The sequence below is a fragment of the Salvelinus fontinalis genome, chromosome 32, assembly GCF_029448725.1.
Source record: "Salvelinus fontinalis isolate EN_2023a chromosome 32, ASM2944872v1, whole genome shotgun sequence".
Lineage (NCBI taxonomy): Eukaryota > Metazoa > Chordata > Actinopteri > Salmoniformes > Salmonidae > Salvelinus > Salvelinus fontinalis.
The window spans coordinates 38,313,386-38,601,743 of record NC_074696.1 but is presented as its reverse complement, the minus strand read 5'-3'; the positions used below and the strand labels follow the sequence as shown (position 1 = coordinate 38,601,743).

The 288,358-nt window shown below is 43.0% G+C and overlaps 10 protein-coding genes, 1 long non-coding RNA gene, 1 other non-coding gene and 1 pseudogene across 28 annotated transcripts; 10 read left to right on the top strand and 3 right to left on the bottom strand.

The window, feature by feature from the left end:
- The first annotated feature begins 34,731 nt into the window (after positions 1–34,731).
- On the top strand, positions 34,732–66,685 carry LOC129831286 (voltage-dependent calcium channel gamma-7 subunit-like). 2 transcript variants are annotated; one of them, XM_055894541.1, is made up of 6 exons: positions 34,732–34,925; positions 42,995–43,190; positions 51,582–51,671; positions 56,970–57,110; positions 61,732–61,877; positions 63,148–66,685. In XM_055894541.1, the coding sequence occupies exons 2-6, from the start codon at positions 43,001–43,003 to the stop codon at positions 63,628–63,630; spliced, it is 1,050 nt and encodes a 349-aa protein (XP_055750516.1). In that variant the 5' UTR covers positions 34,732–34,925; positions 42,995–43,000; the 3' UTR covers positions 63,631–66,685. The 2 variants fall into 2 exon arrangements, with proteins under 2 accessions (XP_055750516.1, XP_055750517.1); XM_055894542.1 differs by having other exon boundaries at positions 34,732–34,939.
- A 6,185-nt stretch (positions 66,686–72,870) lies between these two features.
- Positions 72,871–83,891, top strand: LOC129831285 (voltage-dependent calcium channel gamma-4 subunit-like). Of its 3 annotated transcripts, none has more exons than XM_055894539.1 (6): positions 72,871–72,968; positions 76,184–76,449; positions 76,931–77,158; positions 80,229–80,312; positions 80,911–81,051; positions 81,653–83,891. In XM_055894539.1, exons 2-6 carry the CDS (start codon positions 76,419–76,421, stop codon positions 82,468–82,470), a joined length of 1,302 nt encoding a protein of 433 aa, XP_055750514.1. In that variant the 5' UTR covers positions 72,871–72,968; positions 76,184–76,418; the 3' UTR covers positions 82,471–83,891. The 3 variants fall into 3 exon arrangements, with proteins under 3 accessions (XP_055750514.1, XP_055750515.1, XP_055750513.1); XM_055894540.1 differs by lacking the exon at positions 72,871–72,968 and adding an exon at positions 75,939–76,043; XM_055894538.1 differs by lacking the exon at positions 72,871–72,968 and adding an exon at positions 75,954–76,060.
- A 2,245-nt stretch (positions 83,892–86,136) lies between these two features.
- LOC129831282 (voltage-dependent calcium channel gamma-6 subunit-like) lies at positions 86,137–150,629 on the bottom strand. 4 transcript variants are annotated; one of them, XM_055894533.1, is made up of 6 exons: positions 150,471–150,629; positions 138,232–138,372; positions 90,567–91,484; positions 89,780–89,854; positions 88,734–88,871; positions 86,137–87,719 (listed from the first exon to the last, which is right to left on the bottom strand). In XM_055894533.1, exons 3-6 carry the CDS (start codon positions 90,979–90,981, stop codon positions 87,496–87,498), a joined length of 852 nt encoding a protein of 283 aa, XP_055750508.1. In that variant the 5' UTR covers positions 90,982–91,484; positions 138,232–138,372; positions 150,471–150,629; the 3' UTR covers positions 86,137–87,495. The 4 variants fall into 4 exon arrangements, with proteins under 4 accessions (XP_055750508.1, XP_055750506.1, XP_055750509.1 ...); XM_055894531.1 differs by lacking the exon at positions 138,232–138,372; XM_055894534.1 differs by lacking the exons at positions 138,232–138,372; positions 150,471–150,629 and adding an exon at positions 136,080–136,888.
- On the top strand, positions 123,122–125,014 carry LOC129831284 (uncharacterized). Its single transcript, XR_008755693.1, has 3 exons — positions 123,122–123,199; positions 124,183–124,322; positions 124,637–125,014. It is a non-coding gene; the product is annotated as an uncharacterized LOC129831284 (long non-coding RNA).
- Positions 126,223–137,203, top strand: LOC129831281 (neuronal pentraxin-1-like). The gene is made up of 5 exons (XM_055894530.1): positions 126,223–127,388; positions 128,962–129,652; positions 129,796–130,046; positions 133,267–133,446; positions 134,326–137,203. Exons 1-5 carry the CDS (start codon positions 126,645–126,647, stop codon positions 134,533–134,535), a joined length of 2,076 nt encoding a protein of 691 aa, XP_055750505.1. The 5' UTR covers positions 126,223–126,644; the 3' UTR covers positions 134,536–137,203.
- LOC129830602 (C-type lectin domain family 1 member A-like) lies at positions 138,211–140,561 on the top strand (annotated as a pseudogene).
- Positions 150,630–150,727: 98 nt separating the features above from the next.
- LOC129831283 (cytochrome c oxidase subunit 6B1-like) lies at positions 150,728–153,656 on the top strand. The gene is made up of 4 exons (XM_055894536.1): positions 150,728–150,817; positions 152,055–152,176; positions 153,127–153,227; positions 153,465–153,656. Exons 2-4 carry the CDS (start codon positions 152,071–152,073, stop codon positions 153,516–153,518), a joined length of 261 nt encoding a protein of 86 aa, XP_055750511.1. The 5' UTR covers positions 150,728–150,817; positions 152,055–152,070; the 3' UTR covers positions 153,519–153,656.
- A 7,885-nt stretch (positions 153,657–161,541) lies between these two features.
- LOC129831280 (solute carrier family 2, facilitated glucose transporter member 1-like) lies at positions 161,542–179,384 on the top strand. 3 transcript variants are annotated; one of them, XM_055894529.1, is made up of 11 exons: positions 161,542–162,192; positions 162,749–162,803; positions 169,970–170,071; positions 170,486–170,646; positions 171,452–171,692; positions 172,451–172,613; positions 175,067–175,254; positions 175,711–175,815; positions 175,919–176,017; positions 176,228–176,431; positions 176,575–179,384. In XM_055894529.1, exons 2-11 carry the CDS (start codon positions 162,789–162,791, stop codon positions 176,851–176,853), a joined length of 1,557 nt encoding a protein of 518 aa, XP_055750504.1. In that variant the 5' UTR covers positions 161,542–162,192; positions 162,749–162,788; the 3' UTR covers positions 176,854–179,384. The 3 variants fall into 3 exon arrangements, with proteins under 3 accessions (XP_055750504.1, XP_055750503.1, XP_055750501.1); XM_055894528.1 differs by having other exon boundaries at positions 161,543–162,182; positions 162,663–162,803; XM_055894526.1 differs by having other exon boundaries at positions 161,543–162,192; positions 162,663–162,803.
- Positions 179,385–179,509: 125 nt separating this feature from the next.
- On the top strand, positions 179,510–195,618 carry LOC129831278 (polyhomeotic-like protein 1). 2 transcript variants are annotated; one of them, XM_055894523.1, is made up of 15 exons: positions 179,510–179,620; positions 180,660–180,778; positions 181,029–181,139; positions 183,000–183,077; positions 183,842–183,979; positions 184,224–184,388; positions 184,684–184,765; positions 184,855–185,879; positions 185,987–186,110; positions 186,388–186,563; positions 188,792–188,882; positions 188,995–189,082; positions 190,490–190,643; positions 192,859–193,069; positions 193,456–195,618. In XM_055894523.1, coding segments are annotated over exons 1-15 (2,715 nt in total). In that variant the 5' UTR covers positions 179,510–179,619; the 3' UTR covers positions 193,608–195,618. The 2 variants fall into 2 exon arrangements, with proteins under 2 accessions (XP_055750498.1, XP_055750499.1); XM_055894524.1 differs by lacking the exon at positions 179,510–179,620 and adding an exon at positions 179,961–180,138.
- A 22-nt stretch (positions 195,619–195,640) lies between these two features.
- LOC129831279 (tyrosine-protein kinase STYK1-like) lies at positions 195,641–219,711 on the bottom strand. The gene is made up of 10 exons (XM_055894525.1): positions 219,486–219,711; positions 217,391–217,446; positions 207,907–208,122; positions 200,662–200,895; positions 200,064–200,245; positions 199,404–199,481; positions 198,840–199,054; positions 198,705–198,745; positions 198,462–198,558; positions 195,641–198,293 (listed from the first exon to the last, which is right to left on the bottom strand). Exons 2-10 carry the CDS (start codon positions 217,443–217,445, stop codon positions 198,098–198,100), a joined length of 1,314 nt encoding a protein of 437 aa, XP_055750500.1. The 5' UTR covers position 217,446; positions 219,486–219,711; the 3' UTR covers positions 195,641–198,097.
- Positions 219,712–221,180: 1,469 nt separating this feature from the next.
- Positions 221,181–260,445, top strand: LOC129831276 (chloride channel protein 1-like). The gene is made up of 23 exons (XM_055894522.1): positions 221,181–221,328; positions 234,413–234,680; positions 234,967–235,098; positions 238,415–238,543; positions 239,159–239,292; positions 239,398–239,475; positions 239,700–239,778; positions 240,040–240,165; positions 240,389–240,473; positions 240,839–240,940; positions 243,801–243,885; positions 248,823–248,978; positions 249,466–249,535; positions 249,892–250,002; positions 250,627–250,840; positions 251,040–251,173; positions 251,264–251,448; positions 252,259–252,340; positions 252,677–252,759; positions 256,554–256,601; positions 256,876–256,989; positions 257,151–257,237; positions 257,458–260,445. Exons 1-23 carry the CDS (start codon positions 221,278–221,280, stop codon positions 257,932–257,934), a joined length of 3,030 nt encoding a protein of 1,009 aa, XP_055750497.1. The 5' UTR covers positions 221,181–221,277; the 3' UTR covers positions 257,935–260,445.
- Positions 225,944–225,996, top strand: LOC129831487 (U7 small nuclear RNA). Its single transcript, XR_008755736.1, has one exon. It is a non-coding gene; the product is annotated as a U7 small nuclear RNA (small nuclear RNA).
- A 2,775-nt stretch (positions 260,446–263,220) lies between the features above and the next one.
- LOC129831275 (uncharacterized) lies at positions 263,221–286,247 on the bottom strand. Of its 8 annotated transcripts, none has more exons than XM_055894518.1 (9): positions 285,699–286,247; positions 277,423–277,470; positions 276,953–276,990; positions 273,270–273,363; positions 271,936–272,160; positions 268,951–269,091; positions 267,360–267,688; positions 266,731–266,979; positions 263,221–264,008 (listed from the first exon to the last, which is right to left on the bottom strand). In XM_055894518.1, exons 1-9 carry the CDS (start codon positions 285,724–285,726, stop codon positions 263,793–263,795), a joined length of 1,368 nt encoding a protein of 455 aa, XP_055750493.1. In that variant the 5' UTR covers positions 285,727–286,247; the 3' UTR covers positions 263,221–263,792. The 8 variants fall into 8 exon arrangements, with proteins under 8 accessions (XP_055750493.1, XP_055750489.1, XP_055750491.1 ...); XM_055894514.1 differs by having other exon boundaries at positions 273,261–273,363; positions 285,699–286,246; XM_055894516.1 differs by having other exon boundaries at positions 273,261–273,363; positions 276,953–276,987; positions 285,699–286,246.
- Positions 286,248–288,358: the final 2,111 nt, after the last annotated feature.

Here is a 288,358-nt window from a genome sequence, read left to right as displayed (position 1 = left end):
AATCCAACAAGATAAATATCTGTATAAAACAAGGCTTGGGCTGGGGCTGGGTGCTAACTTACAAACACTGAGCAAGGAACCGAGGAACACACAGGGTTTAAATACTAACAAGGGAATGACCTACAGGTGCAAACAATAATTAGAGCAAGAAAAACAAAAGGTACAAAAAAGGTGCAATGGGGACATCTGGTGACCAAAACCCGAACAGTCTTGGCCAAAACCTGACAGACATGGCGGAAGGCACAGGCAACAACATGACACTTAAAGAACTTACCCAGGCTTTGGGAGAACTACGTGTTGCTTTAGCTGAGGATCTTAAGGCTACTATTGCTGAACTGGACACCAAAATCGAGAGCACCATTCGAGCGGTCGCTTCGCAGGGCCAGAGTATTGTGGACCTTGAGAGGGCTTCTGAATTCAACGCTGGTAGGATCGACGAGTTAGAGAAGCTGTGCTCGTCACTGCAGGGTAGTGTGCAGAGGCTTTCTGTGAAAGTGGTCGACCTGGAGGGCCGTTCCAGACGTAATAACCTTCGCGTTGTTGGTCTGGCAGAGGGGGTAGAGGCGGGCTCTCGCCCCACCGACTTCTTAGCCAAGCTATTGAAGGATGCAATGGGATCGGATGTTTTGGCTTCGGACCCCCAGCTGGACCGTGCACATCGCGCCCTTGTCCCAGTGCCTGGACCGGGCCAACGTCCTCGTCCAGTAATCATCTGTTGTCACAGTTTCAAGACCAAGGATCTTATCCTGCGCGAGGCCCGAATGAGGGGCAACCTGTTACATAAAGGGCACCCCTTCCGTGTCTATGATGATTATGCGCCCGATGTGGCAAAGCACCGTGGCGGCTACAGAGATGTCATGACCAAACTCTACAAACTCCATCTTCGCCCGGCCTTGCTCTTCCCTGCAAGACTAAGAATTACTCCGCCTTCCGGTGAGAAGATTTGGCTCTCCTCGGTTTTGGACGCAGAGAAGTTTATCCGGGAACATACGCCAATCCCCCGTACAGGTTAGAGTGCCTTGTCATTGTGTGTTAGGGTCTGCTCATGGAATCGAATCCATACTATACCATAACGGGTGAAACCGTATTGAACTGTCTCAACAAGGGCTACCGAACATGTAAGATGCTGTGGAGGGCGGTCTTGGCTCTCAGTTAAAGTCACTTTCATTCTGGCTGTGTTCAGAGCGATGCCTATTTAGGATGCCTTCCAGGTTTGATCATTGACACTTTCGGATGAATATACTTATATTCCCCCATTTTTTTGTTTTGTTTCGTTATTTATTTTTCAATTCTTACATTTATTGTTATTACAATACCATTTATTTAATGCTTGCAGGGGACTGGGGGTGATGGTTGGGAAGGGGCAGACACAGACACCTGGATAGCAAGTTGATGTTTTGTGCCGTTCTGCCTTTGTTTTAGCTGAGGGCCGCTCTCCCGATTAGATCCCCACCAGCCCTCTGTAGTGTCTGTGTAGGTGTGCGTACATATAATTATTATTTGTACTTTATAATTATTTTCTCTTAGCATTTTACTATTATGTATGTGTATATTTTAAATTAGTGTAGATTATTACTCTGGGGCATGAATGTTTCTGTATGTATGTGTATGTATGTGTATATATGCATATGTATATATGTATGTGTGTGTGTGTGTGTATATGTATATATTTTTTTAAATATATACTTTTATATGTATTTTTTGGGGATGTGTGTGTGTGTGTATGTGTGTGTATATGTGTATGTGTGTATATATATATATATGTATGTGTGTATGTATATATATATATATATGTGTGTGTGTATGTATGTATGTATGTATGTATGTACAGTATATCACAAGTGAGTACACCCCTCACATTTTTGTAAATATTTGAGTATATCTTTTCATGTGACAACACTGAAGAAATGACACTTTGCTACAATGTAAAGTAGTGAGTGTACAGCTTGTATAACAGTGTACATTTGCTGTACCCTCAGAATAACTCAACACACAGCCATTAATGTCTAAACTGCTGGCAACAAAAGTGAGTACACCCCTAAGTGAAAATGCCCAAATTGGGCCCAAAGTGTCAATATTTTGTGTGGCCAGCATCATTTTCCAGCACTGTCTTAACCCTCTTGGGCATGGAGTTCACCAGAGCTTCACAGGTTGCCACTGGAGTCCTCTTCCACTCCTCCATGACGGCATCACGGAGCTGGTGGATGTTAGAGACCTTGCACTCCTCCACCTTCCGTTTGAGGATGCCCCACAGATGCTCAATAGGGTTTAGGTCTGGAGACATGCTTGGCCAGTCCATCACCTTTACCCTCAGCTTCTTTAGCAAGGCAGTGGTTGTCTTGGAGGTGTGTTTGGGGTCGTTATCATGTTGGAATACTGCCCTGCGGCCCAGTCTACGAAGGGAGGGGATCATGCTCTGCTTCAGTATGTCACAGTACATGTTGGCATTCATGGTTCCCTCAATGAAATGTAGCTCCCCAGTGCCGGCAGCACTCATGCAGCCCTAGACCATGACACTCCCACCACCATGCTTGACTGTAGGCAAGACACACTTGTCTTTGTACTCCTCACCTGGTTGCCGCCACACACGCTTGACACCATCTGAACCAAATAAGTTTATCTTGGTCTCATCAGACCACAGGACATGGTTCCAGTAATCCATGTCCTTAGTCTGCTTGTCTTCAGCAAACTGTTTGCGGGCTTTCTTGTGCATCATCTTTAGAAGAGGCTTCCTTCTGGGACGACAGCCATGCAGACCAATTTGATGCAGTGTACGGCGTATGGTCTGAGCACTGACAAGCTGACCCCCCCACCCCTTCAACCTCTGCAGCAATGCTGGCAGCACTCATACGTCTACTTCCCAAAGACAACCTCTGGATATAACGCTGAGGACGTGGATTCAACTTCTTTGGTCGACCATGGCAAGGCCTGTTCTGAGTGGAACCTGTCCAGTTAAACCGCTGTATGGTCTTGGCCACCGTGCTGCAGCTCAGTTTCAGGGTCTTGGCAATCTTCTTATAGCCCAGGCCATCTTTATGTAGAGCAACAATTCTTTATTTCAGATCCTCAGAGAGTTCTTTGCCATGAGGTGCCATGTTGAACTTACAGTGACCAGTCAGTATGAGGGAGTCTGAGAGCGATGACACCAAATTTAACACACCTGCTCCCCATTCACACCTGAGACCTTGTAACACTAACGAGTCACATGACACCGGGGAGGGAAAATGGCTAATTGGGCCCAATTTGGACATTTTCACTTAGGGGTGTACTCACTTTTGTTGCCAGCGGTTTAGACATTAATGGCTGTGTGTTGAGTTAGTTTGAGGGGACAGCAAATTTACACTGTTATACAAGCTGTACACTCACTACTTTACATTGTAGCAAAGTGTCATTTCTTCAATGTTGTCACATGAAAAGATATACTCAAATATTTACAAAAATGTGAGGGGTGTACTCACTTTTGTGATATACTGTATGTATATGTATATGTATATATGTGTGTGTGTATGTATACATGTATATAACCTTTTTATTTATTTATTTTCTGACTGGGGGGTACGTTTAATTTAGAAAAATTCTTGTTTCCGATCTAACCCACAATAGGTAAATGTACTGCTGTCTAAGTCGGTTGCTGATGGTTCATGTTTAGACCGGCATTGCTTAGCAATATAATCTTGTGATGCTATATCTTGCTTATCTCAGGGATTGACCCAAGATGACGCTTAAGTGCGCAATATGTTTAAGTTGCAACTTATTCTCTTTAGGTTTATTAGATGCTAATTGGACACTTTATTTGCGGGAGCCTCCTCAGTTCATATGTTAGTAGAAGTTCTAGGATAGTGAGAGGTGAACGTATAGTTGGGATTTTATTTTTGTTTTACCTCTTGTTCGAGGTCGCGCCGTGCTTTTTTGGCATCGGCCAGACAATGTGTTTATTATTTTTATTTCAATTTTTTTCTCTCCTATTTGTGTATGCCTGTTAAAGGTGGGTTGATCGGGGGGGTAAATAGTGGGGAAAGTAGGGGAACAGGGTGCGAAGTAAAGGGGCTTGTAGGGGGGAGGGGCTGGTTGGATACTGCTCGGGTGTAGCTGCTACATATGCTGATCGTGATGGTTTGGTGCGCTTTCTTACCTTTTTATTGAGTTACATGTTATGCAGTCCACCATAGGAACTACAAATGAGAGGGAGGCGGGGCTCACATTCACTTCCTGGAATGTCAAGGGTTTAAACGAACCAATTAAGAGAGGCAAGGTCCTAGCCCACTTGAAAACACTCTCGTCTGATATTATATTTTTGCAAGAAACCCATCTGAAAAATAATTCTCATAGCAGACTTAAATGTAGGTGGGTGGGGCAAGTGTATCACTCTAACTTCTCTGCCAAAACGAGAGGCACAGCGATTCTGGTACGGAAAGGAATTCCCTTTCTACATAAAACCACTATTGTGGATAAAGAGGGTCGTTATGTGATCGTAATAGGAGAGATCCACTCTACTTCTGTAACTCTACTAAATATCTATGGGCCAAACAATGATAACCCCTCTTTTTTCAAAAGAGTCCTTGCCCTGATTCCAGATATCTCCCATACTAACCTGATCATTGGAGGGGACCTTAACTGTGTGCTAGACCAATATTTGGACAGATCCTCTACCCGGCGAACCCCCACCTCCTATTCATGTGAATTCTTGAATACCTACATAAAGAATTCTAACTTATTTGATATATGGAGGATCACTAACCCTAGGGAATACTCCTTTCACTCTCATGTTCACAATGTTTATACTCGAATTGACTACTTAATGGTTGATGCTAAACTACTCCCCTATACATGTAATGTGAAGTATCATGATATTATAATCTCGGACCACAGTCCACTTACCTTCTCCCTGAGATTGGGTGACATTGTACCAAACGAGAGGGTCGGGAGGTTAAATCCTCAGCTCCTCACAGAACCAACATTCTGTGAACATCTTAAAGACCAAATAACATTTTTCTTTGATACCAACGGCAACACAGAGACTTCCCCAGCATTACTGTGGGAAACACTTAAGGCTTATTTGAGAGGCTGTATCATCTCCTATCAGACTGCCAGGAGTAGGCAAAACAGGGGAAAATTGGTAGAACTGGAGGGACAAATTCACTTACTGGATAGGGAGAATGCTAGACATCCATCTATGGAGAAACATAAAAAAATTACCTCTTTAAAATTTGAATATAATCAGATTCTCTCAGCTAAAATTGCTAAATCTTTTCTCTACGCCAAGCAAAAATATTTTGAGTTTGGTGACAAACCACACAAATTACTCGCCAGACAACTTCGAAAAAATGTGAGTGACCGAATGATTCACAAAGTTAAATCTGCATCTGGGGAATTACTCTCTTCCCCCAAAGACATCAATGACAGATTCCGTCAGTTTTATGAGACTCTATATACATCTAAAGCAGATCCTAACCCCTTAATTATGCCAAACTTTTTGGAGGACTGTAATCTTCCTGCCCTGAACCAGGAAGATTCTAACTTCCTGAATAAGGAAATATCTCTTGAAGAAATTCGAGAAACAATCAAAACTCTAAAGAGTGGCTAGACCCCGGGCCCAGATGGATACCCTGGTGAATTCTATAAAACATTCAGCAACATGCTCTCTCCCTACCTGCACAAAATGTTGGTTCAGGCCAGAGAGGATGGAGCTCTCCCATCTACTTTGGATGAAGCATTTATTACAGTTATACATAAGAAGGGTAAAGATCCGGAAGAGGTAGGGTCATACAGACCAATATCCCTCCTCAATATAGACCAAAAGATTTTAGCAAAAACCCTGGCTAAAATCTTTAATTGGCAATCTGGTAAATTCGGACCAGACTGGCTTTATCCCGAACAGAAACTCATTCTTCAATCTCAGGCGCCTCTTCAACATTATGTATTCTCAGAGGTTACCAAACGTGGAACTTGCCGTTATATCTCTTGACGCCGAGAAGGCTTTTGACCAAGTTGAGTGGTCCTATCTATTCAAAGTCCTACAGAAATGTAATATTGGAGATGGGTTCATAAATTGGATCCAGCTTTTATATAGGAACCCCTGTGCGAGAATACTCACTAACCAATCATTGTCGCCCCGATTTAACCTCTACAGAGGGACAAGGCAGGGTTGTGCGCTGTCGCCTATGCTCTTCGCCCTAATCGTTGAACCTCTCGCTCAGGCGATTAGATCTGATGCAGCAATACACGGCTATAATACTAAAGATACTCTAAATAAGACTTCCCTATACGCAGATGACATTCTCCTCTATGTAACAGAACCCCAAGCTAGTATTCCAGCTATTCTTGATGTGATTAATTTGTTTGGTACCTTCTCGGGATACAGAATAAATTGGAACAAGAGTGAATTAATGCCCATACGGTTACAAAACACCTCCTGGCTAGAACATCTTCCAGTTAAGTTATCTTCAGAAAAATTTACCTATCTAGGAATTGTAGTTACCAAACAATACTCCTTACTATTTAAAGAGAATTTCCCCTCTCTGATGCAAAAACTCAAGACAAACATACAATTTTGGAGAACTCTCCCAATTTCTCTGCTTGGAAGAATTAATGCCATTAAAATGGTCTTCCTCCCACAACTGCTCTACCTATACCAGAACATCCCAGTATTCATACCTAAATCCTTTCATAAACAACTGGACTCAATTATCAATCCTTTCATCTGGGATTATAAAACACACAGGATAGGTAAAAAACACCTCTGCAAATCCAAGATGGAAGGAGGATTGTCTCTCCCAAATTTTATATTTTATTATTGGGCCGCTAACCTCCGCGCGGTTACGTTTTTGCTGGATGACGCACGTCCGTCACCCAGCTGTCTTAGTATGGAGCGGGAGGAGTGTCACCCCTTCTCTATTGGTGCTGTGATTTTGTCGCCTGTCAATCTGGAGAGGTCACTTTATCGTAACAATCCTATTATACATAGCACAGTCCGAATCTGGAAGCAAATTAAAACCCACTTTGAGGTTAGACCAATGTCATTCATGCTCCCTGTTGCCAGGAACCCCTCCTTTGCCCCCTCCAACCTTGATAACACCTTTGAGCAATGGGGAGAGTTGGGGATAAGTACCATAGGGGATTTATATATAGAAGGGACCTTTGCTTCCTTTGAGTTGCTGAGGGAAACTTATAATCTTCCCAGAAGTAACTTTTTCAGATACCTACAAATCAGAGACTATGTTAGGAAACACCTCCCAACATTTGGGAACGCTAAGCCTTCCATGTTTGACGGATGCATAAAAACATCCCCCACCTCAGACAAACTGATATCTCGTTTATATGATTCTTTTCAATCGGTTAGCACACCCTCTACAGATGCCATTAAGGCAAAATGGGAGGAAGAACTAGGGACTGATATTTCGGTGGCAGACTGGGAAGATAGCTTGGAGTATATCCACTCCTGCTCCATTAACTCCAGACATCGTCTCATACAATTCAAGATTTTACACAGATTACACTATTCCAAAACCAAACTGCATAGGATATTTCCTGATACATCCCCTATGTGTGATAAATGTCAGGCTGCACAGGGTACACTACTCCACTGCTTTGCCCTATGGTCTAGCTTGTATGGTTACTGGTGTGGAATTTTTAGGATCCTCTCTGAAGTTCTGGAGACTTCAATTGACCCAGACCCGCTTTTGATAATCCTGGGAGTGTCTGATTCCCCAAACGGATTAACCAACCCCCAAAAACAACTCATCTCTTACAGTCTCATTTCAGCAAAAAACGAATCTTGTTGTTTTGGAAAAAGAAGGAAGCGCCCACTACCAAATTATGGCTCAGCGAATTGGCAAACACTGTACACTTAGAAAGGATTAGATATATTCTGAACAATAAATTATCAACATTTGATCAAATCTGGCAGCCTTTCCTCTCTTACTTGGACCATTCGGCGCTGTGAATTTGTACTTTTTAACGCACTCTCAATTGTAATATTTTAATCCACCTCTGGGCAGCACGTGCTGGCACCGCCACCCGAGCAGTAGGGAGGGGAATAAGGGGAAGGGATAAAGGGGGGGAGGGATAAAGGGGGGGAATTAGTGGGGGGTGACATCTACCCTCTTTCTTTCTACCTGTCCTTGTTCTGTATGTCTTGTTTTGTAATAATTGTTTTGTACCCAGAACTCTGGATCTTTTTATTTCTGTCTGCTCTTTTATGTTTAGTTAAAAATTGTATACCTGCCTTTCATACCTATACACCATTCCTGTGTGTGTTCAATAAAAAATATTTGAACGAAAAAACATCAACTGTTCAGAGGAGACTGTGTGAATCAGGCCTTTTTGGTTGAATTGCTGCAAAGAAACCACTACTAAAGGACCCCAATAAGAAGAAGAGATTTGCTTTGGCCAAGAAACACGAGCAATGGACAATAGACTGGTGAAAATCTGTCCTTTGGTCTGATGAGTCCAAATGTAACATTTTAATGGTCCCGTGTAGCTCAGTTGGTAGAGCATGGCGCTTGCAACGCCAGGGTTGTGGGTTCATTTCCCACGGGGGGCCAGTACAAAAAAAGTATGAATGTATGTACTTCTAAGTCGCTCTGGATAAGAGCGTCTGCTAAATGACTTAAATGTAAATGTAAATTTTTGGTTACAACCCGCAGTGTCTTTGTGAGACGCAGAGTAGGTGAATGTGTAATCTCTACTTGTGTGCTACGCAACGTGAAGCACGGAGGAGGAGGTGTGATGGTGTGGGGGTGCTTTGCTGGTGACACTGTTTGTGATTTATTTATAATTCAAAACACACTTAACCAGCATGGCTACCACAGCATTCTGTAGTGATACGCCATCCCATCTGATTTGCGCTTAGTGGGACTATCATTTGTTTTTCAACAGGACAATGGCCCAACACACCTCCAGGCTGTGTAAGGGCTATTGGACCAAGAAGGAGAGTGATGGAGTGCTGCATCAGATGACCTGACTTCCACAATCACCCAACTTCAACCCAATTGAGATGGTTTGGGATGAGTTGGACCGCAGAGTGAAGGAAAAGCAGCCAACTCCTTCAAGACTGTTGGAAATGCATTCCAGGTGAATCTGGTTGAGAGAATACCAAGAGTGTGCAAAGCTGTCATCAAGGCAAAGGGTGGCTACTTTAAAGAACATAAAAAGTGTAATATATTTTGATTTGTTTAACACTTTTTTGCTTACTACATGATTCCTTATGTGTTATTTCAGAGTTTTGATGTCTTCATCTATTATTCTACAATGTTGAAAATAGTAAAAATAAAGAAAAAGTCTTGAATGAATAGGTGTGTCCAAACTTTTGACTGGTACTGTACATATCTTTTAAAATATATATTTCCTTTATTATTTTCCGCTAACCCTACCACCCCTCCCCTAATTGGAGTATACTTAAGCAATATGGCCCGAGGAGATATGGTATATGGCCAATATACCATGGCTAAGGGCTATTCTTCCGCACAACGCACCGCAGAGTGCCTGGGCACAGCCCTTAGCCGTGGTATGTTGGCCATATATCACAAATATCACATATATCACCTTATTTCTATTATAAACTGGTTACCAACCTAATTAGAGCAGTAAAAATAAATGTTTTGTCGTACCCGTGGTATACGGTCTGATATACCACGGCTGTCAGCCAATCAGCATTCAGGGCTCGAACCACCCAGTTAATAATGATGAACAACAACATTTAGGCTTTTATTTCCAGCTTATACACACTATATACCTCTTACGGACACAATCTATTTTATAATAGTTGTATTTTGTTTGTTTTTAGTCCTGCCCTTCCTCTACCCTCAGCCTCTCACATCTATTTCTGATGTCCATCCAGTTTGATTTCTGTTTGCCATATATTTTTGACTGTGCTATTTCACCAAAGTTCTGAAGCTATATACATTTTACAGACACAGTATATTTTACATTGTTATCTTGTTGTTATTAGTCCCACTCTTCAGCTCCATTAAACCCCTCCCATCTATCTCTTAACACCATCCATATTGGATTTCTATTTGCCATATATTTTTTAACTGTGCTGAGATGCTTCACAAAAGAATTGAACCTTCCTATTCTCATAGCTTCTACAGATTGTAAATTAAAGATACATTCTTTTGCTAAAAGTATTATTATATTATTGATTGATTGACTATGACTTTTCAGATCACCCAGTAGTGCTATCTGAAAAGTTAGCTCCAGGTAAATATTGCAATTCTTCATCCACCTGTGAACAAAAACAAGCTACATATGACAGTACCAAAATAAATGATCTCATGTCTCTTCGCAACAACATCTGCAGAGCTGGAAAGGTTGTATCCCCCATATATATAACATTATATTTGTTGCACTCATTTTGTATAATAATCTAAATAGAAAAATATACGTTTTGAATAAGGTGTAGTTTTGCGTATCAGTTCATAAACCATGTGACATGGAATCAGTACATTGAAAATCTCTTCACAACTATTTTGCAATCTATATGGCAGAGCTGTCCATTTTTGGTCCTTAAATGAAACTAGTATATTTTGTTATTTATCACAATTTTCTTTAATCAATTTTGGTCTTTAATGGAAGTCCAAGAGACAAGTTCCTTACTTTTTCCCCCTTCCACTTGCCTCTTCCATTTTTGCGGTAATGCTGTAATTAGTTGGTTGTAATTTTGGGTAGAGCAGACATTTCCATATATTTTCATTAGCTGCATGTGTGACATAACTCCACCATACCTATTTATGATATAATTTGCAAAGATCATACCTTTTTTTAAATGCTATCGAAAAAAAAAGTTATTTTAATTAATTAGTATATTTGAGTTTAACCAATATTTGTTGTATTATTTGTTCTGTTTTTTTTTCAGGTAGATTAAACTGAAATTGCAACCAACTTTCTAAGGCTTGTTTAAAAAAAATTTAAAAACGATATTGTGGAGATTATTTTGTTTTCAAATAACCAAAAGTGAGGGGTTGTAATGTGAATAAAGGGGAAAAGGTCATTCTTGAAACGTCGGGTGAGACATTCTTACTAATTTGCTAGAGAACCCTCTCGGATTTAAGTATAAGTACTTTTGTATGACTGACGCCTTTAGTGAGAGGTCTAATGCTTTAATATTTAATCATGTCTGCCCTCAGAATTCAAATGTATTATATAAATAGATCCTTTTCATTTTGTCTGGCTTTCCACTCGAAATAAAATGTTATATTTTTTCTCAGGGCAGAAATTTGAATAAGTGACTTGTTGGAAAGGTGGCATCCTATGAAGGTGCCACATTGAAAGCCACTGAGCTCTTCAGTGTCACGTTCCTGACCTATTTCTGTTAGTTTGTTATGTGTGTTAGTTGGTCAGGACGTGAGGTTGGGTGGGCATTCTATGTTTTCTGTTTCTATGTTGGTTTATGGGTTGCCTGGTATGGCTCTTAATTAGAGGCAGGTGTTTGGCGTTCCTCTAATTAAGAGTCATATTTAGGTAGGCGTTTTCACAGTGTTCGTTGTGGGTGATTTTCTTCCGTGTCTGTGTCTGTACACCACGCGGGACTGTTTTCGGTTTGTTTGTTCCTCGTTCATTTGTGTAGCCTATGTTTCCTATTCGTGCGTTCTTCTTGTTTTATGTAAGTTCGTCGTCTAGGTCTGTCTACACCGTTTGTTGTTTTTGCTAGTTTAGTCAAGTTCGTGTTTTCTTTAATAAATGATGTGTTCAAACTCCGCTGCGCCTTGGTTCCCTCAATACTCCTCCTTTTCGGACACAGAGGAGGAGGACCGCCGTTACATTCAGTAAGGCCACTCTACTGACAATGCCTGTCAATGGAGATTGCATGGCTGTGTGCTCGATTTTATACACCTGTCAACAACGTGTGTTGCTGAAATAGTCAAGTCCACATACTTTTGTGGTATATATATTGGCTGAACAGCCTGTTCCCTATCTTGTTCGTACTAGACAAACTAGAGCAGAAACCAGGCCAAAGTAAACCCTGAACAGTGCACAGGAGTTAGGAGACAGGAGAAGACACACACGCACACACACACACACACACACACACACACACACACACACACACACACACACACACACACACACACACACACACACACACACACACACACACAAACTGAGTAATGAAGAGTTTAAAAAGAGAGAAAGGAAGAGGGGGACTTTGTGACAGAAAGAGAAAAGGGCTTATAGACATGGGAGAGACATGGGGGTGGAGAGGTGTAAAGCGTGCGAAGGGCAAGAAGCTGAAAGAGAGCTAGAGGGATAGACATGGGGAGAGATAGAGATCCAAGGAGACAGGTCTATGGATTCTTTCAACCTCGTTGGTTTTCCTTCATTACTTTTTTAAAGACCTCTCACCCCAAAACCCATTCAAGCAAAGATTGGAACAGAACTGAACATTCGGCAACACTGTTGTTGATGATTTGACAGCATCCATTTGGCATCAACTCACTCTGGGAAATGAATTAGCACACTGGCAATAGTAATACAATATTCCTATTCTCCCCACGAACATCCTCTAATAAACCTCACACTTAGCATACTACATGAGAACAACTACAGGACAGGTTTGAGAGAGGTCTAATAATTTACAGGCTATTCGCCTGAGGTTTATTTTCTAAATATTGGCCATTATGAGGAGCTGAAGAGCTTGTTAATGAGTCTGCCATGGAAAACAGGCATTGATATGCAATTAGTGTTGTGTTCCTGCCCGGGAGACCAATACTACATCACAGCTCCCTGCCTCTGTGAGTGACGCTGAAGAAATTTGGCGTGGCCCCTAAGACCCTCACGAACTTCTACAGAGGCACCATTGAGAGCCTCCTGTCAGGCTGTATCACCGCCTGGTACGGCAATTGCACTATCCAAAACCGCAGCGCTCTCCAGAGGGTGGTGCGGTCAGCCCAATGCATCACCGGGGACACACTGCCTGCCCTCCAGGACATCTACAGTGCCCGGTTTCATAGGAAGGCCAAGAAGACTCCAGCCACCCGAGACACGGCTGTTCACCCCACTACCATCTAGGCGGAGACAGTAAAGGTGCATCAAAACAGGGACCGGGAGACTGATAAACAGCTTTTATCTCCAGGCCATCAGACTGTAAAACAGTCATCACTACCTGGCCTCCACCCAGTACCCTGCTTTGTCACTGTTACTAGCCGGCTCCCACCCTGCACCCTAGAGACTGCTGCCCTATGTACATAGAGTCATTGAAAACTAGTCACTTTAATAATGTTTACATACCGTTTCACCCAAGTTATATGTATACTGTATTCTAGTCATGGCTCATCCTTTATAACTACTGCTTTACACACCTTTTCTATTCATATCAATTCATATACAAGGTAGGGGTGGTATACAGAAGATAGCCAAGTCCATATTATGGCAAAAACAGCTCAAATAAGCAAAGAGAAACAACAGTTCATCACTACTTTAAGACATGAAGGTCAGACAATGCGGAACATTTCAAGAACTTTGAAAGTTTCTTCAAGTAAAGTTGAAAAACCTTCAAGCGCTATGATGAAACTGGCTCTCATGAGGACCGCCACGGGAAAGGAAGATGCAGTTACCTCTGCTGCGGAGGATAAGTTCATTAGAGTTACCAGCCTCAGAAATTGCAGCCCAAATAAATGCTTCATAGAGTTCAAGTAACAGACACATCTCAACATCAACTGTTCAGAGGAGACTGCTTGAATCAGGCCTTCATGGTCGAATTGCTACAAAGAAACCACTAAGGACCCCATTAATAAGAAGAGATTTGCTTGGGTCAAGAAACACGAGTAACGGACATTAGACCGGTGGAAATCTGTCCTTTGGTCTGATGAGTCCAAATTTGAGATTTTTGGTTCCAACCGCCATGTCTTTGTGAGACGCAGAGTAGGTGAATGGATGATCTCCGCATGTGTGGTTCCTACCTTGAAGCATTGAGTAGAGGTGGGATGGTGTGGGGGTGTTTTGCTGGTGACACTGTCTGTGATTTATTTATAATTCAAGGCACACTTAATCAGCATGGCTACCACAGCATTCTGCAGCAATACGCCATCCCATCTGATTTGCGCTTAGTGGGACTATCATTTGTTTTTCAACAGGACAATGACCCAACACATCTCCAGGCTGTGTAAGGGCTATTTGACCAAGAAGGAGAATGATGGAGTGCTGCATCAGATGACCTGACTTTCACAATCACCCGACCTCAATCCAATTGAGATGGTTTGGGATGAGTTGGAGCGCAGAGTGAAAGTAAAGCAGCCAACAAGTGCTCAGCGTATGTGGGAACTCCTTTAAGACTGTTGGAAAGTATTCCAGGTGAAGCTGGTTGAGAGAATGCCAAGAGTGTGCAAAGTTGTCATCAAGGCAAATGGTGTTTAAGTATTTTTTTGGTTACTACTTGATTCCGTATATGTTATTTCATAGTTTTGATGTCTTCACTAGTATTCTACAGTGTAGAAAATAGTAAAACATATAGAAAAACCCTTGAATGAGTAGGTATGTCCATACTTTTGACTGGTGTTGTATATTCTACAGTCTGTCATTGCTCGTTCTGATATTTCTTCTACTTTTTGGATTATGTGTGTATTATTTTATATTGCTAGGTATTGCTGCAGAGAAACACAAGCATTTCTCTGTACCTATGATAACATCTGCACATCTGTGTATGTGACCAATAAAACGTTGATTTGATTTGACAGACAAGTTGGCAGGTCAACGGTAGTAGCCCAGGCCAACCAGAGGGTGGTAGTATGACCCAGGTTTATGCTGTCTGTGAAGCTCAGCATTAGCTCCGGTCATATCTGATGTAGAAGAGATGGAATGTAGTATTTGATGATATTTTCTTACTTCTCGTCTACCTAGACTTCACACATGAAAAATGTTATATTATGTTGAATATGTTCTTTTAACCTCTTTCTTTAAATATATATGATGTATGAGATAACATCGGAAACAATTGAATAATATCCAATGCCCTAATAAGGCCTCTGAACTGTGAAATGTTTAATTTATACTGTAATTAAAGAAGCTAACGAAATGTACATGTGATGGCCAGACTGGAGCCGATGGACATTGACTATGTATGAGTCCTAATAGTAGTCTGCTCTATCTGTTTTGCAGCACAGTCTTCCTCTCTCCGCCAGAGGGCAGCAGAACCACCAGAATGGGACCAGGGAATCCCCACTTACTGTACTTACCTAATGCTAGTAAATCAAATTAGTGTTTCGATCACTAATTACCATCTTAGCCCTCTCTCCCTTTGAACTCTGATTGGACTAAGAGCGGCTTCGGCTGCCTTCGCGACACACACGCACCAGCGACCTCGGATACGTTGATGAGCTTGTGCTGTCTCAACACATTACGTCTCATTTGGTGTTGGGGTTTGCGTATGAATCGCAGCGGAGGGTGCAGTACCCTGCTTCCGACACCGTGCAGCAGAGAAGCGCGCGCTTCTGCAGCCAGTGGAATGAATCTCTCACCATACGCACGCATATTCCTGGAGAACTGCCGGCGCACGACGACGACGAGGCTAATTTCAGCCCTATTCCCATGACGCCTGGACGCCTTCGAAGGATCTGGTCAACGCCGCCACTGAAATGCTGCCGACTCAGGCCCAGGACTATATCGATTTAGATACAGAAGTGATCATAAATTTGGAGTTAGGTTCATTTCCCCCTGTGCAGGAGGGGGTAAAGGGCAGGGGGGGGGGGGGGGGATATAATAGGCTACAGTCTCAGATGGTAACAGCCTCAGATGGTAACAGTCACAGAACGATCCAGTGCAATGCCCCCCTCTAGGACCTCACTGCACCACACTGAGAAAATGAGATGAGGTGGAGCAATGAGAACAATGGTGGGGGGTGAAAATGTGACTGAGAGAGATAAGGAGAGTGTGTGTGTGTACGCACTTGTGCACATGCTGGCAAGGAAGACTGTTTATGCAGAGGAGAGTGTGAACCTGTGACAGAGAAGTGAAGAGAGTTAGTGTGGGCTTGTATGCAAGCTAGAGAGAGTATGTGCGGAAGAGTGTGTCTAGCCATGAGCATGAGGGTGTCCGAAAATAGAGTGTATGTGCAAGGTTGACGTGTGATGAAGAGTAAATATTTGACTGTATTAACAGGCAGTGGGAGGAGGGGGGTAAAGTGTGTACACTGCAGTATGTGTAAAGAAAGTGTGTGTGTGTGTGTGTGTGTGTGTGTGTGTGTGTGTGTGTGTGTGTGTGTGTGTGTGTGTGTGTGTGTGTGTGTGTGTGTGTGTGTGTGTGTGTGTGTGTGTGTGCTTGAGCATATATTTACATAACAGAAACCAAGTGTGTATGTTCTGTATGCAAAATAATCAGTATACATACATATTTAGCAGATGTTTCTTAGCAGAATAAAGCCCCCCGGCGGTCAAAAACATGTTTTACCGGTGTTTAATATGTATTTCCACACTATGAGTTTGAAATAATAGTGTGAAAATTGTGAGCTGTTTGAAAAGACGCCTGAAATTTCATCCTGTTTTGGCGGTGACATCACCAGGGGGTAAATTAGTTAATAGGCCAATAAGAAAAAGAGTTCCAAATCCCTCTGCCAATAACAGCTAGTTTTCAGTTTTCTCCTCCCCACTCAGACCACTCCCAGACAGTCCTAGAAAAAGTCTTGCTTGAGAAATTTCTCTTTGCTAAGAAGCTATTTTAGTTTCTTTAAAAAAAAAACATTTTAATTGAAAACAATCACAGTATGGCACTTAGTTGTTACCCAGAAATGATTTGACATTGAAATAAAAAACACTGCATTGGACTTTTAAGGTTGATGTCCCACGTCAGCAGTCCTGGGAGGGAACTCAAGAATTACACACATATGTACAGCCCTGTATACAACAGACAAATCGAGAGTTTAGGAAGGATAGATAGCCACACAAAATGGAGGCTCACATGCAAAAAACAATCGTATTTATTTAGGACATGATGCCCTAAAATGTGCAAAGTGCATATAAAACAAAAGGTGCAATAGACAAATCATTATCAGTGTCGTGGGGAGGAGCGCACACACCTGGATCATAATAAAAGATTGACTACTTACAGTACCTCAAATTAGAGAGAAATAGAGAGAAAGCCGAGAACAGAAGACAGATCATCCCTTTCTTTCCTGTAATACGGGGACATTAGTAATATATGGGTAATATATGGGGAAAGGCAGAAGATGAGGGGTGCGTTTTAACCGTTGGTCTCGTAGGTGTTCCCCCTTCAATGTTCGATGCTGGCAAACTTCAGTGCAAATTCATTTTTTTTAAACGAGCCAATGTCTCCTAACAAGGCCATTAACAGTCCTGCGCCGGGGTGTTTAACAAGAACAGATTGCTCTCATTTTGACCTAAAGCGGGTTGCATAATGTTTGTGTCGGATGTGTGTGTGTGTAAAAGAGAGAGGAACTGTGTGTGTGTGTGTGTGTGTGTGTGTGTGTGTGTGTGTGTGTGTGTGTGTGTGTGTGTGTGTGTGTGTGTGTGTGTGTGTGTGTGTGTGTGTGTGTGTGTGTGTGTGTGTGTGTGTGTGTGTGTGTGTGTGTGTGTGTATGTGTGTGCAAACACACTGGATATTGAAGTAAGGATGTGGGTCATTGAGTCCTCACAAAAACCGTAGATGTTAAAGTGAGGACATGAGTAATTGAGGCCTCACAAACACACTGTACAGAAAACAGCAACAGATGTCAAAGTGAGGACCCGGGTCATTGAGTCCTAAAAGACACACTGTAAGGATGCCAAAATGAGGACATGTAAACCCTATGTCCTCACAATCCCACACCGCATGGCCAAGTGAGGACACAAGCCTTTGAGTCCCCACAAACACATTTGGAGGTCCGAAAGGCTTCTGTCGCAGATGTGCCAGAGCTGAGTAGCTAGCGGCTAAAAAACACAGCTTCCCAGAGTTCCTCTCATTTGACCAGACACGAGTCCCTAACTGGGTCATATACCAAAAACACTCTAAAACTGCCGCTTAATATTCCTCAGTAGCCCTAATGTATGGAGCCATTCAATCTATATGAATCCAGGCGCATGGAAGTGCATAGAGGTAATACTTTAGAATCAGATACATATGGATGTGTCTGGATATTGGACATAAACACAGTACATAGATGGAGAGGTGTCAGTCACATTCACTGCCAATGCGCCGTAGGCTTCTGCCCCTTCTGCCAATCAAACATGATTCCTGGGGCTTCTGCCTAACGCGGGAGGATGGAAGCTGTTGCGTGTTCAAGGCTGTTTTTATGGAGATGTGTGGCGTGTGATCTGTTTGTTTGGTCATGTGTGTCCCCATGTGGATGCGTGCATTTGTTTACAGCGCCTTTGGAAAGTATTCACACCGCTTGACTTATTTCACATTTTGTTGTGTTACAGCCTGAATTTAAAATGGATTCAATTGAGATGTTTTGTCACTGGCTAACACACAATAGCAAGACTTGAAAATAGTTGTCTAGCGATGATCAACAAGCAATTTGACAGAGCTTGAAGAATTCTGAAAAGAACAACGGGCAGATGTTGCACAATCCAGGTGTGCATAGCTCTTATCGACTTAGCCAGAAAGACTCACAGCTGTAATCGCTGCCAAAGGGGATTCTAACATGTATTGACTCAGGGTTGTGAATACTTACGTACGTTAGATATTTCTGTATTTCATTTTGAATAAATTTGCAAACCCCAAAAATCTTGACATGTACTCACTTTGTAATCATGGGGTATTGTGTGTAGTTGGGTGAGAAAAAAATTATATTTAATCTGAATTTGAATTCAGACTGTAACACAACAAAATGTGGGATAAGTCAAGCGGTGTGAATACTTTCTGAAGGCACCTGTGTTGTCTGTTCGTTTCTGCTAGACAATGTGTATGTGCATTATTATGTCATATATGACAGATTGTGTATGTACACTATACTGTATGTTCCTCCTTACATGTCGGCCTTTCTGTCTTTTTTTAATGCGTATTCATTAGCACAGGATCTACAGTATAATAAGATGTCTAACAGCTAACTAACAATTTTCCAGATTGTGTATGCGCTCTATGTGTTTTTTCTCCTGTGAAGTCATATTATTATTTATTTACTTACGTCATCCAAAGTCTTTTGAAAGTTTTTCTCTGCAACAAAGTAGCGATTCTATATTATACAGTGGGACTAAATTAAGAGGATCAACTCGGTTATTGCTTTCATTGTGTTATTGCTTTCATTCTGGGATATGATTGGTGGAATTTGTCTCATATTATTATACAGTATGTATTACTGCATTGAAAGCCCCCCCCCAAATATTCAGACACACTGAAACAGAGCTTGGGCCAAGATGAATGCGTCTTTTGAATCCCTGACCAATTTGTCTCCCCCCCCAACTATTCCGTAATTTCCTCCTCCATTTTCCCAATCTTTCGTTCCGTCTCTCTTTCTTACCAGCCACTGTAACCATTTTGTTCTCATCATTCTTCTCCATCATTCTGCTCATCCTCTCATTCACCCCCTCATCTCTTCCCATCTCTTATTCCAAACTCCATTCCTTTACTGCATCCCTTCGTCTCTCCCTCCTCCAATTTCACCCCGTCTCCTCCCTATTTTCTCTCTTCCTCTCCCACTCTTTCTCTGTCTTCCCCTCTTCCTAAGCCTGCACTCATAAGATGCTGACCACTCCGTTGAGGAATTGTTGAAACAGCAAAACCTCTCTTTTTTCAGTAACTCAAGCCTGCCTCCTCGTCCTTCCTCCACCCCACTTCTACATTTCTTCCTCCTCCCTGTTCCACTAAATGTCTATCTAAAAGTCAGAATGAAACTGCTCTACCTCTCTACCTAATCTCCCCCCCCCCCCTCTCTCTCGCTCTCTTGTCCTCTCTTTCTCTGTCTGTACAAACAGGTACAGTACCTTCAGAAAGTATTCACACCCCTTGACTTTTTCCACGTTTAGTTGTGTTACACCTTGAATTTAAAATTGGCCTACACACTATACCCTTAATGTCAAAGTGGAATTATGTTTTTATTTTATTTTATTTTATTTTTTATTAATAAAAAGTGAAAAGCTGACATGTCTTGAGTCAATAAGGATTCAACCCCTTTGTTATGGCACGCTTAAATAAGTTCCGGAGTAAAGCTTTGCTTAACAAGTCAGATGATAAGTTGCATGGACTCACTCTTTGTGCAATAATAGTATTTAACATGATTTTTGAATAACTACCTCGTCTCTGTACCCCACACGTACAATTAGCTGTAAGGTTTCTCAGTCAAGCAGTGAATTTCAAACACAGATTCAACCATAAAGACCGGGGAGGTTTTCCAATGCCTCGCAAAGAAGGGCACCTATTGGTAGATGTTTTTTTTTTTAAAGCAGACATTGAATATCCGTTTGAGCATGGTGAAGTTATTAATTACACTTTGTACGATGTATCAATACACCCAGTCACTACAAAGATACAGGCGTCCTTGCTAACTCAGTTGCCTGAGAGGAAGGAAATCGATCAGGGACTTCACCGTGAGGCCAATGGTAACTTTAAAACAGTTCTGGAGTTTACTGGCTGTGATAGGAGAAAACAGAGGATGTATCAAAAACATTGTTGTTACTCCACAATACTAACATAATTGACAGAGTGAAAAGAAGGAAGCCTGTTGTCACGCCCTGACCTTAGAGATCCTTTTTATATCTCTATTTTGGTTTGGTCAGGGCGTGAGTTGGGGTGGGTATTCTATGTTCTATGTTCTATGTTTTGTAGTTCTATGTTTTGGCAGGGTGGGGTTCTCAATCAGGGACAGCTGTCTATCGTTGTCTCTGATTGAGAACCATTGTCACGCCCTGGCCTTAGTATTCTTTGTTTTCTTTATTATTTTAGTTAGGTCAGGGTGTGACATGGGGAATGTTTGTGTTTTATCGGTTTTGGGTGGTTATATGGTAAAGGGGGTGTTGGGTGTAGTGTATGGGTTTGTGTTGAGTGTATGTGTCTAGCTGTGTCTATGTTGGTGTAGTTGTCTAGGAGAGTCTATGGTTGCCTGAATGGGTTCCCAATTAGAGACAGCTGATTTCTGTTGTCTCTGATTGGGTGCCGTATTTAAGTTAGCCATAGGCTTTCGTTTGATGTGGGTAATTGTCTATGTTATACGTTTGTAGCCTGTGTGTGCACTACGTTTTATTAGCTTCACGGTCGTTTATTGTTTTGGTTAAGTTCGTAAGTGTTTTGTTTTCGTTTTGCCTTCTTCTAAAATAAAAGAAGATGGCTTATTTTCCAAATGCTGCGTTTTGGTCCGTCAATCCTCCACACGATCGTGACAACCATACTTAGGCTGCCCTTTTTCCCACCTGTGTTTGTGGGAAGTTAACTTTGTTTAGGGCACATAGCCTTTAGCTTCGCGGTTTGTTTTTGTAGTGTTTATTGTTTTGTTCGGCGTCATTTTGATTAATAAAAGAAAATGTATGCTCACCACGCAGCACCTTGTCAATATGGGGGCGCTGTTTCCACTTTGTAAAAAATCGTGCCCAAATTAAACTGCCTTGTACTCTATTCTAGATCGTACAATATGCATATTAGTATTACTATTGGATAGAAAACACTCTCAAGTTTCTAAAACCGTTTGAATTATATCAGTGAGTAAAACAGAACTAATTTTGCAGCAAACTTCCTGACAGGAAGTGAAAAATCTGAAATCGAGGCTCTGTTCCAGGGCCTTCCTATTAAATTGCTTGAAATCTATGGATATACATGCACTTCATACGCCTTCCACTAGATGTCAACAGGCAGTGGGAGGTGGAATGGGGTGTCTAGCTTGATCTGAGGTCGAACAAGAGCTCTTGGAATGACGTGACCACAATTTCCTTTGTCTACCAAGGCGCGGGAAGGACATCAGCATTGGCTTCTGAAACGCGTTCGGTATAGACGGCTAATATCTCCGGCTTTGATTTTATTTGATAGATGTGATAATATCATCGTAAAGTATGTTTTTTCAATATAGTTTTATCAGATTATTCAACGTTTATCAGGAGTTTTGGAGTTTTCCGTTCTCTGCGTTAGGTGAAGATGGACATCTTCGCGCCACTTGGCTAGCTAAGGTTGCTAATTCGACAGGAGAGAAGGACATTCTAAAACCAAACAACGATTTATTCTGGACAAAGGACTCCTTGTACAAGATTCTGATGGAAGCTCAGCAAAAAGTAAGAACAATTTATGATGGTATTTCGTATTTTTGTGTGAAATGTTTAGTCCTATTCTCCGCCCTTATAGCGGGTGCTGTCTCGCAATAACGCAAGCTGTATGTCGTACTAAGGTTATTTTAAAAAATCTAACACAGCGGTTGCATTAAGAACCAGTGTATCTTTCATTTGCTGTACAACATGTATTTTTTAGTAAAGTTTATGATGAGTTCTTTGATTAGATTAGGTGACTGTCGAAAATATCTCTGGACAATTTTGTGCATTTTGGCTACGTATTCACAATGTAAAACCAAGATTTGTACCTCTAAATATTTTTTAGAAAATTTTCGCCATTTTCGAACAAAACATATATGTATTGTGTCACATGATGTTATAGGACTGTCATCTGATGAAGTTGGTCAAGGTTAGTGATTAATTTTATATCTTTTGACGTTTTTTTGCGATCGCTACCTTTTGCTGCTGATAAATGCGGTTGTGTGTTTGGCTTTTATGGTAAGCTAATATAATGATTTATTGTGTTTTCGCTGTAAAACACTTAAAAAATCTGAAATATTGGCTGGATTCACAAGATGCTTATCTTTCATTTGCTGTACACCATGTATTTTTCATAAATGTTTTATGATGAATATTTAGGTATTTCACGTTGCTCTCTGTAATTATTCTGGCTGCTTTGGTGATATTTTTGATGGTAGCTGCAATGTAAAACTATGATTTATACCTCAAATATGCACATTTTCAAACAAAACATAGATTTATTGTATAACATGTTATAAGACTGTCATCTGATGAAGTTGTTTCTTGGTTAGTGACTAATTATATCTCTATTTGGTCGGTTTTGTGATAGCTACCTATGCGGTAGAAAAATGGTGAAAATATGCGGTTGAGTCTTTTGCTGTTGTGGTTAGCTAATAGAAATACATATTGTGTTTTCGCTGTAAAACATTTTAAAAATCGGAAATGATTTTGATGGCTGGATTCACAAGATGTTTATCTTTCATTTGCTGTATTGGACTTGTGATTTCATGAAAATTATGTTATATGATATCCCTGTGGCGTTAGGCTAGGCTAGGCTAGTCAGCTTTTCTGATGGGGGGGATCCCGGATCTGGGAGAGAGAAGCGGTAGAGGTTTTAATGGCCGTGACACCTGTACATAATTATTTTTCTCCCAAAACATGCATCTTGCTTGCAATAAGGCACTAAAGTAAAACTGCAAAAACTGTGGCAAAGAAATTAACTATGTCCTGTAAACAAAGCATTATGTTTGGGGCAAATCCAACGCAACACATGACTGATTACCAGTCTTCATATTTTCAAGCATAGTGGTGGCTGCATCATGTTGTGGGTATGCTTGTCATCAGCCAGGACTACAGATATTACTTTTTTATATAAAAATAAATGTGACAGAGCTAAGCACAGGCACAATCCTAGAGGAAAACCCGGACCTGTCTGCTTTCCAACAGACACTGGGAGACAAGTTCACCTTTCAGCAGAACAATAACCTTAAAGGCCAAATATACACTGGAGTTGCTTACCAAGATGATATTGAATGTTCCCGAGTGGCCTAGTTGAAGTTAAAATTGATAATGGCTGTCTAGTAATGATCAACAACCAAATTGACAGAGCTTGAATAAAAAAATATATAAAAAAAATACTCCAAATACTGTACTATCCAGGTATGCAAAGCTCTTAGACACTTACCCAGAAAGACCCACAGGTGTAATCGCTGCCAAAGGTGATTCTAACATGTATTGATTCAGATGTGTGAATTCTTATGTTAATTTGCTAAAAATAAAAACATGTTTCCACTTTGCCATTATGGGGCATTGTCTATAAGTGGGTGAAATGTTTTATTTATTTCATCCATTTTGAGTTCAGGCTGTAACACAGAAAAACATGGAATAGGTCAAGGGGTTTAATACTTTCTGAAGGCACTGTAGCTACTATGTAGACATTGCTGTTGATGTACAGTGGCTTGCGAAAGTATTCACCCCCATTGGCATTTTTCTCAAAGTCTCAGTCATCTCAAAGTCTCTTGGGGTATGTTTCCCCTTAAACCACTCGAGAGTTGCTTTAGCAGTATGCTTAGGGTCATTGTCCGGCTGGAATATGAACCTCTGTCCCATTCTCAAATCTCTTGAAGACTGAAACAGGTTTCCCTCAAGAATTTCCCTATATTTAGTGCCATCCATCATTCCTTCAATTCCCAGTCCCTGCCGATGAAAAACATACCCACAGCATGATGCTGCCACCACCATGCTTCACTGTGGGGATGGTGTTCTCGGGGTGATGAGAGGTGTTGGGTTTGCACCAGACATAACATTTTCCTTGATGTCCAAAAAGCTCCATTTTAGTCTCATCTAACCAGAGTACCATCTTCCATATGTTTGGGGAGTCTCCCACATGACTTTTGGCGAACACCAAACATGTTTGCTTATTTTTTTCTTTAAGTAATGGCTTTTTCCTGGCCACTCTTCTGTAAAGCCCAGCTCTGTGGAGTGTACGGCTTAATGTGGTCCTATGGACAGATACTCCAATCTCCGCTGTGGAGCTTTGCAGCTCCTTCAGGGTTATCTTTGGTCTCTTTGTTGCCTCTCTGATTAATGCCCTCATTGCCTGGTCCGTGATGTTTGGTGGGCAGCCCTCTCTTGGCAGGTTTATTGTGGGTGCCATATTCTTTCCATTTTTTAATAAAGGATTTAATGGTGTTCCGTGGGATGTTCAAAGTTTTGGATATTGTTTTATAACCCAACCCTGATCTGTACTTCTTCACAACTTTGTTCCTAAACTGTTTGGAGAGCTCCTTGGTCTTCATGGTGCCGCTTGCTTGGTGGTGCCCCTTGCTTAGTGCTGTTGCAGACTCTGGGGCCTGTCAGAACAGGTGTGTATATATACTGAGATCATGTGACAGATCATGTGACACTTAGATTGCACACAGGTGGACTTTATTTAACTAACTATGTGACTTCTGAAGGTAATTGGTTGCACCAGATCTTATTTAGAGGCTTCATAGCAAAGGGGGTGAATACATACGCACGCACCACTTATCCGTTTTTTATTTTTAATTCTTTTTTGAAACAAGTAATTTTTTTAATTTCACTTCACCAATTTGGACAATTTTTTGTATGTCCATTACATGAAATCCAAATAAAAATCAATTTAAATTACAGTTTGTAATGCAACAAAATAGGAAAAATTCACTGTAGCTCTCTATGCTTGTTCATTTAAGTGTTTGTATCCCATCCACGTTTCTCACCACTTTATTGCTCCTCCCCCTCATGTCTCTCCATAGACCACATCTCTCTCTCTCCTTCTCTCCTCTTCTCCTCCCTCCCCCATCCCAAACTCCCAGCTTCCTGTCTATCCCCTGTTTTTGCAGATGTTTTTTTAATTTTTTTATCTCCCTCCCTCTTTCCCTCTCACACTCCCACCTTTTTCTTCTGATATAATTTCTTTGAAGTCATGGTTGTCCCAGCAACAAGGTAATGACATTGAAAATATTAAAGACAATCTTTATAAGGAGAGTGGGAATTTCCAACAGGACGCACCCCCCAAACAAACGCATGGAAACACGTTTGATGCATGTGGCGTCTTCATGTACATACAAATGATGTTGTAACATTTCCTGTTATACCTGTGTTATTTTTATCATGCCATACTGGAAAATCATATTCATTGGCATAGGTTCAAGTATCAACATTGATCTGAAATTCTAAACAGTTTTCTATGTTTCTTACGTGTGTATTTAATACGTGGCGGTCAATGTAGCGCATGCTATTTATATCACTATCCATGTATTGGATTTCCCTGGCATGCATCTAAAAATAGACTGGGGAAAAAAGAGCGAAAGGATGAGGGGGATGGGGGGATGGGGAGGGGGGGGGGGGGCCACAGAGGAATACAAAGCGGAAGACAGAGGGAGGGACGGTGCTTCTCCTCTTAGTGTTGTTGATGTTCCCTGAGCTAGGTTCAATCAATCAATCAGTCAAATGTATTTATAAAGCCCTTCTTACTTCAGCTGATGTCACAAAGGGCGGCAGGTATCCTAGTGGTTAGAGCGTTGGACCTGTAACTGAAAGGTTGTAAGATCCAATCCCTGAGCTGACAAGGTAAAAATCTGCCGTTCTGCCTCTGAACAAGTCAGTTAACCCACTGTTCCTAGGCTGTCATTGAAAGTAAGAATTTGTTCTTAACTGACTTGCCTTGTTAAATAAAGGTTAAAAAAAGAGTGCTGTACAGAAACCCAGCCTAAAACCCAAACAGCAAGCAATGCAGGTGTAGAAGCATGGTGGCTAGGAAAACCCCCCTAGAAAGGCCAGAACCTAGGAAGAAACCTAGAGATGCATGCCAGGGAAATCCAATACATGGACAGTGATATAAATAGCATGCGGTGCATTGACCGCCACGCATTAAATACACACGTAAGAAACATAGAAAACTGCTTAGAATTTCAGATCAATGTTGATACTTGAACCTATGAATATGATTTTCCAGTATGGCATGATAAAAATAACACAGGTAAAACAGGAAATGTTACAACATAATTTTTATGTATATGACATATATGAAGACGCCGCATGCAGTGGTTGTAGAGGGTGCAACAGGCCAGCACCTCAGGAGTTAACGGCTTTCATAGCCGATCATTCAGAGTATCTCTACCACTCCTGCTGTCTCTAGAGAGTTGAAAACAGCAGGTCTGGGACAGGTAGCATTTCTGGGGCAGAACAGGCAGAACAGTTCAAACTGGAGCAGCAGGTGGACTGGGGACAGCAAGGAGTCATCAGGACAGGTACTCCTGAGGCATGGTCCTACGGCTCAGGTCCTCCGAGAAAAAGAGAGAGAGAATTAGAGAGAGCATACTTAAATTCACACAGGACATCGGATAGGACAGGAGAAATACTCCAGATATAACAGACTGACCCTAGCACCCTGACATAAACTATTGCAGCATAAATACTGGAGGCTGAGACAGGAGGGGTCGGGAGACACTGTGGCCCTGTCCGATGATACCCCCGGACAGGGCCAAACAGGCAGGATATAACACCACCCACTTTGTCCAAGTACAGCCCCCACACCACTAGAAGGATATCTTCAACCACCAACTTACCATCCTGAGACAAGGCCGAGTATAGCCCACGAAGATCTCCCCCACTGCACAACCCAAGGGGGGGGGGGCGCCACCCCGGACAGGAAGATCACGTCAGTGACTCAACCCACTCAAGTGACGCACCCCTCCTAGGGACGGCATGGAAGAGCACCAGTAAGCCAGTGACTCAGCCCTTGTAATAGGGTTTGAGGCAGAGAATTCCAGTGGAGAGAAGGGAACCGGCCAGGCAGAGACAGCAAGGGTGGTTCGTTGCTCCAGTGCCTTTCCATTCACCTTCACACTCCTGTGCCAGACTACACTCAAATCATAGTCTGCGTCTCTCACATAGATAGGCAGACAATTCCATAAAAATGCAGCTCTATAGGAGAAAGCCCTGCCTCCAGCTGTTTGCTTAGAAATTCTAGGGACAGTAAGGAAGCCTGTGTCTTGTGACCGTAGCATACGTGTAGGTATGTACGGCCGGACCAAATCGGAAAGATAGGTAGGAGCAAGCCCATGTAATGCTTTGTAGGTTAGCAGTAAAACCTTGAAATCAGCCCTTGCTTTAACAGGAAGCCAGTGTAGAGAGGCTAGCACTGGAGTAATATGATCACATTTTTGGGTTCTAGTCAAGAATCTAGCAGCCGTGTTTAGCACTAACTGAAGTTTATTTAGTGCTTTATCCGGGTAGCCGGAAAGCATTGCAGTAGTCTAACCTAGAAGTGACAAAAGCATGGATTAATTGTTCTGCACCATTTTTGGACAGAAAGTTTCTGATCTTGACAATGTTACGTAGATGGAAAAAAGCTGTCCTTGAAACAGTGTTGATATGTCCGTCAAAAGAGAGATCAGGGTCCAGAGTAACACAGTTTTATTTGAGACGACTGTACAACCATCAAGATTAATTGTCAGATTCAACAGAAGATCTCTTTGTTTCTTGGGACCTAGAACTAGCATCTCTGTTTTGTCCGAGTTTAAAAGTACAACATTTGCCGCCATCCACTTCCTTATGTCTGAAACACAGGCTTCCAAGGAGGGCAATTTTGGGGCTTCACCATGTTTCATCAAAATGTACAGCTGTGTGTCATCCGAATAGCAGTGAAATGTAACATTATGTTTCCGAATGAACTCACCAAGAGGTAAAATATATAGTGAAAACAATAGTGGTCCTAAAACGGAGCCTTGAGGAACACCAAAATTTACAGTTGATTTGTCAGAGGACAAACCATCCACAGAGACAAACTGATATCTTTCCGTCAGATAAGATCTAAACCAGGCCAGAACTTGTCAGTGTAGACCAATCTGGGTTTCCAATCTCTCCAAAAGAATGTGATGATCGATGGTATTAAAAACTGCACCAAGGTCTAGGAGCACGGGGACAGATGCAGAGCCTCGGTCTGATGCCATTAAAATGTAATTTACCACCTTCACAAGTGCAGTCTCAGTGTTATGATGGGGTCTAAAACCAGACTGAAGCATTTCGTATACATTGTTTGTCTTCAGGAGGGCAGTGAGTTGCTGCGCAACAGCTTTTTCAAAATGTTTTGAGAGGAAAAGGAGATTCGATATAGACCGATAGTTTTTTAAATTTTCTGGGTCAAGGTTTTGCTTTTTCAAGAGAGCCTTTATTATTGCCACTTTTAGTGAGTTTGGTACACATCCGGTGGATAGAGAGCCGTTTATTATGGTCAACATAGGAGGGCCAAGCACAGGAAGCAGCTCTTTAAGTAGTTTAGTTGGAATAGGGTCCAGTATGCAGCTTGAAGGTTTAGAGGCCATGATTATTTTCATCAATGTGTCAAGAGATATAGTATTAAAAAACTTGAGTGTCTCCCTTGATTCTAGGTCCTGGCAGAGTTGTGCAGACTCAGGACAACTGAGCTTTGGAGGAATACGCAGATTTAAAGAGGAGTACGTAATTTGCTTTCTAATGATTATGATCTTTTCATCAAAGAAGTTCATGAATTTATCACCGGTGTACCGAAAGCCATCCTCTCTTGGGGAATGCTGCTTTTTAGTTAGCTTTGCGACAGTGTCAAAAAAACATTTTGGATTGTTCTTATTTTCCTCAATTAAGTTGGAAAAATAGGGTGATCGAGCAGCAGTGAGGGCTCTTCGATACTGCACGGTAATGTCTTTCCAAGCTAGTCGGAAGACTTCCAGTTTGGTGTAGCGCCATTTCTGTTCCAATTTTCTGGAAGCTTGCTTCAGAGCTTGGGTATTTTCTGTGTACCAGTTTTATGACAAATTGTTTTTTGTTTTTAGAGGTGCGACTGCATCTAGGGTATTGGGCAATGTTAAATTGAGTTCCTCAGTTAGGTGGTTAACTGATTGTTGTACTCTGACATCCTTGGGTAGGTGGAGGGAGTCTGGAAGGGCATCTAGGAATCTTTGGGTTGTCCGAGAATTTATAGCACGGCTTTTGATTATCCTTGGTTGGGGTCTGAGCAGATTGTTTGTTGCGATTGCAAACATAATAAAATGGTGGTCCGATAGTCCAGGATTATGAAGAAAAACATGAAGATCCACAACATGTATTCCACGGGGCAAAACTAGGTCCAGAGTATGACTGTGGCAGTGAGTAGGTCCGGAGACATGTTGGACAAAACCCACTGAGTCAATGATGGCTCCGAAAGCCTTTTGGAGTGGGCCTGTGGACTTTTCCATGTGAATATTAAAGTCACCAACAACTAGAATATTATCTGCCATGACTACAAGGTCCAAAAGGAATTCAGGGAACTCAGTGAGGAATGCTTTATATGGCCCAGGAGACCTGTAAACAGTAGCTATAAAAAGTGATTGAGTAGGCTGCATAGATTTCATGACTAGAAGCTCAAAAGACGAAAATGTCGGGAGGGTTTTTGTATGTTGAAATTTGCTATCGGAATTGTTAGCAACACCTCCACCTTTGCGAGATGCGCGGGAGAAATTGTCTAACATCTAACATTAAGTAGCCTTATTTTGAGATGTGAGATATCACAATCTCTTTCAATAATGGCAGGAATGGAGGAGGTCTTTATTCCAGTGAGATTGCTAAGGCGAACCCCACCATGTTTAGTTTTGCCCAACCTAGGTCAAGGCACAGACACGGTCTCATTGGGGATAGCTGAGCTGACTACACCGACTGTGCTAGTGGCAGGCTCCACTAAACTCGCAGGCTGGCCAACAGCTTGCTGCCTGGCCAACACCCTGCTGCCTGGCCTACACCCTGCTTGCTGGCCTACACCCTGCTGCCTGGCCAACACCCTGCTTCCTGGCCTACACCCTGCTTCCTGTCAAACACCCTGCTTCCTGGCCTACACTGCTGCCTGGACTACACCCTGCTTCCTGGCCTACACCCTGCTTCCTGGCCTACACCCTGCTGCCTGGCCTACACCCTGCTGCCTGGCCTACACCCTATCTCATTGTGGAGCTAGGGGAGTTAGAGCCCTGTCTATGTTCATAGATAAGATGAGAGCACCCCTCCAGCTAGGATGGAGTCCATCACTCCTCAACAGGCCAGGCTTGGTTCTGTTTGTGGGTAAGTCCCAGAAAAACGGCCAATTATCTACAAATTCTATCTTTTGGGAGGGGCAGAAAACAGTTTTCAACCAGCCATTGAGTTGTGAGACTCTGCTATTGAACTCATCACTCCCCCTAACTGGGAGGGGGCCAGAGACAATTACTCGATGCCGACACATCTGTCTAGCTGATTTACACGCTGACGATTTACACGCTGACGCTTGGTGACCTCTGACTGTTTCATGCTAACATCGTTGGTGCCGACATGGATAACAATATCCCTATACTCTCTACACTCGCCAGTTTTAGCTTTAGCCAGTACCATCTTCAGATTAGCCTTAACGTCGGTAGCCCTGCCCCCTGGTAAACAGTGTATGATCGCTGGATGATTCGTTTTAAGTCTAATACTGCGGGTAATGGAGTCGCCAAAGACTCCATTTGTCAGAGCTAATGGTGGGAGGCTTCGGCGTCTCAGACCCCGTAACGGGAGGAGTAGAGACGAGAGAAGGCTCTGCCTCTGACTCCGACCCGTTGCTTAAAGGGGAGAACCGGTTGAAAGTTTCTGTCGGCTGGATGAGCGACACCGGTTGAGCATTCCTACAGAATTTCCTTCCAGAAGCCATGAGAAAATTGTCCGGCTGCGGGGACAGTGCAAGGGGATTTATACTACCATCTGTACGTACTGGTGGCACAGATGCTGTTTCATCCTTTCCTACACTTAAATTACCCTTGCCTAACGATTGCGTCTGAAGCTGGGCTTGCAGCACAGCTATCCTCGCCATAAGGCGATCGTTCTCCTGTATAGTATGAGTATAGCGACTGCAATTAAAAGGCCTCATGTTAATGTTACTATTTAGCTTCGGCTGGTGGAGGTCCTGACGAACCACGTCCAGATAAAGCGTCCGGGGTGAAAAAGTTGAATGAAAAAAAGTTGAGTGAGGGAAAAACGAAAAACCCCGTAAAAACCCCGTAAGTAATTAAAAAGTAAAAATCGTAGTTGTCAGGTAGCAAAGTAAGGTTAGCAACAAACCGCACCGCAGCACGTAAACAAGTCTACAAGTTGTGACAGGAAATGACATCTCGCTATTCCAATCGAGTTCGGGTCGATATAGCCTACAAAGCCCCTCTGTTAACTTAAGTATAGGCATCCCGCTAGCGGGACAACTTCTGGTGAAACTGGAGGGCGCGCAATTCAAATAAATAATCATACATATTATGGATATTAAACATTTAGGTACATATAAGTGTCTTATATCGGCTGAAAGCTTACATTTTTATTAATCTAACTGCACTGTCCGATTTACAGTAGCTATTACAGTGAAAACATGCCATGCAATTGTTTGAGGACAGCGTCCCACATCAAATTATTTTTCTACCGGCGCAGGTTCCATACATTCACAAATAACGATTAAGTATTCACTTACTTTTTGAAAATCTTCCTCTGACTTGTCATCCAAAGGGTCCCAGCTATAACATGTAGTGTCGTTTTGTTAGATAAAATCCTTCTTTATATCCCAAAAAGTCTGTTTAGTTGGCGCCATCGATTTGAGGAATCCACTCATTCAACATGCAGAGAAACAAATCTGAAAATCTACCCCTAAACTTTGTTTCAACAAGTCAAAATACATTTCTATTTACTCCTCAGATACCCTAAAATGTAATAAAACTATAATATTTCTTACAGAAGGAAGTATGTTCAATAGAAAACCGATTTTAGCAGGTGCGTACTGTCTTCATGGCGTATGCAAACACGAATTTCCAAGACTGTGTCGCTGTACTAAAACTAATATTTCTTATTCATTTTTGAAGTTACAAGCCTGAAACCTTGAACATAGACTGCTGACACCCTGTGGAAGGGAGGGAGCTAATTTCCAATATGACCTTTTACTTGCCTTTCTAAGAGGATGGTCATTCAAAAAAAAATTCTGGTTGGTTTTCTTTGGATTGTCTCCTACCATATTTATTGTGTTATATTCTCCTACATTATTTAAACATTTCTACAAACTTCAAAGTGTTTTCTTTCCAATGGTACCAATTATATGCATATCCTGGCTTCAGGGCCTGAGCTACAGGCAGTTTACTTTGTGCACGTCATTCAGGCGGAAATAGAGAAAAAAGGGGCCTAGCTCTAAGGATTGTATTCAAACGAAGGCTTCCGTTTAACATATATATTTCAGTAAGATATAAAGTTGTCTCTGGTTTTTCACTCTTGCATCCTATTTTAGATTTTGTCACAGATCACCTTTTCTCGTCTCATGTTGGTGGCAATGCATCATTGGTGTGTATAACATAGTCCTGTCTCCTTAGTCTTCTCAGATTTCGGCTCTTTCCCCAGCACTTAAAGATTCTACAATCCTGGTCCAAGATATGTTTGTCACTGTAGGAGTTGGGAAGAGAGTACAAACATATCTGGGACCAAGCTAAAATTCCACTGCAGTTCCCAATCACCTTGATCTATGCAAAGATGCCATAGCAGTGCACATTTATATTCAAGTACAGAAAACAGGGAGTTATCCATTATTATAAACTGGGTGGTTCGAGCCCTGAATGCTGATTGGCTAAAAGCCGTGGTACATCAGACAGTATACCACTGGGTATGACAAAACGTTTATTTTTCTTCTCTAATTACGTTGGTAACCAGTTCATAATAGCAATTAGGTACCTCTGGAGTTTGTCTTATATTTCCAATATACCACTGCTAAGGGCTGTATCCAGGCACTCCACGTTGCGTCGTGGAAAGAACAGCTCTTAGCCCTGGTATATTGGCCATATACCACACCCCCTCGGGCCTTATTGCTTAAATATAAGCCACATGGCACCAGGAAATAGCTAATGGCTAACAACTCATGCAATTCAATAGAAACGTTATGCTAAATGTTAAAAAGAATCAGATCAGACCATGATTGACAGCTATGGTGATAGCATCCATATGGTCGAAAGGTCTAATTTCCCACATCAATAAAATAATCTCTGTTCTACTTTGTGACCTTTCAGCCTATTAGGCAGGATAGGCGGTATAATCGGCCCTGTACGTGGTGGTTGTGTGTGGTTTGGAAAGGGATCGATTCCAATGCTGACCAACCACACATGTCCCGTTGACGCACAACCATTCCCATCAGTCTGTTAAGGTTAATGTGACTGCATGAACGGGCGCATGCAATCATAAACACACACACACACACTCTCCTTGGCGATGTATACATCTGGATGACCACGAAGTCAGGTGTCGCCAGTGTCCGTGTGCGCGCGCGTGTGCGGCTGTGCAGGTGGCCGTAGGCATAGAAGCAGAGCGGTGTACGTCATGCTGTGGAGCGGCACCCTTAACTGAGCCACTATAGCCAACCCCTCCTCCCCTTCCCTTCCCTTATACATCCAAATATCCCCTTACAACAAACTTTAGCTCACACTACAAGCGAGTGCAGCTCACTCACATGCCACTTTAAGTATGCATCAAATATATTTCTGATCATAACATATAATTGATATATGATTCAAAACCATGCACATTGTCTGTGATGATCACTCCTCTCCCAAAAAACGATTTTGTAATGTAAGTCCTCATTTGACTCTAACTCATGAGCAGTTTATACATGTTCTTTCTCTGTTTCAATTTAAATGTTACTGTAAATGGATGAATCGAGTAAACGTTTCTAAGTAAAATAGCTCTGGTAACATAATCACTGTCGACATTACCCTCTCTCTCTCAATACCACGTTGAATACTGTGTGTGTGTGTTGCTTGTTGCGTGCGGGCGCGCACTTGCGTGAGTGTAATCGCCAACCCAACTGGGTGTCCCCGCTTGCTTCTGTGTCGTGTGTTTTTGGCAGTCTCCTCGCAACAGTAGAACGTCTTCACTCGCAACTCTCCACGGTCATGCTGTCTCTCCCTCGCTCTGTGTGGTGCCCCCCCCCCCCCCCCCCCGCTCCCCCCCATCTCAAGCATCTCGCGCGCCGTCCTCAGTATAGCCCATTCAACCGATTCTCCGCAGTGCTGAAATAGAGAGCGAGTGAAAGGAGGGGGGGGGGGGGGGGGGGGGGAAAGAGAGAGAGAGAAGCGAGGGGGCGATACGGGGAAACACACGAGAGAGAGTCAGACAGAGAGAGAGAGAGAGAGAGAGCGAGGGAGAGGGGGGCGCAAAAGGAAAACTGCACAATCTGAAAGGCTCCCTAGCGCGCGGATCTTTCGACGGCTGCAGCATTCATTTGGACTGTCGGAAAGGGTGAGTAGTTCCTAGTGAGTATGTGTCATCATTGCGCTATACAAATTACCATTAATTTAATAAACCGGCTTGAAAAATGTCTCATCATAGTTTTCATTTTGGGTTATAGCAGTTCACACGTTTCGTGGCTATGTCGGTCTGTCAGAGTGTTGTGGGCTACAGTCAGTCTGTCTGTAACATTTGCTGCGTCTATTTAGTCTGGCTGAATACACACAGGAAATGCATTCAACTGACATTTGGGTTTGAAATTCTGAAAAAGCACTGTCTGCCGTTGTATAATATACTGCCTCGGGTCTCTCTCTCTCTCTTTCTCGCTCGCTCCCCGCAAGATGTGCGTGTGGTAGGCTCTGAGAATGTTATCTTTATGAATATTTCCTTCCCATGACATGTCTTGGTGATTAGAATCATTTGCGTGTCGCATTTGCCACCGGCGAGCGTTGTTCAATGCAGTGCTATAGGCGCACTCGAGTGAGTGGTAAAGCTCTATGTGGATGTGTGAAGAGAGGGGGAATCAATTTTGATATGTAGTTGGTATGGGAGACAAAAAAGTCATGCCTGTTACTTGGGGAACCTGAGGGGAAGATGGTGGTATATGATGTGTGCTGCACTAGCCTAGTTGTTGTGTATCTGGGTCCATGTGCATGTTTAAAATGGTGTGTGTGTGTGTGTGTGTGTGTGTGTGTGTGTGTGTGTGTGTGTTTGTGTGTGTGTGTGTGTGTGTGTGTGTGTGTGTGTGTGTGTGTGTGTGTGTGTGTGTGTGTGTGTGTGTGTGTGTGTGTGTGTGTGTGTGTGTGTCGAGTTTTTGATGGGAGTGTGACAGGAGGAAAGAGAAAGGGAGGAAGAGAGATAGAGAGCGAAAAAAAGTGTGGCTCTGGGTGTCCAATTGAAATGTTTGGATGGGTTTGTTCGCCTTTATTTAACTAGGCAAGTCAGTTAAGAACAAATTCATATTTACAATGATTGCCTACCGGGAATAGTGGGTTAACTGACTTGTTCAAGGGAAGAATGTCAGCTTGGGGCTATGAAAAGCCAACTGACATTTACTCCTGAGGTGCTGACCTGTTGCACCCTCGACAACTACTGTGATTATTATTATTTGACCATGCTGGTCAATTATGAACATTTGAACATCTTGGCCATGTTCTGTTATAATCTCCACCCGGCACAGCCAGGAGAGGACTGGCCACCCGTCATAGCCTGGTTCCTCTCTAGGTTTCTTCCTAGGTTTTGGCCTTTCTAGGGAGTTTTTCCTAGCCACCATGCTTCTACACCTGCATTGCTTGCTGTTTGGGGTTTTAGGCTGGGTTTCTGTACAGCACTTTGAGATATCAGCTGATGTAAGAAGGGCTATATAAATACATTTTATTTGATTTTGGGGATTTGATCCAGCAACCTTTCAGTTACCGGCCCAACGTTCTAACCACAAGGCTACCTGCCGCCCAACACTCTAACCACTGGGCTACCTGCCACCCCGGGTTATTCCTTTCTCTTTCAGGCAGTCTTAATAGCCTTCAATGCCTCAGCATATAATGCTAAAGAAAACAGACATGGCTGTCCATGTATTTGTGAATGGTGGTTGGTGCCTGTAACTGTAGGTATAGGAATGGTGGTTGGTGCCTGTAACTGTAGGTATAGGAATGGTGGTTGGTGCCTGTAACTGTAGGTATAGGAATGGTGGTTGGTGCCTGTAACTGTAGGTATAGTTGGCCATGTACAGGCATGTGGCACTCCTGTGTGTGTGTGTAGGCTGAGTCAGAGCGCTTGGATTCTCCTAACATTATTTGGGCCAAGGTCTTTCCCCAGACATGCCCCCCCTCTCCCAATCTCTCTCTCTCTCTTTCTATCTCTCCATATTTCTCCCCCTACAGTTTATCTTCCCTCATTGAGCACATTTGATGTTCATTATCTCTGTCATTCATGCATTTTAATGCACTGCACTCTGTACATGCATACAATGTACTGCACTCTGTACATGCATACAATGTACTTCACTCTGTACATGCATACAATGTACTGCACTTTGTACATTACTGTGCTGTTCATGTACTTTCTCCTGTACGTGGTTCTTATCATTCAAGAGGCTGATGTCAGACCACCTACTTTTCCATCCCTGCTTTAAATACTGCATTCTTCATGCCAGTTGGCCGAGCCTGTTGACAGGGGGAACATATTGCCGCCTCAACAGAAAACGACACCCCATCCTGTGCCTTCCCTGGCCGCTTAGGTGGGAATACCATCTGTGGGGCTGGTCCCGCTGCCTTGGGAGTTGTAGTTTCTGTACCACTCAGCAGTTGTCTTGGTCCACTGGACCCATGATCGCTCCACATTGCCTCATCCATCCCTTCTTTCCCTTCCTCTTTCAATCATGCCGTACTACGATGTTTAATGCAATGCTGTTCTAGGGAGACAATGCACAATGAAGCACTGTGCCTCTGCATAGTATACCAAGTATTTCTCCCGTAAACTGCAGAAGCCTGAAGCCCACATTAAAACATGTAGCTGTGTGTCCTTGAAAGTGGCTGGATCTGCTAAATGTCATTGAGAGAACCCTAGTCCCATTTGACTGTACCTAATATGTATATCATAACACCTCTATTACATGGTCATAACACATTCATTAGAATTACATGAGACCTGTCATAACACGTCATGGCGGTTCATGTCAAGTTATACCACTGTCATGACACGTGGAACATTTTCAACACCAATTTTTCTTATGCATGCTGACATTGGATTCACCACTAATGACCTATCATGACATGTTAAGATAATGGATAATGTGATTCTTATCACAACCCTATAATGCTGTGTGCTACAGGGCACAATACCTCAAGTAAAGTGCCTATTCCCTGAATTATTCACTGGTGGAAGGTCTTAATTAATCAAACTTATTAATATTATTACCAGTGGTGGAAAAAGTACTGAATTCTTATACTTGAGTTAAAGGTAATATACCTTAATAGAAAAAGACTCAAGTAAAAGTGAGTCACCCAGTAAAATGCTACTTGAGTAAAAGTCTAAAAGTATTTGGTTTTAAATATACTTATGTATCAAAAGTAAAAGTATACATCATTGCAAATTACTTATATTAAGCAAACCAGACAGCACAATTTTCTTGTTTTTTTATTTAGTTATAGACAGCCAGGGTCACACTCCAACACTCAGATATCATTTACAAACTAAGCATTTGTGTTCAGTGAGTCCGTCAGATCAGAGACAGTAGGGATGACCAGGGATGTTCTCTTGATAAGTGCATGAATTGGACCATTTTCCTGTCCTGCAAAGCATTCAAAATGTAATGAGTACATTTGGGTGTCAGGGAAAATGTATGGGGTAAAAAGTACATAATTTTCTTTAGGAATGTAGTAAAGTAAAGTAAAAGTAAAAGTAATCAAAAATATAAATAGTAAAGTAAAGTACAGATACTGAAAAAAACTACTTAAGTAGTATTTAAAGTATTTTTAATTAAGTACTTTACATCACTGATTATTACACACTTATTAACATCTGTATATTAATGACCCCAAATGACTGCCTTAATTAATAAGCCTAGCTAATTCATTAAGTCTGAAGTTTGTTAATTAAGCTACAAAAAGGAGCTGACCCAGTACAGTAGTGTGCTTGGACCCATACATGAGACTATAGGCAAGTAGTGTCCTTGGTTTTACACTATCTAGTTTTCTGGTATTTCAGCACCTCACTAGTGGACAGCTCCACACTCTAACCATGACCTCAAACATATTCCCCCTCAGCCACACACTCTCTCTCTCCACGTCACCCCCCCACTCTCTCTCCAAACTCTTAGTTTTATGGTATCTATTTTTCTGTTATTTCAGCACAATACTAGTGGACAGATCCACACTCTCACTGATCTCAAACATTATTCCCTTGAAGCTTCTCTCTCTCTCTCTCTCTCTCTCTCTCTCTCTCTCTCCAAACTTTCCTCTACTGATCACTTATTTTATTTGTCCCTTCCTCCATTGAGTCCCTCCCTCCTTCATGCTATAACATAAAGCACCATTCACTTAATCTATGAAGATTAACATGAAATAAGTTTGCTAATATTGTTGATTGTTAATTGCACAATTGACAGTTACAGCGATCAAATTAGCAGTAGTAGTTTGAAGGATAATACAAAAAAACTGGTGCAAATGAATGTTGCAAACTCATCATTCTATTTATTGTCATCACATCAATTCAGGCAATTTATCGCAATATGAATTTTTGTCCATATCGCCCAGCTCTACTGGAACCTAACTGAGGCTGCAGCATGGGAATTGTGGTTTATTCTGTAGGCCTTAACTACAAAGGGAATCGGATCCACCCCAATGCCCCATCTTAGAGAAACATAGAGTGGCTTGTGAAAATATTCACCCCTTTTGGCATTTTTCCTATTTTGTTGCCTTACAACCTGGAATTAAAATGTATTTTTGGGGGGTTCGTATCATTTGATTTACACAACACGCATACCACTTTGAAGATTCAAAATATTTTGGGGGTGAAACAAACAAGAAATAAGACAAAAAAACAGAAAACTTGAGCGTGCATAACTATTCACCCCCCCCCTCCCCCAAAGTCAATACTTTGTAGAGCCACCTTTTGCAGCAATTACAGCTGCAAATCTCTTGGGGTATGTCTCTATAGGCTTGGCACATCTAGCCACTGGGATTTTTGCCCATTCTTCAAGGCAAAACTGCTCCAGCTCCTTCAAGTTGGATGGGTTCCGCTGGTGTACAACAATCTTTAAGTGATACCACAGATTCTTAATTGGATTGAGTTCTGGGCTTTGACGAGGCCATTCCAAGACATTTAATATTTCCCCTTAAATCACTTGAGTGTTGCTTTAGCAGTATGCTTAGGGTCATTGTCCTGTTCGAAGGTGAACCTCCGTCCCAGTCTCAAATCTCTTGAAGACTGAAACAGGTTTCCCTCAAGAATTTCCCTGTATTTAGTGCCATCCATCGTTACTTCAATTATTATTATTATTATTATTATTATTTTTTTAAATAAATTTTATCCCCTTTTCTCCCCAATTTTCGTGGTATCCAATCGCTAGTAATTACTATCTTGTCTCATCGCTACAACTCCCGTACGGGCTCGGGAGAGACGAAGGTCGAAAGCCATGCGTCCTCCGAGGCACAACCCAACCAAGCCGCACTGCTTCTTTAACACAGCGCGCCTCCAACCCGGAAGCCAGTCGCACCAATGTGTCGGAGGAAACACTGTGCACCTGGCCCCCTTGGTTAGCGCGCACTGCGCCCAGCCCGCCACAGGAGTCGCTGGAGCGCGATGAGACAAGGAATTCCCTACCGGCCAAACCCTCCCTAACCCGGACGACGCTAGCCCAATTGTGCGTCGACCCACGGACCTCCCGGTCGCGGCCGGCTGCGACAGAGCCTGGGGGCGAACCCAGAGACTCTGGTGGCGCAGTTAGCACTGCGATGCAGTGCCCTAGACCACTGCGCCACCTGGGAGGCCCCATTCCTTCAATTCTGACCAGTTTCCCAGTCCCTGCCGATGACAAACATACCCACAGCATGATGCTGCCACCACCATGCTTCACTGTGGGGATGGTGTTCTCGGGGTGATGAGAGGTGTTGGGTTTGCGCCAGACATAGCGTTTTCCTTGATGTCCAAAAAGCTCAATTTTTTTCTCATCTAACCAGAGTACCATCTACCATATGTTTGGGGAGTCTCCCACATGCCTTTTGGCGAACACCAAATGTGTTTGCTTATTTTTTTTTCTTTAAGCAATGGCTTTTTTCTGGCCACTCTTCCGTAAAGCCCAGCTCTTTGGAGTGTACGGCTTAATGTGGTCCTATGGACAGATACTCCAATCTCCGCCGTGGAGCTTTGCAGCTCCTTCAGGGTTATCTTTGGTCTCTTTGTTGCCTCTGATTAATGCCCTCCTTGCCTGGTCTGTGAGTTTTGGTTGGCGGCCCTCTCTGGGCAGGTTTGTTATGGTGACATATTCTTTCCATTTTTTAATAAAGGATTTAATGGTGCTCCGTGGGATGTTCAAAGTTTTGGATATTTTTTTATAACCCAACCCTGATCTGTACTTCTCCACAACTTTGTCCCTGACCTGTTTGGAGAGCTCCTTGGTCTTCATGGTGCTGCTTGCTTAGTGGTGCTCCTTGCTTAGTGCTGTTGCAGACTCTGGGGTCTTTCAGAACAGGTGTGTATATATACTGAGATCATGTGACAGATCATGTGACACTTAGATTGCACACAGGTGTACTTTATTTAACTAATTATACGACTTCTGAAGGTAATTGGTTACACCAGATCTTATTTAGGGTCTTCATATCAAAGGGGGTGAATAAAAATGCACAAACAACTTAATGTTTTTTCTTTGTTAGAATTCTTTGAAACAAGTAATTTCTTTCATTTCACCTCACCAATTTGGACTATTTTGTGTATGTCCATTACATGAAATCCAAATACAAATCCATTTAAATTACAGGTTGTAATGCAACAAAATAGGAAAAATGCCAAGGAGGGTGAATACTTTTGCAAGGCACTGTAGGTCTCTTCATGTTACTGAAACCAAGTGTGTTTCAAGGGAATGATGAATCAAGGGAATTGTTCTTTCTCATATCTTCAAAATGTTAGCGCACACAATGAATGACCCATGAGGCACTGACCCTGGCCACGTTCCATGCCTCTTACTCAATGTACTCTGTACTTAATATGTTCCATCCATAAGGCCAGATGGTATCTATTACCCTATCCACACATTGTGCCGTCCCGAACAAACTGTGCTGGCCTGGATATTTTCTTTTCATATTGTGCTTTTCAGAACGTTTCCAACAACTATTGTTGTTTTGGATTGACTCGTTTGCTCAGTAGTGTGAAAAGCCCTTAAATCTAAAGGGAATTGGACGTTTTACTACAAATGATCTGTTTGACACTGCGGTCATCACTCTCTCTGGCTGCCATGTCTAACACGCACAGTCAACATTGTTTATACAGAAGAAGCCTCTTCTCAGTTCCCATTCAAATTCATTCTGTTTGACCTTGCAGACACAAGTATGTGTCAGACACAAATACTGAGCACCACAGTTGCACCTCCCTACCACCTCCTCCTCTATCCTATCAACGGTGGTTGCCTTGGGGGAATCTTGACACGTACACAGTCCCCCCTTTACCCTCGGTCACTCTCTCCTTGAGGTGACAATGTTTATTCAACGACTTTCTGAAGGTCTGTGTTGACTGGGTTCACGCGAGGTAGGCAGGCCGGGGCTGCTTTTTACCATATCAAATATTTGTAACTGGTGAGTCATCATGAGTGAGAAAAATCCATTGTGACATTGCTGAATGTGCACTGCTGCATCTCAAAGCAGTGATGAGGTCATTCGTTCGGCACCACGGTAGCTCTCCTCCTCTCCTCCCCGTGCAGGTTTTTCTTTTTTTCTTTCTTCTTGTTTTGAGTGAGAAAAGCCACACAGTTATCAGTGGAGGAGCCTCACCTCTAATTTGCTGCACGCTGCTCTGTGATGGTGAGGTCATTTCCACTCACTGTCACAGCGGGCTGGGCAGTCATGTGGTCCCTGTGTTGATTTTATCGCTGGTTATGTATTCACTGTTACACTATACCTATAGCCTAGTTAAACCAGACTGAATCACCATTGAGTGCAGCATTCTGCCTGGTTTAACCAAGCTAGTATTCACCAGATACGTACCAGTAGTTACCGTATGTAGCCACACTGGTGGATAAGCCTCCACTTCCCTCAGTCTTTGCTATTTTAAGACGAGTTGACGACAGACCAACGAGGTGATGCTGGTTAATTATCTTCAATGAAATGTGAAGCATTGTGATAGAAGGGATCTTTCAGCCATGTGGAGAAGTTTTCTCTTCATTTTTCTCAACGCTAGAGTGGTTCCTCCACTGTAAGTTTGTCTCTGTTGAGGTATCCTGATGAGAAAAACCACCAGGGGAGAGGTCAACTCCATTTCAACCAGGGTTTCCATTCATATACTGAATTAGCTGAACTGAAATAGACTCGACCCTAAACCTCACCTGTCCTCTCACCTCCTCTCTCCTCTTTCTTATCCTCTCTCCTCAGACGAGCATGTTTAGCACGCGGGCACTCACGCTCCTGTCCTCGGTGTTTGGGGCATGCGGCCTGCTCCTGGTGGGCGTGGCTGTGTCCACAGACTACTGGCTGCTGATGGAGGAGGGGGTCATTTTGCAGCAGAACCAGAGCATGGAGGTCAGGATGGCCCTGCACTCCGGCATGTGGAGGGTCTGCTTCGTGGCAGGTATGCCGAAAAAGACACATTTCTTCTATATGTACAGAAGCATGCATAAACAAATCGTATACATATTTACACATAATGCTTTGTGGCAGGTTTTGTGTGAGGAAAGCAATGCGCATAAACAGTAGTTCATATGTACAGAAGCACATCTACACATACATTATTGTAATGCTTTGTGGCAGATACTGGAATAAACATAGTCTATATTTCAGATTTCATTCCTTAACACACACACACATATTATTGTTACCCCATTGTCTTACGTCAGATCGCGTCACCCATATGCGATGCCCGTCGCTCAATGGTTGTCACTAGTTACCACAGCCATAAAGTCAAAATTGGCTATATCGTAAAAATGTAAAAATGTAAAAAATGAGCTTTTTGCTCTTAATTTAAGTTTAGGGTTAGGCATAATGTTAGCTGTGTGGTTAAGGAGTGTAGCACCCATTTCCCAAAGCCAGAAACGCATACACTGAGTGTACAAAACTTTCCATTACATAGACTGACCAGGTGAAATCTATGATCCCATATTGATGTAACCTGTTAAATCCACTTCAATCAGTGTAGATGAAGGGGAGGAGACTGGGTAAAGAAGGATTTTCAAACCTTGAGACAATCAAGACATGGATTGTGTGTGTGCCATTCAGAGCGTGAATGGGGAAGACAAAAGATTTAAGTACCTTTGAAAAGGTTATGGTATGCCAGGCACACCGGTTTGAGTGTGTCAAGAACTGCAGCGTTGCTGAGTTTTTCGCGCTCAACAGCTTCCCGTGTGTATCAAGAATGGTCCACCACCCAAAATACATACAGCCAACTTGACACAACTGTGCGAAGCATTGGAGTCAACATGGGCCAGCATCCCTGTGGAACGCATTTGACCTCGAATAATTGAGGCTGTTCTGAGGGCAAAAGGGAGTGCAACACAATATTAGAACGGTTTTCCTAATGTTTTGTACACTCAGTGTATAATTAAGCTATAAAGCACCAGGTGGTGTGGTGTATATAGCCAATATACCATGGCAAAGGGCTGTTCTTAGGCAGTGTCCCATTTTAACCATTTGATGTGTCTGAAGGTAAACTCTGCCTACCCGGCGGGCCCAGAGACCTGATCAAGTGCACCTATAGGCCTACCACTGGCCAATCAGATAGCTCAGATCACCGTGTCTCCCGTATTACGTCATTGGTCTGAAGCTTCTACGAGCCCACAGCGAAGTTGGTAGTCGACTCTACAATGGGAGATTTCAAACTTTAAAAACCAAGACTAGCGAGAAAGACTGTCAACTAATACAGCAAAGAACCACTGTTTTTATGAATGTTTAATATTGTATTCATCACTGTCAACACTTTTTTCAACACGAGCCATAAAACGTCCTCTCCCTATCCGCTCGCGCTTGTGTCTTTTTCATATCGAGGAATATTTCACTCATCTCTGGTCAGATGAGTTACAACATGAATTGATGCATGAGTCAGAAATAATGTGTGAATCGAGTTTGGCAATCAGCTCAAAGAAGGTGTCCCCTTTTTGGTCAGTCAGCACTCAGTGGAGGGAGAGCTGAGGGAAGGTGAGAGGCAGCCCCTCCGCTGCTCTCGCTCTCCCTCCACTGAGACTGACCATCAGAGGCACCATCAGTCCAGTAAAAAAAAATGATTTTCATTCATGCCTCACAAGTAATACACAAATGATATATTACCAGTGTGATGATAATTGGCAGGGTAATTCAAGAATAGCCAATATGCAGTGATAATTTATTGAGCCTGTAGCCTTCGGCACCAACCTCATTGCTACGGAACAGTTTTTAATAGGTTCATGTGGAATAAGCTTACATTTTTTAAAGACATGTTTAAAGAAAAATGAGAGCGGTAGATCTCTGCCTGCATTTTGATTCAGAAAGTGATCTCGGCTCAGAAAAGGTTGGTGACCGCTGAGAGAGGGCACCTCGAAGATATTCCATACACTGGACTGATGGCAGATTTTAGGAACAGAATATGGAATATGTGGGGTCTGCACGTTGCGGTAACGTTGTGATACGTGGCCTGCCTAGTGGAGGCTAAACTGAAATGCGACAATTCGGCCAAGGATCCGACTGCGGATTTGGTGGCATTTCTGAGAAGCCCTGGAGCCAAACTTTCTTTGGATGGGTGCATTGTGGATTTTGCTCAATGTGATTTTTTTTATTTTATGATCAATCGCTATTTTCTTCCTCCGTTTCTGAATGATTTTTTTGTTATTTCTTTCTAGTTGGCAAAATAAGTAAGCTAGATTTTTTGGTGTGTGCTGCCATGTCAATAACATAGCTAAATGTCTTACTGGTATGGGCTAGTGAGTATCCTAAACCCAGCTAGCTAAACAGATAGCCGGAAGTTAAAACAGGGTAGAGAGGGAGAGGTGAAATTATGATGAAATTACATTTTTATTCTATAAAGAGTGTAATTGTGTCAATATGTTGTGAATATTGTAGAAAAATCCTCACAGCCGTTTTCCATACTACAAATGTAAGTGCCACTTGGTGTGCACCAGTTTACCATCTACAGTCAATATGTTCTGAGTTCTTTTGCGTTCTGAGCTTTTCGACAGTGTTCGTGGTTTTTATATGCAGGGAGCATAAATTGTACAATTCTAAACTAAGAAATCGTTTTCCAAGTTAGAACTCATGTATATTAGATAACATACAGCACCAACGACATAAATATCTGATAGGGCTACCTGGACTATAAGAAGAGAAATTGTAGAAATAAACTGAGTTTGGCCATAATTATGATTTTGTGGCTATGGTAACTAGTGAAGATCTCTCAACCAATCTGTCTTGTAGACGTGGAACTCATCCCAAAAATGTGGGATTCCCAAGCATCCGCCATTCAAAAATTAAAACATAGTTTTTTTTTTTTTTTTTTTTTTTTTACATCATTGTGCTCTCGTATGACTCTATGAAATAGGCAGAATAGCTGGCTAAATTATATCACACGCCGTGACAGGGATTTAATACCTTGCGAGAAAATAAAAACAAAGTCTTGCTAAAATGATGTGCAACCACGTCGGTTGCAATTGCAGCTAGCTTACTAAGACAATGGTTAGCTAGCTAGTGTGAAGGATGGTTTTGTTATCTTTTTAACAAAAATATATGCCTTATAGAAATAGGACATGTTAATCACAAAACATAGCGTGACTGCAGAAAAGCTGTTGTTAATCTAGGGTGTCGACTGTGCAAACCAGAAGGTTGAGACAAGATGGAAAAATGCTGAATAACAAGAAAACAGGAACTGAGCAGTGTAGCCACCGACAACTCGGCTCAAACTTCACAACAAACACTTCCGGATATCTAGAGCCAGTGTGCTGTGAGGCTGGGACCAGCCTGGGCACCACCGATAGGCTAGCAAGTTTAAACCACGCTAAGCCTCTACTGTGACAGGCGAACTCTAAAGTTGGAACTACATCTGTCACAGTATAAAAGAAGATGTCTGTACTATTTCAGTCAGTTCTCTGCTTTACCCTGTGTGGTGATACAGTGAACCCGTATATACGAAAATTGCATTTACCATTTATCGCTTATGTTAAATAAAAATACTTAAAGTGGTGACTCTGAATCACATTTTATCCTGATACCAGATTCGATTGACGCAACCTTTTACACTAGCTCTCTCTATCTTTACTTTCAAATAAACCGCTTGCAATGAAGTTGTAGACATGCTGCCGCCAAATTAATAATCAATTTCAATAAATTTTATTTTATATAGCCCTTCGTACATCAGCTAATATCTCGAAGTGCTGTACAGAAACCCAGCCTAAAGCCCCAAACAGCTAGTAATGCAGGTGTAGAAGCACGGTGGCTAGGAAAAACTCCCTAGAAAGGCCAAAACCTAGGAAGAAACCTAGAGAGGAACCAGGCTATGAGGGGTGGCCAGTCCTCTTCTGGCTGTGCCGGGTGGAGATTATAACAGAACTATGCCAAGATGTTCAAAAATGTTCATAAGTGACAAGCATGGTCAAATAATAATCATGAATAATTTTCAGTTGGCTTTTCATAGCTGATCATTAAGAGTTGAAAAACAACAGGTCTGGGACAGGTGGCGGTTCCATAACCGCAGGCAGAACAGCTGAAACTGGAATAGCAGCAAGGCCAGTCGGACTGGGGACAGCAAGGAGTCACCACGGGCGGCAGTCCCGACGCATGGTCCTAGGGCCCAGGTCCTCCGAGAGAAAGAAAGAGAGAAGGAGAAAATTAGAGAGAGCCAAGATTTTCAAAATGTTCATAAATGACAAGCATGGTCAAATAATAATCAGGAATAAATCTCAGTTGGCTTTTCATAGCCGATCATTAAGAGTTGAAAACAGCAGGTCTGGGACAGGTAGGGGTTCCATAACCGCAGGCAGAACAGTTGAAACTGGAATAGCAGCAAGGCCAGGCGGACTGGGGACAGCAAGGAGTCAGCATGCCCGGTAGTCCTGACGTATGGTCCTAGGGCTCAGGTTCTCAGAGAGAAAGAGAGAACGAGAGAATTAGAGAGAGCATACTTAAATTCACACAGGACACTGGATAAGACAGGAGAAGTACTCCAGGTATAACCAACTGACCCTAGCCCCCCGACACATAAACTACTGCAGCATAAATACTGGAGGCTGAGACAGGAGCGGTCAGGAGACACTGTGGCCCCATCCGAAGAAACCCCCAGACAGGGCCAAACAGGAAGGATATAACCCCACCCACTTTGCCAAAGCACAGCCCCCGCACCACTAGAGGGATATCCTCAACCACCAACTTACAATCCTGAGACAAGGCCGAGTATAGCCCACAAAGGTCTCCACCACAGCACAAACCAAGGGGGGGCGCCAACCCAGACAGGAAGATCACGTCAGTAACTCAACCCACTCAAGTGACGCACCCCTCCTAGGGACGGCATGAAAGAGCACCAGCAAGCCAGTGACTCAGCCCCAGTAACAGGGTTAGAGGCAGAGAATCCCAGTGGAGAGAGGGGAACCGGCCTGGCAGAGACAGCAAGGGCGGTTCGTTGCTCCAGAGCCTTCCGTTCACCTTCACACTCCTGGGCCAGACTACACTCAATCATATGACCTACTGAAGAGATAAGTCTTCAGTAAAGACTTAAAGGTTGAGACCGAGTCTGCGTCTCTCACATGGGTAGGCAGACTGTTCCATAAAAATTGAGATCTATAGGAGAAAGCCCTGCCTCCCGCTGTTTGCTTAGAAATTCTAGGGACAATTAGGAGGCCTGCGTCTTGTGACCGTAGCGTACGTATTGGTATGTACGGCAGGACCAACTCGGAAAGATAGGTAGGAGCAAGCCCATGTAACGCTTTATAGGTTAACAGTAAAACCTTGAAATCAGCCCTTGCCTTAACAGGAAGCCAGTGTAGGGAAGCTAGCACTGGAGTAATATGATCAAATTTCTTGGTTCTAGTCAAGATTCTAGCAGCCGTATTTAGCACTAACTGAAGTTTATTTAGTGCTTTATCCGGGTAGCCGGAAAGTAGAGCATTGCAGTAGTCTAACCTAGAAGTAACAAATGCATGGATAAATTTTTCTGCATCATTTTTGGACAGAAAATTTCTGATTTTTGCAATGTTACGTAGATGGAAAAAAGCTGTCCTTGAAACAGTCTTGATATGTTCGTCAAAAGAGAGATCAGGGTCAAGAGTAACGCCGAGGTCCTTCACAGTTTTATTTGAGACGACTTTACAACCATCAAGATGAATTGTCAGATTTAACAGAAGATCTCTTTGTTTCTTAGGGACTGTTATCAGAAATCAGTCTGTAGATTTGCATGTTTCTCCGCAATCGTTACTTTGGGGTCAGCTAGGGCAGCAGCAGCTGGGCTGGCGGCAGATCACGCGCTAGTTGCTTCTCAAACTTATTTGTTGTGATAAAATAATGTTGCTAAAGTAGCTTGCTAGCTAATGGAGAAAGCACTTGGTGTTTAGCATTGAGTGTGTGGACCAGGTTAGCTTCCTATTCATTTCATACGAAGTGACTGGCTTAGAGCTAACTTAAGCTAGTTGTCGGGCACATTGTCAAAATCAAGAAATACCAAACTTGTAGTTGTAAAATTGAGCGACTTAGACTTCATCAGCAAAAAATCTTCACAATCAATTACGTATTTATTTTTACACTGAGTTTATAATAATTCTGACTATTTGAGGGTGAAGTGGGTTCATTAGGCTATGCCACCTAGGTAATATCAGACAGAGGGAGGCGTAGCGAGAGCCCGTTCTCTTCTCAAAATCTGTCCATGATCCTTAATTATTAAGCAGGTGAGGAGTTTTTGTATGACGTCAACACCCTTCATTGTTCGGGCGGAAACAAAAGCATCTCATCATTATATCTATATCTCTGGTAATATTTATGGCAGCCCATTGTAGCCAGATTACTTTCAAGCTATCCCATTACCCTTTGCGAGATACGAGTAGGGCCTGTCTGCGCACCGCAGACTGGTGGGCGCGGCGTGTAGTACCGATCGAATACACACAGCACCCACCAAGTAGTACCCCGCTAGAGTTGGGTTCAACAGGGTCTGGCTCCAGCAGATATGTCTACTAGCTAGCTAACTAGCTAGTGTGCATGTAGGGACGTAATGCTTGTAGTGATGTAATGCTAGTGGGCGTGGCATGTAATGATGTAATACTAATGGGCTTCGTACTGTTACAAGTACCCTCAATGGCAGTGGGTGTGGAGTGTAGTGGGCACAGTGTGTAGTGGTTACGGCGTGTACTTACTGCAGTCCACAGATAGATATTTATACAATGGGTTACCAACATAATCAAATAATGATTGACATATTTTCGTGAAAAACGTTATTTGGATTAATTTATTCATACTATTTCATCCTTCCACAAGATATAGTCCCGACACAAAGCTAAGGATGCTACCCAAGCCGGCTGGTCGTGCGTTCTATTGGTTCGGTTGCCAGAGACGCGACCCAGTTGTTCAGTCTTTTTGTTCTGTATCTACAGACGCGACCCAGTCGTTCGTTCTAAATGTTCCATTGCCATCCTGCCTGGCAACATTCTTATCCCTTGTTTGCTAACTAGCCAACTACGGCTAACGTACAGTCATGTCAAACAGTGCAGACAGAATAACAACAGTAACTGCATTTGTTGAAACTGTTTTCTAGTGATATTTATTTGGATACATCCATAATGAGCTTATGAGGCACGATTTCGCTTAGCATGGAAAATGTGCTCTCTCGTTAGGACACTGTTGTTCAGAGGAGCTAGCCAACAACACAGCTAACACAATCACTTCAAACTGAAGCTGGAAAGACTGCAAACTAGCTGCACGTCGTTTTGTTTGATCTTTTTTCCATTGACATTTCTTTGTATATATCCATAAAAATAACGCCAGCTGATTCATGATTTCGACTGGCTGAGAAATGCTGCCTGCCTCTCTCTGGTCCAGACTCCCGACCCCTACACGTTCATTACTATGGGACAGGTGGATTTCGATTTTGAATATTGAAACAATGTTGCAAATGTCGGAGAGACAGACAGCAAGGTTTATACAAATCTCCACAGTTGAAAACTAAATGTTAGTCTAAAAGAAATATGAGGTAATGTCTAGATGCTTTTTATAGTTGAGATGAAGTTGATGAGACAGTGGATTGCGCAGTCAGATGGAACAGAGTAAATAGGCATTTTAACGTCATAGATTTAACCGGTGGTAACTTGTGGAATAGACACCGGCTGGAATGTGCTTTTAACCAATCAGCATTCAGGATTAGACCCACCCGTTGTATAACATTGGACAGATCAGTGCACACGGAATCAACGCGCTATCTGACGTAAGACAATGATTGTTACCCATGACTCAGAGACTTTAGTCTGCTAAAAGGTCAAAGGGAAGGCTTAAGGAAAAATGTGCGCACACACACACACACACACACACACACACACACACACACACACACACACACACCCCTTTAGCCAGGGTTATATTGGTGGCCCTCCAGGGGAATGGCATTGTTTGTGCTGGTGCCTGGTACATAAGGTGAAAGATGCTACTGTCGTGTGGAATGTGGCTTTCCTCACTGACTGTTCACCTCTGTGCCACTCTGATTAAGGGTCCCCCTCTCTGTCCAAATTCCAGGTTAATGACTTCTTCTCCATTCCACCCCTTGTGTCTCTTCTGCTCTCACTGACTGTTCACCTTGATTTCCACTCTCCCTCTGGGCCTATTCTGTCTCTGTCTCTGTCTCTGTCTCTGTCTCTGTCTCTGTCTCTGTCTCTCTCTCTCTCTCTCTCTCTCTCTCTCTCTCTCTCTCTCTCTCTCTCTCTCTCTCTGTCTCTCTGTCTCTCTGTCTCTCTCTCTCTCTCTCTCTCTCTCTCTCTCTCTCTCTCTCTCTCTCTCTCTCTCTCTCTCTCTCTCTCTCTCTCTCTCTCTCTCTCAGGACCTGAAAAGGGGAGATGTGTAGCATCAGAATACTTCACCACTGAAGCTGAGATAGATATTGTGACCGAAAACACTGCAAATATACTGAGTAAGTGATGACACCTGACCACAGTGAAAAACATAGAGGATAATAACCCCTGCATGTCATTTCTTTATGCACCAAAAGGCTCTACCCAGGAAACATGATGAGGCAAAATAGTTCCCAACCTCCCAACAAATTCCACAGACATGTGACTAACAGAAATGGAATAATGTGTCCCTGAATGAAGGGGGGGGTGTCAAAATCAAAAGTAACAGTCTGTATCTGGTGTGGCCACCAGCTGCATTAAGTACTGCAGTGCATCTCCTCCTCATGGACTGCACCAGATTTGTCAGTTCTTGCTGTGAGATGTTACCCCACTCTTCCACCAAGGCACCTGCAAGTTCCCGTACATTTCTGAGGGGAATGGCCCTAGCCTTCACCTTCCGATCCAACAGGTTCCAGACGTAACGCACAGCGTTGCGATTGCCTGCAATGAGAACAAGCTCAGTCCGATGATGCTGTGACACACCGCCCCAGACCATGACAGACCCTCCACCTCCAATCGATCCTGTGCTGGTGTTGTTACACGTGGTCTGCCACTGCAAGGACGATCAGCTGTCCATCCTGTCTCCCTGTAGCGCTGTCTTAGGCGTCTCACAGTATGGACATTGCAATTTATTGCCCTGGCCACATCTGCAGTCCTCATGCCTCCTTGCAGCATGCCTATGGCACGTTCACGCAGATGAGCAGGGACCCTGGGCATCTTTTTTGTGTGTGTTTTTCAGAGTCAGTAGAAAGGCCTCTTTAGTGTCCTAAATTTTTATAACTGTGACCTTAATTGCCTACCGTCTGTAAGCTGTATGTGTCTTAACGACCGTTCCACGTGTATGTCCATTAATTGTTTATGGTTCATTGAACAAGCATGGGAAACCGTGTTTAAACCCTTTGCAATGAAGATCTGTGAAGTTATTTGGATTTTTACAAATTCTCTTTGAAAGACAACGTCCTGAAAAAGGGATGTTTCTTTTTTTGCTAAGTTTATTTGAATTATTTACGATGTAGAACATTGTGGCCCAAAAGTGGACTGTATAGACCACAATGGAACCTGACACACTAGGACAAAGGCCATTGACTTTACTACAGCATATTGTTCTATAAAGCATGCTGCAGGCTTATCAAACTGTAGGGAATGATAAACATTTTCTCTTGGGAAGGAATGTTAATTAATCGTTATTTTATATGATTTCCTTTCTTTGTGATTGACAAGTGATACAACTGAATTAGGAGGGTGGGGGCTGGTATTAAAGAAAGCATGTATTTCTGGACACAATTGCTCCCAATCCCAAGTCAACCTGTGTAACTACTTCATAAAGACTTTATAGTCATGTAAGAAAGCACGGAAGTGACGCAGATGACAATCTGTTTCTGTATAATTCATGTGTTCCCTCATTTGAATTAATAACAAATTATTATTTACAATGACAGCAAGAGGCAAAAGCCCTCCTGTGGGGCAGGGGGCGAAGATTAAAAGTGTATGACAAGACAGACAACACACGGAAGACACTTGGCAACAGCACAGATACATCAGCAGACAGTGGAGACAAAGCACATCGCGACAGGAGAAACACCACCACAGTACATGACGGGAGACCTATGGCAACAAGACAACATGGCACACGCATTGTTAAGGGCAGACAACAGCACAACAAAATAGGCAGAGACAAAGCACATCACGACAAGCGGGACATCACAACACTACATGATGGGAGATCTATGGCAACAGTGCAAAATATTGTAGGAACAGGCAACAGCATGAGGGACAAGTTGCAGACTACAATACAAGTAACATAGCACGACTGAACAGACAAATAGACAAGGCAACAAATAATTGCATCAGTAGCCTGAGTTATTGGTTTGCATGTAGTGCAACCAAGCATGATGTTTGCATAACAGCTACAACATAACAGCTACAGCATAACAGCTGCAACATAACAGCTACAGCATAACAGCTACAGCATTACAGCTACAGCATAACAGCTACAACATAACAGCTACAGCATAACATCTACAACATAACAGCTACAGCATAACAGCTACAGCATTACATCTACAACGTAACAGCTACAGCATTACAGCTACAACATTACAGCTACAATATAACAGCTACAGCATTACAGCTACAACATACCAGATACAGCATAACAGCTACAGCATTACAGCTACAACATAACAGCTAAAGCATAACAGCTACAACATAACATCTACAACATAACAGCTACAGCATTACAGCTACAGCATTACAGCTACAACATATCAGCTACAGCATTACAGCATTACAGCTACAGCATAACAGCTACAGCATAACAGCTACAGCATTACAGCTACACCATAACAGCTACAGCATAACAGCTACAGCATTACAGCTACAGCATTACAGCTACAACATAAAAGCTACAACATAACAGCTACAACTTAACAGTTACAACATAACAGCTACAAAATAACAGCTACAGCATAACAGCTACAACATAACAGCTACATCATTACAGCTACAGCATTACAGCTACAAGATAACAGCTACAGCATTACAGCTACAACATAACAGCTACAGCATAACAGCTACAGCATTACAGCATTACAGCTACAGCATTATAGCTACAACACAACAGCTACAACATAACAGCTACAGCATAACAGCTACAGCATTACAGCTACACCATAACAGCTACAACATAAAAGCTACAGCATAACAGCGACACCATAACAGCTACAACATAACAGCTACAGCATTACAGCTAAAACATAACAGCTACAACATAACAGCTACAGCATAAATGCTACAGCATTACAGCTACAGCATTACAGCTGCAGCTTAACAGCTACAACATAACAGCTACTGCATAACAGCTACAGCATTATAGCTACAACATAAAAGCTACAACATAACAGCTACAACTTAACAGTTACAACATAACAGCTACAAAATAACAGCTACAGCATAACAGCTACAGCATTACAGCTACAACATAACAGCTACAGCATAACAGCTACAACATATCAGCTGCAACATAACAGCTACAGCATTACAGCTACAGCATTGCAGCTACAGCCCAACAGCTACAACATAACAGCTACAGCATTACAGCTACAGCACAACAGCTACAGCATTACAGCTACACCATAACAGCTACAGCATAACAGCTAAATCATAACAGCTACAGCATAACAGCTACATCATAACAGCTACAGCATAACAGCTAAATCATAACAGCTACAGCATAACAGCTAGAACATTACAGCTACAGCATACCAGCGAAATCATAACAGCTACAGCATTACAGCTACAACGTAACAGCTACAGCATGGCAGCTACAGCATTACAGCTACAGCATTACAGCTACAACGTAACAGCTACAGCATAACAGCTACAACATAACATCTACAGCATTACAGCTACAACATTACAGCTATAGCATAACATCTACAACATAACAGCTACAGCATAACATCTACAACATAACAGCTACAGCATAACAGTTACAACATAACAGCTACAGCATAACAGTTACAACACAACAGCTACAGCATTGCAGCTACAGCATAACAGCTACAACATAACAGCTACAGCATTACAGCTACAGCATTACAGCTACAGCATTACAGCTACACCACAACAGCTACAACATAACAGCTACAGCATAACAGCTACAGCATAACATCTACAGCATAACAGCTACAGCATTACAGCTACAGCATTACAGCTACAGCATTACAGCTACACCACAACAGCTACATCATAACAGTTACAACATAACAGCTACAGCATAACATCTACAACACAACAGCTACAGCATTACAGCTACACCATAACAGCTACAGCATAACAGCTAAATCATAACAGCTACAGCATAACAGCTACAACATTACAGCTACAACATAACAGATGCAACATAACAGCTACAGCATAACATCTACACCATAACAGCTACACCATTACAGCTACATCATAACAGCTACAGCATAACAGCTAAATCATAACAGCTACAGCATAACAGCTACAACATATCAGCTACAGCATTACATCTACAACATGACAGCTAGAACATTACAGCTACAGCATACCAGCGAAATCATAACAGCTACAGCATTACAGCTACAACGTAACAGCTACAGCATGGCAGCTACAGCATTACAGCTACAGCATTACAGCTACAACGTAACAGCTACAGCATAACAGCTACAACATAACATCTACAGCATTACAGCTACAACGTAACAGCTACAACATAACATCTACAGCATTACAGCTATAGCATAACATCTACAACATAACAGCTACAGCATAACATCTACAACATAACAGCTACAGCATAACAGTTACAACATAACAGCTACAGCATTACAGCTACACCACAACAGCTACAGCATTGCAGCTACAGCATAACAGCTACAACATAACAGCTACAGCATAACAGCTACAGCATAACAGCTACAGCATAACAGCTACAGCATTACAGCTACAGCATTACAGCTACAACATAACAGCTACAGCATTACAGCTACACCACAACAGCTACAACATAACAGCTACAGCATAACAGCTACAACATAACAGCTACAGCATAACAGCTACAACATAACAGCTACAGCATTACAGCTACAACATAACAGCTACAACATAACAGCTACAACATAACAGCTACAACATAACAGCTACAGCATAACAGCTACAACATAACAGCTACAGCATTACAGCTACACCACAACAGCTACAACATAACAGCTACAGCATAACAGCTACAACATAACAGCTACAGCATAACAGCTACAGCATAACATCTACAGCATAACAGCTACAGCATTACAGCTACACCATAACAGCTACAACATAACAGCTACAGCATTACAGCTACAGCATTACAGCTACACCATAACAGCTACAACATAACAGCTACAGCATAACATCTACAACATAACAGCTACAGCATAACAGCTACAACATAACAGCTACAGCATTACAGCTACACCATACCAGATACAGCATAACAGTTACAACATAACAGCTACAATTCATTCATATACTTGTATACCAGTTTAGACCATTCATATTTGTTTAATGTGTTATGTATAGTGCATTCATTATAAATAGAGGAGGAGTATAACAGAAAGCTTTTTCCACTGAATGCAGCTTAAGTTTCATTATCCCAGTGGGACACTGAAACTTGGTTTAAAACGATGTAAGAAATGTTGAATCTTTTGTTAATGTTTGATTGAATTGTTTTACTTAACTCTCCCTCCTCTCAATATATCTTCCTCTCTTCTTCTGTCTTTCTCTCATCCTGTTTCCTTCTATCCCTTCATCAGAGATGGTACGGACAGCCACGCCGTTCCCCATGGTGTCGCTGCTCTTCGTCTTCACTGCCTTCGTCATCAGTAACATCGGACACATCCGGCCACAGCGCACCATCCTGGCCTTCATCTCCGGAATCTTCTTCATCCTCTCAGGTACGGAGCCACATGCTTTTTTATGATGAAAGGAAATTAAGAGTCCCATTGGCTGTTGTTTTAATGATGTTCAGTATTTAAGATACTTATTGGTTGATGAGAGCTGCCAATGGTATGTAAAGTTGGTTCTGTGTGGTTTGGGTCTGGAACCCCCCTGATTGGTTGTTGGTTTAGTGGCTTGGCTGACAGCGTATCCTGATCCTCAGTTGTCTATAAGATTACATCAGTTTCTATTTGGGGGTATTGCAGATCTTGCTCACAGATGCTAGCCTAGCATGAGATGCTGCTGACAGAGCAGTTATGTGCCTATCTTGTCCTTATTACATGTCACTGACCTGCAGCAGTGAACGGTTGTACTGATTCAGGCTCAAATTGAATAAGTAATGGTTTTCTAGTAGTTAACTCAATGAAGGTATTTTTTTGTGTAAATATTGAATTCTAAATGAGCTGTCCTGTATTATACAGTGCATTCGGAAAGTATTCAGACCCTTTGACTTTTTCCACATTTTGTTACATTAAAGCCTTGTTCTAAAATTGATAAAATTGTTTTTTCCCCTCATCAATCTACACTCAATACCCCATAATGACAAAGGAAATACAGGTTTTTAGAAATTTTTGCAAATGTATTAAAAATATAAAACTGAAATATCACATTTACAGAAGTATTCAGACCCTTTACTCAGTACTTTGTTGAAGCACCTTTGGCAGTGATTACAGCCTCAAGTCTTCTTGGGTATGAAGCTACAAAATTTCTCCCATTCTTCTCTGCTGGTCCTCTCAAGCTCTGTCAGGTTGGATGGGGAGCGTCGCTGCACATCTATTTTCAGGTCTCTCCAGAGATGTTCGATTGGGTTCAAGCCCGGGCTCTGGCTGGGACACTCAAGGATATTCAGAGACTTGTCCCGATATTCAGAGACTTGTCCCGAAGCCACTCCTGCATTGGCTTGGCTGTGTGCTTAGGGTCATTGTCTTGTTGGAAGGTGAACCTTCACCCCAGTCTGAGGTCCTGAGTGCTCTGGAGCAGGTTTTCATCAAGGATCTCTCTGTACTTTGTTCCGTTCATCTTTCCCTCGATCCTGACTAGTCTCCCAGTCCCTGCCGCTGAAATACATCCCCACAGCATGATGCTGCCACCACCATGCTTCACCGTAGGGATGGTGCCTGGTTTACTCCAGACGTGACGCTTGGCATTCTGATCAAATAGTTTAATCTTGGTTTCATCAGACTAGAGAATCTTGTTTCTCATGGTCTGAGATTCCTTTAGGTGCATTTTTGGCAAACTCTAAGCGGTTTGTCATGTGCCTTTTACTGAGGAATGGCTTACATCTGGCCACTCTATCATAAATGTCTGATTGGTGGAGTGCCGCAGAAATGGTTGTCCTTCTGGAAGGTTCTCCCATCTCCACAGAGGAACTTTGGAGCTCTGTCAGAGTGACCATTAGTTTCTTGGTCACCACCCTGACCAAGGCCCTTCTCCCCTGATAGCTCAGTTTGGATGAGCGGCCAACTCTAGGAAGAGTCTTGGTGGTTCCAAACTTCTTCCTTTAAGAATGATGGAGGCCACTGTGCTCTTGGGGACCTTCAATGCTGCAGACATTTTTTGTACCCTTCTCCAGATCTGTGCCTTGACACAATCCTGTCTCGGAGCTCCACGGACAAGTCCTTCGAACTCATTGCTTGGTTTTTGCTCTGACATGCACTGTCAACTGTGGGACCTTGTAGAGACAGGTGTGTGCCTTTCCAAATCATATCCAATCAATTGAATTTACCACAGGTAGACTGGAAACAGATTGCACCTGAGCTCAATTTGTAGTCTCATACCAAAGGGTCGCAATACTTATGTAAATAAGGTATTTCTGTTTTTTTAATTTGCCAACATTTAAAAAAAAATATTTTCACTTTGTCATATGGGGTATTGTGTGTAGATTGATGAGGAATTGTTTTTATATAATACATTTTAGAATAAGGCTTTAACGTAACAAAATGTGGAAAAAGAGAAGGGGTCTGAATACTTTCCGAAAGCACTGTACTTATGCTAAAATGTGTATTCTATTCTACTGAGCCATTTACTTTATGTTCGTATTCTTATATTTTATTATTTCTTATTGTTGTTGAATAGACAAGAAGGAACCTGCAAGTAAGCATATCGTTGGACTAATAAAACTTGAAACTTGACATTCTGGGTGTCACGTTCCTGACCTGTTTTTCCTTTTTCTTGTATTTATTTAGTTGGTCAGGGCGTGAGTTGGGTGGGTTTGTCTATGTTTGATTTTATATGTTGGGATGTTTGTGTTCGGCCTGGTATGATTCTCAATCAGAGGCAGCTGTCAATCGTTGTCCCTGATTGAGAATCATACTTAGGCAGCCTGGGATTCACGTGTGTTTTGTGGGTGTTTGTATCTCGTGTCAGTGTTCGTGCCACACGGGACTGTTTTCGGTTTGGTCACGTTTGTTGTTTTTGTATGTGTAAGTGTTCAGTTTACGTTCATTAAATAATGACCACTTTCCACTCTGCGTGTTGGTCTGATCCATGCTCCTCCTCATCTGAGGAGGAGAACGACTTCGACAACCGTAACACTGGGCTGTGAATTGAGAAGAAAAAAAATTAAAATATTGTAAAACCACAACAGCTTCAGATAATTGGTCCCAAGAAACGACTTGAGAAATTGACTGGACTTGAGAAGTGTTTGTTGTTGTTATTCACTCGGTTTCTTTGAAGCCATTTGAACAAATGGACAACTCTATAGATGCTCAGGGTGGCATTGTTCTCAATGTCTTTGCCCTAGAAAAGATGTTATGGTTGCCAATTAATTCAATTCCATTAACATTCCACAACACAACATATAGAAAATGTAACGTTCTCACACCCTGATTCAGGATCAGGATCATACGTCCTAACCCAAACCATTCTGAAAAAACTGAATGGAAGTCGCAAACTGGCTCCGGTGCAGCCTGCCTTTCTTCAGAGAGGGACAGCTCTCTGTTCTGGGTTTTCTAGCACGCCCACGCAGAATGTCTGACTTCTGCAGAGAGGGAACCAGGCGAGGAGCTAGCAGCAGCTAGCCACAGCTCCCCCTGCTGAGACAGTAAGGGGGAGCCAGGTCACTGGTTCCCAGGAGCTTCGGTCGCTGCTGCTGCAGCTGCTGTTACTGCTGCCTGCTGGAGCCTGCTGCCTGAATCTCCTGCTGTTGTTTTTGTGGTGCTGGTCAGGGCTGATTATGTAGTGGGGCTGTTGTGCTGGTTAATGGTGGTGGAGGATTTTGGGGACAGAGGCTGCAGAAGCCGAGGCTGGCTTCTTTCTCTTCCATCACTCGACTTCTATTTTGTCCTCGTTTATCGCAAATTCGCAGGCATGCTGGCAATGGTTGGGATTTGGTTTTCATTTAGAAAGTATAATAAGGCTAATTTATTCAAAGTAATGAATAATGAAAATGTGGTTCAAGAAGGGGTCTTGTGGATCTTCTTATTCAGTTATTTTATTGTTGTTTTTTAATGCGTCAGGGGAAATGTGCTCAAATGTTTGGCCATACGAGCTCTTTTCAGTGTGAAGGCAGAAACATGTAGCAACAATGGTGGCTGTCTGAAGGTTTATCTGAGCAAACAATTGAGATACTGTGGTTATTTTCAGCAGTGGCACTCATTTAGCTAGTCTAGTGTATTACAGCTGTGGCAGTCACATGTGTAGTAGTAGCAATGTATCATAATCACGTTTTACTATCTATAATTTATGATTCTTGTTTTCATAAAATAACACTCTCATAAAAAAAACCACATCTCACTTTGACCTGCATTGTTGTGAAAACAAAAAGATTTTCACTGTACCCTGTAAAAACACCTGCAACCCTGTACATGTCACTATTAAACTTTAAATCGAAATAATACCTGGAATTCTACCTGGAACCAAAAAGGGTTCTTCAAAGGGTTCTTTTTAGGTTCTAGATAGCACCTTTTTTTCTAAGAGTGTAGGCCACATACTGTCCCACTTCCGGGTCTGTCTTGCCCTCTATGTCGAGGGGATCTATTTGGATGCCAAGGCAATAAGCAGTCAGAGATGTACTCGTATAAAATAATACTATGTCTCTCCACCTTTCTTTTCATCTCAAACTCTCTCCCTCCATCTTGCTCACTGTGTATCCTGCTGTCTCCAAATCGCTCTCTCGCTCTCCCTACTACCCACCCTCCCCTTCATGTTCACACTCTCTGACCCATTCCCCCACCCACTCTTGCCCCTGGCGTTTGTCCCTTCCCTCCTCCCTTCCGCTCTCTTTCCTCCACCCTTCTCTCTCTCATTCTCACTTATGATTCCCCATCACCCTTCCTCTCTCGCTCACTGTTTCCTATAATCTCCTCAACACTGCGCACTCCCTCTCTCCCCCTCTCCATCCTTTCTCTCTCTCCTCTTCCTCTCTCCCCCCTCCACTGGCTCGCCGCTTCTCCCCTCCTCCTTTCTCTCCCCTCTTCTCTCCCCCTCTCCATTCCATCTCTCTCTCATCTCTCTCTCTTTCCACTACTCCTTCCCATGTCTTTCTCTGCCTCTATGCTCCTCATTGCCTCTTTTTTCGCTCCATGCTTTCTCTTTCCCTCCCTTTTTCTCTCCACCCCGTCCTCTCCTCCTTCTCAGGGCTGAGCCTGGTGGTGGGCCTGGTCCTCTACATCAGCAGCATCAACGACGAGGTGATGAACCGGCCACGTGAGCCCGAGCACTTCTTCCACTACCACTACGGCTGGTCCTTCGCCTTCGCTGCCAGCTCCTTCCTCCTCAAAGAGGTCAGCACACCTGTCCGCCTGCCAGCGTAGCGCCCGACCACTAACTATTAACCCCTGCTAACTGCTAACCGACTAGCTTAGTGCTTCACTGTTAGGACCCCCCCCCCCCCCCCAAATCGCATCAATATTCATAAATGTTAATAGCGCACACTTTAGGGCGACAGCTCTTGTCACAGCGGCAGCTTAAAAACGCTGCTGTTGTCACATGAATATACAGTTCGCTAGAGGGCTTTTCTTTTTTTCCAGCCCCTCTGCAGTGGCAGGAGGAAGAGGAGGGGGAATAGCGCTTAGCTATTGGCGTCGACGTGCTCAAGTTTCAAGGATGTTGTACTAAGATGTCAGCGATGAATAGTGGATGAGAATGTAAATGTTTGTGTCGGCTGTATGGCGCCACATTGCATTTTTGATAACGAGCTATTACACGGAGAAGCGGTTTTGAGCACTGTTATGTCTTCAGAGGTTTGTGCATCATAGAGACATATTCCACAGTTGAAAATAACTCACGCATGTAATGTTATTAAAATGTTTAGTATTTCTATTAATTCAAAACATTGTGTTGCTCTTTCAGGATGCTACATTACATCCTGTTTTATTGCGTTTTTATTAAAGGCACAGTGCAGTCAAATACGTGATTTACCTGTGTTTTATATATATTTTTCCACACTGTGAAATTGTGAAAATGATTATAATGCCCTTTTAGTGTAAGAGCTGTTTGAAAAGACTTCTAGAAAGGTCTGCCTGTTTTGGAGTTTATAGACCATTAATACAGTTTCAAACCTCTCTGCCAATAGCAGCTACTTTTCAGTTTTCCCTTCCCAACTCAGACCACTCCCAGACAGTCCTAACAAAATCCTTGAATGAGAAATGACTCTTTGCTAAGAAGCTATTTTTGTTTCTTCTTGACCATTTTAATTGAAAACAATCACTGTGCTATACAATTACTACGACTGCTACTATTTCTACTTGAATTGAAAACAGTCACAGTAAGGTACTTCATCGTTACCCAGACATGATTTGATATTGAGATAAAAACGGCTGCAATGGACCTTTAAATGTTCCAGTGTTTGTTGTGTTTCATAGTCCAATACTGTATGTCATTTTTATATAATATAATACATTTTTATTTAGGCTTCTTTTTGCTGTGGTTCATAGTGTGCCTGATGTATGACAGCCAAATGTGTCACTTATGACTTCTTTGTGATGGTGTTTCATGTCATGTAGTAATATGAGTCACAGTATCTTATAGTGTACTTGCGCTGCTCTCTCCCAGGGGGCCGGGGTGATGTCAGTGTACCTCTTCATGAAGCGCTACGCCGAGGAGGAGATGTACCGGCCCCACCCGTCCCTCTACCGCCCCCGCCTGTCCGAGTGCAGCGACTACAGCGGCCAGTACCTTCACCCCGAGTCGTGGCCTCCTCCGCAGAGGGGCCGCAGCGCGTCTGAACTCTCCAGTGACATCTCCATCCAGCTGAACCAGACGCCCCCGCCGCCCAAGGGCAGCTCCCAGCAGCAGCAACAGCAGCAGCCCCCGTCCTCTGGCCCCTCCTCGGGCGCCAGCTACCAGCAGTCCTCCTCCTCCTCCTCCTACCCCCACCACACCATGTCCTCCCACCCCCTCCACTCCAGCCACCACACCATGTCCTCTCACCCCAGCGGGCCTCCTCCCCAGTCCATGCCCATGGCCATGCCCCCCTCTGCCCAGCCCCCTCCCCGCTACCACCAACACATGCGCATGAGTGCCTCGCCATGCTAGAAGGGGGAGTGAGGGATGAGGGAGGGGGGTAGACAGAGTGGGGGTTGGCTCTGTTATACGCGCAACACACAGAGACAGATGCAAACACACACGCACATACACACACCCAAACACACAGATGCACGCATGAAGAGTGTGGGAGGAGAGATGGAAGCGAGGATGAGAGAAGGAGATTTAGGAGATCAAGAGAAAGAAGGGAATGAACGAGGGAAAGAGAACGAGGTGGGCGGAGGATGATTTAAAATGTATGCTGTGCCTCAGATGAAGACAGACATTTTAGCAAACTTTCAGAGAGAGGAAGGAAACGAGAGAGGGAGAGAGGGGGGATATGATCATTATTTACACAATAAGAAAAAGAGGGAGGAGAGGTATGGGGGGCTGTGAAAAAGAGTGCTGCTGTTTCAGAAGAATAAGCATAAGATGCATTTCAAGCACTAACACACACAAGAATCAAGGACACATTGTATATGCATAGAGATTTATACTTAAACTGTATAGACATTTTTCTTTAAGTGCTGGGAAGTTGAAAAATGAACCATGTTTGTCTTTCATGAGATGTGTATTACTGTATGATTAGGTCTATCATTGTATTAATTGTTTGTATTGGAGAGGCATTGTTGGATGAATGTTCCCATAGACTTCTGAAGATCATTCAAGATGGTTCTGTGACTCAAACTGTACATATTGTAACATATCAGATTCTCCTCTGCAGTTCGCATTCTTCTACTATACATGTCCAGGTCGCAGGCTTCAGCATCCATTTTGGAATCCATAAAAACACTTGAATTTTTGTTGTTATGTTTTGACAAAAATGTCGTGGTAACAAATAAAATCCATAACTTTCCATCATTTATAAACATTTACGACTGAGAATATAAAAAAGCACCTATTTTACTACCAAGAATGAGAGCATATTTGCAGATCCCGCGAGGTTTAGGATCTTCCTTTGATTGCTAATTAGCTTGAGTGTTCATATTCTGTAGCACATGGCTGATTACCAGTAGAGTAACTTCTCTTTATAGTTACCAGAAGAGCTTCCCATTTAGCTATGGAGTAGATTGATGAAGTAAAGACTGTGTTTATTTTGAAATGTTTACTTTTCTCCTTCTGACTGTGACTGGGTTTATATAATACATGCTGCCTATGTAGCCTACCCACTGTACTACATGTTTACATTCTATTCTATGTGTATTGGTATACTTATAGTAAATGTAACACACACACACACACACACACACACACACACACACACACACACACACACACACACACACACACACACACACACACACACACACACACACACACACACACACACACACACACACACACACACACACACACACACACACCAGCTTCAACAGTCCTGCTATAACTACAATTACTACTACTACTACTTTTTCTACTACTAATATCAAAATAAAGATTGTGGCCATTACCATTAGCTATGTTTATAAACATCTGTATTATAAAAAATAATGTAAGTAAACGGAACATGACAACTTATAAAACCATACATGAGTATGTGAAAGAAAGAAAGGGGTTACTATGAGTTTAACATGGTCTAATATAAAGCACAGTAATGTATTTCAAGACAGCGTCTATGTTAGTGAGGTCTAAACGAGAGCAAAGCATGACCAATGGGTCTCTGTACCACCCTCTAGTGCTGTTGCTGTGAGTCTGATAGCTCTGCATCCGGGTTGAACTTTTGTATCATGACATGCACACTTTTGTAGCGAACAAGACCGATAGCAATTCCTGACTTGGGGATAGATTTATAACAAAGTCTTGCAATATCGCCGTACAAATAGTGAACAAATCCCACTAGCCATTGAATTGCATTCCCATTGTTTTCCTAATTCCAGATTTTTTCCTGCAATCAGATAACTTGATCAAATGTATTTTAATATTTATATTGTTCATTATGTAGCAGATGCACATACACATGTGATGGAAGGTAGTATTATTTAGTTTGGGACCCAGGACAGTGATGTACAGCCTATAATAGACTATAGAGTAAAATACACGAATTCAATATCAAAGAACAGGACTGGCTCCTGCTGGAGAGAAAATGATAAAATAACTAATATTTGTAGCTTGTTCTATAATCATAATAGGTAGAATAACGTATTGGTGTATTTGTATTAAAGCTATAGTGTAATATATATATATATTTATTTATATATGTATATTTATAAAATATAGGCCTATTATAGGCCAAATATGATTTGGTGTGAGAGGTTGATTAATTGAAAGAGTGAAAGAGGGAGAGAGCGAGAGGGAGAGAGAGGTGACAGGGGTAGCTATAAGAATTGTTTAAAACAAATGCTAAAACTATTTTGTATTTTGTCAATGAAGTTTTTTCCTCTGTTGTTTTTCCTCATTAAACTACTCTGTTAAATTGAGGTTTACTTTCAGAGAGCCACATGGCTTCACTAGCCAACGAATGTTATTGAAGTTGAGGATGGTTGGGGTTTTCTGTAGCTAAAGTTAGATTCCGTTTTTTTCTCCACGTTTGCCTTTTCCCCCCCCAACTGTTCATTGATTTCCTTAGGCTTCTTTTATTGCCTTCACTTCTTCCTCCTCTCGCTTTCCATCCCCTCATGTATGACTACCTTTGAAACTTTATTGATCAGTTGTCTTGGTTTGTTTCTCAAATCCCCATTAATGTAATGTCTCTTCTCTTTGCAGGCCTCGTTTCTCACTCACTCTCAATTTCTTCTTTTTGTAAAGGCGCTCTCTTAGAACCTGTCTTTGAGCTTATTCAAATGAACTGTGCCTAACAACAGTAGCAAAGATCAAAGCTATTCATTATTATTAGGATTATTATATGATAATTATTATTGTTGTTACTTACTATTATTATTAGTGTAAATATGTTACCCATATTTACAACAAAATCAATGGTACTATTTAGTAGTAATAATGACAATAATGCCATTTTCTAATGAATCTGAGCGATTGTTCATACCTGAGAACATGAATAATGTTATGCCTGGGGTTGTTGAGTAACATGTCATTGTTCTACAGCTATTGAATAAATCCTAGGGGTAAATCTGTGTGTGTGCTTAATGTTCGTGGATAGATTTATTTTCGGTTTTTGACTGCACACACAATCACACCCAATCTCACACACACACACACACACACACACACACACACACACACACACACACACACACACACACACACACACACACACAAGAACCTACCGCCGATGTCAGGAACTTTTAGAGCTGAAAAGATCAACATGGCTAAACTATATTGAGGTGAAATCCTGTTTGCACACTGGTGTAGAGAATGAATAGCAGGACTGGAGATTGACATTCTGACATATTCTATATAGCTTGGTAATGCCCGCTGCTTTTGTGTTATTCCAAAGCTCTGCTTATTCAAGGCCATAAGAAATGTATCTGTGTGTGTGTGTGTGTGTGTGTGTGTGTGTGTGTGTGTGTGTGTGCGTGCGTGCGTGCGTGCGTGCGTGCGTGCGTGCAGGGGCGGACTAGTAAAGATGTAATTTAACTGTAAAAATGTGTTACCTTTTACATTTTTTTACGATTGCTGACACACTACAATTTAACTTTTCCCACAATTAGCAAAACCTTACACTCAAGGAGCAAAACACAAGGCTAGATTTGCACAACTGTAAGCACATTGTCAGCTTCACACTATTTGCAAAACATTACACACAGTGATTTGCAAAACACTAAACACACTTGTATACATCAGACACAGAAGTATATCATGATGTCACTTCCTTGCAATTCAAAAGCACTGACTGTCAAATTACCACACCTATGAGCCAATCTGTTAAACACAGCCATCAGGTGCACAAACACATGATTGCTAAGTTGTAGATACACCAATCAGGTTTAAGCACTATAAAAATGCAGGAGGTAGGTTCACCTGCCTTCAACCAAAATGGAAGGAGTCAGAAGAAGAGTGAGGGTGAGAGGAGGAGTACACAGAGAAGGAGGTAGAGGAAGAGGCAGAGGCAGAGGCCGAGTCAGAGTCAGAGGTCGAGGAAGACCTGAAGCAGGAGGAGAATGTGCACAAAGAAGAAGAGGACCAAAATTATCAAATGACATTCGTGCAATACTAGTGGACCATGTTGTGAACCACGGATTGACGCTGAGGGAGGCTGGACTGAGAGTTCAGCCAAATCTTAGCAGATATACAGTGGCATCTGTCATAATGTCACTTTTCGACAGGAAAACAGGGAAAAGAAGATCTGTCTACAGTTACAGTAATCAGCCGCTTATTGTATGCACCATATCCGCACTTGTGATACCCCTTCCTGTGACATTGTACAGTAAGTTACATGTATTATTCTCTACATAGGATTGAGGGTCGGGAACGACAAGGAGGAAGGGGGCCCATATTCACGCAAAAACAAGAGAGAGAGATAATAGACATGGTTTTGGCCAATAACGCTATCAGGCTCAGAGAACTACAAGCCAACATTATCAGTGACCATGCCATTTTCAATAATGTCCATCAGGTCTCTCAGTCAACACTGGCACGCATCCTGAAAAGACATCAGGTTCAAATTAAACAACTTTATTGAGTGCCTTTTGAGCGGAATTCAGAGAGGGTCAAACGGTTGCGACATGAGTATGTGGAGGTTTGTATTGTTCACTTTAGCACTGTGATGTTGCATACTGCACACAGGACTTCTTTACATTGACTGTATACTAGACCTATCCTGAACTACACAATCTTGTCTTTCACTGTATTTCAGGGAGTTTTGCAGATGGATACTGAGGAAATCCTGCATGAATTCATATACTGTATACTGATGAGGTAGGGTTCAACCTCACAAAAGCAAGAAGGCGAGGCAGAAATATCATTGGCCACAGGGCTATAATCAATGTCCCAGGGCAACGTGGGGGTAACATCACCCTTTGCGCTGCCATTTCACAGCATGGGGTTGTCCTCCATCATGCCAAAATGGGCCCTTACAACACACCTCACATTCTCGCATTTTTGGACCGATTGCACCACATCGTCACAGTAGGTAATGAAATGCACCAGATGCAATACACGGTCTTCTGGGACAATGTGTCATTCCACCGCTCTGCTTTGGTCCAGAACTGGCTTCAACACCATCCACAGTTGACAGTACTATACCTTTCACCATACTCTCCGTTTCTAAACCCTATCGAAGAGTTTTTCTCTGCATGGCGGTGGAAGGTTTACGATCTCCAGCCCCAGGCTCAGGTACCCCTCATTCAGGCCATGGAGGACGCCTGTGACCAAGTCGACGGCGCAGCTGTGCAAGGATGGATTCGACATTCAAGATGGTTCTTCCCGCGTTGTCTTGCTAATGACGATATTGCTTGTGATGTTGATGAAAATCTCTGGCCAGATCCAGCTAGGCGAAGAGATAATGTATAGTATGTTTACTGTAGTATTTTCTGTGCAATATTGTCAGTTTTTTTCTGATTATTTTTTATGTTTGTTGTTGTTGTTATTTACTGTAATTGTAACCTGTACTGGATACAGTATTTTAAGTTTGTCTGTTGTTTGCTGAGCTAACAGTGTTATGCACACTACTGTAGTAGCATGAAAACTGGGACATGTTTTGTTGTGATTCTCCATGTTGACACGTTGACTGATTTGGGTATATGGAGAGAAATAAATGATATTTTCCTCAGTCTGCAGCGTTGGTCTTGTGTAGTGTTTGTATAGTTGCACTTTCTCTGTGTACTTCATTTACACTACTCTAATCACTGACAATTAGACTTGCTAAAAGTGTTTTAGGTTAACAACAGCAGTGTGTAACTGGTTCAAAAAGATTGAAGTCATATGAAATGTGTGTGTTTCGTATGGTAACAAAATATTCTTTTTATGAAGTCGTGTATAGTTTTGACAAAAGTGTTCCATTTTGCAAATGATCTGAAGTGTTGTGCTACTTTGGTGTAGGGTTGTGCTAATTGTGTGTAGTGTTTTGACAAACCGGGCCCTGTTTTCAAAATTGTGCATAAACAATTGAAAAAAACTGTAATGTTCCATGAACACAACCAGTCTTGATGTTTTCATCTGATTGTCAAACAAATCACTTCAAAAAGGAGGTTACCTTCACACGTTCATCCAAAATAATTCCAGCATCCGAACTTTGAACTGTGCACCCACCAACTTTCCTTCAATTCGCATGGCTGAAACTATCTCACCGCAGAAAGAATCCGAGCGACATTCCATACTATTTTTGGCCAGACAGCATCAGATATATGGGCTACACTCGAGCGGATCATGTGGGGGCCTTAAGCGGAGAAATTATATATGTTTTAAAAATGTTTATTTTACTATGCCCAGCTCACGAGTCTGCCACTGTGTGTGTGTGTGTGTGTGTGTGTGTGTGTGTGTGTGTGTGTGTGTGTGTGTGCGTGTGTTTTTTATGGGGGCTGGGTACAGGTTACACATTACCTATACTTAATCACCTTTGGATATACTGGAAATACAAATGCAGACCATCAAAGCTGAGAGTGAACAGGTATTTCAGGTTTGCATTATGTTTTATGCCTATGTAAATAGAATTTTAATTCTATGAGTAGGCCTACAAAGACTGTTAGATTAATTACCTGTCACTTTAACTTCAATATGCATAACATCATGAATTCAATGCATTGTCACAATTAAGTTTTACATTACTTATGCCAGGACGAACAGCAATTTATCTCTCAATTGACTTCATTTATTGACCCACCATAGGCTATAAATCACTTCAAATTGCACATTAAAACTTATTTCAAACATTGTACAAACTGTAGCCAATACCATGAACTGTTGGTGATAGCCTACATTTGAACATGGTATACATTTTTAGCCCTGATTGCTAGCTGATGCTTCATGACACATGCAGGAAAGGCTTCACAGGCTACTTACCGGGTGCAAGTGGACACAGCCCAGGTATTCTGTATCGTAGAGATTTAGGTTGTCACCTAAAACCCTCATAAACTTTTGCAGATGCACAATTGAGAGAATCCTGTCGAGCTGTATCACCGCAGGGCTCTCCAGAGGGTGATGCGGTCTGCACAACACATCACCGGGGGCCAACTACCTGCCCTCCAGGACACCTACAGCACCCGATGACACAGGAAGGCCAAAAATATAATCAAGGACAACAACCACCTGAGCCACTGCCTGTTCACCCCGCTACCATCCAGAAGGCGAGGTCAGTACAGGTGCATCAAAGCTGGGACCGAGAGACTGAAAAACAGCTTCTACAGTATCTCAAAGCCATCAGACTGTTAAACAGCCATCACTAGCACAGAGAGGCTGCTGCCTACATACAGACTTGAACTCATTGGCCACTTTAATAAATGGAACACTAGTCACTTTAATAATGCCACTTTATTAATGTTTACATATCTTGCATTTCTCATCTTATATGTATATACGGTATTCTATCCTATCTATTGCATCTTAGCCTATGCCGCTCTGACATTGCTCATCCATATATTTATATATATATATATTTATATATTGTTATTACATTCCTTCACTTAGATTTGTGTGTATTAAGTTGTGGAATTGCTAGATATTACTTGTTAGATATTGCTGCACTGTCATAACTAGAAGCACAAGCATTTCGCTACACTCGCAATAACATCTACTAACCATGTGTATGTGACCAATAAAATTTGATTTGATACCTAGAGATCCTATTTCAATTACTGGAGGAGCTATGTCCTAAACCCCGCAATGTTCCAGAATGAGGTAAAAATGGCAGCCATATTGGTCAGGGAACGAATGGCAGTAGAGGCATAATCCTGAGTTTACTTATGCAGGAAAATCTAAGTAAGGCATGCGATGTATCAGAAATTGTGTAATTTAATTATTGTCAACATAAAATATTGTCATATAATTATTAATACCGTTTATACAGGTTTTATACCAATTTTCTGTATAAATAATCTCTAAAATATAGGAATACTGAATAAAAATATAAACACAACATGCAACAATTTCTAAGAGTTAGAGTTCATATGAAATCAGTCAATTGAAATAAATACATTAGGCCCTAATCTATGGATTTCACATGACTGGGAATACAGATATGAATCTCTTGATCACTCAGGCATTGTGTTGTGTGACAAGACTCCACATTTTAGAGTGGCCTTTTATTGTCCAAGCACAAGGTGCACCTGTGTAATGATCATGCTTTTTAATCAGCTTCTTGATATGCCACACCTGTCAGGTGGATGGATTATCTTGGCAAAGGAGAAATGCTCACTAACAGGGATGTAAACAAATGTGTGCACAACATTTTTGAGAAATAAGCTTTTTGTGCATATGAAACATTTCTGGAATATATTCTTTCAGCTCGTGAAACATGGGACCAAAACTTTACATGTTGCGTTTATATTTTTGTTCAGTAGAAACGGACCATAAATGTAAAAACAAAAAAAATATTGGAAAACTGTGAGTGCTATTATATCCAAGTCCTACATCAAATGATTTCAGCCAATGCATGGCTGCGGATTGAAAGCACTGTTTGAATGGAATGTTGGCATATTGGCAGTCAATTATAACTTACTGGCTACCTGACAAACATACAGGGCAGGTAAATAAATTATTTTTACAAAATATCTTATCACATCACTGGCAATGACAAACATAAGAATGTTAATGGCCATTCTAGTATTCTAATTCCTAATTCTATGTTCTGTATGGTGAACGATAGTGATTGATGTCATAATATAATATACTTATGTTAATGTGCTTCTTGGCTTCAATGTTTTTCGGTATCAAATTAGAACCTGTTGGCTGATTTCTTTAGGAAATGGTGAGGACACCTGTCGTAACAAGTTGATTGCACAGGTGTGTGAAGCTGTCTCGTGACTTCACTGCTAAAATTGGCGCGCTTGGACATGATTGGATACAAACCTTTTCCGTTAAACTCTTTCTCAAACCTTTGTCACAGTAGCACCTGTCAAACGTGTCTATGCATTTTATATAGCTAATCCTATAGCATAGTATATCTATATTTGTTAAAGACTTGAGACTGGCATTACGTTCATATAACCCCCTTTATAATAAACCTTGATATATTATTTTCATAATAACACAACAATCTATAGGCTAGTAATTCATGCAATAATGTATATTAGAATTGCTGTTATAATGAAGGAATTGAACGTCTGATTTGACCTATGGATTTGACCTATTATTCAAAAACATATTTTTCACTCACTCTCCCCCTCCAACTCCCACCACATCCCTCGACGTCGTTTCGTTCATTCTATTCTTGCAATGTCTACGGCTCTTTCTTACGTCTCATGCCTCGCATGCAGAGTCCGTCCACCGTCACCACTGCAGAAGTTCAACAATTACAGGTAAAACATTGAGCAATATTCTTTCCGTAATAATCTTTATCATTCTAATAAGGATAGTATGTAATACTGTTATACTTGCATGATAAAATGAGGGATGCGGACGTTAAATGTTTGCAGAGCAGTTCCAGGTACTATACATAATTAAACTAGTATACATGTTTAATAACAGTATTAGCCTTTTACAGTATTAGCACATACTTAACCTATATGTTTTTTAAACAATATTGCCTTAATTCATTTTAGAAAATACATATTTTTTTTTTGTTTACACAGAAATGTAGCCTACTTGGTACAATGACAGCTATGTCCAAATCAATAGCCTTGAGACTATTTACGTAAGCAAAGCACTCACATATTCCTATTGTGCGTCAACTGTGTTCAGACTGAATAGAGACTACTCAAAAGCTGTTAATAACTGAACATCTTATTTTAAATCTGATTTTGTCAGGTTTCTTAACCTAGCGTCTCTCTCTCTCTGCTGGTGTCGCAAGTGGTATTTGTGTTAATAAACACAAAAGAACATTGGGTCAACTGACTGAAAATTAGAACTGATGAAAAACGAGAACCCCTGTTTAAAACCCATTGAAAGTAACTGATTACTGTGGTAAAGACTGGAGTGAGGACAATGAGACAACAAGACAGAGGAAGTTCTACATTAAGCCAGACCTCCACTTGTCGGCTTTCTTGGTCCGTGTACATTCATCGGTTAATCAATACAATTGTTTTGCTTCTGCTTTCTATGACGGTTCAGTATACAATACATGTTCTTGTCCCTTCAGCAGCAATTGCCAATGATTATAACGACATAATAGCTTAACCAGGGTGTTGTGCATTTCTTTTCACAGATAGCAATAGCCATATCAATGCAATGGTTCTGATTTATGATTTCAAGCACACATGCACGCACGCACACACATTAAGTATTCAGAGCCCCTTGCCTCACCTCAACTTTTGCCAGACAGTTCTTCTTTACTGTCAGTAAATACAGTATGTAAATCAGGTGACTGTTCAGGATTCAGACCAAATATAAGGAAAGTGTGTATCTCTGTGTGCTTTTGCATGTATGTGTGTGTGTGTCTGTGTGCACAATGTTTTTAATGAAATTGAATACACACAGTGTGGAGAAATGCAACTGAGTGCAATTAATATCAAGGTTATCCTCTTGTTGTTTTGGCCCATACCTTTTGTTCACTCTACAATGTTATATTCTTACTGAATCTCCCCAATCACTCATCATTTAATGCCACATATACCCCATAGCTGTATGTTCATGCATTTCAGTATGCGGTTCTGGTTGGTCCTTGAACTAGATCTCTTCATTTATCATCTTCTGTGTTTATGTTGCCGATGGCAACATCTCCTCCATATCTGTGCATCTGGGTTACTTGCTTCTAAACAGTACATACAGGAACAACTATTATATAAACAAAAACCTTCTATTGGTTTTGACATGGAGGAAAATCATCTGTGTATGATTCAAACGAGTTTCAGTGGGTTCAGGTATAGGTTGAACTAACTTTGAAATTTGAAATTGTGAGTCATAAACCACTGTTAGATGACTATCACCTAACTTTTGGTCTATTATATTCTCATTACAATGCTCCTACTGCAGTAAACGGAATTATTTAATGCATGCTGCATCCATCAAAGAATGTAATAAAGAAACAATTGCGTTGTAGGTAATTACTGTAAAACATAACTGTATTCGCTGCTCATTAATCATACTGTACGTACATTTTCAGTTGATGATACCAAAGATGCACACACACACACACAGCATATGATAGCTCAACTAAATAATGATACTGACCGAAGAGCTTGTCATCATCAGAATGTTCTTGATTACTTCCTTAATTGAACAGTACAGTTTAAAGAGTCTATACGCACCCGTGGGTCATTCTAAGTAACATAATACAAAAATCCCCATCAATATCCGTCAATTTAAGCTAGATTTAATTGTGTATGGCCTGCGTCTCAATTCACCGCATCTGTCTGTGGCGGCCTTCAGTGTCGGCGGTGGAAGGTGGCGGAGCTACAGCGCTGTTTGTCAGACCATGAGACATCCCAAAAATCGGTCTTCTCACAAAAACGTCTGTAGTGTCCAAACCGTTTGAGCGACAAACTAATATAACCCCACTATGGAAAGGGGAGACTCTCACGAACACGATGCTCTATGACCGCCACTAGTCTGAAAGTAACCCATACAAAACAATGGAAGTATGGAGGTAGTTTTGTGCCAACAAAAATAAGGGTTTAAATATGTGTTTAAAATGTTAAAAAATCCCAGCTTTTTAAAATCTTCTATATATAAGACAGACACTTCAAAACATTTTTCCTTATGACACATTTTTGACTGTCTTTTTAACATTTAGGAATGTATTTCTATGGGCTGTGGTGGTAAAGGCCAAATTCAATATATTTTGTATGTTTTTTTATTTAACTAGGCTAGTCAGTTAAGAACAAATTCTTATTTACAATGACGGTCTATCCCGGCCAAACACGAACCCGGACAACGCTGGGCCAATTTTCCGATGCCCTATGGGACTCCCAATCACGGTGATACAGCCTGGAATCAAACCAGGGTCTGTAGTGACGCCTCTAGCATTGAGATGCAGTGCCTTAGACCACTGCGCCACTCGGGAAACTTAAAACAAATGTTTTATAAAATATAATTTGGGATTTTCTTGGGATACCTAAAGGGGTCCTAAAATAAAAGATCTAATATCTAAATGATCCATGATATGACCATCTTAAAACAATTCCATATGTTAGCTTAGTACTTATCATGGATTTTAAATGACTCACTCTATTAAAAATATACATTATATTTAGGTCTTCAGCATTGGTACTTATATTTGGTTTAATGTCGGCAAAATCCCCTCAGTTGTTTCAACTGCCCCTCACCCCCCACTCGCTTCTCGCTCGCCGTGTTCAGTTCCGTCCTAGACTTTGGAATTCGCTGTTGCCATGGCAATGGATAGAGCACGCTCTCTCACTTCTTTCCCGTTCCCTCTTGCTTTATATATCCCTCTCTCAGTGTGAAATGTGGAAACGTATCAGCTTCTTTCCTTTCTGGTCTGTCATCGCAGAATGTACAAACCCAATTCTATTAATGATTTATCTTTTTGTAAGGTTCGGAAAGAACATTTTACTTGGCTTCCCTCTCACGTCACATTAATTTATTCATCCTTTCTTTTTTATTCTTCTCCCCACAGGAGCAACACTGAGATGCCTGCCAGTGCCATGACCACCCACTGAGAAGAGGGACGGAACCTTGAGTTGCGGATCCACGCTCACATACAGACGAGCCAGAGAGTGTGAAAGAGGAAGAACAGGGGAACGCGAGAGAAGAGAGGAAACGAGAGAGGGAGAGCGGTCGATGGATGCCGCTTGGACAGAGGGGACTCTGAAGGCGCACTCTTCACTGACGAGGAACAGCAAGCTGCAGACATGGAGGCAAAAGGCAGAGGCATGCCCCAAGGTAACACACATTTCACTAGAAACACGCGCACAAACACACGCACACACACACTTAGGAAAATACAGACTTAACAGATGCCTGGATTCAAAAGACAACAATATGATTTACCCAAGTCATTTATCTGTAACTAGACGAGACTGAAGTCTTTTTGCCCTTTTTCGAAATTGGCTTTTGTATTAAAACAATTACAAGTTATCAGAAATACAAAGCACTGACAATGCCTTTTTGTAATTGGCAAACTGGGATTAATAAAGTCTTATTGAATTGAAATGAAAGCGAGACATACGGTTTTTGACATACAGCTCAATATCAGGTACATTTTGTTTTATCGGTTGTTACCTTGGAAACAACCAACAAATCCACACCATTCAAGACAATGCGCTTGATTTCTAGCTTTCAGGCGTCCTTACTATTTCACCAACTCTCCTTCTCTTTCTCCATCCCGCTCTCTCCTCCCTCTCTATCTCTCTTTCCGGCCCAGTCATGGTGTGGTGGGAGAAGGGGATCCAGGTTGTCCTCACCACTTTGGGGGCGTTTGCAGCCTTTTCCCTGATGGCGGTGGCCATTGGGACAGACTACTGGCTGTACGCACGGGCCTTCATCTGCAACAGCACGGCCAACTCCTCTCAGGACGACCCCAACAACAAGGACAAGAAAGACCCTGGAGCCCTCACACACTCTGGCCTCTGGAGGATCTGCTGTCTGGAGGGTAAGGGGAGGACTAGACGTGTGTGGGGAGGTGTATGGAGGGGGAGGGGTGATGGGGGTCCAGTGTATTTCCAGAGTTTTGGTGGGGTCAGATGAATGGCTCAGTGTGTGTGTGTGTGTGTGTGTGTGTGTGTGTGTGTGTGTGTGTGTGTGTGTGTGTGTGTCTGGGTGGATCTGAAGTCTCTGAAGCCACTCTAAAATGTGCAGTTTTGTCACACGGCACAATGCCACAGATGCCTCAAGTTTTGAGGGAGCATGCAATTAGCATGCTGACTGAAGGAATGTCCACTAGAATGTAATGTTAATTTCTCCACCATATGACGCCTCCAACGTCATTTTAGAGAATCTGGCAGTACGTCCAACCGGCTTCACAACCGCAGACCAGGTGTATGGCTTCGTGCCATTCATCCGCCACCATCACTTCATGTTTCAGCATGATAATGCACGGCCCCATGTCGCAAGGATCTGTACACAATTCCGGGAAGTTGAAAATGTCCCAGTTCTTCCATGGCCTGCATACTCACCAGACATGTCACCCATTGAGCATGTTTGGGATGCTCTGGATGGATGACAGCGTGTTCCAGTTCCCACCCATATCCAGCAACTTCGCACAGTCACAATCAAAAGCCTGATCAACTCTATGCAAAGAAGATGTGTTGCACTGCATGAGGGAAATGGTGGTCACACCAGATACTGACTGGTTTTCTGATCCACGCACCTTTTTTTAAGGTATCTGTGAACAACATTCCCAATAATGTGAATTCCATTGATTAGGGCCTAATGAATTCATTTCAATTGACTGATTTCCTTATATGAACTGGAACTCAGTAAAATCTTTTAAATTGTTGCCTGTTGCATTTATATATTTTGTTCAGAATATAGTTAACATTCGCCTGCTACATCTAGTTACATATTGAACTTCCATCCTCTCAGGCCAGGGGAACAATGTATGAATTTATTTAGCTCGCTATGATGCTTTCTTCAGTGAGATACACTATATATACAAAAATATGTGGACACCCCTTGAAATTAGTGGATTCGTCTATTTCAGCCACAGCCGTTACCGACAGGTGTATAAAATCGTGCACACAGCCATGACATCTCCATAGACAAACATTGGCAGTAGAATGGCTTTACTGAAGAGCTCAGTGACTTTTAAAGTGGCACCGTCATAGGAAGTAATTTCATCAAATGTCTGCCCTGCTAGAGCTGTTCCGGTCAACTATTAGTGTTGTTGTTGTGAAGTGAAAATGTCTAGGAGCAACAACGGCTCAGCCGCGAAGTGGTAGGCCACATAAGCTCACAGAACAGAACCGCCAAGTGCTGTAGCGCGTATTGCATAAAAAATGTCTGTCCTCACTACTGAGTTCCAAACTGCCCCTGGAAGCAACGTCAGCACAATAACTGTTCGTCAGTAGCTTCATGAAATGGGTTTCCATGGCTGAGCAGCCGCACAAAAGCCTAAGATCACAATGCGCAATGCCAAGCGTCGGCTGGAGTGGTGTAAAGCTTGCCGTCTTTGGACTCTTGAGCATTGGAAACTTGTTTTCTGGAGTGATGAATCACGCTTCACCATCTGGCAGTCCGACGGATGAATCTGGGTTTGGCGGATGCCAGGACAACGCTACCTGCTCCAATGCGTAGTGCCAACTGTAAAGTTTGGTGGAGGAGGAATAATGGTTTGGGGCTGTTTTTCATGGTTCGGGCTCGGCCCCTTAGTTCCAGTGAAGTGAAATCTTAACGGTACAGAATACAGTGATATTCTAGACGATTCTGTGCTTCCTACTTCGTGGCAACAGTAAAGGCCATTTCCTGTTTCAGTATGACAATGCCCTCATGCACAAAGCGAGGTCCATACAGTAATGGTTTGTTGAGATCGGTGTGGAAGAACTTGACTGGCCTCCACAGAGCCCTGACCTCAACCACATCTAACACCTTTTGGATGAATTGGAACGCCAACTGCGAGCCAGGCCTAATCACCCAACATCAGTGCCCAACCTCACTAACGCTCGTGGCTGAATGGAAGCAAGTCCCCCTAGCAATGTTCCAACATCTAATGGAAAGCCTTCCCAGAAGAGTGGAGGCTGTTATAACAGCAAAGGGGGGACCAACTCCATATTAATATCCATGATTTTGGAATGAGATGTTCGACGAGCAGGTGTACGACACAGTGAGACTTGGATGAGGGCATTCAGAGCAGTGGAGGCTGCTGAGGGGAGGATGACTCATAATAATGGACGGAATGGGGTGAATGGAATGGTTTCAAACACATTTTCTTGTGTTTGATAGCACTCCATTCCAGCCATTACTATGATTTGTCCTCCCCTAAGTAGCCTCCACTGATTCAGAGAACATCCAGTGGGCAGTGGCAGACAGTCAGTAGGAGAAGGCTCATTTCAAGAGCTGCTTATCTAACCTATTGCCGTCTGCGAGAAACTAGCCTCATCGAGAACCAGGCGTGACAATGACGTGATTGTGGAGGTATGGCTATGCGAGACTAGCGAATGTCAAAGAGGACAATTATGAGCGATGAGTCAGTGGTGATAGTCGGATGGAGTGGTTCTCCATTTGCGATAGACAGCTTCAACAAGAGAGGACAACAACACAGCCATTTTATATCATATTTGTGGTGTCTGCTCAACATACTGAAACCACTGATTAAGGCTCCTTGATTATTATAGAACGTTTTTGTTGATTTAGTCTGTTGTTTTCTTCTGAGTACAAGGGGTGGGGTGGGGGGGGGGGGTTGTGGTTCATATGACTGTCATGAAAAATACATTGTGTATGAGCTATTTTAACCGACTTGGAAAGGGATTCAAATGAATACTTAATGTGTCCAAACACCAAGCCCCAGATATCTGATTCTCTCTCTAATACTCCCTAATCTCTCTCCAATCTTTCTGTATCTCTTTCTCCTGCTTTCCATCTCTCTGTCCGTCTCTCTGTCCCTCTGTCCATCTCTCTCTCTCTCTCTCTCTCTCTGTCCATCTCTCTCTGTCCCTCTGTCTCTCTGTCCATCTCTCTCTCTCTGTCCATCTCTCTATCTGTCTGTCTCTCTCTCTCTCTCTCAGGGCTGAAGAGAGGAGTGTGTTCTCAGATCAATCATTTCCCGGACGATGCAGACTATGATCAGGATGCAGCAGAGTATCTCCTGCGTGAGTAAGGGGACGTGGGCAGTGGGAGGATGTCACTAGAGAGACGTGATGTCGAATTGAAAAGAAAAACCTGGGAAACGGCAGCAGTGAATTCCCAGGTGCAGGGTTATGAGTAAGCTAACTCAATGAGTGTCTCTCATTTGACAGAGGGAATTATGACAAAGCAATAGGATATTCCAATCAAACCAGAACATTGGTTGGAATTAGAATTTAGGATAGATTTATTAATTTATGTAAGGTGTTACAGAATACTGTAAATGCTTAATGTAGCACATTACTTTACTCCAGATGGTGACAAAGTCACATATGCTGCCTGAAATGTCACCTTCACAACTTCCGCTTTAATCATTCATCTTTAATATATTTTTGCTACGCTCAGCAGGTTATGACACCAAAGGTTGCAGTCGCTTCCAATATTATCAGAGGATAGGAAGTAATATCTAAGCAGAGCTCCAGGTAGAAGATACCCATAGGCACATATCTAGGATCAGCTAGAATCTAGGATCCCCAAATGATAACTATAACCACCAACCACTGTCAACATAAAACTGACCTTAGATCAGCAAGTAAGGACAATTTCACCCCCATCCGTCTGCAGGTGTGGTCCGAGCCTCCAGTATCTTCCCCATCCTGAGTGCTATACTCCTCCTGATGGGAGCCATGTGTGTTGCATCCAGCAGCTTCTACAAGAGCAAGAGGAACATCATCCTAGGAGGAGGCATCCTGTTTGTGGCTGCTGGTAAGGCGCTGGTGTCTTGCTCTTGACTGTTTCTCTATTACTCAGTACACATGGGGATGGTTTCCTGGACACAGTTGAAGCCTAGTCCTGGAGTTAAAATCATGCTCGGTGGTGTCCCATATTTATTTTCCTCTTGTTCAGATGGAATGCAAAAGCCCTACTCGGCCTTAAATGTTCTCAACGGTCTCTGAACTAATTCTCCTTTTTAACTGGTAAATAGTGTTATTATCAAGGATGTTCCTCATCCTTTCATCATCCATGATATTCACCTTTGTGTTGTTGTCCCCTCCTCATAACTCATTTCATGTTAATGATATTGGTTGCGGCTTAGATTTCCCAAATACATCATCCGTTGAGTGGAGACTCAGGTCAACGAGGCACAACACAGCAGTAGGGATAAAGATTGTTAATTTAGTATTATGGGATAAATTACCTCCTGAGTGGAGATATGGGTCAATGAGACATTACACAAGAGAAGTAATCAAGTTGAGATGACTCCCCCACTCCCCTATGGAAAAGCTCAGAGAAAATCAATTGCATATTATATTATAATCTCACATAGCGTTTAACACCTCTCACTTCCTCTCTCTCTTTCCCCCAGGCCTCAGCAACATCATCGGTGTGATCGTGTACATCTCTGCGGCACTGAGCGACATCTCGCCCAAGAAGGATGAGGACAAGAAGTGGCATTACTCGTACGGCTGGTCCTTCTACTTCGGAGGCCTCTCCTTCATCCTGGCTGAGATGGTGGGCGTCCTGGCCGTCAACATCTACATCGAGAAGAACAAGGAGCTGCGCTGCCGCTCTCGCACCGAACTCTTGAAGAGCACCACGAACGCCATGCTCCGCCTGCCCAGCTACCGCTTCCGCCGGCGCTCCCGCTCAAGCTCGCACTCTTCCGACCCACCACGCTCCCCCTGCGACACCTCACCCACAGGCGCCAAGAGTTTTGCATTACCGCCGTCTGCCCCGCCTTTCTCCGTGGCCACTCTGCCAAACCCGCACCATGCTGGTGGAGGAGTAGGGGGCGATATCTCCATGTATACCCTGACCCGGGACTCCAAGATGGGGAGTCTTGGTGGCGGGGGACCCCCCCTCTACGGCACCGTGGACCGGGCCTCCCTCTACCAACTGCACAACTACTTCCCCAAAGAGGAAGTGGGGGTGATGATGAGCGGCACGCTGCCTTCTCTCTCCAAGTCCAACCTCTCTGCGGCGGGCCAGAATTCTGCCGTTGGAGCCACTGCCATTGCGCCCCTGAATACCTTGTCATCCTCCGGTCCTACCCCCCAGCAGCCACCTCTGCCCACTGGCACCATGGAGCGAGAGAGGGGCATGGGCACCCTGGATCGCCTGGGGGGCAAACGGAACAGGGACACCGACTCGGACACGCTGAACAGGAGAACCACGCCAGTGTGAGCCTCGGAGATAGGAGCAAGAGCCACGGAGGTGGAGGGCAAAATGGCGGGTAACGCTTTACAGTAAATCCCTGTCGCACAACCTACTTTTTGCTGCCATAACAATGACTTAACAAGTAACGCTTTACAGTTCACTACTGGTAAAGCCTACTGTTCGCTGCCATACGTAACAATGACTTTGCGGATTTTATAAGCAGTCACGACAACTAGTGTAAATTCATGACAACTGCCTTAACATGGTCATGACGGCTCATACAGTGGCCTCAGTTCTGTAGTTAGCTTGCATAGGTAGCTTGAACATACTTGCTGTATGCGACATACTAGTGTTTGACTACCTAATGTATTCGTGTTTATGACTGCTTATGACACTGACATTTTGAGGTCTGTATGACAGGGCTTCTGTAAAGTGTTACCAAAAAGGGCTGTAGAAAAATGTAAGATATCTGAAAGAGAATAATTGACCATTCCCTGCCCTATCACTCCATCTCAGTCTGTTTTTGACTACTATGAATACATCTATTCCACTGACTAGAATATCAAATGTATTATTAACAATATTATTGAGTATATATTCATTTTGAAATGCACAATATGTCTATAGTGGTAAACTTTGGGGTGTCTTATCATTCCGAGTGCTTGATTATCATAGCCAGGTTAAAAGAGTGTAAAGATTGTAACTTCTTGAATATTATCACATTGCTGTTGTTTTTATTCTCGTAATCGTAAATGCAGGGTAAATTTGTACATTTTGAACTATGATTTTTGTATTTTTGTATTTCTTTAAAGTTGAAAATGTTCATTGATATCTAGCTCCATCACACTTAATCTGATGGTGTCAGGAGGGAAGCATGTGCGCAAATATGAGTGTAATATTGTATTTATATTTTATTTTAAATATATTTTATTATTATTAATAATAATAATAGTCACTATTATTATTATTATTGTTATACTTATTGTTATTATTTTTAAGGCAATTTTTTGGTTTGTTAATACAGATATAACCAACATAGCCTAATCTGTGTTTTTTTATTGTTTATGACAAGTGTATTAGATTATAGACTTTATATGAACCTATTTATTTTAGCGATGGTATATATTCTTAATGTTATTCTTTAAAGCAGCGATTCTCAACTGATGGGTCGCGACCCAAATTTGGGGTCGAATGGGTCACAGTCTGAATTTAAATGACTAAAACCAGGTAGTAAGTGATTAAACAATTGAATTTCTGAAATATTTTTCTTCAAACATAGTATTTTCAAAATAGAGCTAGCAGGGCTATTTAACAGATTTGGTTGATTTTGTGGTCTCAAACCAGTGAGCTTATCAACATTCTTCATCAAGAATATGGGCAAATTTGACTTATTTCCTTAGCATGAAAAATACATTCCAGATTAAAAAAAAAAAGATTTGGGGGGGGGGGGGGGGGTTACACTATGCGAATATTGGGTTGCGACTGGGACAACCTGGTTTAATTTGGGTCCCGAGGCAAAACCAGTTAAGAACCACTGCTTTAAAGAGCCTACTTTGAGGTTAGCGGGCTGTGATCCTGTAAGTGAAGAAGACAACAATCTCTTCATGGTACATGATATTTCTACTCTACTGCACATGAATCAAACTAAGGACATTTGTGATGTTTAAGCAATACAAAATTCTGAGCCTCAAAAAGAAATACAAAAAATATATTCAATAAACTTATATATGAAAATGTGTTGTGTGGAGTGTGTTATTTAACATCTAACCAAGATGGTAATATAACAAATGAATGTCAAAATGTTTGCTGCCACATATCTGGTAATTATATGGTGCTCATCTTTTCCATTCATATAGCTGGAGATACAAAACATATAGCCTGGAACATGGACTCATCTCAACAGAAGACCACTTTTGAGGTAACAGAAAACATCTGAAAAACATGATTTTAGAGTGTAATGTCTCTTCAATACCTTAACAGGGGACCTTGATTGTCCAGTTGGTATTGGGTCAGAGGTCAGAGGTCACAGAGATGAAAGCTGGGGCTAAGAGAGTTCCAGGCCCAGGAAAGCAGCAAAATTCCTTAACACATGACTACAAAGGCAGTTAATTAATAATAATTGAATAACACTGAATCTCTTCACTCTTGGGATGGAAATGATGAAGACGATCTGCCCAGGGGGAAAGTGACTGTTTTAATCTCATTAAAGTAATGACTTTGGAGGAGGAAGGAAGCTAGGGAGGGAGAGGGATGCTCTATTTGTTCAACAGCATGGAGTGCACAGTTAATGTGTGATTTAGTTGGGGAGTTTAATTAGTCCTTCCTCTCTGGGGAGCCCTGTGTTGTGTTCAGTAGGGTACACTTTAGCAAAACGTTATAAAAACATTAGAGTGTTTCTTATTTGACAAGGTCAGGTAATATCTCCCTGTTTTAAAATGTTTCAAAATGTTTTCTCCCTACTGAACACGACCCTGGTGGTGCAGTCTCTGTGGGTCTCTCGCCCTCAGATATCCACTCTGTACAATGTTGGTCTGGTTACGCATCAATCATAGTTACTGGAACCTTGCTATGAAGGAGAATGTGGAAAATAAAATATATTGGGTTGGGTTGGCACGACAGTGTGACAAATTTCAACGTGCCCCTCGTCCCCAGAAAGCACCCCAAGAGGAAGAGGGACCGGTGACATGGGCAGAAGACCTGTAAACCCTGCTGGTACTACCATCATAACAAGGTGAGTTACGAGGTGGCCGGGCCACCTCTATTTTGGTAACGTCAAGAGAGGCCAGTTCTTCTTATTACCTCTTGATCCTTGCTGACACACACAAAAGGTCGTTAACACCCACGATCGCCATCACACACACCCGGATTCCAGCATATACAGGCTATACACACTTGCAAGCAAATGCATTGTAAACGATCAGACACACAACACTTCACATACCCACACCGACACGCATGCACACACAGACACACACACACGTCAACAACAGGATTTCAGAGAAGCACTCCCACCACCGGACCCCCCCACCCCCCCCCCCACACACACACTCTCTTTCAGAAGAGAGCAACGGCTTCATTTGAAAACGATGAACATCTATATATACAGCTTGGGCCGAGTGTCAGGTGTCTAGCGATGGTTGATTTGTGCTTCAGGGCTGCATGCGAAGTTGGCCCGCAGGGGGGAGAACGAGGGTAGAGGTTAACACAGCACAGACTCCACCACCAATCGTCTGGACCGCGTCCCACAGCAGCAGCCACCAGAGGCGGGGTGAGAAATGAGTGACAGTGCGTGTGGCATTTATAGAGACACATGATAGGCCTACATGAGGACCAGACTGGACTGACTTCAGCAAGTAAGATGAAATAAAAGCTTGTGGGAAGGGTGGGCTGAGGTGGTGGTTGGGGAGGTGGGTGGGGGGTGGGGGGGGTGGGGTTGTTTGAATTGGACAATGTTGGCGATGGGGATCACAGTTTGAATCCAAGGTTTGTGTTTCTTATAACCACTTCGGCAGGATTCACCACGCTCTAAATTTAGCGGCAGAGGGTGCCAACATGTGGGAGACAGCGGAGACAGAGAAAGCTGGAAACGGGTCAAGATGGTGACTGGGATGTGTGTTGAAGATGATGGAGAGATGAACGATGGAGGAGGGCAGAGTGGAAAAAAAGACAGAAAAAAAGCACAAGAAAGGGATGCAGTGTGTTGTCTTCACATTTAATAATAAATCAAGTCTTATATACGCAATTATTTCCATTGAAAACCACAGACACAATTTACCTTTCAATACCCATTGAAATACGGATATGCACAGATTACCTCTGACAACTATCTCACTGGAAAAAGACAAAACAGATACAAAACCTTACAGTATTTATAAACGTGTGACATTGGGTTACACAGATCACATGAAATGTTTTTACGTCATTCATTTACAACACTGAATGGCTCATATGACTTTGAATACTGTATTTACAATGCAACCTTATATAACTGGTTAGTAGCCTAAATGCTACAATAAATTGTAGCACTTTACCTCTTCAATAGGGTTTACGATAAAATTGCCTGTCCTTTCAGGCAGAGACGTTTTTAGGCAGTGCCGTTTTAATAATTTATTGTAATTTCTATAATATAGTCACCCACACACCAAGAGCAGATGGTGTATCTAAAATTTTAAGGGACATTAGACTCCAAAATCAAAATTTGTCAGATGTTTTTAGACCTCAAAAGTAGTCTAATGTCAATAGGAGTCCACACATCTTACACTACACAACTGAACGGAAAACATAAGCTCTGCATATCTGGAAATTGCATGGTGCTTGTCTTTTACCTTATTTTTATATTGTGACATATAACTGAATCTACAAAACCTGATAGCCTGGGACGTAGACTAATCTTGACCTTTGAGGTCTGAAAACATTTGGATTTAGAGGCTAATGTCTCTTTGATATATACACATCTATAAATTAAAGGCAGTTGTAAAAACATTGCAATATCATGAGATTGTGTATGTATTCATTTACTAGAAACTCTAGAATTGTTGTACTGTACTTTCATTCTGTGCAATACATCTGAATCCCAATTACTCTTCTTAAGGATTATACTCTCTAATAAGACTGTCGATCAGAATGTCATCAAAGATTTGGCAAAAATAATGAAGTAATGTTTACCAATTCAAAACACAACTGCAAAATGTTGTTTTTGTTAAATTAAAATGATTTTGAATTCAATTGAATTTCACACTTGGGGAGGGGGGAACATACTGGCACATTACATTTTGCACTTTCAATGTGAGAAAACATTTGCTGTCGACTAGCACACAAGTAATTTGGCATTGCATTAGTTCTTCCCCTTTCATAAGTCAAGAACAGTATAGTGTCCCTTCAATGACCTACTGATTTATGCAAAATAAGGAGCGAAAAAACATCCAAGACGATGAACAACTTGAACCCCCCTCTACACAACTTCAAATGATTCAATGTAAAATTGCAGGAGACCGTCCATTTCTCAACAGTTATAAGACAATACAGATAAAGTGCAATACCTCCTCTTCGCCACTAGCTGTCACTTTCATTTTTGGGGGGAAAACACCTCCGCCAGGGACTGAATGGTAGCGCAAGCAAGAGAAAAAGGGTTCCGCCCAAAATAAGAATGGCCCCTGCACACCCAACACAGGATACTGACCAAGACAACTCGTGATGCAACGGCACCGAGTGGTCACTGGCTAGGAAGGAGAGTACCGATTGGTTGAAAACAATAAGAGACAGGAGAATCAAGAGGCCTAAGAGAGAGGAGAAAAGAGTGATAGAGAAGGGAGAGAGAGAAAGAGAGGGATAAAGCACAAAAGAGAGAGGTATCAGGGGTTTTGTGTGTGTGGAGTTGGCAAATACATTTTACTGGTGGGATGGTGGAGGTGGTATTGATAGCTGTGATCGACTTCCCAGAGCATCAGAGTATATCAGGACTGGACAGATGCCATGACTAATGCCCTGTGTATCTAATTAGTGAGCTCCCTTGATACACTTGAATAACGGCTATATGGCTTTTTAAAGTGTTGAGTACCGGTAGCTTTTTTGTTGTTGCTGCATGCACAGGTTGACTCCTAACGTACTCATAACTCTCTGCAACTGTCACACCCGGATCTGTTTCACCTGTCTTTATGATTGTCTCCACCCCCCTCCGGGTGTCACCCATCTTCCCCATTATCTCCTGTGTATTTATACCTGTGTTTTCTGTCTGTCTGTGCCAGTTTGTCTTGTTTGTCAAGTCAACCAGCGGTTTTCTCTCAGCTCCTGCTTTTCCCCAGTCTCTCTTTTTTCTCACCTTCCTGGTTTTGACCCCTGCCTGACTACTCTGCCTGACCCTGAGTCTGCCTGCCGTGCTGTACCTTTGCCCCACCTCTGGATTACTGACCCCTGTCTGCCCTTGACCTGTCTTATGCCTGCCCCTGTTGGATTATTAAACTGTTAATTCAACGTTGTCTGCATCTGGGTCTTACTGTACCTTCAAACCTGATAGCAACATAGGGAAGATCTCAATTGCGTAATCCTCATGTCCTCGCTCCTCTCTTCTCGTCTCCTTCTCAAAACCCATTGGATGACAAAGCCAGAGGTCTCTCCCTGCTGACCTTCTCCTCTAATGGGTTTGGAGAAGGAGATGAGAAGAGAGGACGCGAGGAGTATGCAATTGAGATCTTCCCAAGGTCTCATTAGACATGTCAAAATAGTAACATTTAATCATTTTAGTTATACATGTACAGTATGTCACCTTGGCTGCCATATGTCTACTCACTCACCTGACAGAATGAAGCAAACCGATGCAGCCTTGAGGAAGAATGATTCTCCTTTGCTGAGGGCTGTGGTGATGCATATGGCCCCTGTGACCATCAGGAAGAGACCGAAGAGGGCCATCATGGCCGCCGCCACATTCAGACCTGGGAAGAGCGAAACGGTCATCGTCTTGATACAGGTACATTCCATTATTCATAGTACACTGGCACCAGGTACATTTACATTTGAGTAATTTAGCAGACCCTCTTATCCAGGGCGACTTGCAACGAGTTCATTCAACTAAGGTAAGTAAAATAACCAAATAAGTTAAACCTTATTCAAAATGGCCAATCTACAAAAGGTAAAGTCCTTGCATCCACTTGTAATTCTAACAGATATTGGTACATCCCCTCACTGACATACTCTAGGGAAGCGTTTCCCAAACTCAGTCCTGCGGACCCCAAGTAGTACACATTTTGTTTTTTGCCCTAGCACGACACAACTGATTAAAATGATCAAAGCTTGATGATTAGTTGATTATTTGAATCAGCTGTGTAGTGCTCGGGCAAAAACCAAAACGTGTACCCCTTGGGGTCCCGGGGACCGAGTTTGGGAAACGCTGCCCATGCTGCCCTAGGAGTTACTGACTCGCGTAGAGATAATAGAAAAATGAAATATCGCAATCCTGAAATGTAGGGCATCATGCCCATTGAAACTAACAAAAAATCCAGAAGATAGTTTATTTTGCGCATATTATAAATCCAAAGAAATAGAATTTAGCCATCAGTGCCCCTCTTAAAAAATGTGGCGCATGACACCTCTGGTTTAGAGCTCACAAAAAAAAAAAGAAAAAAGGATTTCACCGTTTTTCCCACATTGACCCATGAAGAAACAGTCTTACTGACTTCAATGCTATAATGGAAAAGGAGTAGGTGGAATACATTTTAGACACTCACTGCAGTCAATGGCTGACCCAGTGCAACATAGATGACAGACTTGAGGAAGAAAGAAAGCGTGTGGGTGGGCAAGGTGAGACATGGGTTGAAAGAAGGCAGGGGGCAAGTTGACTCACTCTTTTCTGTCGTCTTCTGGAAGAGGACGGCATTCTCTCCAGTGGTGTAGAACTTGAAGTAGGTGCAGTTAGATTCTAAATGAGATAGGGAGAGACAAGGAACTTATTTGAAACAGATGGAGACCTTATCAACTTGCACATCACCATAATCTTATTGAGATTCATACGGCTTGCTGCACACTAATTATTATGCATTCGTGCACATCGATGACAATGCCAAGGTTATGTCTTCTATGCAATTAGTGTTATGGCATCTTGTAGTCTGATAAAAGGTTGTTTATCCTACATATAGACTGCCCTCTCTAGTAAGACATTTTAGTACAGTATTTGAGGGTAATAGGTGTGTGAGTTTAAGGTAAGCATCTATCCCTACAGAATGTAAATGTATATTGCAGTCCATCTGTGATCCTGTCTACACCTGAAGGCCAGTCATTGGATTGTGGCCACAATACAAATAACTGATATCTAGCCGTAACTAACGGTGGGGCTATAGCTAAGTAATGATATAATTGTCACTTCTGGCCTTGAAATTTGGGATTGTGAAATTTGGCTGAACTACCCCTTTAAAATCTGGCATAAAGGGCCATAGGATTTCTCAAGAGAGTGTTTTGAATGTATGAGTTTGAGTGAATGCGGTTTGGTTTACACAATTTGCCAGTATGCAAAAAATGGGTCTGTGATTTCTGATAGGTGGTTATGTACAGATTGGATTGCATGAGTTTGAGTAGATACCGTTTGGTTTACACAAAATAATGTAGGCCTATTCATGCAACTCCAGAGCAGTTACCTCCGGGCAGTTCAGCCGGCCCACAGCTCTCTCGCTCAGGGTCTATGTCAGCCACCCATAGAGTCCGGGTGCATCCTTTCCACAGCCCGTAGTGTGCTGCCAGACACGTCTGGTTGTTGTAGAAGTTCTTGGGCGGGGACAGCTCCACCCAATACTCTGTGCCCAAGCCCAAGACAGTCAACACCACACCCACGATGGCCACGAAGAACGCCAGCTTGATCTTGCCCTCCTGGACCTCGCTCATGCCTCCTGATGTTGACGCTTTTGCACGGCGCTTAACTCCCATAGCACCAGCCCCAGCCCCTCTGCCACCCATGACACCGGTCAGTCCCAGAGTACCTGCCCCGGGTCCTATTCCCGCCCCTGGTGGAATCGGCCTGCCATCCTCTTCGTGCAGAAAGAAGGTGGACCACATGGCTTTGCAGATGTTTACGATTGAAAAAAATATATGAATAATGGATAAAGACAGGTAGAGAGTGTAGGAGACAGGGAATGGGTTTATGGTGAGGTGGCAGTGGAGCAATAGAAAGGATGGTAGACAGGGGTTAGTGAGGCAAGAGGAATGGAGGGAGGGAAAGAAGGGAAATGGGAATTAGCAGCACTGATGACTCAGTTTATAAAGCAAACATACCAAACCCACCATAAAAAAGGATAAGGCATGTTAAGGGTTATCAGTGCAGAAAATATATATATATTATTAATTATTAAAATCATGAATTGTTAGGTATTAACACCAGACATTGAAAGCTTGATGTAAAAGGTGGTTTGGAAGAAGTATGCGATGAGCGGGTCATAATTAAAAATGGTTCAAAAGATAGAATAGATTAGAAAAAAATATCAAAAATAGAGGTAGCTTCCGTGTAAATGTTGGGAAACGGAGATATGGAGGAGAAGCCAGGAGGGAGAAAGCAGCTTATTCTAGAAGAAAAACCAAGAAAAAAAAACAATGAGTTTTAACATCAGTAGAAGAAAATCTACTGACTTTAATCCATCACAATGTTAGTACAAACTAAAATGAACAACCTCCATGTCACCTTATAGAGTCTGATCCAATCCAACATGGCAAATATCATTTTAATGCTGCAAAGAATACTTTCCAACTGCATGGTTGGATATCAAGTCTGAACCAGCACATGTTAATGAGTGCCAAATTGATACTTTCTCACCTTTTCTTAGAAAATATTGTGTGCACCAGTGGAGGTCAGTACCGTTTTAAGATGAGGGCAGACACAAAAAATGTTTATGAGCATGACCTTATTTCTATTACAGCATATTGGATGACTGTCATTCATATTCCATTCACCCAACTCAATGTAACATCGATAGGTTTAGGCTACTACATGATACTCCAATTTTCCCTATACCCATCATGAGGTTGCTACAACCTAGCCTATGAATAAAAGTTTACAACGTAAGTGCACAGGTCGAGAGAATGTTTTGTAATCATGGTGACAGATCGTGTTACATTCAATACCGCCTTGCACACACTTTTAGCTGCATCTAACGTTAGCTGATCTAGGGTGTAATCATTAGTCCTACAGTTGAAAACGAGAGTTGATATTGGACAAATTCAGGTCTGTTTATCCCTGTTTCGTCACGTTTGCTTCAGTTTAAGAAACATTTTTCAACAGAATCGGGGGAATGAATACAACTCCTGATCACACGCAAACACAGTTCACTTTCATAGCAGCCATAAACAAAGAGCGTGATCACTTTGTTTGTTGTAATTCCTTTTCGTATCTACGCACGTTACTCCTCTCTCACCCTTTCCCTTCACTTGCGGACTTCAGTGCACAACACATTAGCTGTCTGTGACCAGGAGAAAAAAAACTTTCCAAGCAAACCCTTCATAACATAACCGCTAACTGCTACACACAGCCTACATCGTTGTCACAATATTATCTAACGTCATAGTCAACATAGCTAATAGAACTAACGCATTAGTAAACCTGCTACAATCATGCAGTACAGTGTACAGTCAGCAATCAGTTTAGCAGTTACACCGGCAGGCCCCGGTAGCAATAAATTAATAAAACCTTCCTTGACTTGGAAGACTTCCAGTGTTGGATAGCCATAGCCAGCTAGCTAACCTAGCACCCCTCTCCGTTTGAGCCGGGTGTTTGAGTAGGCTAAACTTGCTAGCTAGCTAAGCTAGCTAAGTACTGTAAGTGAAAAAAATACTACGAAAACTAGCTCTCTCGCTCTCCATCTTCAATTTTGAAGAAATGTATTTGTTAACTGTAACTTGTCTTTCTATCTCTTCGAGTCAACTGCTCACCACAAGTTATGCACTGCAATGCTAGCTGTAGCTTATGCTCTCAGTACTAGATTAATTCTCTGACCCTTTAATTGAGTCGACAAAATGTCAATTCATGCTGCAAGAGCTCTGATAGGTTGGAGGACATCCTCTGGGAGTTGCCATAACTACTGTGTAAGTCTATGGAAGGGGGTGAAAACCATGAGCCTCCTAGGTTTTGTATTGAAGTCAAATGTACTCAGAGGAGGACAGAAACTAGCTGTCCTCCGGCTACACCATGGTGCTACCCTACAGAGTGCTGCTTAGGATTCTGTAAACCTTCATTGCAAAACAGTGTGTTTTAATCAATTATTTGGTGACGTGAATATATTTTGTATAGTTTAATCTAAAAATTATATATCTATTTTTTTCCTCCACTATTTTTATGAAATTCTCTGTGCCTCCACTGGTATGCACATGTTACTTCAGTTACTATCATTTAAGTCAGAGTTGTGTTAAAGTCACTTACACATCTTAAAGTACTATATCTATATTTACTGTAGACTGAAAGATGGACAACAGTAGTAATTATCCTACACATAGCTCCCTTACAAAGAAGTCTAAGCAACTAGTATGCCAACTAAAAAATAAGACAATGAAAAGGTTTCATCACAAATATTTGCACAGCTTTACTGTTACCCTCGCATGATATACAAATTGGCAGCTTAATGAGAGAAATCTCTGAATCATAGATATTACAATTACAGATGCAAAACAGTCCTCTATGATTCAGTTTTGAATACTTAAAGTGCCTCGCAATATTCCATTCAAATCAACTTATTCAATGACATTGAACCCATTGAAATATACAACAGTGTGATCAACAGGAAATTGAAATGAGCAAAAACACAAGCGGCAACAAATGCAGAGACCCCAGAGCAACATTCAAGGCCATCATTTGAGCATAAGCAATTCAGTTTATTTTGCAGCGCTGTAATTCAATATCTACAATGGACACAACGGAATTAACTTCTACTCATTTTGCTTTACTATAGACTTTAGTCATGACCACGGTACGAATCATAACAATGATATGAAGAAGTTGCTGACCTGCTTGGTGTGTGTGTGTGGTTCAGTTCGGGAATGAAATAGGGCGAGGCGAAGAGAGGGAGTGAGCGAGAGAGGGATCGCAGAGGAAGAGAGGAGGTATGGGCAGTGGAAAGAGGGTGGAGGCCAAAGTAGCCTTGTGTTGCAGAGAGTTGATGAATGGGTGGGTTTAGTAACTATGTGGCCACATGCCTACGTGGTGTTTGAAAGTGTATATGTTTGTTTAGACATGCACATATGGTTGTGCTGGAACTATCTGTCTTTGCTGGCCCCTGTAAAATGTATTTGCGAGAATATGCGTCACGAGTGTGTGGTCTCTATATCACTCTGTGTCTGTGTCGTGTGTGCGTGCGTGCGGATGTGTGTGTGTGTGAGCATGCACCCGTTACTGTGTGTGTGTGTGTGCGCATGTGTGTTTGCGTGTGCCTGCACCTGATAGTGTGTTTGTCTGAGTGAGAGAGAGAGCGCGTGTACACGAGAGAGTTTGGTGTGTGTGTTTCTTCATTCTATTTTTGACAACCACCTGTTAATGACATAAAAAAAGAACTAGAGGCACTGGATCCCTGACGAGGTTGTGTCAGGAAAGGGGGTGGAGGTAAATTCCTGGGGCTTCTGCTAGTATTTTGTTGATTAAAGAATTGTGGCTGCAACACTTCAAAAAAGAAACTCTGCATATAGCCTTGAAGGTGTGACGTAGGTGGAGCAAGATCGAGTAACGGCAAGGGGCAAACCAAATACTCTGCCTCTGCTGACAACTTCAAAGCCACAATTTATCCATGGTCAATCTGGGTTTTTGTAGGAGACAGTATTATCTGATTACAGCTAAGCAACTGGACTTGCAGGATCTATTCACAGGGTCTATACCACTTAACGGTAATGTACCCATGAGCAAGATCCAACCTGTATTGCTTGAGTTAATGCAAAGTCTATTTTAAAGCGGCTATATAAAGCGGCTATGCAAAAGTAAGTGTGACTTTTGTACATTGCCCTAGATAAAGGCGTCCTCTTGGCAGGAGGAAGAAGAAATGGGGACATGTTAGAAATGTACTCGATGTCTTCCATTCTAAAGGTGACATTATTACAATTGTTGCTGGGGAGACTTATTAGTGAATGATTTATAAAAACTCAAAATCAAGTTGACTCAAAAGTAAATGTCACTTTCTCCTGTATCGGAAAGTAAAAAAAAAAAAAAGTGATCATGCATGTAAATCTTTTATACTGCCGCTGCCCAATGCAGAACCTTATACAGTGAGTGCATGGGGATGGCTGTTACCAGCACATACCGTTCAGATCCCATGTCCTGAAGCACATACTGTACAGTACACAACATAGGCATAAGGACCTCAACACCATACCACAACCCCCGATCAGGGGGACAGACCTATGTAGTGAGGTCATATTGTAATCGTTTTGCATAAATAAATTATACATACTGTATGAACAAATAATTGTTTAACAAAAATACATGTACTGCTGGTATGTATATCTGGGCCCACATAATAACATTATTAGTCTATAAGAATGCAACGCAGGGGTAGTTGTGACCTCTCTGGTCTGAACAGTGCTTCAACAGAGTTGGTCATTATGCGACTGGAAACGTTCATTCACCTGGGGAATTATTCTCCTGTCAGTGACAGAATGCTGCAGTCAGATGTGCTCAGCATTGTGATAAGTAAGTAATGAGAGAGATCGGGCCGTGTTCGAATACAGAAATGCATCCTTCCTTCCTTGTTTCCTCAAATATCTTTGAAAATGCATCCTTCCTTCCTTGCGTCCTTGAGGCAAGGAGAGATTTATACGTGATTGGATAGGTGTAAGAAATGTTATCACCCCATTACTTTCACCAATCCAACTAATTGATATCTCTGATTACTTCAAGGAAGGTAGGAGGGAAGGATGCATTTCTGAAGTATTAGAAAAGGGTCCCGGACTGCGACTTACTAAGAGACTGTAGCAGCAAATTATCTCCATAAGATGGCACTACCAGTCAGAGCTTTGTGGGGTTGCAGTACAGGACAAAATGAGCCCCCCAGAATTAAAAGGCATGCATGGCGAGGATGAATCCTAACGCGTAATATGATTAGACCAGTGTGAGGGGGATTCATACGGGACAAAGTTGGGGTTGGGTTGCCTTGTGCTGTTGTGGTCTATGGATAATACATTGCTATTACTAAAAAAAGGCTTCAAAGTTGACGAAGAGCTGAAGCATGTTGGATGGTCTGGTGTGCTATCTAAGGCTTGGAGGAGTACTTAATGCCTTATTTGGCGTGTATGGCATGGAGTTCTTTCTGAAAAGGGGACATGACACGGGAAATGTAAGGTTTATTATAGGTTAGCTGTAGTATAGCTAGAAGGATTGTATATGGTGTGGTATTAAGGTTTAGTAGGTTATATTCCATTGTATGTGCTGTCAGTACGGCAGTCCATCCACTCCTCTCTGACTGTGAGCTGCATAATAGCCAGTGGTGATACTGTGCTTCCTTCTCTCTCTGATTATATTAAGGTCCTGGCTGACGCAGAGAGAGATAAGGGGATTGCCACAGGAGGAGCGCCTGCCAGTTCTGTGCACTGTGAAGAAGAGCGATTACTCATCAACCTCCTTGTCTCTCTCTCTCGCTCTCAATTTCTCTATCACACACTTAGTGACACACACATTGAATGTAACATACAACATGCACGCACACCCTCGTCTCAGACCCTTTCTCTGTTGATTTACTCTATCAACAATTATTTCTCACATTTATCCTCGCTCTCACTCCTATTTCCCTTTCTCAATTTTGTCTAAACAAATTTCCTCTGCCATATCGCCTGACAACATTATCATTGTGAAGACAGTGTGGAAGAGAAATCACCGTTATACCGAGTACTGATGTGCACTCAGATTAACGTTTCAACAGCAGCATATCAGAAGTAACGAAAATCAAATCAAATGTATTTATAAAGCCCTTTTCACATCAGCAGATGTTACAAAGTGCTTATACAGAAACCCAGCCTAAAACACCTAACAGCAAGCAATGCAGATGTAGAAGCACGGTGGCTAGGAAAAACTCCCTAGAAAGAAACCTAGGAAGAAACCTAGAGAGGAGCCAGGCCCTGAGGGGTGGCCAGTTCTCTTCTGGCTGTGCCAGGTGGAGATTATAAGAGTACATGGCCATTAAGGCCAGATCGTTCTTCAAGATGTTCAAATGTTCATAGATGACCAGCAGGGTAAAATAATAATCACGGTGGATGTAGAGGGTGCAACAGGTCAGCACCTCAGGAGTAAATGTCAGTTGGCTTTTCATAGCTGAGCATTCAGAGGTCTAGACAGCAGGTGCGGTAGAGAGGGAGAAAGAGGGGGAGTTAAAACTCTAGCAGCAGCACGACAAGGTAGCACGTCAGATGAACAGGTCAGAGTTCCATAGCCACAGGCAAAAGAGCAGAAACTGGATCAGCAGCATGACCAAGTGGACTAGGGAGTCATTAGCCAGGAGTCATCAGGCCAGCTAGTCCTGAGGCATGGTCCTAGGACTCAGGTCCTCCGGGGAGGGGTGAGAGAGATGGGAGAATTACAGGGAGCATACTTAAGTTCACACAGGACACCAGATAAGACAGGAGAATTTCACCAGATAGGAAAGAGTGACGCTAGCCCCCCGGCACATTGACTATTGCAGCATAGATACTAGAGAATGAGACGGGAGGGAGGGATTGTGGGACACTGTGGCCCTGTCCAAGGATACCCCCGAACAGGGCCAACCAGGCAGGATATAACCCCACCCACTTTGCCAAAGCACAGCCCCCACACCACTAGAGGGATATTAACAGACCACCAACTTACTACCCTGAGACAAGGCCCACACACTTTTCCTTGATGACAGCTTTGCACACTCTTGGCATTCTCTCAACCAGCTTCACCTGGAATGCTTTTCCAACAGTCTTGAAGGAGTTCCCACATATACTGAGCAGTTGTTGGCTGCTTTTCCTTCACTCTGCAGTCCGATTCATCCTAAACCATCTTAATCTCTTTGAGGTCGGAGGGATTGAGGAGGCCAGGTCATCTGATGCAGCACTCTTTCTCGGTCAAATAGCCCTTACACAGCCGGAAGGTGTGTTTGGCCATTGTCCTGTTGAAAAACAAATGATAGTCCCACTAAGCCCAAACCAGATGGGATGGCGTATCGCTGCAGAATGCTGTGGTAGCCATGCTGGTTAAGTGTGCCTTGAATTCTAAATAAATCACAGACAGTGTCAGCAGCAAAGCACCCCCACACCATAACACCTCCTCCTCCATGCTTTATGGTGGGAAACACACATGCGGAGATCATCCGTTCACCCACACCGCGTCTCACAAAGACACGGCGGTTGGAACCAAAAGTCTCCAATTTGGACTCCAGACCGAAGGACAAATTTCCACCATTGCTCGGTTTTCTTGGCCCAAGCAAGTTTCTTATTCTTGTTGGTGTCCTTAAGTAGTGGTTTATTTGCAGCAATTCGACCATGAAGGCGTGATTCACACAGTCTCCTCTGAACAGTTGATGTTGAGATGTGTATGTTACTTGAACTCTGGACTTGGTCTTTTACCAAATAGGGTTATCTTCTGTATATAGCCCCCCCCCCCCCCCCCATATCTTGTCACCACACATCTGATTGGCTCAAACACATTAAGAAGGAAATAAATTCCACAAATGTACTTTTAAGAAGGCACACCTGTTAATTGAAATACATTCCAGGTGACTACCTCATGAAGCTGGTTGAGAGAATGCCAAGAGTGTGCAAAGCTGTCATCAAGGCAAAGGGTGGCGCTGACAGAGATTGCGACTAGCTCTTAGAAAACGTTGCAGTATTTAGTTTGTTTCTGTACTATTTTTTACATTATTAGCTCAGGAAATGTATTGTGTCATTATATACAGCCGGGAAGAGCTATCGGATATTAGAGCGGCGGTAACTCACCAGAACTACCAGCATTATGACCAGCAATACGACTTCCCTGGAGCAGATCCTTTGTTCACTCTCCCCCGATCAATTGAACTTATTCCAGAGACCGATCCAAACATCCCGGCGGAGGAGAGGCACTCGAGGCAGCCTGCTGGTTCAACTTAGGAGGTGTGCACACCACCCACCTCTTCCGAGTATTTTACTCACTAATGTTCAGTCTTTGGATAACAAAGTTGATGAGCTGAGAACAAGGATTTCTTTCCAGAGAGGCATCGGGTCCTGTAACATACTTAGTTTCACGGAAACATGGCTCTCTCGGGATACTCTGTCGGAGTCAGCATGGTAGCATTCGCGGGAAACTGAAAGTGCGAACTACCGCATTTAACAATGGCAAGGCGACTGGTAATATGGCAGAATATAAACAGTGTAGTCATTCACTCTGCAAGGCAATCAAACAAGCTAAACGTCAGCAATTCAACAGCTCAGACACGAGACGTATATGGCAGGAACTACAGACAATCACAGACTACAAAAGGAAAACACTCACCTCTGTCATCATGGAGTGCTTTGAGAGACTAGTCAAGGATCATATCACCTCTACCTTACCTGCCACCCTAGACCCACTTCAATTTGCTTACCGCCCCAATAGATCCACAGACGATGCAATCGCCATCACTCTGCACACTGCCCTATCCCATCTGGACAAGAGGAATACCTATGTCAGAATGCTGTTTATTGACTATAGCTCAGCATTCAACACCATAGTACCCTCCAAGCTCATCATTAAGCTTGAGGCCCTGGGTCTGAACCCTTGCCCTGTGCAACTGGGTCCTGGACTTCCTGAAGGGCCGCACCCAGGTGGTGAAGGTAGGAAACATCACCTCCACTTCGCTGATGCTCAACACTGAGCATCCACAAAGGTGCGTGCTCAGCCCCCTCCTGTACTCCCTATTCACCCATGACTGCGTGGACAAGCACACCTCCAACTCAGCCATCAAGTTTGCAGATGACTTAACTGTACTTAACTTAACTTAATTTTGACTTAACTTAATTTAGACTTGTCACCTAAAACCCTCACACATTTTTACAGATGCACTATTGAAGCGTTCTGTTGAGTTGTATCACCGCCTGGCTCTCCAGAGGGTGGTGCGGTCTGCCCAACGCATTCCCAGGGGCAAACTACCCGCCCTCCAAGACACCTACAGCACCCAATGTCATAGGAAGGCCAAAAAAATGATCAAGGACAACAACCACCCGAGCCACTGCCTGTTCACCCCGCTATCACCTAGAAGGCGGGGTCAGTACAGGTGCATCAAAGCTGGGACCGAGTGACTGAAAAACAGCTTCTATCTCAAGGCCAGACTGTTAAACAGATTGTTAAACAGCAATCACTATCACATTCGAGGCTGCTGCCTGTAGGCATAGACTAGGAATCACTGGCCACTTTAAGGAATGGAACACTAGTCACTTGAATAATGTTTACATATCTGGCATTACTCATCTCATATGTTTATACTGTATTCTATACTATTCTCCGGTATCTTAGTCACTTAATAATGTTTACATGTCTTGCATTATTCATCTCATACTGTATTCTATACTATTCTACGTTATCTTAGTCACTTAATGTTTACATTTCTGGCATTACTCATCTCATGTGTATATACTGTTTTCTAGACTATTCTATGGTATCTCATTCACTTAATAATGCTTACATATCTTGCATTACTCATCTCATATGTATATACTGCTTTTCTATACTATTCTACTGTATCTTAGTCATTCCACTCATCCATATGCATATAGTCTTAATTCATTCCTACTTAGACTTGTGTGTATTGGGTATATGTTGTGTAATTTGTTAGATATTAGATATTACTGCACTGTCGGAGCTAGAAGCACAAGCATTTCGCTACACCCGCAATAACATCTGCTAATCACTGGTACAATAAAATTTGATTTGATTTTAAGAATCTCAAAACAAAACATTTTGATTTGTTTAAAACTTTTTTTGTGTACTACATGATTCCATGTGTTATTTAATAGTTTTAATGTCTCAATATTATTCTACAATGTAGAATAGGTGTTCTTAAACCTTTGACCAGTAGTGTATACATATTATTTTGTATGTGGAATTTTCATTGTTGGACATAAGACTGTAAAAACACCAGGAAATCAGTTCCAAGTGATTTTAATTTAAGAAATCTGTTCCCAAGTATTCCCACCCATAATAGAGACGTGATCGTACACAAATGTAAGCAAGGTTTGAAATGAGTATGTTTTAGTCAAACATATCTGTTTGGACTTCTTGCGGTCAATTTGTAGTCTACAAATGATTTGGAATCATGTTCCTCCAGAAAAAAGTTGATGATCCCTGGTCTACACAGAATAGCTATTGCCTGGTTTAGATCTTATCTATCAGAAAGATATTATATTTTTTGCTCAGAAAACTTGGGGGGACAAATATAACCACCCGCACGTCCACCAGTTGACGAACCCTGTGGTAGACCCATTAGGGTTTCCAAACTCTCCAAAAGAATGTGGTTGTCGATGGTGTCAAAAGCCACACTAAGTTCTAGGAGCAGGAGAACAGATGCAGAGCCTTGGTCTGACACCATTAAAAGGTAATTTACCACCTTCACGAGTGCAGTCTCAGTTCAACGACACGGTCTAAAACCAGACTGTGGTGTTTCGTATACATTATTTGTCTTCGGGAAGGCAGTGAGTTGCTGCGCAACAGCTTTTTCTAAATTGTTTTAGAGGAATGGGAGATTCAATATACTCTAGGCTAATAGTTTTTAAAATTTTCGGGGTCAAGGTTTGGCTTTTTCAGGAGAGGCTTTACTACGACTTTTAGTGAGTGTGGTGCACATCTGGAGGATAGGGAGCCGTTTATTATGTTCAACAAACTAGGGCCAAGCACATGAAGCAGCCCTTTCATTAGTTTAGTTTAGAGTTCGTACAGACAATAGCAAGTCAAATTCAAGGATTTAAGTACTTTTTCAAGCACTAATATTTATTTTCAAGGACCATCAATTTGAAAATAGTTGCTATTATGCAATTGTTTCTAGTTGCCACCAGATGGCGGCATATCGCCACAACCGCCTATATTTTTTTACTAACTTACTATCTAGCTAGCTAATGGCATTTATAATCCACTTCTTCAAATCAGAGGGTTAACTAACTAGCAAATATATTAATTTTCCCCTCGCATCTAAAGCTGCCTGATAAAGCTAGCCAGTTTATAGTAAAGCTAGGATGAATGTCTGAGGCTAGCTAACGCAATAGCGGCTGTCAATGCAATGGCTGGTCTGGAGTTCATCTGAAATGTACCATTTTACACTACATGACAAAAAGTACGTGGACACCTGTTCGTCGATCATCTCATTCCAAAATCATGGGCATTAATATGGAGTGGGTCCCCCTTTTGCTGCTATAACAGCCTCCACTCTTCTTGGAAGGCTTTCAACTAGATGTTGGAGCATTGCTGCGGGGACTTGCTTCCATTCAGAAACAAGAACATTACTGAGGTGGGTGATTAGGCCTGGCTCACAGTCTGCGTTCCAATTCATCCCAAAGGTGTACGATGGGGTTGAGGTCAGGGCTCTGTGCAGGCCAGTCAGGTTCTTCCATACCGATTTCGACAAACCATTTCTGCATGGACCTCACTTTGTGCACGGGGGTATTGTCATGCCGAAACAGGAAAGGGCCTTCCACAAACTGTTGCCACAAAGTTGGAAGCACAGAACCATCTAGAATGTCACTGTATGCTGTAGAGTTAAGATTTCCCTTCACTGCAACTAAGGGGCCTAGCCCAAACCATGAAAGACAGCCCCAGACCATTATTTCTCCTCCACCAAACTTTACAGTTGGCACTGTGCATTGTGGCAGGTAGGGCACATTTCCAGTGCTCCAGAGTCTAATGACGACAAGATTTACACCACTCCAGCCGACGCTTGGTATTGCGTATGGTGATCTTAGGCTTGTGTGCGGCTGCTCGGCCATGGAAACCTATTTCATGAAGCTCCCGACGAACAGTTCTTGTGCTGATTTTGCTTCCATAGGCAGGTTGGAACTCAATAGTGTGTTGCATCTGAGGACATACAATTTTTACGCGCTACGTGCTTCAGCACTCGGTGGTCCAGTTCTGTGAGCTTGTGTGGCCTACCATTTTGCGGCTGCTCCTATACGTTTCCACTTCACAATAACAGCACTTACAGTTGACCGGGGCAGCTCTAACAAGGCAGGAATTTAACGAACTGGAAAGGTGGCATCCAATGACGTTGCAATGTTGAAAGTCACTAAGCTCTTCAGTAAGGTCATTATACTGCCAATGTTTGTCTATGGAGATCGCATGGCTGTGTGCTCGATGTTAAACACCTGTCAGCAACGGGTGTGGGTGAAATAGCCAAATCCACTAATTGCAACTTGGCTATCCTCACCAAAAGGCGATAGTTCTCTCGTATATTAAGAGTACAGCGATTGCAATGAGAAGGCATCATGTACCTTAGCATTTTTTGGGGCCGGAGTAGGTCCTGCAGATCTATGTCCAGATAAAGCGTCCGGGGTAAAAAAAAGTTCAATTAAAAAAGTAGTGTAAGGACAAAACTAAAACTAAGACCTTGGTAAACATATATACAACGTTTGATTAAATAGTTATTAGGAGTTGATACGTTTGGCAGGTAGCCAAGTAGCAACAAAGAGAACAGCAGTACGGAGACAATTCAGAAGTGCATTGTGTCACCAGTCACGTGAAAAAGGGAATGTCCGTCCAACCATTGCAGGAGACACAAAATGGCCGTCCAGTCACTCAACAAAGTATTTTATTTCCCCAAAGGATCATTTAGCTGGCCAGGTGTTGGACTGAGCAGTTCAACCACACCTCCCTAATTGGATTTCACAACAGGAACGGACATCAATTGACAGCCTCAATTGACAGCCACAGCCTCAAGACACGACAGGACACCTCACCGAACTGAATGGCTCCAGCCATTCTACACTGAAGCTAAATTAAGATGACCCTGGATGGCCCCATCACATGTGGGAACCTGTCACTCAGCAGATTGGCTTGTTGGTGTGAGAGAGGATATGATACAACTGGCTGAGACACATGTCCCTAATTCACCCTGCGGCCAAATGTATTCATAGTGCGACTGTATGGCACTGCTGGTAGGCTTGGCTGAACGTTTCTGGTGTCATCTTTAACTTTATGTAAACACAGCGAAATGCACACTGCTCTAGTCCTGGCTATTAGAAACAGACACTTACAGCACCTTCAGAAAGTATTCACACCCCTTGTCTTTTTCCACATTTTGTTGTGTTACAGCCTGAAATTAAAATTGATTACGTTTAGATTTTGTTGTCCCTGGCCTACACACAATACTCCATAATATCAAAGTGGAATTCTGTTTTTAGACATTTTTACAAATGAATTAAAATTGAAAAGCTGAAATGTCTTGAGTCAAAGTATTCAACCACTTTGTTATGACTAGCCTAAATAAGATTAGGAATAAAAATGTGCTTAACAAGTCACATAATAAGTTGCATGGACTCATTGTGTGCAAAAACAGTGTGAACTTATTTCGAATGAATACCTCATCTCTGTACACCAAACATACAGATAATTGTAAGGTCCCTCAGTCGAGCAGTGAATTTCAAACACAAATTCAACCACAAAGACCAGGGAGGTCTTCCAATGCCTCGCAAAGAAGGGCACCTATCGGTAGATGGGTAAAAGAAAGCAGACATTGATTATCTCCATATACAGTATATCGTGTATGTAAATTAGATATTTATTTACTTAATGTTCAATGTGCAAAAATGTCTACAAAACATGTTTTCACATTGTCATCTTTGTGTGTAGATGGGTGAGATTTTTTAAAAATGTAATCCATTTTGAATTCAGGCTGTAACAATACATGTGGAATCAGTCAAGGTGTATGAATACTTTCTGAAGGCACTGTATGTAGCCTCGTAGCTGGCGACGGTAGATAGAGGATGAGTCATATAGACAGAGAAGTAGAACCGCGCTTCTTCTCAACTGGTGCCCCCAGAGAAATAATCAGGTGGCAGCATACTGTAACACTTATGTTCAGAGGTTGACACTCATGTTCAGACAAAGTGATGTTCACTTTTCCATGCTCTCCCCAATCTTTGGCCGTTGCGCTTGAAGATGCGGCATTACATAACAGAAATCTGGCAACAGAATATTATTTTTTCAAACCAGCAATGTATGCAGGCAATTCCATGTGAAACTTAAAATGATCTACAATTTTTTATTTTACTTGAGCATTTATTTTACTTTTTATTTTACCTTTTTCAATTTGAATGAATAAAGATATTAGAATTGAATTTAAATTACTTTGATTCCGTTAAAATGTCAAACTGAACTATCCCATAACCTGTCTATATGGTACAACTTCCTGTGGTAAATAAAGGAACGTGTTTGGGGGAAGTTGAGACGTCAGTCATCATTAGCGTGCCTTGGACCCAGTCAATAATTAATTCCAGCCACAACATTGAAGATATAGGTGTGGTGTTCCAAAAAGATCCCAAAGCTGTTAGGTCTATTATTGTGGTACCATAACAAGGATAATTAGGGTCAGGCTAGAAGGAAAGGCCTATGTTTAGCACCATCGAGCCACAAATAGTGGAGTGCCCTTGATTGGGGTTATGAAATGTGCTTAGTTGTGATCTTACAGGTTGGATGGGAATGCGTGACTGTTGCCAATGCCAACGATTTTACCCTCCTCCATCAATGGGGCTTTTGTCATTCCTGTGCAAAATGTATACTTGGCAAAAGAAAGTGGCACCAGTGTAGAGTTAATGCAACAATAATCAGTTTTGGCCAGTGTTAACCTCTTATACTGTATGTAACTAAATGCAATTCAAACCAGGGTGTCTGTAGTGACGTTTCTAGCACTGAAATGCAGTGCCTTAGACCACTGCGCCACTCGGGAGCCCAAATGTAGCCTCACTATTGTTATTTTACTTCTGCTCTTTTTATGGCTGCATCCCGCTACCGGGATCGATATGACAACAGCCAGTGAAAGTGCAGGGCGCCAAATTCAAACAACAGAAATCTCATAATTAAAATTCCTCAAACATACGTGTCTTATATAATTTTAAAGGTAATCTTGCTGTTAATCCCACCAAAGTGTCCGATTTCAAATATGCTTTTCGGCGAAAGCACTACAAACGATTATGTTAGGTCACACCAAACCACAATAAGCACAGCCATTTTTCCAGCGAAAGATAGCAGTCAGAAAAAGCAGAAATAGAGATAAAATTAATCCCTATCCTTTGATTATCTTCATCAGATGACTGTCATAGGGCTTCATGTTACACAATACATGCATGTTTTGTTTGATAAAGTTCATATTTATAACAAAAAATCGGAGTTTACATTGGCGCGTTACATTCACTAGTTCCAAAAACATCAAGTTATTTTGCATAGACACATCGTTTCAACAGAAATACTCATCATAAATGTAGATGATAATACAAGCTATACACATGGAATTATAGATATACCTCTCCTTAATGCAACCGCTGTGTCAGATTTCAAAAACACTTTAAGGAAAAAGCAAATCATGCAATAATCTGAGACGGAGCTCAGAACAATAGCCAAATTAGCCGCCATGTTGGGGTCAACAGAGAATTAGATTGACTTCAGAAGAGCGGTGGAACGGAGGTCCTCCTCATGTGAACGCGCATGTGAAAGCATGGTCAGCTCGTGGCAGATCTGACTAATTCCTGTCTCCTTCGGCCCCCCTTCACATTAGAGTCATCAGACAAAGTTCTATTGACATCTAGTGGAAGCCGTAGGAAGTGAAAACTCATCAATATCTTGCTGTAATTTCAATGAGAGCTTGGTTGAAAATCTGCCACCTCAGAAAGAATTCAAATAGGAAGTGGAACTTCTCAGGTTTTTGCCTGCCATATGAGTTCTGTTATACTCACAGACATAATTCAAACAGTTTTAGAAACTTCAGAGTGTTTTCTATCCAATACTAATAATATGCATATATTAGCAACTGGGACTGAGGAGCAGGCAGTTTACTATGGGCACCTCTGTGCACCTTTCATCCAAGCTACTCAATACTGCCCCTGCAGCCATAAGAAGTTAATTATTTGTTACTTTTATTAAAAAATTAAAAAATACATCTTACAACTGCATTGTTGGTTAAGATCTTGTGAGTAGGCATTTCACTGTAAGGTCTAGTACACCTGCTGTATTCGGCGCATGTTACAAACAAAATTTGATTTGAACGGATGATCTCCGCATGTGTGGTTCCCACCGTGAAACATGGAGGAGCAGGTGCCTTGCTGGTGACACTGTCTGTGATTTACTTAGAATTCAAGGCACACTTAACCAGCATGGCTACCACAGCATTCTGCAGCAATACGCAATCCCATCTGGTTTGCGCTTAGTGGGACAATCATTTGTTTTTCAACAGGACAATGAACCAACACACCTGCAGGCAGTTTAAGGGCTATTTGACCAAGAAGGAGAGTGATGGAGGGCTGCATCAGATGACCTGGCCTCTACAATCATCCGACCTCAACCCAATTGAGAGGGTTTGGGATGAGTTGGACCACAGAGTGAAGGAAAAGCAGCCAATAAGTGCTCAGCATATGGGGAAACTCCTCCAAGACTGTTGGAAAAGCATTCCAGGTGAAGCTGGTTGAGAGAATGCCAAAAGTGTGCAAAGCTGTCATCAATGCAAAGGGTGGCTACTTGGAAGAGGTTACTACATGATTCCATATGTGTTATTTCATCGTTTTGATGTCTTCCCTCTTATTCTAGTAAAAAAAAAAAAAACTTGAATGAGTAGTTAAAAAAATTGACTGGTACTGTATAAGCAAAAACGTCAGTCGAAAACGGTACCAGAACCACGCAGGTCCCTAAAACAGGGGACTTTACATCTATTAAATTGCAACTATTTGCGGAGGTAGACAATTGTTGAGTGTTAAATGTAACACTATTAGAGTTGATGTAACACTTGTATTTTTTCTCACTCTCAACTCCAACTTTACAGTCGACCCCCTTGCTCTCAAATTCAGCAATATGGAACAACAATAGCCGTGTGCAACCAGATGCAGTGCTATGAAAATGCCAATTGGGGTTGTGTACTGACCATGCCATTCTTATTGACCTCAGAAGATAAGAGGCCACACTGGCTGGACCGAGGTATCACTGGACAGTCTCTTACTGGCCAGGACTACTTGGCGTTCACAAGGCAATTAGTGTCTAATGTCCATCTCTGTATAGTTAAAGTGACTATGCATATATGATAAACAGAGAGTAGCAGCAGCGTAAAAAGAGGGCTTGGGGGCTGCTGCACACAATGCAAATAGTCCGGGTAGCCATTTGATTACCTGTTCAGGAGTCTTATGGCTCGGGGGTAAAAACTGTTGAGAAGCCTTTTTGTCCTAGACTTGGCACTCCGGTACCACTTGCCATGCGATAGTAGAGAGAACAGTCTATGACTGGGGTGGCTGGGGTCTTTGACAATTTTTAGGGCCTTCTTCTTACACCGCCTGGTGTAGAGGTCCTGGACGGCAGGCAGCTTAGCCCATGTGATGTACTGGGCCGTACACACTGCCGTCAGTAGTGCCTTGCGATCAGAGGCCGAGCAATTGCCGTACCAGGCAGTGATGCAACCAGTCAGGATGCTCCCGATGTTGCATCTGTAGAACCTTTTGAGGATCTCAGGACCCATGCCAAATCTTTTTAGTTTCCTGAGGGGGAATAGGCTTTGTCGTGCCCTCTTCATGACTGTCTTGGTGTGTTTGGACAATTCTAGTTTGTTGTTGATGTGGACACCAAGGAACTTGAAGCTCTCAACCTGCTCCACAACAGCCCCGTCGATGAGAATGTGGGTGTGCTCGGTCCTCCTTTTCCTGTAGTCCACAATCATCTCCTTAGTCTTGGTTATGTTGAAGGATAGGTTGTTATTCTGGCACCACCCGGCCAGGTCTCTGACCTCCTCCCTAAAGGCGGTCTCATCGTTGTCAGTGATCAGGCCAACCACTGTTGTGTCATCTGCAAACTTAATGATGGTGTTGGAGTCGTGCCTGGCCATGCAGTCGTGGGTGAACAGGGAGTACAGGAGGGGACAGAGCACGCACCCCTGGGGAGCTTCAGTGTAGAGGATCAGCGTGGCAGATGTGTTGCTACCTACCCTCACTACCCAGGGGCGGCCCGTCAGGAAGTCCAGGATCCAGTTGCAGAGGGAGGTGTTTAGTCCCAGGGTCCTTAGCTTAGTGATGAGCTTTGAGGGTACTATGGTGTTGAACGCTGAGCTGTAGTCAATGAGTAGCATTCTCACATAAGTGTTCCTTTTGTCCCAGGTGGGAAAGGGCAGCGTGGAGTGCAATAGAGATTGAATTATCTGTGGATCTGTTTGGGCGGTATGCAAATTGGAGGGGGTCTAGGGTTTCTGGGATAATGGTGTTGATGTGAGCCATGACCAGGCTTTCAAAGCACTTCATGGCTACAGACGTGAGTGCTACGGGTCAGTAGTCATTTAGGCAGGTTACCTTAGTGTTATTGGGCACAGGGACTATGGTGGTCTGCTTGAAACATGTTGGTATTACAGACTCAGTCAGGGACAGGTTGAAAATGTCCGTGAAGACACCTGCCAGTTGGTCAGCACATGCTTGGAGTACACGTCCTGATAATTCGTCTGGCCTTGCAGCCTTGTGAATGTTGACCTGTTTAAAGGTGTTACTCACATCGGCTACAGAGAGAGTGATCACACAGTCATCCGGAACAGCTGATGCTCTCATGCATGTTTCAGTGTTGCTTGCCTCGAAGCGAGCATAGAAGTAATTTAGCTCGTCTGGTAGGCTCGTGTCACTGGGTATCTCGCGGCTGTGCTTCCCTTTGTATTGTGTAATAGTCCTGCCACATCCGACAAGTTTCGGAGCCGGTGTAGTACGATTCAATCTTAGTCCTGTATAGACACTTTGCCTGTTTGATGGTTTGTCTGAGGGCATAGCGGGATTTATTATAAGTGTCTGGGTTAGAGTCCCATTCCTTAAAGGGGCAGCTCTACCCTTTAGCTCAGTGCAGATGTTGCCTGTAATCCATGGCTTCTGGTTTGGGTATGTACGTACGGTCACTGTGGGGGCAACGTCATCATTGCACTTATTGATGAAGCCCGTGACTGATGTGGCGTACTCCTCAATGCCATCGGATAGAATCCCGGAACATATTACAGTCTGTGCTAACAAAACAGTCCTGTAGCTTAGCATCTGTGTCATCTGACCACTTCTTTATTGACCGAGTCACTGGTGCTTCCTGCTTTAGTTTTTCCTTGTAAGCAGAAATCAGGAGTATAACATGATGGTCAGATTTGCCAAATGGAGGGTGAATGGAGAGCTTTGTACACGTCTCGGTGTGTGGAGTAAAGGTGGTCTAGAGTTTTTTTCCCTCTGGTTGCACATTTAACATGCTGGTAGAAATTAGGTAAAACGGATCTAAATTTGCATTAAAGTCCCCGGCCACTAGGAGCGTCGCCTCTGGATGAACGTTTTCCTTTTTGCTTATGCCCTTATACAGCTAATTGAGTGCGGACTTAGTGCCAGCATTGGTTTGTGGTGGTAAATAGATAGCTACGAAAAATATAGATGAAAACTCTCTTGGTAAATAGTGTGGTCTACAGCTTATCATGACATACTCGACCTCAGGCGAGCAAAACCTTGAGACTTCCATAATATTAGATTTTGTGCACCAGCTGTTGTTTACAAATATACACAGGCTGCCACCCCTTCTCTTACTGGAGTTAGCTGTACTATCTTGCCGACGCAGCGTAAATCCTGCCAGCTGTATTTTATCCATGTCGTTGTTCAGCCACAACTCGGTGATACATAAGATATTACCGTTTTTAAATGTCCCGTTGGTAGGATATTCGTGATCGTAGTTCGCCTATTTTGTTATCCAATGATTGTACGTTGGCTAATAGGACTGACTGATGGTAGAGGCAGATTACCCACTCGCAGTCGGATCCTTACAAGACCGATGTACCCGATGTCTCTTTCTCATGCGAATGATGGTGATGAGGGCCTTCTCGGGTATCTGAATTAAGTCCTTTGCGTCTGACTTGTTGTAGAAAAAAATAGATGTCCGGTACGAGGTGAGTAATCGCTGTCCTGATGTCCAGAAGCTCTTTTCGGTCATAAGAGACGGTGGCAGAAACATTATGTACAAAATAAGTTACAAATAAAAAACACACAATAGCACAATTGGTTGAGAGCTCGTAAAACTGCAGCCATCTCCCCCGGCGCCATTATGTCTCATAACCTGCCAGAAGGACAACAGTCTCAACAGCACGTTACCAATCTCGGCTTTATGGGAGAGTGGCCAGACGGAACCACTCCTGGGAAAAGGCACATGACAGCATGCCTGCAGTTTTCAAAAATGCACACGAAAGACTCTGAGATCATAAGGCAAAAGATTCTTTGGTCAGATGAGACAAAAGTCTTACTCTTTGGCCTGAATGCAAGGCGCCGTGTCTGGAGAAAACCAGGCACAGCTCATCACCATCATCATCATCACTTATCACCATCCCTACCGTGAAGCACGGTGGTGGCAGCATCATGGTGTGTTGTGAAATCTGTTATGAATGTATTGTAATGTTTTTAAAATTGGATAACTGCCTTAATTTGCCAGACCCCAGGAAGAGTAGCTACCGCCTTGGCAGCAGCTAATGGGGATCCATAATAAATACAAATACAAATACGAATGGTATGGAGATACTTTTCAGCGACAGTGACTGGGAGACTGGTAAGGATAGAGGGAACAATGAATGAAACCAAATAGATGCAAATCCTTGATGAGAACCTGCTTCAGAGTGCAAACTACCTTAGACTGGGGTGAAGATTTATGTTCTAACAGGACAATGACCCCAAGCATACAGCCTAAGCGATGCTGGAATGGCTTCAGAACAAGAATGTGAAAGTCCTTCAGTGGCTCAGACATGAATTCCATTGAAAATCTGTGGAAAGATTGTACCACCGCTGCTCCCCAAGGAAGAATGGGAGAAAATCCCCAAATCCAGATGTGCAAAGCTGATACAGAAATACCCAAGACGATTCAAAGCTGTTATCATGGCCAAATATACTGACTCGGGTGTGAATACTTTTGTTATGTAAAGGAGACATTTCTGTATTTCATTTTCAATACATTTTTGAAAACATTTCTAAAACACGTTTTCATTTTGTCGTTGTGTGTAGCTGGGTGAACATGTATTTATTTTTTTATTCTTTTTTAGTTCAGGCTGTAACACAACAAACTGTGGAATACGTCAAGGGGTATGAATACTTTCTGAAGGCACTGTAAATGGTTCCCTAGTTTGTTCTGTTACATGGTAGTAGAATAAAGTGTAGTTACAATGTATCAGTTGCTTGGACTTAATTAATCAAGATCTACAGTTGAAGTCGGAAGTTTACATACACTTAGGTTGGAGTCAATAAAACTCGTTTTTCAACCACTCCACAAATGTCTTGTTAACAAACTATAGTTTTGGTAAGTCGGTTAGGACATCTACTTTGTGCATGACACAAGTAATTTTTCCAACAATTCTTTACAGACAGATTATTTCAGATTTTGTGCCTTTAAACAGCTTGGAAAATTCCAGAAAGTGATGTCATGGCTTTAGAAGCTTCTGATAGGCTAAATGACATCATTAGGGTATACCTGTGGATGTATTTCAAGGCCTACCTTCAAACTCGGTGCCTCTTTGCTTGACATCATGGGAAAATCAAAAGAAATCAGCCTAGACCTAAAAAAAAAAATTGTAGACCTCCACAAGTCTGATTCATCCTTGGGAGCAATTTCCAAATGCCTGAAGGTACCACGTTCATCTGTACAAACAATAGTACGCAAGTATGAACACCATGGGACCACGCAGCCGTCATACCGCTCAGGAAGGAGATGCGTTCTGTCTCCTAGAGATGAACGTACTTGGGTGCGAAAAGTGCAAATCAATCCCAGAACAACAGCATAGGACCTTGTGAAGATGCTGGAGGAAACAGGTACAAAAGTATCTATAGCCACAGTAAAACAAGTCCTAAATCAACATAACCTGAAAGGCTCCTCAGCAAGGAAAAAGCCACTGCTCCAAAACCGCCATAAAAAAGCCAGACTACGGTTCACAACTGCACATGGGGACAAAGATCGTACTTTTTGGAGAAATGTCCTCTGGTCTAATGAAACAAAACTAGAACTGTTTGGCCATAATGACCATTATGTGTGGAGGAAAAAGGGGGAGGCTTGCAAGCCGAAGAACACCATCCCAACCATGAAGCACGGGAGTGGCAGCATCATATTGTGGGGGTGCTTTGCTGCAGGAGGGACTGGTGCACTTCACAAAATAGATGGCATCAGGAGAAAGGAAAATTATGTGGATATATATAAGCAACATCTCAAGACATCAGTCAGGAAGTTTTAAAGCTTGGTCGCAAATGGGTCTTCCAAATGGACAATGACCCCAAGCGTACTTCCAAAGTTCTGGCAAATGGCTTAAGGACAACAAAATCAAAGTATTGGAGTGGCCTCAATCCTGTAGAAAATTTGTGGGCAGAACTGAAAAAGTGTGTGCGAGCAAGGGGGCCTACAAACCTGACTCAGTTACACCAGCTCTGTCAGGAGAAATGGGCCAAAATTCACCCAACTTATTGTACCCAAAACATTTGACCCAAATTAAACAATTTAAAGGCAACGCTACCAAATACTAATTGAGTGTACGTAAACTTCTCACCCACTGGGAATGTGATGAAAGAAATAAAAGCTGAAGTAAATCCTTCTCTCTACTATTATTCTGACATTTCACTTTCTTAAAATAAACTGGTGATCCTAACTGACCTAAAATAGGGGATTTTTACTAGGATTAAACGTCAGGATTTGTGAAAAACTGAGTTTAAATGTATTTGGCTAAGGTGTATGTAAACTTCCGACTTCATAACACACTACTGTGTGTATTACATATTGTAAATATATGCTCATAAACATCTGTGTTATACTCAGACAAATGGAATGCTTGGGTGTTCTTGGGCAAAGGTGTGTCCAAAGCTATGTAGGGAAATAAACAGAACCTGAGAAAGGGTACATATGGATGTCTGTAAAAGAAAGCCAAGATGAATCAAGAAAATGGTTGTCCGTGAGAACCTGTAGGAGTGGAGGGATATTTAAACAAAGGGGTGAGAGAGAGAGGGAGAGGAAGAGAGAGTTAAAATTATCCTCCTAGCGCAAATCCTTTTCAATCTGATCGGTGTTTGGGGATGGACTAACTAGCTTGGGACTGTAGCTTGTGACCAGGTAAGAAAACTTATTCACCCTAAAAACACTTATTACTCCTTGATGGTTGCACTTTTTTTATATATATACAAATCTAAAAAGGTATTTTTGGATTACCTTCAGGATAATCTGCTTTGCTTTGTCCAAACGGTTGAGAGCCTGGCTATAACTGTATTTTAAAAACAGAGAGTTGAGTCTTTCTGATTGAAAGTAAATGTCTCAAGTTGTAGGGTGCTGTTCTTACTCTCTGGTGATGTCTTGGATTCAGAAGAAAAAGGTAGTATAAAACAATGTGCTCAAATTTGTTGGCATAGCTTTTATTGATCTCACTCACTGTATAAGAGTGTTAGTAATTGTCAAGACACTTCACCTGGAATTCTACGAATGCCTATAATATGTCACTTGGAATAGGTAAATGTTTTTTCATGTAAATCAATTCTACAATAGACAGATTTTCCATAGGATCAAATGTGCTATTTCAACTTTAGTATATAGGGGCATGATCTGAAATTGTCACGTCAAACTAAGTCGTACAAATAGATAAGTTGCGACTGCTTATTTAGGAATAAAATAATTCCTTTGGAGTAACCAAATGTATTGCTGCAATTGTGCATGTTTGTTTTCAAGCTGCATTGGGATTTGGATGATGTATTATTTATTACTATTGGTAATTTTTCCATTTTCAACATGTATGGTCATTTCTGAAATCTTGTTTGTTAACTGCATATTTTCTCAAGTTCATACTGTGGTATTGTGATTACGCTTCACTAGATATAGAATAGAGAAGTAGATTGAAATGTCAAGAAGAACCCTTTTGAAACCCTTTTTTCTAAAAGTGTAATGCTATACCACAACATGATGATTGACTAGCGACACTGAATAGAGAATTTGTACGAAATAGTTGGATAACAAGGTATTTCCCCAGTACATAAACACTTCCACTGTGCCAAGTCGGGTTTGGATAGTGCTAGTTTACAGAGTCAATGGGAACTTAGTGTTTGAAGTCAGACGATCACCTTGGTTGTGTTAACGGGAATATTCACCACTATAGGCATATTTCTCAGTCCAATGACTTCTTTCAGCTGTTCTCTGGATGGTGTTGTGGCCACATGCTTGTGTCGAGGTCATGACATGACCTTTGACCCAGGCCCACGTTTGGCAACTTCAAATATTTGGCATCTCTACTTACTTGCGGTGACACAGAACCAATTATTTATTTGTTGCAGATATTTGTTATTGGTCATAAGAATACTGCATTTCACAAGTTATTTTAGAACGAAAGATTTAGATCATTTCCTGTCCTCTGTGGATTATAATGAAACATTGGCTCTTCTGCTGCATCAACTAATCTATGGTCAGAATAAGTGTCTGTGTTTTATTCTTAACACACTTGGAGTTTTTGAAGGCATGGTATACAGTTGTACAGGAGACACCTGTCCTGCAGGATCCTGATACTGTAGCTGCCCAGCGGTAAATGTCACATCGCATCATGGTTGAGGTTAAGTCGGGCACAACGTTTAGACCTTTGCGTTAACCCTTGCAGTGAGGTTAACATGGCTCAGCCTATTTATATGAAGTGTTATCAGCAAGCATGTTTAACAAGCCAAAATTAAGGGTCTGTTGATCACATGTTCCTGTTACTCATTTTTAAAAACTCCAGTTAACAAAACACTTGTTGGAAACAGCATGGGTCCCACTTAGACTATGTTTTAGTAATTACATGGATGGACCAGTCTGTGGTGGTACACTGTACTTGTAGCACAGAGGGGTATGGCACAGGTGCCCAGAGAATGAATAAGAGCCACACTGTACGTGTTAAAGGGCAACTCCACCACTTTTCAACCCCATTTTCATTATCTCCAGCACAATAGAAGTGTCAACATGTGAACATGGCACATTTCTAAGTTTTGTAGAAAAAAATATAAAGTAAAAAATGACAATCAAATGTTAAAACATTTTATAAACAGTGACTTTCAAAAACTGAGATTTGCGATGACATGGGGAGCAAGAAAATACCCTCCTTTGGACTAGAAACTTGTTGCAGGTTTTGAAAATCACTGTTTTAAAAAAAACTTTTAATCCTGCCCTGTGATGTCACAGAGAAGCATTTTGGGGGGGACTTTTTAACCACAGATCATAGAAACAAGCTGTTTCACATATGCAGACACTGGTTTGGTGCTGGAGATTATGAATATGAGGTTGAAAAGTGGCAGAATTGTCCTTTAAGTGATGAGAGCAAAAGGTTTTAAGGTTTTATTTATATTTCTACACAGTTAATGTGCTAAGTATATACCCATGATATAATATATGATATGATACAAACCCATTAAGTGATATATTGTACAATTTTAAAACTTACATTTCGATCTAGGTTAAAGGAAATTGTGTACCATTCTTAGCACCTACAATATACTGAACACTTATTCTATGACATTATTTGTGGAGTGCAAATATTTGCAAATACTCTGTGAACAGTTATATGCTAGCATATTCTATATATTGCGTCAAGGTTAACCCTTGTCTCCTCTCTACTCTTTCTAATTGATCACAGGCTTTCATTAGTCTCGTTCAAGCAAGAGGGGGAATCACTGCGCCATGTTTACATGCCAATCAGCCATGTTCAATACGCATGACGTGGGGCATGAATCAAGCACAGCAGGGCACAGGGAGGAAAAGCTTCTTAAAAGCAACAGGACAGGGCATATGGAGACGTCAACCCACGTCTGGCCTGAATTGGCTTGTGGCCTGTAGACTGGCCCAGCTTCTCTGACCCATGTGATAACGATGCTTTGACTTTCTGGTGTGAGCAGGCCAGGGCCAATCCTCTGCCCTACCATCAGGTATTAATCCTCGGAATCCTATTAGTAAGTCAACCTTTAGAGGAGGAAAGTCCCTCTGGGTCAGAAGACTTTGACTTGCCAAGGCTTGGGAAGATTCTTTGTGCGTAGGTAATCGCCCAAAACAATGACATTTTGTCATTTTCATTATTAAAAGGGATAGGATTTTCAGGATTTTGCCAATGAGGCCCTTTACCTACTGCCCCAGAGTCAGATGAACACGTGGATGTCATTTTTATGTCTCTGCGTACAGTTTGAAGGAACTTACTAACTAGCGTTAGCACAATTGTAAAATATCATTAGCATAACGAACAGAAGTCTATGGTATCTCCTTGCATGCTAGCAGATACCCATAGACTTCCAGTCATTGCGCTAGTTAGCATTGGCTCGCGTAACTACCTCTAACTTCCTTCATACTGGACACAGATATAAAAATGGTATCCATGAGTTCATCTGACTCTGGGGAAGTAGATGAAGGGCCTCGTTGCCAAAATCCTGAAGTGTTCCTTTAAAGGCAGCTAACAGATGACTTATAACCTATAGGAAGTATCAATGTTACTGTGATTGCTCTATAAAGGGGCAGTGAAGCAGAAAGGAGCAAAGAAGTAGAAACATATGATAATGATGATTTGAGCAAGACTTGGTAAGACTAATCTAAAAATGATGTCCTTTATGATGGCTCTGAATTTACAGTACCAGTCAAAAGTTTGGACACACCTAATCATTCAAGGGTTTTTCTGAATTTTTACTATTTTCTACATTGTAGAATAATAGTGAATACATAAAAAATATGAAATAACACATATGGAATCATGTAGTAACCAAAAAAGTGTTAACCTCTACTTCCTCACAAACCCGGATCCGGGAGCACCCCCATCAGTACTCCACCATTTTCTTACTGCATCAGTAGCTATCACAAATTCGACCAAATAAAGATATAAATAGCCACTAACCAAGAAACAACTTCCTCAGATGACAGTCTGATAACATATTTATTGTATAGCATATGTTTAGTTAGAAAAATGTGCATATTTCAGGTATAAATCATAGTTTACCTGTAAAGGCGGTCCTCCTCCTCTTCAACCGAAGAGGAGGAGTAGTGATGGAACCAAGGCGCAGCGTTGTGAAATGACATATTTAATAAAGACAAGACAAAACAACAAAGACAGAAAACGAACTATACTTGAATAAACTAACAAAATAACAAAACGAATGTGTAGACAAACCTAGTCATACGAACTTACAATAAAACACAAAGAACGCACAAACAGGGAAAAATAGGCTACACAAAAATGACGATGTACAAACATACCGAACAGTCCCGTATGGTGCGACAAACACTGACACAGGAGACAACCACCCACAACGAACACTGTGAAACAACCTACCTAAATATGACTCTCAATTAGAGGAACGCCAAACACCTGCCTCTAATTAAGAGCCATACCAGGCAACCCTTAAACCAACATAGAAACAGAAAACATAGAATGCCCACCCAAACTCACGTCCTGACCAACTAACACATACAACAAACTAACAGAAATAGGTCAGGAACGTGACATAACCCCCCCCATAAGGTGCGAACTCCGGGCGCACCAGCACAAAGTCTAGGGGAGGGTCTGGGTGGGCATCTGACCACGGTGGTGGCTCAGGCTCAGGGCGAGGTCCCCACCCCACCATAGTCAATCCCAGCTTACATCTCCCCCTACAAATGACCACCCTCATATTACACCTAAATCTTTTAGGTAACATCGACACAAGGGGCAGCACCGGGATAGAGGGATAGCTCAGGACAGAGGGATAGCTCAGGACAGAGGGATAGCTCAGAATAGAGAGGTATCTCAGGATAGAGAGGTAGCTCAGGATAGAGGGGCAACTCCGGACTGAAAGGCAGCTCCGGACAGAGAGACAGCTCTGGACTGAGGGGCAGTTCTGGATAAATAGCCGCTCTGGGCTGAGGGGCAGCTCATGGCTGGCTGACGGCTCTGGACGCTCATGGCTGGCTGACGGCTCTGGACGCTCATGGCTGGCTGACGGCTCTGGACGCTCATGGCTGGCTGACGGCTCTGGACGCTCATGGCTGGCTGACGGCTCTGGACACTCATGGCTGGCTGACGGCTCTGGACACTCATGGCTGGCTGACGGCTCTGGACGCTCATGGCTGGCTGACGGCTCTGGACGCTCATGGCTCACTGACGGCTCTGGCAGATCCTGTCTGGTTGGCGGCTCTGGCAGATCCTCTCTGGTTGGCGGCCCTGGCAGATCCTCTCTGGTTGGCGGCTCTGGCAGATCCTGTCTGGTTGGCGGCTCTGGCAGATCCTGACTGACGAATGGCTCTAGCGGCTCCTGACTGACTAACGGCTCTGACGGCTCGGGACAGACGGGCGGCTCTAATGGCTCGGGACAGACGGATGGCTCAGACGGCGCTGGGGAGACGGATGGCTCAGATGGCGCTGGGGAGACGGATGGCTCAGATGGCGCTGAGGAGACGGATGGCTCAGATGGCGCTGCGGAGACGGATGGCTCAGATGGCGCTGCGGAGACGGATGGCTCAGATGGCGCTGCGGAGACGGATGGCGCTGCGGAGACGGATGGCTCAGACTGATCCTGTCTGGCGGAAGGCTTTGGCTGCTCCTGTCTGGCGGAAGGCTCTGTAGGCTCATGGCAGACGGGCAGTTCATGCGGCGCTTGGCAGACGGACAGTTCAGGCGCCGTTGGGCAGACGGCAGACTCTGGCCGGCTGAGACGCACTGTAGGACTGGTGCATGGTGCCGGAACTGGAGGCACCGGACTGGAGACACGCACTTCAAGCCTAGTGCGGGGAGCAGGGACAGGGCACACTGGACTCTCAAAGCATACTATATGCCTGGTGCGTGGTACCGGCACTGGTGGCACCGGGCTGAGTGCACGCACATCAGGACGAGTACGGGGAGAAGGAACAGTGTGTACAGGGCTCTGGAGACGCACAGGTGGCTTAGTGCGTGGTGCCGGAACTGGAGGCACTGGACTGGAGACACGCACCATAGAGAGAGTGCGTGGAGGAGGAACAGGGCTCTGAAAACGCACTGGAAGCCTGGTGCGTGGTGTAGGCACTGGTGGTACTGGGCTGGGGCGGGGAGGTAGCGCCGGAAATACCGGACCGTGCAGGCGTATTGGCTCCCTTGAACACTGAGCCTGCCCAACCTTACCTGGCTGAATGCTCCCCGTCGCCCGACCAGTGCGGGGAGGTGGAATAACCCGCACCGGGCTATGTAGGCGAACCGGGGACACCATGCGTAAGGCTGGTGCCATGTAAGCCGGCCCAAGGAGACGTACTGGTGGCCAGATATGTAGAGCCGGCTTCATGACATTTGGCTCAATGCCCAATCTAGCCCTACCAGTGCGGGGAGGTGGAATAACCCGCACCGGGCTATGCACACGTACAGGAGACACCGTGCGCTCTACTGCGTAACACGCCGTCTGCCCGTACTCCCGCTCTCCACGGTTAGCCTGGGAAATGGGCGCAGGTCTCCTACCTGCCCTCCTACCTGCCCTTGGCCTACTACCTCTTAGCCCCCCCCAAGAAATTTTTGGGGTATGACTAGGTACCATTGCAGCCACCATCACAACTCTCACCAAAGCAACTAGAATAACTACAGAGACCATCGTGTATTACCTAATTACTCATCATAAAACATTTCTTAAAAATACACAGCGTACAGCAAATGAAAGACACAGATCTTGTGAATCCAGCCAATATTTCAGATTTTCTAAGTGTTTTACAGCGAAAACACAATATAGCGTTATATTAGCTTACCACAATAGCAAACATCACAACAGCATTGATTCAAGCCAAAAATAGCGATAACGTATAAACCACCAAAATTTATTAATTTTTTCACTAACCTTCTCAGAATTCTTCAGATGACAGTCCTATAACATCATATTACACAATGCATATAGAGTTTGTTCGAAAATGTGCATATTTAGTGGCACAAATCGTGGTTATACAATGAGAAAAGTTGCCAAGCTGCCCAGAAAATGTCGGGAGAAATCTTTGGAGAGGCACCTATTCTAATCAGTAACTAATCCAAAACTTGACTAAAAAATACAGGTTGGACAGCAAATGAAAGACAAATTAGTTCTTAATGCAATCGCTGTGTTACATTTTTAAAATGAACGTTACTTCAACATACAGCGTGCGCTAAAGCGAGACCGCACCGAAATTCATGGCGGAATTATTATTTGACATTTGTCAACATAAATACGAATGAACAACATAAAGATTGCTTACTATTTGCTGAGCTTCCATCAGAATCTTGGGCAAGGTGTCCTTTCTCTAGAACAATCGTCTTTTGGTTGAAAGATGTCCTCTTCTCCTGTAGAACTAGCAGCTAACAATAGCCACCCACTGGAGAGGTGTCCAACTCGTTAAAGCGCGTGACAAAGAAATCCCAGAAAATTGCAAAAAACTGATATAAACTGCTATAAGTCGGTTTAAATTAACTACCTTATGATGTCTTTAACACCTATAACGAATAAAAACATGACCGGAGATATAGAACTGCTAAAACGAAAGCTTTTGCAGGACGCCATTGTGATGTCCCTCTTGCGCCAGACGCCCCGTGGAAAAGAAGGGTACTTCCGTTCCATGAGCTTTTATAGTGGCCCAGATGGTGCAATCCACTCCATTAAAATTCTCACCGCTTACTGACATCTAGAGGAAGGCGTATGCAGTGCATGTAGCCCCATAGCTTACATGGGGACTTATAAACTGACCTTAGAACAGGGACCTCGATTTCAGAAATCTCACTTCCTGACAGGAAATGTGCTGCAGAATGAGTTCTGTTTCACTCAGAGAAATAATTCAAACGGTTTTAGAAACTAGAGTGTTTTCTATCCAATAGTAATAATAATATGCATATTGTACGAGCAAGAATTGAGTAAGAGGCAGTTCAATTTGGGAACAAATTTTTACAAAGCCGAAATGGCGCCCCCTATTGACAAGAATTAAACAAACAAAACAATATTTTAGATTTTAGATTCTTCAAAGTAGAATCTTTGCATTGATGACAGCTTTGCAAACTCTTGGCATTCTCTCAACCAGCTTCACCTGGAATTCTTTTCCAAGATTCTTGGCATTCTCTCAACCAGCTTAACCTGGAATGCTTTTCCAACAGTCTTGAAGGAGTTCCCACATATGCTGAGCACTTGTTGGCTGCTTTTCCTTCACTCTGCTGTCCCATTCATCCCAAACCATCTCAATCAGGTTGAGGTTGGGTGATTGTAGAGGCCAAGTCATCTGATGCAGCACTCCATCACTCTCCTTCTTGGTCAAATAGCCCTTACACAGCCTGGAGGTGTGTTGGGTCATTGTCCTGTTGAAAAACAAATGATAGTCCCACTAAGTGTAAACCAGATGGGATAGCGTATTGCTGTAGAATTCTGTGGTAGCCATGCTGGTTAAGTGTGCCTTAAATTCTAAATAAATCACCAGCAAAGCACCCCCACACCCTCACACCTCCTCCTCCATGCTTCACAGTGGGAACCACACATGTGGAGATCCTCCATTCACCTACTCTGCATCTCACAAAGACATGGCGGTTGGAACCAAAAATAAAATAATGTAACTTATCAGCCCAAGGACAGATTTCCACCAGTCTAATGTCCATTGCACGTGTTTCTTGGCCCAAGCAAGACTCATCTTATTATTGGTGTCCTTTAGTAGTGGTTTCTTTGCAGCAATTCGACCATGAAGGCCTGATTCACGCAGCTTCCTCTGAACAGTTGATGTTGAGATGTGTCTGTTGCTTGAACTCTGAAGCATTTATTTAGGCTCCAATCTGAGACATAAAAATGGTATCCACGAGTTCGTCTGACTCTGGATAAATTGAAAATCTGAGCAATTACCAGAATCTCTCACTAGACTAAGACCTTTCTGTAATTTCAATAGTAAAACATTGTAGAATGCACAGTAAAATACTGTGAATCTATTTTACAGCATTAATGCTGTAGATTGCACTGCATAATGCTGAACAAAATACTGTTATTAACAGTAATTGGACACCTCATGTAAAAATTACTCAAACATACTGTATTTCATTATTGTAATAGCTTATGCCTACTGTAGATTCAAATTATCAGTTTCAGGGGCTAGCCTCATGCTGTCCGGTGAGACACATGAACATCAGACTATTTTATTAAATGTATTTTTGAAGCTGCTGTGAAGTGGAAGAAAATGTTCAGCAACTACTGGGTAGGTACTGTACGTTGACTTATTTCTAAGTAATTTTATTGCTAGCCAACGTGGAATTACTGCATTTTTTTTTTTAGCTAGTTAGCTAGCTCAAGTTGACACATGCTATTTCAGTCTGCTCTAAATTGCTTTGTAAATATTTTGCTGTGCGACCTAGAAAATAAATTACCCAGATAATAATTGTTGTGATGATGGGCTTCGCTGTACCGCAGCCTCTGAGTGCCAGAGAGAATAAACTGAGTGCAGATTTTGGACCATTATGTTTTCAACATTACTACAAAGAATATGGCTTATTTCTAGCAATTAAAAAGATATGACCATTGGATATGACCCATATTACCGGCACAGCGGTTTTTTTCTGGATTGACATGCAGCATTTAACACAAACCACGTAGAGGGCCGTTAAACTACTCACGAGCCTCAGCCGCTAAAGCCAATGGGAATGACCAGTGTTGTGTCGAGGTGCCTGCCGCCCTAAGGTGCTTCCACTGGGCAGCTCTATCACAGTGTCGCCGGCGATAGCTAGTAACGTGGCCAATTAAAAAAATATATATTTTACATTTCAAGTAGGATAGCAGCCTACACAAGAAATAACAAATATTGGTAGCCATCTAGATGTCACCGTGATACAGTCTACTCTAGGGGGAAGAGCATGAATGGCAACAACACCGGGACCATGTCCTCCTTAGCTGTCACAACCGTGTGATACGTCCGTGTCCGTACAACCTCTCAACAACATTGTTCCATAATGTTACAGTATTAGCTAAACCTGTTCACTTTACCAGTAGTATACAAACATTAGATGGTACAGAAATAAAGGAAAATGGTTTGAGTCTGGTAAAATCATCTGTGGTATTGTGTAGGCTATAGCAATGTTTTATTAGTTAGCTAGGGTTTGAGGTAGGTGTATCTAGCTGTCTTATTTGTATTTGTTCAATACCTCAATTGATTTCATAAACTAAATTGGATATATGGCTGTACAGGTTGGAATCAACCCAAGATGATGAATCCTGAAGATGGGACAAAGTGACAAGGTGGCCTAGAGGAAGCCAGCTGTTTTCAACCCCTACCTTGCCCCATTCTTCCAAGAGCTCACTGAGTTTGAATGAAGACCTCTAGTGAGGTAAGTACAGTACACACCCACACACACCAGTGGAGGCTGCTGAGGGGAGGACAGCTCATAAAAATGGCTGGAATAGAGTTAGTGGAATGGCATCAAACACATGGAGACCATGTATTTGGTGTATTTGATACCATTCCACTGATTCCGCTCCAGCCGTGAGCCCGTCATCTCCAATTAATGTGCCACCAACCTCCTGTGACACACACGACACCGGCTTGATATGTCCCTTGTCACCTATCTTTTTACCCACAGAGTAACAGCTCTGGTGCTCTCTGCCTCTCATTCTATTCTTCATTTTTCTATGCTTGTCCTAGGGGTGAGAAGAGCTGACAAATCAGAACTGAGGATGATTGTTATGGAGCCCCATGAGGAACACCTGATGCTGCGCTGACTTCTCTAGCTGTTCTCCAGTCCAAACTGTCCCGTTGTGTGTTTCAGCGCCTCTAAACCCTGAATAGTTGCTCTGATGACCATGGATCTAGAATTGTACCCAATCTCCATCTTGGGTACAATTAACTTCATCTTCCTCTCTCTCTTTGTCTCACTCTCTCCACCACACAATATAGTTTTTAAATTAGTGTTGGAATGATGATCTTATTTGGTTACATATGTGTTAACAATTCTTACTTATATTGTCAATTCTGTTGTTGATTTGTTAATGTTTTTACCAATTTGAATAAATGTATTTTACTTACAAATGTATTATTTTTCTTACCTTTAGATTTTAGGGAGAATTTTACGACATTTACAGCATTATACAGGCACCAAACTTAATACTGTAATTTTGCTTTACAGCAGAGATGTATGTTACAACACTATTTTCCTTACTGCTGTAAATTTACAGTAAGGAAAATAGTTAAACACATAATATAGCTTGCTGATATAAAGAATTGCCAACTTGACATTGACAAATTTATAATCTCATGTATTAATCTCATCAAAATATAGGACTGGGGATTATATTTTAAGAAGAAGTAGGTCTATCGGTAGGCGTGGTGAATTGACGATAGCCAAGGGAAATGGGTAAGAGGCTTATAAGAAAGTGTCCTTGAGCTCTCTGTTACCTTCTCCTGGTTTTGCCTCACTTTCTGTCTGACCTCCTGACCTCCTGCTGGATTAATTGAGGCCTTATACCTACTCTTAGATTGTTTGCTGAAGTCATTTTGGTGGTTTGATGGATGACAATGTCTGATTAGGAATAACATATATATTAACGCTAACAATGCTAACTTTGCGTAATAGGTCAGTAAATGCCATTCCCCAGATAAACAGATGCATAAACAACATTCTACTATATCCCAGGGCCAAGAGCAGTTCTTTCCATTACTGTACATTGTAACTCAGGGCTCCGGTGCTACTGTATCCTAGTCTGTACACACCTCCTCAATCACACTGGCATTATTTGCTGCTCTTTCGATATAGCTTCTTTGGTGATAGCCCCTTGTCTCGCACAACTGTCCCCCTCTTGTTCCACTATGAATAACCTCCTAACCCTGCATAGTAAACAGCCTGCCTGCCCACATTAAAATGAAAACCATCATTCATTAACTGCATCCTGCTGGCTGCCTTGTAATCTGATTACACTGCCCTGGGGGGGGGTTCTCAGCTGTTGGCATCATTCACTGAAGGCCATTGCTGGCTCATTGAAAACCAATAGCGGTGACTGATTGACTAAATAATTGTAGTTTAATTGTTTATGACCCTAGCTCCATTACTCCCCACCGCTGCTCTGCTCGAGTTCTGTCATCGCCATCCTATTGCTCTGTACTGTTCAGTATATCAATGTACTTCTGATCATGTTGCTGTTGTTGTCTATTCACTGAAGTGATAGCATTTCCCAAGACTTAAAAAAAGTATTTCCAATGAAGCTTTTAAGTGCCAATGACATTTATGACTTATCCCCTTTGTCTTCTCCTTCCAGATGGAAGCACCATTGGCCCTCTCGGATAGATAGAAGCCCGGCTATAAAGGGATTATTTTGGCTGTCGAACACAGGAGGCACGCTGTGCCACGAGGGATCACCTGGAGGCAGACCCCTCTTCCCTGATCAGAGGAGAAGGACACGTCAACACCCATTTGTCCTGTTATGGAGCCAGTCTGCATGGTGGCACAGTGATGAAGCACTAACGGCTTTGGCACAAGGTCCTGCATGTTGGAACACTTCTTGAATGAATTTACCCTGTTGGACAGGGGATTTTGGACTGTTTTGCCATGTGTCAAATCAGCTTGCCATCCGCCGCAAATGACCTCTACTCGTGGTATTCATCACACCAAAAATAAAGCGTGGAAGGATAGTCTCCCTTGACAGGAGAGAACGAAAATATGGCCGACAACGCCATCCCAACCCTGATGCTTTTGCCTAAAGGGAAAATGCGTTGGAGTGGAGTACTCCCAGGTTTCATCCTACCCTCTTTGCCTCTTTTTTCTCTACTCCTTTATACTCTCATATCTTCCTCAATGGCTGTTGTTAGTTTGCCGGGATTAGACTATGACTATGGAGTCCAGCCAAAGTTTGTTTGTACCCCGATTCCAGCGGATGCAGACCCCAGCTGCTTCACACCAGGTGGGGCAGCACACGGACCTGCCCACGACAGACCCAGCAGTAATGGGCATCATGGACCTGCTGCAGGGGCGCCCAATGGTAACGGCAGGAGGTCGATGGGAATGGGGATAGGAATATCAGACGAGGCCAAATCCACCATCCTGCACCTTCGCGAGAGCCTGGTGCGGCAAAAGGAGACCATCTTAGACCAGCGGGAGACGATCAGGGAACTGACTGCCAAGCTGACCCTCTGTGAGGGCTTTGGACGGGGGGTGGGTCATCACGATGACCATCATGACAACCACCATGGACCCCCGCGTCTCAACACCCATCACCCGAGCTCGCACCACGCCTACCCTGATGCTGACCACCATGGGGATCCCCACTATCCACTGAACAATGGACATCGATCGGACCCACACCACCTAGGGAAGCACAACGCTGGGAGCAAGCATGGGGCCTTCTCCCCTGAGAAAACTAGGAAAACGCTCCAGACACTCAAGGAGAGGCTAGAGAACCTGCAGGTCAGTGGGAACAACAACAAAGGATGAGTAGGAAGAGGGATAGGAAGCTTATTGGCCCTTTGTGTGCATTTAGGTTATCTTATGCGTCACTACGGGGCACTGTCTCGCTACCGACCTGAAATGAAGCACGACAAAGGGTGCTCCAGCTTTCTCTCACGCTGTGAGGATATCAGTGGCCTACAGCCCAAGCTCCATCCATGTGCATGCGTAGGAAGACCTAAGTTGATTAGTTAATTATCCTGATTCTCACCCTAGAGGATATATTGCACTGATCTCATGGGAATTCACGAAGCCTAGGAGATGGTCTTGTTGAGTGATTGTATGACATATGACCATTGATACTAACAACCAACTTTTTATTTTCCCATGCATCAAGGACGTTCCTGTATATACAAAATCCAACTTAATTGACCAACATTTTAGAGATTCTGAAAAAAAAAATTGGGGTTCTAATTGATTCTGTTTCTTACCAATTTTCTTAAAGTGATTCTAGCACTCTATAAGGAATTGTAAGACTTACTATAAGACATGCTATAGGCGTATATCCTATACAAGTACTACTAACACTTAATAACACCGGTGGTTCATAGAAAGTAGAGACCAACCTATATGTTTTCTTTGGGGTCCGATAACGATTCAGATATTTTGTGGGACAAAACTTGCCAACACCAACAACCACTAAATCTGCCGATTTAGTTTTTTACAACAGGGAAATTAAAAAATTTAATTTTTCCACACCAAGTTCTTCAAAATTTCCATCCAAAAGAGTAATAGTCCAAGAAATTTCTTCAAATGTTGATTTCTTACATTGTGACAATAATGAAAATGAGAATCCATCCCATTTACTGAATAATGAAACTATATATATCGGTCAGTCTCTAAAAAATAAAGTGTTACCAAAAAAACGTGCTATAAGACATCACAGTGGCATATATCCTATACAAGCAGTAGTAACACTTAATAACACTGATGGTTTATAGAAAGTGTTACCAAATGTCTTGAGGGTGTTAGACAAAGACAGTTCAGCTGAGATTGGCCTCCAAAGTGGCTCAACTGTCTAAGGCACTTCATCGCTGTACTAGAGGCAACACTACAGATCCGGGTTCAATCCCGAGCTGTGTCGCAGCCGGCCGGGACCGGGAGACCCATGAGGCGGCACACGATCGGCCCAGCGTCGTCTGGATCAGGGGAGGGTTTGGCCAGCTGGGATGTCCTTGTCCCATCGCGCTCTAGCAACTCCTTGTAGCGGCCTGGGGGCATGCACGATGACTTCGGTCGCCAGCTGTACAGTGTTTCCTCTGACACATTGGTGCGGCTGGCTTCCGGGTTAAGCAAGCAGTATGTCAAGGCTTGGCAGGGTCGTGTTTCAACGCTTGGCTCTCGACCTTGGATATCACGAAATTGGGGAGAAAAAGGGGTAAACAAATACAAAAAAAAGTCATATTATGGAAATAAATTCCAACTGATATTCTAGTTTGCTCCACAAAGTTTGAATAACCAAGCACATGGACTAATAATAAGGCTTGCAAACATTTCCTATTGTAACTATTAATAATTTTCTCTCTTTCTCCAGGCCAGGAATTCCTCCAGCTCCTATTCAAGCTCACTGAGAGACCTCCTGCAACGCAAAATCAATGCACTTGAGAAGCAGCTCAACAATCACTATGGTGGGCATGGTGGGCATGATTATGGTCACCATGACGACCACCACGATGACCACCATGACGACCACCACGATGACCATCATGATGACCACCACGATGACCACCATGATGATCGACACGATGACCACCACGATGACCACCATGGACCCAGTCACCACGACGATCACCATGATGACCACCACGAGACCCACAACCCCACCCCCACCCGCCACAACAACCGCCACAACAACCGTCAAAACAGTCACCATGACCGACACTATGACCGCCATTATGATCGTAGCCACGGCCGCCATGACACCCACCATACAGACCACAATGACGATCACCATGATGACCATGACAACGACCGTCATGGCGAACACCATGATGACCATCATGACCTTCACCACGATGACCACCATGATGATCTTCACGATGACCACCATGATGACCACCATGGAAACGATCACCGTGACGATGGTCACCATGGCAACGACGACCATGGCCATCATCCTCGTCCATCCTACAACAGCAAGCCGCCGGCTCCAAGACCTCTTGGCCGTGGACATAACAAGCTTGAAACTGTGCTGAGCCACCTTAACCACAGGAACACTGACCCTGGTATTGAAAGTCTGATAATAACCCACTTTGATACTGTTTACTATTTTCCGAGTTATATCATGCATGCCGAGTTGTATTTGCAGGTACAGATACTCAGTATCAGCTGTTCATTGCTCATATTTTGCTGTCTTGTATCCCAACAGGTACCCGGAAAAAGCCAAAGAGTCCGGATGCTTTCCAGATTGGCTTCCCTATGCGCACTAACTACATATATGGAAAAATAAAGAGGACCCTACTCAACGAAATCTTCGCCCTCACCGTCTGCCTCTGGATAAAAGGGGGATCAGGGCCTGGCCTCGGCACTCCCTTCTCCTACTCTGTCCCGGGACAGGCCAATGAACTGGTTCTGATCGAATGGGGCAACAACCCCATGGAACTACTGGTCAACGACAAGGTAAGAGCATGATTGATTGTTTTACATACTTTCACGTTGTGCCCCTGGTGACCAATTTGTGAAGATATCTTTGCCCTCACTTCTTACACACATACACTCTCCTACTATAAGGTTTCCTACTGTGATGTGTCATACAATGACTGTAGTTACATACCCCAACCAGAAGCCATGGATTACAGGCAACATTCGCACTGAGCTAAAGGGTAGAGCTGCCGCTTTCAAGGTGCGGGACTCTAACCCGGAAACTTACAAGAAATCCTGCTATGCCCTGCGACGAACCATCAAATCATACTACACCGGCACCGACGCTCGTCTTATGTGGCAGGGCTTGCAAACTATTACAGACTACAAAGGGAAGCACAGCCGCGAGCTGCCCAGTGACACAAGCCTACCAGACGAGCTAAATCACTTCTATGCTCGCTTCGAGGCAAGCATCACTGAAGCATGCATGAGAGCATCAGCTGTTCCGCGCGACTGTGTGATCACGCTCTCCGTAGCCGATGTGAGTAAGACCTAGAAACAGGTCAACATACACAAGCCTGCAGGGCCAAACGGATTACCAGGACGTGTGCTCCGGGCATGTGCTGACCAACTGGCAGGTGTCTTCACTGACATTTTCAACATATCCCTGATTGAGTCTGTAATACCAACATGTTTCAAACAGACCACCATAGTCCCTGTGCCCAAGAACACAAAGGCAACCTGCCTAAATGACTACTGACCTGTAGCACTCACGTCCGTAGCCATGAAGTGCTTTGAAAGGTTGGTAATGGCTCACATCAACACCATTATCCCAGAAACCCTAGACCCACTCCAATTTGCATACCGCCCAAACACATCCACAGATGATGCAATCTCTATTGCACTCCACACTGCCCTTTCCCACCTGGGACAAAAGGAACACTTATGTGAGAATGCTACTCATTGACTACAGCTCAGCGTTCAACACCATAGTACCCTCAAAGCTCATCACTAAGCTAAGGATCCTGGGACTAAACACCTCCCTCTGCAACTGGATCCTGGACTTCCTGACGGGCCGCCCCTGGATGGTGAGGGTAGGTAGCAACACATCTGCCACGCTGATTCTCAACACTGGAGCTCCACAGGGGTGCGTGCTCAGTCCCCTCCTGTACTCCCTGTTCACCCACGACTGCATGGCCAGGCACGACTCCAACACCATCATTAAGTTTGCAGGCGACACAACAGTGGTAGGCCTGATCACTGACAACGATGAGACCGCATTTTGGGAGGAGGTCAGAGACCTTGCCGGGTGGTGCCAGAATAACAACCTATCCCTCAACGTAACCAAGACTAAGGAGATGATTGTGGACTATAGGAAAAGGAGGACCGAGCGCACCCCCATTCTCATCGACGGGGCTGTTGTGGAGCAGGTTGAGAGCTTCAAGTTCCTTGGTGTCTACATCAACAACAAACTAGAATGGTCCAAACACACCAAGACAGTCGTGAAGAGGGCACGACAAAGCCTATTCCCTCTCAGGAAACTAAAAAGATTTGGCATGGGTCCTGAGATCCTCAAAAGGTTTTACAGCTGCAACATCAAGAGCATCCTGACTGGTTGCATCACTGCCTGGTACGACAATTGCTCGGCCTCTGACCGCAAGGCACAACAGAGGGTAGTGCGTACGGCCCAGTACATCACTGGGGCTAAGCTGCCTGACATCCAGGACCTCTACACCAGGCGGTGTCAGAGGACGGCCCTAAAAATTGTCAAAGATCCCAGCCACCCCAGTCATAGACTGTTCTCTCTACTATCGCATGGCAAGTGGTACCGGAGTGCCAAGTCCAGGACAAAAATGCTTCTCAACAGTTTTTACCCTCAAGCCATAAGACTACTGAACAGGTAATCAAATGGCTACCCGGACTATTGCATTGTGTTCCCCCCCCAAGCCCTCTTTTTACGCTGCTGCTACACTCTGTTTATCATATATGCATAGTCACTTTAACTATACATTCATGTACATACTACCTCAGCTGGGCCGACAAACCAGTGCTCCCGCACATTGGCTAACCGGGCTATCTGCATTGTGTCCCGCCACCCACCACCCGCCAACCCCTCTTTTACGCTACTGCTACTCTCTGTTCATCATATATGCATAGTCACTTTAACCATATCTACATGTACATAATACCTCAATCAGCCTGACTAACCAGTGTCTGTATGTAGCCTCGCTACTGTATATAGCCTGTCTTTTTACTGTTGTTTTATTTCTTTACTTACCGATTGTTTACCTAATACCTTTCTTGCACTATTGGTTAGAGCCTGTAAGTAAGCATTTCACTGTAAGGTCTACACCTGTTGTATTCAGCGCACGTGACAAATAAAGTTTGATTTGATTTGATACCATTTAGAAAGGAGTGTTTCACCATTTTTAATCAAAATTTGAAGTAAGACGACGCTTATGTTATCAGTCAGTTGCCTCATTGGCAGCACAAGTGGAAAATCAATCACCTCAAGGCAAGCAAGCTCACACCTCAGTGTCAGGTGACTCCACTCTCATCCGATCAGGCACCGGAATTTGATTTATCTCCTGTCCTCAAGGAGCGAGGCAGGAGGCAGTTGTGACAGTTACAGTTCACCTGGATCCTGCTCTCACCTAGTCTTGCCCCCTGAGAGACAGTGGCTCTGTCTTCATCAATCATCCTCCCTAATGGCATAATACCACAGAGGGCAAAGGGCAAGCAGCTTACCTAGCACAGTCATGTGAAGAGACGTCTAATGAGAGGGTGGACACGGGGATAGACACATGGTCTGGGCCCATACGTCAGCATGAGTCAGGGTTTCTCCCAGACAAGAGGGGATTTGGTGGTTAAACCTGGGAGATGCCTAGCTATGGCACCTGAAGGATATGACACAAAAGAAAAGAAAGCTCACTAATTGAAATGCGATGGCTATTTGGACCTATTCACAAAACCTGGCAAATCTTTTACAAAATATCTCCCTAAAAAACGACAACATTTGTGTTTAATTGACCTTCTGATGGTGTCATTTTTCTAAACGCCCAAGACAATGACACTAACATCCTGTTCTGTGACAGTCAATTAAACCGGTAATAATCTCTCTTTCTCCGAACAGGCAGTGACTTTGCTCTTTTTACTCACGGAAATCTTTTGTTTAGACGGATTGAGCCAATCAATCAATTAGCCAATCATGCAATTAGTTAATCATGCCATTGCCTCTAATTATTATTTTTTTGCACAGGCAGTGACATTGCCCATGGCAATGACGGATGGGAAGTGGCAACATCTGTGCGTGACATGGTCGACACACGATGGGCATTGGGAGGCCTTCCAAGACGGTGTAAAAAGGGGATCTGGAGAGAATCTATCTGCGTGGCATCCCATCAAGCCTGGTGGAGTCTTTATTCTGGGCCAGGAACAGGTACATCTATACGTTTTATTTCTATGAATTTGCATACTCAAAGTTCTGAAGAACATATAAAAGCTGGGGTAGGAACCATACATTTCTAAACAGCAGTACTGGATCCCACAGCTGACACAAAATGTTGCCAGCAAGGAATTACTTGTCACACTTACACTGTGTGTTTGCTCATTTTAGGATTTGCAAACACAAAAAGCTGTTAATACAATCATGTGAAAGCTGATTATCGTCTAGTTGTGTCCTGAGAAGACACAGGCCTTTGCCAAAAACTAAGCTTGGAAATCAGTACATTGGTGACTGTGATATGTGGTTGTCTCATTTAGCTATCTAAAGATGAATGTAAGAACTGTAAGTCGCTCTAGACAAGAGAGTCCAGCCTGTTCTCATAGACTAGATGTAAGATAGTAAATGTAAATCCGGGACAAATTATTATGATATGTATGGTATGGTTACATTAGACAGAAGTTCACTTAAGGCTAAAACGAAAGTAGGGTGGTTAGTAGGGGTGGATAGGGGATGGGTGGGCATATAATGCAAACGTATAGCAACCCAAAGGTTGCGTGTTAGAATCTCATCATGGACAACTTTAGCATTTTAGCTAATTAGCAATTTTGCAACTACTTTTTTGCTAATTAGCATGTTAGTTAAACCTTGCCCTTAAGCCTAACCTTAACATGACACTAGGTCATGAGAAGGTTTAAGAACAAAGGTTGATTGATCTGAACTGCCTAGTTTTAGAACATTGTTGGTGACTAACCTTCAAACTCAAATACATCTGTTTAAATAATTGCGTCTTCATCGTTTACTGTGGGATAGATTGTTCTTGTTCATGTTTTGTGGGCCTTTACTCTTAATAATAATGCTGTGCTTTCCTAACAGGACGCCCTAGGTGGCCGATTTGACGCCACCCAGTCCTTCGTGGGCGAAATGTCAGACCTCCAGTTGTGGTCCCGCGTTCTCACGCCCAATGAAATCTACAGCCAGGCTTCCTGTGGTGGTCACATGGCCGGTGACCTCATCTCCTGGACAGAGGCAGTGGTTGAGCTTCACGGTGGGGTCACCAAATACCCCTTCGACCCCTGCCACTAAGCACTACCCCACTCTGCCTCATTAAAAATGTCTGATCACCAAGCGCATGATGTCAGTCAACCAGCTGTACGGGCAACAGGGCTCTGTGCGCTACGCTGCAGAGACATTCTGCTATTTTTGCCATCCATTTCCTCTCCGTTCTGCCTTCCCCCTCGCTGGGCCGAGGAACTGAGAGGACTTTAAAAGAGCAAAGGCTGGATTTAACCGAATGGTCATGATTACCGCTGCTCCCGAGATCCAGTACAGGTAATAGGATTCCCTGTCTCTAGATGGGTCCATCCATGTTTGCCCCAGCCTTAGCAAAGCCCTTCATCAGTCAGGTGTTCAAAGAATCAAAACACTTTTCTGGGACGTATTACGCCTGGATATGGTTCTCAAAGTCACAATACTCCAGATGTTATTTGTTCGTCTTTCTGTTTTTGACTGGTGAGCAGGATGATACCAGTGATTTAAAAGGAAAGCACTGAGGTAGAATGCTCATAAACCAACTTTGGACAGTATGGAATGAACAACCTAAAGGCACTGAAAACAGAGCCATGCAGATGGCAAGTGTATGAGTTGGAAGACATTGATACAGATTTGATGATTGAATGTGAGGGATTACGTAGTATTTTTTTGTAAGTGAAGATGGAGGAGCTCATCTAGGGATGTTGTTTTTAGGCTTTTAGCCTGTCCCATCTCTACCAGAGATTTTAGAGGCCTATTTTCTACTACTGTGTTGTACACACAGGCAACTGATTAACATTCCACTGGATTTTTCACAGGAACTTAGATCTACAAATAGCTGATGGTGCTCTGCTTTTGGTTAAAGCAGTTTGCTTTGTCTGTTTGCAAAAACATATTTTTGTAAGTACGTGTGTTTTTAAAAATAGGTTAAAAAGGGGACATTTTGTAAGCTGGAATGTCTGTTTTAACGCAGCAAAACTTGTGGGTTTGGTTTCGACTTGTATTTCTATCAGTGTGTCTGAAATGGCTGCCAGGTTTTATGCAACAGCAGAGTTGACATTGTCAAGTCTGACTTGTGGACAGGTGCCCGCATAAATACAGGTTAACTGGCTGTCAAGAGTTCTAAGGTAATGCTGACATCTCCATGGTAACCTGTGGCTTACAGTGGGATTTACTTGACAAGAAGAGCTCTGATCCAGATCCAGACTATTTCCGTGCTGTCAGTAGCATACACATGCTCTCAAATAGGCTAAATTCACACATGCACACACATGCACGCACATGCACTCAAAACAGCTTGGAAACAAAAATGTAATGCTGTAATGCTCTAAAAATCTGTTGCTTTTTATTAGTCAGGTCTTATGTTTTTAATGCATGCAAAAATGCTTATACAAATCTGAAAAATATAGCCTATGTATTGAATATCAACTGTGAAATTGCATAAACAAATACACACCATTACATTTTTGGTAAGTACAACTTATTGTACACAACAACACATCCTTTCCTTGTCTATCTTTTCAGTGTATATGGCCATCCCTTATCTGTCTGTAAAGCATACAAATGAGGAATGCATTTTATTTTATTAGTTTACTTACCCCCATTTCAGTGTATTAAGTTCGGACTGTCTAAGCACAGATAGTACAATGAGACAGATATTTCACCGGATGTATAAATGTGAAGCATCCGGTTGCGGTTTCCACTCACTACCAAATATGGTGATGAGAGGAAGCCCAGTGACTGGCATTGGGAAAAGATGGAGCAAGATGGATTTTGGCTGACATTTTGCAAATTCTTTCCTCGATGAAACATTTAATCTCAATACAGTTCTCTGTAATGTGTAACAGAGTGGACAACGTCTTGTAAACTTTACCCTTTGCCAAAAGTTTCAAAAAATGGTGTTGTTTAGAAGGAGTGCAAGGGCTAATTGAGTTGTTGCACACGCACACTTCACAAAGTAGACATTCCCTAATGGAAATATGCAAATAAATACTAGAATTCGCCAATAGGATCTCGCTAGCTCGTGCTTGGTTCTGCCCATACACTTGCTTGTTCTGCCCACTATGATTAATTTGCTCCCATTGAAAATAAAATGCTCTGGTCTATCTTGGGCTAGTTATAAAAAATCTTTGGTAAAAGGGTCTGTTGTTGCCATGGTGATAGTACAGACCTTGGCTGAACATAGCCCCTTGTTGCTAATAATCATTACAACCATTACAGTATGTTTGTAAATATTTGTTAATGCACCTTTGTGAGAGGACATAGTGGTCTGGATTGTTTTATAAGAGTTTATAATGCCAAGATGAGCATTAAAAACCCCATGCTCCAGTTTATTTTCCTGATAGTGGGCTAAATGAATGTAATGTTTCCCAACATTTTGTGTGTATGTTTCTAATACATTACATTTAAAAATGATGATTGATTAATGAATGCTAATACAATTGGATAAAATTCTGTTTAAACATAGCATTGAATGCAGTTTCACCATCAGAATCTATGTTGCTTCCATAAAGTTTGTATAATCTCGCCTTTGGTATACATTGTATCTGTATATAAAGAAATTCTCAATAGATTAGTTTTTCTTGCCTGTAAATATTGAACAATCTTTTATTTATTCATGTCTATGTATTTGTTCAAAAGTCCCTTTCCTGTGTATGTAAGCCAAAATTATAAGATGAATCGTAAAACGTAAACAAGAAATAAATGGACTAACTCTGGTAAATATTATTGCATATTTCATGAACGGATATTTCATGTAATTTCTTTCATTGGTGGTCAGTCTTACCCCACAAAGGCTGGTGTTGGTCCAAGCTTTTGCTCCAGTCAAGCAGAAACCCTCCTAATTAAAGCAGTGAATGAAGGCGAATAATGTTTGTTAAAACTGTGATTAGTAGAATCGGATGTGTTACTGCTTGGATGGAGCAAAAGCTTGCAACCCACACCAGCCATCACAGGGTAAAAATTCCCAACATGGAGCATACTGTGAAGGGCAGCTACTGCTATATTGCTTACACTTATCCAGTCCCTTTACAGATCTGTAAACATCAAAGGGGTAATGGGTGGGGGCTACACACAAAGGAAACAGCAGCATGACTCATGATTATAATTCTTCAGTGAGTCCACCTTGTTTGCCACAAGAGGGTGTTAGTTGCCTTTGGAGGTTGTTCTGTATGTTCAGTAGCCTATATCGTCATGACGGCTTAAAGACCCAACACAAGTCAAAGTCAGAATGCTGCGGCTTTGTTGTGTATGCTTTAAAGCAGCGATCAGCAGTTGAAATCACATATTATCTACCAGATTAGAAAAACAAAGTATGATACGAAAATACGTTTAGTTTTGGCAAAGCTTGGGCACGATATAGCCTAAAACAATAGTAGTTATCTAAGCACGGAGGGCATTTGAATAGAAGTCTTGCGTTCCGTTATGGCCTAGATACTGTTTGCTGACATCTTTATTCTGGGTGCCATATTGAATTGGTCTGACCAAGACAACACTTACAGACTAGGGCCAGGTGTCCTAAAAACATCTTAAGGCTTTCTTCATCGTTAGAACCATAGGATCCTGAGATGCTTTTGGGTAACCGGGCCCTGGACAAACACACATATTCTAAACAGAAATGTCACCACAAGCAACATAAAGTTGTCCATAAACAACACCGTAGAATAAGGGTATTTGGCCATAATCGAAACTTCTTCGGCCTGACAGGTTTTGCTATCAAATGTTCTTGTCATGAAGCTAAGGGTGACATACCGTCTCAAAGCTCATTTGTGAATTGGAACTCAGGAGAGCTGGATTCTATTTTCAGTCTCCAGCAGTCTCCCACTGCTCTGGGGGAATGGGAGTCATACGACCAGGAGAGAATGGGGGAGTCTGAACCGGGCCAGCTACATCCTAAAAAGATGGAGGGGTCAACAGTGAGAGGTGATCCCATGAACATAAAATTATAGCACATTTTATCCAAAGAAATAAGATCAAGATCAAGATTATTGCATGTTTGATGTCTAAAAAGCGTAATGCTATACTTTCTAGTATGCCTCATGTTTATACTGACATTACTGTATGTGGCTGAAATATTTCCCCCTCTCAGATTGGTGGCATACACAGTACAGACAGTTATCACATTACCTGGCCCTGCTCTGTTTCCTGCTGACTGTGGCCACACTCCTACAGACCTTCTACTGTGAGTTTCATTACCTCATATTTTTTTATTAAACAGATTCAAGGGTCAGAAATAGGAGTCCACTGATTTACATTGTTATGGAAGGTCAAGACTTGAGGTTTTAACCCTAACTTGACCTTTTAATTGGCTCTCTATGCTACCTCATCCTCACTTGTTTTGTATCCATGGCAAAGGGGTCGCGGGGGTCAGACTCAAAGACCTGACTCAGAAGCCGAACACCCTGAACAACTCCTACCTCCTCCTCTTCCACAAGTACCCAGCACTCAACCTGTACAGTCCTGTCACCACCCCCAGTGGTGAGCACAGACATTCACGTTGCTTTTAGCTGGGGGAAAAAATACTCTAATCCAATAAACTGTTAAATATATCTACAGGCAGAGAAAAGATGATGAAGGATAACCAGGATCAACTTAAAATTCCAAAATGGCTGACAATGACAAGAGTCGTGAAAATTGGGTAGCGTCACACTAGGCCTATGCTCTAGGCCTGGCATCCTAATAACAGCATTACTTTAGCTATTATCAGATTAGTCGATGTAGACATGCACCACCATAAATAATCCCCACTTGATGGTTTTAAGAGTATTTTTTATTGATATATTTAGGAAATATTCTATTTATACAGGTGATGATAGAGATTGAAAAACCTATTTTACATGGGGAACCTGTTCCACCCCTGTTCACCATTACCCGTATAACTAACTGAGTAACCTCTGGCGTCATCTTGTTTCACAGAGGGTGAGTGCAGGCGGTGCCCAGAGGGATGGATGTCTTTTGGGGAGAGATGCTGCCTCTACACCCAGGAGAGACTGAACTGGATCTCCAGCCAGTACCACTGCGCGTCTGTAGGGGGCAACCTTGCCACGGTGAAGAGTGAGGAGGAGCAAGTATGAGAGAGCCATGAACCCCATCACCCAATGATCCCTACACACGTTTAACACAGACACGAACATAATCTATAAGGTCAGTCATGAATGGTTCGACACATTGCATTCACTGTGTAATACATTACATTTGACACCCTCAGTTAAAGTCAATAATAGATTTAGGAGTTCTACGAAAATGTGGGGCCGTGTCTATTTGAGGCCTCCATCTGAGTGTTGCATTTTTCTCAGATCTTCCCGTGGAAGAGAGCCAAGGAGCTGAGCCAGGGAGACTCCTACTGGATCGGCCTGAAGAACGGTAACCCAGGCGGGGCTGGCACTGGGCAGACAACTCCCTGGTGGAAAAAGGGTAACTTAGAATCTTAACTTAAAGTTACAGGAGATTTGCCTCTGAAGGTAGTCTTGAGCTAAAACAAAAAGGTGCCGTAAATGGATAGAAATATCGTTCAGAAATTGAGTTTGGATCTCAATTTTATCCTTTGGCGCGGTGTCCTGTATCGAGACTCGAGACTGCGTTACTGTGATTACATTACCTCAAATGACAGTATCAGATGAGGATGCTTACTGTATGAGGTCCCTAGAGTTAAGGTCATGAAGAGAGCATATTTATTGCCATACGTCCATTTCCTATAAGTACCTGATGCATTATTCTGCATTGATGGTTATTTGGCGGAGTAACCAAATGTACTTACAGTACATGGTCATTTTGTTAAAAAAAAAAAAGTCCAACTGATGGAGACTCCTACCTCTACAGGTTTTGGGATATTTCTTGGTATCACAAGCCAGAGAAGGGGGACACCAGAGAGCTGTGTGCCCGGCTGTCGCAAGGAGACAGCCACAGGGCCGGTAGGTACGCCACCATGTGTAAGAACAGCCTGAAGACCATCTGTGAGGACTCAGCGAACCCTGCAGTGACATTTCCTTCCTCTCCTCTTCTGAGATAGTGTGAGGTTAGGGTAGCCACAGTCAGTGCCATATGATTGCATGAAATATCCAATGTGTCTTTTGTAGGCCTAATTGATAATCATGCAGTGTATGTACAACTGGAAATAAAGTTGCCGTAAAATTGCTAGCCTACATCCATTTTGGGACTTTTAAATTAATTATATAAACCCATTGATTCTTGAGATCCTGATTTTTGTCAATTTTTTGTTGTGTTACAATCTGAATTTAAAATGGATTAAACTGAGAATCTTTGGTCACTGACATGTCTTCAGTCAATAAGTATTCAACACCTTTCTTACAGCAAGCCTAAGCAAGTTCAGGAGTAAACATTTGCTTCACAAGTCACATAATAAGTTGCATGGACTCACTGTGTGTGCAATAATAGTGTTGAACATGATTTTTGAATGACTACCTCACCTCTGTACCCCACACATACAATTATCTGTAAGGTCCTTCAGACGAGCAGTGCATTTCAAACACAGTGTCAACCACAAAGACCAGGGAGGTTTTCCAATGCCTCGCAAAGAAGGCCACCTATTGGAAGTAGCAGTGTGTGGGTAAAATCACCGTAGGAAGAAAACCTTTTTTGAAAAAAATGCCATATCACAACCTATGTGTTGTGATAATTGCGTTGTTTGCTCTATAACCTGTTAGTTCATATGCCTTGACACCGTGATTTATAGGCCTAGGGAGACAATAAGAAGACACAGTGGCAGAATAAATTCAACCTCACATTTGTTTCATTACAAAATCGGAGAGCAAAATCTGTCCGGTGAAGTCAACAAAACATTTAGCATATAACAAACAATTACATGACCCACAGCATGGTCAAGCAAGGTAACGTTTCTGAAATGTTCAGACTACTAAACAACTATTCATTTAGAACCACGGAGAGTTATCACAAGTCGCAAAAAAAAGGAGATGCCTCCACTATTCCAGCACCATTTCAACATAATCTAATCACCTATGCTTAGTCTAATACAGTGACAACTAAAAGATACCAAAAACTATTTAATCCAATCAACGTAAACTAAATATAATGTGGATGTCCATGGAACTGATTTGTGTGTGTGTGCGCGCCCGTGCAAGTAGAAAAAACATTTGACTCACCTTACTTGTAGAGAAATGCCACTGCCATCCTCCTCTTTCATGTTGCCTAAACGGTTTATGACTCTGTCATACAGTTGTCCTACGCTACCTGGCTAAAATACTTGCTCGCTAGCCTATGGACAACGAAACGTCAGGCCAGCTAGTTAACATTAGCATACTACATCTAGCTACAGTTAAAGTCGAAAGTTTACATACACTTAGGTTGGAGTCATTATAACACATTTTTCAACCACTCCACAAATTTCTTGTTAACAAACTATGGTTTTGGCAAGTCGGTTAGGACATCTACTTTGTGCATGACACAAGTAATTTTTCCAACAATTGTTTACAGACAGATTATTTCACTTATAATTCACTGTATCACAATTCCAGTGGGTCAGAAGTTTATATACACTAAGTTGACTGTGCCCCTAAACAGCTTGGAAAATTCCAGAAAATTATGTCATGGCTTTAGAAGCTTCTGATAGGCTAATTGACAACATTTGAGTCAATTGGAGTTGTACATGTGGATGTATTTCAAGACCTACCTAACTCAGTGCCTCTTTGCTTGACATCATGGAAAAATCAAAAATGAAATCAGCCAAGACCTCAGAAGTCTGGTTCCCCCTTCGGAGCAATTTCCAAACGCCTGAAGGTACCACGTTCATCTGTAGAAACAATAATACGCAAGTATAAACACCATGGGACCACGCAGCCATCATACCGCTCAGGAAGGAGACGCCTTCTGTCTCCTAGAGATGAACGTACTTTGATGCAAAAAGTGAAAATCAATTCCAGAACAACAGCATAGGACCTTGTGATGATGCTGGAGGAAACAGGTACAAAAGTATCTATATCCACAGTGAAACGAGTCCTATATCGACATAACCTGAAAGGCTCCTCAGCAAGGAAGAAGCCACTGCTCCAAAACCTCCATGAAAAAGCCCGACTGCGGGTTGCAACTGCACATGGGGACAAAGATGGTACTTTTTGTAGAAATGTCCTCTGGTCTGATGAAACAAAACTAGAACTGTCACGGCCGTTGAAGGAGGAGGACCAAGGTGCAGCGTGGTGAGCGTACGTTTTCTTTATTTAAGAATGACGCCGACAGAAAACAATAAACCATACAAAAACAAACCGTGACGCTCAAAGGCTATGTGCCCTAAACAAAGTCAACTTCCCACAAAGACAGGTGGGAAAAAAGGTTACCTAAGTATGGTTCCCAATCAGAGACAACGATAGACAGCTGTCCCTGATTGAGAACCATACCCGGCCAAAACATAGAAATAGAAAATCATAGAAACACAAAACATAGAATGCCCACCCCAACTCACGCCCTGACCAAACCAAAACAGAGACATGAAAAGGAACTCTAAGGTCAGGGCGTGACAGTACCCCCCCCAAAGGTGCGGACTCCGGCCGCAAAACCTAAACCTATAGGGGCGGGTCTGGGTGGGCATCTATCCACGGCGGCGGCTCAGGTGCGGGACGCATACCCCGCTGGCTCACCCCACTTTGGTGGCACCTCTTGGTGCGGGGACCCTCGCCGCCGACCCCGGACTGGGGACCCTCGTAGCGAGCCCCGAACTGGGGACCCTCGTAGCGAGCCCCGGAATGGGGACCCTCGTAGCGGGCCCCGGACTGAGCACCCTCGTTGCGGGCCCCGGACTGGGCACCCTCGTTGCTGGAGGCTCCGAACTGGGCACCCTCGTTGCTCCGGACTGGACACCGTCGTTGCTGGAGGCTCCGGACTGGAGACCGTCGCTGGAGGCTCCGGACTGGAGAACGTCGCTGGAGGCTCTGGACTGGAGAACGTCGCTGGAGGCTCCGAACTGGAGACTGTCGCTGGAGGCTCCGGACTGGAGGCCTTCATTGGAGGCTTCGTGCCATGTCTCACCACTGGAGGCTTCTTGCCATGGATCATCACTGGAGGCTTCTTGCCATGTCTCATCACTGGAGGCTTTTTGCCATGGTTCATCACTGGAGACTTCTTGCCATGGATCATGACTGGAGACTTCGTGCCATGGATCATCACTGGAGGCTTCTTGCCATGTCTCATCACTGGAGGCTTTTTGCCATGGTTCATCACTAGAGACTTCTTGCCATGGATCATGACTGGAGACTTCGTGCCATGGATCATCACTGGAGGCTTCTTGCCATGGATCATCACTGGAGGCTTTGTGCCATGGATCATCACTGGAGGCTTCGTGCCAGTGACCCCAAGCATACTTCCAAAGTTGTGGCAAAATGGCTTAAGGACAACAAAGTCAAGGTATTGGAGTGGCCATCACAAAGCCCTGACCTCAATCCTGTAGAAAATGTGTGGGTAGAACTGAAAAAGCGCGTGAGAGCAAGGAGGCCTACAAACCTGACTCAGTTACACCAGCTCTGTCAGGAGGAATGGGCCAAAATTCACCCAACTTATTGTGGGAAGCTTGTGGAAGGCTACCTGAAATGTTTGACCCAAGTTAAACTATTTAAAGGCAATGCTACCAAATACTAATTGAGTGTATGTAAACTTCTGACCCACTGGGAATGTGATGAAAGAAATAAAAGCTGAAATAAATCATTCTCTCTACTATTATTCTAACATTTTACATTTTTAAAATAAAGTGGTGATCCTAACTGACCTAAGACGGGGATTTTTTACTAGGATTAAATGCCAGGAATTGTGAAAAACGGAGTGCAAATGTATTTGGCTAAGGTGTATGTAAACCTCCGACAACTGTAGATACGCTACACATACTGAGACAGAGGGGCGCTGTTTCTTTCGAGATACAGTATGACCATTGACACTTAGCAACCAATGGAACACTGTTTTTTTCCCTCTTAATTTTACCATGCATTGAGGAAGTTCCTGTATAGATATGAAATCCAACTTAATTGACCAACATTTTGGGGATTCTGAAAGAACATTTTTTGGTTCTAATTGATTCTGTTTCTCACCATGAACGATCTGTGTCATCAATTTGCTTAAAGTCATTCTAGCACTCTATAGTGAATTGTAAGACTTGCTATGAGACATGCTATAGGCGTATATCCTATACAAGTACTACTAACACTTAATAACACCGGTGGTTCATAGAAAGTAGAGACCAACCTATATGTTTTCTTTGGGGTCCGACAACAATCCATATTTTTGTGGGACAAAACTTACCGATACCGATATATTTGCCGATTTATTTTTTGACAGCAGGGAAATTAAAAAGTGACATTTTTCCACACCAAGTTCTCCGAAATTGCCACAAATGTTGATTTCTTACATTGTGGCAATAATGAAAATGAGAATGGCCCCTTGATATCAGATAAGCATTTACTTTTTTATTTTACCTTTATTTAACTAGGCAAGTCAGTTATTAAGAACAAATTCTTATTTTCAATGACGGCCTAGGAACAGTGGGTTAACTACCTTGTTCATGAGATTCACTTTTTTACATTCCATTTATTGAATATCGGTCATCGGTAGAATCATCGTCCAATATCAATATGCCTGTAAAAGGCTAATATCATCCGATAATATAGATTAAACTATGTACATCGGTTAGGCTCTCAAGTGATTATTTATCTTCCCACTTGGAGAGGTTAGAGGTAGCACAATATGACCGAAGTAAGCAACCCAGAATGGGCTTAAGTAGAAGAGGTGTCTTTAAAACAAAACAAAATATGAATGTATTTGAGCATCCTTGAAAAAGATATGGAAATAAATTCCAACCGATATTCTAGTTTGTTCCACAAAGTTTGAATAACCAAGCACATGGACTAATAGTAAGGCTTGCAAACATTTCCAATTGTGACTATTCATCATTTTCTCTCTTTATCCAGGTCAGGAATTCCTCCAGCTTCTATTCAAGCTCACTGAGAGCCCCAGACCAGTATACCTCCTCCACCAAACTTTAAAGTTGGCTCTATGCATTGGGGCAGGTAGCATTCTCCTGGCATCCAACAAACCCAGATTTGTCCGTTGGACTGTCAGATGGTGAAGCGTGATTCATCACTCCAGAGAACACGCTTCCACTGCTCCAAAGTCCAATGGTGGTTCGCTTTACACCACTCCAGCTGACGCTTGGCATTGCGCATGGTGATCTTAGGCTTGTGTACGGCTGCTCGGCCATGGAGAGCAATTCCATGAAGCTCCTTACGAACGTTGGTTACAGAAGCAGTTTCGAACTCGGTAGTGGGTGTTGCAACCGAGGACAGACGATTTTTACGTGCTACGAACATCAGCACTCGTCAGTCTCTTTCTGTGAGCATGTGCGGCCAACCACTTTGCGGCTAAGCCGTTGTTGCTCCTAGACGTTTCCACTTCACAATAACAGCACTTATAGTTGACCGGGGCAGCTCTAGTAGGGCAGAAATTAGACAAACTGACTTGTTGGAAAGGTGCCATCCTATGACGGTGCCACGTTTAAAGTCACTGAGCTCTTGAGCAAGGCCATTCTACAGCCAGTGTTTGTCTATGGAGATTGCATGGCAGTGTACTCAAATTGTATATACCTATCAGCAACGGTGTGGCTGAAACAGCCAAATCCACTAATTTGAAGGGGTGTCCACATACTTTTGCTTATACAGAGCATTCGGAAAGTATTCAGACCCCTTCACTTTTTACACATTGTTACGTTACAGCCTTATTCTAAAATGTATTAAATTGTTTTTTTCCCTCATCAATCTACACACAATACCCCATAATGACAAAGCAAAAACAGCTGTGTTGTAAAAAATGTATTAAAAATACATTAAAAAATATAACATTTACATCAGTATTCAGACACTTTACTTAGTACTTTGTTGAAGCACATTTGGCAGCGATTACAGCCTCGGGTCTTTTTGGGTATGTCACTACATACTTGGCACACCTGTATTTGGGGAGTTTCTCCCATTCTTCTCTGCAGATCCTCTCAAGCTCTGTCAGGTTGGATGGGGAGCGTCGCTGCACATCTATTTTCAGGTCTCTCCAGAGATGTTCGATTGGGTTCAAGTACGGACTCTGGCTGGGCCACTTAAGGACATTCAGAGACTTATCCCGAAGCCACTCCTGTGTTGTCTTGGCGGTGTGCTTTGGGTCATTGACCTTTTGGAAGGTATAACCTTCACCCCAGTCTGAGGTCTTGAGCGCTCTGGAGCAGGTTTTCATCAAGGATCGCTCAGTACTTTGTTCCACTCATCTTTCCCTTAATTCTTACCAAAGAGTTCAGTCTTGACTTCATCAGACCAAAGAATCTTGTTTCTCATGTTCTGAGAGTCCTTTAGGTAACTTTGGGGAAACTCCAAGCGGGCTGTCATGTGCTTTTTACTGAGGAGTGGCGTCCATCAGGCCACTCTACCATACAGGCATGATTGGAACTCTGGAGCTCTGTCAGAGTGACCATCGGGTTCTTGTTCACCTCCCTTGCCAAGGCCCCAATTGCTCAGTTTGGTCAGGCAGCCACCTCTAGGAAGAGTCCTGGTGTTTCCAAACTTCTTCCATTTAAGAATGATGGATGCCACTGTGTTCTTGGGTTCCTTCAAATCTGTAGAAATGTTTGGTACCCTTCCCCAGATCTGTGCCTCGACACAATCCTGTCCCGGAGCTCTATGGACAATTCCATCGAAATCATGGCTTGGTTTTTGCTCTGACATGCACTGTCAAGTGTGGGACCTTATATAGACAGGTGTGTGCCTTTCCAAATCATGTCCAATCAATTGAATTGACCACAGGTGGACTCCAATCAAGTTGTAGAGACATCTCAAGGATGATCAATGGAATCAGGATGCACCTGAGCTCAATTTCGAGTCTCATAGCAAAGGATCTGAATTATTTTGTAAATAAGGTCTGTTTTTTTTTTTTTTTTATCTAAAAACCTGTTTTTCGCTTTGACATTACTGGGTATTGTGTGTAGATTGATGAGGAAAATGTTTTATTTAATCAATTTCAGAATAAGGCTGTAACGTAACAAAGTGTGGAAAAAGTGAAGCGGTCTGAATACTTTCCGAATGCACTGTTTAGTGTACATTCAGCCTCTTACGAATTGAAGGAAATTAATGAAACACAGAGACGAAAGATACTTTATTTTGTTTATTTTTTAATTGGTAGCTTTTGGGGGGAATCCTGGCTTCCCTTGGCAACCATGAATACACGCCACTGCCTATTGGTAGATGAAAAAATATATTTCAAAAAGCAGACAATGAATATCCCTTTGAGCATGGTTTAGTTATTAATTACACTTTGGATGGTATATCAATACACCCAGTCACTACAAAGATACAGAGAGGAAAGAAACTGCTCAGGGGTTTCACCACTTTAAAACAGTTACAGAGTTGAATGGCTGTGATAGGAGAAAACTCAGGATGGATCAACAACATTGCAGTTACTCCACAATACTAACCTCATTCAAAAGAAGGAAGCCTGCACAGAATATTCCAAAACATGCATCCTGTTTGCAACAAGGCACTAAAGTAATACTGCAATAAATGTGGCAAAGCAATTCACTTTTTGTCCTGAATACAAAGTGTTATGTTTGGGGAAAGTCCAATACAACACATTACTGAGTACCACTCTCCATATTTTAAAGCATAGTGGTGGTTGCATCATGTTATGGTTATGCTTGTAATTGTTAATAAACGTAATGGAGCTAAGCACAGGCAAAAATCCTAGAAAAAAACCTGGTTGAGTCTGCTTTCCACCAGACACTGGGAGATGAATTCAGCTTTCAGCAGGACAATAACCTAAAACACAAGGCCAAATCTACACTGGAATTGCTTACCAAGAAGACAGTGAATGTTCCTGAGTGGCCGAGTTACAGTTTTGACTTAAATCTGCTTGATTATCTATGGCGAACATTGAAAATGGTTGTCGACCAAAGACCAACAACCAATTTGACAGAGCTTGAAGAATTCTGAAAAGAACAACGGGCAGATGTTGCACAATCCAGGTGTGCATAGCTCTTATCGACTTAGCCAGAAAGACTCACAGCTGTAATCGCTGCCAAAGGGGATTCTAACATGTATTGACTCAGTGGTGTGAATGAATAAATGAGACATTTCTGTATTTAATTTTCAATAATAATTTGCACCAAAAAAAAAAGATGTTTTGTCATTATGGGGTATTGTGTGTAGATAGGTGAGAGAAAAATCGATGTAATCCAATTTGAATTCAGACTGTAACAGAACAAAATCTGGAATAAGTCAAGGGGTATGAATAATTTGTGAAGCCATTGCAACTTATGAATACCTCATGAGCTCAACTGTCAAGAAAAACAAATCACATTCCTCAACAAATAAGTCCTCTATAAATATTTTGAATTGCATGAGAGGCATCAATGTATCTAGTCTAAATAGCAGCTTTTCTGTGTTGGAATGGTGTGGGTGTACCCCAACAACAGAATGGTGTGGGCGTATACCGGTCATTAAAAATATTCATGCAAGTAGACCGCTGATTTGAGATACAAGTTTGATGTGGGTTCAACCACATTATTTGGGTACGAGTTAACAGAATATGAACTTTTAAAAGTGAGATTTTCACTGGACAGTTACTTTAACTTGCTCATCAACATGCTTTTTAAAAGACAGCTTATGGTCTATCCAGATGCCCAGATATTTGTAAGCAAGAACATGATCAACATAAGCTTAAATCATTAGTCTTATTTTTTTATGCGCTCTAGAAAATGACATATACTTAGCTTTACATGTATCATGGATGGTCAGTCCTTGCATCCATAGCTCTGTCTATGAATTTGAAAGAGGTAGCATTTCTCCAGTCCCATCCCTCATCGCTTTACAAAAAAGTGGCAGGGTTTTGCTTAGTTATTATTTAAACAACAGATTTCCCCTTAAACTTCTTAAACCAGAAAGACCAAATCTACTCAAACAATCCTAAAACAAAGTAACTGCTGTAGTAAGCTTTTCAGATCCAAAAAAGGCTTATTTTCTTTCTCTGACTGAGGAAAAAATAAAAGTGGCTGGCATTAGCTTGGTTGGAGATTTCCTAATAACATGCCACAGCTATGACCAGAAATTACTTTTTTTTGTAGCAGGTTAGGAGAACTTACACAGCAGGTTACGAGAATTAATGTAGCCGGTTAGGAGAATTAGGTTAAGGTTAGGAAAAGGGTTAGGGTCAGGGAAAATGCTCTCCTAACCTGCTAAGAAAAGTAACTTACAGTCGTAGCTGTATCGAAGTGAGATTCCTTAAAAACACGCCACTTCGATTCTGATATGACCAGAAGTGACTTTTTAGTCACAGGTTATGAGAACTTATGCAGCAGGTCAGGATATGTAACGTTTCAAGTTTTATTAGCATGATTAGAAGAATTAGGTTAAGGTTAGCGAAAATGCTCTCTACCTGTTACGAAAAGTCACTTCCGGTTATAGCTGTATTTAGGGAGTCCCGTATCGAAGTGCCGTGTTTTTAGGCATCCTCACTAGCTACCACAGCCACAGTCATAAACCCTGCCCATTTCTACAATTCATCTTCTTCAGAAAAAAGAAGAAACCTGCACACTGCTCTTTATTAAGCTCTGACGAAGGCCTTGAAGCCGATACGTAAAGCTTATTAAAGAGCAGTGGTACTATCAAGAGCAGTGTGCGGGTTTCTTCTTTTTTTCATCTTATTCAACTGTTACCATGCACCTGCAACAAAGATAGCTCAGATGTGCGAGTGCCTTTTGAATGACAATTTATCTTCTTAAAATCTCATTTTAAACCGAACCCTAACCAAAAGGACGTCCAGACAGCTTGACAACCATAGGAAGCATTGGAGTCAACGTCCTCCTATAGTTCCTCCCACCAGCCTCCACTGCTACAGTTGTTGGTTCTTAAACTAACGATTTTTTTTGCCATATTAGCATTGACATGAAATCAATCAAAACACCTCAAAACAAGACATGGTATCAAGAACAGATGAAACTAGCTACTTACGATTTCCAACATTGCAGTTTCTTGTCGTTAGCTATCTGATCATCCAGAATCACTACAACACACTGACTTCTGCCCCATTGAAGCGTCCCATCGTTTTCGTGACTGGTAAACGGCCTATCGTCATTTATTCACCATCTTTGATATCTTTTAGGTCTTGATTTATTTTGTATTCGTATAGTATTGCTTTTTTACAGCAGGTGGCAGTAGTGCGCTGTCTTTGAAAACGTAGAGAAGCTGTTCGTCTTGCAGGTGCACCGCACTATGTTCTTTCTCCCATCATGCGTTGCGGTTTGACGCTCCTCAGAGGACACGGCAAGAGGTCAATTTATCAGACATTTAGCGCAGAGGTAGGCCTTCTTTCTTAGCTAATAAAATATTGTTGTTCTGTGAACTAAGATGCGCGACATTTTGAACAATCGATCTTGTGTCGTCATTAACAGTCATACAGAAGTGAATAATAGGTTTATGTGGCTGTTTGGCTAGGAGACGACTAACGTTAGCTAGCTACAGATTGCTATAAGCACACCTGTGCTAGTCTATATTTATGAGCTAGCTAACTAGTTTATTAAGAGTGAGATGGCTAACAATCTCGTCTTGCATGTTAACTAATTTAGTCAAATTACTCAACTTTCCATTTACCTCTAGTTGGATAGCGATGTCTAGTTAGCATAGCTAGTTTAGCTAGCTCTACACATTATCTGCCAAGTAGCTTGCTAGTACTTTGACATTGACTCAATGCATTGCCAATGCACTAGTACCCAGCGCCAGCTAGCTACGTCGGACGTAGAAAAGCTGTAACGTTAGGTAGTTAGTTGTATCCCTCAGTGAATAGTTTTGGGCAGTTTAGAACACTGACGAGGGATGAATTCACTGAGGTTTGCAAGTGTTTTGGGTGATTGTCGGGGTTTATTTGTATTGTTGATGTGGTGTGTCTATCGGCTGTGTCCTGTAGTACAATTTTGCTGTTTTATTGATTAATTTAATTATTCAGTTTGTTCTGAGCACCATTGCGAATGAGACCCTGGTCTAAATTGTGCTACCCTGAATAAATACATGTGAAAAAAAATAATGTCTTGTGAAAACTGGCATAAGCGCAGTTATTGCAGGCCAAGGGTAGGAGCTAGGTCATGTCTTGACTGATTAATCAGGCTGTGGTACACAATTAATTGGTGTATATACAGCATGAAACATTTGTGGACAAAATCGTATAAATGTAATTTACAAGCCAGAATGTTGAATAAAATAAAATTGAGCTTTACCGGTTGTCTGCGGTTTGTCCTGAATATTCTCAAATTTGAGTATGTTCAAATGTAATTTCATTCTAGCTTGTAAACAACATTTACATGATTTTGTACACATGTCTCAGGCTGGATATACATATTAAGTGTGTATTACAGCCTGATTAATCACACTAGGACATGTCAATTGGGTCCATGTTTAAGGAAGTAGAATTGGACTACAAGCTGCTAGCCTGATTTGAATTGCAAGTATTCCGATGTCATTTTAGGCAAGGATGATTGTGATTATGCAAATTGGTTGAGATTTGTGTTATTCAATGTTTTGATTAGTATGAGTGTTTTGCAGATTGAAATCAGTCAAAATGTCTGACCTAATTGAAGAGAAGATCAAGAACTACAGAACGGCTCCTTTTGATGCCCGGTTCCCCAACACCAACCAGACCCGAAACTGCTTCCAGAATTATCTGGGTAACAACCACCACACTCTCTACCTTGTTGTTTGCCATTCAGAGCCGTACACAGAGATGTTTAGGCCTATATGGCTCTGGTGCTGTTGTCCTTTCAAACCATAGACCTTATTCAAACTGGATATTCAAATACTTTTATACATCTCTCAGGCATCTCATACATTCACAGCCAAAGTTATTTTCTATGCTAAACCAATGTATGCTTAAATAAGGGTTTTTGAAGAATTAATCCACTTCGGCTAGGGTTGGCAGTCATATAACATGTGACAAGGGGTACTCTGTTGGTCGATTTAGGTCACGCTGTGAATAAGGTCCACAGCATTGATTATCATCCAAAACACCATGACATGGCTATCATTACATTCACCCAATATGTCTTGCAGTTACAATGATAATAGTCCCCATGTTATTGAGTCAGACCCACTGTGGGTGGTTGCCATGGCACTTGCTGAATTCAACTTGAGCTTTAACCAAAGCAGGTAATGCTATAGCCAGGTTGATGTCCGTCCGTGACAGTTCACTTATTTAAATTGTTTCACTTGCTCGAATGGCTTTTGCTGCGTTGATTCTGGTACCTGCGTGAATGCTTAGTTAACTAACCCAAATACAGAATAGTCTCTCTCTCGCTGTTTAGTTTTTTCCCTATTTGTGATTCATGTTTTGGTTTTATTTAGGCCATTTGTTAATTTACAAATGAATGTACAGTTGTGTAGCCTAGTACAATGTGAACACCTTAATTGTCAACTGACATTTACAACTGCCACTCACCATAATGAGACCTCATCTAGTCAGATTGCTATTGACTACTATTGTTATTTGAATACTTGAACGATCCTTGTGTATTAAGTGTAGAATACTGGCACTTAATGGGCTAAATGTTATGAAAATATTCCCTTGGTCAGTTCATATGCATTGACGTTATTCTACACATATGTCCCTTCTTCCGTCCAGACTTCCACAGATGTAACAAGGCTCTGTCCGACAAAGGCCAGGACGTGGCACCCTGTGACTGGTACCAGAGAGTCTACAAAAGCCTGTGTCCCTTGAGCTGGGTATGTGTCACTAGTTAAATGGTTCTCTCTGTTGAACACTAATGTATATGCACCCCTGAAGAGACTTGTATTTAAATCAGTGGTGCCAGTCATCAAGTAATGCAAGGTTAAAGGTGATGTGGCTGGTTAGTAGTTTCAAGACAAACTCCCCCTCTTCTTTTCTCAATTGTCATCTGTTATGTCATTTTGTTGTCTGCCATGGGACATTTACTGAGTTTCTCTCTCTCTTGCTCCAAGGTGGCAAAATGGGACGATCAGGTTGAAGCTGGAAGTTTCCCCGGGAAAATCTAAATGGACACACTCCATGACTTCTTCCACTGATCTCGTGTCCTTTCCCCCGACTTCCCTTATGCACATCTTAATGTCTCTGTCAAGCATTTTGATGTTTCTGTAAAAATGACTAATAAATATTTTAATGTTGTGATGATATTTGGTCATGCTGACTTTGGTGGTTTAGTGTTGGACAGTCCCATAAATTAATCCACAAGACAGGATAGGTTGGTATATTTAAAAGGTACAATATAATTTAGTAAACTAATTGCTGACATTAGGTTGGACGTACTGCCAAATTCTCTAAAACAACGGAGAGAAATGGTAGAGAAATTAACATTCAATTCTCGGCAACAGCTCTGGTGGACATTCCTGCAGTCTGCATGCCAATTGCCAAGTGTTGTGACAAAACAGCACATTTTAAAGTGGCCTTTTATTGTACCCAGCACAAGGTGCACCTGTGTAAGGATCATTCTGTTTAATCAGCTTCTTGATATGCCACACCTGTCAGGTGGATGGATTATCTTGGCAAAGGATACATGCTCAATGAACAGATTTGTGCACAACATTTTAGATTAGTTGTGCATGACATTTTATTTTTTCCAGCTCATGAAACATGGGACCAATACTTTACATGTGTTAATATTTTTGTTCAGTATACATTCAGGAATACTCAATAATGACGAGAATGTGAATAACACCCAGAGTACAATGACACCTGGTAGCCGACCAGGTCAGAGTATGTAGACTAAAATGCTGCTACAGTAGATGTAGGTCCTAGAAGTAGTCTGTATAGAAACCAACATGTGCGCAACTATGGGGGGAAAACAGCTGGGTTTGGCTTAGATTGTCATGTTAAAATAATGTGCACCATGCCAACCCAGAGATGGCGCTAGTGGGGAACCTATCTAGGATATATAAATGGGTGCGTTATGAGTTTCTGATCAGGATGTCGTTACATGTGATACCGAGTAAAGGATTATGCTTGCATTTTACCAAACTTTCCGACGTGAGTTATTCACATAACATGGTGTCAGAGAAATAAACCCAAAGCCAAGCGCTACGGAAAAGAGGATACGGTTTGTGGACAACGTAATCGTCCGATAATGGCAAACAAGTGGAAGAATTGAGCGAGGACGAAGAGACTGCAATATCTCTCAGTCAAATTCCGGTGCCAGGCGCCATGGACATGAAAGGTGATTTGTATCAAAACTGGTTGTTTTTCAGTGATCAGTGGGAGAATTTAGAAATCGTTACCGTCCTAGATAAAAATTTAAATAAAAAAAGACCCGCATGTGCGAGTGGCAATACTGCTTAGCGTTATTGGAAGAGAGTGCCATATGCTTCAGCGTTATCTAGAAATGGGGAAGAGGATAGAAAAAACCCGAAGAAGATCCTTGACGTTTTACAAAGACATTTTGAACCCACTCGTAATGAGAGTTATGAAAGATTCATTTTTAACACGTGAACAAACTCAAACAGAGACGTCTGGTCAATATGTTGTGAGGCTGCGCCTGATTCATGTGATTTCGGAGAGACGAAATGCTCAGAGACAGGCTTGTGATTGGCTGTAAAGATGAGAGCAAGTATGCTGCGCGAACCATAATTTACGCTGACCAAAGCCATAGATATATGCAGAGCAAGCGAACAGACACAGATCCGATTAAAAAAGATGACCAATGTCTCTGAACAGACAGAATCTGTCAATTATGCCACCCAGAACAAATACAGAGGCCATGTCGATAAAAAATGGAAACTTAAATAATCGGACGTAATACAATGAGGAAAAATTCAGAAGATAGGTGCATGTTCTGTGGATCAACACACGCAAGAGCCAAATGCCCACACGCAAGAGCCAAATGCCCAGCATATGGGGTTGTATGCAAATTCCGTGGGAAAAAATAACCATTTTGCTAAAGTGTGCAGACAAAGTAAGCCTGCCAAACTGCTAGAACAGGATACATGCAGTGATCAAAATGGTGACGAAGAAAAGTGGACATGCTATACATGACAGATGTCAATTCTGTTCAAAGTGGCAAAGATAAATGGTTTACAAACTTAAAGCTTGCCCAACTGACGTGTCATAACTGTGGTTATGATCCAAGCAGCACTCAAATGCCAGCTAGACAGTGGCTCAACTGTCAATATACCTGGCTACAGAGACTTTATGTAAGTGATGGAGATGCAAAGCCACAACCAAGCAAGGCAAGGCTATGGCTGTATGATGGCTCAGTTATTACACCAGTAGGGGAGAACTACAAGCCAATCATGATGAGGAAACGTGCTAAAGTTCCAAGTGGTGAAAACCTTCCAAAAGCCTCTCCTTTCAGCAGAAACATGTGAAAAGCTTAAGTTGCTACAGCTCAACCACCAACATTTTTTTATTTTATTTATTTTACCGTTATTTTACCAGGTAAGTTGACTGAGAACACGTTCTCATTTGCAGCAACGACCTGGGGAATAGTTACAGGGGAGAGGAGGGGGATGAATGAGAACGTTGTTCATCATGTCAGCACTCAAGAAAAACAAAAGGTCCCATCAGACTTGAACTCCTTGGAGGCAATACTGAAACAGTTTGAGGACGTTTTTTAAGGGATGGGAGCTCTGCCAGGTGAGCTCCACCTGGTGGTAGATGAGGCTGTTAGACCAGTTCAACAGCTTCCCCCGCCGAATCCCCATTCCACTGAAGGAAAAGATACTAAAGGCTGTTGATTCAATGGAGGAACAGGGTGTCATTACGAAGGTCACCAAAGAGTACATCCATCCTGGTAAGGGACTACTGGACATACAGAGACAAACTCACAATGCAGGAAGAGGTCGTCTACAAAGGCGATAGGGCGGTAGTGCCAGAAACTCTACGCCCGATGATTCTCTCTCGTATCCATGCAGGGCACTCGGGTCGAAGCCAGTCTCAGGAAAGCCAGATACTCAGTATTCTGGCCCAACATGACCCAACAAATGAAACATGTTGTGGCTGTGTGCAGCATATGTAATGCTAAACTACCTAAGCAGCAAAAGGAAACGCTGCACCCACATGACGTACCAGCACGTCCTTGGTCTAAAGTGGGAATGGATCTGTTCACAGTAAAGAATCTTCCTTTTCTGATTATAGTGGACTACTATTCAGATTTTTGGGAGGTGGAGAAGTTGACACAACAGCCGCTTGAATCATCGACTGTTGTAAGCAGCAGTTTAGCAGATTTGGCATACCTGACAGTGGTGGTGTTACGGATAATGGGCCCCAGTTCATGAGTCAAGACTTTGCTTTGGTTTCAAAAGCCTGGGAGTTCCATCATGTGACCTCCTCACCCTACCACAGTCAGGGTAATGGTAAGGCGGAGTCAGCAGTGAAAATAGCAAAGGCTATGCAGGAAGGCACAGATGTGTGGCAAGCCATTTTGGCGTCGGGTAAATACTCCCATAGAGGGCTTCGGCAGCAGTCCTGTGCAGAGCTTAATGTCTAGACACTCCTGCTCTCTGTTGCCAACAACTCCCAAGCTCCTCGCACCAAAGGTCATTAGGGATGTTCAGGCACACCAACGTGCACATCAGGACAAGTCAAAACATTACTATGACCAGCATGCAAAACATCTGCCTGTGATAAAACAAGTGCTCCTGTCACCTCACTCCAGGGATGCCACATGGAGTCACGGCACACGCATAGGGCAAATCAGCGCAAGGTCATGTGAAGTGGAAGTAAATGGACGAAAGTATCGAAGGAACCGGAAGGACATACGCCCAGTTCAGAAGAGCATAGGGCACAGAAGGGCTACATGGGAAGACTGTGAATATCCTCTGGATAGTGTGGGCAGGAGACAGGTAAGACCCCACCAGGGCAGTTATCTCTGCCGACCGTGCCTCCACAACTTTAGGCAGATGTGGAAGAGGAAGGAGAGGCCCTGAGGCTCCCAGAGGTGCCCAACATCCCAGAGGTGCCAGGAGAGGACCTGAGGATCCCAGAGGTGCTCAACGACCCAGGGGTGCCAGGAGAGGACCTGAGGATCCCAGAGGTGCCCAACGTCCTCCTGGCACCTCTGGGATGTGGGGCACCTCTGGGATCCTCAGGTCCTCTCCTGGCACATCTGGGACGTTGGGCACCTCTGGGATCCTCAGGTCCCAGAGGTGCCAGGAGAGGACCTGAGGATCCCAGAGGTGCTCAACGACCCAGGGGTGCCAGGAGAGGACCTGAGGATCCCAGAGGTGCCCAACGTCCTCCTGGCACCTCTGGGACGTTGGGCACCTCTGGGATCCTCAGGTCCTCTCCTGGCACCTCTGGGACCTGAGGATCCCAGAGGTGCCCAACGTCCCAGATGTGCCAGGAGAGGACCTGAGGATCCCAGAGGTGCCCAACATCCCAGAGGTGCCAGGAAAGGACCTGAGGATCCCAGAGGTGCCCAACGTCCCAGAGGTGCCAGGAGAGGACCTGAGGCTCCCAGAGGTGCCCATTATGCTAGCAATGTGACACACTTGACTAGGACAAGGTCTAACATAAGACCGCCCCTGCGGTACGGGCACTATCTCCCTTAAGAAATGGACAATATCTTTTTTTACCTTGTAAAAAACAAGGTGTTGATAATGTAAATACGTATTTTCACTGTGGTATTAAAATGGTATGTAGTGCTCGAGCTAATTATATAGGAAAAGGAAGATGTTAAGATAATGGGTATAATGCCAACCCAGAGATGGTGCTAGTGGGGCACCTATCTAGGATATATAAACAGGTGCATTATGAGTGTCTGATTAGGATGTCGTAACCTGTAACATGTAATACCTGAATAAAGGATTATGCTTGCATTTTACCAATCTCTCTGACGTGATTCATTCACATACTGTACATATACAGTTGACAACGTGTAAACTATGTTTATAGAAAATGTTTATTGAAAATATAAATGCATTTGCACAATGAACACTTGTCTCTCAAATACATTGTTACAGCAAATTTTACAGAGGTAAAGACAGTTTCAGGTTGGATATTTGACGGATATTCGCGCTTTCAAACCACTTGAGCCACAGACTCCAAATAAGTGTCATGATGTTGGAAAATTTGTGCACAACATTGCACAGTTCTTATTTCACGATTTGGACAATAAAACGTGGAAATGTGAGCAGCATTTTGTATTCCTAGTTGAATTAGTTAGGGAGCGTAAACAAAGTACCAACTTTTTTTACATTTGAATTTCAACAGCTCCTTGGTCATGTGACCTACTGACCTCAAACAGGGTTCAGAATGAACACTCAGTGGGCCTACACATTGCACACTCTTTAGTTTGTCCATTTTCATCTTACACGATTTTACGTGAATTTAGTCAACATTATAATTTCAATAGCTCCTTGGTGATGTGACCTACTGACCTCAAACAACTTTCAGAATGTCCATGGACTGGCGGAGACGGCGCCACGAGGCTTCCAGTGCGGTAACGCGACTGATCCCGGAGAAGCTGGCGGGAGCCCCGGGGAGAGTTCTCTTTTCTTTGTGAAGGGCAGGGCACCCTGGAATGGGTTCACCCCCGAGAAAGGGGCCCATGCCCTGGAAAGCATTGCGGTTCCGGCGGCATCCGGTGAGCTCTCGCTGGCCCTTGAAAATCCAGGGGAGAGGGTGTACATTTCAAGCCGGGCCGTATCCATATCCGCAGCAGGTCTCCAAGGTGAACAGCCTCTGGCATGTTTTAACAAGTAAGGGAAGTTGCACGCAGAAGGGTCAGGGGCCAGAGGCCAGACACAGAGTGTGAGAGAGCCCAGGCAGGTGGGTATAAGGCTTAAGACATTGGGCTCTGGATAGGTAGGGGGCTAGGTGGTGGTCGCCCATCCGCCCGGGCCCTTCCTCTGGTGGGACTGTGAGTCAGGTTGGGACTAGCTGTGGAAGTCAAAGGGTCACCAGGTGCACAAGAAGGCCTCCCCCAGAGAGTGTAGGCCAGGAGTCAGAAGTCACCAGGTCAATGCGGGCCTGCCTGGAGGTCAGGAAGGCCCCAGGGAGAAGGCCCAAGTGAATAGGTGTTTGAGTGACACTGTCCTTCAGGGGGGCAGAGCAGGGAAATGAATTGTGTGATTTGAAAATGGACAGACAAAAGGGTGTGCAATGTGTAGGCCCACTGAGTGGACATTCTGAACCTTGTTTGAGGTCAGTAGGTCACATGACCAAGGAGCTATTGAAATGAGAAAGTTAGAAAAATGTATGTACAAACGTGTGAGATGAAAATGGCCAAACTAAAAGGTGTGCAATATAGAAGGGTAGTCAGTGGACATTATGAACCTTGCTTGAGTCCAGTGGGTCACATGACCAAGGAACTATTGAAATTAGAAACATTGAAAAACATTGAAAATTAATGTAAAATCGTGTGAGATGAAAATGGACAAACAAAAGTTTGTGCTACATATAAGGCTACCCGGTGGAAGTTCTGACAGCAGTTTGTGGGTTGTAGGTCACATGACCAAGGAGCTATTGACATTTGAACGTTTGAAAAATGTACTAAGGAGCTATTGAAATGTGAAACTTAAAAAATATATTGTAAAATCTCATGAGATGCAAATTGACAAACAAAAGGGTGTGCAATGTGTAGGCCCACTGAGTGTACATTCTGAACCTTGTTTGAGGTCAGTAGGTCACATGACCAAGGTGCTATTGAATTTCAAAAATGTAAATAAATAATTTAAAATAGTGCGAGATGTAAATCGACACAAAAAAATGGTGTGCAATGTGTGTCTATGCCATCGGGTTAGCTAGAATCAGTAATGAAAGTTTTAGGAGTAATGGTTAAAGAGCTATTGAAATATGAGGTCCCTAACTGCTGATAGTGGACGTAAGGAAGACTACAGGCGAATATCCGTCGAATATCCAACCGGAGTCTGTTTTTACCTCGGTGCGAATATTTGCCATTTTAGCAGTGACATTAAATCAAGAACAAGATAAAACCAGCTAAAACGAGTCACTTACGATTCCCAACATGGCAGTTTCTTGTCATTGTTGATAGCTATCTGCAAATCCAGAATCACAACTCACGGACTTCTGCCACTTTGAACCGTGTGCATCGTTTTCGTGACGTCAGCTAACCCATCTATACACTGTTGGAATATCACGCGAGAAGAATGAGTAAGCCTCACAAATAAAGAGCGAAGCTCTTGGTAATTATTCAGACCATAGGCCTAATAAAACATTCGTTTTCTATTATATTGAAATCAACATAAAGATGCTCACTTACATAGTGCCCCATTATTCCCAATATAAAAGAAGTTTGGACAATAACAGGCAAAAAATACTTTTGAAATGTTGGTTGGAGTAACATGGCACAAGCATTTTATGTTGCAGCATCAATGTCAACTGAAGACATTCAGTTGACGGTGTTGCACCAGGTTGTGCCCTTTCATCATACTGATCAGTTAATAAAGGTTGTGCCGGTATTTAGACAATGAGCAATTTCCTTGTGTAATGTATCCATTCCTCATTGCAAATCCGAACTTTCGCCTCATTCAGTTTGATGTAACAAGCATTCGGCAGTCTTTCCGGCAACTCTCGTGGTCAGTTGCATCATATAGGCTAGGGGAGCGTTTACGGTTTTATTCGAACTACTTCATTTTGTAGCTTCTGTTTAAATCGCGTGTGTTTTAAGCAACACACATGCCAATCACTGTTCAACCATAGGTACACAGGTCTGTTGTATACACTGTTTCCCACCCATGCTATGACGGGTTAGAAAGAAGAAAATAGTGGTATCCTTTAGATTAGTGTGTCCATCGGTCGTGGATAGGGCAATCAATAAAGGGTACCAAGAGCATCATTTTTAAAAAGTAATTATTATCCTCAGTTCATCAAAATACCATAACTATTGTTCACATTTTTACCCCAAAAATATAGATGAACTACACACATGGTGGGGTGACAACAGAGGCCGAGAGCGAGTGGCATTTGAGAACATCACCTGCAATGTAACAATTTATGAACAATAATTGTTTCATTCTGCTTGTTCATGTTGACTGAATAACCCTGAGTCATGGGCTACTGTTACTATTCTCACACTGAGTCACGAGATTTCTGACAGCCATGTGACGTGATACCCAATACAGTTATTCAATTTCAGTCCCACTGCTTGAGAACAATATACGGGAGGCAATTTATGCAGCATATATATAAACCTAATTGTCGAACAGGCTACACATATTCTACAACTTCAACCATTTAAACAAATATTAGATGGAGGAATAGCTCGAACGGAAGAGCATACAAATGGATGGATCCTGATCAGTATCGCGGACGGTGCCAGGCGCGTGATACATTGCTTTGGTACTGGGGCAGCGTTGCATCAGCAGCATCCGTCATCAGCTGATCACTCTCAAGGTCTCCTTCGCAGAGCATCATGGGGAGGACACTGGAACCGCTGGTTCTATCCGGGGACCGCTACATCCCCTACAACTAAACCAACGTTGGTTCAACATCAGCACCATAATAGGAGACCCACGCCAAAAAGAGGTCACGCAGAGAGCATCTCGTTTTTCATAGGTTGATGGGAACTGAACTAACTCCTCAAAGGGAAACGTGCGGATGGTCGCGCATCCACTCCACAAGCCTGAGCTATATGAAACGAATAACGAAGACATTTGCAAGGGACTTTGTTTTAGTAGTATCCTACCCCATTGGTGCCAGTTGAATCCTGGAGGGCGGGAGAGGAATAGCACGACTGGTCACGACAGGTGAATTGCGGTAAATTGCTTTATTTATACTATTATGTGACATATCTAGGGCATTGCTGACACACCGTCTGTATAAAATATTGATTAGGAGGTCAAGAAGTAGTGCCTTTATAGTAGCTTTTGACCGTTTAAGAAGTGTGGGAATTACTCTATTTGACCGCAAAGTCTACGTTTTGCATTTCATAGAATAGTGATTTTTATAGCGAAGTATATGTATATTGTTTTTGCTGCCATCGGATTCCTCTATTAGCTCAATACGCACTGGGCATACAACAAATCAATTGAATAGTATCGTAAACAAATGAAGACATTGCAATCTATTAAGACGTTAGAAAGTAGGCTGTCAGGATATAAAATGATTAAACTTGTTATTTTAGGGCTACTTCAGTTCAATTCATAAAAACAGCAGGGCAACGTTTGTTTACAACTGTGATCAGATTCAGCACCAAGGACAACGTCTTATCAGTTCCTTATTTGCAGGCTGCAGCTTTCAAGACTGTGCGTGCTTTTCCACCTGAAGATCTTTTCTCTTGTCCTCCTGTCCTGTTTGTCATCTTCTCATCAAGAGCTGCTATTTGTTAGTGAATATCTATCTATTCACTGAAGATGGTGGAGGAGGAGGTAAGTTCTGCTCCCTAATTCAATCCTGTAGACAGAGTAGTAATCTATGCTGCTGTTATTATATGCTTACCATACACTACCCACACGTACTATACTTTGACCATACAATGTGTGGCCCCTCAAAAGGTCCCTAAACCTTTGCATTCCTACAATCCATCAAATTATTTCCAATTCTGTTGCATGCAATCAGAATGTCATATGACTGTTCAAAACCTACTTCATGGTGGTGGGCGTTGTACTGTATGATGCTGTATATCAGTGAGTCATGCTCATGGTCTATGCTGAGCTTCCATGAGCCATACAGCACCTTCCGAAAGTACGCACACCCCTTGACTTTTTCCACATTTTGTTGTGTTACAGCCTGAATTTAAAATGGATTAAATTGAGATTTTGTGTCACTGGCCTACACAAAATACCCTATAATTTACAAATGAATAAAGCATGAAAGGCTGAAATGTCTTGAGTGAATAAGTATTCAAGCCCTTTATTATGACAAGTCTAAATAAGTTCAATGCGCTTAACTAGACACATAATGCGTGGCATGGACTCACTCTGTGTGCAATAATAGTGTTTAGCATGATTTTTGAATGACCACCTCATCTCTGTACACCACACACGCAATTATCTGCAAGGTCCCTCAGTCGAGCAGTGCATTTCAAACACAGATTCAACCACAAAGACCAGTGAGGTTTTCCAATGCCTCGCAATGAAGGGCACCTATTGGGAGATGGGTAAAAAATAAAAATCAGACATTGAATATCACAGAATATTCTAAACATGCATCCTGTTTGCAACAAAGCACTAGTAAAACAACAACCAACTTGACAGAGCTTGAACAATTGGTAAATATTGTATAATCCAGGTGTGCAAAGCTCTTAGAGACGTACGCAGAAAGACTCCAAGCTGCCAGATTCTAAAAATGTATTGTGTCAGGGGTGTGAACACTTATGTGAATTAGATATTTGTGTGTTTATAAAAACATGTTTTCACTTTGTCGTTAGGGGGTTTTGTGTGTAGATGGGCGAAGAAAAACAACTATTTAAAATTCAGGCTGTAGCAAAATGTGGAATAAGTCAAGGGGTATGAATACTTTGTGAAGGCACTGTAGGATTGGACAGTTAGATTACTGTTCTCTGAATAATAGGTTCCAGAATGAGCTTTTAGGTAATGGACGTTTATCGTGCAATAGGCTATGGCATACACTTCTAATCATTCATCTCTGCTATTGACATAATGAAATAACCCAAGGCCATTTGGATCTCAACCTATGTTGTGGTTTTGAATATATAGCCAAAGCTAATCAACTCATCAATACAATTTGGCCTCAGCGTCCTTCAGTACATGAATGGGTTTGATTGATTCTCTCACAGTAGGTTAATGAGATAAGAATGAACGGTTCAGTGAATGGCTCAAAAATAATTAGGCCAGAATCGTTGTTGTATAGAGAGAGAGAGAGAGAGAGAGAGAGAGAGAGAGAGTATTTTCCCTCCCACAATGCATTGGTGCAAGGAGCAGCAATGCCATGTTTTATCGCTGTGTGTTTTGGTCTATTTTAGCGAGTGTCAATTTAACAGTCACCTTCAGGCAGTTGTTATGAAAATGAGGACGAGACAGAAATACTCCTGGAGCGAGGGAGTTATGGAAGAAGTCGTGTGTCCATCATTATAAACAGGGAGGGGGAAAAATAGGAGGAAATAGATGCAGTCTGGGATGGGGTTATGAAATAAGTAGTGTGTTACATCATTAGAAAAGAGAGGGATGGGAACAAAAAGAGGAAAAGAGAGATGGAGCCCTGAGACAGAATCGGAGTGTACAGTTCACTAAGGTCAGATGAATAAGTTCCACTTCTGTGACTCTGAAAAGGACTATTATCCTGTTGAATTCTTATTTTTATCTGAGTGTTGCTCACTTTGCAAACAACCCAGTTACTAGGCTACTAGCACAACGTTACATCGTACACATACCTGAAGGTATGACCGTGTGTAATCGTGAAATATGTTTTTAAATCAAGTACAGCATTTGGCCGGGCTGAAAAGGAAGACCTCTTTAACACAGTCCTTATCCCAACTCTTTCAATATTGATACAATTCTTGTACAAACCAGGATAATTTTACCAATTTTGAATGCATCTCAAGGCTGCTTATTTCTACTGAGTCATTGTGACTTTACAGGCGGCGAAGGGGGGAAGAGAGAAGGGGAGTGGCGGAAGGTGAACTTCAGGATATAAACAGAGTGAGAGGAGGGAGGGAAGAGAGAGAGAGGGATGGATGGATGGAGGGAGGGACTGGGTTTGGCGGAGGCCATAGTGTTTCGCCCGTTTGTTTACAGTGTGTTAAAATAGCACAGACTGTCACATTGTACGTTTTTGCAGACACATGCCTTGTCTTGTGACACATCCCTGCCTACTTCAGTTTCTATTTTTCATTGGGATTTCCGGATGGTTCCTCTATTCCTCTATTGACTGGAGCCATCACTTTGGGAGACCTTCCCGTCCAAACACAGGCATACAAAACACAGAAAATACAGTATATGTCATCTAAATATGTTTGGAAATCTGTCATACGGTGGAAGAGAAAATGTAATTCAGTAGGAGAAGAGATGAAAGGGCAATGTTTATAATGGACCAGAATTGCATCATTCAACTATAGTTAGATGTAAGGTGATGTAAAGATCAAATCAATTATACTGATGTCAAGAACATTTGCGATCTTATATTTCAATGCATTCAAAATTTGGGGGCGTTAATAGCGTTTCCTACACAAGTCCCTTACGTCTCTGTCATCTCTTCTCGCACAAACTGAGGCTCCCATACGGCCTCAACACCGCCTCAACCACGAGCTCTAAAGGTGGACCAAAGGGCACCTAAGCCGCGAGGAAAGGTCATTCCAGTATCAAATAACCTCTAACAATATGCCTTCTCAGCAGTGTCTCTGCATAGTGTTCCGTATTACTGGATTCAGCAGAAAAGACCCAGAGCTTGATTTATGTGGCCTTCAACGAGTTTCATTTGAGAACTGGCTACAGGGTCAATTAAGGATACAGTCAAATGTAAATAGCCTACATTTTGGGATCCAGCATATAGCCATATGTATATGCATACGACTATAAAGTGGTCTGCTAATGTTATAATGTATCTAGCAGATCTCAGCATGTCTTTAAAGACTCGTGAAATACCTTTTGTATGGAAATGTGCCCGAGTGACCCCTCTCCATGAAGGCCTGTCACGTTCCTGACCTGTTTTCCTTTGTTTTGTATTCATTTTAGTTGGTCAGGGCGTGAGTTGGGTGGGTTTGTCTATGTTTGTATTTCTATGTGGGGTTTTGTGTTCGGCCTGGTATGATTCTCAATTAGAGACAGGTGTGTATTGTTTGTCTCTAATTGAGAGTCATACAAAGGCAGCCAGGGTTTCACTGGTGTTTTGTGGGTGTTTGTTCCTGTGTCCTCACAGGACAGTTGAAGGTTAGTCTCATTTGTTGTTTTGTAGTTTTGTAGTGTATTGTTTTGCTGTTTTCCATTAAAAGATGGCTTATTTCCCTCAATCCGCATCTTGGTCCTATCCATGCTCCTCCTCGTCTAAGGGGGAGAACAACAATGACTGCCTTTACAAGGCCGAAACTCCTTAGACCCAAATAACTATAGATCTATATCAGTAACCTGTTCAATAGAAAAATTCTATGAGAGATTAATATTTTCCCAAATGTATCAGTACCTAGATTAATTGAATTTCACACGTTGTATCTGTCTTTAGACCTACCCATTCCACTACTACAGCATTAGTGAAACATACAAATGATATAAATTCTTAATCTGACCAAGGAAAACTAACTGGTGCCATCTTTATGATTTATCAAAACCATTTGATTTAGTTGATCATCTTACTAGGAAAACTTAAAAACATTGGTTCCACTAACAGGTCACTAAACGGGTTCAATGCGTATCTCAGCAATAGAAAACAATGTGTTTTCATGGAAGGACACAAAGACCCAACTGACTGACTGGAATCATTTACCTATAGAAATTAGGGCATTAAAATAACACAGTGAATTTAAGAAAGCCCTATTTCAAATGTTAAGAGCAAACTGTTTTGGGTTTTTAACTAATAGAAACATCACCATGTGAAAATATTTGTAAGTATGTACAGGACCATTCAAAAGTTTGGACACACCTACTCATTCCAGGGTTTTTCTCTTTTTTTTCTATTTTCTACATTGTAGAATAATAGTGAAGACATCAAAACTTTGAAATAACACATATGGAATCATGTAGTAACCAAAAAAGTGTTAAACAAATCAAAATATATTTTATATTTGAGATTCTTCAAAGTAGCCACCCTTTGCCTTGATGACAGCTTTGCACACTCTTGGCATTCTCTCAACCAGCTTCATGAGGTAGTCACCTGGAATGCATTTCAATTCACAGGTGTGCCTTAATTTGTGGAATTTCTTTCCTTCTTAATGCGCTTAAGCCAATCAGTTGTGTTGTGACGAGGTATGGTTGGTATACAGAAGATCGCCCTATTTGGCAAAAGACCAAGTCCATATTATGGCAAGAACAGCTCAAATAAGAAAAGAGAAACAACAGTCCATCGTTACTTTAAGATGTGAAGGTCAGTCAATGCGTAAAATGTCAGTGCAGTCGCAAAACCATCAAGCGCTAGGATGAAACTGGCTCTCATGAGGACCGCCACAGGAATGGAAGACCCAGTTACTTCTGCTGCAGAGTATAAGTTCATTAGAGTTACCAGCCTCAGAAATTGCAGCCCAAATAAATGCTTCACAGAGTTCAAGTAAAAGACACATCTCAACATCAACTGTTCAGAGGAGACTACGAGAATCAGGCCTTCATGGTCTAATTGCTGCAAAGAAACCACTACTAAAGGACACCAATAATAAGAAGAGACTTGCTTGGGCCAAGAAACATGAGCAATGGACATTAGACTGGTGGAAATCTGTCCTTGGGCTGATGAGTTCAATTTTTTAAATTTTTGGTTCCAACCGCTGTGTCTTTGTGAGATGCAGAGTAGGTGAACGGGTGATCTCTGCATGTGTGGTGCGCACAGTGAAGCATGGAGGTAGAGGTGTGATGGTGTGGGGGTGCTTTGCTGCTGACACTGTCAGTGATTTATTTAGAATTCAAGGCACACTTAACCAGCATGGGTACCACAGCATTCTGCAGCGATACGCCATCCCATCTGGTTTGGGCTTAGTGGGACTATCATTTGTTTTTCAAGAGGACAATGACCCAACACACTTCCAGGCTGTGTAAAACCTAGTTGACCAAGAAGGAGAGTGATGGAGGGCTGCATCAGATGACCTGTCCTCCACAATCACCCAACCTCAACCCAATTGAGATGGTTTGGGATGAGTTGGACCGCAGAGTGAAGGAAAAGGAGCCAACAAGTGCTCAGCATATGTGGGAACTCCTTCAAGACTGTTGGAAAAGCATTCCAGATGAATCTGTTTGAGAGAATGCCAAGATTGTGCAAAGCTATCATCAAGGCAAAGGGTGGCTACTTTGAATATTCTCAAATATAAAATATGTTTTGATTTGTTTAACACTTTTTTGATTACTACATGATGTGTTATTTAATTGTTTTGATGTCTTCATTATTATTCTACAATGTAGAAAATATTACAAATAAAGAAAAACCCTGGAATGAGAAGGTGTGTCCAAACTTTTGACTGGGACTGTTTAAGAGGTTAACGCTGGCCAACACGGATTATTGTTGCATTAACTCTACACTGGTGCCAGTTTCTTTTGCCAAGTACACATTTTGCACAGGAATGACAAAAGCCCCATTGATGGAGGAGGGTAAAATCATTGGCATTGGCAACAGTCACGCAGTCCCATCCAACCTATAAGATCACAACTAAGCACATTTCATAACCCCAATCAAGGGCACTCCACTATTTGTGGCTCGATGGTGCTAAACATAGACCTTTCCTTCTAGCCTGACCCTAATTATCCTTGTTATGGTACCACAATAATAGACCTAACAGCTTTGGGATCTTTTTGGAACACCATATAAGTGTTATGCTGCCATCTGAACATTTCTCTGGAGGCACCAGTTGAGGGGGAGCGCGGTTCTACCTCTGTCTGTCTGTATGACTCATCCTCCTTCTACCGTGTTTGTTTAACACTTTTTTGGTTACTACATGATTCCATATGCGTTATTTCATAGTTTTGATGTCTTCACTATTATTTTACAATGTAGAAAATTGTAAAAAAATAAAGAAAACCCTTGAATTAGGTGTGTCCAAACTTTTGACTGGGACTGTATGTATGTGCAGTATATATTATAGGTACTGAATTGTATTCGTTGTATTAGTAGTTGTAGCAGTAGTCTTTAGTAGTTGTAAGCCTATTAGTAGTTGTATGCTGTTTTTTATGCTGTTAATGTAAGTTTTAGTTTTGTATTATTATTTCATTTCTATTGTTATTAGACAGTAGTTGCCATATTATTCTGTCTACTATGTATTGTTTATTTATTTTTATTTTTTATTTTTTTTTGGGGGGGGGGGGACACTTGAAAACAGGATGGTGCATCTCAAGAGATTTCATCCTGCAAACATTTTTATGAATAAATAGATATGCAGTGGTGGTAGAGGTTGAGAGTAGAGTCAAGGTGGTTTGGTGAACTACGCTCACCTGATGTGTAACCTCGTCTGAGACTTCAGGAAGTTTAGGCTTTACCTCAGTATTAATGCTGTATTAAGTCATGCAGGCTGCAGATGACAAGGGTTTGACACCAGGCCAGAGACATTATAATATCTTAACCTGTAATTCTGTTTGATGTCATTTGCATGTAGAACAGTACTAAAGCCTCTGCTCGGACAGTGTTTTAGTTTTACACTATAGGGGCTGCTTGATCAGAATGTACTGTCTTTAACCCAGGGGCACAACTTTGGTTTTAGAAGTGGGAGGGGCCAAAAAGGGAATAAAAATAAATAAAACAATTGGTCGAATAAACACTCCAAACAGCCTACCCGACTGCTCGGAGGCATCCACATGGTCCTAAAGCACACCATTGCCTTGTTTTGTAATACACACCGTTGCCTAGTTTTGTAATGATAAAACTTGGGCGGGTGGGGGGGCAAAAATGCAATTTCATTTCGCCCTGCATAAATCCCTAATAACACACACTCTTCCCATGCTGTCTCTAACAGAAAAAGCAGGTGACAGGATACCTCCTGTTCTCCCTGGCCACTGCAGTCATTGGCTCGCTGCAGTTTGGCTACAACACAGGGGTCATTAATGCACCGGAACAGGTTTGTAGGCTTATTTTGTGTTTTCTTATAACAGTGAAAGCATGTGTGGGATTTGGTTTTGTTCAACTTTACATTGTTTAATCACTTTCCATTATGCTTGTGGATATTGTACTACTGATTTGTATTTCACAGTGCTTCATCAAGTGTTAAATCAAGAGATTGTATCTTGGTAATGCTTTATCTCTGATATTTCTCTCTCTCCCTCCTCATTTGATTTCTTCTCTGTCTCTCTCTGTCTCTCTCTTGTCTCTCTCTGTCTCTCTCTGTCTCTCTCTGTCTCTCTCTGTCTCTCTCTGTCTCTCTGTCTCTCTCTGTCTCTCTCTGTCTCTCTCTGTCTCTCTCTGTCTCTCTCTCTCTCTCTCTGTCTCTCTCTACCTCTCTCTCTGTCTCTGTCTCTCTCTCTCTGTCTCTCAGAAACTGCGGGCCTTCTTCAATAACACATGGATGGAGAGGTATGCCGAGCCCATCAAACCAGGAACGTGCACCATTGTGTGGAGCTTGTCGGTGGCCATCTTTAGTGTGGGCGGCATGGTGGGCTCGTTCAGCGTCGGAGTGATGGCAGACAGATTTGGGAGGTGAGTGGTGACCTAGTATTCACCTGTTTCACCCCGATGCCAGTTTTCTAATGTTCACATTTTGGAAAAGGGTAGGAAGTGAAGTTTTCAATGCAAAAACCGAAAGGTTTGACATGTAAATTAAAAACCACTGCACCTTCACACTGTAACAATATTATTTGAGCCAGCATACTTATGTCAGCATACTTTTGTCAGTTGAGCCAGCATACTTTTGCCCATTGTCAGTCATCTGCCCTGATGAGAGAAAAAATATATATTTATTAGCTACCCACACGTATTGTCTATGCCAGAACAATCAGCTGTGAATAAGGTTTATTGAGCGGGGCGGCAGGTAGCCTAGTGGTTAGAGCATTGGACTTGTAACCGAAAGGTTGCAAGATCGAATCCCTGAGCTGACAAGGTAAAGATCTGTTGTTCTGCCCCTGAACAAGGCAGTTAACCTACTGTTCTTAGGCTGTCATTGAAAATAAGAATTTGTTCTTAACAGACTTGCCTAGTTAAATAAAGGTAAAACATTTTATTGACAGGTTTGGAATTTTTGTCCTTAGAAGTGAATTTGGTCACTCTTCAGTTCTGGTTCTCTGCCTTCCCTTGGTCTGTTTCTGCCTCTGCTACGCTGCAGGAACCAATGAGGCTCCAAGGAATCAGTGGAGAGTGGTTAGAACGGTTGCTCTGTTTCCTCCTCCCTCTACTTCTCACTCTCCCTCCCTCTTAACCTTTCTCTGTCTATCTCTTACTCTGTGCAACACTTTGTCTCTGAAGCCTCCAATCTGTGTGTGTGTGTCTCGGGTGTATTTGGATAAAGGAAATTGTCCATGTTCCTGGTCAACATCCTGGCTGTGATCGGAGGCCTTCTCATGGGTTTCTCCACCATTTGCTCCTCCTATGAGATGGTCATCGCTGGACGCCTCGTCATTGGCCTCTTCTGCGGCCTCTTTACCGGCCTTACGCCCATGTATGTGGGGGAGCTGTCCCCCACCCCTCTCCGGGGCGCCTTCGGCACCTTGCACCAGCTGGGCGTAGTGATTGGCATCCTGGTGGCTCAGGTCGGTCCTCGACGGCAGCCATCTTGATTTTCTGTCCTTGAACATAGGAATAGTCTTAACACGTACATTATCATACCATGTCTTTGCTTATGATACTGGGAATAAAGTCCCCATATAAGAATATTCTGTTTAATGTGTGGGAGTATTGTTTTATGCAGTGATGTAGTTAAAAAAAAATGGTGGGTCAACAACCATGATTGCCGTTCGCGGAGAATAAAATTACGCTCCCTATATTTTCAATGCATTTTCCTGCGAAAGGCGGGTAAATGCTTGTGTAAAATAAAAAAGGTGCCTAAACGGCGTTCACTTCCGTTTACCCTCCGCTACACCACTGCTTATATGATTAAGTTGTAACCGGCAGACATTCTGATTTACTTATCTCTTAACATTGGAGTAATATCTTTTTCTAATTATTTTCTCATTATTCAAATTATTTAATGAGTATTAAATTAGTTTTTAACGAGCGACTACATCTTGCTCTAGGAATACAATTAGTAATAGTCCTCCCCTTCATTTTCACCCACACGCTGTCATGAAACCTTCTCCATTTGAATCCCTTTATAGAACTGCCACTTCCATTCCATGCCATCAATGGATTGGTGTATTGTTGAATCCTATCTACCATAGTGTGTATCCATCCCATCAGTGCTTCCAATCCCATCAATGTACAGCATATTCCATTCATGTTTGCATGTAAGCTGTGAATGAAACATTACTGGTAGTAAAGTTAATCCTACCTAAACCTCTCTGTGTTGTAGATCTTTGGCTTGGAGTCTCTGCTGGGGTCGGACAAGCTGTGGCCTCTGCTGCTGGCTCTGACGGTCATCCCGGCCGTGGTGCAGTGTATCCTGCTGCCCTTCTGTCCCGAGAGCCCCCGCTTCCTCCTCATCAACCAGAACAAGGAGGAGCAGGCCCGCAAAGGTGGGTGCTCCAAACCATAGAAACCAGCAACGTGTTGGGGTTCGAGGTGCTTTGTACATTCTAGTAATTATATTTCTATGCTCCAAATGCAGTCATTTACTCTGGTTCATCAGGAACTCTGATTTGTCAGGAAGATAAGTGGAAAGGCTTCATTTCACACTCCTATTTTAGCTTGTATGTACCTGGTATTGTATCTATTTGCCGAGAAATTATGTAGTAAAATTGTGTAATTTGGTGAGTGGTACTTAGACGCAAGTACCAACATACACAACAAACCATACACTCAGTGGCCACTTCATTAGGTACCCGTACACGACCCCATTCACAAAAAGTCACGTGGCTGTGGCTTGCTATATAAAGCAGGCAGACAGGCATCAAGGCATTCAGTTAATGTTCGATTGAACGTTAGAATGTGCAAAACAAGTGACCTAAGCGACTTTGAGCGTGGTATGATCATCAGTGACAGGCGCACCGGTTCCAGTATCTCAGAAACGTCCGACCTCCTGAGCTTTTCATGCAGAACAGTGTCTAGGGTTTACCGAGAATGGTGCGACAAACAAAACATCCGGTCTGCGGCAGTCCTGTGGGGAAAAACAGCTGGTTGTTGAGAGTTCAAAGGAGATTGGCAATAATCGTGCAAACTAACAGGCGGGCCACAAACAGGCAAACAATGGCACAGTACAACAGTGGTGTGCAGAACAGTATCCCAGAATGCACAACACTGGACAATTGAGGAGTGGATAAACATTGGCTTGTCAGATGAATCCCGGTTCCTGTTGCGTCATGCTGATGGCAGAGTTGGGATTTGGAGTAAGCAGCATGAGTCCATGGACCCATCCTGCCTGGTGTCAACGGTACAGGCTGGTGGTGGTGGTGTAATGGTGTGGGGGATGTTTTCCTGGCGCACGTTAGGTTCCTTGATACCAATTGAGCAACGTTTCCATGCCCCAAAGAGGCTGTTCTGGAGGCAAAGGGGGGTCCGACCTGGTACTAGATGGATGTACCTAATAATTAATTCAGTTAGAGCCCTCAATGTACATTAAATACCATTGAATGGTGTGAATTGTGCATGCCAAACATAGGCCTGTGGCGTTATTGCCCTTCCTCTGACTGGGCATGAGATTAATGCATACACTGACAGGCCAAGACAAACCAGGCGAGCCTAGAAAAGAGTCCTCGGTCAACAGCAGGTTATGGCATCGGTCCCTACTGTAGTTCACACCGTGGGGGTCAACTGAGTTCATGTCCTAGTCTCCTTCACACAGTTTTTTCAAACACACTGCTTTTGTGTATTTAAAAAATTAAAAAGGAAAAAAAAAATATGTGATTGATAACGTTATGCAAGAACTGGCACGACCATGGACAGCTACTGAACAAACAACTACAACGCAGGCAGGTTTTAATGTTGGTGCTACGATCGCTAGTCTGCTTGACAATATACTCAACTAATGTTTTAAAGGTCCAATGCAGGCATTTAATAGAAAAACAATTTGTCTCCCCAATTGGTAGTTACAGTCTTGTCCCATCGCTGCAAATCCCGTATTCGGGAGAGGAAAAGGTCGAGAGCCATGCGTCCTCCGAAACACGATCCCGCCAAGCCACACTGCTCACTTAACGGGAAGTCAGCCGCACCAATGTGTCAGAGGAAACACCCTGCAGCTGGCGACCGAAGCCAGCGTGCATTCGCCCAGCCGCCACAAGGAATCGCTAGAGCGCGATGGGACAAGGACATCCCAGCCGGCCAAATCCTCCGCTAGAACCGGACGGCGCTGGGCTAATTGTACTGTACACCGCCTCTTGGGTCTCCCGGCTGCGATCAAACCCAAATCTGTTGTGACGCCGCTGAATTACTCGGGAGGCCCCCAATGCAGCCATTTTATATCAATATCAAATCATTTCTTGGTAACCATTTAAGTACCTTACTGTGATAGTTTTAAATTAAAACGGTCAAAAAGAAACAAAAATAGCTTCTTAGCAAACAGCAATTTCTCAGCAATCATTTTGTTACGACTGTTTGGGAGTGGTCTGAGTGGGGAGAGGAAACTTGAAACGAGCTTTTATTGGCATAGAGGTTTGGAACTCTCTTTCTTATTGGTCTATTAACTAATAGTGATGTCGCCAGGCAGACCAAAACTCAATCCCACCCAAACAGCCTGAAATTCCAGGCATTTTTTTCTAACAGCTCTTACACTAAAAGGGCATTACACATTATAGTGTGGAAATATATATAAAACACAGGAAAATCACATTTTTGACTGCACTGGGCCTTTATAAATGTTTTATGCACGTAACATATTTCAATATTTTCTTGATCATATTGTCATTGGTTGACTTTCTACTTTCTACTAATTATTTCACAAATACATTCTCTCCTTTTACAACTTGTATGTCCTTTACTCTCCATTGTAGTGTCACTTATCTGTCCCTCTCAATCCACCATTTTCTCCCCCCAGCCCTGGTGCGTCTGCGTGGCACAGAGGATGTGAGTAAAGACATGCAGGAGATGAAGGAGGAGAGTTCCAAAATGGCCATGGAGAAGAAAGTGACCATCCTCGAGCTGTTCCGCACCGCAGCCTATCGGCAGCCGCTCCTCATTGCCGTCATGCTCCACCTCTCCCAGCAGCTCTCCGGAATCAATGCTGTGAGTGAACTATGACTCCCAGGGGGCCACAGTACAAACACATTCTAATTCGTTTTAAGTGTCACCAAGGATATCTCAGAGGACAGCCTAACAATACAGGGCCTTATTCACTAGGCACGAAACAACTAAAAAAGGCAGAGACAGAGACTATGTGCTACGGTGTGCCCTTATGAAGATGACCCGGCCTTCATACAGAGAGAAACTGCAGCTGCCTATGCATAGTTGAATGGCAGGTGCATTCAACCTGCCTTAAATTCTCAATGATTGCATGTTTGGGAGATTTGTTTGTATTATTCGATGGTTTAAACATGATTTAACGGGCGTACGGCAACTCCATAGTGTAACAGTGGGATAAAAAGACAATTTTGATAAGATGTGGCTACCTATTCATAGATCATGGCTTTGCTGCAGATAAAGAACATAATCCTATTGTCTCCCTCCCCCAACCCTGTTCAGGTGTTCTACTATTCAACTGGTATCTTTGAGTCAGCCGGTGTCACCCAACCCATTTACGCCACTATTGGAGCAGGAGCTGTTAACACTGTCTTTACAGTGGTATCTGTAAGTATAACATGCTGCATGTATTACAGTATTGTTTATTGAGTTTTTATGTGTATGTAATGTATGTTTACTGTAAGGTAACTTCTTTCTCTGTCTTTGTCAGCTCTTCCTGGTCGAGAGGGTGGGACGAAGGACTTTGCATCTCGTCGGATTGGCCGGAATGGCCGTCAGTGCCCTGCTCATGACTATTGCCCTCCTGTTGGTGGGTGTCAGTTTCTATTGGTTGTCACTCAACATAACAAATATATCATTAATTACAGTAATTCAGTTTCATTGCTATTATTGATGATAATCTCCATCTCCTTTATCTCTATCTCCATCTCCCTCCCTCCCGCTTTCTTGCTTTCTTGCCCTCCCTCCCTCCCTCCCTCCCTCCCTCCCTCCCTCCCTCCCTCCCTCTCTCTCTGAGTAGAAGGGCTACTCATCTCTGAGCTACCTGAGCATCGGGGCAGTGTTTCTGTTTGTGGCCATGTTTGAGATGGGGCCTGGTCCTATCCCATGGTTCATAGTGGCAGAGCTCTTCTCCCAGGGTCCGCGGCCGGCCGCCATAGCCGTGGCCGGCTGCTGCAACTGGACCGCCAACTTCCTGGTGGGAGTCAGCTTCCCCAAACTGGAGGTGTGAGAGGTTTCTCTAGGTTTCCCATTAGGGGTGAATCCTAACTTCCACTTAAGTAAAAATTTCACATAGTCATACAGTGAATAATTAGAATAATTACTGACTTCCACTCTTTTTCTCTCTCTTTGTTTGTAATTCTGTAGGAGCTGTGTGGGCCTTACGTCTTTATCATCTTCATGATCTTACTCATCTTCTTCTTCATCTTCACCTTCATCAAAGTCCCAGAAACCAAGGGCAAGACCTTTGACGAGATCGCCCGCGAGTTTGGCGGAGCCCCCCTGCCCCCCACCACCTCTGTGGAAGCTCCTCCCACTAGTAGCAGTGTAACACTTCCTGCTTCGCCCATCAAGGAGAAGGTCCCATTGGTGGGGGCGGCAGCGGCAGAGGATAAGTCCATCTTAACTGCACAGGCGGGCTTGTAGAACCCTGCGTCGGGTCGAGGGTTAAATGTCAGGTGTTGGGGATCAGCAGGTTCAAAAACAGATTCAAGCTTAATTCTTTGGGAGTTCAGGTACATGGGGACGAGTGATTGAGGTGACGGGAAATACTTTTCGTGTACATGGAAAGCCACAACGCACACATATTTTGGTGGATTACGGTAGCTAGGATTTCTTTCTTTCATGTGTAATATCTTTTTTGAAGTGTTCTCAATTTATAGGTCAAAAGTAGTATTTCATTTTTTGGCCTTCTTTTACGGAGTGCATCATTTCAAGAGCAAAGTGTCAAAACAAACAACCTGAATAGTGTTTCTGGTTAATAGTAGTTTTAACAGTGAGACTGTAGATTGGGGTCAATTGCATTGGTTTGCTTTGTTGGTTTAGAAATAGCTTTTTTAAATAACCCAATAATCCCAGAATGATCATACTTACCATTTTTTTTTCAACAGATGTATTCGTGATCAAAATGATGTGCTTTTACCCTATATTCAATGTAAGAATCCACTGATAAAGAATCACATGTGGATGGTTGATGAAGTAAGATGCCTGTTGTGTTCAATGAGAGAGAGCACATCTGTCACTTTAACTCAAGCTGAACCGTATTAACCAAATAGAAATCAATTAAAACTCCACAATAGCTAATGTACTCTTTAAAAAGCGCTTTAAGGCAAATTAATCCACATAAGGAATAATTTGATAAATATTTACCTGAGGGAGTGCTTTTACAGCTAGCCTATTAGAAAAATACTTTAGGATAGCGTAGAATTGCATTTAACTATATTGACTAAGGGGACTGCAATAGAGGTTTCAAATGAAAAAGGATGAAACTTTATATAAAGGATGGGTAAGTTAATAAATATAATTATTTTGGATATTAGATTATAATAGATTATGATATGAGAAGAGATGTTATGAACTTGGATTCGATTAGAATCAGCCACAGAGCGCAAAGGACTCCAGCGATTTTCTCTGTGGTATTGAGTGCAATTTTGAATTGTTCTGCAGTGGGAGCATTCATTAAAAAAAAATGTTTTTATATAATTGTGACGGATGTCTATTCAATGTGGATTTGAAATACCACAATGGGAGTTTAGTTGTGACCAAATGTGAGGATTTGTGCAAAATTGCTTTTTAATTACTCTATTTTGTGACCATTTGTCTGACGATTACCATGTGGAACATTTTTAAAAATAGTAATTTATTTAAAGATTTCATTGTATAGATATAGTAGATAAATGTTTATTTTTTTGTGGTTGTGTAAATTATATGTAATAATTTTGATCCAAGGACATTCACTAGTTATTTTGCTTAGAAAGATGACTGGGTCATGGCTTTGTTCTGTATTAATATAATATATTGTGGATATATGATATGTGTTGCACTGGGAAAATACATTCCTTTGATGGTAGTGTTCAGTATTTGACCTCTACTCTTAAGAAAAAATGGTATTCAATGGCTGCATTCCCTCACTACTGTTAACAAGACTGCAATACTGTACTAACTGAAACATACCCAGCTACCATATGCACATTCACTTACTGTACACAGTTAGGAGAGTATTAATTTGTAAATGTGTATTTTCAGAAATAATATTTATATGTTGACTGCAGTGGTTGAATATGTGCTTGTTCTGACTTATGGGGTGCCCATCGTCCAATGAGTGAACAACTATTTAGGTTGTTTCCTAGTAATACGCTGAAGCATTGAGACACATTGCTCTATTAACTTTGTGGTTAAAGTATTATTTATGTCAAAATATACACTGGAAATAAAACCAGTTTCCATACCACTGCTCCACAACAGTTCTTCCCTCCCCCTCTTCCACTTGCCATCCACTTGCTTAGTATATACCTTATGGTGTCCTCAGTGTATGATGATTGTATCCTATATTGTCACAGAGATCTATTCCAATTGACTTCAGAAAACCATGTTGTTTTGAAATGTTTTACCCATGCTGTTGGTATTGCTATTATGTCGATTTTTTCCCCTGGCCTGTGATTCATGGCCTTCCGTTTGCTTTGAGTGATCGTGTTGATGAGTTCCGTGTTTCTGCTGCTTATTTGCGCCTCGTCTTCAGCCCCTTTCATCTAATGTGTACTGTATGTGTCTGTGAACACATTCTTCCTGCTTCCAAAGTCTTGTACTCTTATTCTCCACTAGGCACCAAACAAAGGGCATTTAAGCAATGTCTATAGTCTCTGCCATAAGCAATTGAAATGAAAGTGTATGAAATAATCAATGTTGGTATTGAATTAAAAAATATGGTCTAATTCATATTTCAAGATCATGTGAGGTACAGAAAAGCACACTTTTGAATCCATTTGATAATTGACTTGTATTGGGAAAATGTATCACACAAACCGTATACATCTGGCTATGTAAGGGCTTTTGAGACAATGAAACATTACAACAAACTAACAGCAATAATGCACCCTCATATGTTACATGTATTCGTTTCACTTATGTTTGTATATATGAATTCAATGTTAAATAAAATATCCCACATCTAACAAACACACAGACTTTGATACCTTCTGATACTATCGTTGGCAAGTGCAAAGTCAGCGTCTTGCTTTATTAACCTAATTCACATCCACCAGGTGGCATTACAAACAGCAATTCCTGGTTGTTTGTTTGTGTACTTCATTTGGACACGTTCTTTCAACATGATTGGGACTAGGTGATGCTGACAGAGACCATTTTGAGTGACAGGTTTAGAGCTTGAAGCTTCGAAGGAAAGAAAGTGGCCAAAGTAAGTACATTGTTTAACCTCGTTTTAAAATAAAACATGTAATGGTGGCTTTACTTATAAACGCATCTTAGTTAACTAGAAGGTAAAACGGTTTCGCTCATTTTACATTTCTGGAAAATGTGTGTATGGTCACACAATTGGGGTAATCAAATTAGTTGTGGCGGATGCACAAGGCTGCTCGAATTATTATTTCATGATGCAGCTACAATGTAACAGGAAGCATCACATACATTGTCGCAATGAATGACATATTAACCGTGTAACTATTGCAGGTAGATATTACGTTGTAACTATGTTGTTGTTACACATTTTGGCAGGCGACCTACGTGCGCCGTCATTCCATTGCGCCGGAAAACGACAAACATCAGAAGGAGGCGTTGTCCTCCACCCAAATTTATGCAAACTGTCAACAACCCAATTGAATGTACTGTAATATCGTCGTGCAAAAGGAATTGTTGCATACTGCTACGCATTGAAGTCGAGATAGAAACATAGGTGGCAATACACCAACGTCCACGGTGAGCAAGGGATTTGTAGCATACGGTGCTCATTGGTAGCTAGCTAGTTACAGTAGCTAGCTTTTGTGCTAGCACTGTCTGCAACTAGTTACTGTAGCTAGCTAGTTAACTACTGTACTAGCTAGCAGCACTCAACTTGCTTTTAATTATAGTGAAACAAGTGAGCTGCATAACATGTGGAGAGCTAGCTATCTAATAATGTTTTACCTTGCACGCGACTAATAATGCATGTATTACTAGTTAGGATGTATTGAATTTATGTTGCATGACAATCAAATGTTTGCAAGCAGTCACGTGAGGAGTGAACGGAGGAATGGCATTCTTGATTGATAGATGCAATCTTGTCAACATGTAAATATAGATGTTAGTTATCCAGGCATGACAGATATATTCCACACCTTGCAGCTCCACAAAGCTGTAGTGTGAATAATATTTTACCTTCCACCAGTGACTGATAGCCAGGTCTTTTGACATTGTTTTCTAGGCAGCATTTGATTGAAAGCTTCTCTTCTTTTCTTCAGTGATGGAGACAGATGGGGACCAAAACCAGGGCTCTACCAATGGAACCACTCCATCGGGAGTGAACTCCCGCCCCTCTCCAATGAACTCCATGTCCCTGTACGAGAGACAGGCTGTGCAGGTCAGTAGTGTGGGTGTGCGTGTGCACAGTTGTGTATGCATATGAATGGGAATATTATGTATAGCCTATACCTTTTTCTGACATGGCAATCACAAATTGTACTCATAGTCACACAGGATCATCTGTAATCCTTGCCTGTAGCGTAGTTGTCTCATTATCACTGTGCAAGCTCTCGTATATCAACCTGTGGGTTATTGACAGTGCAATGTCATTACTCCCTCTCCCTGTTTTCTATCTTGTGCAACTGAAGGCCCTTCAGGCGCTGCAGAGGCAGCCCAACGCAGCGCAGTACTTCCAGCAGCTGATGCTGCAGCAACAGATCAACAGTGCCCAGCTACAAAACCTGGCTGCAGTACAACAGGTATAGAACCATCTTTATGAACCACACCTACAGTTGAAGTCGACAGTTTACATGCACTTAGGTTGGAGTTCTAAACTCATTTTTCAACCACTCCACAAATTTATTGTTAACAAACTATAGTTTTGGCAAGTCGGTTAGGACATCTACTTTGTGTATGACACAAGTAATTTTTCCAACAATTGTTTACAGTTTATTTCACTTATAATTCACTGTATCACAATTCCAGTGGGTCAGAATTTTACATACACTAAGTTGACTGTGCCTTTAAACATCTCGGAAAATTCCAGAAAATTATGTAATGGCTTTAGAAGCTTCTGATAGGCTAATTGACATCATTTGAGTCAATTGGGGGTGTACCTGTGGATGTATTTCAAGGCCTACCTTCAAACTCAGTGCCTCTTTGCTTGACATCATGAGAAAATCAAAATAAATCAGCCAAGACCTCAGAAAAATAATTGTAGACCTCCACAAGTCTGGTTCATTCCCAAACGCCTGAAGGTACCACGTTCATCTGTACAAACAATAGTATGCAAGTATAAACACCATGGGACCACGTAGCCGTCATACCGCTCAGGAAGGAGACGCGTTCTGTCTCCTATAGATGAACGTACTTTGGTGCGAAAAGTTCAAATCAATCCCAGAACAACAGCAAAGGACCTTGTGAAGATGCTTGAGGAAACGGGTACAAAAGTATCTATATCCACAGTGAAACGAGTCCTATATCGACATAACCTGAAAGGCTGCTCAGCAAGGAAGAAGCCACTGCTCCAAAACCGCCATAAAAAAGCCAGACTACAGTTTGCAACTGCACATGGGGACAAAGATCGTACTTTTTAGAGAAATGTCTTCTGGTCTGATGAAACAAAAATAGAACTGTTTGGCCATAATGATCATCGTTATGTTTGGAGGGAAAAAGGGGAGGCTTGCAAGCCGAAGAACACCATCCCAACCATGAAGCACGGGGGTGCCAGCATCATGTTGTGGGGCTGCTTTGCTGCAGGAAGGACTGGTGCACTTCACAAAATAGATGGCTTCATGAGGAAGGAAAATTATGTGGATATATTGAAGCAACATCTCAAGACATCAGTCAGGAAGTTAAAGCTTGGTCGCAAATGGGTCTTCCAATTGGGCAATGACCCCAAACATACTTCCAAAATTGTGTCAAAATGGCTTAAGGACAACAAAGTCAAGGTATTGGAGTGGCCATCACAAAGCCCTGACCTTAATCCCATAGAAAATTTGTGGGCAGATTTGAAAAAGTGTGTGCGAGCAAGGAGGCCTACAAACCTGACGCAGTTACACCAGCTCTGTCAGGAGGAATGGGCCAAAATTCACCCAACTTATTGTGGGAAGCTTGTGGAAGGCGACCTGAAACGTTTGACCCAAGTTAAACAATTTAAAGGCAATGCTACCAAATACTAATTGAGTGTATGTAAACTTCTGACCCACTGGGAATGTGATGAAATTTTTTTAAGCTGAAATAAATAATTATCTACTATTATTCTGACATTTCACATTTTTGAAATAAATTGGTGATCCTAACTAGCCTAGGACAGGGAATTCTTTCTAGAATTGAATGTCAGGAATTGTGAAAAACTGAGTTTAAATGTATTTGGCTATGGTGTATGTAAACGTCCGACTTCAACTGTATCAATAATGCATGCTCAGAATAGTGGACATTGGTGCTATTTTGACATGGTCAGGTTACGGTTGGTTTGCCGTTTTAAAAGGCAGAATGTTTAGGGTAGGGTGGCAGTACAATATGTTGAAACATCACCATGACGTTTGGGACAGTCTGTTTTTTCTGCTCTAAACTATGGCAATGGCTTTTTGCATTATTCCTTGTTGTCCCTGTTCTAGGCCACCTTTGCTGCCAGTCGCCAGTCCAGCTCTGCCACCAACAGCACCTCTCAGACCACCAGCACAACAGTCACATCTGTACGTTTACACATACATGCCTTTTTCAGAACTAGCACAGCACACAATCATTTTTATTAGATTTGATTTTACCTTTATTTAACTATTCAAGTCAGTTAAGAACAAATTATTATTTACAGTGACGGCCTACCCAAAGGCAGAAGGCCTCCTGCGGGGACGGGGGATTACAAATAAAAATATAGGACAAAACACATCCCAACAAGAGAGACACCACAACACCACATAAAGAGAACTAAGACAACAACATAGCATGGTAGCAACACCACATGACAACAACATGGTAGCAACACATCATGGCAGCAGCTTAACATGGTACAAACATTATTGGGTACAGACAACAGCACAAAGGCAAGAAGATAGAGACAACAATACATCACGCGACGCAGCCACAACTGTCAGTGAGAGTGTCCATGACTGAGTCTTTGAATGAAGAGATGGAGATAAAACTGTCCAGTTTGAGTGTTTTTAGCAGCTTGTTCCAGTCGCTAGCTGCAGCGAACTGAAAAGAGGAGCGACCCAGGGATGTGTGTGCTTTGTGGACATTTAACAGAATGTAACTGGCAGAACGGGTGTCATTGACACAAATACAGCTTCAAATAGGGAACTCCAGTGATATTTGCGTGAAACCATAATTTTCAGTTTGGACATCTGTGACATTTTATATATTTGAGTTACTGGCACTTCCATTGTTTAATTGTCTCCAAACTAGTCAATACAGTTTGCTTTGGTTGTTCTCAAATCCACTTTTTTTCTTTCCCCTTCAGGTGAACGTAACCACTTCTGGGGGAGGGGCCATAACCAGCACCCGCGCTATAGGCCCAGGCTCTTCCGGGACATCCACCATAAGCCAATCAGTGCTGCTGGGTGGGAGTGCAGCAGGACAGGGACAGATGTATCTGAGAGTGAGAACACATGTACCATTGCCTGATTCACACTATATGGCCGACCCGAACAAAACTTTGCTGGCTCAGATAGTTTCAGCACAGTTCCAATTCCATTACAGTGGATTCATAACCAGGTCAGCACAGTACAGCTTAGCTTGGTGTGGTACGGGCTTGGCTCAGGAGTGTGAGTATTGTATCTGCTTTTGTCATTTGTTTCCATGAAAGGACTGTTTGATTGACAGTCTCTTTTGTTGTACTGTAGGTGAACCGGTCTCTGAGGGCTCCCCTCTCCTCACAACTCATCTTTATGCCTGGTAGCACAGCAACCGCTGCAATGGCAACGGTCACCCAGCAGCCACAGACTCAGCAGCAGCAACAACAGGAAGTTACACCTACTTCCTCCAGCAACCAATCAGACAATGACCAGGTATGGATCAACTTTGTATTTGTGACTGAGAGCATTGGAGTGAGTCCTGCTTTAGTGATGTCATCTAGAATAGCTTCTTCCCAGATCTGTTGTTGCTGTCTTGCCAGTTCCTGTGGTCATTACAGCACAAACAGATCTGGGACCAGTAAAAATCTATACTTTTTGTGCAGTAAAACTACAGTATTATACTCTGAAATTGGTGAAACTCTTGCTTGTACTTCTCTTGCATCCCTCTCTCTGGCCTCTTCTTTCCATCAATCCTCATAAACTCATCTCCCCTTTCTCTCTGGGCCAGGTGCAGAACCTGGCTTTGCGATGTGTCGGCAGTCCCAAGGGGGTCGGGGTCAAGACTGAAACCCCAGAGAGGGGTGAAACAGGTGGGGAGTGAAATCGCAGCATACTTAGCTTTACATACTTAGCATACTTACTTACCTGTTAGTTATTCATTTCCCTCATTCTTTTCTAGCAACCTACTCCCTTATACAGTCATCTCACCAGCAGTTCAACCAGTCCACTCAGCAGTCTCCCACTAAACCAACCCAACTGCAACAGTCCCACATCAAGATTCCCACCTACATCCAGAGCTCCAATGCCAACCTCTCCTCTCTCAACCTCAAGACGGGCAACCACCACTCTAACACCCCCTCCTCACCCTCCACCTCTGTCCCACTCTCACAGCTCCTCCTTTCCGGACCCAACTTTGGCCGGGGCGGGGCTATCACCACGGTAAACTCCGCTGCCACGGCGACGCACATTCTGGTGCCGACCTCCAGTGCACCCACCCAGTCCCACAGTTACCAGATGGGTGCTGCCACCATCAAGCCCAATGTTAGTACTCAAACGCTGGTGGTTCAGCCTCTGCAGAAAAGCACTATTAACGACAAGGGAGGCCATGGGAACGGTCCCATTCCAATCCAGCCCAAAACTCAACAGGGTCTCCGTATGCCACTGCAACTGCCCTCTCGCAACCCACCTCCCATCCTCCCCGCGCCCCCCGCCAACAACCAGACTAGTGTCGCCCAGCCTCCGCCGCACATCCCAGTCCAGATAGTAGGGGCCAGGCCAAGCTCCATAGGAAACCCCCAGGCTTTGGCCTTGGTCCAGGCCCGGAACGCCTGTTCCCAGGACGGAGCTACCCTTCTAAATAGCTCCAGCAGCGCCAGCCTCCTCACCATGGTGGCCTCCATCGCATCCAGAGAGAGAGGGGGTATAGGCAAAGGGGTGGGTCTAAAGAGCCTTCAATCAGCCCAGGAAGCCCTCTCATTGGCCCACGTTTCTCACGTGCAAGCACAAGCCAATCAGAGCCCTGGGTTGAATCAAAATCAAAATTGCACCTTAGCCACCAGCATCTCCTCTCAGTCCCAGGCCGCCATCTCTCCTCCCACCCTCTCCCGTTCCTCCCTCACTCTACCCCTGCCGTTGGTTGAAGCGAGCAGTGCATCCACTGTAGTGGGTGCCAATGGAGAGTCTGTGTGTCCTCCGCCTCCCCAGGTGAGTTGTTCCTTACTGATAGCACTGATGACACTATAAATTACTGATGTTTCTAAACGACGTAGTAGTTGTCGATTCCATTTGTGAAATAATGACATTCCTCAAAGGGTAAGTCGATGAAGAGGAAATCCGAGTCAGACGCAGCCAATGAGGAAGATGGTCCCCCTCCTCCCCACCTTGTTCCTATGAGTGAACACTCCCCTGCTCTCTCCTCCTCCGCCATGGAAGCAGGTAAGGAGTCAGCTACGAATGTGCCCATTTGTCTTAAATACTTTGCCTTTCTCATTCCTCTCTTTTACGACCACTGGAAGGATAAGATTGCAGGGAGACCATTTTCCACCATAGCCCAGCCACCAACATGTCAAATTCCCTTTGATCCATACCTATACATGATTCCAAAAACCTCACGTTTGCATAGATTTAGACACTGTGGCCAGTCAGCCTTGCTCAAATTGTTCAAAAATAAATGATAAAATCCTTTCTCTCCCCTCAACCGTCTTTTCTTAAGGCCCTGGTCCACTTTCTCCCTCCCCCTCTCCCTCTCCTTCCCCTGCCCTCTCGGTGTCCCGTATGGGGGGTGGCCAGGGGGAGAGAGCCCCCCCTCCACAGGCTGTGGTCAAACCCCACGTCCTCACCCACCTCATAGAGGGCTTCGTCATCCAGGAGGGAGCTGAACCTTTCCCTGTATGTACATTTCACCTTAGAGTAGTTGTGGCTCTCATATACAATACAACATCCATTCATAACCTTTGGGGATATACAGTGCATTCGGAAAGTATTCAGACCTCTTGACTTTTTCTAAAAGGTATAAAATAAAATAAATGGCCTCATCAATCTACACAGAATACCCCATAATGACAAAGCGAAAACAGGTTTTTAGATTTTTTTTTGCAAATGTATAAAAAAATTAAAGCAGAAATACCTTATTTACATAAGTATTCAGACCCTTTGCTATGAGACTCGAAACTGAGCTCAGCTGCATCTTGTTTCCATTGGTCATCCTTGAGATGTTTCTACAACTTGATTGGTGTCCACCTGTGGTCAATTCAATTGATTGGACATGATTTGTAAAGTCACACACCTGTCTATATAAGGTCCCACAGTTGACAGTGCATGTTAAAGCAAAAACCAAGCCATAAGGTCGAAGGAATTGTCTGTAGATCTCGGAGACAGGATTGTGTCGAGGCACAGATCTGGGGAAGGGTACCAAAACATTTCTGCAGCATTGAAGGTCCCCAAGAACACAGTGGACTCTTCCTAGAGCTGGCCGCCCGGCCAAACTGAGCAATCGGGGGAGAAGGGCCTTGGTCAGGGAGGTGACCAAGAACCCGATGGTCACTCTGACAGAGCTCCAGAGTTCCTCTGTGGCGATGGGAGAACCTTCCAGAAGGACAATCATCTATGCAGAAATCAGGCCTTTATGGTAGAGTGGCCAGGCTGAAGCCACTCCTCAGTAAAAGGCACAGCCCGCTTGGAGTTTGTCAAAAGGCACCTAAAGGACTCTGGTCTGATGAAACCAAGATTGAACTCTTTGGCCTGAATGCCAAGCGTCACGTCTGGAGGAAACCTAGCACCATCCTTACAGTAAAGCATGGTGGTGGCTGAATACTTATGTAAATGTAATATTTCCGTTTTGTATTTTTTATAAATTTGCAAAAATCTAAAAACATGTTTTTGCTTTGTCATTATGGGGTATTGTGTGTAGATCAGTGGTGTAAAGTGCTTAAGTAAAAATACTTCAAAAGTACTACTTAAGTAGTTTTTTGGGGTATCTGTACTTACCTTTACTATTTATATTTTTGACAACTTTTACATTTACTTCACTACATTCCTGAAGAAAATAAGGTACTTTTTACTCCATACATTTCACCTGACACCCAAAAGTACTCGTTACATTTTGAATGCTTAGCAGGACAGGAAAATGGTCAAATTCACCCACTTATCAAGACAGCACTCCCTTCTGCCTCTGATCTGGCGGGCTCACTTGTCACGTTCCTGACCTGTTTTCTGTTGTTTTGTATGTGTTTAGTTGGTCAGGACGTGAGCTGGGTGGGAATTCTATGTTGTGTGTCTAGTTTGTCTGTTTCTATGTCAGCCTAGTGTGGGTTCTCAATCAGAGACAGATGGTAGTCGTTGTCTCTGATTGAGACTCATATATAGGAGGCTTGTTTTGTGTTGGGATTTTGTGGGTGTTTGTTACCTGTCTCTGTGTTTGTGTTCTGCACCAGATAGGTCTGTATCGGTTTTGCACATTTGTTATTTTGTATGTTGTTTGTAGTGTTTCACTTGTGATTATATTAAACATGTTTAACACTAGCCGCGCTGCACTTTGGTCCTCTCCTTCACCCCTGGAAGAAAACCTTTACATCACTAAACACAAATGCATCTTTTATAAATGATGTCTGAGTGTTGGAGCCCCTGGCTATCCATACATTTAAAAAACAAGAAAATGGTGCCACCTGCTTTACTTAATAGAAGGAATAGGAAATTATTTATACTTTTACTTTTGATACTTAAGTATATTTTAGCAATTACATTTACTTTTGATACTTAAGTATATTTATAACCAAATACTTTTTGACTTTTACTCAAGTAGTATTTTACTGGGTGACCTTCACTTTTACTGGAGTCATTTTCTATTAAGGTATCTATACTTTTACTCAAGTATGACAATTGGGTACTTTTTCCACCACTGGTGTAGATTGACGAGGAACAAACGTTTTAATCCATTTTAGACTAAGGCTGTAATGTTACAAAATGTAGAAAATTTCAAGGGGTCTGAATACTTTCTGAATGCGCTGTACTGATGTAAATAATGACATGTACTGTAGATCAAAGCAATATTATCAATAATTCCCTTTAATCAGTAATCTTGTACACGACACATTTTGTTCCTGTATTTTGATTGACAGGTGAGTGGGCCAGTGAAAGAGCCAGCTGGAGAAGATTTGGCCATGGACAATCCAGACGCCAGTCAGCCTGAGACTGTGAATACAGCTACAGGTTAGGCTCAGACCATAGTCCAAGTCACGTTTCCATCAATGCCACTGGTTTGACTACAAACTAGAATTCATGTAGTTCTTTAAACCCCCCTTTTCCTGTTCTCTCTTCCCAGTGCTGAAGTGTGAGTACTGCAAAAGCTTCGCCCCAGCGAGACAGTTTAGAGGGACCAAGCGCTTCTGCTCCTTGACCTGTTCCAAGAGGTACAGTCATAATATAGTACAAAGTCACTGCAGTCTTCTGTGTCTACTATACTGGGGGAAAAAATCTACGCAACATGTAATGTGTTGGTCCCATGTTTCATGAGCTGAAATAAAAGATCCCAGAAATGTTTCATACTCACAAAAAGCTTATTTCTCTCAAATTTTGGGCACAAATTTGTTTACATCCCTGTTAGTGAGCATTTCTCCTTTGCCAAGATAATCCACCCACCTGACAGGTGTGGCATATCAAGACACTGATTAAACAGCATGATCATTACACAGGTGCATCTTGTGCTGAGAACAATTAAAGGTCACTCTTTAATGTGGAGTTTTGTCACACACCACAATGCCACAGCTGTCAAAATGTTGAGGGAGCTGCGTAATTGTTATGCTGACTGCAGGAATGTCCACCAGAGCTGTTGCCAGAGAATTGAATGTTCATTTCTTTACCATAAGCCGCCTCCAACGTCGTTTTAGAGAATTTGGCAGTACGTCTAACCGGCCTCTCAACTGCAGACCAAGTGTAACAAAGCCAGCCCAGGACCTCCACATCCGTCTTCTTTTCCTGCGGGATCATCTTAGACCAATCTCCTGGACAGCTGCTGAAACTGAGGAGTATTTATGTCTGTAATAATGCCCTTTTGTGGAGAAAAACCCGTTCTGATTGGCTGGGCCTGATGTCCGCAGTGGGTAGGCCTGGCTCCCAAGTGGGTGGGCCTATGCCCTCCCAGGCCCACCCATGGCTGCGCCCCTGCCCAGTCATGTGAAATCCATAGATTAGGGCCTAATGAATGTATTTCAATTGACTGATTTCCTTATATGAATTGTAACTCAGTAAAATTGTTGCATGTTGTGTTTATAGTTTTGTTCAGTATATATGTCAGTATACATTGAGTGTACAAAACATTAGGAACACCTTACTAATATTGAGTTGCACCCCCTTTTGCCCTCAGAACAGTCTCAATTCGCCGGGGCATGGACTCTACAAGGTGTCGAAAGTGTTCCACAGGGATACTGGCCCGTGTTGACTCAAATGCTTCCCACAGTTGTGTCAAATTGTCTGGATGTCGTTTGGTTGGTGGACCATTCTTGATACACACGGGAAACTGTTGAGTGTGAGAAACCCAGCAGCGTTACAGTTCTTGACACACTCAAACTGGTGCGCCTGGCACCTACTACCATACCCAGTTCAAAGGCACTTAAATCTTTTGTCTTGCCAATTCACCTTCTGAATGGCACACATACACAATCCATGTCTCAGTTGTCTCAAGACTTCAAGATCATTCAATAAGGGATCATAGCTTTCACCTGGATTCACCTGGTCAATCTGTGTCATGGAAAGAGCAGGTGTTCTTAATGTTTTGAACACTCAGTGTATGCCTGCTATATGTCTCCCTGTTGCTCTAGGTATAACGTGAGCTGCAGCCAGCACTTCCGCCTGCGACAGGGGCTTCACCTCACCCACTCTGACGAGGACGGAGTCCTGAGGAGGAGGGTACCCCACAGGACCAGCTCCGAGATCGCCAGTGCCAAAATAGCCGGGAGACCCTTACCAGTCAAGGTAATGGTCAGTTCATCATTGATAGTTGTACACTTGTTTTTGAGCTGGCATGGATGACTGAAGAGCAATATTCCCTCCAATTTTTTGTGAAAATTCTCTGCATTTTTCTGCTCGCGTTTACTGTGAACACTGAGGCTGTACCCGCTTTAAGTTAGTTTTAACAGGTTACAATGGAGAAAATGCATCCCATAACATTTTAACATGGAAATAGCTGTTTTATCATTCAGCCTATAGTAGCAGCCAAAGTATAGTGTTCAATGTAGGCCTACAATCCATGAGACTTTATAAAAAAACATGCAAGGCTTGACATTAACCTGTTTATCCACTTGTCCTTGAGACAAGAAGGTGACTGAAAATGCTGTTGTGTGTTTGATGCAAAAAACACTTTACAAAATAAAATGCATTATTATTATCATACCATTATTACAGAGAATCAGACAAATTATGCTACCCTCTGCCTATTGGCTACTTAGCTTATTCAAGCCTGTCTCAAAATACAACACTGCCCCTTTAAGACAAAAAAAAAGCTCATTACCTGACTCGCTTTTCAAAGATGCCTAGAAATGTACACGTTTTGTGCTCTTGTAAGAAGCAACCACTCCCCTATTGCTGACTACAAATGATCTGTAACTGGGCTAACGACTCACTAACTAGCAAAGGATATGAACATGCATGGCTACATGTGCTTTGATCAAGCTCATCTACTCACAACCGCTCATGCTGTAAACACAGTCCAGTTCAAAGTAAGTGGCACAGGTCCATATATGGCAATGGTCTATTTTCATATAGGCCTACTGCAGCTCTGATTGTTTATGCCTTACCGGTCTGTGTACAGTACGGACTGAGTAGTGCGTGTCAATGCAATAGACTCCTACTCAGATGCGTTATGCCTACAACAAATATCTTGCGTAGTTGGTTTTGTTTCGGTATGTTGCATTGAAAGTGCCTAATGTTGCGTTAACGCGATCACAATTGCCACAGTAAAGGGAAACATTGATAGTGTTAACAGGGAAAACTAGAACAGTGGTCACCAACATTTTCTGAGTAAGATTACTTTCTGAGTCAAAATGCAAGCCGAGATCTACTACTCAGATTTTTTTTTACATGACTTGAAAAACATAAGCCTATGCAACATGAACATATTAAAAACAGTTCTGTATCAATGAGGTTTGTGCAGTAAGCTATAGGCCCAATACATTATCACCGCATATTGGCTTTGCTTGAATTGCCCTGCCAATGCATTGTTGTTCAAAATTTGAGGTAGGCTATATGATCACACCGGTAATAGATCTGTTGTTGTATTACTTGTGATGCACAGCTGAGTGAGCACACATTTAAATCATTCGCTTTTTATTTTTATTTTACTGGGCTGATGGTCAGTCTCAGCGGAGGGAGAGAGCAGCAGACTGAGGGTCCGCCTCTCAAAATCCCTCCGCTCTCCCTTTCCTCCACTGACACGGTCTTCCAGCTGATGGCCTCATGCACACATTCATGTTGTTACTCCTATGAATAGAAGAAAGTGAAATATTCCTCGATATTAAAAAAGACCCAAGCCGCTAATAATAACAACAACACAAGCCTATAGATACACTTTCCTACTCGTTCATTACTGCTGCAGTGCTTGTTGTAGCGCTGAGTGGAAATAGGAAGAACTTGCATTTTATGGCTTATTAATTAAAGTGTTGAATACAAAGTGTTGACAGAGCTGAGTAAGAACTTAAACATGAATTCAGTCATAATAACAGCAGACACGGTCTTCTGAGCCATACCTTTTGGCCAGCGGTAGGCCTATGGTGCACTTGATTTTCTCTCTGAGCCCGCTGGGAAGGCAGAGTTTGTAACTTCAGACACATGAAATGGTTCCAAATGGCAACAGTTGGCCTACCCGGCGCGCAAGGCAGCAGAATCGGGTGCACCTACTGCCAACAACCCGAGACTAGTTAAGAAAAATAGGAACACATGTCTTTATCATTGGGTTCTTTACAGAAAAGTTTGACGATCGACTAGGAATGCCTTGGAGATTGACCAGTCGATTGCGACAAGTTGGTGACCACTGCTCTAGAAAGGTTAATCTCGTGCTTCTCTCTGTGGGCTGATATTTCTGCGTGGCAGGGGAGGCACAGTTTAGGGGGAACAGTGCTGAAGAGACATGGCCATCCAGTGACTACCTTGTTGCACAAACACCTCTCATACACTTCTGGTTCATTGTCTACAGTGCCGCTCCGAGTCCAGCCGTTCGGATGACGTCTCCAGTTGCGAGGAGGAAGAGGATGACCCCATGTCCTTCTCCCCGGCCTCCTCCTCTTCCTGCCACCAGCCTCCCCCCACACTCCGATTGGAGGGCTCGGCGGCGCCCCACTTCCTGCCCGGCAGCCCTGCCCAGTGGAGTGTGGAGGAAGTGTCTCAGTTCATATCATCTCTGCAAGGTTGGTACCACAGAGATGAGCTATATACTGTAGACACCATTGGTTGATACAGTTCAGAAGGACATGCGTTGTCATGCAACAACACACAAATGCTACTCTTTTTGTGACTTTTGAAATATTTAAAACAGTTATCGTACCTGTTTTTTTGTGTTTTTTTAAATCCCAGTGTTATTCTATGATAATTCGATTGCTATTGTATTTTCACCATTGTAAATGCTATTCATGTTATTGTCTTGCTTACCGTCTCCCCCCTTTCTCTCTCTCTCTCTCTCTCTCTCTCTCTCTCTCTCTCTCTCTCTCTCTCTCTCTCTCTCTCTCTCTCTCACCCTCTCTTACTCCCAACCTCCCTCTTTTTCTCTGTCTCTCCTCCTCTTCTCCTCTCGCAGACTGTGAGGAGCTGGCAGCCCATTTCCTGTCCCAGGAGATTGATGGACAGGCTCTGCTGCTGCTCAGAGAGGAGCATCTCATGTCCACCATGAACATCAAGCTCGGTCCCGCCCTCAAGATCTGTGCCCACATCAACAACCTGAAAGACTGAGAGAAGGATGAAAGGAGCAAAGGAGGGATTCTGAAATACTCCCCCCAAAATAAAAGGAGAGAAAGAAGGGATGGAGAAAGAGAGAGAAGATGTGACAATATGGCCATTGAAAGACTTTTTAGCTGTGTTAAGTGTTAATTTTATTATACACTAGTTGTATAAAAGTATGTGGACATCACTTCAAATTTAGTTGATTTGGCTATTTCAGCCACACCTGTTGCTGACAGGTGTATAAAATCGAGTACACAGCCATGCAATCTCCATAAACTAACATTGTCAGTGGAATGGCCTCACTGAAGAGCTCAGTGACTTTCAACATGGCATAGGATGCCACCTTTCCAACAAGTCAGTTTGTCAAATTTCTGCCCTGCTAGAGCTGCCCCTGTTTCAGCATGACAATGCCCTTGCACAAAGCAAGGTCCATACAGAAATGGTTTGTCGAGATCGGTGTGGAAGAACTTGACTGGCCTGCAAAGAGCTCTGACCTCAACCCCATCGAAAACCTTTGGGATGAATTGGAATGCCGACTGCGAGCCAGGCCTAATCACCCAACATCAGTGCCCGACCTCACTAATGCTCTTGTAGCTGAATGGAAGCAAGTCCCAGCAGCAATGTTCCAACATCTAGTGGAAATTCTTCCTTGAAGACTTGAGGCTGTTATAGCAGCAAAGGGAGGACCAACTCCATATTAATGCCCATGATTTTGGAATGAGATGTTTGACAAGCAGTGTCCGCATACTTTTGTCAGTGTAGTGTATTTTGTCAAAACAAACATAGAATGAAAGTGGAAAAGATGAGGCTTCTACCCACAAGACGTGGACCTTCAATGTAGAGTATTATGTTACATTATGTGAGTGAGTGAGCAAACCCTATATATGTGTGTAATGTTTGCCTATATATTTAAATATACCTTTGTTGGCTGGACTGCCTTTGTTTACGCTGTAGAGAATCATTGCGTTATCTCTGTGCAAATTGTGGCCTTTTTTAAGTAGTTTCAGCGAGCTAAAATAGAACTAGAACGGAGTCGTCCGTAAAAAAATCAATAACGTGTTTCACATCATTCCTTATTTTTACGAGTCGTTATGTATGGTAAGGTCATGTAAAGCAATGGACCATTGCCTTTGTCCAACCATTACTGGGGAGTAGCAAATATATTGGCCTAAGGATCCTTGACAAATAGAGGGTGACATTTTCTGTTTGCTGAAGTTAGAAAAAAATGTACAATTGGTGCACAGGATTTATATTTAAAAAAACGTCCTTTTTACAATGTACGTGAGGTGGCAGCAATAATCTATGAGGATTTGAAGTACTGGTACACCTGATCCAAGTTATACCGTCCCATTGGCTACTGTAGTTTTCCAAACGTGTTTCAGATTCTATGCCCTCCTGTCTATTTGAAATGTTTGTGTTTTTGTCAAATCTTTGCAGTTTTACACACAGCATGAGCTATTTACAGTAGTGGACAGAACATGTCACCAAGGTCGTGTTCATTAGGCATCAAACGGACAAAAACTGACTGAAACAGGGAGGGACTGGCACAGCCAGAAGAGGACTGGCCACCCCTCATAGCCTGGTTCCTCTCTAGGTTTCTTCCTAGGTTTTGGCCTTTCTAGGGAGTTTTTCCTAGCCACCATGCTTCTACACCTGCATTACTTGCTGTTTGGGGTTTTAGGCTGGGTTTCTGTACAGCACTTTGAGATATCAGCTGATGTAAGAAGGGCTATATAAATACATTTGATTTGATTTGACGACCTGGACTTGTCCAATAAGAAACACTAATGTTCTCGCTGCTTGCCCTAATGAACATGACCCTGGATTGTGGTCTTCCTCATAGCTTTCCTCATAACTTCTACCTATCCAAGGCTTTTGTTACAGAAGCAGTGACTGTGGCTATTATGAATAATCAATCATCTTATGATTAGGTGCTCTGCTAATTGTGTTTTTACGTTTTAAGCTTGGAGAAGGCGAGGTCAATATCATGCAAAAAAATAAACAAACTACTAGGACAACATGGAGGAGTGGTAGTGCTTTTATTTTGAAACTGATTTGATGAGTGTTGTGTAGACTGATCGTTTATTGTGTGTAATAGCTAGTTGTGCTCTTTACTTTACAGTCCTTTGACTGGTTAAGACTTCTGAGTTTTTTAAGGCATATTTGTTAGGCAGGGATCCCAGCTCGAAGAAGGATCACTTTGCTTTGTTGAACAACAGATGCCTTAAAGGGAAATATCAAACGATGTATGATATGCATGTAGGGTGCGTTTTTCATCATCGTGATGATGTGGCCGGTGCTTCTTACAAGTCCAATACTGCATCTTGGAAACTGCTGACATGCAGAACATTTTGTAATTGTATAAAAGTGGACTAATTGAAAAAATAATACAAAAGACAGTTTTTGAGTGGATTTTCCCTTTAACTTACTTTCCCTGCTGGGCTAGGTTTATTATGATGAGGCAATTAGCCTATTTGATGGCACTGTGGTTGTTTAAAGGGTTAAAGTGTGAGCGACAATAGTTTGCATGTACAGTAGAAATATAGAGCTAGTGTGGGATAGAGACCCAGGTAGGGCCTTGGAAGTCACTGGCATTAGAACCTGCAGTAAGCAGGGAATTTTCATTTTGTTGTCCTTTGGAGCCACATAGATATACAGTGGGACAGTGGACAAATATAGAAATATACATATATTATTCTTTAAATACACAATATAAGTATGTACAGTGCCTTCGGAAAGTATTCAGACCCCTTGACTTTTTCTATATTTTGTTAGGTTACAATTGTTCTAAAATTTATGAAATCGTTTTTTCCCCTCATCAATCTACACACAATACCCCTTAATGACAAAGCAAAAACAGGTTGTAAGAGATTTTTTGCAGATTTATAAAAAAAAAGGAAAAACATAAATATTACATTTACATACGTTTTCAGACCCTTTACTCAGTACTTTGTTGAAGCACCTTTGGCAGTGTCTACAGCCTCGAGTCTTCTAGTGTATGACGATACAAGCTTGTTAGCACACCTGTATTTGAGGAGTTTCTCCCATTATTCTCTGCAGATCCTCTCAAGCTCTGTCAAGTCTGATGCAGCACGTCGCTGCACAGCTATTTTCAGGTCTCTCCAGAGATGCTCGATCGGGTTCAAGTCCGGGCTCTGGCTGGGCCACTAAAGGACATTCAGAGATTTGTCCCAAAGCCACTCCTGCGTTGGCCTGGCTGTGTGCTTAGGGTCGTGGTCCTGTTGGAAGGTGAACCTTCGCCCCAGTCTGAGGTCCTGAGTGCTCTTGAGCAGGTTTTCATCAAGGATCTCTCTGTACTTTGCTTTGTTCATCTTTGCCTCGATCAAGACTAGTCTCTCAGTCCCTGTCGCTGAAAGCATCCCCACAGCATGATGCTGCCACCACCATGCTTCACCTTAAGGATGGTGGCAGGTTTCTTCTAGACGCGACGCTTGGCATTCACACCAAAGAGTTCAATCTTGGTTTCATCAGACCAGATAATCTTGTTTCACACGGTCTGGGAGTCTTTAAGTGCCTTTTGGCACACTCCAAGCGGGCTGTCATGTGCCTTTTACTGAGGAGTGGCTTCATAAAGGCCTGATTGGAGGAGTGCTGCAAAGATGGTTTTCCATCTGGAATGTTCTCCCATCTCCACAGAGGAACTCTAGAGCTCTGTCAGAGTGACCATCGGGTTCTTGGTTACCTCCCTGACAAAGACCCCTCTCCCCCGATTGCTCAGTTTGGCCGGGCGGCCAGATCTTGGAAGAGTCTTGGTGGTTCCAATCTTCTTCAATTTAAGAATGATGGAGGCCACTGTGTTCTTGGGGACCTTCAATGCTGCAGAAATGTTTTGGTACCCTTCCCCAGATCTGTGCCTCGACACAATCCTGTCTCGGAGCTCTAGGGACAATTCCTTCGACCTCATGGCTTGGTTTTTGCTCTGACATTCACTGTCAACTGTGGGACCTTATATAAACCGGTGTGTGCCTTTCCAAATCATGTCCAATCAATTGAATTTACCACAGGTGGACTCCAATCAAGTTGATAAAACAGCTCAAGGATGATCAATGGAAACAGGATGCACCTGAGCTCAGTTTCGAGTCTCATAGCATAGGGTCTGAATACTTTTATGTTAAATAAGGTATTTCTGTTTTTTGCAAAAATGATTAAAAACCTGTTTTCGCTTTGTCATTATGGGGTATTGTGCGTAGATTGCTGAGGATTTAAAAAAATGTAATCCATTTTAGAATAAGGCTGTAACGTAACAAAATGTGGAAAAAGTCAAGGGGTCTGAATACATTCCGAATGCTGTATGTGTTAATACCTGAGTGTTTCATCAGTCTCTTACGTTGTATTGAGCATAATAAGGGACCTAAAGATAAACAAGTTGTGTTGTTTTGACATTAAAAACACTCTCCCAGCAGTCTTCATGATAATGTGAGAAAAGCAACACTGAACGTAATGTAGAACTTGATTTAAACGACCATCGCAGGAGCCAATCAGAGAACAACGTAATTGTAGGCCTCTCCATATCCCGCCTCCCGCAGGTACTTCTCAATGTCCAGTGGCTCAGGCACTCGAATAACTGTCCTATTGTTGGCACTCTTCTCTCCTGATTGGAGCTTCCGGATCACCTCAGCCAATGCAGGGCGCTCGTGTGGAGTGAACTGGCCACAGGACTTGATTATGGAATACCTGAAAAGGGTACAGTAGCTTTTGTAACCAATGTAACTCGTTTTGTGGTATTCATTGTGGCCATCTTTACCAATGTCGAAGTGAACTATTACAGCACTGTTATAATCATATGTTTCTGTCGTATATTAGGTCATTTTTCATGTATTATTACATAATGTGGGCTCTTACAGTGAGTTAGAACAATTAGCTGGTCTCTTTTGAGTCTTTCCTCTCTGGAGGTATTGGAGAAGATCACCGGCCATGACTTTAGGGAATGGTGGGTCACCTACAAAGTGGAGGAATAAATGATGAATTAGGGCGTGTATACAAGATAAACATTATAATAACGAGATAAATCTTTTTCAATTTGTGATGGTTGTAGCAGTTCAGTAGACCAGTAATGATACATTATTTATTTAGAAAAGCATTTACCTAGTGTCACTATTTCATGGAGCAGGATACCAAAAGACCAGCTGGAAAAAAATTGTTCATTGTTCAAGTAAAAAAAATCACATGTATTTTTGATAATTTGTGTAATGGATATGTCCGATCAGGTTGGCGACTTACACGTCACTGCTTTGACTGACAGGTCTCCTTGCCAATACTTCTGGAGCCTGCCACTTCCTCATCTCAATGTTCTGCAGCTCTCCTGGTGTTCCTGCTTGTGTTTTCTTACAGTATGCTGGACCCAATCCCCACAGTTTAGCCGTTAGGTCTCGACCAACCAGAACGCTCCGAGCTCCAACGTTGCCATGGATACAGCTCTGACCGTGCAGGTATTCCTGAATACACAATTAGAGAGGATGTTGTGTTTTAATATGGCTATGTGACGTTCAAGCGTATGAAAGCCATTCATACAGACGAATCAAGTAGGTGTGTGGCCAAGAGTTTTTTCTAAACACAGGTAAAACTCTTGTTCCCTACCAACAGGTTCAAATCAAATGATCATTTACATCAGCAGTTGTCACAGTGCTTATACAGTTCTGAATAAGAATGATGTAATCGTTAGATTGACATTTTATAACATAGGCACTCAACTTGAACTATCATTTTTAATTGTAGACAAAATGACAGAGATGGATGAATCACTTGATGTGTGGGAAGGAGAGCGAGAGGGAGAGAGAGACCAACCAGAGCAGAAGCCACTTGTCCTCCCATGGTGAAGATGCACTGCTCTGTGATATCGCATGGGGACTCAACACCTGTGTCCTGCCAAGAAAGAGCACTGTGAGTTTCCACTCACACTATCACTAATGATCATGTCCATATTCACTGTAGTCTGCATGAGTTACAGAGTGTTTGCTCAGCCTCTTGAGACCCACATACAACAAGAATTTTCAGGCAAACTGATGACAATATACGTAAAAGTTGTGCGGGCAGATCTCTAGTTTGGACCGTTTCCTAACATATCAGGGCAGTGTTCAGTATACTCCAGTCCGTAGCAAAACATTTTGGTGAAACAATAATCTCTCATTGGACAAGTTCAAGTAGGCTACCTCTCCATTTCCCTCTGTTTAAAACAGTGTTCTCCCACCTGAACACCCCCAGCTATTTGGTAACTTACAGTAGGAGTACCCATAGAGATAGATAGAGGACTCATCATGGATTTAATCCGTTTTAGCATGGACATTGCTATTGAGGGCTTCTACTGTGCTTCGCCCATTTTAAAGTAGTAAATTGGGTGGGGATTCCTATGGGTTGTAGCCTCAATGATGCTGCCCATGTCACAGACGCCATAATGGCACAGATATAACGATGAGTCCTCTATCTAACTCTATGGGAGTACCATACCTGTCGACACCTCCATAGGAACCCCAGCAGGTCCCTGTGCACCAGTTCCTCCATCACGGTTATGAGGGGTGTACGTAGGGAGACCACGCCCACCAGACCAGGCAGAAAGGGGTGGGGCCCCAGCTCAGACAGGAAGGAGGCAAAGCCCAGGAAGGACTGGCGCTCGCTGTCATCGGCTGTTTCTGGGGTGAGAAAAGGTACGTGTTGAGATTAACTACATTGCAGTCGGACTGCATAGAATCACTAATCTACAAATCACCTTACATCCAAATAACTACTCTTTATACTATCAAGATTAGAGATTCTACACCTTGCCTTGCTTAAACTGATCTTCAACTTTTGTATGTTTTTGTCCTTTATCTGGTAGTAGGCTACTCATGGGAAAGTTAGTCAATTTTGTTATGGGTAGGACTAGGTCTTTTGATTTGAATATCGAGTTAAGATCACACGATTTCATAGTAACACAAAGACAAGATAACAACCCCAAGATTTCAGGTTTTATACTCGTATAAACCTCAAGGTCCTACAATACACTGAGTGTCAGTCTCTGGATGGGAGCATCAATTTTATAATTCCAATGAATATCAAAGCATGTTACCTTTAAGTGTCCGTAGAACCACGTCTCTGTTGTCCATCCTTGCCCTGTAGAGGGAGACAGAGTTGTCCGGTTTGACGGAGAAGGAAAGGGGCAGCGGAGTGACCAGGTTGAAAGAGCCATGCTGTCTCTCTTTGGGCGTCTCCGGTACGGCAGAAAACGTGGCTGGGGTGTCACGCTGGGTCGGGGTGCTCATAGGTAACTCCTCATGCTCCAGAGGGTTCAGCTCAGGAGGAGCTGCAGGTAAAGAGATAGGTAATGCACATATATCAAATCAAGTACTACTTAAGTCGTTTTTTGGGGTATCTGTACTTTACTATTTATATATTTTCAACTTTTCTTTTACTTCACTACATTCCTAAAGAAAATAAGGTACTTTTTACTCCATACATTTTCCCTGCCACCCAAAAGTAACAGGAAAATGGTCCAATTCACACACTCAACAGAAGATCCCTGGTCATCCCTACTGCCTCTGATCTGGTGTCACGCCCTGACCATAGAGAGCCCTTGGGGTTCTCTATGGTGCAATAGGTCAGAGCGTGACTAGGGGGTGTTCTGGTCTAATAGTTCTATGTTGGTGTGAGTATGGTTCCCAATTGGAGGCAGCTGATTATCGTTGCCTCTAATTGGCGATCATACTTAGTGTGGTCCTTTTCCCACCTGCGTTTGTGGGATATTGTTTCGTTTTGGTTTAGTGCTATGTGCGCCACGAACTGCACGTTCGTTTATTCTTTGTTGTTTTTTGAGGGCTCACTTTAATAAATATGCGGAACTCTACTCACGCTGCGCCTTGGTCCGCTCATTATGTATATAACGAACGCGACATCTGGTGGACTCACTAAACACACATGCTTCGTTTGTAAATGATGTCTGAGTGTTGGAGTGTTGGAGTGTTGAAGTGTCTGAGTGTTGGAGTGTCTGAGTGTTGGAGTGTCTGAGTGTTGGAGTGTCTGAGTGTTGGAGTGTCTGAGTGTCTGAGTGTCTGAGTGTTGGAGTGTCTGAGTGTTGGAGTGTCTGAGTGTTGGAGTGTCTGAGTGTTGGAGTATTGGAGTGTCTGAGTGTTGGAGTGTCTGAGTGTCTGAGTGTCGGAGTGTCGGAGTGTTGGAGTGTTGGAGTGTCTGAGTGTTGGAGTATTGGAGTGTCTGAGTGTTGGAGTGTCTGAGTGTTGGAGTGTCTGAGTGTCTGAGTGTCTGAGTGTCTGAGTGTTGGAGTGTCTGAGTGTTGGAGTGTCTGAGTGTTGGAGTGTCTGAGTGTTGGAGTGTTGGAGTATTGGAGTGTTGGAGTGTCTGAGTGTTGGAGTGTTGGAGTGTGCCCCTGGCTGTCTATAACTAAATAAAAAACAAGAAAATGGTGCCGTCTGGTTTGCTTAATATAAGGATTTTTAAATTATTTATACTTTTACTTTTGATACCTAAGTATATTTTAGCAATTAAATGTACTTTCAATACTTAAGTACAGTATATTTAAAACCAAAGACTTTCAGACTTTTACTCAAGTAGTATTTTACTGGGTGACTTTCACTTTTACTTGAGTCATTTTCTATTATGGTATCTTTACTTTTACTCAAGTATGACAATTGGGTACTTTTTCCACCACTGCATAGAAGCGACCTAGAGATGCAACTCATGCATTACAAAACAAACATCAGTTTCTGCCAATGCAGGCTTTTTAAAAGTAGATAAATACACCATATGCCAGTAGATGAATATATGGCAGGAGTTTGTCTAGTTTTGGCAAACATTTATATTAAAAGTTTGTTTGAAATAAACCATATGGCAATCATTGTGCTTAAGCAATTTATTTGTTTACAGTTTGTAAATGCTTACTACTGTACTGTAGTTCTAGTACAGAGTTAATTTCGGATATCTCAGACCTTGGAGCATTGTAACTGTAACGGGTGACGCTCTCCTCATCCTCGAAAGAGGTGAGGAGAGAAGGATCTTCAGACCAAAACGCAGGCTTAGGGAAATAAGCCATCTTTATTATAACAACAATGATGGCAAACACGAAACGAAACAAACACTTTCCAAACTACAAAATAAGAAAACGACGTAGAACGAAACCTGAACATAAACTTACATAACTGAAACGTAAACTCACGAACAGGCAACAGACGACATCGAAACAAAACGAACAAACAAACGCTACAGTCCCATGTGGTACGAAACATACATACGGACACAGGAGACAATCACCCACAAACAAACAGTGAGAATGCCCTACCTAAATATGACTCTTAATTAGAGGCAAACGCAAACCACCTGCCTCTAATCAAGAGCCATACCAGGCAAACCAAAACCAACATAGAAACAGATAACATAGAATGCCCACCCAACCTCACGTCCTGACCAACTAACACACAAAAACTAACATAAATAGGTCAGGAACGTGACAGTACCCCCCCCACAAGGTGCGAACTCCGGACGCACCAGCACAAAGTCTAGGGGAGGGTCTGGGTGGGCATCTAACCACGGTGGTGGCTCAGGCTCCGGGCGCGGTTCCCACCCCACCATAATCCATCCTAACTTCCTCCCTCCAAGAATGTCCACCCTCTTTTGACCCCCACAAAATTCCCTTAACAACATATCCAATAGGGACAACACCGGGACAGAGAGATAAATCAAGAAAGAGGGATAGATAAGAATATAGAGATAGATGAAGATAGAGAGGGAGATTAGGATAGAGGGGCAACTCCGGACTGAAAGGCAGCTCCGGACAGAGAGACAGCTCTGGACTGATGGGCAGTTCTGGGTATCCAGCCTTTTCAGGCTGAAGGACAGCTCATGGCTGACTGACGAATCTCGATGCTCATGGCTGGCTGACGGCTCTCGACGCTCATGGCAGGCTGACGGCTCTCGACGCTCATGGCAGGCTGACGGCTCTCGACGCTCATGGCAGGCTGACGGCTCTCGACGCTCATGGCAGGCTGACGGCTCTCGAGGCTCATGGCAGGCTGACGGCTCTCGACGCTCATGGCAGGCTGACGGCTCTCGACGCTCATGGCAGGCTGACGGCTCTCGACGCTCATGGCAGGCTGACGGCTCTCGACGCTCATGGCAGGCTGACGGCTCTCGACGCTCATGGCAGGCTGACGGCTCTCGACGCTCATGGCGCTCTGACGGCTCTGGCTGCTCATGGCGCTCTGACGGCTCTGGCTGCTCATGGCTCTCTGACGGCTCTGGCTGCTCATGGCTCTCTGACGGCTCTGGCTGCTCATGGCTCTCTGACGGCTCTGGCTGCTCATGGCTCTCTGACGGCTCTGGCTGCTCATGGCTCTCTGACGGCTCTGGCTGCTCATGGCTCTCTGACGGCTCTGGCAGATCCTGTCTGGTTGGCGGCTCTGGCAGATCCTGTCTGGTTGGCGGCTCTGGCAGATCCTGTCTGGTTGGCGGCTCTGGCAGATCCTGTCTGGTTGGCGGCTCTGGCAGATCCTGTCTGGCTGACGGCTCTAGCGGCTCCTGTCTGGCTGACGGCTCTGTAGGCTCATGGCAGACGGGCGGCTTTGCAGGCTCATGGCAGACGGCGGCTTTGCAGGCTCCTGGCAGACGGATGGCTCAGACGGCGCTGGGGAGACGGATGGCTCAGATGGCGCTGGGGAGACGGATGGCTCAGATGGCGCTGGGGAGACGGATGGCTCAGATGGCGCTGGTGAGACGGATGGCTCTGGCCGGATACGGCGCACTGTAGACCTGGTGCGTGGTGCCGGAACTGGAGGCACCGTGCTAATGATAAGCACCTTCCTACTAGTGCGGAGAGCAGGGACAGGGCACACTGTATTCTCAAAGCCTACTCTATCCCTGATGCGTGGTACCGGCACTGGTGACGCCGGGCTGAGGACAAGCACATCAGGATTAGTAGGGGGAGAAGATACAGTTTGTACAGGGCTCTGGAGACGCACTGGTAGCTTAGTGCGTGGTGCCGGAACTGGAGGCACCGGGCTAGATACACGCACTACAGGGAGAGTGCGTGGAGGAGGAACAGGGCTCAGGATACGCACTGGTAGCCTAGTGCGTAGTGTATACACTGTAGGTACTAGGCTGGGGCGGGGAGGTGGTGCCGGAAATACCGGACCGTGGAGGCGTACTGGCACTCTTGAGCATTGAGCTTGCCCAACCTTACCTGGTTGAATACCCCCGGTTGCCCGACCAGTGCGGGGAGGTGGAATAACCCGCACCGGGCTATGTAGGCGAACCGGGGAAACCATGCGTAAGGCAGGTGCCATGTATGCCGGCCCGAGGAGACGCACTGGAGACCAGACGCGTTGAGCCGGCCTCATGACACCTGGCTCAATACCCAATCTAGCCCTACCAGTGCGGGGAGGTGGAATAACCCGCACTGGGCTATGCACTCGTACAGGAGACACCGTGCGCTCTACTGCGTAACACGGCGCCTGCCCGTACTCCCGCTCTCCACGGTAAGCCTGGGAAGTGGGCGCAGGTCTCCTACCTGCCCTTGGCCCACTATCTCCTAGCCCCCCCCCAAGAAATTTTTGGGAATTACTCACGGGCTTTTTTGGCTTCCGTGCCAGACGCGTTCCCTCATAGCTCCGGTTCCTCTCCTCGGTAGCCTCTGCTCTCCTCCGTGCCTCCAGCTCAGCTTTGGGACGGCGATGTTCTCCTGCCTTAGCCCAGGGACCTTCTCCATTCATTATTTGCTCCCATGTCCAGAAATCCTTTCTCTCCTGTCCCCTACTCCGTTTCGTTTTCCTTTGCCGCTTGGTCTTAGCTTGGTGGGTGATTCTGTAACGGGTGACGCTCTCCTCATCCTCGAAAGAGGTGAGGAGAGAAGGATCTTCAGACCAAAACGCAGGCTTAGGGAAATAAGCCATCTTTATTATAACAACAATGATGGCAAACACGAAACGAAACAAACACTTTCCAAACTACAAAATAAGAAAACGACGTAGAACGAAACCTGAACATAAACTTACATAACTGAAACGTAAACTCACGAACAGGCAACAGACGACATCGAAACAAAACGAACAAACAAACGCTACAGTCCCATGTGGTACGAAACATACATACGGACACAGGAGACAATCACCCACAAACAAACAGTGAGAATGCCCTACCTAAATATGACTCTTAATTAGAGGCAAACGCAAACCACCTGCCTCTAATCAAGAGCCATACCAGGCAAACCAAAACCAACATAGAAACAGATAACATAGAATGCCCACCCAACCTCACGTCCTGACCAACTAACACACAAAAACTAACATAAATAGGTCAGGAACGTGACAGTAACCCACTGGGCACAAACTTGTGTTTCAATGTAAATTGTCAAAGTACTGTGATGTGGAATCTAACTTGAAAATGAACTGGATTTGACAAAAGTAGCTGTTGTTTTGAGGAAAGAAATTTCAACCACAGGATTATGTCATCATTCTAACCAATTTTCAACATAGACAAACCTAAAATATGTTGAATTTGTACCTTTGAAACAATGTCAGATCTTCGACGTTATATCCACTATCAGAATTTTAAAAACAATAGACTGTGCGGCACGTCCTACTGGAGAGTTGATTTACAACTATTAATTTGGTCTCACATCCAGGGTTTTAACCAAGCCCAGCTTTTATATTTGTCACAGTCTACTATCAATGTGCTATTGTGAGAATGATTATTGAGAGACCTCTTGGTAACTAAATATATTCACTGTTGCTATTGAAGTCATTCCAAAGAGTAGTTTTAACAGAGCAAATGAAATGTCATCAACAGCTATTGTTTCAATTCAACCCAGGGTTCAACTAAACATAGACAATACATATGGGCCTAAGGTTTCAAGCTTTGGTTGAATTCAAATGTAATCTTTAATTTAATCATTAATATGTTGGATTCACGTCTCTATCTCAACCTAAAAATCAAAGTTAAAAATAGTGCATTTAAAGTTTGATTAGATTAGATTTAGTGATATTCTTTGACTTTGGTTGAAATGGAGACCCACACATATCAATTATTAATTTGTAGACAAACTGGATATTGAATTGTGTTTGGTTGTCAACGCAACCAAATATCAATATTTGAAGGAGATCTTCTGCTTGAATAGTTCCATCTGTGCCACTGACTTAATCAGCCTTTAATCACAGTTTGTCTACAAATTAATAATTGATATGTTGGATTCATGTCTCCATCTCAACCAAAAATACAAGTTATAGAATAGAATAGGAAATCAAATCAAATGAAACTTTAAATACACTTTAAATAAAGTTTGATGTGATTTAGTTATATTCTTCAACTTTGATTCTTGGTTGAGATGGAGACATTAATGCAACATATCAATTATTAGTTTGTAGAGAAGCTGGAGTTAATGTCTGACTAAGTCTGTGGCACAAAATATACATCTCCTTCAAATGTGAATATTTAGTTGTGTGGACAACCAAACTTTTGCAATACAGTAAATAGCCAATTAACTTGTCGACAAAGTAACAAATGATATGTTGGATTTAGGTCTTCAACTAAACCAAAAAAGTTAAAGAATAGGATTAAGCCAGTGGCTCAGATGAACCTATCCAACCATTAGATATCCTTTAAATGTCGTTATTTGGCTGCACTGTCAACCAAAACACAAGTCAATATTACTTTTGTAAAACACTAAATAGCCTAAAGTTAAGGCTATTGTACAAACTAATGGAACAGTATTTATTCAACCCTAAAATGAGTAATGACATTGTATTTCCAATGGAGTTTGGTTGTGATTTTAGATGGTTGAAAGCATAGTGATAACACATTGGGAATTCAACAAACTTCTTGCTTTCTTTTTGAGTGAGTGAATAAAGGCTGAAATCTCATTGATCAACATCCCAACCAAATATTACCCTCATTTCCACATTGCAATGATGTGGTTTGCCCAGTGGGAAGCTAGGCAGCAACAGCACAAGGTCTGGGGAGGATGTCAGCTTCTATATGACAATATGAAAAGGGGGAGAAAAAAATATTCAGGGGAGGGTCCTCATCAGACAGAAAACTCTCCCAACAAATCACGAGTTTAGGTAGGCAGGGATTAAAATGCAGGTGGGTACTGTGCTCATCTTTAGCTAGGGCGGTAAATGTGACCGGTGACGCGCTTCCCCTTTCCGACTCGTCCTCTCTGTCCCAACTGACAACACAACTTGTAAAGATGTGTTAAGCTGGAGAATTGATGCATTGCCATTTGTCTAGAGAGACTTGTACATCGTGGGAAAATACTTGTGCTGGCTCATCAGTCAAGCTCATTGGCATTACATCGATGTGCACACCAACTTACCCTCAATGCCCTGTAGGTTCTGTCTGGAACTTTTCCTCTGTGTGTGTCTGCTCGACCTGCTTGTGCTGTGTGGTCGGGCTAGGGTTACTGTGGGTCGTCTGCGGTTTTCCTTTCCAGGCCAGTACCTCAGCAGGAGAACGATTAGCAGAGAGACCAGGAAGCTTGCTAGGAGCAGGACAGGCACGATGATCACTTCCTGTTCATACACTGTGATCTCTGAGAGAGAGGGAGAGAGAAAGAGAGAGACTAAACTCTGGTGCCCAAACAACTAGGTATGCCCTGGAGCTGTTGTCAGAGGGCAGACTTGGGTTCCCCAGCCACATTATAACAGGGGGTATGCTAATTTGGTATAGAGCAGACCTAACTTACCCTATTAAATTAGAGTGGGTTAGGTCTGGCTAGAAATTCATGAGGGAATTATCTCAACAGAGAAAAATGTCCTCATGTGTACTACCTATATACTCCCAATAGAAATCTAATACTTTGGGGGCCTCCCGAGTGGCGCAGTGGTCTAGGGCACTGCATCGCAGTGCTAGCTGCGCCACCAGAGTCTCTGGGTTCGCGCCCAGGCTCTGTCGCAGCCGGCCGCGACCGGGAGGTCCGTGGGGCGACGCACAGTTGGCATAGCGTCGTCCGGGTTAGAGAGGGTTTGGCCGGTAGGGATATCCTTGTCTCATCGCGCTCCAGCGACTCCTGTGGCGGGCCGTGCGCAGTGCGCGCTAACCAAGGGCGCCAGGTACACGGTGTTTCCTCCGACACATTGGTGCGGCTGGCTTCCGGGTTGGAGGCGCGCTGTGTTAAGAAGCAGTGCGGCTTGGTTGGGTTGTGCTTCGGAGGACGCATGGCTTTCGACCTTTGTCTCTTCCGAGCCCGTACGGGAGCTGTAGCGATGAGACAAGATAGACAAGATACAAGAGACAAGATACTAGCGATTGGATACCACGAAAATTGGGAAGAAAATGGGATTTAAAAAAAAAAATAAATAAAATAAAATAAAATAAAAATGTGATTAAAAAAAATAAAAAATCGATTACTTTAACAATGACAGCTTCTCCGTCCTAGAGGGGGACTAGCCTGTGGTGACCTAAAACTGTACTGGACAAGAACCTGACACGCTCAGCACACAGAGGGACAAACACCTACCTGGAGGTGACAGTATTCCCTTCCAAATATGCTCCCCTAGACACAACAATGACAAAACAATGGGTCACACCTGCAGCCCTGTCGCACACTGGGTTCATACATAGTCAATGGTAGGCTTTGAGGAGACTCCTATGGTAGGTGCACCTATAGCTCATCCCTTGGCAGTAGTAGCTTAGATTACTTTTTCACTGACCTCAACCCAGAGTCTCTCAGAGCGTTCACAGTCAGCCCACTGACACACCTATCAGATCACAGTCTACCTGAACGGAGCAATACTCAATCATGAGGCATCAAAGGCAAAGGAACTGCACAATATTAACAAATGCTATAGATGGAAGGAAAGTAGTGCAGAAACCTACCAAAAAACAATTAGGCAACAACACATTCAATCCCTTTTCGACAACTTCCTGGACAAAACAGTTCACTGTAATAGTCAAGGTGTAAACCTGGCAGTAGAAAGCCTAAACAGTATATTTGACCTTTCAGCTTCCCTGTCAAATCTAACAATTTCAGGCAGACAACCTAAGAAAATTAACAACAATGACAAATGATTTGATGATGTCACGTTCCTGACCTATTTATGTTAGTTGTTATGTGTGTTAGTTGGTCAGGACGTGAGGTTGGGTGGGCATTCTATGTTTTCTGTTTCTGTGTTGGTTTTGGGTTGCCTGGTATGGCTCTTAATTAGAGGCAGGTGTTTGGCGTTCCTCTAATTAAGAGTCATATTTAGGTAGGCGTTGTCACAGTGTTCGTTGTGGGTGATTGTCTCCTGTGTCGTGTCGATGTATGTACCATACGGGACTGTTTGGCTGTTCGTTTTCGTTTCGATGTCGTCTGTTTCCTGTCCGTGAGTTTACGTGTAGTTATGTAAGTTTATGTTCAGGTTTCGTCAACGTCGTTTTCTTGTTTTGTAAATTTGAAAGTGTTTTGTGTTTCGTGTTGCCATCGTCGTATTTATAATAAAGATGGCTTATTTCCCTGAAGCTGCATTTTGGTCTGATGATCCTTCTCTCCTCTCCTCGTCTGAGGATGAGGAGAGCGACAGCCGTTACAGAATCACCCAACCACGCTAAGACCAAGCGGCAAGGGAAAACTAAACGGAGTAAGGGACAGGAGAGAAAGGAGCAATGGACATGGGACGATGTATTGGACGGAAAGGGTTGCTACACTTGGGAGGAGATCCTGGCTGGTAGGGATCGCCTCCCATGGGAACAGGTGGAGGCACTGAGGAGAGCAGAGGCTACCGGGGAGAGGAACCGGAGCTATGAGGGAACGCGTCTGGCACGGAAGCCCAAAAAGCCCGTAAGTAATTCCCAAAAATTTCTTGGGGGGGGGGCTAGGAGGTAGTGGGCCAAGGGCAGGTAGGAGACCTGCGCCCACTTCCCAGGCTTACCGTGGAGAGCGGGAGTACGGGCAGGCGCCGTGTTACGCAGTAGAGCGCACGGTGTCTCCTGTACGAGTGCATAGCCCAGTGCGGGTTATTCCACCTCCCCGCACTGGTAGGGCTAGATTGGGTATTGAGCCAGGTGTCATGAGGCCGGCTCAACGCGTCTGGTCTCCAGTGCGTCTCCTCGGGCCGGCATACATGGCACCTGCCTTACGCATGGTTTCCCCGGTTCGCCTACATAGCCCGGTGCGGGTTATTCCACCTCCCCGCACTGGTCGGGCAACCGGGAGCATTCAACCAGGTAAGGTTGGGCAGGCTCAATGCTCAAGAGTGCCAGTACGTCTCCACGGTCCGGTATTTCCGGCGCCACCTCCTCGCCCCAGCCTAGTACCTACAGTGCCTACACTACGCACTAGGCTACCAGTGCGTATCCTGAGCCCTGTTCCTCCTCCACGCACTCTCCCTGTAGTGCGTGTATATAGCCCGGTGCCTCCAGTTCCGGCACCACGCACTAAGCCACCTGTGCGTCTCCAGAGCCCTGAACACACTGTATCTTCTCCCCCTACTAATTCTGATGTGCTTGTCCTCAGCCCGGTGTCACCAGTGCCGGTACCATGCATCAGTTATAGAGTGGGCTCTGAGAATATAGTGTGCCCTGTCCCTGCTCCCCGCACTAGTAGGAAGGTGCTTATCCTTAGCCCGGTGCCTCCAGTTCCGGCACCACGCACCAGGTCTACAGTGCGCCGTATCCGGCCAGAGCCATCCGTCTCCCCAGCGCCATCTGAGCCATCCGTCTCCCCAGCGCCATCTGAGCCATCCGTCTCCCCAGCGCCATCTGAGCCATCCGTCTCCCCAGCGCCGTCTGAGCCATCCGTCTGCCAGGAGCCTGCAAAGCCGCCCGTCTGCCATGAGCCTGCAAAGCCGCCCGTCTGCCATGAGCCTACAGAGCCATCCGCCAGACAGGAGCCGCTAGAGCCGTCAGCCAGACAGGAGCCGCTAGAGCCGTCAGCCAGACAGGATCTGCCAGAGCCGCCAACCAGACAGGATCTGCCAGAGCCGCCAACCAGACAGGATCTGCCAGAGCCGCCAACCAGACAGGATCTGCCAGAGCCGCCAACCAGACAGGATCTGCCAGAGCCGTCAGCCTGCCATGAGCAGCCAGAGCCGTCAGCCTGCCATGAGCGTCGAGAGCCGTCAGCCTGCCATGAGCGTCGAGAGCCGTCAGCCAGCCATGAGCGTCGAGAGCCGTCAGCCAGCCATGAGCGTCGAGAGCCGTCAGCCAGCCATGAGCGTCGAGAGCCGTCAGCCAGCCATGAGCGTCGAGAGCCGTCAGCCAGCCATGAGCGTCGAGAGCCGTCAGCCAGCCATGAGCGTCGAGAGCCGTCAGCCAGCCATGAGCGTCGAGAGCCGTCAGCCAGCCATGAGCGTCGAGAGCCGTCAGCCTGCCATGAGCGTCCAGATTCGTCAGTCAGCCATGAGCTGCCCTTCAGCCTGAAACGGCTAGATACCCAGAACTGCCCATCAGTCCAGAGCTGTCTCTCTGTCCGGAGCTGCCTTTCATTCCGGAGTTGCCCCTCTATCATTATCTCCCTCTCTATCTTGATCTACCTCTATATTCTTATCTATCCCTCTGTCTTGATCTATCTCTCTGTCCCGGTGCTGTCCTTATTAGTGATGTTATTAAGAGGATTTTGTGGGGGTAAAAAGAGGGTGGACATTCTTAGAGGGAGGAAGCTAGGATGGATTATGGTGGGGTGGGGACCTCGCCCGGAGCCTGAGCCACCTCCGTGGTTAGATGCCCACCCAGACCCTCCCCTAGACTTTGTGCTGGTGCGTCCGGAGTTCGCACCTTATGGGGGGGGTAATGTCACGTTCCTGACCTATTTATGTTAGTTGTTATGTGTGTTAGTTGGTCAGGACGTGAGGTTGGGTGGGCATTCTATGTTTTCTGTTTCTGTGTTGGTTTTGGGTTGCCTGGTATGGCTCTTAATTAGAGGCAGGTGTTTGGCGTTCCTCTAATTAAGAGTCATATTTAGGTAGGCGTTGTCACAGTGTTCGTTGTGGGTGATTGTCTCCTGTGTCGTGTCGATGTATGTACCATACGGGACTGTTTGGCTGTTCGTTTTCGTTTCGATGTCGTCTGTTTCCTGTCCGTGAGTTTACGTGTAGTTATGTAAGTTTATGTTCAGGTTTCGTCAACGTCGTTTTCTTGTTTTGTAAATTTGAAAGTGTTTTGTGTTTCGTGTTGCCATCGTCGTATTTATAATAAAGATGGCTTATTTCCCTGAAGCTGCATTTTGGTCTGATGATCCTCCTCTCCTCGTCTGAGGATGAGGAGAGCGACAGCCGTTACAGATGAAGAATGCAAAAACCTAAGAAAGAAATTGAAAAACCTATCCAACCAAAAACATAGAGACCCAGAAAACCTGAGTCTACGCCTTCACTATGGTGAATCACTAAAACAATACAGAAATACACTACGGAAAAATAAGGAACAGCATGTCAGAAATCAGCTCAAGGTGTGTGGGTAAACCCCTTCTCTACTATTTTTGGCTCTATAACAAAGAACAAACAGCAAAAACATATACATGATCAATTACAAATCTTAGAATCAGATATTAAAGACTACCAGAACCCACTGGATTCTCCAATTACATTGAATGAACTAAAATACAAACCCTCCAACCCCAAAAGGCCTGCAGTGTTGATGGTATCCTACATGAAATTATAAAATATACAGACCACAAATTCCAATTGGCTATACTTAGTCTTTAACATCACCCTCAGCTCTGGCATCTTACCCAATATTTGGAACCAAGAACTGATAACCCCAATCCACAAAAATGGAGACAAATTTGACCCCAATAACTACCATGGGATATGCGTCAACAGCAACCTTGGAAAAATCCTCTGCATTATCATTAACATCAGACTTGTACATTTCCTCAGTGAAAACAATGTACTGAGCAAATGTCAAATTGGCTTTTTAACAAATTACCATACGACAGACCACATATTCACCCTGTACACCCTAACTGACAAACAAATAAACCCAAACAAAGTCAAAATCTTCTCATGCTTTGTTGACTTAAAAAAAAGCTTTTGACTCAATTTGGCATGAGGGTCTGCCATACAAATTGATAGAAAGTGGTGCTGGGGGAGAACATATAACATTATAAAATCCATGTACACAAAACAACAAGTGTGCGGTTAAAATTGGCAAAAAACACACATTTCTTTCCACAGGGCTGGGGAGTGAGACAGGGATGCAACTTAAGCCCCACCCTCTTCAACATATATATCAGTGAATTGGCGAGGGCACTAAAATAGTCTGCAGCACCCGGCCTCACTCAACTATAATCTGAAGTCAAATGTCTGCTGTTTGCTGATGATCTGGTGCTTTGGTCCCCAACAAGGACGGCCTACAGCAGCACCTAGATCTTCTGCACAGATTCTGCCAGACCTGGGCTCTGACAGTAAATCTCAGTAAGACAAAAATAATGGTGTTCCAAAAAAGGTCCAGTTGCCAGGACCACAAATACAAATTCCATCTAAACACCATTGCCCTAGAGCACACAAAACACGCCACAGGTAACTTCCACAAAGCTGTGAACGGTCTGAGAGACAAGGCAAGAAGGGCCTTCTATGCCATCAAAAGGAACATAACATTTGACATACCAATTAGGATCTGGAAAAAAAATACTTGAATCAGTTATAGCAGCCGATGCCCTTTCTGGTTGTGAGGTCTGGGGTCCGCTCACCAACCAAGAATTCACAAAATGGGACAAACACCAAATTGAGACTCTGCATGCCGAATTCTGCAAAAATGTCCTCTGTGTAAAATGTAAAACACCAAATAATGCATGCACAGCAGAATTAGGTTGATACCCACTAATTCCCAAAATCCAGAAAAGAGACTTTAAATTCTACAATCACCTAAAGGCAGTGATTCCCTAAACGTCCATAATAAAGCCATTACCTGCAGAGAGAAGAGAACCCTAGTCAAGCTGGTCCACATCTAGACCCCACAGAGCCCCAGGACAGCAACACAATTAGACCCAACCAAATCATGAGAAAATGAGAATGACTTGACACATTGGAAAGAATTAACATACAAAAAACAGAGCAAACTAGAATGCTATTTGGCCCTAATCAGTAGTACACAGTGGCAGAATACCTGAATACCCAAAATTAAGGAAGTCTCTGACTATGTACAGACTCGGTGAGCATAGCCTTGCTATTGAGAAAGGCTGCCGAAGGCAGACCTGGCTCTCAAGAGAAGACCGGCTATGAAGACCATACTCCTGCCAAATGTATGACCATATTAGAGACACATATTTCCCTCAGATTACACAGACCCATGAAGAATTCGAAAACAAATACAATTTTGATAAATTGCCATATCTACTGGTTGGAGTATCACAGTGTTCCATCACAGCAGCAAGATCTGTGACCTGTTGCCACAAGAAAAGGGCAACCAGTGAAGAACAAACACCATTGTAAGTACAACCTATATTTATGTTTATTTATTTCCCTTTTGCACTTTAACTATTTGCACGTCATTACAACACTGTATATACAGTACAAATATGTCATATTTGGAACGTTTGTAAATGTAATGTTTACAGTTTATTTTTTATTGTTTATTATATATTTCACTTGCTTTGACAATGTAAACATATGTTTCCCATGCCAATAAAGCCCTTAAATTGAATTGAGAGAGAGAGAGAGTAAACTCGGGTGCATCTTTCTCTTAACCTCTAACCTGCTACAGCTGACCCTGTGCTGCAAAAAGACAACGTTTCTGAATCACATTGGGCAACAATAAAGTGAAAACGAGTAAGTATAGAATGTATATGGTTCATCTACACAATCAGTGTAGATGAAGGGGAGGAGACAGGTTAAAGAAGGATGTTTAAGCCTTGAGACAATTGAGACGTGGATTGTGTATGTGTGCCATTCAGAGGGTGAATGGGCAAGACAAAGTGCCTTTCAACGGGGTATGGTAGTAAGTGCCAGGCGCACCATTTTGAGTGTGTCAAGAACTGCAATGCTGCTTGGGTTTTTCATGATCAACAGTTTCCCACGTGTATCAAGAATGGTCCACCACCCAAAGGACATTGAGCCAACTTGACACAACTGTGGGAAGCATTCCTGTGGAACACTTTCGACACTTTGTAGTGTCGATTCCCCGGCTGTTCTGAGGGCAAAAGGTAGTGTAACTCAATATTAGGAAGGTGTTCCTAATGTGTTGTCCACTCAGTGTGGTACATGACACTTAAAAGCAAACAGGTGTGGTCAAGGATTTGTTTTGAGTAGGATAGACTTGAAGTAGCAAGAACATTACATGCCAATAGGAATGTATTTCAGACTGTTTGTCAGTGGTGATTTAGTGCTCATCATCCCTATCATATTTCATAAGTTACTTATTTACACTCCTTTAATTTAAAGGTCCAATGCAGCTGTTTTTATCTCAATTTCAAATCATTCTGGGTAACAATAAAGTACCTTACTGTGATTGTTGTCAATTAAAATGTTTTTTTTTTTTAAAGCTTCTTAGCAAAGAGACATTTCTCAAGCAATAATTTTGCTAGGACTGTCTGGGAGTGGTCTGAGTGGGGAGGGAAAGCATTGAAAACTAGCTATTGTTGGCAGAGAAATGTGGAACTCTCTTTCTTATTGGTCTATTAACTCATTTACCGCATGGTGATGTTACCAGGCAGGCCAAACTCCATCACCAAAAAACTGTCTGCCGATCTTTTCAAACAGCTCTTACACTAAAAGGGTATTATCATCATTGTATTACAACCTCATAGTCTGGAAATATATTTAAATATATTCAAAACACAGTAAAATCACATGACTCCACTGGGCCTTTAAGTGCTCCTTAAATAGCATACGGAAAAAGGTGTGGCTGGTGGTGCAGTATGTTTGCACCACACCTTGATTGTTTGGCTAAGTCAAGCTACTCTGTGCCATACAAGGTCACTAGAATGTTTAAAGCCAATTGATAAGAATTTAACAATCTGGGTTTGATTCATTTCCAGGTGATCCATGACGCATCATCAATCAGCTGTTCTTGTTCCTTAGAAGCATCTGGGGAGTCTGAGCTCTCTTTCTCCGAGCCTGCGCTGCTCTGCGGCTGACATTGCGGCGGACAATGCTCCTGACAATGCGGCTGACAACGTGGCTGACCCTGTGCTGCTCCCAGCCTGTCTTGTGTGGATCTGAGTACTGTGACAGCAAACACAACACATTTCTCTTATCTTTGTAGAATGGATCAGAAAAGATAGTCTAGTATTGTATTAGGGCACGCAGCAGAAACAAAATGAGTGTTTCTTACTGGATAAGTCTAGGTATTTTTCACCCCTGCGTTTGGTGCCTACTAAAACCAGCCCCCACTAACTATATTTCACACGTATCTATATTTATTTCCCAGTTCCGCTGCTCTCTGTTCTATGTATCCAAGGTGTTTTCTAGACGTTTGAAGTGGCTTTATTGTTTTGGTTGCGACACCTTTGTTACAGTTCTGTTTGGTAAAGGCTGGGCAAGGGAACAACCGTCTCCACCCAGAGAGATAGCCATATTTATCAAATGCATTTACTGTGATGGTGATCCTGTGTAGGCACACATACAATCTCAGTAATTGGACAACCCGTTTGTGACAGAATGATACGTCGCACTTTTTACACCGATGGGGAGAATAGCAAAAACTCACCTCCACAGAAATATATTGATGGACAGATAACTGTCACACAGTTGAACATTTCCTCATTTCCATAATATTGTCTATCGAGTCTAAAGAGTCCAAATGTATGAAGTGTTTTCAATCAATGCCTTTGGCTTGGAGTCCCAACAGCTTGTGCACATGCAGTAAGTTGTAAAAGGGGGAAAGACAAGGGGACACGGGAGAAAACGAGAGAGGAGTGGAGAGAGGAGGAGAGGAGCGCTCACCACAGATGGTGTTCCCCGGTTGACACTGACTATCGGCGTCAGAGTAGGATGACATCCTGAGGAGGAACACACACACGGATACATCATCATTAGATTACCATCGGTCAGCAGCCTCATACAGCCTTCGGCTGTAATGACACAGCATGGAGTGTCCAACACCTTCCACTGTCACACAAGACACATGCAAGGACGTCTGGAGTCCGTTAGCTCCATCTAGGCTAATCAATGGCTGCTTCAGAGAACAGAAAAAGACTGTACAGTTTGTAAACTTGACGTACAATTTCCATTTCACTCCATGGTGCATGTCTGGCACTCTCCCCATTGATAACAATGACAACGTGAGTATTTTTAACATGTTTTTGTTATGCTGTGTACGTATGTTTTTGACTGCTAGTATCACTCATTATATCATTTCATTTGTTGAAGGCAGGACTTAGATTAACCCTAGATAAGAAACTACGGTATCTGGGGTAGATCTGATAGTGTCTGAATGTGTGAGGCAACTTAAGGTGCAGTAGCGTGACTATGACTATAGTACAATCACACAAGGACTGCATAAGAAGGCAATATTGACAGCTCGGCAAGGGGCGTCCAGTATGACACCAATTTGGCAAGGTTAGATCGTTAACCCACGCTTGGTATCTGGGATGTGTGTCCTAAAGACGTTGAAACCCTGGATGGGTTGGGCGTGCCGGTGCGTTGGTAACGTAGCATTGTTTGCACAATAGGCCTGGCCCGTCTGGGCACAGTACAATATGTCATACGCAACTTCAGAATTCATAGGCCTCATTATCAAACACAGTCTGACTTTTATTGTTCACTAACACCGCTATTTGAAGTTATTTTGATATGATTTGGGCAAAATGCTAAGACAGACTGGATGGTTTACTGGCTGACTAGTAGTCAGTGAAAGTGGACAGGATATCCTTATTGAAATGAAGTTGGCAGGGTCAGGGCAGGTCAATGTGAGAAGTAATTACTAGGGGCTAGACAGTAGGAAGAGACTGTGTTGTGTCTGAAATTGCACACTATTCCTTATGTAGTAGACAACTTTTGACCAGGGCCCTATGGTTCCCACTACATAGTGGACAGGCTGACATTTCAGACTCAGCCCCCGTTTTCATTTTATCACCACAGAGATAAAGCAACAACTGGTTGTATGGAACAATTAGAGGCCCATCCATAGCTCTCTGGACATTTGTTTTTCAAATGGAACTACAATTTGAATCAACTTGAGAGGACAGAGAGTGGGCCAGGGTAAATGTTCAAAATGGCAAATGGGATCAAATACTCTGTCACCTTGAGAACCAGTTCAGTTACGCAGGTTGTGTTGTTTATAAATTAATATTTAGGATTTTAATACTATAATAACATCCTATGAAACAGATTGGTACCCATGCTATGTCCATCTTACCTTACTTTAATACATTTAAGTCATTTAGCAGATGCTCTTATCCAGAGCGACTTACAGGAGCAATTAGGGTTAAGTGCCTTGCTCAAGGGCACATCAGCAGATGTTTCACCTAGTTGGCTCAGGGATTCAAACCAGCAACTTTTCGGTTACTGGCCCAACGCTCTTAACTGCTAGGCTACCTGCATGTCTAAATAAACACAACCAAAATAAATCACAACCTGTCTAAATAGAGGATAAATCAAAGTCAACACTTTGAAAGACACCTGTTCCCCTCTCGTCCACAGTATCCTTTTTCATAATCGATCGTGAAACTCGATCGTGAAACTTTGGGTGTGTTTTGTCACCTACTTCCGTCACTGTTCTCAGGTAACAATAATGAGCCATGGTCACAGCACACTCCTCCACTTAGTGTTGTTTGGAAGCACATTCTGACAAGATTTCTGCGTTTTCCCTCCCTCACCTCTTTCCAAGTATGTTTGTGTCACTCAACCAGTCTGGCTGCATTGCTCTTTGACATGCATTTCTCACACACAACCCGACACACACATACACACCCCGCACATGATACTAAACCTGGAACTTTTAGGATATTTCACCTTGTATTTTAACCAACAATGTATTCCACCCTTTATTTGAACCAAAACTGTACATTTATTCACTCGTTTTATTGTGTCAACTTACGTGGCATGCTCCCTGTGGAAGGCTGAGTCTCAATGATGGTGTAATGGTATTAGGTCCTCAGCATCCAAAGCACCTCCTCACTAGAAGCAGTAGTACAATCACACTGTTGATATTAACGATCGTCTATCACCCTCCATTGTATTATAACACCGGCATGTGACAATTGGCCTCTCCCACTTTCCCAACTTCTCTATCTGTCAATCTCTCTCTTCTGCTGCGTCTCTTTCCTTGTGTCTGCTTGGTAACTCTCCCAGGTTAGCCCTGCCCTCTCCTGCACCTTTTCCTCCTCACCCTTATCACCTGCTCACAGTGAGTTCTGTTTTGGGCTTTTAGTGTGTCCCTTATTGTGTAAAGTGCTACAGCATGTGGGTTTGCGATGCCCTCACAACTATCTCAAACTAATTTTAGTCTCTTCCTCATGGGAAGAGACTTTTTTTTTTTTTGTCTCTTCTCATTCATGGGAACTTCTTTTTGTCCATCTGTTAACTCTTCAAGTAACCGTCCAGTGTTTCCAGATTTCTACGAAATATGACTTATAATTACTTACAATATGAGTGAAATAGTTTTCCTTACAAAAACTGGATATTAAGTATGTTAAAAAGCGGCTTTTCTGTGTTGGAAATGTGTGGGCGTACCCCAACAACAGAATTGTGTGGGCGTAAGATGGCAATTAAAAATATTCATGATGTCACGTTCTGACCTTAGTTATTTTGTTATTTCTTTGTTTTATGGTCAGGGCGTGAGTTGGGTGGGTTATCTCTCTTTCTCCCAACGAAGGTCGTTACACACGCAAGTAGACCACTGATTGGCCAACTCATCCTCCTGTAGACCACTGATTGGTGAGCTCATTCTCCTCAGGAGTATGACATCATAGAAGAGATTTTCAGTTAACACTTACTTTAAACACCCAAAACATCAGCGCTATAGAGTCTGCTTTAAAGGGCTCGGAAAACATCTTGTGATCTGAAAACCTCTATGCTTCCCCTACATCTACCATATTATGTAATTGTCTCCTTTCCGTGCATTTTAATTAATTTCATCTTTAATGAAGTTCAGTAGTATCTTGAACTCCTTGGATATTTTTCTGAGTTCCGAATGTTTTTCTTTTTGACGGGCACTGCATATCAACATCTGTTTTCTCGACTCTCGTAGTTGCTGGATCAGACAGTGGCAGTTGCTAGACCCTGAACCTTGCTATATCCTGAATGCTCCAAACCCAACAAGCCAAAAGAACATCCTGTGCCATAGCCTCAACAAAGTGCAGTGCCAACTCCAACGAGGAACATCCCTCACAGCAGGCCACGTCCAATGAACTATCTCGCTCTCTCATTCCCTGTCTACACCCCCCTCCCCTTCTGTCTCTCTCTCCCCCTTCCCTGCTGTTCCTCTATTCAAATTAACAGGTTCTCAAAGTCTTAGGGGGTCGCCCCAGGCAACAGGATGGGTACGCCATTAGCCACTGCTACAGTCTGAGCTGCCTATCTGATAGAGGGAGCGATAGAGGGAGAGATGGGTTAGTGAGGCATGGGGCGTCTGCTCGTTCACACGCACTGCTTACCAGGACAGGGGTGGGCAATCCGAGTGGTGGAGGGAAGAGGGGGAGGGGGGAGGGGGGGGGGTCTACTGCAAGGGCTCGTTTACACTGTGTCAGAATGTGTGTGTGTGCGGGAGAGTATCTATCTCTCTGTGTGTGTCTCCAGTGTGCGTCTGCGCGTACTCTCCGGCGCGAACTCAGAGCTGGAAATGCTGATACCGGCAGCTGGTTTATTTTTGGGTCAGTGACAGTGTGTCAATGGCCGCAGATGCGTCGGAAAGGAAGGCTCTGAGATACCAACAGACCCTGGTCAGTTCTTTCTCCCACGCTCTCTTCCTCTCTCTCTCTCTCTCGATCTCTCTGTCTCTCTCCTCTCACTTCCTATCCCTCTCCGTAACTCTGTCAGTAACTTCTCCTCTGATCTCATTCCATTCGCTCTCAGCGTACCACTGTGTAACGCTGCCTATCTCTGCCGCTTCATCTCGAACTCGGAAATGAATCTTGCGCAATCTCTTGCATGACATATCGGGTCGTCCCTGCTCTTGCATAGGGAGCATGGGGAGGGACACAGTATTGTCACGGTGGTCACAGAGACTTCTTAGAAGGTCTGTTACTGTGGCAACAGGCTCATGGCAACAGGTGTCTTGTGTGTCTGAGGACCACACACCTTCAGTCTCCGTCTCAACTCTCTCTCACCGTCTTGCTCTTTCTCTCTCTGCCTTTCTCGGCCACCTGTTCATTAGCCTCTCCACCTTTCAGTCCTTTCGTTGCTTACCCACAAACATAATGCATTTTTAAGAGGAAATATATGTTTGTTAGTTCAACTACCTCCTTGGTATTTTATGGTGGTAAGTGCCTCTCCATGCTCTCAGATGGACCTGGGAGAAATGTGTGCATGAAAGTGTGATTTCCTCCATGGTGATAAATCTAGGTTTAAAGCCGTGTGGTGTGGTGTGGGAAAGGGTAAACCCAATTGTGCACGTGGAATATGCTTGTAATCTCCGCTCGTCACGTAGTCTAAGACCCCGGGGAACAGATTGTTCCAAAACATCTGGAGGGACTTAAACCATTGGACGTTCAGAAAGTTTTTGGGATTCTTAAGAAACACGCAGGATGTAAATTGGTGTGGCATATTGTGTTTAACAGGGAAACAGTATACCGTGGGGCTTTGGCTAAGGCCATAGGCTGTTAGTCTGTGTGTCCACATGGTGATGGGTGTGTGTGTGTGTGTGTCTACACCTGTGTATCTGCGTGCGGGTGTGTGTGCATGTACTGTAGGTCCTGTGTGTGTGTGTGTGTGTGTGTGTGTGTGTGTGTGTGTGTGTGTGTGTGTGTGTGTGTGTGTGTGTGTGTGTGTGTGTGTGTGTGTGTGTGTGTGTGTGTGTGTGTGTGTGTGTGTAGGCCATGTGGACTGTGATAACCGTATGTTTACACTGTCGCCCGGGGAGCCGGGCTATATTGAGAAGTGCCACTTTTTTGGAGCGGGAGTTTGTTTCTGTTCTCCTTGTCATTGTGCTGGGGAGGATCAAGAAATTATATCACCTGGGGGCCTCCCATTTCATTTGAACAAGATGCCATTGCCAGGCACAATAGAGAGTTATGTGGAGAGTTGTTGACAGACATGCAGAGAATGTATGTGGTTAATACTCTGGAAGACTTTGACTTTACATTCCCGTCATGTGGCCTATTGCTATAGATGTCACGCGTCTATAGGTCGAGCCGACCAGCAGATGAATGGACCTGCAAACATACAGACAGACACAGACAGGCCGACAGACAGGCAGACAGGCAGATAGAGACAGACACAGGCAGGCAGGAAGTAGATAGTTAGATTCCTATTTTTTACTACTACTACTATTACTATTATTACTACAATGACTTCTTATATTTTGGTGTCACTGCTGGTGCCATTAGGCTGCCACTTGAGGACATGTTATATTGTGAATACAGTTAAGGGTGTTGTCAGGCCCGACATGCAGGGGAAAGCCCTGCAACCGCTAACAGTGATTATTCATTGTCACGTTGGTATAATGGATCGGGAGACAGACGCAGGAATGCATAATAGGATTTTTTATTGTACAAAATTACGGCGTGCCGTGTAAAGGCACGGGGACGAAGACCAAACAAACACGTATACAAAACACAGGGTTGAGACCCAAACAAAAGAGCGAGGAGTACCTTTAATAAATAACACACGCGCACAATGATTAACACATGGGACGAGTCCCGTAATCATCTGCGCAATCCACAATGGCACGAAAGCCCAAAACACAGCACAGGTACTCACATGCACCAACGGACTTTGGAACACTAATGGACAGCCCAATGGAAACCAAAGGGCACACTTATACGTGTACTAATCAGTGGGAACGTCGCTCTGGATAAGAGCGTCTGCTAAATGACTAAAATGTAAATGTAAATGGAACAGGGGACAGGTGTGCGTAAAAGTTCCAGAGGGATTCGTGACATTCATAACATGACCGTTATGTATTTTATCCATCCGAGTTATCAGTAACAGCTTGACAGTGTAATACATGGAATTCTTCACGTTACATTGTCAAGCTGTTACTAAAAAAAAAAACGTACGGACGGAATCCGTAACTGTCATAAGGCAGAGCTCATGAGTCATAATCTATTCTCATGCTGTTTTCTCTGATTTGAATCCACCCTAACTATCTCACAGGTGTGTCCAGGTATGTGCCTTCATTGTGAAAACTACAAAAAGAGCCGTTATGATGTTCATTGAGATGACATCTATTTTGCCGTTTTGATCAAATCCACACTGAGCGATTGATGTCTCTCTGTATACTTTATGATAATCGTGCTTGCTTTCCGCTTTACGAACATGCCCAAATGTCGTGGTCCATTCACACGTACCTCCCCTTACAGAAATCCTTGAGGGTCAGCGGGACGGACAAGCAGACAGATAGTGAGAGATTGAGAGATACACCCGGAGGGCGAGAGATAGAGAGAGTGAGAGGTGTGGAGAAGTGTGTAGTGGTGAACGTTGGGTCACACCGGTGCTAAATATAACTCCCAGAGTAGAGTTACACCCGGTGAGAAAGGGGGAGAGAGGGAAAGTGTTCGAGGAGCATGAGGTGTAGAGGCAGAAGAGCGCGAGGGGCTCAGAGGGGAGGAGAAATATGGAGAAAGAGGGGGATTACATGTACTGACAGAGGTAGGGAAAGGCAGAGGATGACTGAAATAGACTGATGGGAGTTGTGAGAGAGCAGGGATAAAACACGTGTATCAGGCACACAGGTATCATTTCTAATTTGAAAATGTTGACCATTCAAATATGTTGAACTTTTAAATTGGCCCGCTTGGTGATAAGGTGTTCATACAGGCACTTTACAAGACTGATCTGGCACATAATGTATCGACAAGCAAACTGATGGGGACGTTAACCATTTTGAAATAATATTACAATGGTTACAAAACCTTTAGCATGTGACCTACTGTGACCTACTGTGTAGTGTATTAGTAGTTAGTAGTATATTATATTGTGTAGAATAGCCAATAGCCGTATGATAGTGATGCATTACAGCCATGGACCAGTTAGTTGACTGTCCGAAGTTAGATCCAGTTAGATGCTAGTTAAGTAAATGCCTAGTAAATGTTTGTGAATACATCTGTGTGTTACTAGACATATATATTTGGTGAAATCTTTAAGATCCCAACTCGCCCATGGCCTTTGTTCGAGGAGTGAGCATCAAAGAGATTTGCCTTCCTGTCACAGGAGTTTGCCAAGATGTTATGTTACCACAATATATCCTGAAGGTGAAAGACGGCCTTGAGTTTGTACAGAAACCACTAGGAAACACAAGGACCCTGATGAAAAATAGGGAAAATATGAATGGAGTGAGGATTAAGTCTTGAGGTACACCTCTCGCTATTAAGGGAATCTGTAGGGGGAGAATTTCCACAAGTTCCCCAAACAATATTTGTAAATCAAACTTACAGTATCGAATCTTTAAGAATGAAACCAAATGTTTCTATAAAACATTATTAGACATGATGTTTTGTCATTATTAACATGATTCTCTTTTGAGTATCTTTTGGTGTGTGGAGGATCGTCACTCAATTGCAGGTGGGGTTTCAGCTAACCTCACCTTGCACTATTTTCTAGGGGTGAGTCGGTTGAGAGAGGTTTCTTCTTCCTTGGTATAGTATAACAAGTGGCATAACAAGGCTTTACTGCTGCACTTCAGGGGACTGAAAGTATTTCTGACTCCGTTTCTGGAGGCTAGTATTTCCCAGTAAATCCATGACTACAGCCAAATGGATTTTGTGTACACATAATATCCTTAAGTCTGCTACTGATACCTGTGTTGAATTCAGTCATTCAAAATCCAACAACAGACTGTTATAAAAGATTCATTGTAACTAAATCCTGTCCACAGAATCTGCAGAAGGCAGCTGGGAAAGTTCCCACATGAAAAATATTACCGTTTACCGTTTACAGTACTTACTATAGAATTATGTAGTAAACTGTAGAATACTATACTACACACTGTAGTATCCCTCGATTGTGTAGTGCTTACTGTAGAATTTTGTAGTATACTGTAGAATACTACATTACACACTGTAATATCCTTTGGTCATGTAATGCTTTCTATAGATGTTGTAGAAAACTGTAGAATACTATAGTAAATACTACATTATTATCCGCAAAAAACACCGCAGTAAATACTATTTCCGCAAAAACACCACACTTGTTTAACTATAGTAAATGCTACAGTATTTAATTTGTAAATACTCTGTCCATTCCCCTCCCCCATATCGCAATTTGTGCCACCCATAAATTAGAGACCTACATGCCAAGTATAGACCATATTATTGTGTTCCCTACATGTTATAGAAAAGAGTAGAAGCTCTGAACTATCAGTTCAGTCCCCAGTCCTACCTACCTACAGGTTATGGAAAATGTACTCTTTTAGTATTTCTCCAGTAGGTTTCCTCAAGGAGAAAGCCTCCGCTTCTATGTCAAAGACAATAAAACATAGTAAATACTACAGTAATGTCCACAAAAACACTACAGTAAATACTACGGTGTACTACAATACGCAAAAACACTACATGAATTACTATAGTATGTACTACAGTTTTCTTTCACTACAGTATTTATACTATACTTAACTACAAATAATACAGTATGCTACAGTGAATACTACAGTAAAGCCAGAAAAAACACTACAGTGAATACCATAGTATTTTTTTTTAAAGACATCCCCATATATTATCTTGTTTAATTCCTAATTTTAACCCCTTAGTGCCTGTTTTTGAAATGATACAACTTCCAACATATTGTTCTAGTAAGAGGTTTGTTGGACAGTGAAAGCTGATACAGGTATAATACAGTCTGATACTTATTGTCAGTGTATCCCATGGGAAGCCTGACTGTGATATGTCTGGTCCAATGGAAGTCATGTCGAGTGTGCAGCTCAGTTTCATCTCATGCTATGTTGGGGATTTATTTGCTATACGTTTCCATGTGTATGACCAAGTACAGTAGTCTTTCTAGGAGCCACAGAGACAGACCTGTATGTGTACACTAAATGAAGAGGTGTTGAAAGGTTATTGAAAGGCCGGCCCAACGCGTCAATGCTAGGCACCACTTGTCACTACTTGTCGCAATGTTGACCAGCGATCAACTGCACTATGCAGATGTGGTTTGTATCTGAGCGCTCATAGTATACTAGAGGATTTTCAGACTCCACACAACAGATTGTTGGTTTCCCCCAAAATATTTTGTTTCACTAATTCAATGATGTCTATGTGCTTGTGGTGTACCATGGTAAATTACGTGAGAAAGATACGTTGATCAGATCAAAATGTTCACTAAACAAAGGTACAGTATGTGTATGGATGTATGGGTTCTACTCGATATTGCATATTGTCCCAAGCAGCCCAGCACCCCATTGACATTGATCTGTGTCTGATTTCAGGAGGATGTTTTGTGTCAACATGCCCTATCCACTGTGTCATAGGCCTTTTCTAATTTTGGCAAAAGTCCATCCTCCACCCTCTCTCCTCCGTCTTCTCTACTCCGTGGCCTGGAAACCGATGAGTGGTTTGAGGAGACCTTTTTCAAACGGAAGCGAGGAAGGACGTAGGAGAGAGGACGCAGGAGTTCAGCAAATCCAATTGAGAAAAGGCCATAGTATGGAGTTGCAATGTAGGCCTTCACTTTGTGGAACAGATACACTACATGGCCAAAAGTATGGACACCCCTTCAAATGAGTGTATTCGTATATTTCAGACACACCCGTTGCTGACAGGTGTATATAATCGATCACACAGCCATGCAATCTCCATAGACAAACATTGCCAGCAGAATGGCCCGTACTGACAAGCTCAGTGACTTTCAACGTGGCACCGTCATAGGATGCCACCTTTCCAACAAGTCAGTTCATCAAATTTATGCCCTGCTAGATCTGCCCCGGTCAACTGTACGTGCTGTTATTGTGAAGTGGAAAGTTCTAGGAGCAACAGCGGCTCAGCAGCGAAGCGGAAGCCACACAAGCTCACAGAACGGGACCGCCGAGTGCTGTAGCTCGTAAAAAACCTCTGTCCTCCGTTGCAACACTCACTACCGAGTTCCTAACTGCCTCTGGAAGCAACGTCAGCACAACAACTGTTCATCGGGATCTTCGCACAAGCATAAGATCACCACGCGCAATGCCAAGCGTCGGCTGGAGTGGTGTAAAGCTCGCCGCCATTGGAGCAGTGGAAACACGTTCTCTGGAGTGATGAGTCAGGCTTCACCATCTGACAATCCGACAAACTAATCTGGGTTTGGCGGATGCCAGGAAAATGCGTCCTGCCAACTGTAAAGTTTGGTGGAGGAGCAATAATGGTCTGGGGCTGTTTTTCATGGTTCATGATAGGCCCCTTTGTTCCAGTAAAGGGAAATATTAATGCTACAGCTTACAATGACATTCTAGACGATTCTGTGCTTCCAACGTTGTGGCAACAGTTTGTGGAAGGCCCTTTCCTGCTTCAGCCTGACATTGCCCCCGTGCACAAAGCGAGGTCCATACAGAAATGGTTTGTCAAGATCGGTGTGGAAGAACTAGACTGGCCTGCACAGAGCCCTGACCTCAACCCCATCGAACACCTTTGGGATTATTTGGAACGCGGAATGCGAGCCAGGCCTAATCGCCCAACATCAGTGCCCGACCTCAATAATGCTCTTGTGGCTGAATGGAAGCAAGTCCCCACAGCAATGTTCCAATGTCTAGTGGAAAGCCTTCCCAGAAGAGTGGAGCGAAGGGGGGACCAACTCCATATTAATGACCATTTGGAATGAGATGTTTGATGAGCAGGTGTCCACCTACTTTTGGCAATGTTGTGTATAAGAATTGCTTTAAAGGACATTACATGTAGACTACAACAATGGAGGCTGCACATAGTGTCTCGGTAATAAGCAAACATGAATCATTCGATTATTTGTGTTTTACATGGAACCTCACATTAACTGAACTGTATTATGACCAGTGGTGGAAAAAGTACCCAATTGTCATACTTGAGTAGAAAGTTACTCAAGTAAAAATGAAAGTCACCCAGTAAAATACTACTTGAGTAAAAGTCTAAAAGTATTTGGTTTTAAATATACTTAAGTATCAAAAATAAATGTAATTGCTAAAATATACTTAAGTATCAAAAGTAGAAGTAAAAGTATAAATAATTTCAAATTCCTGATCTTAAGCAAAGCAGATGGCTCCATGTTCTTGTTTGTTTGTATTATGTTGTGTTTATTTATTAAAACACTCACTCCCTGAACTTGCTTCCCGACTCTCAGTGCACATTGTTACAACAAGTGTGTGAATTTCACAATTTTCCTGTTCTCTTAAGCATTCAGAATGTAAGTAATGCTTTTGGTTGTCAGGGAAAATGTATGGAGCAATTGTTGCAACCCCCATTACTAGCCTGTTCAACCTCTCTTTCGTATTGTCTGAGATCCCTAAAGATTGGAAAGCTGCCGTAGTCATCCCCCTCTTCAAAGGGGGAGACACTCTAGACCCAAACTGTTACAGACCTATATCTATTCTACCCTGCCTAGCTAAGGTCTTCGAAAGCCTAGTTAACAAACAGATCACCGACCATTTCGAATCCCACCGTACCTTCTCCGCTGTGCAATCTGGTTTCCGAGCTGGTCATGGGTGCACCTCAGCCCCGCTCAAGGTCCTAAATTATATCATAACAGCCATCGATAAAAGACAATACTGTCCAGCAATATTCATCGACCTGGCCAAGGCTTTCGACTCTGTCAATCACAACATTCTTATCGGCAGACTCAACAGCCTTGGTTTCTCAAATGACTGCCTCGCCTGGTTCACCAACTACTTCTCAGACAGAGTTCAGTGTGTCAAATCGGAGGGCCTGTTGTCCGGACCTCTGGCAGTCTCTCTGAGTGTGCCACAGGGTTCAATTCTCGGGCCGACTCTTTTCTCTGTATACATCAATGATGTTGCTATTGCTGCTGGTGATTCTCTGATCCACCTCTACGCAGATGACACCATTCTGTATACTTCTGGCCCTTCTTTGGACACTGTGTTAACTAACCTCCAGACGAGCTTCAATGCCATACTACTCTCCTTCCGTGGCCTCCAACTGCTCTTAGATGCAAGTAAAACTAAATACATGCTCTTCAACCGATCGCTACCTGCAATTGCCCGCCCGTCCAGCATCACTGCTCTGGACGGTTGTGACTTAGAATATCTGGACAATTACAAATACCTAGGTGTCTGGTTAGACTGTAAACTCTCCTTCCAGACTCACATTAAGCATGTCCAATCCAAAATTAAATCTAGAATCGGCTTCCTATTTCACAACAAAGCCTCCTTCACTCATGCTGCCAAACATACCCTCGTAAACCTAACTATCCTACCGATCCTTGACTTTGGCGATGTCATTTACAAAATAGCCTCCAACACTCTACTCAGCAAATTGGATGCAGTCTATCACAGTGACATCCGTTTTGTCACCAAAGCCCCATATACTACCCACCACTGCGACCTGTATGCTCTCGTTTCCTGGCCCTCGCTTCATATTCGTCGCAAAACCCACTGGCTCCAGGTCATCTATAAGTCTTTGCTAGGTAAAACCTTGCCTTACCTCAGCTCACTGGTCACCATAGCAGCACCCACCCGTAGCACGCGCTTCAGCAGGTATATTTTACTGGTCACCCCCAAAGCCAATTCCTCCTTTGGCCGCCTTCCCTTCCAGTTCTCTGCTGCCAATGACTGGAATGAATTTCAAAAATCACTGAAGCTGTAGACTCATATCTCCCTCACTAACTTTAAGCATCAGCTGTCATAGCAGCTCACAGATCATTGCACCTGTACTCAGCCAATCTGTAAATAGCCCATCTCCATATTGTTATTCTTTTGAGTTGCTATATTTGCTATAATTACTTCGCCACTACAGCCTATTTATTGCTTTACCTCCCTGATCTTACCTCATTTGCACACACTGTATATATATTTTTTCTATTGTTTTTTGACTGTACGTTTGGTTATTCCATGTGTAACTATGTGTTGTTGTTTGTGTCAAACTGCTTTGCTTCATCTTGGCCAGGTCGCAGTCGTAAATGAGAACTTGTTCTCAACTGGCCTACCTGGTTAAATAAAGGTGAAATGAAAATAAAAATAAATAAATTGAGCCACTAAAACAATATCATGCAAATTAAACAGTAACAGTGTAGTTTTGAAGACCATCGAACTGTTAGTTTGGAAAATATTGGCGTTGACATGTTCCTTACAAGATTGTCTGCTGTTTGATTGTGTTTTTATCATAGTAATTAGTGGACTTGATTGACCGTTTATGCAAGTGAATTAGAATATGTCGTCTTCCGTTTAGAATTGGCATGGGATGTTCTATTTACCACCTCTCCAGTTTGATTGTGAAATGTGTCTGTCATGATTACAAAGTGGGTGAAATACTTACCCACAACCCACTGCTAGTCTTGTCTGATACAGGATCAAATACCTTGAATCTTGGCTTGATTATTGGTTGGTATAGTAGCTCACCAACCCCCTGCTCCCCCCACCCCCGTAAGAAACTAACGTAATAGCTATCACTCAAAAAGATACATTCCATGTATTGTAATTACACCATCATAAAAGCCAAGTCATGTAGTATTAGATGTATTACATAACAGGACATTATTTTAGTGTGGCATGTATGTGTTTATGAAAGTATGTCCATGTTTCTGTGTGTGAGAGAGTTGAGTGGTGGAGTTCTCTTTGCCAGATGTCTGGATGCGGTCCAGGGGTAATTCATCAAAATGTAGACCCATGCTTCCTCTCTACGAGATTTCAAGTCAACATGTCGAGGAGTTTTGTCTTTCTGCATGACCCGTCCGCCAGAATACGGTGAGCTCCAAAAGTATTGGGACAGTGACAATTTTTGATTTGTTTTGGCTCTGTATTCCAGCCCTTTGGATTCATGTGGATGCTACCATTACTTTGTGCCCAATAGAAATTAATGGTAAATTATTTAATGATCATTTTGGAGTCAATTTTATTGTAAATAAGAATAGAATATGTTTCTTAACACTTCTACATTCCTGTGGATGCTACCATGATTACGGATAATCCTGAATGAATCGTGAATAATGATGAGTGAGAACATTACAGAGGCATAAATATCACACCCACCTCAAAAAATGCTAACCTCCCCTGCTATTGTAATGGTGAGAGGTTATAATATCTTGGGGGGTATGCTATTTGTGGATACAGAGCCAAAACAACAAAAAATGTGTGACTGTCCCAATACTTTTGGAGCTCACTGTACATTATGACACTTGAACTCTCCCACATTCTGAAACCAAAAATAATGTTTATTTATTTTAAGTTCTTCTTTGATACATGACCATTCACATTATATTTATATATTTTCATAACATACAGTACCAGTCAAAAGTTTGGACACACCTACTAATTCAATGTTTTTTCTTTATTTTTACTATTTTTACTATTTACTATTTTTTACATTGTAGAATAATAGTGAAGACATCAAAACGATGAAATAACATATGGAATCATTTAGAAAGCAAAAAAGTGTTACATTTAAAAATATATATATTTTAGATTTTAGATTCTTCAAAGTAGCCACCGTTTGACTTGATGACAGGTTTGCACACGCTTTGCATTCTCTCAACCAGCTTCACCTGGAATTATTTTCTCAACGGTCTTGGAGTTCCCACATATTCTGAGCACTTATTGGCTGCTTTTCCTTCACTCTGCGGTCCAACTCATCCCAAACCCTCCCAATTGGGTTGAAGTTGAGGTTGAGGTCGGGTGAATGCGGAGGCCAAGTCATCTGATGCAGCACTCCATCACCCTCCTTCTGGTCAAATAGCCCTTACACCGCCTGGAGGTGCGTTGGGTCATTGTCCTGATGAAGAACGAATGATAATCCCACTAAGCGCAAACCAGATGGGATGGCGTATCGCTGCAGAATGCTGTGGTAGCCATGCTGATTAAGTGTGCCTTGAATTCTAAATACGTCACTGACAGTGTCACCAGCAAAGCACCCCCACACCATCCCACCTCCTCCTCCATGCTTCATGGTGCGAAGCACACATGCAGAGATCACCTGTTCACCTACTCTGTGTCTCACAAAGACACGGTGGTTGGAACCAACAATCTCAAATTTGGACTCATCAGACCAAAGGACACATTTTCACCGGTCTAATGTCCATTGCTCTTGTTTCTTGGCCCAAGCAAATCTCTTCTTATAGGTGTCCTTTAGTAGTGGTTTCTTTGCAGCAATTTGACCATGAAGGCCTTCATCCACCTCTGGCCTGCTCGCCTCCCTACCTCTGAGGAAGTACAGTTCCCGCTCAGCCCAGTCAAAACTGTTCGCTGCTCTGGCACCCCAACGGTGGAACAAACTCCCTCACGACGCCAGGTCAGCGGAGTCAATCACCACCTTCCGGAGACACCTGAAACCCCACCTCTTTAAGGAATAAAGTAATCCTTCTAACCCCCCCTCCACCCCCCCCCTTAAAAGATTTAGATGCACTATTGTAAAGTGGTTGTTCCACTGGATATCATAAGGTGAATGCACCAATTTGTAAGTCGCTCTGGATAAGAGCGTCTGCTAAATGACTTAAATGTAAATGTAAAAGGCCTGATTCACACAGTCTCCTCTGAACAGTTGATGTTGAGATGGGTCTGTTACTTGATCTCTGTGAAGCATTTATTTGAGCTGCAATTTCTGAGGCTGGTAACTCTAATGAACTTATTCTCTGCAGCAGAGGTAACTCTGGGTCTTCCTTTCCTGTGGCGGTCCTCATGAGAGCCAATTTCATCATGGCCCTTGATGGTTTTTGCGACTGCACTTGAAAAACGAAACGCTTTTGAAATTTTTCCGGATTGACTGACCTTCATGTCTTCAAGTAATGATGGAGTGCCGTTTCTCTTTGCTTATTTGTGCTGTTCTTGCCATAATATGGACTTGGTCTTTTACCAAATAGGGCTTCTGTATACCACCCCTACCTTGTCACAACACAACTGATTGGCTCAAATGCATTAAAAAGGAAAGAAATTCCACAAATTCACAAGACACACGTAATATGTTTTGATATGTTTACCACTTTTTTGGTTACTACATGATTCCATATGTTATTTCATAATTTTGATGTCTTCACTGTTATTCTACTGTTATGAATGCTCCGGGTGAAAAAGGTCTAGAGTCACACACAGAGCACGGCAGGTGTTTATTTCACCTTCACAGAAGGCAGAAATCGTGGTCACAGGCAGGCAATGGTCATGCACAGGTAGGCAAATAGGCAAGTGAATCAAAACTAGGACTGAAGGGTATAACTGGTTCTCACAAACGAGCTAGGAACAGGCTTAGTAGAGTCAAAATGAACAATACCTCACAAAGGCACAAACAGAATGAACTGAACTAAATAAGGAGCTGATGAGACAAGGTGCGTAACTAACACAGGTGAAATAATGAACAATAATGAAAGGCAGGGCTACGTTCAAGAACACAACGAAACAGAACACAAGGTTGACAAAGAAAATAAATACAGAACCTTACATCTACAATGTAGGAAATAGACAAAATAAAGTAAAATCCTTGAATGAGTAGGTGTGTCCAAACTTTTGACTGGTGCTGTATATGAACTGTTATGTGTACATGTACTGTATGTAATAATAATAGTATATATACTGCATGATATATATTGTCTTTAAAATATATACATTCAGAGCAAATAAAAATATCTTAAACTATTGTTCTTTATTTTCCCAAAATAGAATGCTGTCCCCCTAACCTTACCTGAACTACATTTTCGGCGGGTCTTCATTGTAGGCCTTTGTTCATGAACATATGGATAATGTACTGTAGTCTCTCTTCCTCCTGTCACTTTCAGCTGTATGGGGAATACCGTGAGCACCCGGGTGGGTCTGTCCGGAGAGAGACCACCCGACTTCTGACAGAGAGACAATGGAAGAAACACCATCACCATCACCATGGCCACCATCACCACGGCCACCACCACAGTCACACACATGGACACGTGCACCACAGCAGGCACAGGCGTCGGCATCACTCAGACGAGGTGGGACGTGCACAAATGGCTACAGAGCAAGGCAACCCTTTGTCTACTAAGAGACGTCGCTCCTACTCAAGGTGCCGAGGTGAGGAGTCAGTGCTCAATAAAGTCGCAGATGTTAAATTGACTCTAACAGGGTTCAAGTTAAAAGTGTCTTTATTGCCCCACAATACTCAGAGTTAATGTTGTACTTTCAAAAGTGTTAGCTAGCGATCAATAGTTGAACATGAACATTGACCAAAACTGGTTATGGTTGTATTAAAATCAAATCTCATTTTAGAATTGATGACCTTTTTACACTGTATAGTTAAAAAGTATACATGTATTTGAAGCATCATTGTGAATTATCGTCTGTCGTGGTGTTTTCTCAGACTGTGTGGCACGTGTGCAGAGGTTCCTGGTCACCAAGCTGGGAGAGGACTGGATCTTTCTGGTGCTGCTGGGCATCTCAATGGCGCTGGTCAGCTGGACCATGGACTACACCAGTGCCAAGAGTCTACAATGTACTACAATACCCACAATACACCCTAAACCATCTTGTTTTATGATGATGAGATATGTTTTTACAATGCTTGCATTCAAGCCACTGAACCGGCAATTCATACAGTTGCACGAATGCTTTTATAGCATAAATAGTTATCTAACAAGACACCTGGTTGCTTATTGTTGAGGGTTAGGATGAGTGATTATCAAAAAGTGTTGCAAAACAGTTTAGCGGTAACCTGATATGCAAAATGAATCTTGCAAAACAAACATTGCAAAACATTACATTTGAAATGATAAATTATGTTTATAGTCATTACCCAAATTAGGGGGTTGAGTGAAGTTTGTGTAATGGAATCCCTCAAGGCTCTGTTTTTGAACCCCTACTGTGCAAATTTTATATGCTACCTCTCAGTGATGTTATTCATAAACACAGAGTAAATTTTCTCTGATACGTGGACGAAACACATCTGTACACTGTATAGCTTACAAAAGTTTGTTACCAAGCTGCCTTCAAATTTAATTTCAAGTCCAATCTGGATTTTGTGTGGAGTTTACTTATTCTAATTTTACTTCAACCTAGTAAAGTAAGCGGAGCTCACAAATTAGGATTTAATAACTTGTTTTGTGAACTTGATCATTTTAGTCAAATCAATGTGCTTCAATTGAATATTTTTGTTACCGCTAACAAAGCAACAGAAGTTGTTTTGACAAATTCCTAAGTGTGTAGAGGAAGTATTTGCTTGTCAGAAAAACAAAACCATGAGTTGTTTTAAATTTGCAACCAGGCTGCCTTAAAATGTAAAGTTGTGTCAACTTCCTTTACAGTTGAAACAATACTTTGAAATTCTATAATAGAGATTTCAGTAAGGAACATTACCCTCCCATCTGTCTCTTCACCATGTGTGAGTTTTTCAGTCTACTGAGTAACCAATCAACAGATCACTTTAACTGCAATGGCATTCTCAGCAACAGTGACAGAAACGTTTTACTTGTTACTTAAAAAAAAATCTACCTTCAACTGAAGTCGCTCTGGATAAAAACATCTAAATGTCATGCTGGGTATTATTCTAATGAGCTCTGCCCCACAAAAATACGTTGAAATAATCTGAACTTGACACTTTCAACCAGCACTACTGTTACAGTGCATTCGGAAAGTATTCAGACCCCTTCACTTTTTCCACATTTTGTTACTTTACAGCCTTATTCTAAAATAGATTCAGTATTTTTTACCCAGCAATCTACACACAGTACCCCATAATGACAACGTGAAAAAGGTTTTTAGACATTTTTGCACATTTATACAAAATAAAAAACAGATAAAACTTATTTACATATTCAGACCCTTTGCTAGGAGACTCGAAATTGAGCTCAGGTGCATCCTGTTTCCATTGATGATCCTTGAGATGTTTCTACAACTTGAATTCAAATGATTGGACATGACTTGGAAAGGCACACACCTGTCTATATAAGGTCCCACAGTTGACAGTGCAAATCAGAGCAGAAACCATGCCATGAGGTCGAAGGAATTGACCGTTGAGTTCCGTTGTGTCGAGGCACAGATCCGGAGAAGGGTACCAAAACATTTCTGCAGCATTGAAGATCACCAAGAACACAGTGGCTTCCATCATTCTTAAATGGAAGATGTTTGGAACCACCAAGACTCTTCCTAGAGCTGGCCGCCCAGCCAAACTGAGCAATCGGGGGAGAAGGGCCTTGGTCAGGGAGGTGACAAAGAACCCAATGGTCCCTCTGACAGAGCTCCAGAGTTCCTCTGTGGAGATGGGAGAACCTTCCAGAAGGACAACTATCTCTGCAGCACTACACCAATCAGGCCTTTGTGGTAGAGTGGCCAGACGGAAGGCACATGACCACACGCTTGTCGTTTGCCAAAAGGCACCTAAAGGACTCTCAGACCATGAGAAACAACATACTCTGGTCTGATGAATCCAAGATTGATGTCTTTGTGCCAAACATCACATCTGGAGGAATCCTGGCACCATCCCTATGGTGAAGCATGGTGGTGGCAGCATCATGCTGTGGGGATGTTTTTTCAGCGGCAGAGACTAGGAGACTAGTCAGGATCAAGGGAAAGATGAACGGAGCAAAGTACAGAGAGATCACTGATGAAAACCTGCTCCAGAGGTCTCAGGACCTCAGACTGGGGCGAAGGTTCACCTTCCAAAAGGACAACAACCCTAAGCACACAGCCAAGACAACCTAGGAGTGGCTTCGGAACAAGTGTCTGAATGTCCTTGAGTGGACCAGCCAGAGCCCGGACTTGAACCTGATCGAACATCTCTGGAGAGACCTGACAATAGCTGTGCAGCGACGCTCCGCATCAGACTTGTCAGAGCTTGAGAGGATCTGCAGAGAATACTGGAAGAAAATCCCCAAATACAGGTGTGCCAAGCTTGTAGCGTCATACCCAAGAAGACTTGAGGCTGTAATTGCTACCAAACGTGCTTGAACAAAGTACAGAGTAAAGGGTCTGAATACTTCAGTAAATGTGATATTTTTTTTTTTTTTTTTTTTTTTTTACAAATGTGTATACATTTCTAAACACCTGTTTTTGCTTTGTCATTATGGGGTATTGTGTGTAGATTGATGAGGGGGGAAAAAACGATTTAATCCATGTTAGAATAAGGCTGTAACGTAACAACATGTGGAAAAGGTCAAGTGGTCTGTCGCTTCAGTTGATTTGACTTCATGGTTGTGAATTTTGTGAAGTTGAGTAAACATTGTTTTTTGCTAACTCGATTTGATAAGCTTTGACATTTTGAAGTGAACTCAACTTAATATTTTGTCAACTCCACAATATAACAAATTTAGTTGACTTGGCCAGATAGTACTAGTCATTTTGACTGAATCTCAATATCTTTTTTTACAGTGTACATTTCGATGAAACACGGTGAAGCTAAGCAAGTCAGTGCCTCTCTTACAGAATATTACTAATGGCAAGAGAATCATCTACAACAGGAAACGGACATCTGTCAGTCCAGACGGATTGACAGTTCATCCAAGAAATAGGGCATCTTAGTGTATTTTCTTTGTAACCGTCTGTGTCAGTGTTTGCCCTGTCATAACCAACTCCTCTCTTCTCACCTCCTTACCTTATCCTCCATCCTCTTCCCTCATCTTCACCCCTTGTTCTGTGTCTTCCCCTCATTTCCTCCTCCCTATTGCCCTTCATCCTTCCCCCTTCTGTTTTGCTCACCTGCTCCTCTACCTTCCTGCTTTTTCTCACATCCCTTCACATGCCTCACTTTCACCCCTCCCCTCAATTCCACTCCCCCCTCTCCCATCCCTCTGTCCCTCCCTCTGTCCCCATGTCAGTGTATAAGTGGATTCACTGGGAGCTGAGGGGTAATGTCCTGCTCCAGTACCTGGCTTGGGTCAGCTATCCCATGGCGCTCATCATGTTCGCCTCCTTCTTCTGCCACCTGGTCGCCCCGCAAGCCATCGGTGTGTACCCGCTCACTCACTCAATGCTTACGGATTACTTTCCCCATCACCCGCCACCCCTAATGACCTGTTACCCACAATGCGTTATCCATTGATCTTCTCCCCCTCTCTGCTTGTGTACCTACCTAGCCCTGTCCTCACACACTGATGTCCTCACTGTCTATCTAGAGCTATGACCTTTCCTTGTCATTCTGAGACAAACATATATTTGGTTTTCCTGTAAAACAACAGTTTTGTAATTGTACCTCTTCCCCGACCTCTTTTCACCTCTGTCTGTCTGTCTGTCTGTCTGTCTGTCTGTCTGTCTGTCTGTCTGTCTGTCTGTCTGTCTGTCTCTGTCTCTGTCTCTGTCTCTGTCTCTGTCTCTGTCTCTGTCTCTCTCTCTCTCTCTCTCTCTCTCTCTCTCTCTCTCTCTCTCTCTCTCTCTCTCTCTCTCTCTCTCTCTCTCTCTCTCTCTCTCTCTCTCTCTCTCTCTCCTCTCTCTCTCTCTCTCTCTCTCTCTCTCTCTCTCTCTCTCTCTCTCTCTCTCTCTCTCTCTCTCTCTCTCTCTCTCTCTCTCTCTCTCTCTCTCTCTCTCTCTCTCTCTCTCTCTCTCTCTCTCTCTCTCTCTCTCAGGCTCTGGTATTCCTGAGCTGAAGACCATTCTCAGAGGCGTAGTGTTGAAGGAGTATCTGACTGTCAGGGCTTTTACTGCCAAGGTCATTGGTCTGACTGCAGGTCTGGGCAGTGGGATGCCAGTGGGGAAAGAGGTGGGTTACACACACTCACATCTGATTCCCTGATTACAGCTGTCGAAAAAGCCACTACAAGTTTCCTTGTTTCTGCCCCCTTGTCTTCCACTTTTGTTTCCCAAGGGCCCATTTGTTCATATCGCCAGCATCTGTGCTGCTGTGCTGAGCAAGTGTATGACGTTCTTCTCAGGAGTCCATCAGGTTAGCAGTTACTTGACCAACATTGAGAACACGGACATTACAGTTTTGTCGGATCACGTCGCATTATACTTTTAGATGTTTTTCCATTGAGGTTCTCTTTTCCTCCCTCGGTTCCTTGTCTACTTGTGTGGGATCCCCTTACCCTTTTCCCTCTATCTGTCTGTGCCTTCCTCTGTACATCTCTGCTGCCCTCTCTCTGTCACCGTCTCTCTGTGTGCCAGTAGAGCCCATACTGCTACACAGACATCCTTACAGTTGGCTGTGCGGTTGGGGTGGCTTGCTGTTTCGGTACCCCTCTTGGAGGTACAACCCTATTTTCCTTTTCAATTCACCTTCCATTCATCTATTGGAAAGCAAGCTACAAAATCAGCTCAAGCAATTGTCATGTGTCTGACAATCAATATAGGCATGGTGTTGAAATTGCCTCAGTTATGTATTTGTGACAGGTCGTCCAAAGCAAGTTTTCAAAATGCGATCTGGAGTTGAACTATGTGCCACATTTTCTGATATGATATCTGACTGATATTTGACCTCTCTCTTGCGCTGACCCTGTCGTTCCACCAGGGGTGCTGTTCAGTATAGAGGTGACGTCCACTTACTTTGCTGTGAGGAACTACTGGAGAGGTTATTTCGCCGCCACCTTCAGTGCCTTCATATTCAGAGTGCTCTCTGTGTTCAACAAAGATGCAGGTGGGTCAATGTACTACATGCACTATGAGGTATTGTGTGTAGGCCAGTGACAAGAAATCTACATTTAGTTCATTTAAAATGCAGGCTGTAACACAACAAAATGTGGAAAAAGTGAAGGGGTGTGAATTTCTGTTGAACTATATATGATAAATAGTATAATGTTAATGTATAAGTTCTAAGACTCTCTATCTCCCTGCACCCCCTGTCTCTTCATCCACCATAGTCACCATCACTGCTCTCTTCCGCACCAAGTTCCGCATGGACTTCCCCTTTGACCTCCAGGAGCTGCCTGCATTTGCCGTCATCGGGTGAGAGAAAGGGTCGAGAGCCCCCAGGAGCGTGGTGAGGGCACGGTGACCACACTGTGTGTAGTTCTTTGTCACAACCCAACACGAATGCCTAATCTCATTCAATGTGCCATAAAGCTCTTTTATTGGTCGTTATTTTAAGAACGGAGATGGTGTGAATGGTTTTGCTTGCTAGTGTGCTTGCTTCAGCTTCCTAGATTACAGATCTAGAAAAAAAACTATATTACAGGCTAGATCAACACTAACTAAACTTAAATCTGAAGCAGGCACACATACTGTATATTATTCAGAAAATGTACCTTCTCTTGTTCTTATTTGAACCTTGAGAGTGAGTGAGGTAAAGGTGCTGGTGGTTGTCACTGCAGGATCTCCTGCGGGTTCCTGGGGGCCTTCTTCGTCTGGCTGAACCGCCAGGTGGTGCTGTTCATGAGGAAACCCAACGCCATGACACGCTTCCTCACCAGACAGTGAGTTAAAGGGATAAAGGGACGGGGGTGATGTATTTTGATGAGACACATGAGGAAAATGCTAACCTGAATTGGGGAGGATCAGGCTAGGGACTTAGTAGAATGGAATAGAATGGAATAGAATCATTCATTGTCTTTCTCCAAACAAATTCTTGTTGCCGACTGGTGCATTTGACAAAAACAGACAATCAAACCCATCATCCAGACATTGATCGATCCATCTATGAGCAATTAGTGGTCTCTGAAAAAGAAACTCCAATACAAATGAATGATTTAGCAGCCACCAGTGCAGCTGCTTTTGTCAGAGCTGAACATTGTTACACTGTAGGGAAGATGATGGATGGGAACACTGGAATTAGACCAACAGAGACCAGGAGGATGTAATTACACTGTCAGCTTTGAGAATGTTAAATTGGTGCTTGTTCTTAGGCATGTCCTACTGGGAGAAAGAGGGAAGTAGTTATCTTATAGGAGGAGAAGCAGGACATTTGTGAAGAGGGTATTATGGCAAAGGGTGCAGTTATATTGAGAGAGTTATGTAAGTGCCTTCATGAAGTATTCACACCCGTGTCTTATTCGCCATTTTGTTGTGTTGCAAAGTGGGATTAGAATTGATTTAATTGTCAACAATCTACACAAACTACGTCAAAGTGGAAGAAAAATGCTTTGAAAATAAAGCACTAATATATTTTGATACGATAAGTATTCAACCCCCTCAGGTAATACATGTTAGAATCACCGTTGGCAGCGATTATGGTCTTTCTGGGTAAGTCTCTAAGAGCTTTGCAAAGCTGGATTGTACAATATTTGCCCATTATTATTTTTTTAAATCTCCAAGCTCTGTCAAGTTGGTTGTTGATCAGTGCTAGACATCCATTTTCAAGTCTTGCCATAGATTTTCAATCCAACTTAAGTCCACACTGTAACTCGGCCACTTGGGAACATTTGATGTCGTCTTGGTAAGTAACTCTAGTGTATATTTAGCCTTGTGTTTTAGATTATTGTCCTGCTGAAAGGTGGATTTGTATCCCATTGTCTCTTAGAAAAAGCATACTGAACCAGGTTTTCCTCAAGGACCTTGCCTGTGCTTAACTCTATTCCTTTTCTGTTTATCCTAAAAAACTCCCTAGTGCTTGCTGATGACAAGCATATCCATAACATGATGCAGCCACCACCATGCTTGAAAATATGAAGAGTGGTACTCAGCGATGTGTTGTGTTGGATTTGCACCAAACACAATGCTTTGTATTTAGGACAAAAAGTGAATTTTTTGTCAAATTTTTTGCAGTATTACTTTAGTGCCTTATTGCAAACAGGATGCATGTTTTGCAATATTTTTTATTATGTACAGTCTTCCTTCGATTCCCTCCGTCATTTAGGTTAGCATTGTGGAGTAACTACAATGCTGTTGATACATCCTCAGTTTTCTCTTATCACAGTCATTAAACTCTGTAACTGGTTTAAAATCCCCATTTGGCTTCATGGTGAAATCCCTGAGCGGTTTCCTTCCTCTCCATCAATTGAGTTAGGAAGGACGCCTGTATCTTCCAGTGGCGGTCAGTGCCATTTAAGATGAGGGAGGACGATTTTTATTTTTGCTTCTCATGAGCATGGCCTTATTTTCTATTACAGCGTATTGGATGACTGTCATTCATATTCCATTCACCCGGTTCAATGTAAAATTGATGGGTTTAGGCTACTACATGATACTCCAATTTTCCCTATACCCATCATGAGGTTGCTGCAACCTAGCCTATGAATGAAAGTTTACAACGTAAGTGCACACAGGCCGAGAGAGAAGTTTGAGGTGACAGACAGTGACACATGGACAGACAGTGACACATTCAATACCACCTACCACTCTTGCCTGCATCTAGCTGATATAGGGTGTAAGAATTAGTCCAACAGTTGCAAATGTGAGTTTGTATTGGACAAATTCAGGTATGTTTATCCCTGTTTGGTTTTAGCAGCGTGTGATTAAATTTAGCATCGTTTTATCTAAAAAGGATAACGTTTTTTAAATGTTTTCAAATGTTTTTTTTTCTGAAATTCACTGAGGAGGATGGTCCTCCCCTTCCTCCTCTGAGGAGCCTCCACTGGTATCTTTGTAGTGACTGGGTGTATTGATACACCATCCAAAGTGTAAATAATAACTTCTCCATGCTCAAAGGGATACTCAATGTCTGTTTTTTTTTAAATCTTCCAATAGATGTCCTTCTTCGCAAGGCATTGTAAAACCTCCCTGGTCTTTGTGGTTGAATCTGTGCTTGAGATTCACTGCTTGGCTGAGAGACCTTACAGATAATTGTATGTGTGGGGTACAGAGATGAGGTAGTCATTAAAACATCTTGTTAAACACCATTATTGCACACAGAGTTAGTCCATGCAACTTATTATCTGACTTGTTAAGGACATTTTTACTCCTGAAGTTATTTAGGCTTGTCATAACAAAGGGGTTTAATACTTACTGTCTTAAGACATTTCAGCTTTTCATTTTTATTAATTTGTAAAACATTCAAAAAACATAATTCCACTTTTACATTGCGGGGTATTGTGTGTAGATCAGTAACACAAAATCGAAATCTAATCCGTTTTAAATTCAGGCTGTAGCACAACAAAATGTGGAAAAAGTAACGGGGTGTGAATACTTTCTGAAGGCGCTGTATGCCACTTCAGACATTTTTTATCCAAAGCTATTTGCAGTCATGTGTGCATACATTTTACACACGGGTGGTCCCAGGAATCGAACCCACTATCCTGGCGTTGCAAGTGCCGAAGCGTGCTCTACTAGCCGAGCTACAGAGAACCACAGGGACATAGGGTTGGAACATAGAGTTTTTAATCCCTTTTCTTTCCCCAGCCGACTGATTTTCCCCGGTGTTGTGACCTTAGTGATAGCCAGCTTGACCTTTCCCCCTGGATTTGGACAGTTCATGGCTGGAGAGGTCAGAGTTCAAATATAATTGTATTTGCCAATTTTTGTTTCATCTCTCACTACGAATATGCTCTGTAGAAGTCCCTGTTTATTGTGACTTAATACGTCGGTAACACTTTATTACACGTTGATGAACAAGCATACGTTATTATAAAGTGTTACCAATATTGTTTTGTTTAGCTTAAATGCGACTGTTATCTATTTTTCTCAATCATGAAAAGCGTCACTGCAGAACAACATTCATAGGATCAACTAACGAGTGTTACTACTTACCAAAATATGTAAATTGTACATTTTTTGCTTTCTCATAAAAATAGCTGGATATTATTTGAAGAAGCCTCTTTGCCCAGCCATTCAGAAAAATGCCCTAGGTTAATCATGTGTTTTGAGACACCTTAAAATAGCCTGCATAGTTAGTGCAAATTAGGTGTGTTTAAAGCAGTCAGAAACACCTGTGTGGGATCTTCACCCTCAAGCTACGATGTTTAGCACCTTTTTAAGATGGAACTTGTTCCAAAACAGACCATTATGCTCACAGTACAGTATTGGCAATTATTTCAAAACCTCTCTTTTGGAACTATATTGAATAGGCCTACAGGTTGACATATGTGATGCACACAAAGCAATCTTCATCTGCAGTATTTTGAACGAGTTCAAGTACAGTTGGTTTTGTCAAAATATAATTCGATATTTATATATACAGTACCAGTCAAAAGTTTAGACACACCTACTCATTCAAGGGTTTTTCTTTATTTTTACTATTGTTCTACATTGTAGAACAATAGTGAAGCCATAAACTATGAAATAACACATATGGGATCATGTAGTAACCAAAAAACTGCTAAACAAATCAAAATATATTGTCACGTTCCTGACCTTATTTCCTTTGTTTAGTCTTTGTTTAGTTGGTCAGGACGTGAGCTTGGTGGGTATATTCTATGTTATGTGTTTCATTGGTTTAGGGTTGTCTATTGGCCTGATATGGTTCTCAATCAGAGGCAGGTGTTTTACGTTGTCTCTGATTGGGAACCATATTAAGGTAGGCTGTTCTCACTGTTCGTTTGTGGGTGATTGTTCCTGTTCGTTGCGTTCTTTGTTTTATAGGTTCACATGTTCAGGACTGTAGCGTCGTTGGTTTCGTTTTGTTGATTGTTTTTGTTCGTGTAAAAGAAGTATTTAAATAAATATGGATACATACCACGCTGCGATTTGGTCCTCATCTCTTCCACCTAACGACGAGCGTTACAGAATCACCCACCAAACCCGGACCAAGCAGCGTGGTAACGGGCAGCAGCAACAGCAGCAGCAACGTACTCAGGACTTCTGGACATGGGAGGAAATTCTGGACGGTAAGGGACCCTGGGTTCAAGCTGGAGAGTATCGCCGCCCTCGTGAAGAGCTGGAGGCAGCTAAAGCCGAGAGGCGATGGTATGAGGGGGCAGCACTGAAGCGAGGCTGGAAGCCTGAGAGTCAGCCACAGGGCTAAAGGGGAGTGTGGCGAAGTCAGGTAGGAGACCTGCGCCAACTTCCCGTGCTTACCGTGGAGAGCGAGAGTACGGGCAGACACCGTGTTATGCGGAAAAGCGCACGGTGTCTCCTGTACGTGTGCTTAGCCCGGTGCGGTACATCCCAGCTCCACGTATTGGCCGGGCTAGAGTGGGCATCGAGCCAGGTGCCATGAAGCCAGCTCAACGCATCTGGTCTCCAGTGCGTCTCCTCGGGCCGGTGTACATGGCACCAGCCTTACGCATGGTGTCCCCGGTTCGCCAGCACAGCCCAGTGCGGGCTATTCCACCTCGCCGCACTGGCCTGGCTACGGGGAGCATTCAACCAGGTAAGGTTGGGCAGGCTTGGTGCTTAAGAGCTCCAGTACGCCTTCACGGTCCGGTATATCAGGTGCCACCTCCTCGCCCCAGCCCAGTTCCACCAGTGCCAACACCACACACCAGGCTTCCTGTGTGTCTTCAGAGCCCAGTTCCTCCTCCACGCACTCGCCCTGTGGTGCGTGTCTCCAGCCCGGTACCACCAGTTCCGGCACCACGCACTAAGCCTCCTGTGCGTCTCCAGAGCCCTGTACGTCCTGTTGCTGCTCCCCGCACTAGCCTTGAAGTGCGTGTCCCTAGCCCGGTACCACCAGTTCCGGCACCACGCACCAGGCATACTGTGCGCCTCAGCAGGCCAGAGTCTGCCGTCTGCCCAGCGCCGCCTGCGACGCCTGTCTGCCCAGCGCCGCCTGCGCTGCCCGTCTGCCCAGCGCTGTCTGAACTGCACCATCTGCCCAGCGCCGTCTGAGCTGCCCATCTGCCCAGCGCCATCTGAGCTGCCCGTCTGTCCTGAGGCTTCAAAGCCGCCCGTCTGTCCTGAGCCTTCAAAGCCGCCCGTCTGTCCTGATCCTTCAGAGCCGTCCATCAGTCAGGAGCCGCTAGAGCCCTCCATCAGTCAGGAGCCGCTAGAGCCGTCCGTCAGTCGGGTGCCGCCAGAGCCGCCCGCCAGATAGGCGCTGCCAGAGCCGCCCGCCAGCCAGGATCTGCCAGAGCCGCCAGCCAAGAGCTGCCAGATCCGCCAGCCAGCCATGACCTGCCAGAGCCGTCAGCCAGCCATGACCTGCGAGAGCCGTCAGTCAGCCATGACCTGACAGAGCCGTCAGTCAGTCCGGAGCTGCTCCTCAGTCCGGAGCTGCCCCTCAGTCCGGAGCTGCCCCTCAGTCCGGAGCTGCCCCTCAGTCCGGAGCTGCCCCTCAGTCCGGAGCTGCCCCTCAGTCCGGTGCTGCCCCTCAGTCCGGTGCTGCCCCTCAGTCCGGTGCTGCCCCTTAGTCCAGTGGGGTTAATATGGAGGGTCGCCATTAAGAGGAGGCCACGGAAGCGGGGATTAACTATGGTGGGGTGGGGGCCACGTCCAGCGCCAGAGCCGCCACCGTGGACAGATGTCCACCCAGACCCTCCCCTATAGGTTCAGGTTTTGCAGCCGGAGTCCGCACCTTGGGGGGGGGGGGTACTGTCACGTTCCTGACCTTATTTCCTTAGTTTAGTCTTTGTTTAGTTGGTCAGGACGTGAGCTGGGTGGGTATATTCTATGTTATGTGTTTCATTGGTTTAGGGTTGTCTATTGGCCTGATATGGTTCTCAATCAGAGGCAGGTGTTTTACGTTGTCTCTGATTGGGAACCATATTAACGTAGGCTGTTCTCACTGTTTGTTTGTGGGTGATTGTTCCTGTTCGTGGCGTTCTTTGTTTTATAGGTTCACATGTTCAGGACTGTAGCGTCGTTGGTTTCGTTTTGTTGATTGTTTTTGTTCGTGTAAAAGAAGTATTCAAATAAATATGGATACATACCACGCTGCGATTTGGTCCTCATCTCTTCCACCTAACGACGAGCGTCACATATATTTTAGATTTGAGATTCTTCAAAGTAGCCACCCTTTGCCTTGATGACAGATTTAAACACTCTTGGCATTCTCTCAACCAGCTTCGCAAGGAATACTTTTCTAACAGTCTTGAAGTAGTTCCCACATACGCTGCACACTTGTTGGCTGATTTTCCTTCACACTGCGGTCCAACTCATCCCAAACCATCTCAATTGGGTTGATGTCAGGTGATGCAGCACTCTATCACTCTCCTTCTTGGTCAAATAGCCCTTACACAGCCTGGAGGTGTGTTAGGTCATTGCCCTGATGAAAAACAAATGATAATCCCACTAAACGCAAACCAGATGGGATGGCGTATCGCTACAGAATGTTGTGGTAGCCATGATGGTTAAGTGTGCCTTGAATTCTAAATAAATCACAGAAAGTGTCACCATCAAAGCACCCCCACACCATCACACCTTCTCCTCTATGCTTCACGGGGGGAACCACACATGCGGAGATCTTCCATTCACCTACTCTGCGTCTCACAAAGATACGGCGGTTGGAACCAAAAATCTCAAATTTGGACTCATCAGACCAAAGGACAGATTTCCACCGGTCTAATGTCCATTGCTCATGTTTCTTGCCGCAAGAAAGTCTCTTCTTATTATCTTCTCAGCAATTCAACCATGGAGGCCTGATTCACGCAGTCTCCTCTGAACAGTTGATGTTGAGATGTGTCTGCTACTTTGTGGCGCTATGTGCAATGTGTGACTTTACTGACAAACGCTACGGGGTGGAAAAGAAATTGGGCTGCAATTTCTGAGGCTGGTAGCTTTAATGAACTTATCCTCTGCAGCAGAGGTAAATCTGGGTCTTCCTTTCCTGTGGCGGTCCTCACAAGAGCCAGTTTCATCATAGCGCTTGATGGTTTTTGCAACTGCACTTGAAGAAACTTTAAACGTTTTAGAAATTTTCCGGATTGACTGACCTTCATGTCTTAAAGTATCTCTTTGCTTATTTGATGCTGTTCTCTCCATAATATGGGCTTGGTCTTTTACCAAATAGGTCTATCTTCTGTATACCACCCGTACCTTGTCAAAACACAACTGATTGGCTCAAACGCATTAAGAAGGAAAGAAATGCCACAAATGAACTTTTAACAAGGCACACCTGTTACTTGAAATGCATTCCAGGTGACTACTTCATGAAGCTGGTTGAGAAAATGCCAAGAGTGTCATCAAGGAAAAGGGTGGCTACTTTGAAGAATCTCAAATATAAAATATATTTTGATTTGTATAACACTTTATTAATTACTACATGATTTCATAGTTTTGATGTCTTTATTATTCTAGTCATTATTATTATACAATGTAAAAAAAATTAAAAATAAAGACAAACCTTGGAATGAGTAGGTGTGTCCGAACTTATGACTGGTAGTGTATATATTAAACTATTCATTACACATTTTAATACAATTTATCCCTTACTCTTTTTAACACTTTTTCACTAACACTTTTTAACACTATTTTTCATTAACACTTTTTAACAGTTTTTGCCATTACTTTTCCCTCTTCCTTTCCCATCTTTCATGCCACCGCCAGCTGATGCCCAGAGAATGCATCAACTCCCTGTTCGACAACTTCACCTGGACCAAAATCTGGGGCTCCCCCCCTCCCCCCGGCCTGGGGCGCTCCTCTGTCTGGCTGCACCCCGACGTCAGCGTCTTCGTCATCCTCCTCCTCTTCTTCGTCATGAAGGTACCCTTCCTCATTCCCCTGCTCCCTCCTCCCTCTTTATTTTCCACCCCGTAGCGCTTGTCAGTATAGTCACACATTGCACATAGCGCCACTCAGTACAATGACAGACTCCTGGTTGAGTCACTCATCTCAGTAGAATAAGAATCTCCTTCAGAGAGACTGTAGTGGAGATGTAATCCTTAGCACTCCATCAGTATCAAACTCGACATTGTTGCCTAGAGATTTCCACTGTGTGTACTGGAGGATAAGAGTACAACACTGTGAGTGTTAGCAGCAGTAGGATTAGTATTTCCCATCGAGGAGAAATTGATGTATATCTTGTCACAATGGTATTATTGGATTGGAGAAATGTCACCGAATAGACTAGTCGGGAATGTAGTCTAGTATTTGACAAATAACTTTCAAGTCAAATCCGCTACGCTTTTGTGGAAGTGCTAAGATGCATTAACTCTGCTCAGTTACTAATTGAATTCCGTCCATGTCCCAGTTTTGGATGTCTGCTGTTTCGACAACGATGCCCATCCCTTCTGGAGCCTTCATGCCTGTCTTCTTACTCGGTAAACAGGAGCACAAGATTATCATATGTTATTAGTTGTAATATGAACACAAATTCCATATCCATTTTTTATATTTCTTCGTTCATGTAAATTGACAGAGAGAGTGACCCAAAAGCTTACAGTACATGACTATTGTGTAAAGCTTCATGGGTAATCATGAAGTAAACCATTCTGGGTCGTTTTTAATCAGTGTACCTTCAAGGATGCGATGTTGTGTATAACCAAAGAGTGATAAATCACTAGTGAGCCACAGAGATAGATGGGTGCTTAGGAGAGTGGCGGTAAACGTCTCCTAGCCAACGTGCAATGTAAACGTGACATTTCGCCTCCCATATCCACCATCTTTTCTCCCCCAGGAGCCTCTTTCGGCCGACTCGTGGGGGAGATCATGGCTGCCCTCTTCCCCGATGGGATTCTGTTTGATGGAATCTTGTACCGCATCATCCCAGGAGGTTACGCAGTCATTGGTTAGTCTCCCTTTCCACCTCCTCCTCTCCCTGTCTCAGTCAGTGCCTGCCCGTCATCCCCCTTTGGTGTGACAGTGAAATGTCACTGTCTGTTCCCCCTCTCCTGTCCTCCGCTGTCTCGGTGACCCATAAACCTATACGCTACCATTAATCTCCTTCATCTTCCATCTCTACCCTACAAACCCCCCTCCCCTCCTATTTTCCTCTGCTCCTTTCATTCCATCCCTTTTACTCTTTCTTCCTTTGCTATTCCCACGTGCCGTTCTGTACATCAGTCATCTCCCTGCTTACCAACCCTGGGTCCCTGATATCATGTTTCTCTTCCTCACCCCTCACCCCTTGTTCTTCACCCCATGCCTCATCCCTTCTTTCCCTCCTCCCATCCCTCCTGTACTTGTCCACCAACTATGAGTAGTGTGTTGCCTCTTCCCATTAATCCCTCCCGTCTTTTGCCATCCACCCATCACCCCCCTTTTTTTTTATATCCCCCTCTCTTATGGATCATCCATCTACACATCCCTTCCACCTGCAAATGCCTGTTTTCTCTCCTTTTCTCTTTCTACCCATCCCTCTCTCCCTTCCTCTGTCTTCCATTTCCTTCCTCTTCTCCCTCCTCACTCCCAGGAGCGGCAGCACTGACCGGGGCGGTGACCCACACGGTGTCCACGGCGGTGATCTGCTTCGAGCTGACGGGCCAGATCTCCCACATCCTGCCCATGATGGTGGCAGTGATCCTGGCCAACATGGTGGCCCAGGGCCTGCAGCCCTCGCTCTACGACTCCATCATCCAGATCAAGAAACTGCCATACCTCCCTGAGCTCGGCTTTGGACACATCAGGTGTGCAAAGAGAAGCTGCAACCAAGGTGACATGTTGGCTCTAAGGGGGCCCAGTTGCATTGAGGGTCTCATGCTAAAAGAATGAGTTGTTTGAGTCAATATGGCCGCCTCAGCATGCTTGAGTCTTCAACATAAACACACCAGTAGTACACAAGTGTTGAGCATGAATTAATGATTGGCATTTCCTTCTGACTTACAGCCAGTATAACATCTTTGTGGAGGACATCATGGTTAGGAAAGTGAAGTTTCTCTCATTACAGTCCACCTACAGGGAGTTGATACACCTCCTGGATAACACTTCTCTCAAAACGATACCACTGGTGGATTCAACAGGTAAAAATCTATGCCTTTTTCTTGAACGTGGGGATACATTTCAGTGTCTTCATTTTTGAGTGGCTCATCATCATGTGACTCTTCCTGTAGACTCTATGATCCTTTTGGGCTCCGTCGAGCGGTCAGAGCTCCACGCTCTCTGTGATTGGTGGCTCTCTGCAGAGAGGCGGATCCTCAGGCAGGAACAGCGTTTACAGGAGCAGAACCAGTATGCCAAAGACAGCTGGGAATCCTTTGCCTTTGTGGATGAAGATGATGAGGAGAGTGGAGATAAGGTGTGTCAGAGAGACCAAGGGGAAATGTTCCTAAGGAATCAAAAACACACTCTTAGAAAATCAATCCAATTCAAGTTTATTGGTGACCGTATTACCGCCACACCCGCGGTTACGAGTCATGAAGGCAGTCAACCTGTCTGCTCAATGAACTAGTGTAGCCCGCAGCCATATGACACAGCCAGATCAGGACCAAACATAAGGACAACTCAGAGTATGCTATTTTGTTCTTCTGCAATAGACTACATGTTCTTCATATCATGTTTCTTTCGACCAGTCTAAAATAAATCATGGATTCATTGTAAAAGTGTAGGCTATATTACATGGATTTATTAGACTTTTTAAAATGTAGATGTTCCAAAGGTCTGCATCAGTGTCTTGTAGTTTGTGTGGAAGCCAGGAGATGCTGAATGCATATATGTTAATTAACGGTCAACTACTGTAATACCAGCAGTGAATTTTCTCGACAATCACCAGCTGACGAAATGTCGTGACCGCCACAGCCCTAGTCGCATACACAGATATGCAGGTGTTATCACAGGTACAACGAAAAATGGTTCTAAAAAGGTTGTTCTACAAGGACAGGGTTCTACTTGGATCTGCATGCACATTTTTTTCATCCAAGAAGGTTTTTCAAAGGGTTCTAAACGGATTCCTTGTTCGTTGACAAGGTTCTACCTGGAACCAGGAAGTGTTAATATACAGGAACAAGCTGGAAAACGCTTACTGAAGCGTCTTGCTGCAAGGAACTTGTATTGTGCCATTATTTAAGCTGTCAATGTGATGAATTTACTGTTTTGTTACATTTCCCAGAGTACCCCAGTTCAGGAAGAGAGCAATGGCCCCCTGCCATCTCCTAAACCACAGGAGCCCTTGTCCAATCACACAGCCCCTGGTGAGTTGAACCATCTCTGTGGAACATTGCTTCTATGGTAGCCTGGCAACAGTGTCATCTATTATTATACAGCGTATTGTACATTCATATTAGTATACAGCGTATTGTATATTCATAATATTATACAGCGTATTGTATATTCCTATTATTATACAGTGTATTGTATATTCATATTTTTATACAGCGTATTGTATATTCATATTATTATACAGCTTTTTGTATATTCATATTATTATACAGCTTTGAATTGTTTTGTTATCAATCTCAACATCAAGACAGCTTTGTAGAGGACTTTGACCTTCGTCCATCACATCTTTTATCATCTGTCCTTTTCAGAAAATGGCCCTCTTCAGTCTGTTAGGAGAACTCTACGGAATATCTTCACCTCTCGAGACAGACAGGCAGAGGGACAGTCACAGGTAGTCTATGACTGTGTGTGTACAGAATGTCTGTGTCTGTGTTTGTGCCTGTGACTCTACGTTAGTGCTGAGCGATTAACCAACATGTCAGTTTTCTTGTTCGTTTTTTTAAACCAACTAATTGACCAACGTCGGTTCAATTATTTGAATTCCATGTTTTTTTTCTTCTGTGAGCTCAATGCACATTTTCTCTAGAGATAAATCAGATCAAGCCCGAACTGTGCGATGTAGTAGGGAGTTGTAGTTTCCAACAGGCAAATGTTCTACTTAGTTTGGTACATTAAACATGGTAATTGACTACAATGATCATAATCCGTTGTGCACCTACTTGTCCAGTCTGTGTGGTGCAGACACAAAGAGGGAGAGAAGAGACAGAAGAACTCGCTATCGAGAGGGATAGAGAGCAGGTACTTTGTGAGGTATCTCTACCTGAAAATACATAATCTAAGTGATTGATAGTTTGAATTCAGCAGTCATAAAAACATGCCTTATTTACTTTGAAGAACTAGGCTGCTAAAATTGTGATTTTGTCAGACGGCATAGGCAGCAGCTCTATAGAGACGAGATGATGGCTTGGAATGAAATAAAGTAATCAAATAATGCAAATGTAATTTACACTGTGTACCAAACATTCTCTTTCCATGACATAGACTGACCATACTGAGACATGTTAAAGGAGTATTTTTATGCCTTGAGACAATTGAGACATGGATTGTGTATGTGTGAATGGGCAAGAGAAAATATTTAAGTGCCTTTGAACTGGGTATGGTAATAGCAGACGGGCGCATCAGTTTGAGTGTGTCAAGAACTACAACGCTGCTGGGGTTTTCAGTTTCCCGTGTGTATCAAGAATGGTTCACCACCCAAAGGACATCCAGCCAACTTGACACAACTGTGGGAAGCATTGGAGTCAACACGGGCCAGCATCCCTGTGGAATGCTTTCGACACCTTGTAGAGTCCATACCCCAATGAATTTTGGCTGTTCTGAGGGCAAAAGGAAGTGCATCCACTGACACAGGAAGTAAGGGTGCTGAAGGTGCTGCACCACACTGTGAAAAATCTGAATTAAAACAGTTATAAGAAATACAAAAAAATGTATAAAAAAAAAAAAAAACATTAACCAAAGTAGTGCTCTTAGCCTTTACTAGTCAAGTATTAGTGGACCGGTATTGCCGCCTGTAGCACGGACAAAAAACCCAACCGACCTCAAAGCACTAATCGCTCAGCACTACTGTGCACACACCAACATCTTCCTAACGATCACTAAAGTATTTCTGGTGCAGCAAATAAAGAGAATTGAGCAGCAAATAAATTACTGGGGTAATGAGCTGTTGAGATGTAGATACAGGTGAAGTCGGAAGTTTACATACACCTCAGCCAAATACATTTAAACTCAGTTTTTCTCAATTGCTGATGTTTAATCCTAGTAAAAAATCCCTGTTTTAGGTCAGTTAGGATCACCACTTTATTTTAAGAATGTGAAATGTCAGAATAACAGTAGAGAGAATGATTTATTTCAGCTTTTATTTCTTTCATCACATTCCCAGTGGGTCAGAAGTTTACATACACTAAAATAGTATTTGGTAGCATTGCCTTTACATTGTTTAACTTGGGTAAATGTTTCAGGTAGCCTTCCACAAGCTTCCCACAATAAGTTGGGTGAATTTTGGCCCATTAATCCTGACAGAGCAGGAGGAAATGAGTCAGGTTTGTAGGCCTCCTTGCTCGCACATGCTTTTTCAGTTCTGCCCACAAATGTTCTATGGGACTGAGGTCAGGGCTTTGTGATGACCACTCCAATACCTTGACTTTGTTGTCCTTAAGCCATTTTGCCACAAATTTGGAAGTATGCTTGGGGTCATTGTCCATTTGGAAGACCCATTTGCGACCAAGCTTTAACTTCCTGACTGATGTCGAGATGTGTCTTCAATATATCCACACAATTTTCTTGCCTCATGATGCCATCTATTTTGTGAAGCGCACCAGTCCCTCCTGCAGCAAAGCACCCCCACAACATGATGCTGCCACCCCTGTGCTTCACGGTTGGGATGGTGTTCTTTGGCTTGCAAGCCTCCCCCCTTTTCCTCCAAACATAACAATGGTCATTATGGCCAAACAGTTCTATTTTTGTTTTATCAGACCACAGGACTTTTCTTTAAAAAGTACGATCTTTTTCCCCATGTGCAGTTGCAAACCGTAGTGTGGCTTTTTAATGGTGGTTTTGGAGCAGTGGCTTCTTCCTTGCTGAGCAGCCTTTCAGGTTATGTCGATATAGGACTCGTTTTACTGTGGATATAGAGACTTTTGTACCTGTTTCCTCCAGCATCTTCACAAGGTCCTTTCCTGTTGTTCTGGGATTGATTTGCACTTTTCGCACCACAGTACATTAATCTCTAGGATACAGAACGCGTCTCCTTCCTGAGCGGTATGACGGCTGCGTGGTCCCATGGTGTTTATACTTGCGTACTATTGTTAGTACAGATAAACCTGGTACCTTCAGGCGTTTAGAAATTGCTCCCAAGGATGAACCAGACTTGTGGAGGTCTACAATTTTTTTCTGAGGTCTTGTCTGATTTCTTTTGATTTTCCCATGATGTCAAGCAAAGAGGCACTGCGTTTGAAGGTAGACCTTGAAATACATCCACAGGTACACCTCCAATTGACTCAAATGATGTCAACTAGCCTATCAGAAGCATCTAAAGCCATGACATCGTCATGACAGAATTTTCCAAGCTGTTTAAAGGCACAGTCAACTTAGTTTATGTAAACTTCTGACCCACTGGAATTGTGATACAGTGAATTATAAGTGAAATAATCTGTCTGTAATCAATTGTTGGAAAAAATGACTTGCCAAAACTATAGTTTGTTAACAAGAAATTTGTGGAGTGGTTGAAAAATGAGTTTTAATGACTCCAACCTAAGTGTATGTAAACTTCCGACTTCAACTGTATCTTCTATCTTTGGCGGTTTGATTGTAAACCATATTTCAAGATGGGAAATATAAATATTTAGCCATTATATTTGCGTGGGATGAATCTCATTACTGGGCTCTGCTCTCTATGTACACACACTCCCTTATCTAATTGCGTGTGACATGAACTCACATGAATTGCAAATGGAGATTGTTCAGAGTGTGTGCGCAGTCAAACATATTCCCTCTTAGTTCTATATGTTAATCAACATATGACATATGGTTATTATTTCCCTGGTATGGCTGGCTGGTTGGCTTTTCATATTACCATTTTATACTGCAAATATGAAAAAAAATGTATGTTAATGATACTCAAGGATGTACTTGTAAGTACAGGGTTTGAATTTGCACCTTCTGACCAACCTACTGTATCTCCCTATTCAATGATGATCCTAATATTTTGTCACTCGTCGTAGTTGTACAGTTTTCTACTGGATAGGCCAGCCTTTGGTTTGAATTGTGCACCCCAAACTCATGACTATTTCATAATGAAAAGCCAAGTTATTGTTACATTTCACACAAACGCCTGTCTTCAAAAATCAACAAGAGTACATCGATGAACACGCAGCACACACAAAACATGTTATTCTTGACACTGCATTCAACCAAATAATTCTATATATTTTAAAGGGACAAATATGAGTTATTGGTTTCAAGAACAGCCGCAATCAGCTATGTTATGGGAAGCAGAAGTGTAGAGACTCTCATCACCTCACCTTGAAACTCTTCAAAGATAGTGGGGGCAACTAAAAATGTGTACATGACGTTACTCGGGAAGTGTCTTATCTTACCCCCCCCTCTATTTTCTCTCTGTCTCATCAGGAGCCTTGCGCCAACCCTCTCCTGTCCGATACGATGACACCAGAAGAGGTAACTGATCTCATTCAGGTCCACTTAAGTGCGGTCCCAAGAACTTTACTTCCCCTGAGACCATGCCGAATGATTAGAGTAGGCTGCCTTGTACATTTTCCAACACTTTTGTCCTTGTCAAAAGGGTCTGGGTTAATATGTTGAAATCCATAAGAGGGTTAAAAAGTGTCAACATCCATACATCTCTTATGGAGGCAGTTGACATTGAAGGTTGCGTTTTAGAGTGTTTTTAGTCAATTACAGTGTTGCGTTTCTTGACATTGTGTCTGGTTAGCTGGTGCAGATCAAAGAATGGGAGGAGGCTGAGATGGACAAGCCAATGGAAATTGATCAGATCCGAATAGATCCCTCCCCTTTCCAGCTAGTGGAGAGGACATCATTACACAAGGTTGGTTCAAGTGCTGCCAATTCATACCAATTTGGAGATATAGTATCTGACATCATGTCTAGACACATGGAAATACAAACGATAGTGGATTTGCTCAGAACAGAAGCCATACCAAAATGTTGTGGCCTAATTTGACGTCTGACCTTTTCTGCCTGTCCCAGACCCACACTCTCTTCTCATTACTGGGCCTGAGTCATGCCTATGTCACCAGTATCGGAAAACTGGTGGGTGTTGTGGCTCTTAAAGAGGTAAGAAAAACTCCTTTTCTCTTTCTTTTATCTCTTTCTCTATTTCTGTTTTACAGTATTTCATTATCTTTTGCTTGTGACGGAACCTGACAATTTAGTAAGGGTTGAGTCAAATTGCCTTATGAGTCTACTCATCATGCTATTTTCATGTAATTCAATGTTGTGTTCTTCCAATGTGTCCCCTCTCTTTCCCTGTTGCCACTACCCCAATCTCTCCCAGCTGCAAAAGGCCATCGAGGGCTCCACCCGTAGCGGGGTCCGGCTACGTCCCCCTCTGGCCAGCTTCCGCAACACCAGCCGAAAGTCATCCAAACCCCAGGCAACCTCAGCCCCCTCCTCCCTGACCACCCCCTCCTTCCCTCTCTCCCAGGCTCCCATCTTCCCCCATGCCACTGCCCCGCCACCTCCCCCGACACAGGAGGAGATGGATGTGTGGATCGAGGGCACGAGGCGGGAGGTGGCGGAGGTGAACAGCAGTAGTAGTAGCAGCAGCGGAACGGGGAGCAGCAGTAGCAACAGTAGCCCCTCACTACCCCACTCCTTGCCCCTCTCCATCCCCCTCACCTCGCCCCTCTCCATGCCCCTCACCGTTGCCCTCTCCATCCCCCTTGCCGCCTTCTCCTCTCCCCTCACCGCCCTCCGACCTGTCGCAAAGCAGCAAGTGGAGGAGGAGAGTGATGATGAGCAGCCCATCTAGCCTTATAGACGAGTGATGTTTTTTTATAACGTTTTTTTTTATGGTGTGAATTTCTCTTTTAGTCTTTCTCTATCCCTCCATTTTCTCTCTCTCCCTATTGCCCTTTCCCTCTTTCGCCCTCTCGCTGTTCCTTCTCGCACCCTCTTTCTTCACTCGATGAATGATGTCTGTGAATCCACGAGGAGAAATAATCTGGGCTCGATAGTAGTACTTGACTTTTTAAGATTAGAATTGGTGTCATTGGTTTTAAACAGGAGACAATGGCTACTCGAAGAGCTAAAAAATCAACAAGGCCCCAAAACGACCTTTACTAAACCCATCTTCACCTTGGGAGGGAGTTTTATGATCACCATGCTGGGCTGATAGATGACAGTGTTAAATCAGACTGACGACAGCGAACTCAGATGTAATGATGCTAGAGGTTTTCTACTTAATGATGCCATGACTCCAGCTGAACAACCGCCATCCCCCTCTGTAATTTAGATTAATCGCTCACTTGATGATAACGCAAAACAAACATACTGATGACATTATTATGAAACTTGGTGACTTTTACGTTGGTGACTTTTCCTACCTCCCAAAAAAAGCCAGGTTGTGTTCATTAGGCACCAGATGGAGGAAAACGGACTGAAACAGGGGGGGCTACCTCGACCTTGGCCAATAAGAAAGGCTCATTTTCGTTTTACGTTGCGAAATGTGTAAAACGTTACCCTTTGCATGCCATAATAAACAAAACCCTAATGTTCTTCTGACACAAATCAAATCAAATTGTATCTTCTGACACAAATCAAATCAAATTGTTCACATACACATATTTAGCAGATGGTATTGCGGGTGTAGCGCAATGCTTGTGTTCCTAGCTCCAACAGTGCAGTAGTATGTAACAATTCACAACAATACACACAATTACTTTTTACAAAAGTAAAAGAATGGAATTAAGAAACATATAAATAGTAGATTGAGCAATGTCAGAGCGGCACTGACTAAAATACAGTGGCATAGAATACAGTATATACATATGAGAAAAGTAAAGCAGGATGTAAACATCATTAAAGTGACTTAGTGTTCCGTTATTAGAGTGGCCAGGGATTCCAAGTCTATGTACTGAGCACAGAAGAAAAAATCCACGGTATGACGCAATGTTTTATCTGAAAAGTAGTTGAATTATGAACTTCTGTCACTCTCCCACAACCACCTCTTTCTTTCTCCCTCTCTTTCTCTTCTTCAAACAGTTTCTCAGGTTGCTCCCTGTGTCTTTAAACCTGCAGATGTTGGACAGAGGAATCTTCCTGTCTGTTAAATGAAAAGGATTTTGATTGTATGTTGTCAATCGTTTTTTTAATGTATGAATGTACATTATGTACAGTTGAAGTCGGAAGTTTACATACACTTAGGTTGGAGTCATTAAAACTCATTTGTCAACCACTCCACACATTTCTTGTTAACAAACTATAGTTTTGGCAAGTCGGTTAGGACATCTACTTTGTGCAAGTAATTTTTCCAACAATTGTTTACAGACAGATTATTTCACTTATAATTCACTGTATCACAATTCCAGTGGGTCAGAAGTTTACATACACGAAGTTGACTGTGCCTTTAAACAGTTTGGAAAATTCCAGAAAATTATGTCATGGCTTTAGATGCTTCTGATAGGCTAATTGACATAATTTGAGTCAATTGGAGGTGTACCTGTGGATGTATTTCAAGGTCTACCTTCAAACTCAGTGCCTCTTTGCTTGACATCATGGGAAAATCAAAATAAATCAGACAAGACCTCAGAAAAAGAATTGTGACCTTCACAAGTCTGGTTCATCCTTGGGATCAATTTCCAAACGCCTGAAGGTACCCCGTTTATCTGTACAAACAATAGTACGCAAGTATAAACACCATGGGACCACGCAGCCGTCATACCGCTCAGGAAGGAGACGCGTTCTGTCTCCTAGAGATGAGGAGGAATGGGCCAAAATTCACCCAACTTATTGTGGGAAGCTTGTGGAAGGCAACCTGTTTGACCCAAGTTAAACAATTTAAAGGCAATGCTACCAAATACTAATTGAGTGTATGGTAACTTCTGACCCACTGGGAATGTGATGAAAGAAATAAAAGCTGAAATAAATCATTCTCTCTACTATTATTCTGATATTTCACATTCTTAAAATAAAGTGGTGATCCTAACTGACCTAAGACAGGGAATTTTTACTCGGGTTAAATGTCAGCAATTGTGGAAAAATTAAGTTTAAAGGTATTTGCCTAAGGTGTATGTAAACGTCCGACTTCAACTGTATTTACAGTACACTAGAATGTGTGAGCACACATGTTTACGTTTCTTTGTCTGTCATTAGTGTCGTGTATTTATTGATTTATCTTTTCGTAGAGCCGATTTGTCTCTGAATGTTTTGACAATGTATAATGTAGTTAATAAATGTTAATAACTTATCTGCCAAATTCTTTATTATTGTGATTGTTCAAGGCATATGGATTTGGAACAGCATAATAAATAATACAAAATGATTAACTGAAAACGAATGCAACTTTTATGAAACTATTACTAGGAAATGTAGTGCTACTTACACGATATTAAATGAACATAGGCTTTTGGAATGAACTTTGTGCTTAGCAACATGTCCCTTTTGTCATATTGATGAATTGGTGAACAAATGAGTGTTCTCAGCTCCACTCCCACACTTCAGTCTTTCTGTCTCTCACTTCCATTGTCATCAACGTTACAGGCAGTAAAACAATCTCCTCCAACAGAAGAATTAGTCAGTTATAAAGAGACAGACAGAGGGTAGTGAGAAGCCTACAGTAAGACGGCAGTAACAGAACCAGATAAGCCGTATTGTTGACAGGACTTTTACACTCCAGATTTCATAGCATTGTCGGAGGAACTAATGGCTTCCAAAAGAATGAGTAACTGTTGTGTCTTTTTAATAGTTTTGAATGGAATATTTTAGTTGTCCTTTATTCATGATGGGTGTGAGTGACCCAGTCTACTCTCTGAATCCTAATCCAGCCAGCAAGCATATAGCCGTTTAGGTTCAATTCAGCTGGTTGAGAGAATGCGAAGAGTGTGCAAAGCTGTCATCAAGGCAAAGGGTGGCTACGTCGAAGAATCTCAAATATGAAATACATTTTGATTTGTTTAACACTTTTTGGATTACTACATGATTCCATATGTGTTATTTCATAGTTTCGATGTCGTCACTGTTATTCTACATTGTAGAAAATAGCAAAAATAAAGAAAAACCCTGGAATGAGTAGGTGTGTCCAAACTTTTGACTGGTACAGCATATAAAGTATTGTTGAAACAATTGCTTTTCAGGACAAACTCTTAAAATGTATGATCAAGGAAAACATAACCTGTATGCAAAGTTATTATATATAATGGGGGGAAAAAGAACGCAACATTTTCACAGATTTTACTGAGTTCCAGTTCATATATAGAAATCAGTCAATTTAAATGAATTAATTAGGCCCTGATCTATGGATTTCACATGACTGGGAAACAGGTGGTCAGACACCTTAAAAAAAAAAGCTAGGTTGTGGATCAGAAAACCAGTCCGTATCAGGTGTGACCACGATTTGCATCATGCAGAGTAGAGTTGATCCGTCTATTGATTGTGGCGTATGGAATGTTGTTGCACTCTGCTTCAATGGCTGTGCGACGTTTCTGGATATTGGCGGGAACTGGAACACGTTGATCCAGAGCATCCAAACATGGTCAATTGGTGACATGTCTGGCGAGTATATAGGCCATGGAAGAACTGGGACATTTTCAATTTCCAGGAAATGTATACAGATCGTTTCGACATGGGGCCGTGCATTATCATGCTGAAACATGAGGTGATGGCGGTGGATGAACGACACGACATTGGGCCTCACGATCTCATAGCGGTATCTCTGTGCATTCCAATTGCCATCGATAAAATGCAATTGTGTTCGTTGTCCGTAGCTTATGCCTGCCCATACCATAACCCCACCGCCACCATGGGGCACTCTGTTCACAACGTTGACATCAGCAAACCGCTTGCCCACACAACGCCATACACGTGGTCGGCGGTCGTAAAGCCGGTTGGACGTTTTGCCAAATTCTTTAAAACATAATTGGAGGCAGCTTATGGTAGAGAAATTAACATGAAATTCTCTGGCAACAGCTCTGGTGGACATTCCTGCAGTCAGCATGCCCATTGCACGCTCAAACCTTGAGACATCTGTGGCATTGTGTTTCTTTGAATTGCACTGAATTCAATTCCACTTGCTGTCACTCAAACTCAAGTTCAAATTCTACATCCTGTGGGGTGTGGCCAATACAATTTTAGTTTCAACTCGTGTGTTGAATGGGAGTCAAAATTCTGAATTGAGCCCAACCCTGCGATACAGTGGCCAACAAGAAGCCTACCAGCACTATAAATGGTATATGATCCATATTTTGTGTGTGTGTGTAATCTCGGAAACCCAGAAATAAAATCTTGCGGAATTGCGTCAGATATTCAATTAAGTTCTGGGGGAGAGGTGTTAGAAAATATTCTAGAACGAGGAGCGAAGGCAGGGCAGTAGCTCCACCCTGTCACGTTCCTGACCTATTTATGTTAGTTTGTTATGTGTGTTAGTTGGTCAGGACGTGAGGTTGGGTGGGCATTCTATGTTTTCTGTTTCTGTGTTGGTTTTGGGTTGCCTGGTATGGCTCTTAATTAGAGGCAGGTGTTTGGCGTTCCTCTAATTAAGAGTCATATTTAGGTAGGCGTTGTCACAGTGTTCGTTGTGGGTGATTGTCTTCCGTGTCTGTGTAATTGTTTGCACCATACGGGACTGTTTACGGTTTGTGTAGTCTTATTGTCCTATTCGTGCGTTCTTCTTGTGTTATGTAAGTTCTGTCGTATAGGTCTGTCTACACCGTTTGTTGTTTTTGTTAGTTTAGTCAAGTTCGTGTTTTCTTTATTAAATTATGTGTTCAAACTTTGCTGCGCCTTGGTTCCCTCAATACTCCTCCTTTTCGGTCGAAGAGGAGGAGGACCGCTGTTACACACCCCTTCTCTCTGAAAGTTTTTGGCAAGTCAATGGGCCAAATGTCCCCTCCCCTTCCGAAATTCAAAAGATGCGAGCACCTACAAAATGGTGATTTGTCCAATATGATCAGTGACGAAAAATCTGGTCACTAGAATAAAGCTGCTTGTTAGTCAGTTTGTTGAAAGACGATACCATTTATGTTATGTGCGCCTGTCCACGAGAAATTCGTTTGTGTGTAAAACTATTGAACACCACACAAAATACCACTACCAACAATAATGTTTTTCGAGAATATATATATATATTTTTACATACATACATACATACTGTACATACATACATTTGAACACTCTCACATACACGCACACACACTGTACATACACACACAAACAAACACTGATACATATTACTTTATTTCCTTTTTAGTTTTTATAAAAATCATTATTATATATTATTACCTTGTATACGGTTTACTATTATCGTTAGATTACTTTCAAAAGCATGCACTTCCTTTTGGTCGTCTCGTGATTCTCTGTATTGCACTGAACTTTATCGCAGTGTCCTTTGTCTTTCTTTCTACTCTTTAACTCTTTTAACTTCCTTTCCTTAGTTCAATATCACTGCAAAACAAATCCTTACGTTTAAGCAAACCCACAGATTTGAGCAGTCAATGAATTGTCTTTAAAGTCCCCTGTGGCTCTTTTATCATTGTCATTTCCAGCACTTGGCCTTTCAGTTTTTTTTCTCAGTCTCAGAGTGGGTAAATAGCTGGAAGGGGTGTGGAATAACTTGCTTGGTTGATTATTGATAAGTGTATCACGTTTGTCAGTCTCTCTTTCTGACTGTCCCTCTCAATTGATTGCCACGGCAACAATAGACCCCTCCGCCACCTCTTCATCCTTCTCCTCCAACGATTGGACTATGCAGGGTGTGACCACAAAGGGCATGCGCTCTGCCATTGATTCTGGGCATGCTAGTTGTGGACTGGTGCCTCCAATCGAGGTGGCATCTTCTCTAAGCGGCGACGGGGTCAAAGTTGGCTCCAAGGTTAACGTAATCTCATCTTCCTGTGAAAACAGTAAATGGATGGTTTACTAGCTATACTGTACTTGCCAAACTGTGAGGATCAGTCAACAGTCTCTCCCTGTGGGTACAGCATAACCCCATGTATTAGCCTTGCACGCCATCTTGTGGCTGGAGGACTGACTTTGACGTAAAACACTTGTAGTTGGCAGGACAAACATATTTTCTCGATTTCACTAATGTCATCAAAATCAATAAATCATAGCACTTTTTTTGCGGCTCATTCAGTATGTATTACCTGATAAAGTAAAATCCTGTTGGAAAATCATGTTAAAAGTACCATTTATATGGCTAAAACATACATTGGCCAAGTGTCAAAACACCGGTTTAAGATCAATATGCTGAAATAAGTTGTGATATTTTGAAGACCAATACATACATAAATTACTCCTTACACATTTCACACTTGTGTTCAGATTACTTCAATTAGTACCTCATAAACTGCACACGCACCAATATTTACCAAGCGGTCCTTCAAGACTGGAATTGATTAGCTTGTTCTACTGTATCAATAGCACGCACAAATTAATCACTCACATTGATATGGTATTTCAATCAATGGAAATGGACAATAACCACAGCGACATGTACTATTTGCACTCTTCTAACAGATAAACCTCAATGAACTTGGCTATTCTACATATATCTGTTGATAGATGACAACCTGTCGTAGCACATTATCAATTTATATCTCTGTGAGAAAATTATTTCGGTAGATGGCCAACACGGAAAAGGAAACACAACATTTTCCTGTCTGGATAATTTCAACGAATCACCACCTCACACCAGTTTATAAATATCGACAGGGGTTGGCTTTCATTTGAATGCTAGGTTGAACCTCAAATCCATGCATTCGTGTGAGGCAAGAGACGTTTATGGGAAGAGTGCCAATTTCTTTCTAGCCACCGTGGTCTGAAAATGAAAGCTGCATTCTAAGCCCCACTACGGACTGGCGCATATGGCAAAAACACTGGTACTTAACCAAAGACTATAAACTTTAATACTAACATCACCAATCTGAGGTAAAAGGCTGTGTATTTCCTGTAATTCTTGTGTGGTGAAAATGTTAGTCTGTGTAATGTAGAAACACGTTATGTCCACCATAGGGAATTTAGCGTAATATAACGTAATTAAATATGTCAAAGTAATTCAATATCTGAACATATTACGATAGTAAATGTATTAGACTTACAAATTCTCCATAGGGTCTGTGCAGCAGGCTGAACGTTTGACTTGGCTACTTGTAGGGCCTGCTGTTAATAGTGGCAATATCAGTTTGGCTCAATCTGCTTAGGCAACAATGTGTGAGATAATATGGATTATATCTAAAGCAATACAAAGCACTGGCTGAGTTCAAGGTTTTACTGCTAACCTACAAAGCATTACATGGGCTTGCTCCTACCTATCTTTCCCATTTGGTCCTGCCGTCCTTATTGTCCCTAGAATTTCTAAGCAAACAGCTGGAGGCAGGGCTTTCTCCTATAGAGCGCCATTTTTATGAAACGGTCTGCCTATCCATGTGAGAGACGCAGACTCGGTCTCAACCTTTAAGCCTTTATTGAAGACTCAGCTCTTCAGTAGGTCCTATGATTGAGCGTAGTCTGGCCTATTACAGGGTCTGAGTCACTGGCTTACTGGTGCTCTTCCATGCCATCCCTAGGAGGGGTGTGTCACTTGAGTGGGTTATGTCACTGATGTGATCTTCCTGTCCGGGTTGGCACCCCTCCTTGGGTTGTGCCGTGGGGTAGACCTTCGTGGGCTATACTCGGCCTTGTCTCAGGATGGTAAGTTCGTGGTTGAAGATATCCCTCTAGTGGTGTGGGGGCTGTGCTTTGGCAAAGTGGGTGGGGTTATATCCTGCCTGTTTGGCCCTGTCCGGGGGTATTGTTGGACGGGGCCACAGTGTCTCCCGACCCCTCCTGTCTCAGCCTCCAGTATTTATGCTGCAATAGTTTGTGTCGGGGGGCTAGGGTCAGTCTGTTATATCTGGAGTATTTCTCCTGTTTTATCCTGTGTCATGTGTGAATTTGAAGTATTCTCTCACTAATTCGCTCTCCTTTTCTCTCTTTCTTTCTTTCTTTCTTTCTTTCCTTCTCTTTCTCGGAGGACCATGCCTCAGGACTACCTGGCCTGATGACTCCTTGCTGTCCCCAGTCCACCTGGTCGTGATGCTGCTCCAGTTTCAACTGTTCTGCCTGCGGCTATGGAACCCTGACCTGTTTACCGGACGTGCTACCTGTCCCAGACCTGCTGTTTTCAACTCTCTAGAGACAGCAGGCGCGGTAGAGATACTCTGAATGATGGGCTATGAAAAGCCAACTGACATTTACTCCTGAGGTGCTGACCTGTTGCACCCTCTACAACCACTGTGATTATTATTATTTGACCCTGCTGGTCATCTAAGTACATTTGAACATCTTGGTCATGTTCTGTTGTAATCTCCACCCGGCACAGCCAGAAGAGGACTAGCCACCACTCATAGCCTGGTTCCTCTCTAGGTTTCTTCCTAGGTTCTGGCCTTTCTAGGGAGTTTTTCCTAGCCACTGTGCTTCTACACCTGCATTGCTTGCTGTTTGGGGTTTTAGGCTGGGTTTCTGTACAGCACTTTGTGACATCAGCTGATGTAAGAAGGGCTTAATAAATAAATTTGATTTATTGATTGATCGTCTGAAAATCAACACCTTTTTCTTCAACCAAATGGCTCACCTTTGTCTCCTCCTCTTCCTGTTGCTCTGAAATGCATTCACTCTCCTCCTCTGGCTCCTCCCCCAAGGTCTCGACCACACCCCCAACCATGTCACCCATTGGCCCGCTCATCTGTCCGACAATCTCCACCTGCGCGGATCCCCATAGGTCAGCCAGGCGAGGGTGAGTGGGCAGGCCCAGACTGTGGATGGTGCTGTTGGGCGTGGCTTGGAGGGAGTGGTTTGCACTGTGTAGTCTGTGTTCCATTGTCTGCAGATAAGGCAACACAGTTCCTTAAAATGTTCTCATGACACAAAAAATTGCATTATCAAGAAACATCCCCATGAGTCGATAGCTCATGGCTAGTGGGAGGAAATGAGTCATCTGTTGCTCTTGGCAACAAGTATTTCTGTATGTAATTAGTAGGTCTCATGTGTTGTTATTAACACTAAAGCGTTGGTAGCATTACATTAACAGTAAGAAGGATAAGAAAATTGGATACGTTTTTTGCTAATAACACTAACAAACTGCTAGTATACTGCTGTCTTACAATGGTTGTCAGTTAGACACTACCATGTTTTATTGAAACACTTTTATAAGTTCACCTGGTGATAGTGCTCTATGAGGCAGTCCAGTCCAGTCTGTCTCACCTGTTGCTGTTGGTAGAGCATTAGCTGCTGGTGCTGGTACAGCTGGATCTGCTGCAGCTGCTGGAGCTGCAGCTGGCTCTGCTGCTGCAGGGTGAGCTGTTGGGACTGCTGCTGCTGCTGGATGTAGCCCCCCACGTTGTCCACCTCGCCGTAGCCCTCACCGGGCGTCCCTCCGCCCCCACCCGCCATGATGTAGGCGGCCGGCGAGGCCACGCCCGATGGATCGTTGCTGATTGGCTCCCAGGCGTCGGAGGAGGAGAGGCAATAGAGGCCCTGGGCGACGTAGGTGTTGGGCCACACGTCGGCCGAGGAGTGATGCATCGCCTGATCTGTTGTGTTAGGGAGGGATGAAGGGAGAAGTACATTTTGGATTAGATACAAGTAATAAACTGTCATCTCAGAGCACAAAGCAAAGATTTTTGAAGGCAGTGGATATAGGTAAACGTGGCCTTCAGTTTCCATAACAGTGGTTTACATTAGTTGGGTTCAAAGGGCATTGAAGCAGCGGTATCACCAGATATCAGAAGATATTTACAGCAGCGTCACCATTTTGACAATAAATACACTGGAAACTTATTTGAAGCTCAACATATCTAAGGAGAAAATGAAAGCTCACTTGACGATGGGCAAACCGTGCCTTAGTTATTATAATGCCTATAATAATCTGATTTTAATTGGTCTCTGGGTTGATAATAGCAGAGAATGGGCCCATATGGTGCTGTTAATGAGAGCCAGGCTAAGTCCTTGTGTTAACCTACAAGCTCCCCCAGGGTTTTCTGCTACAACACGACACCACCCAACCAAACACCCCAGGGCCACAGCGGCCATTTTGAGTTTCTCCGCAACGTTTCTTCATAAAGCCCTGATGCACCTCTAGCAGACCTGTCAAATGGAGTGGAAATGACATCAATCAAACGGGAGTAAACAACATCAATCAAAGTGGCTGGAAGCCTTCGACAGTGAAATATGGAGCAGCACAGTCCATTACAGAGTGGATGTGGAGCTCACAAGTCAATTACGATCCCTCTTCACAACTACATATATATTAACTCAATTATGCGTTTTTTGTATTTGGCACTAGTATTGTTGTGGAAAAGTAAACGCTTAATTTAGTATTAAAAAAACATTTTGTATTCATTCATTGAATCTGGAATTCATTCGTTAAAGCTGAAACTGCCACATCCGTTTGCGATATTACAACAACAAAGAAGCTACTTTAAACAACGAAGACTGCTTCTTCCCCTCGGACATCATTGCACGCAAGATAGAACAGCACAGTATGTACAACGATTTCTTTTGACCACGATGCTGGATGCTAATTTCCTCAACAACAACAAAAAACTATAACAAATGCTCCTGGGGCGACCAGTGGCGCTGTTGCGTCTATCGCGGATCTCGGCTTGAAATGCTATATGCTATCAAATGTTACTTGTACATCCTTCTCAATTTCACAATATAGCACAATGGCATTGGATGAACAGATTCAGTGAGTGCTGTTCATTGAAATGTAGTTTGTACTTTAAAAACAAAAGTTATAATAAAATGGCTGCCCTATTTCTAGTGTGTGGCGGCCATGTTTCTAGTCCTTTACCTCTGCTGGTGATGCTCTCCTGGTTGGTCTCACTGAGGTGTGCCGCACTGCCTTGGTTGGAGCCAGCACAAAGGCTGTCTTCCTCCATAGATCTCCAGCCCAGCAGAGTAGCCTCCGATAAGGCAAATTGTGCCATTAATCCTGGATGAAACAAGGGGATAGACTTTGTAAACAATGTAAAATACATGGTTCCGAATCTCATTTATTTAGTGCAATTGGAAAGTTTTCAGACCCCTTGACTTTTTCCACATTTTGTTACATTACAGCCTTATTACAAAATTGTAATAAGCAATCTACACACAATACCCCATAATGACAAAGCCAGAACTGTTTTTTAGACATTTTAGAAAATCTATAAAAAATTCAAACAGAAGTATTCAGACCCTTTACTCTGAGACTCGAAATTGATCTCAGGTGCGTCCTATTTCCATGGATCATCCTCAAGATGTTTCTACAACTTCATTGGAGTCCACCTGTGGTAAATTCAATTGATTGGACATGATTTGGAAAGGCACACACTGGTTTATATAAGGTCCCACAGTTGACAGTGCATGTCAGAGCAAAGACCAAGCAATGAGGTCGAAGGAATTGTCCATAGAGCTCCGAGACAGGATTATTTCAAGGCACAGATCTGGGGAAGGGTACCAAAACATTTCTGCAGCATTGAAGGTCCCCAAGAACACAGTGGCCACCATCATTCTTAAATGAGCTGGCCGCCCAGCCAAACTGAGAAATCGGGTGAGAAGGGTCTTGGTCAGGGAGGTGACCAACAACCTGATGGTCACTCTGACAGAGCTCCAGAGTTCCTCTGTGGAGATGAGAGAACTTCCAGAAGGACAACCATCTCTGCAGCATTCTACCAATTAGGCATTTATGGTAGAGTGGCCAGACCGCTTGGCATTTGCCAAAAGGTACTTAATGCAACCGCTGTGTTAGATTTTTTTAAATAACCTTAGTACGACATACAGTTTACGTTATAGCGAAATCTGGGCGGAATATAGTCTAAACATTTTCGACAGAAATACGAAATAATAACATAAATGGTTCCTACTATTTGATGAGCTTCCATCAGAATCTTGTACAAGGTGTCCTTTTTCCAGAATAATCGTTGTTCGGTTGTAGAATGTCGTCTTCATCTGTCGACAAAGCTGGCCATGCGGCACGGAAGTGCCCAACTCACCAGAACGCATAACAAACAAAATACCGAAAATCGCAATAAACTGATATAAGTCGGTTTAATATAACTAGTTTATGATGTTTTTAACACATTATTCAAATAAAATCAGAGCCGGATATAACTTCTAAAACGAAAGCTTTTCTGAACGCAATGCAGAGTTCCACTTGCGTCAAGCCAAACAGTGAAAAGACCAGACCCACGGTTCCAAGAGGTCTTGTTCGGCCTCAGATCTAGCTGGACACCCCATTCCAACTCTCACTGCCTACTGACATCTAGTGGAAGGCGTATGCAGTGCATGTAGACCCATAGATTCCATGCAAATTAATAAACTGACCCTGGAACAGAGCCCTCGATTTCAGATTTCTCACTTCCTGACAGGAAGTTTGCTGCAAAATGAGTTCTGTTTTACTCACAGATATAATTCAAACGGTTTTAGAAACTAGAGAGTGTTTTCTATCCAATAGTAATAATAATATGCATATTGTACGAGCAAGAATTGAGTACGAGGCGGTTTAATTTGGGAACGATTTTTTACAAAGTGGAAATAGCGCCCCCCCCTATTGAGAAAAGGTTTTTAAAGGACTCTGGGACCATGAGAAACAAGATTCTCTGGTCTGATGAATCCAAGATTGAAGTTTTTGGATGCCAAGCGTCATGTCTGGTGGAAACCTGCCACCATCCCTGCCACCATTTTCAGGGACTGAGAGACTAGTCAGGATTGAGGGAAAGATGAATGGAGCAAAGTACATAGAGATCCTTGATGAAAACCTGTTCCAGAGCGCTCAGGACCTCAGACTGGGGCGAAGGTTATACCTTCCAAAAGGACAATGACCCAAAGCACACCGCCAAGACAACACAGGAGTGGCTTCGGGACAAGTTTCTGAATGTCCTTGAGTGGCCCAGCCAGAGCCCGAACTTGAATCCAATCTAACAGCTCTGGAGAGACCTGAAAATAGCTGTGCAGCGACGCTCCCCATCCAACCTGACAGAGCTTGAGAGAATCTGCAGAGAATTATTTTTTACCAGGTAAGTTGACTGAGAACACATTCTCATTTACAGCAACAACCTGGGGAATAGTTACAGGGGAGAGGAGGGGGGATGAATGAGCCAATTGTAAGCTGGGAATGATTAGGTGACCGTGATAGTATGAGGGCCAGATTGGGAATTTAGCCAGGACACCAGGGTTAACACCCCTACTCTTACGATAAGTGCCATGGGATTTTTAGTGACCACAGAGAATCAGGACACCCATTTAAGTCCCATCTGAAAGATGGCACCCTACACAGGGCAATGTCCCCAATCACTGCCCTGGGGTATTGGGTAATTTTTTTTAGACCAGATGAAACAGTACCTCCTACTGGCCCTCCAACACCACTTCCAGCAGTATCTGGTCTCTCATCTAGGGACTGACAAGGACCAACCCTGCTTAGCTTCAGAAACAAGCCAGCAGTGGGATGCAGTGTGGTTTCTACTGGCTATTATATAGGTGTGCCAAGCTTGTAGCGTCATACTCAAGAAGACTCAAGACTGTAATCACTGCCAAAGGTGCTTCAACAAAGTACTGGTAAAGGGTCTGAATACTTCTGTAAATGTTATATTTCAGTTTTTATTTGTAATAAATGTCTAAACCTGTGTTCACTGTCATTATGGGGTGTAGATTGATGAGGACATTTTTTCTATTTAATCCATTTTAGAATAAGGCTGTAACATAACAAAATGTGGAAAAAGTCAAAGGGTCTGAATACTTTCCGAATGCACTGTACATATTGATTTGTTTAATTTTCACTGGTTCTTATGTTCACTCTTACCTGCGGTGAAGCGGGCTTCCTTTTCTCCTTCACTGAGTTCACTGTACATTTCACTCTCCCTTCTCCTATCCTTTTCGCGTTGCGAGGTTGGGATTTTGGCGACCACAGTCCCTTCAGTCCCAGTGGATGGTGTGTTCCAGCTCTGCCATTCGATCATGTGAGCCACCTTGCCCGAGGCCATGGCAGTGGGCTTTGTCACTTTATCCTTCATGGAACGGGACACGCCTAAATAAAGAATAGAGGGGGGGGACATTGCTTCACAACACATTCAATTTCTGAATATGGCACCTCCGACGACGGATTTGGGTTCAGGAAGTGAAATGGGCTAGGAACCGTGGAAAATGCTTAATGGGTTATGCATTCTTTCTGGAAGGCATAGAATTCAGTACAAAATGGCTTCTTCCTCTTTCATGGATGTCTCTCAGCAATTATGGGTGGTTGGAGATTGAAGTTGATGTAGATGGGGCTTACTGCATTATTAAAAGCTGTCTGTTTATTCATCATGGCTTGTTGACTTGATCGATGAGCTCCATGAACCATATTAATATTCAGTCTTCACTTTTGAAATTCATCAAGAAGACGAGATTCATTAGACTTTAAGCATTTGTTTGAAATTCAAATGTGACAAAAGTTACCTTCGCTGTAAACATAATTCTGAGAAAGCACCACTGCAAATCCTTAATTAAAGTGCAAATATCTGACGATAACGAGGGATGTACTATTCATTCGGTGTAAGTGTTTGGGGGAACAATACAAATCGAATTAAATCAACTGAGTGTGAACTGAATACATTGGGCAAAAGCAGATATGCTGGGCTGAAGCTTTGTTGATTTGAAAAAGGTTGTCCTCATAAAAATGCTAATCTCCTCCATCAAATAATATCCATCGTAGATTTATATTCAATGTTATGCAAAGTTATTTTGGGAGTAAGGAAAGTAATGCTTTTGAGGTCTTCATCATTCCAAGGTCGATATAGTCTGACTGTGAAATACACACGAAATCAAATCCAATGTACTTCAACTGCAACAGACACGACCACAACACTAACAATACACTCAAAGCACAGACAAGCACAGAGCCATAAACCTGCCTTGCCAACACACTACAAAACACTACATTTCCCAACACGCCAGTGGAGATTTTGATTTTGTTCAAATCTGATTGGATTCCATCAATTGCCCATAAGTGGTAAATTGACGTGTGCATTAGATATCAATGGGGAGGAAGGGAGTGAAACAGGAAGGGCACCCATGTTGGCTCCATCTCCTCCTCCTGTCTGGAGCCAACATGGCGTTGGTTTACCATCTACCAGGACAAACACACACCTGACACACCTGTCAGTGAGGACTTAGCCAGAGCACCGATCCCGTAGGCACTGGAGTTCCTCTTCAGACGAGGCAGAATGGAAGTGGTGTCCTCCATAGAGAGCTGTAGAAAGGGATGAGGCGAGGAAAGAAAGAAATAATTGTGGAAGAGAAAGGGGAGAGGAATTGCCGATTGTTGAGAGGGGGCAAAACAATATTATTGGTTGAGGATTAGATATGCAAAATGTAAATTCTTGCAATCAAATACAACTACCATCATATTAAGCAAAATTGACATTACATTATCCAACACATCCCAAATCATATCGGCACTTTGGTCAAACCAGCAATAGTCAGCACAGTGGTGCAGTAGTTCAATGTGCAGACACAGCTGCAGCTCCTGTGATTCATATGCTTGATAAATAAAGGAGCATCACGCTAGCAGCTAGCGTTATTAGCTACCGTAGATTATGGTAAGGTTATTACAGCTTCTTATCCCTGAGCCGGAGATACTATGTAACACAGGCAGCACAGTAGATTAGCAGCAACGCTAAACTAGAGAGACGGGGAGAGAGAGGGAGGGAGGTGGGACGGGGAGAGAGTGAAGGACAAAAACTCTGGTTTATCTACAGACAGAGTGAGGCGAACCACGCGGCGGGATGGAGGAGGAAGAGGGCGAGATTAGCAAAGGATTTACATTGATTCCCTTGCAGGAAAACTCGGCGCGCCCATGCTGAGAGAGAGAGGGGGGTAGAGGAAGAAAGCCAGGAGAGATATACAGTAGGTATGTGTGTAGAGGAGGCGGGAAAGGGAACGCAACAGAGAGGAGGATTAAAAGAAGAACAGCTACAACGACAATGACAGCGACAACAATAAGACAAATAAGGTGTGCAAAAGATTCGCAGGGCGAAGCCAGTGGTAGTAAAGTACTAAAGATTTGGGTGGAGGGAGGAAGAGAAAGAATGTGAGTGATGGAATATCAAAAGAGGAAGAGAGATTTGGACGAGGCGGCCGGGGGATTTAAATATTGATACATTTTGGATAGATTAGATATGAGAATTCACTGTCTGTGAAGGAATAGATCCTCTCATATCAGCTTGACCATCTGCTTTGGAAATCGGAAAACAAAACAAAGAATGGTTGTATTGCCATTGAAGTCAGTGTTGGTGTTTGTCGTGCTCCCCTCCCAATAATAGTACATAACTAATTATTCAAAATTGAATAATATCTTATATTATCATAACACATACTGTACTTAGAAATAGGACGAAACTGTGCCCCCTGTGAGGAAAACCCATACATAAAATGGTGCCCCGTGTGATGTCATTCTCCTACTATCCGCCAAGTCGATATTCACGTCATTAGAAATTCCCCTCAACCACACCCACAAATTAGGAAAAACAAACATTATTTTCCAGTAAAAAAGACAACTTCATCATACATTTGTAGTTATACAGAAATAACAAAACATGCCAAAAGCTAGTGTGTTGTTCAGTGTAAATGTAACCAGGTCAAACATCCCAACATACAGTTCAGAATGCTCCCACGTAGGGAAATAGAGCCTGCGAGAACAGCCCTGTGGCTGCAGGCTATTCGGTATGGGAGAGTGGGAAATTGTGGGGACCTGGAGTCCAAGTATGCTATGTGTGTGGAAAATATTTAATCCCAGGTAAGACATGTAACTTGTTTAGTATAGTCTGTATGTTTGTGTTGTTGGTCTTGGTTAGCTTAATGTTCTGGTCGGTAGCTAGCTGGAACTCACTTGGCTGCTAGCGCCACCATTAAAAAGAGGCATGAGGGAAGCCCTACAATATTATGTTTTTCTAAGAAGTGAGAACTCTCAGGAGCAGGCAATGTCGAAAAGTACTTTTCTTAAATGTAGATTTGTAATTGGCTAAAACAAGAATACTACAAGAAAATTGTGTTTGAAAAAGGTCAAGTGTTTTCTGTGAGCCAATAGGATCAACAAGGTAAAAATGGGTTGTTTTCCCCCAAGGCGGGCCGGGTCGCGACATTCTATCTAATACCGACTGAGAGCATACACTCATCATAGAATTGTGGAATCTGACTCATCATCAGGCCTATCATACTCCAATGTTATGATAACAAGGAAAGGCTTGAGGTCAAATCTGACCTAGTTGCCAGGGCCAACAGCAACTTCTGCAGGCAGTTAAATGGCCCTACTGGAGTACGCCCATTGGCCATTGCATTTTGTCATAAATAATTAGGCTGGCCTTAGAGAGGTGTTGGAAGTTGGTTGGATATAATGAGTATTGCTCAGTCCAACCTAGTTGAACAGACTAGATTTGAGATTCACAGATACATTTTAGATTCCATTCCCACATACTCAGGGGGCCTGGTGTAAATTATTGCTAGGAATATGTATTATGGAGACTGGTCTTGAGAAGGGCCTGAAATGTCAAAATTAAACATTCCCGACTGTATTGCCATTTCTTGTTGTTTCTATAGGAGTATGTATTGCAACTGCAAGTGAATCTTTTTTCACTTTGTAATACCTTCTTATAAAACACCTCATGAGTTGTCAGAGTGATTTAGCAATCCCCGTGAAGTCCAAGCTAGCCGCCCAGAGGGTTTCAGTTTTAGTTGGGATGGTGATGAACGAATCCCACAAAATGCTGAATTATTCACTGAAAAAAGTGACCGGGGTCAGTGCTTACTCTTTACTTACGAGGGCTTGCGGTGTGGGGTGTCACTAGAAAGGATTTTACATGGTTAAAATGTGCATTAACAGAAAGGGCGCGCATGGAGCAGCAGGGTGTCAGCGTCCTTGGAACTTCTTCTTCCTAGCAACAGGCCCAGTGATTTCTGGGAACAGAAATTCCCCCGGTGTAGCACTTTTGTGTCAATCGGCCAATCAGTGGTCGTGTTGTTGCCATCAAGCTCTGGCCAGTCCAGAGGAGTGCATACTGTCTTTCTAACCTTGTGTGTTACGAGGCTGCTGGCGGCATCCACCTTCAGCTCAACTGCCACTCCTGTGTTGACATCATACTGTGGCATCTTTGAATCACAAACTCATTCATCCGAATGTGGACGGATTTCATCCACCATATCCAGAAATATATGGGGTAAAAAAAAAAATTACGTCTAAATTAAACTGTGTTTTGCTACTTGTCGGATGGGGGATGGGGGGTGGGTCCCATAAAATATCAAATCGCATATTAAGTATAGTAGAACATGCTTTCTTTGTATTTAAACATCTGTGGTGGTCTTGTTGGTTGTCAATGTGTAGTGTGTTTTTTCTGTTTAGAAAGACCCCATTATGTATTGCAATTCAGCCTTGTAGCCTCTTTCAAGAGAGAAAAACCAAACAGCAACAGTGGTAAAGGAGGGAGATGGATCGTATGCTATGTCCCTGGAGTGGGAGATTATATATAGCACCGTAATGGTTTTGGCTCTCGAGACCAGCTCCGGTGACCTCTGTGAGAAATTCAATACAAACCATCTCTGAGCAACATTATGTCATGGCACTCTCAGTATAGGAAGCAGCGTGAACGAAACAAGCTCAGTTTCACTACTAGATATGAGAAACCATGAAATGACCCTTTTCCTCGATGGCCATCTTGGCTCAAGGATCCATTTGACATAAATATGAAATACACTCGAGAGTAGAGCTAGAATGGTATAAAATCCAGACAAATGATATTTCACTTCAGGGGGATAAAATGTACTGTATATCGAAATGTCCTTCATACCTGCTCCCCATCTTTCCGTACAGGAACAGCGTCCGCTGCTGGAAAAAAAGATAGAAAAAGCAGATAGAAGAACATGAAGCCAGCCTTATGCAGCCATTACTGAGTAGAGCTGACAGCACTCTCCAACATTTATGCTGACATTCACACAAAGCCCTAAAATGTGATTATTATTTTCACCAACTGTTAGCACATTAGGAAAAACTAATATGTGTCATTATAAGCCAAGATCTTTAGATTCCTATACTTGATTATGTTTAAAACGGCCTCCAATGACAGTTTGGTATGTCATATTTTAACTGCATGATCATTAGGATGCATTTGATAGTAGGCCTACTAAATCATGCATTCAAACACATATTAAATGCTAATCTGTTATGTTTTCATTATTATTCAACTGTTAGTGAGGCATATTGTATTATTATACCCAAAACACAGAAAATATAGTAAAGTAATATTATATTGGCACATACTGTAAATTGACACTGCATTGCGTGCCCTCTTCTCCACACAGATATAAGCTGAAAAAAGTCATTAATTGAATTCAAAATCCTTAAAACACTTGTCTGTATTGTTTAATATCCTAACATCTCACTTGAACATGTATACAGTTAAAAGGGGAGTTCTTAATTAAAACACATCTTCATGACTATCTAAGGGCCCCCATCTAAATCTGAACACGTGTAACACTTGAACGTGTCCTTTAAACAGGCAAAAAAACAGTAAAGAAATAGATCCAACATGAAAGAAAGTCAAATTGAGTTCTAAAACCTGATTTGAAACACTTTAACTACAGCTGAGTTGACACACAGGGGAACCTGGAGGCCATTTTCCTCCATCAGACACTCACACACCAGAGACCTCTAAAGCTGATGGAACTCCAAGATAACCGAGGAGAAAGAGGGCGGAAAAAAGAGGGCGAGTAAGAGGTAGTAGCACTCAATGTGGAAAAGAAAACCAAGGGTATACCAAGATGGGGCTGAGAAAAAAGGACAAAACTACGAGGAAGAGGAGGAGGAGGAGGAGGAGGAAGAGAAGGAGGAAGAGTAGGAGGAGGAGGGGGAGTGTTCCAGTAGGCCAATATTTTAATGATATCAATTGGTGTCTATGGTGTGTTATCAAGCCTGCATCTTAACCAATGGAATGAGAAGGTGGTGAATATTTTTTTGTTGGTGTTAATACAATCGTCACAATATTTCTTACAGTGAATTGTGTCCACAGTATTTCTTACAGTGAATTGTGTCCACAGTTGATCACCACCTCATGTGTGAGGTCCATCCATCTGTAAAACATGCACACAAAAAACAGGCCCAAACACACTCATCTTTTCCCACGCTTGTCACCCTGGCCTGTCAAGAGGTTTTCAATCTTCATAGGCATCACTGTCATCTAACAGCTTGTAGTAAACTAGACAGGCAGACCTCTTGATCTCATACAGAACTAAGCCTCCTCCACTTTGCTGTAGAATTTGTCTCGACTAGGTTCACACAGTGGGCGAAATAGCAGAGGCTCGCCACTCTCGCTGCACTGAGTGAATTCCTTACGCGTGCATTAGCCTGCTGTGACCAACCGAGCGGAAGCCAGAAGCTGCGCGGGTCATCAAAGCAAACGGCGGGGGAAGGGAGAATCGTCGGCCACTGCCGCAATCGCTCCTGACATATCTCGTGGTTCGGAATGTTAAGGACCACCATCATCTGTCTTTTGCGATCACTTGGGGCAGAGTAGGGCGTCTTGGCTGTCACACACGGTGGGTGACGTGCGCCCTGACGCTGATTCCGGGTGAAGGCCAAAGCCTGACTCATTTTAGCTCCAGTACCAGTGCCAAATGGAGTTCTAGCAGGACATAGTACTGAATTTCTTTTATTCTGAGCGGATATGCAGCGACTATCATGGTAAGATATGGCCACGGTAAGACCAGGGCTTGAAACCAAAGTGACAACCTGGGGAAATGGCACCTCGACCTTTCAGCATCGATTTCCGTAGTCTATATGAGGGGACTTTATTTGTGATAAAAACTGTTGGAGCTACCACAAATACTGTCAACCTAATATACAAAAGCATTGGACCCGAAATACATACCCACTGGGCACAAACATCAATTCAATGCCTATTCCACATTGGTTCAACGCAATTTCATTGAAATGACGTGGGAACAAAGTTTATTCAGCCAGTGTGTTCCCAGTGAGTAACTACTGCGTAAAAAAAGAGTTGGACAGCTGTTCCAAACTATTATTGGAGGAAAAATCACCAAATCAACATGCTACTAATTCAAATGATATGTCTCAGAGATTAAGTTAACACTTAGCCACCCTAACACAAGCCATGCTTCTCTTTGTCTTCTTTTCTCCATTCCTCCTTTACTCTTCTCACTCTTCCAAATTCCTTCCTCCCATCCTCTTCCCTCTCCCTGAGCCTCTCTCGCCCCTCTTCTCCTATGACCACTAGCAGTCTTCCACTCTAATGGTCAGTAGCAGCTCAACCATGACCACCCGTCAAGTAAACTCTATCGACTAGTACCCTTGGCCCCGTGTCCGTCACCTTGCGAGTCGTCTGTCAACTCGCGTCATCAGCCGTACGGTGTATGCGACACAGTGAGCATGCTCCGCTCAATACCGAGGATCCGTCAGTCAGTCTGTCAGCACTTTTAATGAAATCAATATTGGGGGGCATTCCTGTGTAATGCAATATCTCAAAGACACTCAATAGAACTGAATAACAAACAAGATGAGCGGTGCAAAATAGTACACAACAAGCTACAGCAGGTCTCTGGTCAGGTCAAGGCTTCAACAGAATGTTCAGCAGTGTGTTTTCATATGGGAAATTGAAGAAGGCCTACAGTGCTTTGCAAAAGTATTCATCCCCCTTGGCTTTTTTCCTATTTTGTTGCATTACAACCTGTAATTTCAATGGATTTTTATTTGGATTTCATGTAATGGACATACACAAAATAGTCCAAATTGGTGAAGTGAAATGAAAAAAACAACTTTTTTCAAAAAATTTGAAGAAAACAAAAATGGAAAAGTGGTGCGTGCATACGTATTCACCCCTTTGCTATAAAGCCCCTAAATAAGATCTGGTGCAACCAATTACCTTCAGAAGTCACATAATTAGGTAAATAAAGTCCACCTGTGTGCAATCTCAATGTCACATGATCTCAGTATACAGTCGTGGCATAAAGTTTGAGAACGGCACAAATATTAATTTTCACAAAGTCTGCAGCCTCAGTTTGTATGATGGCAATTTGCATATATTCCAGAATGTTATGAAGAGTGATCAGATGAATTGCAATTAATTGCAAAGTCCCTCTTTGCCATGCAAAGAACTGAATCCCCAAAATACATTTCCACTGCATTTCAGCACTGCCACAAAAGGACTAGCTGACATCATGTCAGTGATTCTCTCGTTAACACAGGTGTGAGTGTTGACAAGGACAAGGCTGGAGATCACTCTGTCATGCTGATTGAGTTCGAAATAACAGACTGGAAGCTTCAAAAGGAGGGTGGTGCTTGGAATCATTGTTCTTCCTCTGTCAACCATAGTTACCTGCATGGAAACACATGCCGTCAGCATTGCTTTGCACAAAAATGGATTCACAGGCAAGGATATTGCTGCCAGTAAGATTGCACCTAAATCAACCATTTATCGGATCATCAAGAACTTCAAGGAGAGCGGTTCAATTGTTGTGAAGAAGGCTTCAGGGCGCCCAAGAAAGTCCAGCAAGCACCAGGACCGTCTCCTAAAGTTGATTCAGCTGCGGGATTGTGGCACCACCAGTACAGAGCTTGCTCAGGAATGGCAGCAGGCAGGTGTGAGTGCATCTGCACGCACAGTGAGGTAAAGACTTTTGGAGGATGGCCTGGTGTCAAGAAGGGCAGCAAAGAAGCCACTTATCTCCAGGAAAAACATCAGGAACAGACTGATATTCTGCAAAAGGTACAGGGATTGGACTGCTGAGGACTGGGGTAAAGTCATTTACTCTGATGATTCCCCTTTCCGATTGTTTGGGGCATCCGGAAAAAAGCTTGTCCGGAGAAGACAAGGTGAGCGCTGCCATCAGTCCTGTGTCATGCCAACAGTAAAGCATCCTGATGTGTGGGGTTGCTTCTCAGCCAAGGGAGTGGGCTCACTCACAATTTTGCCTAATAACACAGCCATGAATAAAGAATGGTACCAACACCTCAGAGAGCAACTTCTCCCAACCATCCAGGAACAGTTTGGTGACGAGAAATTCCTTTTCCAGCATGATGGAGCACCTTGCCATAAGGCAAAAGTGTTAACTAAGTGGCTCAAAACAATGATATTTTGGGTCCATGGCCAGGAAACTCCCCAGACCTTAATCCCATTGAGAACTTGTGGTCAATCCTCAAGAGGCGGGTGGACAAGCAAAACCCCACAAATTCTGACAAACTCCAAGCATTGATTATGCAAGAATGGGCTGCCATCAGTCAGGATGTGGCCCAGAAGTTAATTGACAGCATGCCAGGGCTGATTGCAGAGGTCTTGAAAAAAGAAGGGTCAACACTGCAAATATTGACTCTGCATCAACTTCATGTAATTGTCAATAAAATCCTTTGACACTTATTAAATGCTTGTAATTATACTCCAGTATTCCATAATAAAAATATCTAAAGACACGGAAGCAGCAAACTTTGTGGAAATTAATATTTGTGTCATTCTCAAAACTTTTGGCCACGACTGTATATACATACACCTGTTCTGAAAGGACCCAGAATCTGCAACACCACGAAACAAGGAGGACCACCATGCATGCGGCACTATGAAGACCAATGAGATTTCGATAACAGGTTCAGGTACAAAGTTGTGGAGAAGTACAGATCAGGGTTGGGTTATAAAAAAATATCAGAAACTTTGAACATCCTACGGAGCACCATTAAATCCATTATTAAAAAATGTAAAGAATATGGCACCACAACAAACCTGCCAAGAGAGGGCCGCCCACCAAAACTCACGGACCAGGCAAGGAGGGCATTAATCAAAGAGGCGAATAGTTATGCACGCTCAAGTTTTCAGTTTTTTGTCTTATTTCTTGTTTGTTTCACAAGAAAAAATATTTTGCATCTTCAAAGTGGTAGGCATGTTGTGTAAATCAAATTATACAAAACCCCCCAAAAATCTATTTTAATTCCAGGTTGTAAGGCAAAAAAATAGGAAAAATGCCAAGGGGGGTGAATAGTTTCACAAGCCACTGTACTTTGATAAATGTCTCACCACCCATGAAAGAAAAGAAATTAAGTCAATGACAGATATGTGATTGATTGAGGAAGGCCTATAACATCTGCAAAATACTCTGAGTATAGCAACATTAAGAGCACCTGTTTGTCGCGCTGGTATAAGGGATCGGGAGACAGGTGCAGGAATGCGTAATAGGGTTTTTTATTTACCCAAATTACAGTGTGCCGTGTACAGGCACGGTGACGAAGACCAAATAAACACCTATACAAAACACAGGGTTGAGACCCAAACAAAAGAGCGAGGAGTACCTTTAATAAATAACACAAGCGCACAATAATTAGCACATGGGACGAAAACCGTAATCATCTGCGCAATCCACAAGGGCACGAAAGCCAAAACGCACAGCACAGGTACTCACACGCACCAACGGACATAGTAACAATAATCGACAAGAGCATGGAAACCAAAGGGCACATTTATACAAATACTAATCAGTGGGAATCGGGGACAGGTGTGGATTATGAACGTTCCATAGGGATCCGTGACACTGTTCTTTCCATGACATAGACTGACCAGGTGAAACCAGGTGAAAGCTATAATTCCTTATTGATGTCACTTGCTAAATCCACTTCATTTAGTGTAGATGAAAGGGAGGAGACATGTTAAAGAAGGATGTTTAAGCCTTGAGACAATTGAGACATGGTTTGTGTATGTGTGCCATTCAGAGGGTGAATGGGCAAGACAAAATATTTAAGTGCCGTTGAACGGGGTATGGTAGTAGGTACCAGGCGCACCGGTTTGAGTGTGTCAAGAACTGCAATGCTGCTGGGTTTTACGCTCAACAGCTTCCCGTGTATATCAAGAATGGTCCACCACTCCACCACTCCCACAACTGTGGGAAGCATTGGAGTCAACATTGGCCAGCATCCCTGTGGAACGCTTTCGACACCTTGTAGAGTCCATACCCGGTGAATTGAGTCTGATCTGAGGGCAAAATGGGATGCAACTCAACATTAGGAAGGTGTTCCTAATGTTTTGTACACTCAGTGTATGTGTACGCCGCCAATGAAATTTGACGTGGCCATTTGAAATCGAATAACCTCTTGCCATAAACTGCCTCATAAGGCCTGTGACGAACCATTATAGTAAGCACGCTACACTGCTGAGATGTACATTGCTATGCTAACCTTCCTTGATATAGAACCACGGGACAAACAAAGACAACGCTGAGTGAACACGGTTGAGGAGCTCTGTTGTCTCCCAGACAGTGACAGAGTCTAGGAATAAACACAGCTGCCAAACCATTCATCATGAACAACATCCGTTATGAACATAATGGAATAAGCTGTAATAACTAGGTTCGGCAGGCTACGCAATTCACCGGAATAAAAGTAGGATACAGTAGAATCAGATCATGCTCTCTTGTTGACATGGCATGGTTCCTCGGAATGTTTCCCAGAGGATCTCAACACGGCGTGGGGATGCGCTGTTGACCCATATTTACTGTAAGTATCTCCCCTCCATTCCGCATCCATCGCCCTCACTCCATACCAGATGCTATTTATAGCAAGTCATGCTTATTGTAACAATAGCGCTCGCGGCAATGGGCTGTTGTAGTTTATCACAAGAAACCCACCTCAGTTCACATGTGATATCAAACGGACCATTGCACGTGATAAGATACACTAAGATGGGCATGTCTATTTAGTAGACGAAGCAAACCATTTATTTGTTTGGCAGTAAGTATTGGTAGGAGTAATGTAGTGGTATTTTACACAAGTTACAGCATCTTTCTAAAAACCCTATGTGTTAAATACTACAGAAGCAAACCATGACAGAGAGAGAGATGAAGAGAGAAATGAGAGACCCAGTCAGAGGGAAAACTCCCTTACAGCGAACAGGGAAAACTCCCTTACAGCGAACAGGGAAAACCCTAGTGTCGTTTCCTGCTACAAATTCTACATCCACTAACACCTTCCCTAGTTTGTTTTCAGACACTCACATTTCGCACACTCATTTGTCTCTTAAACGCGGGGCTGGCTTTCATTTCCACGCTCAATAGACATGCTACACATCCTCCACAGACTCAATGACAATCAAAGGTCATCTCCGACCGCGAGCCTCCATTTGTTTTCATAAAGGAACTGGCAAGTGTTTAAAAAGAGGGCAATCACTCTCTCCTATGTATCCCCCCCAAACAACGACACACCACGTTTTAATTCACCTGTTATACTATCTACAGTACAACACACTCGCGATAATATCTTATCCAATCGGAGAGAGATCGAGCTCAGTGAAATCAACTACTGCCTATGTCACAGCCGGACTGACCATACGAGTTCCACAGACCATGTAATTCCATTCAGTCAACAGTATGCTCCATGACTACACCGGCTGTATTAACTACGGGCACCGTTAACTTTCCTCAATTAACCTACATGTGCAGCGCACCCGGGCTCACACCTGGGTTTGACCGGTTATGACTCATCCAATGCGGGTCATTGTCCAGCCGAGTGAGTGTGTGTGTGTGTGTGTGTCTGTGTCTGTGTGTCTCAATTGTATACAGTACCTCTTAACCTGAAATGCGCCGCCAGTACGCATGATTCAATGTATCACCCGTTGGCATGACGCACCCCCGACAGAGGAGAGGAGCATTTACGATTTTCTCAGACACAGCGAATGGTTACCTTAGCTCTATGTCAAGGCAAGAGGGCAGTTAAACAAGAGGGAGTACACACACACACACACACAGACACACAGACACACAGTCCATTTCCTCATGATCATTCCTCCATCCATCTCTCCCTCCCTCCAATCCTTCTTCCATAATGAAATTCAGAGGTCTGCTCTCTTTCTCTCTGCTTCACTCTTTCCTTTTTTTTCTCTCTCCATCACTATTTATACGTGCAACAGTACACCATGCAGACACTGCTAACAGGATTTCTCATCATTCTTTTCTCTCTCTGCCTCTCCCTCCCTCTCTCCCTCTCTCTCGCTTTCTCTCTCCTCTCTCTCGTTCTCTCCTTTCACCTGTCTCCCCTGAGATCATTGTAAACAGCCTCTAACGTCATCGTTCAGTCTCTCTGTCTCCTCAGAACCTTCTGCATCTCTCTCTCTCTCTCTCTCTCGCTCTCTCTCTCGCTCTCTCTCTCTCTCTCTCACACACACACACACCTATCGCCATCCGCACATGGTCGTACAGCACATCAGGCATATAAAGCTGAAATGTCAACCCGAGTCGCCCCTTATTCCAGTCCACTACAAATCGTCTCACGTCCTGCCTTCATTTCCACTGCCATGCTGGTGCCTTGCCTTCTCTCCCTAGTCCCCACACACATTCAGCATTCACCATGATCAAACAAAAAAACTCTCCTGTATGTCTAGCCTCGGTCGGACGCTGCTGAGCCAGGTTAACCCAACACGTCTCCATAGAAACATACATACACTTTCAGAGGAGAAATTGAGAGCCCTCCTTACCTCCCCCACTCCCACCCTCTTCCATTTCTCTCGTCACTGGGGGAAAAACAGAAGGGGGAAAAGATGGGGGTCTGCTTACTGATGGTCCGGGAGCCGATGCAGCCCATGGTGTCTCTCACAGAGGCCTTGGAAGCAGCAAGCGAGGAAGCGCCACCCTTTCACCAGGCATTCTCTCCACTCCTCTTCTCTCCTCCCGTCTCGCTCCGTATGTGTGTGTACGTTTGTGCACGTCTCTCGCTCGCTCGCTCTCTCTCTCTCTCTCTCTCCTCCTCTTGCTCTGCTTTTCTCTCGCGCGCTCCCTCTCTCTCTCTCATTACCTCCGTCAAGCACACTGGCACACACACCGAGACACACAAAGTCCAGTGTTGCGATGCTGGAGCATCCCAGTTAGTCAGTCAGCAAGTCAATGTGTCCGAGAGCAGGGGAGGATGGAGGGAGGGAAAGATGACAAGCAAGTACTAGTTACTTCAATGCCATTAATATCCCAACTCTCTAAATGATTTAAGCATCACAAATTTAGCAGAGATATTGACCTATTCTATGAAATGGAAATGTCCTCTGTATCTTCTGCCGCTGTGAAGAATGAGTGTCTAGTATATATCTTTTCCCCCCACCTCTCTCTTTCTCTCTCGCTCTAACAATGCAGTACAGCTGTTTTCCTCTCCTTCTGCCCCTCCCTCTTTCTGTCTCTCTCCATCTCACTCACACAATATGCATATGAACACGCAAAGGGATTCAATTGTGAGGAGGCGAGGCAGGAGGACAATGGAAGAGTCCTTAAGCTCTCGGACTCTCTCCTACTCCCTCAGCTTCAGCTTTTATGCTCAGAGTCAAATCTCACACGTTGAATACTGGCTTTTCCCCTAGGGAGCTCAATGCTTTGACAGCCTTGGCTGTCCAAAAATGTCAAATGTGTTCAAACTGATAAAACATGTTTAAAATACGCAAACATCTATTGGTTAATATAGAATATAATAACTAAAATAATAACTTATGGGTAAGTATTCATCTAACACCAAGAGAGAGAGAGACAGATGGAGAGGAAGAGAGGGGGAGCTGAGGAGGATGGAGTGAAGCGGGGCGCTGGGGGGGGGGGGGGGGGGGGGGGGCTTTGAGTCGTGTTAAAGAGCGACGGCCTTTAAAAAGCTACGAATCCCTTTGAAAATGGCCTATGTAGCATCGATATGTGTTAGAAATAGTTATTATTGTGTCAAAATTGACTACAAAGTATAAACAGGAAGTCGATCTCCTCTTATGTAAACAAAGTTAGGAAAATCCATGCCTCACAACAGGTTAATGAAGGTTGGGTTTTGATTTGACAATGTACATGTGCATTTTTTTACTTGAGAAATACTGCACCAAACACCTTAGAGGTAAAATTGTGCAACTCAAACATCCTTGGAAAAATCACAAAACATTTATGACAGATTACTAGAGTAACTTTAGATTCATTCTGGGGATTTTGAGTAATTGAAATAGGCTTCATCGGTCAGGAAACACTCCTCCAAAACGGAAATCTAGTTTTTGTAATGAGCAACAGAAAAGCACCCTTGCCAATCGGCGTGTTCAGTGGCTCTTTAAGGAGTGGTGAGACTGAGATGCACAAATGAGTATTTTAGGAGAGAGGGGGAGGGATGAGGAAGGGTGACAGAGGAGGAGAGGTGAAAGGGAGACAGAGGAGGAGAGGTGAAAGGGAGACAGAGGAGGAGAGGTGAAAGGGAGACAGAGGAGGAGAGGTGAAAGGGAGACAGAGGAGGAGAGGTGAAAGGGAGACAGAGGAGGAGAGGTGAAAGGGAGACAGAGGAGGAGAGGTGAAAGGGAGACAGAGGAGGAGAGGTGAAAGGGAGACAGAGGAGGAGAGGTGAAAGGGAGACAGAGGAGGAGAGGTGAAAGGGAGACAGAGGAGGAGAGGTGAAAGGGTGACAGAGGAGGAGAGGTGAAAGGGAGACAGAGGAGGAGAGGTGAAAGGGAGACAGAGGAGGAGAGGTGAAAGGGAGACAGAGGAGGAGAGGTGAAAGGGTGACAGAGGAGGAGAGGTGAAAGGGAGACAGAGGAGGAGAGGTGAAAGGGTGACAGAGGAGGAGAGGTGAAAGGGTGACAGAGGAGGAGAGGTGAAAGGGAGACAGAGGAGGAGAGGTGAAAGGGAGACAGAGGCAGGGATGGATGCTCGTGGGTCTGCATACAGAAAAAAAACATACAGCCATATTTCTATTTATAGCTCTGTGTGTGTGTGTGTGTGTGTGTGTGTGTGTGTGTGTGTGTGTGTGTGTGTGTGTGTTTTGTTATCTGTTGTGGTAAACCGTGGGGTGTTGGGTTGAGTGTGCAGAGATGGACACAGAGACCGAGATCTAGTCAGAAAACACAACTTTACTATGCAACAAAAAATAAACATAACAAAAAATAACATAGGGTTGGCTCAGTCCTTCTTCTCGTATTTGGCTTTGTGCCTCCGGGTGCTTCGTTCCCCTCGATAGGCTCACTCCTTGCCTCTCTCTTTGTCTTCCCCACGGTGTGCCACGGTGCTCCCTCTATGTGGCTTGCACGGCTGGTTGGCACTCTCCCCTAATTACCTCTACTTGGGGCCATCAGCGTCGGGGTGCCCAGCCCGTGTACTCCCAGCAGAGTGACCCAGCGTCACGGAACGTACCTCCCCTCTAACACCAACCCTCGGGGTAGACCTTCCGGGATACCACGGTGTGTGTACGTGTATGTGTGCCTGTGTGCACATGCGTTTGCGTG

Excerpts from the sequence above, each read along its gene's own strand:
- LOC129831286 (XM_055894541.1), top strand. The coding sequence starts at position 43,001 with ATGTTTAGCACGCGGGCACTCACGCTCCTGTCCTCGGTGTTTGGGGCA. Across the intron at positions 51,672-56,969 it reads AAACACTGCAAATATACTGA|AGATGGTACGGACAGCCACG; the intron begins GTAAGTGATGAC and ends TCCCTTCATCAG. Across the intron at positions 57,111-61,731 it reads AATCTTCTTCATCCTCTCAG|GGCTGAGCCTGGTGGTGGGC; the intron begins GTACGGAGCCAC and ends CCTCCTTCTCAG.
- LOC129831282 (XM_055894533.1), bottom strand. The coding sequence starts at position 90,981 with ATGTGGTCCACCTTCTTTCTGCACGAAGAGGATGGCAGGCCGATTCCA. Across the intron at positions 89,855-90,566 it reads GCCGGCTGAACTGCCCGGAG|AATCTAACTGCACCTACTTC; the intron begins GTAACTGCTCTG and ends TATCTCATTTAG. Across the intron at positions 87,720-88,733 it reads GGTTTGCTTCATTCTGTCAG|GCCTCTTGATTCTCCTGTCT; the intron begins GTGAGTGAGTAG and ends CCTCTCTCTTAG.
- LOC129831283 (XM_055894536.1), top strand. The coding sequence starts at position 152,071 with ATGTCTGACCTAATTGAAGAGAAGATCAAGAACTACAGAACGGCTCCT. Across the intron at positions 152,177-153,126 it reads CTGCTTCCAGAATTATCTGG|ACTTCCACAGATGTAACAAG; the intron begins GTAACAACCACC and ends TCTTCCGTCCAG. Across the intron at positions 153,228-153,464 it reads GCCTGTGTCCCTTGAGCTGG|GTGGCAAAATGGGACGATCA; the intron begins GTATGTGTCACT and ends TCTTGCTCCAAG.
- LOC129831281 (XM_055894530.1), top strand. The coding sequence starts at position 126,645 with ATGGCCGACAACGCCATCCCAACCCTGATGCTTTTGCCTAAAGGGAAA. Across the intron at positions 127,389-128,961 it reads AGAGGCTAGAGAACCTGCAG|GCCAGGAATTCCTCCAGCTC; the intron begins GTCAGTGGGAAC and ends CTCTTTCTCCAG. Across the intron at positions 129,653-129,795 it reads CCACAGGAACACTGACCCTG|GTACCCGGAAAAAGCCAAAG; the intron begins GTATTGAAAGTC and ends GTATCCCAACAG.
- LOC129831276 (XM_055894522.1), top strand. The coding sequence starts at position 221,278 with ATGGCCGCAGATGCGTCGGAAAGGAAGGCTCTGAGATACCAACAGACC. Across the intron at positions 248,979-249,465 it reads TCCTCTTCTTCGTCATGAAG|TTTTGGATGTCTGCTGTTTC; the intron begins GTACCCTTCCTC and ends TCCATGTCCCAG. Across the intron at positions 257,238-257,457 it reads GTGTTGTGGCTCTTAAAGAG|CTGCAAAAGGCCATCGAGGG; the intron begins GTAAGAAAAACT and ends AATCTCTCCCAG.
- LOC129831278 (XM_055894523.1), top strand. Across the intron at positions 185,880-185,986 it reads TGTGTCCTCCGCCTCCCCAG|GGTAAGTCGATGAAGAGGAA; the intron begins GTGAGTTGTTCC and ends CATTCCTCAAAG. Across the intron at positions 186,564-188,791 it reads AGGGAGCTGAACCTTTCCCT|GTGAGTGGGCCAGTGAAAGA; the intron begins GTATGTACATTT and ends TTTGATTGACAG.
- LOC129831285 (XM_055894539.1), top strand. The coding sequence starts at position 76,419 with ATGGAGGCAAAAGGCAGAGGCATGCCCCAAG. Across the intron at positions 76,450-76,930 it reads AGGCAGAGGCATGCCCCAAG|TCATGGTGTGGTGGGAGAAG; the intron begins GTAACACACATT and ends TTTCCGGCCCAG. Across the intron at positions 80,313-80,910 it reads TGCAGCAGAGTATCTCCTGC|GTGTGGTCCGAGCCTCCAGT; the intron begins GTGAGTAAGGGG and ends ATCCGTCTGCAG.
- LOC129831275 (XM_055894514.1), bottom strand. The coding sequence starts at position 285,726 with ATGGGCTGCATCGGCTCCCGGACCATCA. Across the intron at positions 269,092-271,935 it reads GGAAGCCCGCTTCACCGCAG|GATTAATGGCACAATTTGCC; the intron begins GTAAGAGTGAAC and ends TGTTTCATCCAG. Across the intron at positions 266,980-267,359 it reads TGCTCTACCAACAGCAACAG|ACAATGGAACACAGACTACA; the intron begins GTGAGACAGACT and ends CCTTATCTGCAG.
- LOC129831280 (XM_055894529.1), top strand. Across the intron at positions 170,647-171,451 it reads ATGGCAGACAGATTTGGGAG|GAAATTGTCCATGTTCCTGG; the intron begins GTGAGTGGTGAC and ends ATTTGGATAAAG. Across the intron at positions 175,816-175,918 it reads CTGTCTTTACAGTGGTATCT|CTCTTCCTGGTCGAGAGGGT; the intron begins GTAAGTATAACA and ends TGTCTTTGTCAG.
- LOC129831279 (XM_055894525.1), bottom strand. The coding sequence starts at position 217,445 with ATGTCATCCTACTCTGACGCCGATAGTCAGTGTCAACCGGGGAACACC. Across the intron at positions 208,123-217,390 it reads ACCGGGGAACACCATCTGTG|AGATCACAGTGTATGAACAG; the intron begins GTGAGCGCTCCT and ends CCTCTCTCTCAG. Across the intron at positions 198,294-198,461 it reads GCTAATTGTTCTAACTCACT|GTATTCCATAATCAAGTCCT; the intron begins GTAAGAGCCCAC and ends TACCCTTTTCAG.